The sequence below is a fragment of the Pieris brassicae genome, chromosome 10, assembly GCF_905147105.1.
Source record: "Pieris brassicae chromosome 10, ilPieBrab1.1, whole genome shotgun sequence".
Taxonomy (NCBI): domain Eukaryota; kingdom Metazoa; phylum Arthropoda; class Insecta; order Lepidoptera; family Pieridae; genus Pieris; species Pieris brassicae.
In genome coordinates, this window is record NC_059674.1 from 14,926,057 (window position 1) to 15,155,699 (window position 229,643).

General features: G+C 32.7%; 10 protein-coding genes and 3 long non-coding RNA genes across 51 annotated transcripts; 6 read left to right on the plus strand and 7 right to left on the minus strand.

Annotated features, from left to right (window-relative positions):
* The first annotated feature begins 7,848 nt into the window (after positions 1–7,848).
* Positions 7,849–19,838, plus strand: LOC123715626 (androgen-dependent TFPI-regulating protein-like). Of its 7 annotated transcripts, none has more exons than XM_045670806.1 (7): positions 7,849–7,935; positions 13,046–13,085; positions 13,386–13,439; positions 14,341–14,524; positions 15,858–16,001; positions 18,287–18,507; positions 18,718–19,838. In XM_045670806.1, exons 2-7 carry the CDS (start codon positions 13,081–13,083, stop codon positions 18,896–18,898), a joined length of 789 nt encoding a protein of 262 aa, XP_045526762.1. In that variant the 5' UTR covers positions 7,849–7,935; positions 13,046–13,080; the 3' UTR covers positions 18,899–19,838. The 7 variants fall into 7 exon arrangements, with proteins under 7 accessions (XP_045526762.1, XP_045526765.1, XP_045526761.1 ...); XM_045670805.1 differs by lacking the exon at positions 7,849–7,935 and adding an exon at positions 11,350–11,460; XM_045670808.1 differs by lacking the exon at positions 7,849–7,935 and adding an exon at positions 11,350–11,460 and having other exon boundaries at positions 14,341–14,512.
* Positions 19,839–22,029: 2,191 nt separating this feature from the next.
* Positions 22,030–91,905, minus strand: LOC123715125 (probable nuclear hormone receptor HR3). Of its 10 annotated transcripts, none has more exons than XM_045669975.1 (12): positions 84,004–84,158; positions 80,197–80,360; positions 34,296–34,409; positions 33,006–33,119; positions 29,609–29,771; positions 28,311–28,501; positions 26,253–26,367; positions 25,612–25,766; positions 25,093–25,201; positions 24,455–24,573; positions 24,008–24,158; positions 22,030–23,820 (listed from the first exon to the last, which is right to left on the minus strand). In XM_045669975.1, exons 2-12 carry the CDS (start codon positions 80,285–80,287, stop codon positions 23,694–23,696), a joined length of 1,449 nt encoding a protein of 482 aa, XP_045525931.1. In that variant the 5' UTR covers positions 80,288–80,360; positions 84,004–84,158; the 3' UTR covers positions 22,030–23,693. The 10 variants fall into 10 exon arrangements, with proteins under 10 accessions (XP_045525931.1, XP_045525929.1, XP_045525924.1 ...); XM_045669973.1 differs by having other exon boundaries at positions 80,182–80,360; XM_045669968.1 differs by lacking the exons at positions 80,197–80,360; positions 84,004–84,158 and adding exons at positions 40,411–41,319; positions 61,895–61,977.
* On the plus strand, positions 26,660–27,321 carry LOC123715126. 3 transcript variants are annotated; one of them, XR_006754398.1, is made up of 3 exons: positions 26,660–26,891; positions 27,017–27,111; positions 27,187–27,321. It is a non-coding gene; the product is annotated as an uncharacterized LOC123715126 (long non-coding RNA). The 3 variants fall into 3 exon arrangements; XR_006754396.1 differs by having other exon boundaries at positions 26,660–26,794; XR_006754397.1 differs by having other exon boundaries at positions 26,660–26,770.
* A 15,139-nt stretch (positions 91,906–107,044) lies between the features above and the next one.
* Positions 107,045–165,823, plus strand: LOC123715772. Of its 13 annotated transcripts, none has more exons than XM_045671050.1 (52): positions 107,045–107,228; positions 122,470–122,589; positions 127,566–127,657; positions 130,590–130,748; positions 131,074–131,248; positions 131,585–131,676; positions 132,111–132,254; positions 132,660–132,781; positions 133,134–133,231; positions 133,461–133,478; positions 133,734–133,818; positions 133,932–134,051; positions 134,318–134,432; positions 134,691–134,897; positions 135,225–135,302; positions 135,761–135,853; positions 136,522–136,679; positions 136,881–137,019; positions 137,886–138,010; positions 138,819–138,955; positions 140,948–141,089; positions 141,776–141,862; positions 142,547–143,212; positions 144,353–144,418; positions 144,615–144,658; positions 145,201–145,243; positions 145,853–146,022; positions 146,716–146,864; positions 147,185–147,301; positions 147,916–148,062; positions 148,706–148,846; positions 149,317–149,494; positions 150,023–150,147; positions 151,338–151,588; positions 151,924–152,057; positions 152,472–152,611; positions 152,940–153,101; positions 153,345–154,060; positions 154,343–154,587; positions 154,760–154,889; positions 155,190–155,330; positions 155,522–155,712; positions 157,220–157,314; positions 158,591–158,724; positions 159,078–159,199; positions 159,612–159,756; positions 159,989–160,122; positions 160,807–160,931; positions 161,699–161,809; positions 162,330–162,429; positions 162,931–163,074; positions 163,870–165,823. In XM_045671050.1, the coding sequence occupies exons 3-52, from the start codon at positions 127,573–127,575 to the stop codon at positions 164,009–164,011; spliced, it is 7,587 nt and encodes a 2,528-aa protein (XP_045527006.1). In that variant the 5' UTR covers positions 107,045–107,228; positions 122,470–122,589; positions 127,566–127,572; the 3' UTR covers positions 164,012–165,823. The 13 variants fall into 13 exon arrangements, with proteins under 13 accessions (XP_045527006.1, XP_045527010.1, XP_045527005.1 ...); XM_045671054.1 differs by lacking the exon at positions 107,045–107,228 and adding an exon at positions 114,039–114,423 and having other exon boundaries at positions 144,615–144,659; positions 145,226–145,243; XM_045671049.1 differs by lacking the exon at positions 107,045–107,228 and adding an exon at positions 114,039–114,423.
* On the minus strand, positions 107,908–110,432 carry LOC123715774. Of its 2 annotated transcripts, XR_006754476.1 has the most exons (5): positions 110,355–110,432; positions 109,500–109,673; positions 108,720–108,889; positions 108,424–108,628; positions 107,908–108,072 (listed from the first exon to the last, which is right to left on the minus strand). It is a non-coding gene; the product is annotated as an uncharacterized LOC123715774 (long non-coding RNA). The 2 variants fall into 2 exon arrangements; XR_006754475.1 differs by lacking the exon at positions 110,355–110,432 and having other exon boundaries at positions 109,500–109,790.
* A 1,760-nt stretch (positions 165,824–167,583) lies between the features above and the next one.
* LOC123715714 lies at positions 167,584–171,715 on the minus strand. 2 transcript variants are annotated; one of them, XM_045670959.1, is made up of 7 exons: positions 171,590–171,715; positions 171,346–171,511; positions 170,759–170,861; positions 169,851–170,227; positions 169,106–169,225; positions 168,785–168,883; positions 167,584–167,771 (listed from the first exon to the last, which is right to left on the minus strand). In XM_045670959.1, exons 2-7 carry the CDS (start codon positions 171,505–171,507, stop codon positions 167,631–167,633), a joined length of 1,002 nt encoding a protein of 333 aa, XP_045526915.1. In that variant the 5' UTR covers positions 171,508–171,511; positions 171,590–171,715; the 3' UTR covers positions 167,584–167,630. The 2 variants fall into 2 exon arrangements, with proteins under 2 accessions (XP_045526915.1, XP_045526916.1); XM_045670960.1 differs by having other exon boundaries at positions 171,575–171,703.
* A 328-nt stretch (positions 171,716–172,043) lies between these two features.
* Positions 172,044–180,475, plus strand: LOC123715190. 5 transcript variants are annotated; one of them, XM_045670096.1, is made up of 10 exons: positions 172,044–172,169; positions 173,332–173,488; positions 173,843–174,012; positions 174,285–174,473; positions 174,949–175,085; positions 175,414–175,665; positions 175,804–175,935; positions 176,276–176,377; positions 178,725–178,897; positions 179,456–180,475. In XM_045670096.1, exons 2-10 carry the CDS (start codon positions 173,370–173,372, stop codon positions 180,285–180,287), a joined length of 2,106 nt encoding a protein of 701 aa, XP_045526052.1. In that variant the 5' UTR covers positions 172,044–172,169; positions 173,332–173,369; the 3' UTR covers positions 180,288–180,475. The 5 variants fall into 5 exon arrangements, with proteins under 5 accessions (XP_045526052.1, XP_045526054.1, XP_045526053.1 ...); XM_045670098.1 differs by lacking the exon at positions 172,044–172,169 and adding an exon at positions 172,519–172,539; XM_045670097.1 differs by lacking the exon at positions 172,044–172,169 and adding an exon at positions 172,942–173,041.
* A 66-nt stretch (positions 180,476–180,541) lies between these two features.
* LOC123715191 lies at positions 180,542–184,390 on the minus strand. The gene is made up of 5 exons (XM_045670099.1): positions 184,204–184,390; positions 183,419–183,591; positions 182,629–182,731; positions 181,866–182,053; positions 180,542–180,784 (listed from the first exon to the last, which is right to left on the minus strand). Exons 1-5 carry the CDS (start codon positions 184,264–184,266, stop codon positions 180,694–180,696), a joined length of 618 nt encoding a protein of 205 aa, XP_045526055.1. The 5' UTR covers positions 184,267–184,390; the 3' UTR covers positions 180,542–180,693.
* Positions 184,391–185,467: 1,077 nt separating this feature from the next.
* LOC123715192 lies at positions 185,468–186,624 on the minus strand. Its single transcript, XR_006754400.1, has 3 exons — positions 186,489–186,624; positions 185,911–186,072; positions 185,468–185,724 (listed from the first exon to the last, which is right to left on the minus strand). It is a non-coding gene; the product is annotated as an uncharacterized LOC123715192 (long non-coding RNA).
* A 538-nt stretch (positions 186,625–187,162) lies between these two features.
* Positions 187,163–189,976, minus strand: LOC123715776. Of its 3 annotated transcripts, none has more exons than XM_045671064.1 (3): positions 189,844–189,976; positions 189,358–189,548; positions 187,163–188,628 (listed from the first exon to the last, which is right to left on the minus strand). In XM_045671064.1, exons 2-3 carry the CDS (start codon positions 189,521–189,523, stop codon positions 187,244–187,246), a joined length of 1,551 nt encoding a protein of 516 aa, XP_045527020.1. In that variant the 5' UTR covers positions 189,524–189,548; positions 189,844–189,976; the 3' UTR covers positions 187,163–187,243. The 3 variants fall into 3 exon arrangements, with proteins under 3 accessions (XP_045527020.1, XP_045527022.1, XP_045527021.1); XM_045671066.1 differs by having other exon boundaries at positions 189,848–189,970; XM_045671065.1 differs by having other exon boundaries at positions 189,358–189,576; positions 189,844–189,964.
* A 493-nt stretch (positions 189,977–190,469) lies between these two features.
* On the plus strand, positions 190,470–193,096 carry LOC123715745. 2 transcript variants are annotated; one of them, XM_045670998.1, is made up of 3 exons: positions 190,470–190,606; positions 191,276–191,453; positions 191,736–193,096. In XM_045670998.1, the coding sequence occupies exons 2-3, from the start codon at positions 191,294–191,296 to the stop codon at positions 193,070–193,072; spliced, it is 1,497 nt and encodes a 498-aa protein (XP_045526954.1). In that variant the 5' UTR covers positions 190,470–190,606; positions 191,276–191,293; the 3' UTR covers positions 193,073–193,096. The 2 variants fall into 2 exon arrangements, with proteins under 2 accessions (XP_045526954.1, XP_045526955.1); XM_045670999.1 differs by lacking the exon at positions 190,470–190,606 and adding an exon at positions 190,957–191,022.
* A 156-nt stretch (positions 193,097–193,252) lies between these two features.
* LOC123715668 (serine-rich adhesin for platelets) lies at positions 193,253–214,415 on the minus strand. Its single transcript, XM_045670890.1, has 5 exons — positions 214,309–214,415; positions 200,900–201,027; positions 199,230–199,399; positions 193,838–198,865; positions 193,253–193,766 (listed from the first exon to the last, which is right to left on the minus strand). The coding sequence occupies exons 2-5, from the start codon at positions 200,967–200,969 to the stop codon at positions 193,491–193,493; spliced, it is 5,544 nt and encodes a 1,847-aa protein (XP_045526846.1). The 5' UTR covers positions 200,970–201,027; positions 214,309–214,415; the 3' UTR covers positions 193,253–193,490.
* Positions 214,416–217,691: 3,276 nt separating this feature from the next.
* Positions 217,692–222,306, plus strand: LOC123715568 (28 kDa heat- and acid-stable phosphoprotein-like). The gene is made up of 6 exons (XM_045670694.1): positions 217,692–217,848; positions 217,967–218,057; positions 218,558–218,657; positions 219,045–219,172; positions 220,385–220,570; positions 220,981–222,306. Exons 1-6 carry the CDS (start codon positions 217,839–217,841, stop codon positions 220,982–220,984), a joined length of 519 nt encoding a protein of 172 aa, XP_045526650.1. The 5' UTR covers positions 217,692–217,838; the 3' UTR covers positions 220,985–222,306.
* Positions 222,307–229,643: the final 7,337 nt, after the last annotated feature.

Sequence of the window (229,643 nt, forward strand, 5' to 3'; positions counted from 1 at the left end):
AAATGATTTTTAGAATTTTACAACAAATCTTTATTTTTCTGACATATTATTATGGTACGTTAGGTTGTTAAATTATATGTTTTAGAAAATAAATCAGTGCCACTAGCTTTTTAGACCTGGACCTCAGATTTCTGTATCTGTTTCATAATGATTTGTCAATCTAATAGGCAAGTAGGTGATGAGCCTCCTGAGCCTGACACACGTCGTAGACTTTTTGCATGCCGCATTTCTTCTCGGCTTAATCGAATGTTAAATGTACACATAGACAGGACGTCCATTGGTGTACAGATGGGGATCGATCTACAACTTCAGGGATGACACTCGCACGCTGAAGCCACTAGGCCAATAAATTATTGTTTCAAAGTAACGTCTAAAATATTCTATCAACACTTAGGGCTATATGGAAATCTTAATTGGAGGAGGGCAAATATAGACTAAGCAAAGCCTTTGTTATCAATAAAAAGATAATATAATATATTAGGTCCTTACATATGAAATTGGCGTTTTGTATGGGAGGAACAAAAAGTATAATTACTCTCTACAACGTTAAAAGTTAGCTTCGATCTCGTTTAATTCTTTCCTTCTAGTGGAGGTTTGGTATTTTATTCATCACCAACTTTATTCTTAAGAATATTTTTTTGACAGATTGTGTTATATTTACGATCGTTCAATATATACTTTGCCTTAAAGGTGTAGCATCTTGTCATTATTATTATTTAAACACAAAACAACAAAAATAAATTAGGAGTTAAAAAATGTATTTATTTCACAATATACAAATTATGTAAGATAGAAATGAATATTGTAATACCCCTATATGTACAGATTTCTTTTTTTCGTAACGACAGTTTCGCGTAAAGCTTTCCGGTATTATCAATGCAGATAATAAGCTTTATTATTAAAAAAAAAAAAATAATATTCGTTTTGTAATTTGTTTCAATCTCTATATGTATAATATGGAGTAAAACATATGAACTTAAAAAAATACAACATAAATGTTAACACAAATATATTTTGAGCACCGTTAGAATGCAATACTTTTTAACTATCTGAGAACACTATAATAAGTTAAACAAGAATATAAGGACACAAATAAAATTATCTATGGACGCAGCTGGTACATAGATATGGTATAATACCAATTAATACCTCAATTAAAACGAGATCTTTACAAAGTATTCCACAGCATTGATCGCAGAGCACTAAAAAATATCTAAACCATGTCATTTATTAGTAACTTAAAGCATAAAGCGATTGGTTTTCGACGAGATAAGCTCAGATATGCCCGTTTACCGCGAGGTCGTTAACTTCTCCACAGATTATGTGAAACAGTTGAATCCTTTTCAACAAATATGACAAAATTAGCAGGAAGCCTTTTGCTTTTAATTCTGTGATACCAAACAAGTGTAATAAGTAAAATTTTATGATGAAACTATAGAAAGCAGATGAATTATGCTTATACATAGACTTTAACACATAATGTCAGCCAAATATTTAATTTAAGTGACTTTTAGGGGTGACGTTAAGCTTGGTTACTTTAATAAGTATGATACAGAATTTTCATTTAATTTATCACCAAGGCACTTGCTGTGCTCATTTCTTTAAATTGCTAAATTACTGTACATTAAATCCTAATCTATGTGTGTGTAATTAACTCCGTTACTAGATAATAATAATCCTTGAAGTATACGTAACTCGCACCTTTATTTACCTTATCCTATTTCATACTTCATCTTATTTACAGTTGAACACAACCTGACATAGTATAAATACTGCTATGATTAATAATATTATAAAATATAGAGACATGTTAGACAAGATTTATGTTCAGAAATACGTTCGTTTTATTTTATTTATACGCAATTCTTCGACATTATTTTCAAAATACTGTTTCATTTAACCTGTGAACTTTAAGTGTTTTCTCCGTTAGGCAGCCATCTTTATTTTCAGTTGCTAATTGGGTTTAAAATGACTTGAACAGTATAAATGCCACGGGAAACAGTTTTACGCGATCAGGTGGAAAAAATATTTTTTACAATACTTGAGGTAAACACCTCACTCATTTTTTTTACTATAATCAACTAACACATCTTAATATAACGCTGGCTAAAATTTAGAATATTCAAAATTAAGTAGTAATAAAAAAAGAGCGTGACTAAAGGCATATCTAAGTCTATGAAAAAAAAATGTGATCTAATGCACAAAAAATTGTAGCGCTACTAGATTGTTACTAAACGCGTCTATTCTATTTAAGGTCTGTGATTATTCGACCATAAATTTGATACGTCTACTGTTTTTGGATGTTTGATAAGTGAATTGTATTTTCATATTTATAGCAATGCTCTTTGTTGGTTCTTTTCTTTATATAGTTACATTAACATTCTGTGATCCCGTGTATATTATTATTAATAGCTTTTGCCTGGTAATACTGGTTGTATCTAGGTTACCTATCAACCTCCTTACTGTCGATAGCATCCTGTCTACAAGCTAAATGTAGTTATTTATTGTAAACTATCTTCTTCACTTCCTCGCTAATAAAAATACTTAGAGAAACTAGAACGCTTTGTAAACGTACTCAACCTAGCAAGTTTCTATCATTCCAATTATGGAATTGTGTTTGAAAGAAGACATATCAGTTACTAAAATAGGCTAATTAAGTGTTTTTATTACGGTTAAATACCTGCTAGTCGCGTTCTCTAGCCTATGTTTTTATATATTAAAAATTATAGGTATAAAACTCATATAGCATGTAGCTTAGTTATGGTAGCAAAATATTTATGTAAAAATCTTTTTTTTTAATATGATACGACTTACTTCTTGTATTAGGAACTACAATTCTTGTAATTCCAATTTCAATTTTTTACTATTGTGGATTGTTATAATGTAAATAAAACAAGAACGGTAACCATGGTAACAAATTATACCAATTTAAGACCACGTTTAAAATAAGGTTGGTAATTCTACAGTGACGTTTATTTCTATGGAAAAAAGACTACTTTTAGGACATAATACTCGAGTATTGTTACCATGCGTTAAATAACAATGCGTTATACTGAATGTGGAATTACGAGTTGAGGCTTATTAAAAATTTATTCAGAGAAAATGACAAATTGCAGTAAATCCTCGAGCTACGTGAAATTAATCCGCGCGAAATTTTGAATTAAGAATAAAAGAATGTCGTTGAAATCGGTCGCGGGCGGTCAGGTCGGATTCCATACGGGACCGTGTTTCATTTCACTGACCTACATTCACTGGCAACGGAACGCGCCGACTCTACAAATTCATTTTACCTTGCTTAAAGTAAAGCTAGCTCGGTATTCTGCTATATAACAGCCATTACAATCATCCTTTAAAATATATTCTTAATCTTGGTTAACCCTTAGATTAATAGGCAGACATCATGAAGTAACATGTTTACAATACAATTAACTTGGACGCTTATGAAATTTCCAAACTAAGAGAAATCGTAAAGTTTAGTAATTTAAACGAGCCATTTTATTTTGTGTACGGGCATGAGGTATACTGTCTAAAAATCTAGGGAAGAACTAAACGCAATTACTTAAGCAATGTAAGTTAGAGTAAACCATGTTAAAACATAGACCATCTACCACAATAGAAGAATTAAACATTTTCTTGTACTTGGTATAATAAAAAAGGAGAATTCACCTTGTTCATGGCCAAGTTTATTTGAAAAAAGGAAGTCTTGGAGCATTTGAAAAAAAGTACAGAGTAACCTTTTGTCGTATAGATTTTATTCGAGATTCGTATAATGTTAAAAGAGGTTTAATAATGACAATCTGTGGTGGTTGGAACATATGACAGAAAAATTCAGTCATGTGAGATATTCGATATTCAAAACTAAGCAGTTTTGAAAATCGAATTAAAACTATGATTCTCAATACAAAATTTGTATGAAATCTTCTACTTGCCCTACCAACTTTGAATTTAGAAAATTTACCTCGATACATATCTATAACTGAAGGATACTGGATAACAGTTTAAGATTTGAAATACAAATAATTATAATTCAGTTTAGGATTTTATATAAGTAATTAATACTTTTTGCTTCACTAAGTCGTAAATGAAATTATCTTACTTTTTTTTTCCAATTCCTAGGCTCTATCAAAAGAGGTCAAGGTATTTTTTTTTGTTTGTTTTCCTTATTTTGATAAAAAATATTTGGAGGAAGGATGGACATATCCTTTATATCTTTTCTTTATTAATTTATTTATAATTGTTATGACCTTTTCTTAGCGTAGTCGGCAATAAAATTTGATATACAAAAAATATCTTATTAAAATATTAAATTTTAACATTTTGTTAAAAAATATGAAATACTGAAAATATGAAATAACTTTACAAGCTTGTTCAAGTTAAAATAAAATAGGTGTGTACTTTATCCTGAGGAACCAGGAGATCTGGTTTTTCCCTTAAACAAGTTAGTACTTATTTCCTCTGGCGCAGATCAACAACCTATGATTGCTAGGCCGTTATGCTCCCTCGTCTTCTCTAGGAATAATCACATAAAAACTTTAAATCCCTCAACTGTGACCGTAGTTTAAAAACCCATAGAATAAAAACATTCGCACATTAATGTTCTAAATTTAAATCATAGTATAAAAAATATTAATGAATATATTTACTTAGAATTGTGGGAAAAACTTATTTATGCCTATATTTTATAATTTAATCACTATTATTTTATATGTAGGTAAATAATAAAAATTTATTTTATTTTCGTTATGGAACGAATTTCTATGTTCACTTTTAACAATGACTTTATATCACTCAAATATTTCATTGCTTTCCAATAACGGAACATAGAATGCCTAGCAAATAATTTAATAAAAAGGTAATAAATAATAGCAAAATATTCACCTGCTATTCCAAGTCGTAGCACAATCACGAACTCATTATCCACCGGCATTAAGAAGTAAACAGTTATTCGTACTAAATAGGATTTAATGCTGGTTAGAAATAAAAAGATATTTTTTTTTAATTTAATTTCATTTGACGTTTGACAGCCGCGAGCGCGCGCTTTTTAATTAATTTTTTTTTATTTTACCGAGGCGCGGGCATTCGGCGCGGAGCCTTGACCGCAAGGCAGGTCCGCTAGTACTAAACGGGTTGGTCGTGGAAGCTCGCTCGTTCGTTCGCCACCCGATGTAAATTACTTTCCAACTGTTATTTTTCGCTTGGTTGCATCTATTCCGGTCAATTTTTTTCGTGGCAAAGAAAGGTATCTTTTATGTACCTGAAGAAGCTTTTAGGCGCATTGTATTCATTTGTTTTAAGATGTTTCTTTGATTAGTCAGTCTTCGTCACAGTTTTGTTATTGTTAGAATGCAAATTAAACATTGAATTAATTATTTTATGTTATGTGATAATATGAAGTAAACTTTAGAATTATTTTGTACATTAGTTAAGGCAAAATATTTCTAGTATCTGTGGTATTTTTATCGAAACGACATAATGAATAACATTAAGTTATTTCTACATTACGCACTTTCATACGTTTTCACCGTATTTGAATTTAATGAAACAATAGCTCTATACAATCTAAGAACATATGATCATAAGGCTAATTAAAATCAGGAATGCTGCAAACATCATCACATTTAGTAAGAAAATATAAGATGTTACGTTGACTAACGGAACAAAATTGTGTGATATTGACTGGGTGATAGTTGGTTTGTGACCGCAGCATCTTTAAGCACCTGTGACTTTGTTTATGGCAAATAAGTTTTCATAAGTTTTGCCATAAAGCCTCTGATGTATGTACCGCAGACGAAGTAATCCTACGTTGAAGATTAACAAAAAACTAAATGAATATTGCTTAAATGAGATATATCAAACTTACTCAAGTCTTTGACAATATTAAAATAAACTCAGCCTAATTAGCCCACACTACATTTTTAGCTAAGTTAAGTATTCTTACTATATGTACTATACTATCAAAGTACCTTTGAAAAAATGTAATACAGAGGCCAGACCGCAAACCGATGAATTGCGTTTAAAAACATAAAAGGGTCATCAAATCGTCAAAAACATGGAGTCTCATATATGATAAAATTATAGGTCTGTTTTATCTTAAGAATCTGTATATTTTTGTTATCTATATATTATATATTAACAATTAATGTAGACCTTCTAATTTGTTTTAGTCTCTTAAAAATAAACTAAATCTTTTCCAAAAGAACTTGCACCGAAGGACGCACACGTAATAAATTTAAGTGCTTCGGTCCTTCGTCATCGCTTCGCTAATGTCGATTTCAGTTAATTAAACACAATTTATTTGTCTGATATATTATGTATACTTACAATCCTGTTAATTAAATATAAAGATACGCGAGAAGTGAACTCTGGCCATTTTTTGTTAATTTTTCATAAATTCTTCAAAACCAAACCCGACCAAACAATATTTTTAATTAAATAAAGCTACAAATGTAAAAACCTAATAACTATGTGACCTCCTGGCCAAAATCACAGCATTTAATCATTCCGGGCATGGTTTCCACAATGTTTTTAATTAAGTTTTGAGGATTACGGTGCCACTCCTCTGCAATTACACTTTTAAGCTACATGATGTTTTGTTTTGTAGGCTGTATTGAGTAACTCGTCTCTTTAGAACATCACATACGTGCTCAGTTGGATTGAGGTCAGGACTTTGAGCTGGCCAATCAAAAGGACGGATTCCTACTTCTTGCATGTAAGCTTCCACGTCGCCAGAAGGGTGCGGGTGTGCATTCTTGTTAATAAAAATTAATTAATTTTATTTGCACACTTTGGAGTAGAGACTTTTGGGCCGTGGAGTTCAAGGGCACGGGCGCTGATTAAAGATTTAAGTTGGTGCCTAGTAGATACTCGTGATCCCAGAGTTGTTGTCCTCTCTCAACGATTAAGTATCGCAATACGGGAAAATGCTGCCACACACCAAACTTTTTAAATGAATATTAATTGTCTATAGGTTATAAATCTATATATATATATATAAATGAATCCCTGTTCCCCTTGGTTAGGTTAGGTTAGGTTAAGACCGATTTCGCTAATTCTTCGTTTGTTGTGTTTGAAAATTAGGAAAATTGTGCAGAAACTTAGAGAATGTAAGAATACTTAATCACTATATTTTTTTTCAGTGCATAGCTTTTTCATTTCAAACTTTTTTGACATAACATTGACAGAATGAGTGCTGCAAATATCGTCAAAGAGGATGTAAGAAAAAGAATACCTTTTAAATCAAATACTTCGATCGGAGTTATTATATTCATAAAATACATATAAAATAATTACAGTCGCTAATTGTTTGTGGCATTATTCTTGGAAATCCATGTTTTTCACATGGCCAGTTATATGTATCTATTTCCATCTCGGAATACCTAAACTATTTATATACGCGCCAGAAAAACAAACGAAGAATGCTTTATGTTGCATATCATAAAGCATTTTTGTTAATTATACCAATTCGAAATCTATATTCACTGTTTCGACAGGACAACGTCTATAGGGTCCATTATATTTTGATTTAAAGTCCTACATTCATGTGTTCTTTAGAAACGCTCTAAGCAAACAAGCCTTGTTTTTTCTTGCATCATTATTATTGTTTAAATATTGCAACTTAATATCAATGCATAATTTTGTATTTGGTATGAATTTATTATTATCTTAGCATAATAAATTTAAATATAAAAATCTTTATATTTCATCTTTTAAATATAGATATAATTATAGTGCAACAGCATACAATAATTAAGGTAAAGTAAGAATTATAACCGGTTATGTGCCGCCAGTTAGTATGACCCTTGTTCTTGTCACATTTCTATGAAGGCAGGGGCCTTGAATCGTTGGTTTATTTTGATGTACGATAAAGCATTTTAAGAGTAGTTTAATATTTGTTGTAGTGGAGTATAAACGTGTTTTCAAAGAGAACTTACACAGGTAATCTTTTTTACAATATTTTTAAACGTCGACTGACACATAGAAAATCATTGGTACAGCCTCCTTTGCTCTGTATAGATATCATATATAGGTTTATAGTTGTAGTTCTATATCTCCCAGGTTTAATTTAATGTTATTAAAGCTGTGTTTACTTTGATTATTAATTTTATGTTTTATAAAAACTTTTTGTACATTGCCCCCGATTAAATCATAATTTTACAATTATGTACACGTATTTTTTCCTCAAAGGAGCGTTTTTTAAGGAAGTTTTTGCCCACCACTACCCACTATGTGGAATCAGCTATCCACTGAAGTATTTCTGGACCAATTCGACTTCCGGTTTAAGAAAAAACCGTACCAATTCTTCAAAGGCCGGCAACGCACTCGCTACTGCCTCCTGTTCTATAAAGATAATTTATTAATGAAATGACAGTTTTATCGACGTTTACAGGTTTTTTTAATAAATATGTTTATTAATATTAATCAAATAATTGAATAATAAAAAACGTAAGGTAATAATATTATACAAATGTATATGTATGTTTTTGTATATATAATACTTGATCAATAAAGGTTGATTATACGTTCGAACCCTGGTTGTATACAAATTTGTCTTCATATAATAGCACTTTAATGGAACTAAATTAATTTAAAAACAAATAATATTAAGATGAATATTAAATCATCAACAGCATCTCAAAAGTTTAGGTCATTAGCAAAATAGGAAGTACCTATACATAAGTCATAAACAATATTACAAATTTGTCTTTATGGTTGGTCAGAGCTAAAACGTTTATGTTTTGTTTTTTTTTCTATTCCAATACGAGTGCGGTGTCTTCTGTTAATTAGATTTGCGTAATATTTGCTATTTTCTTGATGACCATGAATTATGTATTAGTTTAAGATGATTATTAAATGTGATAACAAGTCGGTCATCGATTACGAGGTCGTTTTTAAAACACCTTTGCTCACTAAATATTTGTATTCTTTTTTTAAATTACGAATAAAATAAAAACTTCATTAGTGTGATCAGTGATCAGTCTAGTATGGTCATAACTATATAAGACATTTTTTAATGAGTCAAATTAAACTAAATACTTATTTGGTTAGATTTCAATTTTAAACCTACTTCAATATACATTAATTACGATGTATATATATAAATCTTTTAGTAATAATCGAAGCGCTTATTTGCTACCTTGGGACAACGTGGTGCAAAAGCAAGCTCTCTTTTGGAAAAACCCTAGAAGACAATTATGTCGATTTGTAGTTTGATCATTGCTAATTATCTGTGTCTAATATAATCAGTGAAATTTATCTATTTCACGTCTCTGGGATAACGGAAATTTTGACAGTTCAGATATACGGCTCTTTAGTTACCAATCTTGGGGTAAGACCTATATAAAATCAAAAGGGAAATTAGTTGGCGCCTGGTAGATAGTACCAGTGACCCTAGAGCTGGTGCTTTCCTCGCTCAACGCATTATTATCGCAATACAGCGAGGAAATGCATTCAAGGTACACGGGGACGAAATTTGAATTTTCTATTTATACATTTTTTGTTATTATTATTACTACGTAATTTAAAAATATTGTAAATACTGTTTAAAGGGAAACTCCGTAAAATTGCTATTTAATATAATAAAAGGTAGTTTGGTATGAAGGAAGGGAAAGTCATGCCTCAAATATAAGACTTCCCTGTTTTAATCCTTCACACCAAGGACGAAAAATGTTGACATTCCTAAGGTTTTCTTATCTGGTGTGAATCTGGTGTATTTCTACAACTTTAATTTGGTTACATTCTTAAAATGAATACCTTCTTGAATCGAGAAAATATTGCGAATTGATAAAATTTGCGATCTAAGTATTGATAGGAATACAAAGCCAGGCTACATTAATTACTCGGAAACAACGCTGCGCCATAACGCACGCATTTTCTTCGTTATCGTAACACTTTTTCTAAAGTTTCGTTTTGTAGTTTTTTTGAAGTGAAACTTCTTTAGAGGCGTTGTAAAAATGTATCGTCACATTTTTCGGTAACGCGTCACATTATCCCGTTACGCGACACATTTTTCCGTTATGCGCCATTATTTTCTTGTCCCTACCACGGTTGATTTGAAGAGATTCGAAGCCATTAATAACAAAATAATAATAACGATAACAATGATAGTAATAATTCTATTACAATTAATGAAATTCTGTAATAATCTTAGTAGTGATGAGGTAAAGAAAAATAATTGTATTATTTGTATGATAATAAAATCTTTTTGTTAAACTTTATCTTATTTATCTTTATTTAACCAATTTCTGTAAAGTTGCATATAGAAGATCATTTTTCGAAAAATAAGGTCATTAAAAAGTTTCACTTCTCACGTACACTAGTACACGCAGACATTTTTTATCAAGTTAAATGACATTGGTTGGTTAATCTATATATTAGTATTACACGATACTATATGACATTCGTTATTCAAATGTAAGGTTGAGAAAATAAACAGACGTAAAATTCACAATTCAAAGTATTACATACACATAAACAATAGACTCATTAAACGTACCCCTCATGAGTGTATACAGAATATTATAAAAGAGGACGAAGCAAAAACGGTATGTCAAGATCAAGAACAGGACTTTTGTCGCATATGAAAAATAATAGTATAATTTATTTATTCATATTTTTAATTATATAGCCTTTACACTTCCTAACTTACTTTTTTATGGGGTAGGCAAACACGCCAAATCTCTACTGGCTACAGTTCTAACATACCTCTCACTCGTCATTCACTTTCGTGATGTTCACCATGCTCGTCGTTTATGGATACATTTGTCATGATTAATAAGAGTTCATAGCCCGTCATGTCTTTAGAATTTATTTATGCTCGGTTGCTGCCTTCACCGGTTTTCTTAAAAAGTCATAAAGGTAAACGCATTGCGCATGACAGAGTTTAAGAGCTTGTGCATACTGAATTATTGGATTTATGTTCGTTGGATGAACTCAGTTTTGTGTAAATATAATTAATTATAAATTCGTTATCATTGTTGAAAAAAATATTTTTTCAGTTTATTGTCATAGAACCGCTAATGTTGATGCCTTATACGAATAGTACGGATGTTGAGCAACTTGTTGACGCAAGTAAAATCGTAAAAATATAGTAAACAAAACAGTGAAGCCGAAGAAAAATATCGACCTTATTTTTTTAGGTAATATTCTTAATACCACTGTCAACACTCACATTTCCAGTGTACCCTAAGTCGAATTAAGATTTCTCAGTCACTTTTGAAAAAACCTTGAAAATGTTTTTAGTAAAATATTTGCTCGTTTTTTTTACTAGTTCGATGTTTAAAGACTAGTTAAGTGTTTGCTAGCTCTCGGACCGACTTTATTAATCTCCCGCCTAGTTGTTCATAAGCCATCGGCAAGAGGTGTTGCTTATAAAAATATTATTTTTGAAATAGTGCTTGCTTGACGTAGTTGATATGCAAAAACAGTGTGTTAAAAGTTAATGATATTTTTTCCTTAGTATAAGTAAGTAAATTCTGTAGACTAGTTTTTATCGAGGTGTAAGTTTAACAATGATAATTTTGAACGTTCCTTCTGCATTTTTTGTATCGATTATATTCTATTTAAATTCTATTATTTTAAAGTTTCTGGCTGTAAAAAAAATATCACATAAAATATACATTTTAAACTTAAAAAAAACAAGTGTAAATTTAGTGTGAAAATCCCTCGATTTTAAGGATAAATTATGTCACTCTAGCCGTATGGAAACCATGACAGATGACAGAAAGATGTGAAACTATCACATCTTCCTTATTATTTAATACTCAGATACTTGGTTGATATATATAAATATTTTTGGTAATTTATTCATAGTTAATGAACGAGTTGCTCAAATGTATTGCTCTGTTCTGTGCTTGGTATGTTCATACGAGAATTACTTACGATTAACGAGTTACGGAGGGTCTTTTTGCATTATATACAACAATCAAATTCAAGTCAAAAGTTCAAAATATTATGTTACCTTTGATAGCTATGTGACTCTATGAATTACCTTGCTGAAGAATCTGCTCCCGTACAGACCCGTTTCTTGTATGATAACGGTCGTCAATAATTTCCTCAAGTCTGTACTAGAATCTGATATACTTGTGACGGGATTCGGTGTGCTATAGGATATATAAAACCGGTTCCTAGATCTAAGTAATTTTATCATTAAAGTAGCCAAGAAATGTGACACAAAAATTAATTTAGCTAACTCTATTTTTTTATGTTTTGCCTCTATCTTTTGATCCAAAAGGGGAATTCGTATAATTAGCAACTTGACCTTTTTATACATATGTAGCTTCGTATGGGCATAATCGATATCTAGACTTGCTTGAAATGTTAAATCTACTGATGATAATACATAGTGTATAGCGATAAAATAGTAAATTGCAAGAATACTCAGTTTGTTTAGGTCATAGAGTCAAGGTCAAAAATATTTGGAATAAATAATATATGTTAATATTTCTATTTAAAAATCCATTTCGTTGACGTAATGCCGTAATTAATTTCCTGATTTAATCACTTTAAGTATTTAAATATTGTACTAATATCAAAAATGTTTATCAACGATTTGTATTAATCAACTATGATGTACTTTGCCCTACAATCACAAATAATGATAACTACTAGATTGAATTTTATCTATAATCTACTCACTACTTTGTAACAGGCAAGTAGGTATAATTTTTATGTAAAAACAATTTTCGAAATGTTTACTTTTTGTTTAATCTTCGTGTAGATTAAAAGGTATAGTGTCGTAATTGCCTGTTAGTTTTTCGATCTTTCTTTTATGGTAACGCTTGAAGGAAAGACTGTGACCAGGCCATAAAACCTTTAAAAAAGTGGCAGTCTGATACTTTATAGTTACTCATAATACTTAAACACAGAGCATCTAAATAAATAATTAAAACTGTTTTAGGTTTATTTTGGTAGGTTTTGTGAGCATACACTTTCATCACTGAAAACCAAAATTCTGTTTAAAAGCCGAAAGAGGCCGCTAAAGTCTGTGCTATTTTGGAACTTAAATACTTATTAGTCCATAAATTTGGATCTTTATTATTTTTTACAGATAGTTTTATGTGAGAGAAGAAACATCGGCACAGGATGGGGTAAGTCTGTTTAATTATTAAAGTTTAATTAGCGACATTTACTATTATGCAACGTTTACGTTTCCATTATTCTTGACATTATTTTAAGGAATCCTAGATAGCTTTAGTTCATCTAACATTGAAAAATTGTCTGATTAAATGTTATTTGTTTTGCGACCTCGTGTGTGATACATTTGGTTATTAAAGCATGAAAAGATAATAAACTAACAGATGAAACATTAAATTTAACATAAGTTAATATCACGCAAACTAATTCATTCTCATTTAATACGGACTGGAGCTTATTATAACATCTTTCAGGACCAAAAACCAAGGCAGTAGAAGTTATAGACGAACAGAAAAAGGTTTTTTGAGGTATGATTAAACTGATAACTGCAATGTGCAGTAAAATTTTCAATATACAGTATATATTTTCTTTATATACTGTGTAGCAGGACATGTTAAGTGAAAACTATTTCTTTACACGCTACCCTGATTTATGCCTGACATTTGAGACCTGGTACGTCCGTGATCTTACGTAATAGTAAGTGAAAACAAAAGAATGAAAATCAATGTTTATAGCCGAGGTTTGAACCCACGACCTCACTTGATGGGCTAGGCTGGCTGTATATATTTTTTGTATGCTGTACAATCATCTATAAGGTAGCAGACTTCACATACAGTTGTTACTTTGAAAGTTTGTTTCGTGTAGGTATTTTTATACATAATACATATTTGTAAGGTAACTTTGTCTTCGGGTTTTTGTTAAGGACATTTAAACAGTTCAGTGATTTACTGTCGCGTAATATGTACACGCTTAAATATTGTTATAATTTTAGAAGCATGACGCCTTATGCAAGCTTTGCATGTATAACTAAGAGCCTTGCATGATAGTTTAAACATAATTGAAATTACAGATTTAAAAACACTGGGTGATTAATAAATTTGAATGAACTAAAAAAAAAAAAAGAACAAACAAATGACAGTTTATAAGGATTAGATTTAACTTTTGTTTAGCTAATTATAAATAATTTGTCAAGATTTCGAGATTAATTATTAGATTAGCGACATAATTAACACTCAAAATAAGACGAAATTAAATAAAATAACGAGCTTAGTGTATTTTTGTCATATGGTGCTCAAGACGAGAGGATGGTTGATTTTTTAAATTAGAATATAGGCAAAATATACATGATTTTTGTGTAAATTATACCATTTTCGGCGATTCCAAAAAAGAAATTGTTAAATAATATATAATTTTTATATCTATTTACAGAAAACCTGATTCATATTTGCCCGTAAGATTGGCTGGGGACCTTGTATTGTTCGTTGCTCATGGAATCAATATAATAGTAATGCATCTAGCGTTACAGACCGATGTTATGAAGGAGAAAGATCTTAAGGATTTCCATTCATTACAGTGGAAATATATAACTATCTGGAATTTGGTGAGAAGAATAGTAAAACAAAATCTTCAAAATATTATTTCACCTTGATTCTATCTATCTAGTTTTCTGGTCGTGCGTACCTTATCCCTGAGGTCGTAGGTTCGAATCCCGTCTGAGCGCTATCAGACGTTCTGTGTGCATTTAAAATTGGCTAATACGGTGAAGGAAAACTTCGTAAGGACACCGTACCTCTATAGTCTATTAGAAAAATAAATGATCACAAGGTTACAGCGCCACTGATTAACGCTTCATTAATAATTTTAAACCGCCAGATCTTCATAATTTATGATTTTGAAAATTAGTCGCCGTTCATGACAAAGTATTTCAAAACTTCTAGGCAATTTCAGATTGTATATTGACGCAAGATAGAATTGATCTAATTAATGAATTAGCTTATCTTATCTTTTCTACTACCAGATATACTTTTATTACTAAGTAAAGTGTGTGTAGTAAGAATAATGTTTATACGTGTTATGCCTTTTGGCTGTTGTAAGCTATGCATAAACACAATATACTCGTACCAACGGATAAAAGGTCTCTAAAAGGTTATTTCTTTACTTAAATTAGTACTCGTTGCAAAAAACCCGAATGCAAGGTTGATGCAGAGATTCATTGCACATTTATAATGAACGATAGTCTAATTAAATAAACAGAAAATCGTTAGGTTACCACTAATAGGTAAAGGTCGCTATGTAATGACTATTAGTTTAAAAATGATCTAGATAATATTATAACACCAGACGAAAACAGGAAAATACATATAAACCTGATTAATAAACATAATTAAAATATTTTACAATTATTATGAGATAATTAAAAAACTTTTAATAACAATATATCCTCCGGAATTTCAAGGAAAACCTTGTACACAATATCTGCATTTTTGTTTGTAACAATATACTGAGGAACAATATTATGATAATATACAATGTAGGCCTCCTATATAGGTTTTCTTGGACACAACAAATTTATTACGGCTTTTTCTTTGTTATTATTGCTATTTTCAACGTTTTTAACCCATTTATGTTAAATATACGTTTCTGTGTTTATACGGAAACGAATTGAACCTACCAAATTAATCCTTTGTTTTAATCGATTGTGATATGATTAATAATAAAATGTATATTATCAACTATTTAATTACCTCTTAAGATATAGATCACTTTTGCTTGGTGATTAGATTTTTAAAGGTAAAGTCTTTCCGTAGTACCTAGCTATTATAGGTTTTTGACATCCCAACTTAAAAATATTATGGCATTCTGGTATTAATTAAATTGTTATCTGTAATTCTTCATATTTTTTACCATTTTCATGGCAAGCAATGTAATTATTATTGACTTTCCAGGCTTTCCAAAATGCTTACCTTCTGATGGCCATCGCGTGTGATATATCCTCATTATTTAAAATATTAGAAGAGAACAAAATCTTGGAACAAATTAAACGTTACAGGAAAACATTCTTTTCAGCTGTTGTTTGGCCTTCAAGTATTGTAAGTATTCATTTTTTCTAAGTCATGTTAATACGTTAAAATAAAAATCGTTTTAATTTTTATGAAATTAGACTAATATAATATCAATTTGATAAGAAGATTCTTCTATAGTCTTAAACTACCAGAATATTAACAACTTTAAGAATAAAGAAAAACGTATACTGTTTACACATTTCATCCTAACATCATCCACATCCTAATATCTTAACAGTTACTACTAATGCGATAGAACGACACGGTGATAGCTACATCGATAATTATCTTACAATTAAAAAACATTAAATATATAACTCAAAATAACTTTATTCATATAGATACACTTATGAACGTCAGAAAAGAAGTTAAATTAATTGTAAATTTACATTTATTACCAGTTCGCAAGTCAAGGGCATATAACGGGCAAGAAGAACTGTCAAGAAACTTTCCGCCAATCTTTTTAATCGCCAAGTTTTGAGTCTTACAAATTGTTTGAACTGGAGCAAATCAATCCCATGATTAGGATCATTTAAATATTCGTCAAATTTATAAAGCTTTATTGATTAATTTACGTTTTAAGAGGGGTTTGATTTTATTTAGTGATAATTCTCTAATCTCGTTTGGGAGTTTGTTGTAAAAACGAATGCAATTTCCATATAAGCAGTGGTTTATCTTCTAGAGCCTGGTTAGTCGTACACTAAAATTGGTTCTGTTTCAAGTATTACACTGGTGAAAGTCACTATTTGTTTTAAAATCGTTTATGTTTTTTTGTACATCCAACAAGGCTTAATATTTATTCCATAAACTTATTCCATACCGACTCCCTTTGGGAAATACAAAAACTATACCGAACAGTCCGCTTCCACAGTCCAAAGATGGATTAAAACTCTGCAGCAGCACCTCGCAGTAGAATACCGTACGACATAACGCTGTGAAAGTAGCTATGATACACAATTTTAGTCTATTCGAAAGAGTATCTATGTGCAGGCCCGACTAGAGTTTACTAACTATTGTTATATCTAGAAACACAGTTTTGCCATCAAAGTTTAGTTCACTTCACCTTAACTTTAAGGTTACCAATATCTCGCTTTACGCTAGTAGTTGTAAGTTTAATACAATTAGTTTTATTATTTTTAAGCAGTAAGTTATTTACATTAAACCAGTTAACTATACGAGATATGGAATTGTTTACATCGTCCAATAATACGTTTTTCATATTCACTTTAAATAGAAGTGAAGTGTTATCAGCAAACAATACCATCTCATGAACTCCGTTGACAAATAATGGGAGTTCGTTTATGTAAATCAGAAATAAGAAAGGCCCGAAAATGAATCCTTGAGGGACGATGGCCACCTGCGAACCTGGAGAGGAGACTCCATTGACATGCATTATTTGGATTCTTCCCTTTAAATATGAATTCATCAGGCTGGTAGTTTTGCTATCAACGCCATAATTTTGAAGCTTTTACTAATAAATTAGCAAGCAACTCTTCTGAACTCAGCCAGTTTGATAGGAATTCTGTTTATTATTTGTATTACTCGCGCAAGTGGCGCTTCGCTAACCAAGTCTGAGTGTGCGTGCGGTACATCTAAAAGTTGAGACTTCCGCCTTAGGCGTATACTTGGTACCCGTATATCCAGATTATGAACCCGACCTGTAAGTCACCTAAATATATACATTGAAAAACGAAGCTCTCTTCTGAGGCGTAGCTGGATCGGATAAATAAAAAAATCTTATAGAACAAGACAATAATTTCATATACTCCTTATGAATTTATTTATTTGAGAACCCGATACGGAATTGCATTTAGTAATTTAATCCGAAATTGTAGCTTTTAATCCAGTCTATTATTAATCTATTTTGACATTCCTAAACTAGAACATTGTAACTTTTTACTAAAGCGCTATCAAATACGCGCTCCCAGCTGTATTTAACTAATAAAAAAATATTTCATACATACAAATATACAGTATATATTATTAACCTACATATTAATAATATTTATTGATCCCTGTGGCAGTGTACCTTTAATGCTGGCTCAATTTCCTCGCTGTATTGCAATACTTTACTTTTAGCATAAGAGAGAAAAGCACCAGTTCTGGAGTCACCGGAATTATCGACCAGGCGCCAAATTTAATCTTTAATTTGCGCCTGTGCACGGTCCAAGAGTCCCTACTCCAAAGTGTATACAATCAAAGTATAAACATACTAAAACCCTTCCGTACCCTCGGATCTTAAGAACGCTGTTGGAGAACCTTCCAAAGGCACAAACATGAAACTATTTTCGAATATACACGTTTTGTTTCAGCTGGTGAGCACGCTATTTTGGCCGATATTTCTTTACGATCGAGAACTTGTTTTCCCATCTTATATTGACAAGGTTCTTTCCACCACTTCAAACCATATGATACACTCATTCATAACTGTCGTGGTTGTATGGGAGCTTATTACTTTTCCCAGAAGTGCGCCGCAGTCACATAAGTGGAACTTGATGCAATTAGCTCTTATTTACGTGGCATATCTGGTTGTGTAAGTATATATTGTATAGTTATTTACTTTTACGTATATAATAAAGTTTATTGTGCTAATAAATTCGGAAGACACTTAAATCTTGGTTTAGATAAAACAGATTAAAACAGTCATAAAGTCATTAAGTACAAATTTACGCTTGTTAAAGTGTATTAGGCGAAGGTAGAAAAAAGATTGTCCTGTCGAGAGCTAATTTTTATTTGCTTTCAGGTTCATAACAAACTACCACATAACGGGATTATGGCCATACCCACTACTGTATAGTATATATGGGACAATATATTTCCCACTATTTTTATTTGCTGTATTTATAATTTATTTAATTGCATACTTTATACAGTGGCCTCTTGTGAGCCTTATACATGGATCTTCGAAGAAAGTGGCTGAATGATCCCCGATAACAAACTGTATGAAGAGTTTGACTTCAATTATCGTAACCAACCATTACATTAAACAACTAGCCATTGGTTTGAAAAAACCTAGGTTATACAACGGTAGTCTTTAGTAACTAATATGGAAAGTAGAAAGAGATCAGACAAGCTTTAAGAGCCGACAACGCACCCACTAAATGGGTGTCCATGGGCTGCGAAAAGTGCCCTCTTTGGGTTAGCAGATTAGCAGATTTACCATACTACCTCAAAATTAGAGACGCCAAATTTTATAAAACTCAAACTTTTATTAACAACAATAAATTTAAACGTAATCTTACCTTTGTGCGTATTTGATATCTCAGTACTTTCCGTAAGTTTGCTAGGTTGTGGTTTTGGAATATAGATTTATAAGTAGAAAATAATGATAACAATACAGGTGAATTATTAAAAATAGGAGAAACATCGGGGCGTGTTTTATAAACACAATATTTAAAACAATAATTAATTGAATTAGAACCTCCACCGTCAATGACACTCTTATATAGTAAATATATCCTGGAAAGTTATAATGCTATAAATTTCCAACCCTTATATCTAACCCTTATGTTTCGCTCAGGCATACTTAAGGCTTATGAAACGCATATCGCTGGGTTAAAACAAAATTATAGTAAACTGTATGAATAGGATAGAAAATAAAAACACAGCGTGTTCCACCGGAACCCGAGTTAGACTTGGGTTTTATAAGCATTAGTTTATGCATTTTAAACTTACCTGTAATTAAGATACGTATAAAAACATCACAATCAAGACTTTTGAGGTCTTTCGACATTTGTTTTCTCTCTATAGATTCTTTTTGTTATACATAATTACTGTGATATGTAAAATTAACTTAAGATGTATTCGCTGCCGTGATTGGTCAGCATCAATCAAGAAATCTTAATTAGTAAAATAGATTAAATCTAGAAATTGTATTTTTTTTTCATCCATGATCCTTGTTTTAAATCCAAATTGCACCTGTTTAGTTAGTACTAAAGGCAAGGCAAGCAAGTTTCTTAAGGCAATTTCTGGCGCGCTCTACCACTGGAACCAGCTCCCCACAGACATATTTCCGAACCAATTCGACGTAAGTCCTTCAAAAAAAGAGCGTACCAAGGAGGCAGTGCGAGTGTTCATGGGCGGCGGTATCACTCAATATCAGGTGAGCAGCCTGCCCGTTTGCCTCCTGTAACATAACATAAAGCATTTTTCTCCTCGACCGGAGCTTTTGAAGTGAATTTTGGAAGAGGAAAAGCAATTAGTCATATATAGAACAAGGCATATTATTATGATCTAGAAGGTGTCTATAGTACTAGAAATAAAACACAGGAAATTGCAAGTGATTCGAGAATAATAATAAAAACAATAACATTTATTTTACTATTGGTTCTCAAATTCCTCCTCCAACTACTAAGGTACTTTAGTTTGTAATTTCACAAATCAACAAAGCTTCAGCAAACGTAAGCTAACCGAAAAATCTTTTTAAAAACAAATTGAATTAATCGAAATTATTGAAATTAATTTATATTACAGATATTTTGGTTAGCTTATGCGTACATTATACGTTATATATTCTGTTTTTTTACATAGATATAATATGTTTTTCTTATATTTTGTTACTCTTTAATATGTTCAGGTAATGTGTAAAAATACTTCAGTTAACAAATTAATATTTTTTTTATAATATAAAATAATTATCTCATAGAAAACAAGATATAAAAAATTTTCACTATGTGTGATCAAGACCCAATATCAACGGGTATTGTATAAAATAGAAGCTCTATTCAAATCATTTACAAATGAAAAGTTGAATTAAAAACACGATTATTCCCGCAATTTCTTGCTTTTTCGAAAAGTTCCTATCATTATTATGTGTCCAAGTCTATGATATTATTTAAGTGAAAATTTAGCAAAACATAGTACAAAACTTTTTAGAAATATCTAATAAATCTACCCAGCAATTTGTAATCGTTACCCTAACTCTATTACTAACTCGACGCCCCTACGAGTGAAATCGTACGAAATATGCGTCTCCCTTACTGCCTTACTTCCCTTCTGCACCAATCACAAGTCTACTTTATAAGAAGTATAGAATGGACACATTGTCACAGGTTTTGGATTGTATAATGACCTTTTAAATAAATTCGACAAATGCCTCCGCTGTAGAATCTGAATTCGGTAAAATTATTATCTAATGCCGGAGGGTTGCTTAAAAACTGATTGACTAACATTAAATAGGAATTTTAATGATGACAAAAAGCAGTAAGTAAAGAAACTATTACTAAAACGAAGACATTGCAGGTATAATTTCAAATAGATAATGTTAAGTATCGCGTTAGATGATTTTTAATTCCATCGCTAAATAGTATTATTGTTACAAAGACGTTAACAGTTTCCCTCTTACAATCTCAGTTAATAATAAAAGTAAAGACAATAGACCTCTCGATTTAAGCAACATAAATTGTCTATGTTTGTAGAAAATTTTCCTATTCTCTATTAGTCAATCGGAAATTAAACTCACTGTTGGCATTAATTATACCTAACAATACCGTTGTAAAATTATTGCTAACTAATAATTAACGATTCGTAAATTATATTAAGTACTCAATAATAATTTGTACTTGATTAGGTTTTAATTTGAATCCAGATTCAAAAATGCGCGTCAGGCGTTAAATGTAGACGGCATTCTAATATTTAGGCAAAAAACTTTACCATTTTTTTTCCAATTTCAGTCTTAGTGCTCTAATTTTTTTCGTGCACATTTTTATACGAGTAATGTCTAATATTTATTACAAATTATTCGTTTCATAAAAGTTTTACGATACACAGGTTTTAAGAACAAAAATCCATACAAACTTAGACGAATAAAAATTGTATATAAATTAAAAATATAATGAAAACTAATTTGCATAAGTGATAATCGGTGCTTTGTTATTAAGATATGTATTTTTTAATATGAAACAAGTCTATTAGTGAAATAAAATCTAATGTAAAATTAGACATTACTCACTATCGTAAAATCAACACATACTAACACATCTAATAATTTGCATCTAATTGAAATGCATTCAAATCAATAAATACAATATATACTTTGTCATATTAACAAGGATTCTCAAAAACAACAAATTAGCAATAGTATTTTTAAAATAATACTTGAATCACCCGTATATTTTTATTCTATATTATGTTCTCACTATGTATGCATGATTAATTCTATTATATGAAGAAGTAAACAAAATGTGGTAACTAAAATTAAAATAAAAAAACCAAAAATAAAAATAAATATATTTTTATTCAACGAAAATGAAAAATAAAACAAAATGAATAGACAATAACAGATTGCTTTATTAACAAAAAATATATAATATATAGAAAGTAAAAACAACATTTTCACATGATTCGTCAAGATAGCGATCCCGATGTACTGTGGAAAATTTGTTTTTATATATTTTTTAATAGAATGTAAAAATTAAAAATAACCCATCGAACCTTATATGACATTTAATATAAAATACATATGATTAATAACTATTTACAAAATACGTGTTAAGTTTTATAAGATTTAACATTAATATAAACCAGTCTATAGTAAAGGCTATTTCACGAAACTTAGAGTAGTGTTAGAAAAATTGATAATTATTAATAATTCTTAATAATATAGCAGGCAATTTATATTTTCAAAACCAAAAATTACGTCATCAGTAAATAGCGAACGGCTTACGTATACAAGTCAATAAACTTTAAATGTAAAATAAAAAAAATTAAATATAAATTATTATGCGTTTTCTGTGCATCATTATTATGATAAAAAAAACCGAACATGGCACCCAAGCGAAGAAAAGTGCTTAAAATGAGATCAAAATCATTCCAGGAAACAAAAATTGCCTGCTAAACATCTCAAAACATTTGAGGGTACAGTTGTTAATTTAATAAATCAAATCTTATTATAGGCGATTTTGGGTGTCAAAAAACCTGATACATTATTACTCATCGTTTTAAATAATTGAAAATAATTTATTAACGTATAAATAAAATGCTTTATCGTCCCGCCATAATAAGATTTGAGTTTTCTAATAATAATATAATACAATTGCTCGCCTGATTTTGTTCAATACGCAACTTATTAATTATATTTTTTAATAATATTCATTAATTTTTCTTCGCTTTTGTGTTCGACACCTTCAATAAAAAGCCAAAGAAAAAGACTACAAAAAATCGGGCAGTATCTGTATTCTTATATTACATAACCGATCTTAAATCGAAATAAAAAACGTCAATATTAATAATCATTTGAAATAAATAACAAGTTAGCATAAATGTTGAAATAATTATAAAACCTATGAAAACGTTTCGCTAAACAAAACCGTTGTGTGATCATTATTCCGCTACATAACTTCTGTATTTATTTCTTAATAAAAACTCTATTTCTATTTTTATATCTTTATATAATTATTTTATCATGTTAGATACATCATGATATCTCCATGATACGCGAAAAAAAATCGCGCATTTGTAGACGAGTCCGTAAAGCCATTACATTTATTACGAATCTTAATAATAAATGTAAAACTGACGGCGCCCGCGCACGCTTAGATACAAATTAAATAAACATTTATATATATACGTACGTACGTAAATAGCATTGTAACAGTCTCAATGTACATACATACAATGTATAAATAGGTTAACAATTGTGTTCGGGGCCATCAGTTTGGGCGAAATGAAAGTGAAAAATGAATGAACCAAGTCTTTGAGTCTCATTATTTGAGATCTTTATTATTGGTGCGTGTAGTCGAGCACATTGTCTAGTGAGAACAGTTCCTTGTAAAGCGCTGGGAACGAGTGATGTGGGTGCGCGGCCTTGAAGCGACATAGAGCCTCCAAGTGCATCAGCGATAGTTCTCTGTTGGGGAAATTATGCATTTTACTCCTCATTCATCGAACTTTTAACGCCTGGATTCGACATCCGGCGAAAGAGGATAATAGATTTTTGTTTGAAGGCGATGAAGACAGAATTTATGCAAACGTTTATACAAATACATAATATAGAATATTACGATAAACATTACTTTACCATACTAAAAACTTACCTGAAGGTGGGTATCTTAGCCAGCAATGTGTCGAGAACTGTGACGTCACCCTTGATCGGCGCGTGATTTGTCTCGATCTCATGGCGCATGGCCGTCATTGACATGTTGAACAGGCATTGGATCTCTGAGTTGCCGCGGACGTTGTGTCTTTCTGAAATATTAACGATAACATTAGAACACAATATACTACTAGTATAGAGTATAAAAGTAAACAGTTTTAACCAAACTTTATAGACAAGTTATGTAAAAGCTTTTCATACAAATTTAAATTATACTTTCAGGCCGAATGAATCGTAAACAAACGTTTAATATTGTCTAAGACTTGATAACTAAATAAAAGTGTTAAACGGGCAGTGACGTCACTTAGATTTGAATGTAACCAGCAACACCAGTGTATATATGCAGGTGGCTTTTAAAATATTGTAGATGTCAGAGTAACATACGCACCTGGCCACAGCAGTACTAGACTCTGGTATAGAGCCAACTCGGTTTCGGTGAGCTTCAGTCTTGCGATCGACTTCGCCACGTCAAATATACCCGACACTAGCGCCATGTCACGAGGATCACTAGAAAAACAATTCGTTAATAAATATACTATTTTGAATAATGAACTACGTCTAAATGACTCTTAAACTTGTCTTATGGTCAAACTGTAAACACTTCTAGTGTAAAAATAGTAAAATTATACTAAATATTATTCCAATGTGTAAATAAGCGTTACTATGTCAAGTGGGAAAGACTTGCTGCCCACAGGAAATGCTAGCGTGCGTCACTATCTCGTAAATCTTTTATTATTACGTGCAATAGTTTTGCTTTTCTTATATTTCACATATGTATGTTGTCTGCTGAATGAATAAGCAATATAATCGGGCAACATTTATTGATTTTCTTGCAAGAGTTGACACATTATTTGTATATGTCATTAGCAAAATGTAAAGATATAGACAAAGAGTGGTCCCAGTTTAGTGTTTTAGGCCATCATGTCCGTATAAGGTGCACACTGTTTTAAAAGATTTTAATGCAACAAGTATATTGAATAAAATTAAACATATTGAAGGATTACATAGTAATAATAATAAACATACCGTGCGTGTACGCATTCCCTTATAGGCAGAACGACGTCTCCATATAAAACTTGCTCCCTGTTGATATCAATCAATCGCGACAGGCGGACAATCGCCAACTCAAATGATCCTAGAAACGAAATATTTTATTACTTCTAGATCTCGAGAACTCAACAAAAATTAATTATCCAGGCCTATATTAGGACCACTATTAGCTATATTTAGCACAACAGTGTTGGCCTAGTGGCTTCAGAATTTGACATCCCTAAGGCAGACATGATGACAGAAGGCTGATCACATATTCACCTATTAGATTGACAAATGATCACGAAACAGACATAAGTCTGAGGCCCAGAAAGAATTGCAGCGTCGTTTTAATTTTATATTAGTTCCCAATAATTTTATCTTCATATTGATATACACAAAAAGGCTAAAATCCTGAAATTATTGTTTCGACTTATATGCGGTTATATTGCCATTACAGAGCCAATAGAACAAGCAAAGATCTTTTACATATTAGTCAAAAAAGCACTATAATACCTGACTTAAGAAGTAGGATTTGGTCATCTTGGCTGAGTTTCATGAAACCAGGAATGAGTTTTGCAAATTCAATGATATTTTGTATCATGGCTGTCAGTTTGTCCGCGCAGTCCAGCCACATCTCCTCGTATGTCATTGAATTGTAGAATAATAGTCTGTGAAATATAAATTATTATCGTTTACACTCCCGGAAGCAATAATAAACATAAACAACTCTAGACCTCGAACAGATGTATAATTTTAAATTCAAACCTCAATAATTTTAAATAAGTAAGTCTTAAATCAATAAAGTGTATTTTCTCTTAATATTTTATTTTACATGAGGCAAACGGGCAGGAGGTTCAGCTGACGTTAATTGATACCGCCCATGGATCACATTGCCAGAAGGCTCGCAAGTGCGTTGCCAGCCTTTTGAAGAATTGGTACGCTCTCATCTAAGTCGAATTGGTTCGGAAATACTTCAGTGTCCATACGGATGGTATTTGGTATTATTTTAATCACGACTGTGTTAAGATAATAAATTCAGCGGCTACAGTTATCTTTGTCTTCCATATATACACTATTTGGGGGTTATGGAATTAAAAGAACGGCGCTAATCTTGTTTCGGAATCTGAGAGTGTTATAAAGAATAAATAACCTACTTAGGCACGTCTGGTGGCTTTCTGAACATCTCATGGATGTATTCAAGTTTTGGATTTGTGTTTGCGTGAGCTTCGGCTAAGCTCTTCACCAACATCTTGCTTAGATCGCCTTCCGCTGGAAAAATATAATATTAAGTTCAGAGTCATTGAAAAACAATAAATAATGTATGTATGTATAATGAATGAATGTATTAATATGAATAAATTTCATATTAATACATTCTGTTGTGATACAGTCTAATTAGAAATTTCTATTCTTTGTAATAACTATGTAATTATTTAATGGTACAAATGTATAGCACTATAAACATATAAGCTACTACAATATTATTAAAAACTTAAAAAAAACTTATTTTAACAAAATATATCGAAAAGTTACAATAATCTGTGGTACGATTCATGCGAAACAAAATGTCAAAATACTGTCAAATGTAGGTTTTAATTTTACGAAAATAATTATTAATAATGATCTACTTTTAAAGGATAAAATATGGAACCATTATCAATTTTATTACTTGGTACTTGTATTATTGCGTGTTGGCGTAAGATTTTTTTACGTTTTAAGGTTTTTTATGTATGTGATTAATTCGTCCTGTAATCGACTGGGAGCAGATGTTTTTCGCTGTATTTTATATACAAGTAGGTGATCAATTTATTGTCTTTAATGGAACAACTTTTGTTTCATCGACAATTAATGGGTAATATGTTACTTTTTTTGCAAGTTGTTTTCACGTTGAAATATAAACAAATACCAATATTTTCAGCATGTTTGTTACCGTGTTGCTTAGCTCTCCCAATCATACCATATCCTCTACTAATTATTGACTCCACGAAAAATATGGATAAATCCAAAAGAGAGGTAAGGTTTACTTTGTGTCCTATATGATACGAATATTATTCAACATACAATTTATTGATTATAATTATATTGTAGATGGACAGTCGTTACTACTACATATGTGTTACGAAAAATGGTATATTCTTAAAGAAAAATCGAGGTTATGAGAAGTTAACTACTTTTTGATATAACTTTGTTATTTTTATAAAATTAAACAGTTTTGTGCATTTATATAACAAACGATTTTCTTAACCCAATGTCAACCAAAATTTAGCGCAGGCAGAAACAAATACGCAACTTAAAGTACAAAAAACAACCTACAAAATATACATAACAGAGCATCTACACAAAAAGTTGCTTCTGAACTCACACGGCAAATCTTCGCTCGAACTACTTGAACCCTGATGCCGTCTCGTCACGGCGTTCGGGTTCACCATTCCCATCCCCGTCATATTCATATTCAACGGATCCATCATTCTATGACCACTACTGGACGTCATATCATCCGGGCTTAGTTCCTCGTTCAAGGAATTCTGGCTGACCAATACGGAATTTTGTATCTCCATGGGGCTATGCTGTATGTTTGACGGACTGTGTAGATATGTCGTTGAGTCCACATAACTTGCAACAAGATTGTCAACTCCGATTGATGTTTCTGGTTTAATTTCTTGTTTTATATTAATAACTCCGCTGGATATGGACACGGGTGATTGTATTCGCTCTTCGTATCGATCAAACTCCTGTATTCGCCGGCTGTCAACGTTGACAGGCCGGATTGTTGATGTGGACGTTGATGTTGATGTTGTTGTTGGTGTTGGACGAATTGTTGACTTTTGTTGCTCGTCTAGTTCAGAACGGTTTGTTAGTAAGCGATTTTACAGGAATGTTACGGCAACTTTATTTAAATATATGCACGTTTGGTACGAAATAGAACAAACAATTAATCGCTAAATTCATTTGACTAGGAGGCGTTTTTTCCTAATGCAATCCGATTTATAAATTCTACCAATTTAACTACGACCATAATAACCAAAAATTTATGGGTATTTACCCAATATTCATCTGGATTAATTTCGCATATATATCAAGAGTTACAAATAAGTTAAAATAATTGAGTTACAGATATTTAATTTGTCTTGTTACATCGTACAGTTTCTTCACGTCCTTAAACTAAGCGACACAAGTGACTTAAGAATTGAGGTTTATTGTACTAAACTTACCGTTCCCAATAAAGTCTGTTTCAAGAAAGCCAGCCGTCTGTTTCGGTTCATACGTCGTTGAGTCAACGTAGTCGGCTGACACGTCGTACTGTTGCTGTGGTTGTTGGTGCAAACCGCTCATATTTGACGTTAGCGTTGGCGCTGTGTTGTTGTAACCATATGATGAAAGAGGTGATCCGTAGCCCGGATAGCTGGAATTTAAAATGATTTTATAATAACTGATGTAAAACATCCGTACTAACAACCTTTTTGGTTCTGGGCCTCATATTTCTATATCGGTTTTATGGTGTATTCTTGGCAAGTAGGCTATCAGCCCTCTGTGCCTGACACGCCGTCGACTTTTAGGGTCTAAAGCCTGCTAGTTTCCTCACGATGTCTTACTTTACCTCACGAGAGAGTGTTAAATGCGCACATAAACAAAGTCCATTGGTGCACAGGCGGTATCGAATCTTCGACCTCAGAGATGAGAGTCTGAAGGCCAGCGGTAAAAAGGTATAGGTGTAGGTCTCATTTCACAGAAAAAAGTAGAACGAAGTCGGGTAAAGAGTTCTTTTACAGGTAACTATTAATTTTAGTTTTGAGTTTTAGTTGGTAATACTAAGTTTGAGACTTCAACTAATTGGATTGCATCTTTAGAAGTAATTAAACTTGATTAAGTTAACTAGTGAAACTTAAAAGTCGCTATTGAAGTCAGCTTACAGGTATGGCTCCAAGCAATTAATAGCAACGGTTTTTAAAACAAGACACGTTGACGGAAAAAATTATCCCATTACAATTCAATACGCATTCAATTAATTATACCGCACCATCTACAAGAACCACAGTACCGCTACTTGATACTAGATGGCGGTATTTACATTAACCGTTAGTCTTCGCTGTGGTAAACGGGAACCGTAATGACAATGTCTGCGTCGTTGACATCAATAGAAGTAATGAATTACAAGAAATATCTAACTGTTCGTTTGTGACAGCGAAAGCGTCTAGGTTATGTAACGGGATTAAAAATGGCGGGATAATACCGTGTTCTTATGGGTTTTATAGATTCATGCGTTAAGGAAAATTGTGTATTTTCATTTGTGAATTCAATGCGGTTGCGAAATTGTAAATTTTACTTTTGTTATCAGCGACCGTAATTACGATGTTTACATATAAAAAAAACTAAATGTGGCTTTCAAGGATTGTTAAGAAAACAGTCTTGTTGTATACGACTCTGAAATTGCTAAGAGCTTGCTAAAGATCAAGGACCTTCATATGTTACAAGAAGCGTAGTTCATCTACTAAGCAAAAGATGGCGTTACCCATTATAATGTCCATGGAATTGATCGCTGGAGCTGGGCGTTTGTCTTTGTGAGTCATACACTGAGTCTGGAGCTGCTTCAATTTGAGTGCGAAGTTGCACCGCTTTCACTTCCTCTTGTACTTTTTCCCGCTGCTTTTTTGACATACGACCAAATTTGACAGCTGAAATAAAATAAATACTTTCTGAATACGAAAAACGCTTTGGATAAAAAATAAACCCAAGATAAAAACAGTTAAACACGATTTGCCATTCTAAATTCAAAAATCGCAATCTGTCCTTTTTTATTCAAATCACCTCACAAATACCTTGAACACCGTTACACGTACAAGGCATTTGTGTGTGCGTCAATCGTTTGTATGTGTAGCGGGCATTGGCATACTGCCTAGTGGCACAACGAACTCGATGTACCTCTGACGTTACATGACGTATTGTATTACTACGTAAGGATGTCCCGTTCGGCAATTCGCGAGATGTAGGGTTACCCTATGCAAAACTTAAGAATTCTCAATTGTTTTTCACACAACCTATTCAAAAACTTTTAAGTGATATTAATTTAAAAAAATAGGAAAGAATATTTACAGATAGATTCAGGTTTCATCTTGAATGATAGGTGAGATTTATTCCGAGAAGGAATTGGCTGTGAGAATTAAATTTTTTAAATATCGTGATCTTTATATTGCTTGCCGAAATTGACGAAGATGGCAACACCAAATATTTCTATACGATTCTTCTGATATAGCTTGGCTTATTTTTTCGGTTGCTCCTTTGTGGCGTTCAATGAACTCACCATTCTAAATAGAGCTTTGATTTTAAACATTTTAGTCGCGAAACGGGGTCATGTTATTTTGACGGGATTTAACGAAAAACCATTTTAAAATGAGCTGTATTTTTATAAGCGATATGTGTTTGGAGGGATCCTATTTTTTGGCTTTGTTTTTCGAAACAGTACTCTTTTGTTTCATACACAATGCTTGTTCATACGCAGTTCATAAAAGAAAATACAAAATGAAATACGCTTTTGTACGCTTCCGTGTTTGACTATTATAATAATTACACACATGAAATATGACTTAGTTCACCTCTTTTTATTATTCATTTTGATAACATATAAATAACTGTTATATGCTATTAAGTAGTTATGCTTGTATAACACCTATTTTATCGATTTAACAGCCCTAGTTAGCGAAAAAGTTTAATTATTCCTCTATTATTACATAACGTAATCAACTATGTGACTTGTTACGTGTACATATAAAAAGGCGTTACGCTTTATGACTGCATTGCACAACACAGCGATGCGACATGATATCGATATGGTGCAAATTGTATCGATAAAATAGCAACTATAATTTATAGCAAAATTAATCATTTTCTGTAATAATATGATACTGTGTAAAATATAGTAACTCATGTCAATAACACAACAATAGTTTGTTAGATCATACATTTGGTCTTTACTATTGTATTAACCTAATCCATAATTACTGTCCTACCTATATTTTTAAATCCGTATCTGGGTATAAAATCTTGATTTCTGTAATAATTTTAATGTTTTTTTTTACCTATAATTAATCTTTTTGTACCGATTAACAGTTACACGCTGCATTTTAAAATTGAAGTTGAATCCTGACTCAAAACTTTAGGCACTGAACATAATTCAATAGATGGGCGAGGTTCAAAAATCCTTCATTATATCACAATACTTTGGTTCTACTTTGAAATCATTTCAAGCATCTCTTTTAACTTGATTGATTACAGAGGATTACTATATCTTTATTTAAATAATTAATTTGTACAGGATTTTTATAGACAAGGATGTGATCAGATTTTCACAGATTTTGGGTCTGAAATATATATTTTTTAATATTAGAAAAGTCATACCAATATACTTTTGTTATTAGGTGTTAAGTATGTTAATCTTTCTAAGTTTTATATAATTTACAGCATCTCAATCATAATTTTATCTCTAGAGAATCGATATAACCGTACATCACTAGTGGTTACGTCAGTTTACGCAATAGCCAATGCACAATACGCTCGAACTGCGTCGCGCTATGCGACTTGAAGACTTTGTGTTGCGTGCTCAGTGCTCCAATACGAGTTGGACTTGTATCCCCAATAACACACTTCTGCATGTATTTTTTTTTTACTAACTAGACATCAAATAAGAACCAGACCCAAGTAATGATTACCACGAGATCAGAGAAATCAGCGCTACGGATATTGAGGGATCGAAACTCCTTACAAAAATTACAGAGTATGCTGTAGTATATCAAGTACCTGATTAACTGAAGTTTCAGATTGAACCGTCTTAATTGTTAGTGATTGTATTTGGCACCAGCCTACGAGTAACTCTTTCAAAAAAGGTATCCTTAAAACATTTAAGCACTAAATCAAGCCGATTTTAACAAGCAAACTTCAGTTTAACCCACACACATTACAGCCATGCACTCTTATATTGTTAAGTCACCAATTAGGTTTGCATAATTAGCATCTCTATTTAAAAAAAAAAAATTTTTTAATGTTTTCAATAAATATTTAGACTATTTTTTTCCTAATATTAGTTATAGTTCTTAAATGTTATTATATACATATTTTAATTTTCTGTTAGCAATACCTCATTTCTATACAGTTAGGTCGCGTAAAATTAGTTGGATGCCGAAGTATGTGGAACATGCGTCGTCCTTATTGACGTATAATTGGGAGAGATACAGAGCTTACCTAAAACATGATTAATTCTTGACCATTTGGGTTTTCACAACCAAAATCACTGATATTAATTTACTTATACCCCATAGTAGTGATTAACTAATTAGTCTGTATTAGCAAATACATTTTAATATGTATATATATTTTTTTAAATCTGTTTTTTCTACGTTAATAATTTCTTAGGTGTTTCCACATTAAGTTTATCATTTGAACCTTATGATTGTAACATAACAACCGTTATCGCGCCTGATAACGTGCCGTTGACCCCGCGTTTGCTTCCTCATACCACTGGCTCGTATTTATAAACCAGACTTTTATATTAAATGAATCGGCATTTATAGAATAAGTGGCGATTTAATTTTAGTTTGTCATCTCGGCATCGCTTAATATTATCGTACAAAAAATATTGTTAGGTAGGTTTTTGAATTTAGAACGCAAAATTTGACGCCCTCTAGGTAAAAAAGTGTTAAGTGACTCAATTGTTAATCTATGTAATTATGTGTTCTATTACGTTAAGTATTTCGATATTGCTTGATATTATATCTGCCCTCCATAGACACTGGTACAGCGTTGTTAGAACGCATGCGTTGCGTTAGCAAGCACATCCAAAAATACTTCCAAGTCCCTTCGACTTAAGAGAAAAAAGAATCCTTTATACGGATTTGGGATATAAATGTAACACTTACCATCACGACTCATGCCGAGCTTCAAGCATTTCTGAAGGCGACAGTATTGACATCTGTTGCGATTGACGCGGTCCACCACACACGCCTTGTTACGCGGGCACTGGTAGTTCACCACTGAAAAATTTCACTGTGTTAATAACAATAATTATTTATCAGCTACAGTGGAACGACGTTTTCAAAGACAAGATGCATGCTCTATATCTAAATTTATCTTTCCATACGACTTATATTTATTATCATAGCATTGGGCAACCGATTTTAGTGAGTGCGTTGCCGGCCTTTCAGGAAGGAGTATGTTCTTTTTTTTTCATAAAAATAGCAGCATATACCATGCATATACATAGCTATAGCATAAACCACATCAAATGGATGGATTTAATAATCTTGAACTCGAAAATAAAGTTTTCAGAAATTTTGGCGTAGCGTTTCACGTGGCCAAATTTTTAAAAATAGCCTAATAAATTTAACGAAAATATCATGGCTCTTGCACACTTAATGTATGGTTAGAATCAGGACATTCCGTCTAATTTGAAGGTGATAGCTTTAGTCTGGAACGACTCTTCTTTGAATGGAAGATAATGATTAAAATTAATTGAGACAGATTTTTATTACCAATCCTTATCGGGGTTGGATTGATAGACTTCGATCGTAAGAAGACTAGACTAGTACTAGACGGTCATACCGCAAAAAAGCTTTGAATGTGTCAAAACAACTGTCATATGTCAAGACAACGATTTGGTCTCAAAAAATACTTTTTAAATCTAATAATGCCGACTATACACTTAGCATGTGTAGCACTAGGCATTATTGGTTATTAATCATTATTATTAACAGGTGTCTTCATAAAGTCATGTATTTAATTCGAGTACAATAGCTGCGTAGAGCCAGTTAAGAATGCAAAAGTATAGCCCTAAGCAAAATAGCCCATAACCCACTGTCCCAACGGGTACACGGGGCGACAATTTGATGGTTAACTTCGAAAAATTATTTGGAATTTGAATTTCAATCTTTCATTATGTTTTGAAAATTTCTTAATGTGTTACATAAACCTATGCAACAAGAGATTGAGTATGAGTTTGTTGATGTTACATTGGCGATTAAATTAATTGTCCATATAATCATGGAACAGCTATGGAACAGATACCTATAAAAAGGCAGGTATAAACTAATAAATATAAACATTTTCACTTTAGGGGCAACTGATAAAATTACGTAAATTATTTCTAATGAGCTGTGTTATTAAGTATAATTAATTTGGAACTAGATGAGGGGTGAATCAGTGAAGCCGACCTGTACTTTGTGAGCGCCTGAAGAATCCTTTGCAGCCCTCGCAGGTGATGACACCGTAGTGGACCCCTGATGATTTGTCTCCGCATACCTTGCATGGTATTATCTCAATTTGGGCTGTAACAAACGAAAAAATAAATGAATATGGTGGGGTGATGAACACATAATGATGACTCATGACTTCCCACGTATTTGCAATAATGTTTGAAACAAGTAAAACCTTAAATGTTAATCAAATTGTTGTTTTGAACGGGGTTTCGGATAACTAGCTATATAATTTGAGGTTCTAAGCTGATATATTATATAAAAACGTAACGTATATATATTGTTACGAATAAATACAGTTCTTGATGTCCTTATTAGATTTATGAATGAGCTTCCTTGCATAGCCTTTTTAGGTAAAATGTCATTGAACCTGGCAAGGTCGGAGCGCGGTCATTGCCTCTATCTACTTGTTACCATTTTCATCCCTATTCTCCTGTAATCAAAGTTGAAATCGCTCTAACAACCTTATTAGAGTCCATTCCCTTTTTTTCAGGATAAAAAAATAGAAAATATTTTTGTACTGTATAAATAGTTTCTTATATTTAATTCCATTTGAGCAACAAATTATAATAATATTTAATACGACGAAGGATGGGTCCTTTGACTGACAAATATTTTTATATAACAGGAGGCAAACGGACAGGAGGTATACCTGATGTTAAATGATACAATCACTTTGCCAGAAGGCTCGTTGTTGGCGTTTTAAGAATTGGTACGCTCTTTTCTTGTAGGACCCAAGTCTATTTGGAAATACTTCAGTTATACAATTTTATTATTCTATATTTAAATAAATAATCTTAACATATTTCTAACTAATAGATAATTAAAGATTTAAGTACAGCGAGGTACGATGCCTTAAAGGTACACTGCCGCAGGGGCCATTTTTTTTTCCTATTTATACATTTTTAATCGTTATTAATTGAATAATATTTAAAATAAAAAAATCTTTTGATGTTACGATACATATATGCTTTATTCCAAATAGCAGTCATCTTTTGTAGTACTTCTAGTATTAAAAAAAAAACCCAATGTTTTTGTGTTCAATACTTGGATAAAACAGTCTTAGTCATTTTTAAAGTAAATTTTCAAACAAACAATTGGCAAACAGTAGGATGTTTGATGACTTTTGAAATAGAAATTTCAATAATAATAATAGTGGTAGGTGATCTTAATCATACGCAGACGAGGTCGCAGGCATTTGCTGCCCAAAAAACAATAAGGATTCCTAATCAAATTGTTTTATTGATTATTATTTAATATTTATTTAAGCTACAAACCTATTAAAACTAATGATTTCCACGTGTAAATGATATACAGAACATATAGATTCTACGCCCTATATAAAAATTCCTAAATTTTTTGAAAGTTTCAGTCATAAACAATTAATCTTTAACTATAGGTTACTGTGCTTGATATGTTTTAAGAATTACTTCTGAACACATTTTTGAGAATATCATGTGATAATTTTAAATAGATCTACTTATAAAAATTGATTATATCACAATACAATCTCGAGGACACCCATTGCACTCAGCTGATGTGACGTCACGGGTCAGTGACCTTGCAACTGTATCGAGTGACGTCATTAAGATTCCCAGGAATTGAATGATTTGAAGATGGAATGTTTTTGAAGGTGATACCTTTTAATTATTCTCTTTGGCCATATTCAATACATCTAGATTTTAAATATGGAAATCAAAAGTAGTGTTTTTTCTTTTATTTTTTATTATTTCTAATTAACGTTATATTAATTACGGCCTACTAAATATACCCCACTTGTCGGAGTTTATTCGAATTTTGAATTGCTGAGACACTGATACTTTTTAATAAATTGTTTTATCACTAAAACACACCCACCTACGTCACAGTTCAATGTACGTTAGCCAAATCCAAGCTTGGTTCGTAATTTGAATTTTAATTTAACGGACTGATTTTAGGGTCGCGCCTTTAAAAAAGATATTTAAACAAGTAACTAACAAAAGATGCACATTTGCATAGACATATATTGTATATTAATTTTTTTTTTTTAATGTGTCACTTAAATTTTTTTAAAGAACCCCAAAGTTTTTAACATTTTCAATATTATTTAAAGACATATACGATGATACAATTTCTTAATATTAATATACGGATAGTACTGGCTTAAAGGTAGCAAAAATTCCAATGTATTCATCATAAACTACATAATTTTCTCTATTAGCAACCCTGTCATGGGTGAACGCCCGCTGTTGTCCGAATGTACAACTATAAACTCGTCTATTCCATATTTAAACTCTAACACAATGGGACAAGGTATAATTTTCTACTTTATAGCAAACTTTGAATCCTTTGGATTCGAAATTCGAATGGACATGGATAGTTCTAAGAACAAGTATTTTATGCTAAAATGTAATAAAATGGTTTTCAACACTAACAGAGTTTATAATACTTATGAATTACAAGTAGATTAAAAAAATGGATACAGGAGCTGAGAAAAATTTGTCTATAATTTTTATTTTCTTCTTCAATATTGTAATAATGGCTATTTTCTTAAGTTCTTGGCAAATTTCTTAAGTTCTTCGTTGCTTTGAAAAATCACACTATTTACTTTTATTGGTCCTTATGTGATATATAAATTCTATGGGCTTAAAACTGTATAATTACTAATTATTTTAATAAGGCGTGTCAATCGAAGTAGTACCTCGTTACACGCTTATAAAATTGTCAATTTTAGCATTACACGGTGACAATACGGGTTCGTTGAACCCCGAAACGCGCTGTCAGCTGATTCGAAGCCAAAACTAAAAATATGCAAGTAAACACCTCGCACACGACAATTTAAATATTTTAAACTATGAATTTAAATTCTTCTAGAAAAATTGTCTTGTATTAGTTTTAAAATAAATATTGGATATATATACTTTCAATTTATTTTGTCTTTACACGTTAATGTTTAAATATCATGCTGCCCAAAAGCGAAATATGCATAGTTTTATTTATTAATAATGCAAAAGAGTATACCAATGTATCAGTGTGCTGAGCGTTGGCAAGCTTTTTATCAATAAAATAAAATAAAAGATGATCAGGATTGAAGATAGATGACTTTTGGTAGACATGAGCCCCGCAACAGTAGACAATCTTATGAGGTATCGTGTCGTTGGGTGAAAGTTTTATATTTATTTTATTCATCAAAAGTTTTTGTCATATTATTGAATTAAGTTAATTTGTAATACATGTTATTCAATGATTATGAACGTAGGCACAAGTAGTTAATGAGACCAAATTGTTCAACTAATTTCAAGGTCTTATGCGGATTTCATTCACCTATGTGAGGTCAAACAACCCTTGGCCTTACATTTTTGCCTCTTTTTCGTGATCATTTTTTTTATGGACAAGTAGGTGACATCTGTCACGTACACACCGTCGATGATGTGTATTTTTTAGTGTTACGCGCACATAGAATAAGTTGGTGCACAGCTTGGGTTCGAACCAATTACCTCTACGATGAGAATCGCATTCCTAAGCTACTAGACCAATGGTCTCAGGTCACAGAGTAAAAACGTTTATACAAAATCTTTATTATACAAAGAGTCAAAGGAATTTTCAGATCTTTGATTGAGTTTCTCTAGTTTACGCGTATTAAAACCTTTTTAATGGATATTAACGCGAATTTATTGCATTATTAACATAATACAACATGTTTTTAACTTAGCAGCGAGTAGCCACCACGTCAAGGAGACAAATAATGCTATAAATTCGCGTTTATGAAAGTAGTTTTTAAATGTTTAAAAGCTTTGTAAACGGATGATGCTGTAATGATAGATACTTAAAAGTGTATAGAGTCGCCACACATGTGCCCGCATTTTGTATTTCTAATAGAGATCCCAAGGTCTCTACGGATATTGAGAGAACTTTTATTTATATAACAGGGCCAAACGGGCTGGAGGCTCACCTAATTTTATAGAAACTGCGTCGCCGACCTTTTAAGAATTGGCACGCTCTTTTTTTGGAACCCTACTACATCGAACTCGCATAAATTGTCGGAACCTTTGGAAGTTACAGAGTACGATCGCTGTTTTGTTGTTATACGCTGGCGTAGTACAACAGAGACTGCAATTTGTATGTATGTATGTAGAGTGAAGTTGGTCCATTCGGTCCGTTATGCGTAAAGTCCCGGCAATTAAGCTAGCCCAATTCCTATCCGAAGCTCAGAAGTCTCCTTAGCACGCTAGCTTTACCAGCAATTACGAGCTCACTGCTCTGAGGATTTCTGTTCGTTGGGGGTTCCAGGGCTACATGACGGATGCCTCTACGCTGAAACAGCCTCAGCATAAAGGACTGTCTGTCGTGCTAAGCACAAAGAGATGTTTGTTAAGGAGACAGTGGCGCGTAATAGTCCCTATCATTATTTTAAGATTAATTCTGTTGTAGGTATGCCTTGGATTTAAACCGATAGAGCAGTTAACACAAATTAGTCTTATCCAAAATTTCCGCGATTTGGCGTGCGTCAAGTTACTTAACCTACATAACACAAAGAGGTAGTTTTTGGGGCACATTAGAGCGATAATTTTTACTAATTGTAAATAAATGGTCAGAACTAGGTGACACCAATGTCTAAATATGGGTGATTAGTAATTTTTATAAATGGCGATGTTTTTCTTCAAGAAGTTTTTATTTTACATATTATGATTGGAATACAGTGTACAACCTCTGGAGCCTAATGTTTTACTCGTAGTTTAATTTAGATTTAATTAAAAAAGCTTTTATAACACTACAATATTAGGAAGCTCAAACAAAAGCGCTATCCGCCTAATATAAGACAAGATCAAGAGAAGACACAATCTATATCTATATAAAAATTAATTACTGTTCGTTTGTCTCGCTAAAACTCGAAAATGGCTGGACTGATTTGGCTAATAATGATCTTGAAATATTTTTGGATGTTAAGGGAAGGTTTAAACGGTGGGAAACATATATATATATATATATATATATATATATATATGAGCATACACTAAAAATGCCAATTGAATTTTCAAAAAACTTATTAAATATTTTGACGTTTTAGTAATAATTGTCACTTAGTTGTCATATATGTATGTTGACTGATCTCTTTGGTATTTTTTCAACATTTTATTTCAGGTTTTCACTTATATAGATGAAAGTGATACGAAGTTTACCGGGTCATATAATATATATATATATAAGGCACTACGCCTTATAAAATTAACTTAAAGAATAAAAGTATCAAAATATATATGTAATTTTCATTAATTAATCCAACTTACACAAATTCTAATTGCGTAATACAAATGTTATAATTTTTATCTAAAATTTAATATTCATTCATCAAGTTTAAGAATCTAATTAAAAAAACTAAGACAATAAATAAAGTGATAGTAACAATAAATAATTTTATCTTTGTGTCATTACACAAAGTTCTTATTATTGTTAGTTATTGATAACTCATAATTAGTTTTAGACTTATAAGAATACGGTATTAATATATTTTCAAAATCCAGTTTAACAACATTAAAAATGTCTTTATCTGTGCTCTCTTTTCACCAACGGTAAACTTTTTGACACAAGGACTTGTCAAACTCAGAGTTATTAAGTGTTCAAACATTCTAAAACAGAAATAGCTCCGAAAATAATTTATTTATGGAAACGTGAGCTTATTTAATATGATACTAAAATAATGAAGTACTAAAACATTTTCTTAATCAAAAATTATTAAAGACGTTCCGTAGAACAGACGGACGTCTAGGAAAAAATCAATGTTTTGTCTACGCAATGTTATGTAACGGGTTGTCGTCTGGTAGTACTTTGCCCCGAATGGGGGATATGGGACCGTTAAATGAGGCACATGGGGACATCACCCAGGTGCTGAAGATACGACGTATTTTCTTTCGAGGGATACATACTATATGACGAAGCGAATTACGAATTTTAAATATATGTTAGGTTAATTTTATTACGCACTTTTTATGACTTAATATTATTAGACAGATATATGACAATATGTATTGATGTATGTAAAGTTTCCAGGAAACATTTAAAGCTGAAATCCCGTTTAAAAGCTAGAGACAAATACCTCTTATAGAGTTGGCAGATTTCTTGTCCATGAACATTCCGGAGATCGATGACCCAAACATCCCCTCGCTGTTGGGGGGAGGGGAGGTGCTGTCAGCTACGGACCCTGACGTTATATCCATGCCCATGTGCATTCCTTGGACCTCATGCGGCTCCCGCTTCAGCTGCATCCCTTGGGGCAACCCTTGCTGATGCAGCATCGTCGAGGCCGACGAGTGTCCTCCGTGCTGGTCCGGGGGCCACTGAGACCCGAACAGCTCATGGAACTGATTATTGTTCATCTTCGTTTTTTTAAATTTTCAAATTAAGTGATCTTTGGCCAGGCGAATCGTATTCTCATGGCTCAATGTCACTTTCCAAAGGTGTTCAAACCGACTATGTCGTAAGGCAAAGTGAGACCATAAATTTCTTTCTTCGAAAAAAACTATGGCACTAGTGTCAACTATGTTGCACTGTTTTAGCTGATATATATGTTCCGGCCGAGCGGCGATGTTAGATTTCTTTTCGCGAAGTTTAATTCAGGTATTAACTTTTTGAAAAGCAACAAGTTTTTTGGCATTTTGTCGCCGTCGTCTCTGATTATATTTCCCTTCGTTTGTTTTTAAATAAACATTCTAATAAGGCACTGTTTATTTTATTGTATTTTCACACTTGTTCCCGTATACTGTTTAAATTATACCATTAAAGATTAACAGAATAAAATAATCTGTAAACAGAAAACAAGAGCAGAAAGGAGGATTTATTTAAATCTTTTTTAAAGGAAGTGGGTAATTGCTTTATTTGGTCTTGGTCTGATATTTTAAATTCTGTTAATCTTTACAGTTGACTTAAAAGACCGTTCCATTAAAATCCGTTTCACTGCACTTAAGGCACTGTCACAAAAACAAAAGATTTGTTCACCAACTCACTGCTATAAAAAAAATATTTGTACGTTATTTTGTACTATAGGTTGTTCACAACTCGGCTACGCGACCACGACTGCTTAAGATGTCGACGCCAGGGCGGCTCGATCGTGACTGACGCATTGACGAATCTTCAGGCCCGGCTAACAAAAATTATATATTTTTTCATTCGGACCGAATAATCAACTTAGCTCATAGTGATAGTTCAATCACCGCGCGGCGAATAGGCGAATTTTCGCCTTCAATTTTGACCGTTAAGCGTTGGAACCTTGGAGGTTATAAAGGGTCTTTATTGAGCCTTATATTGCCGTGATTAGAGCAAGGAAAATGTTTACAATAAAGTAATTAAATGACAAATTTGCCCAGCATGAGTGCTACGGGAGTTATCGATGTGTGCGTGAAGCGTATACGGACGTAGCGGCGCGCGCACACAGTCGCGCCGGCGTCAGAGCGTGTCGTTGAACCCGGGACCCAAACAAAGTAGATTTCGGTGAAATGCTGTTGAACTCTAGTTTGAATGTGGAATCAGCGGATGCTTGGACCGGCTGCATTTTTGGCAATTCGGTTTTTGAAAATCTTAACCGACTTTTTACGCTTCGGCTAGGTGTCAATATTCGATTGTCAGAAGGTCAACGACCTCGGTTTACATGTTATGACAGAGCGGTTTTCATATTATTTTCGACGGCTCGTATTATGATATGTCAGGTTATTTCCAAGTATTGAGTAATGGAAAATTTAATTTTATATTTTAATGGCTAATTTTACTAATCAGTATAATAACTAAAATTTTATTGCAAATAATTAAAATTATAATAGTTCCGTTTGAGTTTGAGAGCAAAATTAAAATAACTAAACCAAATCTATATTACGTAACTAGTATGTAGCACAGTAGATATTGTATCAAAATCAGTCGACCACGTTCGTCACCTACTTTGTCTGACCTAGACGTGGGTCAAAGAAACCATTTAGTTCATAAAGCAAGCCAAAAAGGTCGACAGTGTAGGAGAGTTGTCAAAAAAATCAATACGCATATTAAATCTTCCGAATAATTTAATTTCACTTTTTTAATGATATAGACAATGATTATTTGGACTATTAGTTGTGTGAAACCGAAAATAATAATTTTATTGCGTATTTGAAGTAAGTCAAGACTTAAATTTTATCCCTACTACAACTTAAAAAATCATGATTGGTATTTTGAACATAGAACATGCGTTATTTTAGAACTAGATCAATATTCGGCAAATATAACTTAACTTTAAATTTAGAACATTCCAAATTCGAATCAGAGCATGGCCAGGACAGAACTTTTAAAATTTACGAAACGGCATCGTGGTAAGTAGGAGTTTATCAAAAAATTCCCCATTCCGCTCCACCGCATTGGCGACCTTGCCGTGACGTCACACCCTTCGTTCAACGAACTATTGATTTTGTCATCACGTGCTCATTATGACATTAGTTTATGATAGAATTTTAACCCTCTTCATCAGCCATTTTAATTTGTGACATTTTACTGTATAAAGCATTACCTGTTATATTAAAAAATAATAAAAATAATGTTTGATGATGCGTCTAGTAGAAACGAGACGTTTTTACTCCATAAACCACAAAACACTATCACAAGTGCAATGACATTGATAACAGTTGATAGCGATATAATTAATAAAAACCTGAATTCTTAATTCATTAATCTTATCACATGCAAGTTACCTTTTAATATTGCAGCTAACTGATTGACTAAATTTAAAAAAGGATTTTCATTTCTTTTTGATTATTATTAGAATATTTTTTGATTAATCAAATAATGGGTACCGAGAAGATAACAGAGGCTATTTCGGTCTAAATTAAGAGCATTGTTTTGACAGCTTAAGGGCGTTCTGATTTTAAATTTTGAACAAACAGCCGCCGAAATCTTCAAAAAACATTCGAGGAACCAATTCGGATGTTTAAATTGAGAACATTCGAAATTCAAATTCGAATGAGGCGAACTGCGTCCATCGAACTATGAACCTATGTATGAACTTCGGATGCCCCTATTTACAGTTATTTGAAAGCCGAAACTGCAACTGTGCAAATATCGTGTAACAATAATTACAACCTTTTGTGTTTAATTACAACTAAATTTTTGGGTCATAATGAATCTAAGACTTAACCACCAGTATCGACTTGCTTCGTTTCGACCCATTTTTGCATTCGCTTTATTATTATTTTTTAACTTTACTTCCTGTATTTTTTATTACGTATTTATGTGAAAAGCAGTAACCAATAACTTTTAAGGAGCATTCAGAAATGTATTTCGGATATCTTTCTATTATAAGCTATAACAATTATATACAGAGCCATACAAATTAGATTACATAAATCGAATCAAAATTCGATAATTAAACACTTTTACTGGTTGAAATTGAATGAAATTAATTTTTTTTTAATCTATTCATAAAACGTTCACTATATTTGAAATTGTTGGCTGAAACAAATAAAAAAAAGCAAAATTATAATTTAAAGATATTCCTATTAATATATATATAAGCGACTCATTGGAACACTAATTATATGCGGCTTTATTACTAATTCGGTATTTAAATTGCCTATAAGTTTGAGTAACACGTTTCGCTTAAGGGTGATACTCTTAATGAAAAGTCGCCGAAAAGTAAAGGGAATGATTGTGAGTCATGAGTGGAAAGTACCGGATCGCAATCAATCGCACATCATACACTGGTGTTAAGCACTTACTAGGCGAGCAATGAACTGTTTCGGGGTTCAATGCTCCACACTAAGATAACTTTATCGATAGATTTATATGACGTTTCCGTCATTTTGACGTTTCGCGGGATTTTTAAATTTGACGTATGGAAATCGAACGTCTTTCGTATTTATTTTAATTAATTACACCTTAATACATAAATTTATTATAAAATTTTGAGATACTGACTAATTATTCATATGTAATGGTTGGGAAATGGGAAATGGTTTGTAGGGTGTGTGCATTTACTAGAATAGACATAAAACCGTTCCGTATTTTTCACTTTGTCTAAAATATAAATAGTAAAGAATTAAAAAAGCCAAACAGATCAATTTTATTTTTTTAAAGCATAGTATTGCGAAAATTTTTGTTGGATTAGCTGTGTATATATAGGTGTAGATAAACTGTTGCTAAGCGTTGAGGGTTAATTTATATATTTAAATGCCATCTAGTGGCACTTGGCGTATTAGAGAACTTTATTAATATTTATTACATATTAAATCTAAACCAGTAGTAGAAGATTTTAGGGTCAGCCGATACGAACTTCAAGCGAGATTAAAGATGCTTACAGTGCTTTTGATAGTAAGTACTCTAGTTTAATTAAGTCTTTAATACTGACAGTTTTTGAGTAGCAATTTTTATGAAAGCAATAAAGATGAACTCTGAAACAGCTCTTTAAAAAAAACAAACATTCCCTAAGAAGTTTCTACTACAAAATATAGAAAGCTCTCTATTGCAATAAGAAACTAACAATTTCTAAGCAAAATTTGTTTAAAAATAGAAGGTCTTTTCGTCGATCTTCTACGAAAATAAAAAAACAAAAAACATTCGTTCTTTTTTTAATTTGCCAAGACTATCTGGCCATTTAGAAAAAAAACAACGCAAAAGCGCGGGAGTTATGAAACAAGTACCGGGAAGGCGATAAGCTGAGCCCACGTGGTGGGTCAACGCCTGGCCCACTGCGCATCGGGTTCGCTAACCGCACGCACACATACACAACTTACACACACGTCGCGCGCGCAGGTGACTAATTATTGTCTTGTTATGTAGGTGTGTTGGGGGTTTGACATGACAAGATGTTTTGAAATGGCGGACTTTTAATTACAGACAAATTTCAGTAACGTACCGTATTTTTTTATGGATTTTTGGAACAAAAGGACCTTAAGAAGGAATGTCAAAATTTTGCACTTTTATTATGCTTTTGATAAATTTAAAGCCCATATCAGTAGAAGCTGGGAACCGCGAGTTATAACCGGTTTCAATTCCCGCGATACGACTGGTAATGAGTACGATGCGTAGATTTTCAAAGTGAAAAGGAACTTAACTTATAACATGGAAAAATCCCTTACAATCTACATAAATTGTTCGAGATATTAAATTAGGTACAGTGACTACCAATTCATCAAACCCTCATTCGTTCACCCCCAGAGGCAAATGTCCTTGAGGCCGAATTTTGACCCCCGCAATTAAATCCATTGAATTTTCCACAGAGTATAGAGTCATCGTTAATATTGTAAGAAGGTTTTATACATATTACATAGATTTAAAATTGGAACGTTTGTTACAATTATTGAAATATAAAAAAATATTATGACTTTTTTGTTTTTTTTTTTAATGATCTGCATGATGATACCGCTCTATTTTATAACAGATCAATTTAAATATTTGAAAGGTATTTCCTCTGACGTACCAAAAACATAAATATCGATTCTATTTTGATAACTCCTTAAACCATTGGGACCCCAGTTTCGGACAGACAGACAGTCGTCATCAGGAACATTCGTGTGTTTAATTTTTTAATACCAATTCTTAAAAGGCCGGCAACATACTCGCGAGCCCTCGTGACGATGGGCGGTGGTATCACTTAACATCAGATGAGCCTCCTGCCCGTTTGCCCCCTGATCTATCAAATATAAATTTGCTTCAAACATAAAGCGAGGTAATCTGACCTTCAAATGCCCACCGAGTATGAAGAACTCAGACCTAACACCCGTAAGGTAAGATTCAGAAGTTAGGGCTAAGTCTGACTCCCGTACGTCAATGATTTGACTTTGACATACGATAGTCAAAGATCACGCAGTCACATATCTGAATCTTAAGCCATAGAGTTTTATCGCGAAACATACTGCCAGATCGACCAGTGACTAAATATAATGTATATTTTGAGTCAGTTTTATTTTCGTACATATAACTATACCTATTTGCGTTTATAAATACAAAAAGTCAACGAACTTCAAAAATATTTCGAGTACGCGTCACACCTAATGGCCTTGTAGCGGGTTCGAAATTCGAACCTCGTGACGTCATAATTACGATTCGCCAATGAGATCAATTGTATTTTTAATCTGTCGTCATAGTTTGTAAAATCTTTCTATATGTCAATTAACATATAGTTATGAGTTTGCTAGTTATAGTTGAATGTGTTTTTAATTATTATAATGCAATCAAGACATGTGTAACAGAAGAGATAAGAAAAACATTCCTTAAATTATTAACTATAGATAAAACCCATAAGTTTAACGCTAATATTATTATATCGGGATTACGATTTTTTTAACTGTAAATAGTGATAGAATTTTAATTTTAGGTTAAAAGTTAGTATACAGATTTCGAGGTCAGAAGAGGAGATTTAACCATAACTTTTTAGTTTCTATAAGTGACTGTCAACTTGTCCATAAAAGAAAGTCTAAACAATTGCATACGAAAATAATTAACAGTAAAATTTTGGCGCATTCAACTTTCGAAGATCAATGACCTCAATAAACTTTGATAATGTGTCAAATGCGTGATTTTTGACACGTCACATGTGGAAATTGTTAAATCATACTCAAATTCGATATTTGAAAATACTGAGAATTCTTTTCGGTTAGTGATCTTTGCCTTAAATGTTGACTGTCACTTTTGGTGTGTTGCAAGGTATAGTATTGGAGACATTTTAATTAATCAGAGGCTAGTCTTGTTTTTTATCAAATTTAATTGAAATACATATGTTGATGGTGATATAAGGTTAATATATAACGTAATTTGAAGATATGTTTTTTGTGTTATATAAACAAATCAAACGGATACAGTTAAAATAATAAATTCTAAAACTGTTTTTCACTTACTTTTTCGAATAATTATAATTTAAATTGTATTAAAATTTCATCATACCAAACCTAGTGGAGTCAATGTTTTGCCAAAACTTGGTTCAACGACTTTAGTTCATTGCCCCATGTCTGAGTAACTGACCTATAGCTCTTCCGTGCCAAACGTCACCTATACCAATTTATTCACTCGCTAAAATACCGCTCAATTGCTTACAGACAAAAATATAAGACGCGAACTTTAAAGGCCGGCAACGCACTCGCGGGCTCTTAAGTATTGAGGGTGTCCATGAGCGGCGGTATCACTTAACACCAGGTGAGGTTCTTGCCCGTTTGACCCTTGTTCTATAAAATAATATGTCAAGGACGTATTTAACAAACGGTGGTCACACTTAGCGCAAATCCCTTAGTATCCAGACAAAAAAAGACTGTCAATAACAAAAGCTCCATCGACACTACAAATTCACCTAAGGATCACAAATCACAAAACCATAAATAGGGTTAATTTTTAACTAAACTTTAGAAAAGAGGTTTTATTACAAAATATTTAAGAATAGCTAAAAATGCCTTATAGTACGGTATATGCAAGACAGGAATGTTTTGTGTAATATTTAGCGATTATTATAGAGGGATATTTGAAGACCGGCACAGCCCTCGCGAGCCTTCCGGCAAGCTTAGGCATTGTTAGGTATCACAGGTGAGCCTTCTGGCCGTGTTCCCCCTGTTCTATATAAAAGGGCCGGCAACGCACACACGAGCCTACTGGCAATGTGAGGTAACACTTAACATCGGGGAGCCTCCTGTCCGTTTTCTCCCTGTTCTATATAAAAAAGGCCAGCAACGCACACACGAGCCTACTGGCAATGTGAGGTAACACTTAACATCGGGGAGCCTCCTGCCCATTTAGGCCATGTTTAAAAAAACGCATCGCCATTGAGCTGTAGTCGATATCAATCGGATGATATTAGTAAAGAAACACATGGCAAGCCACGCGTTTTCGCATTTCCTTATATATTATCAAAACACTCGACGGTTACTCGGTGATTGACCTGGTGATGCTGAATTTTTCGTTTCACTCACCCTGGTGACGTCAAAGACCTTGGTGTAACTAGGATTTAGTCTACAGTTACATATATATCAATATAAATTATATATAGCCAAAAAAAAATATTATGCCGAATATAATCAAACATTTGAAAAAATCAATATTTTTTTATCCCGGTATATGTCCCGGTTTTTTGTATTTTTTGGTATTCTGGAAATAAACATAGACGAACTCAAATTAATATATGGGTAAGAGTTTGAGAGTATGAGGATTTAATTTTTTGAAATCCATCTTGAGTCATCTTGTGTTAATTATTTAGAAACAAACAAATTCCTTTTTTTTATACAACAGGAGACAAATGAGTAGGAGGTGAGTTTGTTGTTCAGTGATACCGACCATGACACTCTCAATACCAGAGGGCTTTAGAATGCGTTGCCGGCTTTTTAAGAATTGGAACGATCTTACTATACTCTCTAGGTATAGCGTATCTGTATACTTAAACGTTTCATTTAATAGTGTTTTGTTAAACATTCAGTTCTACGTATATATCTACAATCAATTATTGTCAGTACTAAACTTATCCAAAATGTTATGAAATTTCATCAAAATCCATCCAATATGAATGCAATAATACTGTCTTGTGAACTTCACCTAAAATGTCTTTGAATTGCTTGTTTGGACCAATTAAGATATTACCTGTGCATGACCTTAATCTACTTATCAAGAACTCCAATATTAATGGACGTTCAGACGTAAATAATATATGATATTACCTAAAATTATTACAAAAGAGATATTTGTTACAATTATTTGATTCATTTATAATAATTTAGGAGATTTTTGTATAGGGACATAGTTTAAACACAAAATGTATCTATTTTAATATCTTTATTTGGTGTTTAATACGTAAAAATGATTGTTAATTTATTTAAAAAAATCTGCATTAAGCAAATCGTGGAATATATAGAAAAAAACTAGAATCGCATAATAATACCTATAACAGTTGGTACATTCAACTTGCGCGGTCGTTCGTCGACCTCAAGAAATTTGGGAGGTCACTGACCTGATCGCCGGCCGGCGTTTTATTTATAGTAAGAACGAGATGCAATTATCGTATATTATATGCGTGTGACAGAGACGGACGATACACGTGACGTATACCAGACAAGGCTTTTAGATAACACTGCGAAGTATTTTCATTGTCTATTATTAATCAATGTACCGACAGCGCAAATGATACTCAAAGGGACTAAGTACCGCGATATTTTCTATATAATATTCTGATTAGGCAATTATTATGAAACTAGTGGCTCTCCATCAATTTTAACTATAGTAGATACGAGACTCATTTAGTATAATGATTAAAAATTTAATTCAATTTAAATCATTTATGTAACTACCAAAGATTTCCTACAAAAAGAAAAGATCCAGTGATCCACTTGTGCTTTGAATTTTCAGCTATTTATATATAATTTTGTACCATCATACATTACTTTATTCAATACTAAGTCCTGACCCCAAAACCGATGAATAAAGATGTAACATAAAAATTTCATAACGTTTTCAAATATTTAAAGCAAAGATTTGTTATAACCGCTGTTAAACTTGTGAGTTGTATACGTTCATTAGATGTAACTAGCGCCTATTCATATACATATTACCAGAAAATAAAATTCATTTCAAAAAGGAAATTTCATAACTTTACTATTTCGTTCCAAAATTGTGCTTATAAACTGTTTTTATAATATATAAACACTATTATATATAGATTAATACGTAATAAATTTTCGAAAAACAGCCTAATATATGATTTTGTTTATATGTACCTACTGTGTAAGATTACATTAGTTATATTTTACGTACCATATATTTCATACACTTCAAGTAGTTTTGTGCGTGTTTGTTTGTTATAGTTAAGTTATGGGAAGCCTACGACCGAAAATTCTGTATTAAATTTGTCAATTTCCTGATGAGCTGTGGTTGAGTTTGAGCCCTAACTATGCATATAAATGTCCTTTAATAATCCTCAATTAATATTTATATATTTTTAATTTTGTTCCCTTTAGAGTAGAGACTCATGGACCGTAGGAAGTGCAAAGTCGGTAAACTAAACCTCAGAGCTGATGCTTTCATCTCTTAACCAATAAATATCGCAATACAGCCAGTAAATGATCTCATAAAGGTACACTGCCACAGAGAGCAAACTTTTCAAATTTGTTTTAATTTTCTCTTTATCAATTTCTAATAATTCTTATTATTATTTGTATGTAGGTAAGGTATAGTGTAAATACTGTATATTTGTGTTGTGTATATGTATATTTATAGATTCTATTGTACCGTGTCCCGATAGACCTCAAATACCGTGCGGTCGCGTTGCGATTACCGATGGTTTTAGTGGGTAAAATCCACACGGTTAAGCAGAATGCCTATACATACCTCTATGTTTTGATTGTAGGAATGGGTTTGGTTTTCAACTTCGGCCAAAATTCTACTAACATATTAGGGTAACTGCAGGATCGACACAGTTTACCATATCATAATTTTAGAGTTATATCAAAGTGAATTGCGCATGTTAAATCTGATTTTGTTTTCAGAGTTTTAATGAAATTGAGAAAGGCAAACCAAAGGAATTAGTGAGTTTGGGTTAGTGCACGATAGTCTTAAATGCTAAGCAGTAGTAAGTGAATTAATAGAACACTATCCTCTTAATAGAGACTGTAGTGTTATTAGGCACTTTCGTAGACTTAAATTTATTTAGGCTTGATCGTAATGTTCAATGTATCCGGAATGTATTATTTAAAAAATCATTGTTGCATCAATACAAATAAATATTTAATACGTAAAACAGGAAATTTACAGTAGACATAAATATTTGTATATGATAGACAATTTAAATAATGATTGATTCGTTTAATTGTAATTAGTCAGAGGTCATAGCCCCCGTGTTGCGACATTGTCTTACAATTCTTTGAAAACAACGTTTGAGGTAAAATTAATGATTCAACATTAAAACCACCTGCAAAGTAAAATCACAATTTCTTTTTTAAAAGTGTGTTAAATAATTAAAACAATAATTATGGATTTGTATCATAAGGAAATATTGTTATAGGGGATATTTTTAACAGCAATAGAAGCGAGTTACATAGTTTTTGTTTTAATTTCGTATTATACAAAAATAACTAAACGATACGATTTTAATTAGAACGATAAATAGCATTCGTTTCATTAAAAAACACCCAGAGACATTACGCTCTTGTCTCAGTATTTTGGTAAATTAAACCTTCTTACGAATGTAAGGTGTCTTAATTAGAGCAAAACCACTGTGTAAACATACAACATTCTCTTTAATAAAAATGCATTGTAAGTGAACATGTACTTCCAATTTCTTTCTACCAAGATAATTATGTATACACTAAGGTATTTGAGGCTTTACAATAACATATGCATATGGTGCGGCGTACAAATATGCATTCTTTAGTTTTTGTCACAAGCGAAGAGTTTTCTATGTGAACCCGAAAAGTATAGTTTCATCGGGAATAAACCCAGGACGTTCAATAATGATCGCGGTATTAATGTAATGAATGTCTTTTACTAATGGGTTTTCTTTGATTATTTTATATTATCCTTATGGTCAGCAACAAAATATCATTATATTTCTCACACCTTATAAGGAAGTGATTCTGACTCATTTAATCGTGTAATGGATCTCATGAAATTAGACCTGACACTTTCGTTTCGCATTTTTTGTGTCAAACACTTGATCAATACAGGGACCAATAACCGGTGAAAGGATCAACGCACTTTGTTGACTTTTGAAGCGCCATCTTGTATTGAATAGAAGTAACTTGTACTAAATTAATAAATTAAATGTGTTTTTGATGTAGAGAGGCATTCCATTTTTTTTTTTTTTCATAAAAATATTATAGATAATATAAAAGTTATTTTAACTATTGATTAAAGAATATGCTGATATTGTATTTAGGTCGTTTAATAACTTGAAATAAGAATGCAAAATTTTTGCAAAATTATTTTATGCTTATTGCAGTGAAGACACTAATACTGCCATCTGTTAGACAATGGGATAAGTAAGGGTCATTAATACGGTCAAGGACCTTAGATTTATTTGCAATTGCAATTTGAAATCATTTCTAGTAAGTCTGCTCTGCTCTGCTTCTGTTCTTCGGATTCAATTTTGTAGTAAATTTTGGCCATTAAATTTTTAATAATAAGTGTTTTTTTTTTAAATTCTAAGGAAGATTTGATTAAATATATAGATAGCGATTTCATTATTATTTATTTCAATAAAATACGATTTAACACTAATCATTATAAAATATAAAGTTTACAATACCTAATTCTTAATTTTTTTTTGTAATACAAAGTAGCGTCATCTATTATCAACTGGCGAATACCAAGGTACAAATGGTTGCCAAACGAGTGTATTGACCTCATCATTGGCACGTTTTACGTATCATTTTTGTATTGTTAATTTTATTGAAGCAATTCTTAATTGTTATCGTTGTAATTGAATACTTTCTTTTGTATTTAAATGAGGTAAATAATCGTTACTTGCATTATTATTGTTTAAGGTTATAAATGTATTTGTCATATATAGCTTAAGGTCTGTGACTGCAATTGGAGAACAAACAAAACTCTAAATTAGAATAAGGCATGATCTTTTTTATAAATATTGTAGCGTAGCGTTAGTCTCTTTAAATATGTATATTATCAGAGACCAATTAAAATCCTTTATATCCATTATATTATCCATTTATACTTCCCAGACGTTTGCCCTCGGTTTTATAATAAAAAATCTTACTTCCCATTGATAAAAAAGGCATTTTTTAAAGACTTATCGGTGCCGTTTATAGTTACATTATTTCGTATGAATACTATAAATATTTTCTTAAGTACTGTCTTGTATTAATCTTTTTTAATATTTCCCTGTTATACAATTCACATACGAAAAGTTAAGTAGTAGCTACTTATATTATTTCGACATCTATAAGTAAGAATTGATTAATTACATGAGCACGATTTGTCATTTAAATGATCGATAGTGCTTTGTGAATTAGAAATCGAGATATAATCTTGATTCTCAATATTAATTTCTTTATGCAAATTAAACTATTGGTTATTGAATGTTTGACTCATTGGTCTACGCGAGTTGATTTATTACTCTCCAGTATCGAATTAATTAGTTTTTTCCGTTTGTCTTAGTTCCGTTAATTTATTCTAAACCAAAATACCTAATTCGTGAATAAACGTAGGTTTGCGCCTGTTGCAATGATTTTTTTGTCTGTTTAGCATTTAGGAACCAATGAATTTGGAATAACCTAAAAATAAACCTTCCATACAGCGGTGTTTATATATTTATTATGTTTTTGCTTCTTTGCCTTCTGTTCCATGAAAAAATGTATGTCCTAAATCATGGCATCAAAAAATTTAGGGAGACCGGCTTTGTTCTTATTGTACAAACCTAGTCTCAGGCATCTGCTAGTAATGTATGTATTTTCAATCTCAAGTATATGAAGCGAAAATAAAATAATTATTATTTTGGAGCCATGGCGTCTAGACAGCTCTGGTTTATCTGAGCCTAAGAATTTATTTTTTCCTTTCTTAGATCATTAACCTCAGGTCCGTGTTGCTGACTGCTGTATAATAGTGTTAACAAATAATATTATTCTAGATCTATTAAACAATAATAATTATGACTAGTACCAATCAGTTAAAAATATCACCTAATTACTAAAACACCGAATGCTTATTAAAACAATACTAATATGTTAAACAAGTAAATAAAACATCAGCCCATAGACATAGCAGAACGTGTAATTCTATTAAAACGTGAGAAGTGAAGGAAAAGCAAATCAGTCAATGTACTAAGCACGGATATAGGTACTATTTATAGGCCACGACAGAATGACATAATGCGTGGGTCAGCGTCCTACTAAGCTATTTAATTTTAGCGCCATCTGTTGTCGAGTTGCGGAAATGAGGAAAGAGGTGAAGGACATTATTCGAGTTCATTGGTTCCTTTGGGGTTCATAAGTACTCAGTCATTGTTAAAATCTTTAGTATGTCAATTTTCTATTGAACACTAGGTGGCGTGGCAAGCTGCTTAGTTTTTTATTGGTGACACATTTCATATAGAACAAGTATTCTAAGGACCAAATTAAATTTTTAGGATTACGAGTATGAGTAAAGAGGTTATCTTTATCAATATTGTTTTTTAAATTCAAAATAGCTGAACAACTGCGTATTTAGTATAATATATGGGTATTCGTATAATAGCGGTATTCATACTTGCATAACTGAGGCCCTTTCAGCGGTTCAAGGTCGGAAGGGTCCGACTTATAAGGGAGCCTCTTAAAGATCCTTACAATTGAATTCTCTAATGACATTATGTTTGTATTTATTCTCCGTTAATATTAATGTACTATTTAATATTATTGAGTTCAAACCAATTCCATAAGAAAGGACTTAACACATATGTGTATTTGCAAACACTCTTCCTTTTACTAGAAAATTATGGCTCATAAAATGTAAACTTCGGTAAGTTTATAAATGCAAAAGCTTATACCAAAAGCAAGGATTCAATAAAGTAAGTAAGTAAGTTACATAAATTTGGTGTTCTTCCGTCGCATGTAACTACTGTGAAATGACAGTAACAAATAAAAGTTTGTAAACGAGTTAAACGAGATATCTTTCGTAATAAGCTGGCTGTTATATAGCCATCCAGACATATCTTGATATAACCGATTATGTAATACTCGCTACAACATGCCATCCGATGCACTTTGTTGTTAATGAAATTACAATTAACAACATTTAAACATACAAGAGTTCCTCTTCTCCTTTGAAATATAAAATACGTCTATTTGGGGTAAATATAATTTTTACGGCCTAAAAATATTTTTATTACATTTATTCAATTTAGGGAAACAGTGAAAACATTTCAACATACATATATTCTGATTATATGATATTTGTAAACAGGCAATAAATTTTACCAGAACCATATTCTTCTTAAAATACTTATTTAGCGCCATCTATCGGTCTCAAATGAACTAGTGACCTCAAACTTGAATTCGATATAGGTCAGCATTCGCAGGTCGTACCCTACATTTTGGGCTAGCTCTCGATCGGCCCTAATCTGACCTCCCGACCTTGGGGTCTGAGGTTCATGCCAATAGGTCACTGAAAATTTCACGGTCTTTCACCCACGTTTTTATGTCCTCAACGTTTATACCTGTCAAATTATATTTTTAATGAAAATGATCAAATAAAATAAGCGTGTAAAAAACGCTTTCTGTGGAAATTATCACAAAATGGTGAATATAGATGCCTAATGCCAGATCTATACTTATTACTATATACGTATATTTACTTCAAATTAATACCAATATAATTTCAAAACACACATATATTTGTTAATGTTGTATTATTTTTAACTACGCCTGTCATTAGTTCCATGAAAAGTGATAGTTTTCCAAAGATTAAAGCGCTTATAGCTTATAACAGAGAAATAATTTATCTTGATTTATTTTATCGTTGTGCAAACAAATAATAAAGAAGTGTGTTGAATAATATTCGTTCATATTTTTGTTTACTAATACTAATATTTAAATTTCCAATAACACGGCATTAAACTCTTAAATAAGAACTCTCAAAAAGGCAACTTCAAGAGTTTCATATGAAACGTGTGAATTCGACCTAATTCATAATTTCACCAAATGTTTAACACTACTTCTCATTAACATGATATCGTGTAATGAACCTTTGAAACTTTCGAAAACTAGATACTAGTAAAGTATCTAAATATTTTTAGTGTAATGTACGCCATGACTTATTTTAATTGCAGCTGAAAACTGTGTATCTAATGGAATATTCAGAATCTAACATAATCTTTTTTATAGAACACGGGGACCAACGGGCAGGAGGTCCATCTGATATTAAGTGCTCATGGACACTCCTTTAAGGGCTCCAACCACATTGCCGTCCTTTTAAGAATTGGTACCTACCCTCTTTTCTTGAAGAACCCTAAGTCGAATTACAAATAATATAACTTTAACCAAAAAATGCAAAGAAAGAATTAAAATGCTATATATATATATATAGCTTTTATCTACTGTTACATGCGCATAAAGCATTTGAAGTAAGATATAAGTATTCACCAGAATGATAGAAAGTTATATAGTTTAAAACGATTTAATGGACTACACTAGACAACTTTTCAATCTAGCCACGTGGCAAAAATAGGTCACCCATTATGTTATTAACAATAATCATTTGTCTCTTTCTAGTGGTGGATTTTTGAATAAATGGAGAGGGATGGATATAATGGTATGCGCTTCCCCAGTGAAACGAAGCGTTTTTCACTTACTTTTAAAGAAATTCAACCATTGTTAGTTTGCGCTGAAAGATTCATTCAAATGCTTTATTTTGCTCTTTTCAAATATTTTTTGTGTATTTTTTGCATATTTATTTCATAATGGATGAATTCTAGATTATTTTAGACAATGTAACTTTACATTGCTGGATTTTTCGCTGCGTACAATATAAATGCATGATATTAGTGATATATATTGTTACGAGCTAGGGGATCGGATAGAAAATGCCGTGGATTTATTCAAGGGTTTATTTCTTGATAAATCAATGAGGAATTTATGGGCACAAAATTAATTGCAGAGATTCACTAATAACACACAAAAACACAGTCACTAATTACTTCACTTATGCACACTTCACACAGTACTTTATCACTTATATTCACTTTATTCGCACTTTATCGCTTCGGTGTTTCGCTCTTGTTATCGCATTCCAAACTAAGTGACTAGTCGCGTTTCGGCTCGCTTATATATCCCTGGGAATAATTCTAAACAATATTCGAGAACTTTCTAGGCGGGCTTGCTACTGAGTAGCGATTGCACAATTCTAGAACGTTCGCACTCTTTGTCTCTTTCGCACGTTGCTCCGTCCTTGTCGTACGGCGTTCTAGAGTGCTCGTCTAGTTTCGAGAAAGTTCTGATCTTCTCTCTCTCTCTCTCGTATCATTTCGTCCTTGTCTCACACCTAGAAAGTTCGGTCTAGAATATTCCTTCATCAAAGGGGTATAACTAGGCCTGAAAACGCCTGAAAACGGGTCTCCTGAAAACTGCACCACTCGACTACACATGTTCTGAAACCGACTGAAAAAAGGTTTCAGCTTCCTGAAAACTAGGGTAACATTATGAAAATTACAATTTTCTAATATGTGATTGACCCTCTCCTGAAACGGTCAAAAATCATATTACAGCCTGCTGAAAAGTTCTCTAACTAGTGGAAAAATCTAGAAACATGCAGTCGACCCGTCTTCGTAACACTACCCCCTCCTTAGACATGCTCGTCCCGAGCATCATTACTCCCTTTATAGGTGGCCATTATCTTTTCCCATCGAGTCTGCGGATCCTTAACAGCTGCACAAGCTCTACATTTCTTGATCCAGTCTTCTACATCTTCACGATAATGTATCCAATAAAACATTTCCTTAACCTTCATAAGAGTCCGTTTTACTCCTAAATGTCCACTAGACAAGTCACTATGACACATTTCTAATATGTCGCGAACCTTGAATCTTGGCACAACAAACTGCAAATGATCGCCTTGAGCATTTTTCAATTTGCGACATAACACTCCATTATGTAGAACTAAACTATCCCATTGAGCCCAGTAACTCTTAGTAGTGTTACTTGTAGATGCAACTTTACTCCATTGCGGCTTGACAGCTGAAGATTTCATCCAGTCCAGAATGGGTTTAATGTCAGAATCTTGATGTTGCTCTTCCTGAATTAATTTACCACACCAATCTGGACTAATGGTATCCGTTCTTAGTATCCTCACTGGTTCATTATCCCTTCCATCCTCTTCGTTAACTTTATCGCACGGTCCTTGAGACACATCATCTGAACCCCTTAGCTCTCTTTCATGAGTAGATAACATGTCAGAAAATTTCTTTAATTGTCCCTCTGCCTTTGATAGAAGTATTGACAGGGCTTCCTTATAGTTATCCAGAACTGTTCTAACTGCGTTCCACTCTTGTTGATTACTAGCCTGTCCGTCCACATTGATTACTCTACAGGCGTCATAACCACTTTTTGAAGAGTTGCCTTTAAAACAAACTTCCTGCTCTCCACACTTGAACATTCCTTTTTCCAGATCTATCTTACACTTATAATACTTCATGAAGTCTAATCCGATTATGCAGTCATCTACTATGTCGGCAAGAACAACCTTGTGTCTGTATAAACTTCCACCAATCTTGAAGGTTGCAATACCTTCTCCCCGATCGGTTATGCGCTGACCTGTTGCCGTCACAAGCTGTACAATTCCTCTAGAAGGGCTTTTATAAAATGTCTTCAAAAGCTGATATCTGATCACTGTTCGTGAAGCTCCAGTATCGAGTGTTAGGTTACACTTAGTTCCATTGACTTCTCCGTCGATGACTAAGGTATTCCCACGTCTAACCTTCACATCACCTCGGAAGTCTTTCTTAGGGCACGAAAACCTCATATGCCCTACTTCCCCACAGGTGTAACAGGTTGACCCACGTTGACCATTAGCTTTTTCCGTGATAGCCCTAATGCGGTAAGGTCGATGATCCTTGCAAAATGCTTCCACTTCCAACGCATGAGCAAGAGCATCCTTAAGGTCCTTATGGTGACCGAGGTTCACAGCCATTCGAATTTCACGGTCTCGAATACCATCGACAAAAGCTTGAACCAACATCTTGTCTGCAACATCTGGTGAGGATGCGTAGGCCTTCCTTACCAGCTTCTCTATTTCTAGTCCCCATTTTTGCAAACTTTCATTTGTCTGCTGTATTCTATCCTTCAATTGAGCCCTGTAAACGTGCTCTAAATGTGCGTCTCCATACCGTGATTCCAGGGCATCTAGCAGTTGCTTCAACGTCACCTTACCTTTCTTGGTATCTAATATGGAGAGGGCTTCGTCTCGCAATCCCAGAATAAGGGCGGTAACTGCTTGATCGTCAGTCCACCCGTTTGACTGTGCTACAGTCTCAAATTGAAGCTTGTACGCGCCCCAAGAAGATGTACCATCAAAGGGAGGCACTTTCACATTTCCAGGTGGTGCTACAGTCGTGACAACACCAGAGGTCTTCAGGCATTGGATTTCATTTTCTAATCCAAGGATACGTTTATCCTGCTTGGATTCCAAATTCTCGATCTTTTCATCTACCTGTATTTTCAGGTCACAAAGTTTTTCTCCTATACGGCGAGCCTGCTCCTCTTGACGTCGTGCCTGCTCCTCTATCATGCGACGTGTCTGAGCCTGTTCTTCCATCATTTGGCGTGTATGTTCGTCTTGACGGCGTGCCTGTTCTTCTTGACGGCGTGCCTGTTCTTCCATCATTTGTTTTGTCTGTTCTTCCTGACGGCGTGCCTGTTCTTCTTGACGGCGTGCCTGTTCTTCTTGACGGCGTGCCTGTTCTTCCTGACGGCATGCCTGTTCTTCTTGCCGGCGTGTCTGTTCTTCAATCATTTGGCGTGTCTGTTCTTCCTGACGGCGTGCCTGTTCTTCCTGACGGCGTGCCTGTTCTTCCTGACGGCGTGCCTGTTCTTCCATCATTTGTCGTGTCTGTTCTTCTTGACGGCGTGCCTGTGCTTCCATCATTTGCTGCAGAGCAAGGAGGATGTTGCCATCGTTACTTTCACCCATCCCGCGGTTTGCATCGAAACTTTGTCGCCGGGCGGCGTCGCGTGCTGATTGCGCCCTTGTCTGCACTCCCTCCGCAGCTGAAGACTCTGCCACAGACTCCTCTTGATTCTCCCTTGGAGTAATTGGCATGTTTCTATCCCACTTCTGACACCAAAATGTTACGAGCTAGGGGATCGGATAGAAAATGCCGTGGATTTATTCAAGGGTTTATTTCTTGATAAATCAATGAGGAATTTATGGGCACAAAATTAATTGCAGAGATTCACTAATAACACACAAAAACACAGTCACTAATTACTTCACTTATGCACACTTCACACAGTACTTTATCACTTATATTCACTTTATTCGCACTTTATCGCTTCGGTGTTTCGCTCTTGTTATCGCATTCCAAACTAAGTGACTAGTCGCGTTTCGGCTCGCTTATATATCCCTGGGAATAATTCTAAACAATATTCGAGAACTTTCTAGGCGGGCTTGCTACTGAGTAGCGATTGCACAATTCTAGAACGTTCGCACTCTTTGTCTCTTTCGCACGTTGCTCCGTCCTTGTCGTACGGCGTTCTAGAGTGCTCGTCTAGTTTCGAGAAAGTTCTGATCTTCTCTCTCTCTCTCTCGTATCATTTCGTCCTTGTCTCACACCTAGAAAGTTCGGTCTAGAATATTCCTTCATCAAAGGGGTATAACTAGGCCTGAAAACGCCTGAAAACGGGTCTCCTGAAAACTGCACCACTCGACTACACATGTTCTGAAACCGACTGAAAAAAGGTTTCAGCTTCCTGAAAACTAGGGTAACATTATGAAAATTACAATTTTCTAATATGTGATTGACCCTCTCCTGAAACGGTCAAAAATCATATTACAGCCTGCTGAAAAGTTCTCTAACTAGTGGAAAAATCTAGAAACATGCAGTCGACCCGTCTTCGTAACAATATGTTACAAACTTTTGATGGGATTGTCTATAGTTTGTTGTTGTCACGTTTGTTTGATATGAGACATCTCAATTAGATCGCTTTGAAGATTTGATAATCGCATAAGAATGTATGTACTTTAAATGAATATATTACGTCTAAATTTAACCATGCGTTTTTATAGTCTGTAATATTTGTATACATTCATAACTAGTAGATAAACTTCCATAGTCAACATTAAGTAACATGTAATAAACGTTGTGACACCCGCGTCTATAGTCCATAGATAGGGTTGCCAACTGCAAGAAATAAAAATGTAAAATGGTCAAACTAAAATGCTGTAGGTCTTATATATTTCTATGACAACAATGTAATATATTAATTTATTTTAGTAATATATTTTTTTTAATTATAATATCAGCACGTTATGATTAATTTGATATATGACACATAATAATATTTATTATTAGTCTACTTTAAATTAATACCTCGAAGTTTTGTAAAGTATTTTCATAATTTTTTATGAGCTCCTGCCATCCTTATATCAAAGTAAAGTATATATTTCGACATAGTTTGCTTGAAAACGTTTATCTATTTCATAGTAACCGAGATATCGTTCAGTAGGAACCTTTTCAAAAATGCGGTTTGATTCTTTGAATAAATATTACGTCTATTTTCTGTGTATTTTTAAATGTTATTTATTTAAATAGTCATTTTTGGAATTGAAATTCCATAATAAAGATATGGTTTTATCAGTTAGTCATATGAAATTTTTCCAAGAACTTTAAAAGATTTTGAAGTTATGTATTCGACATTAAGGTAAAAGTAAAAATTATAATTTAATCCGCAACATGTAACATCCAATTAATTTCCCGAATTTAATTTAATGCAATGAGAATTTCGCACGGAACTCATCTTCGCTAATTAACCAATTAAATTAATTAAAATTTCGAGTTGAAGAAAGGCGTATTAAGAATACAATGCAACAGTTGTTACATCATTCTACTTTCAAACCGAGTTGTGAAAACCTGCTAAAATCCACATAAAAACTTTTTTCACGACACAACACTGGCCACTTACACGTCACAACACTGAAAAAAAATTCGAATTCGAATAAGTGCACGGAATTCATAAGGCCCCGCTCACAACGACGCGATGTTGCAAGCGGGCCATCAAGGGAGCAACTAGGAAATGAACAGGCGCGAGGCACACTACCGCACGCTCCCACACTCAAGCACGTTATGTTACATGTATAAGCTATACGTATAGGGAGGTGCGTTAAGTTAAGCACATGTATTTATTTAGGTACTTTTTAATTAATTATTATATGCAATATCTTTTTAAATTACACTGTCAGACAACTTTTGATGAGTAAAACCTGTAATCAACAACTATTAATGTGATAATTTTCAACGCACTGTTTCAATATTTAATTTCAGTTTAAACCATAGCGGTTTCAAGAGAAAAATGTTACAGCTAAACAACAACCGTTATGTAATAACAGTACGCGTGAGTGGGACGCTAGCAGTTTCTAGAGGCGTTAGAAAGAGAGGTCCGACATTGTGTAACCCAACACAGGGAAAGCTCGTACGTACTTTCTTCGTACAATGATTACCTTTGCGACTTATGTTTGTGGAAAATTTATGAGTGTGTGCGTGGCTTTTGAATTTCGAACGTAAGGTCGTAAGTGTGCGCGGGAAAATTTTCAATATGGCCCCTGTTTTGAAAATGTGTTGGGAGTAATTTTCGGTGCTGTTACCACGTGTTTGAGACTATTTTTGATGGAGTAGTCGTTTGGCAGCAATTTGAGTTCATTGACATGGGGTTTGGCAAATGTCTTGGACCTATTTTTTCACTGGTAGGCTGAAGTCCACAAAAGACGCAGTATTTTCATAGAAATGAAAGTAGGACATGCGTAGTGGGAATATCATCGGATTTTCCTTAAAAATAGTTTCAAGCTGAATCGTGGAAACAACTTGTTAGCAAAATATTAATGAGTCGATATAATGAGAATTACATGAAAATGAGGACACGGAGATAGTTGCAAATTACAATAATAAATTAATCATTTTTAGTGACGCCATTCGATAAGAGAGGGCGCTGAGTTATATATTATACGACTTGTTTTTTTACTTCACATTATTATTAATATATAAGAAACGGGGTGTGCCATTTAAAATAAATATTAAAAAACATTTTAACGATTTTATTGATATAACCTGCTGCGAATGTAAAATATACAATTATATTATTTTTTTTGAGAAATTAATAAATTACCTTCAATTTAGCTACCTAGTTTGACATTGTAATAAATGTATAATATTCTCATAAGCCTAAATTTTAATTGAGCTTTGTCTCAAAATAGATGCATATACTGTAAATTGGTATTGCATCACAACGGAGGAAATGAAATAACAGACATAATATTTATATGGCCGTCTCTTCCTGTCGCGATAGCGCTATCCTTGTCACACTTGAGGAAAATCCTATTTGCGCGGCGGAAGAGAGTGACGGCAGTCTACGCCGCTCTTTCATTAGCGTTAGAGTGTATTCCTGTTTCGCTTGTGCAAGGCAACAGAGTGCGTTGACCTGTCCTTGTTGCTTCTGTGTGCAGCCTTGCTTTACAGTTATACGCAGAATGTGTATGTGTGTGAGTGTGCATCGTAAGGGCTGATACACACGAAGTCAGAATTTTTTCATGTTACCTAATGTTTCGTGTACATTGTAATACCTAATTATATATTTTTTAGATTTATGTCCTTCAATCAAACCTCTTACTGCTGGCTCTTATTAATAGTTATCCTTACCTGAAAAAGAAAACAATTAATTAGAAAAGCCATCATACGTCAATACATATTTTTTATTGTTATTACAGTATTTGTGTTAAATATTTATCTCATTTTTATAAAGAAATATCGTACAATAAAACGTAATTGGTAACACTCGGCTTAAAGATTAAAAAAAAATACAAGCCTGATGCATCTTACAACGCAAAAACGCAATGAAAACACTAATGAAACGAACCTAATGTATACGTATAAAAAAAGTTGCGTCAGAGCCCATAAAAAATGTCTGCTAGGCGTCAACGCGTTACATCACTGCTTGCACATGTGTGCGTAGTGCTGTATCGGCACGTGCTTGATTCACGTGTACACACACATACACCTTCTTTTGTGGTATGTAGGTTTCATACCTTAATGAGTACTTTTTTAAAAGCGCTGAAAAGGGAAAACTCTTTGGTCCGCTACTAGGCCTTTGAATCTAACGTTCTCTATTTAAATTTTACCTTGATTAGATTTTTAAAAAATTCTAGAACTTTTCTCGCGTCAAAGAAGTGTTGAAGTCGATTTTATTTAATTAATGATACCAAGTGTTGCGATTCAAACGTCAAGGCGGTCATTAAAGTTTAATTTTTTTATGTTAAATAAAATTGAATTTAAAACAAATGACTGAATTAATTGCCCGAACATTTAATAAACTGTAAACCATTAAAATTGTTACAATTAAAAAAAATCCAGTATAAAGCAATTAAATAAAACAGCGTGTTTAACAGTTGAATCACTAAAATCTATTATCCTTGAATGAGCTTGCATTTGCATTGAACCTAATATTCACTGCGCGAAGTAATTATTATAATACCAAAGATTATACTATTCAATCGAATATTATAATATTCTTTTATGGTAGAAGTAAAAACCTACCTAAACAAGTTAAACATTGGCTTCGACGAAATTGAACCAACAAAAGAGTTATATTCCGTAACTTATCCGTCACTATTCCGTAACTCCTCTATATGCATAAAGAATTATTGTTATATTAAATTCAAATATTAAAATGGAAGCCAAGCTTCTAATACCTAGCTATAGAAAAGGAAATATATTTTATCTTAAAAAGTACAAAATTTTTATTTAGTTCCTTAAGTTTAAAAAAAACCTGATAGAAAGACAGTCCTCATATATCGTTTAGTTGAAAAATATGCAAACGAGCCTACAGGGCGCCCGCCCATAATGGGCAGTCATCGCAGCCCATGAACCATTTTAGGAGCTACTGCCGGCCTTTGAGGGAGTAAGATTGAATAGTTGGCGTATATCTCAGGCCGACCCCCGTTGAATCAATTCCACAGTTCCCTAGTTCACAAAGAAAGTGCCTGGTGAAACGAACTGTATAAGACTTTCAGCCATTAAGGTGTTGATGAAGGGATCAACCCAAATAATTCTTCAAAACACTCACCATAGAACACTTTGTTCAAAACGCAAAGATGCAATTTCTCTGCGTAGAGAGATTGAAGAATCAAGCCGGTCAGTAATCACGTTGGAGATTGACAATTCGACAAGCCCTTCTGATCTTGGTCCATAGAAGAAGCTGGTATTTGAAAGCATCAGCCCAGAGATGTGAGCACTATATACGTAAGTTACAATAAATTCCCTCATATATGGTTGAGTAAAATGATGGCTGGCTCACACCTCATACCTGTAAACAGGTGCCGCTTCTGGAAACTGGACTGCGAGGTTTCCGATCAGTTTTGTAATTTAATCCTTTCTGGTCTCTTCTATGTATGCCAGTCATTTTGAAGGATGATCTGTTATTTTAAAAGAGTACCGAGAGTTTTTTGCGTCTGCTTTCTCACCCTCTGTCTTCTTTACCGATGAGAAGGGATGGGTTCTGCGATACAAATTTAATGACATGGAATAAGTGGTACCTTTATCTTATATTCCATAATAAACATATTATATTTTGATTTACTGTTAAATATACCTGATTGAAGTCTTGATATGATGTTTAGTTTTAGTTTGCTTACAATTTATTTTATTTGACCACGCCCTTGTAATTAATATACTCAAATATTCTAACCTCCTTTTTGGAATCAGTTAGTAAACAAAAGACGTGTATAGCGATTTACAATCTATAAATGATACCTGACCTAGCTTAAACTTTACGTTCTGACATAGTACGCATTGACTCATAGTTACACAAAGAACTGTTTAGAATAAGAATTATAGTTATTAAATCTATGGTTGATTCATCAACTCTTTGATCTATGGCGAATGATGAGCCTTAATTAACATTAAACGAAAGAGGTTTTATAGCATTATCTTTATTTAATTTAGTTTAAAAGTATGGACCTAATAATTTTAAATTTCCCATTTTTAAATTAACGTCATACATAGATGTTGCGTAGTTTCTCCTTCATTTAATTTGTTCTGTGTCGAATAATACTTAATTTATTTTACCTAAAAACTAATTTTTGACGCTTCAAATGTTTATGTCAAATGTCAATATTGAATGTGGGATAGTCTATAAATATTTGAAAAATTAACGATTCGATAATTTCCGGAGCGCGGGCAAAGTAACACTCTTTACTTTTATAATTATTTAATATCCATATAGAAATCTTATTAAATGATTTTGTAAAATCATGAAATTTAATTTAACGAACTCAGTGCAAAGTACTGAAAATAGTTACTTATTGTTAGGAAGAAATCGCTTTTAGCAGTAAGTCCGGCTATTTACGTCCTTTGTCTTAAATTTTATTGTGATAAATAAAGTGTTATTTATAATAATAAACTGTTATAATACAGTTTTATTAATAACAATCAGTTTCAACCTGACCTACTACAATTTCTAGATAAAGTAAAAACACAATTGAAATGTTCTTTATTTAGCTATTTTTGAATAAACACAGTGAAAACTTACGTATATAAAATAATTTTCAGCATAACTCGTAGTCACAAAACAGCGTAATATGTACACTATTAGTACAGATCAATAAAAATCATAAATAGTAAAAACAAAACACAGACGCTAAATGTCACACAGAAAACAATATGACAGATAATGATATTTTTTATTTTATGGTTGATAGTATTTGTAATTTGATTTTTAATGTTTTTAAATAATTTTATTTTAATTTTTTAAATGTTTGTCAATATTGAATTGCCAATATTGAAAAATTACTTTTTGAGATACGAGGTTGGTCCATATTGTCACCGGCCCAATATACCAAACTTTCCCCAACTACCCGTATTTATAAAAACTACATCATTATAGACTTCTGACTCTTTCTGTCAAATTGTAGTTCAAATACGATGAGAGACAGATATAATGTCAAAACAATGCAATAGGATTGATTTATTTCTATGTACAAGGATGTTAAAGTCAAAACTTAGCGTAGACTGACCTTGTATATTCAGAAAGAACTAAGCTACTAGACAAGTCAGCTTGCTCCCTAAGACATGCAGAAGTCACACTTAGCGCTATCGTTTCTGAAACTGTGGGTAAGAAAAAGCTAGAATATTTAGAAGGTAGTAAAGACGCTTTTTGAACTTTAGTTAACGCGTTTTGTATTGAAACAGTTGACAGATTCCAGAATTAAAAAAAACTTGCTAAGAAAATCTGGTTTTTAACAAGGTTATAATTATTCAATGCTTTTTAGAACGTATACCAGTCCTATAAATCTAGATTGCGCTAAGACTATTTGTAATACGGTTTAATAGGGCCAGATGTGTTCCAAATTGATTGGACAGAGGCACTTACGACTTGCATACCAATGTTATCAAAGTAAGTACACGGATTTACAAGAATTTGCTTGCTTTAGTTATCTATATATTGTATTCTATGCAGAGCAATGTTAGCCATAGATTCTAAGGTCGTTGGTACGAACTGTACACCATGTACTTTCTTTATACGTGCGTATTTAACATTCGCTCAATCGGTGAAGGAAAACATCGTGAAGAAACCGGCTTGTCTTAGACCCAAAAAGTCGACAGCGTATAGTCAGGCAGAGGAGGCGGATCACCTACTTGCCAATTAGATTGACAAATTATCATAAAACTCATACAGAAAATCTGAGGCCTACACCTAAAAAGGATGTAGCACCAGTGATTTATTTATTATATTCTATAATGCATGTCTCATGGCCGCAGATGTTCTCGTACCTGATAGGCTATTAGGGGTCCTATGTAAAAAAAAAACTATAAATATCAAATAGAAAGAATTACAATAAAAAATGTCGACATGGAGAAAGAAATAATAATAAAAAACTGACTTTTCATTAATTAATAAACATGATTATAAATAGGTAGACTATAATTATTGTTATTAATGTATGTATGTAATGTTATGTTAGCAATGTAATGTTAGCAATAATGTAATTCCATTCTTAATGCCAATTCTGGATCATTGGCTAGTTAGTATTAGTCTAGGCAGAGGCGTAGGTCTAAGTGAGGTTCCAGAAAATTGATTGTAATAAGTTCTTAGCCACGTCGCTCGTGTATTACAAAGTCATATTGTGTCAAATTCATATATATTCGATGATGATCAAACGTTGATACAGAATACATTCTTCCCATTTCGACGCCTAGCGTTCCACAACACAGTGCAGCGCTTTTTTAAGCACCTCTTTGTGGAACCACCTGCCAGAGGTATTTCCGAACCAACACGACTTAGGGGCCTTCGAGTAAAGCCCCGCTAGAGCCTGCAGGTGTCCATGGACGTTATCACTTTATTAAAAATGACCTGTGCGTTCCTCGTGTCTCGTAAAATAAGGGAAGATACGAACTGATTGTGTAAGGCACATACAATAATCATTTAGTAATACTGTTTCTATATCATTTTTATGTACCATTTGATAAATAAAATAAAGTGGCACCTGGACAAGATTGACATTAAAGTCAACACAATGGAAGGGACCAACCGGGAAATAAAAGAGTGGGCAGGCCAAGAAGAAGGTGGGCTGATGACTTAATAGAAATAGCAGGAAAAGACTGGCTAGGGTTAGAGGAGGCCTTACCCACGAGGAGTCCATATCTACAGGCGACACAGCGACTACTAACATTTAGCTATAAGTAAGTAATAACAACGTTAGATATTTAAATTTAAGAGAAAAAAAGACTAAATAATTATTTATTATAAATAAAAGAAAGTTATTTGAAAGTAGTGCCTGGCTATTTGACAGATGACAAATATCTTGAAAGGTTGTTTACAAGGTTATTTGAACCATTCATTTTTAGGACCTTTTCGCTATACAATGAGGTATTAAATAACGATGTGAATAAACAAGGATTAGTTGGTATATATAATATCATAAAGAGGAAAGTCCACGATACCATATGGCTCACAAAAAATATTATTAATAAATTTAAATGCTTCTAATTTTACATTTACTGCCAGTTATCAAATCATAGGTGCAGAACGGGCGAGAAGAACTCTCCGCCACGTCACGTCAGTAATAAATAGATAAAAAAATCAAAAACAAAGATTTATCTTCCTTTAAGCTATAGATAGAACATCGTGCTAAGACTGAATTAATGGGGAAACCGTAGATCACAATTTTTTTGTATATAAATTGTCTCTGTCTCTACGATCTAGCCTAACTTAAGACGTATAAAAAATTAAAAACTAGCATAATTTACTAAAAAGGATATTTAACATATACATGTCCAATAACACTACTTACAGTCTCTATCAAGGGGAAGACACTCTGTCCTTGTGGACTATTTTTAAGAGCAGATTACAACAAGTAATAAAGTAACGGATGAGTGTAATAAATTGTAACAAATATAATTTATAAAAACAGTTCAACAGAGAATATTGATATAAACATTCCATAATAACGTTTTAATTTCTTTAAAGTGTGAACAAAATGTTTATGAATGCATTAGTACCACGTGTTTTTACAAAAGAAGAGATCTCAATAAAAATGTAATCATTAATAAATGAATAAAAACTAATATATACAAAACATTTTCTTTAAAGAGCAAATCAAAAGGAATATCGTAAGTGCATCAATCGCACATTGAAAATAGCTAGAATGATTAAAAATACGACATTGACCAAATTGTAGCTGCATTATGCAGATACTAAACACTGTATGTGCAGAATTGGTAATTGAACTAACACATGGACATCTGGTTACGTAAATTTTCTATAGGTACACTTGTGCCTACACCCTTCTCTTTTAAAATAATACTATGGATTGTTTTCGTTTAGATTTTAATGACTTTGACAGTACAATTGTTGAAAAACTACTCGCAACGTTTTAATATCAAGTTTTTTTAAAATAAATAATATCTTCTGTACGCAATGTAATCATTAAATCACATAATAACAAAAACAAGAAATTTAAGCTATATACTAAATAACAATACAATATATTAATATATCTATAGTTGCCACAAAAAACTTAAAATGTTCGGTTTTATGGTAATTCATAAAAGTAGAAAAGCACCAAATTTTTTTTTATATCTTGTTAAAAATCCTTCATACAATGTCGTAACAAACAAAATTATGTAATTTTTCTCTTGTCAACGGCCTTGTTTTATTTTTAAACATTGCCCAAAATGATTAAGTTAAGTTACTGTAAGCACATTAAATTATTACTAATTCTATTTCAATGAGAACACAATCACAGCGTTTATTAATGATTATACAGTATCAGATGCATTCAACAATTATTCTTGGCTAAGAACGCATTGACTAGTCACGAAAAACCACACAGTGTGAACGCCGAAAAAATACACATAATACAACGCGATGCGCGTAACGCTAGTGTGCGTCACAACTATGTGTGCGTGTGACCCACTTACGAGCGTGTTCGTATAACTTCGGCCATTTCCGTCGACTCGCACGTTTACCGCCATCTTATAACTGCCCAGTGTACATTGACCTATGCGCGCTGAAGTCGGAACCATTTAAGTGGACAGATAAGAGGTCAATGTATATTGGCCAACTAAATTACGTACATTGTCAAATGTTTACACCTCGATTTCACTGATATCATCGTCTTTCGTTTGTTTTACTTCGGAAGTGGTTTACTTTCATTTTCACTCTAATTTGAACTGATAATATGGTGGTTATCTGATAGGCAATGTAATTGTTGAAAACGCACATGCATTGCTTGATTGTACTTCCCATAAAAGTTTAGATTTATTAGTCATTTGAAAAATATTTTTAAGGATGAAATTATGTATTTATGAAAACATAGTGGTGGACAGTACTATACAATATAATTGTAGTACTTTAGGTACTACGTTACTATATCTAATATGAATGTACCAAGATGACCTGTTTCGATTAAAATTATTAATCTATGCGACTATTACGCAATAAAATATGCTATCATGCGGAAACAAATAAGGAAATTTGGAGCAGGTGCGACTTGTTTTTTAAATTCCCTACTTTTAGAATGATGTACCTACAAGATAATATTATCATATAGCCCTTCGAATTAATAATAATGAAGGTCGTTTTAAATTTATGTCTATATTTGAAGTTCTTCAGTGGCTAAACAATTCCTTTTAAAACATATTTTGAAAACCAGATATCTTCTTTATCTCTATCAAATAATTAAACATAATCAAGAATATGACCGTCTTCTTACTATCCAAGGCGCAGATGTGTTAATTAGCACTTACGATTTTAGGATCCCATTGTATGGCTTAAACAAATAATATCACGATCTCTATAGCGATTTCGTCACTACGCAAACAGGCGGAGAAAACCATGAGTCAAAAATAACTTTCACCGTTAGATAATGAACCGGTTGTTCGAAGGTTGACTTTTTAATGGTATATATACGTTAGGCACAATACACAAGTATGTGTGTCCTGTAGGAATTCTATAGCATTCCCATGGGCAAGGTTTGGGTTACACACCTACACAAGAAATATTCATATTGTTGTAACTTTCGGTGACGAATATCACGCAGACGCGTTTTTAAACCGTGAGCAGTGTTGGCCTAGCGGCTACAGCGTGCTAGTGTGTTCTTTGAGATCGTAGGTTCGATCCCCGGTCGTTCACCAATGGACTTTATTTCTATGTACGCATTTACCATTTACTCGAACTGTGAAGCGGCTTGCCTTAGATCCAAAAGTGGACGGCGTGTGTCAGGCAGTATAGCAGTCATCGCAACCCATGGACACATTCGGCCTTTGAGGAAGGAGTATACTATCTGTACTAGTAGTTATGGGAAGTAAAATATTGATCCGAATTCGCGTAAGGCGCAGAACAGGGCGGTATTTTTACGTCATCGTTTTTTATTACAAACTTATCACTTATTTGTACATATAAAATTAGTCTCTTTTATTACAGCATAAGAATAATTTTGTGTAAAGAGACCATTGACTACTTTAGAATATACAAGCGAATTTTGTTCTTGTGTTTGTTTGTGATTGTTCCAGCAATAAAATAAACCCAGAACCTTCGAATTAATCAAAGAATAATTCCATCGCTTAAAAACAGTAAGCCGTTATAAGTGAAATATATGCAGAGTAATAATAAATCCTGGCAATCATATTAAATATTCTTTATTGCAGTTAGCACCAGAGAAAAATAAATGCAATAGTAATACGTTTAACGCAAAAAAACAAAGCTTATGGTCAAATAAAAGCTTTCGATAGTTACGAAATAGAAAACTTTTCAAGATGTTAGTGAATAAAACAGCAAAGTCTATACTTTGCTAGGACTATGCCCTAAAAATGTTATAAGCAAAATTTTTCAGGGTCAATACTAAAAGTCCGATCAGTTGTAATCGCGTGATACCGAAATACGGTGAAGGGCGCAATTAAGTAGCATTAATTAGTATCCTGCATAATATACGAGAATCATCTTACAGCCAATTAAGATTTGAACACGATAATCGATCGATGATTTTGATAACAAATAATAAAACATCTATAAAGTTATACTATTATCCCAGAATTTCCCCCGTTAACACAGTGAAATATAAGAAAATCAAATAAAACACTTTCGACACATTCTAGAGTTATAAAAACAATATAAGGTCCTGTTAATATTGATGTTTGTATCTCTAGATAGAAAACGATTCATATTAAATTAAAATTTTACACTGGGGTACCGTGATTGATGTCATAGAACATAATATGTTCTTAGCATGCTCTGTCCATAAATAAACATTGTCATTTCAAATGTTCGAATCTCAACGTACCAAAGTGTTGGTAATATGTCAAAGTACATTACACTCAAAGTTGCGCAATAGACGCACAGACTATGTTAAGTTGATAGATGATAAAATTTATTTGAGGCGGTTTCCATCTTATTACTTTATTTTGTACTCTGAGCAAAGTATTAATAAATATATTGTGTAATTGATTTGATGGCAATCTATTTACTAAAACAGATAATTTAAATAAATTAAACACACAACAGATGCAATTTTAAATTTAACTTTTTTAATTTGCATCAGAAAATGTTGCATTCGCACTTATATTCTGTCGCGTGCCTTTTCAACCTTGGTGTAAGGTTGTTCACATTGATGGGAAAACTATAGATAAGCTGTGGATTTTCGACGCCATTTTGAAATTGGTCTTAAATAATTTTGTTATGTTCCACTTTTTTAATGTGAATTAGTCATAAGTTCCTCATTTAGAAGACATATACACTGCACATAAATGCAATATCGGAATGAGCTCGCGCCTGGTCACATGACCCATATACATAGAAATTCAACTGCCGAAAAATACTTTTGTCAAGTGTACCATACCATACCATACAGTACCATATATACAATATTTTCCATGACAGTAATTTATAAATTTTCACGTCAGTGTTGCCAGTGCAGTTATATTCAATACTTTTGGTTCTTATTGGTGTAGTTTCAATTTTAAAGAATGAGACCTTTTTGTGTAAAAGTTGTTTGTTATCGATTAGAGTTTGACGATTTGGAAATTTCGTAAATACTTTGTGTTCGCTATGATTTATAACGCAAATAGAATACTTGCAATAGATTATTTTTTCAAGTCGATTAAAAATATGAAACTAAATCCGTTAGAACTATGTTAAAGTACTTAAATATATTGTGAATAAGAAAGCTGTAGTGCGCATTAAAAAATGGAACTCAAATCTATGATTTAACGATAGAAGGGTCGCACATCCGCACTTTTGCGCTCATAGATAGAGCGGCCTTGCGTGGCTGTTCAACTCAGTCTCAGTGACATACTTTTGACTTGGCTACGAGCCGTCAGTAGACACACGCCAAATCCAACCTTATTACTGGTAAACAACGCTCTATTTCGTATGAAAGTCTTGTACTGTTTTAATTGAGACGCTCGTAGTGCTATCCTGTCGCGAATTTCGAAATTTAAAATTTTATTTCGCGTAAAGCTCTTTTAATGAGGAAAATAATTTGTGTCATCTTGTAATAAGAGATGGCGACACTCGAAGAATTTTTAATAAATTAGGATTCAAAATTAAATTTAAATTGTGTTTTTATAAAATTTTAGTGATGTACATTGATATATAATATTACAGACTTCTAATAACAAAAGTTTTCAGTGAAGTAGACAAATGCTATTATAAATTTTAATGTATCCTATTCCTTGAACTTTGAAAAATAAATTCTGATTAAATAACGGACAAGTTTTTAGACTAATATAAAGTAATATTTTGTACAAGTAAATAATATTATTACAGAGATTAATTAGATAATATATATAATATCTAGATATGGTTTAAGTAAAATGTTGAGATATATATTATAACTAGAGATTTTTCTGACTTTCATAAATAATGTACCTAGCGTGTAATATGATGTGATAAGGAGCAGTTTTGGCATTGTATGCAACTTTAAGCCGTACGTACGGTCGTATGTTAAAATCCCCTAAAATGTGCATAATTCAAACTTTGGCGTAGGCCGCAAAAAATCGACGACACTTGTCAGACTCTTCTGAGTCGACTATAACATTATATAATCTATGGAACAGATGTAATCTGTGGCTATATATTTTAGCGCTACTTGATTAACCAACCTTAAGAATGAGAAACGGTCTATCAAGGACAAGCGTATAACCCGGTTTCGCCTATCAATTGTTTAAAAAAATAGCAATAAGTTGCGACAATTTCAATATGCCGGGTTTCGACATCCGTCTAAGGTCGAGTTTCACTTCATTTACAACAATTGAACGGAAATTGATTTAGTGACAATTAACTAAACTTATACGCGATATACTTTACAACGCTTGAAGTGTTTAACAACATGGGATTATTTTTTTACATATATATAGTCAAAACCGTTTACGACGACATCATTTAGAACAACATACCGGTTATATTATCCTTAATCAAAGGTCCCGCCTGAATTCTATTGTATTAGGTACTTAATAACAACATCATCGACTATTACGACTATCGGTTTTTACGACCGTAGTTAAAGTCCCTTCGATGTCGTTTTTGACTGTATAATGGGAAGAAGTCTCATGAGTTGTTAAGTTGCCGCCCATGGACACTCACATTGGCAGAAGGCAAGTGCGTTGCCGGCGTTTTAAATTAATTTTGTTTTTGTTAAATAAGTATAAATTCTGTATTCTCTATGATTCTAAATACCAGTAAAGACAGCTTATAAACAATGTTTTAACATTCTTAAATCAATTTTAAATAAAAAACATCGGACCTTGGATAAAATTAAATTCTACGAGATAAGTACGGAGAACTTGTTAAAGGTAGCTAATAGTTGTTTTAGTCATGATATGACCAAGCCCTTTTGCTGTTTCTCGAAATATCCCTTCTTGCATTAGACTCTACAATGTATGACGTCACAGAGCATGTGAGCCAGCACGCACGTATATATTAGCTCTAGGAGGCTGTTTGAAAGGACGAGTTGACTGACGCCAGTACGATTTTGTTGATGTTTGAAGCTTTAGTAACTTTCTATCCGTATATCGATTTAACAAGAGAGTGTTAAACCATTTCATAACTTCAGTGGGTTTAGCTTGAATGTGTAGCCAAGTCAAATATTATATTTAATTACTTATTCGTAATTCCGTACTGTTAATTTGAAAATTTAATGAGTAGTTGCTTTGTGAAACACGTCATTTTTTTTATTGAGCATCTAATTGAATTTTAATTTATTATTATTAATCATCGGCTATTTTTTACTAAGATCATATACTTTCTGAGGTGAAAAAAGAGGATTTTCTTTATTGCCTTAAAAAACTCACTTCCGGTGTCATAATATCAATTTACATAATTTATTTTAAAAGTTTAGAATCCGTTTGACATTCTATTAGAAATTGTGACGAAATGTATAATCACGCAACGAGTAAGATTAAAATAGAGACAGTTTGATAATTTCAAATTATTTCTGTTTTGTTTAATTTATTCGCAATATTTCTTCAGCCTTCTGTTAGATTTAGTACATATAATCAGTAACCTAGTACCGGTTCGGTAGTAAACGCTCCAGCAGCGCAGGCGCACGCACACATGAGCCTAACATTATCATATTATCAGTCGCTAGTCGAACTACTCGTACGTACTCGAGTATGTTACGCATGCACATAGATACGTGATACTGCGCTTTAATGCACTTGATAGTTTAAATTTTAAACCAATTTTTTTAATTTTAATAAGTTAACTTAACTCTAAAATATTCTACCAAACAGAAAAAAAAACATCAAATATGACGTAAAAAAAAGAAAAGTATTTAATATGACATCTAGTTCGAGCCTTTAATGTACTGAAGATTACCTCTACATTACATAAATACTAAAATTATGTTATTTGTCATCAGTTTTGCCCTTGAACCTTGACTAGTAAACGATGTAAAATTACGTGTTAAAGCGACATTTATCATCTAAATAATTTAAGCAAACTGTACATACCTAAATTTTAATTAGAAGTAGTTTGTAAATAACATTATTCTTGTAAACGCCCTTGTGTATATTAGTAAAAATATTTTTTTATTTAAACGCTTTAGAATGAGTGCCTAAAACAAACATAAAACCAGCATTTTATCTAAATAAGAGGACGACCTTAAAAATATCTAAAACGGCGATAAACAGATGTCAATAAACTACGAAGGTTGCAAGTACCAAGACGAGGCGAGCGCGCATCGAAGTACCAGCTAAATGGGTCTTGGCCAGGCAACTTTTTCTTGCGTTTAGACTTAGTGCTAGCTGTCATATGTCATGCTCTCCTAGTTGCCTAGTACTTGCAACTGTTAGATATTTAACCTTAGAATTTTGACAATTTAAGTAAATAAAATAAATACCTGGGAATATTTTTGGTTCTTTATTTATTACGAAGTCGAATTCCTGCCAAGGTTAATAATTAAATTCATATAGAATAATTTTGTTAATAAATTGATTTATCAATAAAAGAGCGTAGTACCTTTAAAAAAACACCGTTAATGATAACTTTCTGAAAATTTAAAATGTATAAAGAATAGAGATTTTAGTTATGTTCACGAAATGAAGCGAACCACAATTTTAATGTAAAACTTACAATTGAACTATGTAAAATTACATAGTACATATAACATCGTGATTCAAACTTGCTAAGTATATAAAATACGTCAATACTAAGAGAATATGCTAAATAAGCTGACTCTACATAATATACTAGTTGTAGATAGCCGCATCCTAATTTAGGTTAGTGCTCTTCTAAGAATATGCGTTCCTGGTACTTCTAATTGTAAGCGAGCTAGCTTTTGTTTACTTTTCACACAAACTTTAGGTTAACTAACTAACTATGTTTTTATTTTATGCGTTTACACTGGAAATTAGATTAACTTTTTGATTTAACCAACGAACATTGATCTTTTTACTTAGCCTACCTTTTTACTAGCTATATACCAACTTTGCTTTGGTACCCCATAGTCTGTTCGTTTTTCCGAATAAAAAACCTAAGTACTAAATTGATTGTATACTTTTCAATTATTCTCTCGATAAAAACATTCCTCAGTGTTCAAGAAATAAATTCAAAAATATATTCAAATAGGTCCAGCCAATTTTACGATTATTTTTTATTTATATCTATGACAAACATTGTTAATATATGTTATGTTATGTTACTTACGGCATCTCTACACTGGAATCTAAATTAATTAATTACGCGATATTGTTTACGAATACGTATGTAATTCGATATGTATTGCACTTTTGCGATAATACAAATTATATAATATATGTCTATTTTGCAATAAACATGTTTTGTTAGCAGTTATACGCTAGGTATTACCACATAACTAATATACCACAACATTATGAAGTGATCTATTTTTGAAGTCATATAAAATCTTAAAAAATACAAATAAAATTGATCAATAACTTAAAGCAGAAGTATATTTTTTGTTAGTACCGTGTTCTTCGACTATTATTAGTCCATAATTTTGTATTCTACAATGTATAAATTACTATAGAACTTTTACATTTCGAGAAATTCCTACAAAAGTATATTTTTATGATGAACAATGAATCCTTGGAAACATCTTCAATCAAAATTTTCAATCTCCGTTAGTTATACAATACCTAAAGATATTTGATAAAAAGCACTTTTCTATGACTCCGCATTACCTTATTTTACAATTGCGGGCTACTAACAAGCATTGTTATGTATATAAGCTGGATGATGATTATAAGAAGCAACGATACAGTTTCGCTACGTATCGTTATTCGTTACGCAACGACTGACGTTAAACCGGATCACGTTTGCTTTCTTGCGTTAAATGGCATACGTTGTCCTTTATTTTTACTCTGTGAAAGTTTTGTCAATTAATTTTAATACTTATCGTTTATTGATTAAAGAAAGTAAAAGGTAACGATTCCTGTGGAATGCATTTGAAAATGAAAGTTATTTTTACGCAATATTTTTTTGATTCTTTACATGACCGAGTGAAAGCTAATACTAATGCGTAGGCGCGATCTTCCACACAGATTATAATGTTTAGCCTAATGTATTATAGCGGTTAGTTTTTTATACTACCTGTACATACCGTACAATATTTGTTATTGAAGTGAATAAATAAATAAAGCAATATTAATGTTTTAGCCCTAAAGTTGATTCATTTCTTCTTAAAAATAAATATTTTATAGAAGTATTATACTCTGTATTTCTTTATAATTTTATGTCAATTTACTCCAAATACAACTGGCACAAAAGAAATTATTTAATAAGAAGGATTTACACAATAAAAAAATAGGAATCTTTTTAAATGGAGCGGCAGTTAGTAGGTAACTCTTGTACGGTTATATAGAATAGCTGACATGTCAATGACCAGTTAACAGATAATACCCTTACGGTAATACGATTACAGTTACAGCAATGTTTTATTTAGAAAAATCTTTTTGTTTGCGGAGCCTTTGTTCGATTTTTGAAGTAGGTTATGTAGCTGTTCTGTTTTATAGTATCTGTTGCTTTTTAAATTTTGATTAAAATATAAATACTATACTATACTTTGATGATACCAATACAATACAAGGGTGACTGTTCACATGAAAAACATAAAACTCATAATTAAAAAAGGAATTGTTACTATAGTTGTCTCTTAATAATGCAGCTTTCTTTTTAGTAATATTTTTCCAAGTCACTATTTTTATTTGTAATCATTATACGTTTAAAATCGTGTCTGAGACAGTCGTCTCAAAAATACCAAGTGTGAAAAGCCTGAATTACGCAAGCACGAAAGATGGAGTTACCGAATTTTAATTGGCGACTTTCTTTCTTACGCAATAAAATAAGAAACAATTATGTATTAATATACCGGAAACGAACTTTCTATATGAGATTTTTATGTGATTTCGCCCACGCAATCTCGTTATACTCAAAGCAATTTCTATAGGTCTAATCTTGACCAAAACGTACGGAAAGCCCAACAACCAACAATTAATGTATAACATGTTTGTTCCGGTTGATTACCTACTTTTATAGATTTTCCTTGACGTTGACATGTTGAGTCTATATAAAGTAATTATAACAAATGTATCATTTGTATTCAAAGACAAAAATCTCTTTTGATACAAAGTCAAAACGGAACGTTTTTAAAATGGATGAATACTTTCAGCCAGTGCCAGAAAAGGAATAAGTCATGAGGTTTGAAAATGGAATTCAAGGCGGCTTCGTTTAGTGAAATGTCAAAGCGTTTCACTTCGATTTAAATATGGAATAACTTTCTGTGGAAATTATTACATGATTCTGGGAACGTTTTTTATCTGATATCTCCTCGCTAAATTACTTGGATTCAGTCTATGCAATTTAAAAATCGAATCTTAATTGCTTCTAATTGAATTTATACATTTTATATTACGTTCAGTGAAATTGAGACTGACTGACTTTGTAGTTCTATTTAATAAATGTTCCTATTGAATGCAATGAATGAAGTTAGTACATTTATCCTGGAGTCTCCTAAGTCGTACACATATTATATCGGTGTCTACTAGAACTAATTAATTCGACGTCGAGTCCTGGAAGAAAGTCAATTTTTGAATCTAAATGTCACCCAAAATCAGAGTCCAGTAAAAAGTAAGAAAGCCTAGTCAAGGAATTATGTGAATTCGAATTTATCAAAGTCTGTCAGTTTTGCAAGAGATGAAGTTCACGTGCAGTCTTCGACGTCGAATCGAGATTTAATATGAAATTACCTTTAATGCTCCCACCTGAAGTGTGCGGCTGCTGGCTCTGCTGCACATTGCTCTGGGCCTCCAGCTTGGTGTTGACCGAGTTCCACATATCAAACATGTTCAACATAATGGGTCCAACGGACCAACTCACGATCACAATTTATTCATTCCACTCAGAACCGCTCATCCATTTTTATACACTGTAATGAATCTAGTCTCAAAATCGTTCGTCCGCTATAATACTTAAGGCTACGCACTGATCCCCGGTTTTAGATTTGTAATTATTGCGATTATCACTATATTTATAAATACATTTCTATATAAACTTTCTCAAATTCTCAACTAATGTAAATACTATAATTTGTTTAAATTTTACTACGTTATTCGGATTTAAATATCAGTCTAAAATTTTCGTTTTTATAAGGTTTTTGCTCGGGAAGATAACGTGTAACTATTATTTGATTAGCTATTTTTGTTGTGATTATTATATTAAATATCGAGTATAAATTCATCGGAATTAGCGGAATAAATGTGTTATATTGTCTAGGTGCGGCTTGTGGTTTATTTTATTTTTATTTATTTGAGTCGCGATCCGTTTTTTCTTCTTCATAGTTCGTTTGCTCGTTCTGGTCTTGAAGATGCCACCGAGTTAGATAGCGTCACACTGGGAGCACATAGTATGGATTTTTTTTTGATTATAGTGTTGGATTTTTTCAGAGGCGTTCTCACATGCACTGAGTGCAATCGCGATGCATTTCAGTTTGAGTGGGGGGTGGGGGAAGGCTCGTAATGCGCAGGCCCGGCATCGATCCCCGTGCTTCGTGGTATGAACTAAACGGTACTTTTCTTTCTCGCTGTATGGAGCTGCAGTATACGTATAGCTATGAACGCCGTTCTATTATGTCATTCACTTTGATGTTCCCTAGGTACTTTAGTTGCTAGGCTGTATCTAACTAGGTGTTTTGTCAGGCACGTCCATTGTTTGATTATTGAATATTGTATCTGCCTTCTGTGATTCAATTTAAGTGTATTGTTTCTTCTCTTATTCGTTCGACAGACTGATGTTTCCGACTTTCCGTAAAATGAACTTTTATTCAGTCAAACATTTCACAAAGCCCCTAACACAAAGCCTAATATAAGAACCTTGTACATAAATATTCTCATAGTTATTTTCACAAATGAAAGGACTTATATAGTCGCAGAACAGCGATTTGAAATCATGCCTATAAAACACAAAAAATGCTACACAAAATGCCTCTTTGCCGAAGGTTTCGCTGTATTTCGTTAACTAAAGTTTAAGTATTCGGAAAATGTGTCAAAGGTTATGTAAGGACGTAAAATATTACATGGTTGTAATAGGGATGTTTTAATTACAAGAACTCGGCGTTAGTTGAATGAAAGCCTTTTTTTACTCTTTCTCCTATAATGAGCGCTTCTTTTTTGTTATTTTAACGTACCATAGAAGATATTTTAGTCAATTTTTTCTCAATAAAAAGAAAACGTTTAGTTGCCTAATTTCTCAATCATAAAGCTAATCAAACTTTATATGTTGATACAACATTGACATTGTATACATGCACAGATTATATGTATAATTATTTTAAGTGCACAGATTACATAAGTTGACAAGTTCGTGTAAATTTTGAAATAATTTACCCATTTAAAGACTATTTTTTTATTATTAAGTCCTGATGGGTAAGTCTTATGTATTTATATAATATATATATTTTTTTACAGAAATTTGTTTTTATGGATAGAATAAACCTTGAACTCATAAATTATAGAACTCCAGTGCGAAGTTACGTTCAAATACACATCGGTTGTCAAAATGGTCGTAGCTTAAATTATATTGACAACCGCCTGTCGTAAGCATTAATAGGTGACCGGGTGGGCATCACATTGATATCAAGAGAAGCCGGGTGCGCCGCTATATCTATAAATAGTTTGACAAATCAGCATTCTGCAGTGCGTGCGAGCGCTGCATTACGCAATGTTACGTCGCGGCCGCTCACTCACACATTCAAACGTTTTGGTGGTTTCTGTATAAGCTATACGCTGAAGCGAGAACGATTTAATGAAGCATACTCTAAAAAACAACCATATAGTGACCAAACAATTAATTAGCATGAAGTGTTAGTAGGGTCGGACCATATCTGCAGCATATTTTGATATGTTAATTAAATTTAGGACAGAATCGAAATGATACAGATAAACTTTCTATGCTGGTGATAATAGTTCACAGATTGAACTGGAACGACAATTGCTGTCTTTACAGAGTTTTATTTTATTCTTAATAATTATGTATAATGATTCCCTCAAAAAACTCAGGTGAAGACTCTTATTGCTTATTGGACGCTAACCATGAAAGAGGAGCAGAATTTACTGATGGCGGAACGCCTCGTAAAATACTGGAGGTGGCACAAGGGATGGCAAGAAGTCGGAGTCGACACTTTTTGGCTCGCAGAGGCAGCGGAGAAGTATGTAATTTAAATAACAGAATAAAACAAAACAAAGGCGTTACAAACTGTAAACGCTCGTGCCTTGCGCCGGCGTCGCTAGTGAAAGTTGCTACAGCCAAAAATCTTGTGTGAAAGTTGGAGAGAGCCTTTTTGATCGATGCCATAATTATTATTACACATTATAAGAGATATGCTAAAAGCAAAAGGCGGATGCGAGGCTTTTGGGTATTGACGATTGACGTTTTTGGTTTCTCTTTTGTTTTTCATTGTTCGAACCGATATTTGTTTTTATCTACGTCAAACAAATAATATTCAGCGAATATTTATTATTTACTATTATTTAATATGATCTAAACCTTCTTTCTTGTTTTTTTGGCATGTCTTAATATGAATTCTATAGCTCATATTTGTTAGTTTTGTTTTGTACTAGATTCAAATTTTAATTTTTTTTAATTTAGTGAATTCTTTTTGATAATTGTACTTTCGGCTTCATGTTTCGTTAATTTAAACTAACGTTAATGGCTACACGTGTTATTATTGGGAAATTTTGATGAAATTTCATTAATAACTTAGTAAATTAGTTCTGTAGTAAATACTATATTTTAGGTAAACAAACCTAAGTATATATACATACATATATTTGGCTCTGTCGAAATAGAAAGGACAGTCGTAACAGGAAAAGAGAAACTATTTTTTTGCGATGAGATCTTTAAGCTTTCACCATTCAAAAGTTTTTGTAAAACGTTAGAATAAATCGTAATGTTATTCATCCTTACTAAATATTCTGTTTCACCTAATAATTGAATTTAAAAAAGTAAGTTTGTTTGTTTGTCTATTTTTAAATAAGTATAAAATTTAAAAACATATAATCAGCAATTTATTAATATGTATATAAAAATATTTTCAGCGACTGTGTTATAAATACAAATCTTATTTAATCATTGCGTCAATAACTTAGTTACAACGTAAAATCTCTTTAACCTTAACCTAGTATTAGAGCAAATAAAAAAAGTCAAAAACATGGTAAAAAACGCCCTTCGATGCCGAAAGAGAAAAATTATTTCCCAATAATTTCCCAACATCGGACCTCTCTTACGAACAGAAGGTCGCCGCTAACGCCATCTCGCTCCCACACTATGCAATACATCTCATGCAACACGGGACCTTGATAAATTGCAAGTTTCGTGATAGATAAAATAATTAATATACGGGTAATTATTATTCCAGCTTCAAAAATCCAGTGAACGCAACCTTAAGTTATCGCTAAATAATAGCTCATAAATTTTGTAACTTAAACTTTATTTTTATTATACTCGTTTACAATTACCATAAACTAAAGTTACGAAACCCTTAACGGACGAACAATCTTAATACTATTACTCACATCCAACGCAATGCATTTGGTACAATCCGTTCCGAACACACAAAGTCAAAAATCACTGGCCACTTGCAAAAAAAATAAAAAGTTACGACACAGTTGTCAAAGTTGTCAATTTCGGGTTCCAAATTTGAATTTCGGCGCAAGGCGGCCGCGCGCGCGCGTTCTGCAGCTCAAACTGAATTTTGTAAGCGCAAGCGAATGGTCGACAGTCATACAAAGCAGGACTGTGAAGGTACTGGCCACAATAATTTGAAGAGTTCTAGCAATGAAATACGATATATAGGATCGAACGCTTACTTTTACTTTTAATTTTTATAAAGCCAAGCAGGTGTTGATTTAGTTGACATTACCATCAATCATAGCTAACCTAAAATTGTCAGAGACAATTTAGCTTCTAAATGCTATCTAATTAGAACCGAACATGTTAAACCGTCACTTACATTACTCAGACGCGTCGGACATGTTTGTTTTTTTAATAAAATGTAAGTAACATTTAGAGAAAAGCCTAGAAAATACACTCAATTTAACACTCATTTAAAACGGTTATATTTACACGTATGCTAACTTCAAGAAGTTAGACAAAATACTCGATAATAATAGTTTAAAGCAATTTTTTACACATTTTTTATGAAACGTCGTAAGTGTAAAAAAATTATTCAATAAAAGCAATGTAGTTTACATTTTGGTTTTCGAAATCAATACAATTCTAAAAAAAACATGGTCCCCTCATATTTTTTCGCAAATTTAACCCTTTGTGAATCCCCAAATGACAGGACATGTAAAGTCCATTGAACACGAACCGGGTTGACTGGTCAGCAGAGGGAAAGGGTCATTTTGAAAGAAAACTCTTAAAAAACGAAACCAGATTACAACAAAGCATTCCAAATTGTATCTCATTTCGTATTCTTCCTGTGTAAGAGACAAAACTAGCATCTGCTTAAGTGCGGAATTATTATTATTCTCTTAAGATTGGACATCAAGCGTAGCAAAAACATTTTGGTTTATTGAGGACTTAATTTATTACAAACATAAGTCTAGAGTTGACAGCTCTACACTTCATATCATAGGACTTTTTTGTCTAGTAATTATAGCCAAGTAAAGGTCAAAATTGAGTGTAAATGGAACTAAACGTTCCATTTTTAATAAAGATAACCTGTGTTCGAGTAGTACATAATAAGGATTACATTAAGTTAATTTGTTTTAATAGAACTGGGGGCAAACGGGCAAGAGGCTCACCTGACTTTAGTGACACCACCGCCCATGGACAATCTCAATGCCAGAAAGAGCACGAGTGCGATGCCGGTCTTTCAAAAATTGGTACGCTCTTTTCTTGAAGGTCCCTAAGTCGAATAAGTTTGAAAATACTTCAGTGGGTAGCTGGTTCCACATAGTGGTGTTGTGCGGAAAAAACCGCCGTAAAAAACTTTCAGTTGTGGAACGACAGACGTCAAGGTGATACGGGTGGAATTTCGTATTCTGCCTCGACGTCCGATGATGAAACTCAGCTGCAGGTATTAATCTGAACACTCTCCATGGTAAATGCGGTAGAAGATGCAGAGTGACCCCATATCTCTTCGCAACGCCAAGGGAAAACATTATATTTAATATTAGTACACGACCGGTGACGGATTGAAGGCTTCCGAGGAGGAGGATGTCGCATCTGAGTTATTATCATCTAAAATTTGCCCGCTATTTCTTTCATTTTATAGACCCAGGAGTTTCTGGTGGACGCTCTTCCTTTTTTCTTCCCACTTGGCCATTAAAAGAAAGGGTCTCAGTAAGGGTTTAATTACTAGTACAATTATAATTTTTACAGCTGTATCAATGTAAATAAACAAATTCGGTTTTTTTTTATATTTCTAAAATAACGAAACAACTCGAGTGCGTAAGATCTCCAAATTAAAAGTAAGACAGTAAACATACACTGCCCTAATTTCACACGATAACATATCATAATATCACAGATAATTTATCAGTGGTGTGAACGAACGATAAAGTATGTAAAAATGAACTAAAAAAACCTAATCTATTGGCATCGTGGATTTATCCCAAGGCCTGAAAGAACCTTCTACAACCACCGTTTATTAATTTATTAAAGTTTACCACGTTTGTATTGTATTGTATATGGTACTAAATTTATGGTATATGTGACAAAGTCTTTTATCTAAAATGTATGATAATTTAGGAAAACATAAAAAAATACAAATAAAATATATACAATAAAAACACCAATTAGATTCTATGTAGACACATAACAATACTGTCTGTAAACCTTTGATCGAATATAAATATTAAATACACATTAAATTTACTCAAAATTGGAAGCTTCGTAATAGCGAGTGATATACAAATATTTTGTATCATCTAACAGCGCCACCGGATGTTAAGTGGTACCACCGGCGGAAGGCAAAAGCGTTGCCGGCCTTTCAGAATTGGTTGGTCTTTAAAGGATCCTAAGTCGAACTAACTCAGAATTACTTCAGAATACTTGTATTGTTTTAATTAGGGAAAATTAAATCGTATTTCACTGTAAAAAGACTTGATAACTAGACTACTATTTGACCTTGCAAATAGTACTACACATTTTCTAATCTAAAACGCAGAAATATGAAGGCGGATAAATTGCCGCCTACTGTCTAATTTTGTATTAAAATCAAACACAAATTCTAAATAGCAAAATCTGTTAAGTATGTGTCTCGTACTTGTGGAAAGATTGACGTAATACAATGCATCTATTTAATCGTCCAATTATATAAATAAGGCTACGTATATAGGCATTGAATGAGTTCTATAAAATTCTGATGACCTAGGAGAAATTCCCAATGCTTAAGGAAAACCACTTAATGTGACAAATCATAGAAAAACGCAAAAAACGAAAACTTTTATGTGGTTTTACTGTTTTAATGTTTTCGCTCTAAAACTTGGCAGAGATATAGAGTATGCTGCCAAGAAAACTAATAACGATTCGTTTTGGAAAATGTAAGGGTTATAAAACTTTGATATATCTGAGTTTTTCATTATATAGGGACTCCTAACTCCACACTCTATATGAATTTTGCCACAACCTATTTGTAATAGAGTTTTTAATTACTATTATGATTAATTATTATATATATTTTAGGATTTCAAGAAATTGTTATATATATAATGTTGATTTCTACATAATTATTATTTTGTTAAGAGATCAGTGGAAATACATTTTTTTTTAAATTTCGTATAGAATTTAATACATGGCATTTTATATTTTATTTGCAATAGTTATCAATTATCATATTTTTTGTTAATCTGTGACAATTGTAATTATTAGGACTAATATACTCAAGATTTTATATGAGAATATCTTTTATCAAGTGACAGTGAACTTAATAGAAAAAGCCTTAATAATTAATGTTTAAATTCAAAAATAGTTGTATAGGTACACGTAAAATCGAAAACGGATTGTATAATCTATCAATAGTAAAATTATAATATTTGCTGACAAATGTTTGTTACTGTCGCAAAATATTTTTGCATGAGCAATGAAATTTAGTATAACTAATATAGTCAGTATATTTTAGTATCAAATTACATTAGATTAGTATTTAATTATAATTTATTCATAATCCTTAAATTTATTATGGTTCTGTACTGAAATAAAGTCTAGATTACACTTTTCTCTATTATCTACTCTATTCAAAAACAAGGCAAGTATTAATGGTAGTGGAAAGTCCGCGCATGTAGTTCTATGCTGAAAAGTCCTAAACACTACTTAAGCGCATCTAATGAACTTACAAGCCGGGAACTTAACCTCGTCATAAAAATCAGACACGTAGCACTTTCGTAGTATCAAGATGCTACGTCACTGCTACGCTCCGATAATTGTCTACAATTTTTACACGTTACGAAGATATACATAGTTTACTTTTTTTAAGATAGATGTATATATAGAAGACATACCGACATAACAAGTCGTGAATTAACTATCAAAATGACTCTTACTTTATAAAGAATATATTTCTCATTTTATATCTATACTCGTATATATACTAATGGTGCTACAACCTTTTAGGTTTGGGCGTTAGATTTCTGATCTGTTCGATGATCATTTGTAATAGGCAAGTAGATGATCAAGCTTTTGTACCTGATATACACCCTCCATCACCTTTATTGGTTTAAGGCATGCCGGTTTCATTACGACGTTTTCTATCACCGTATGATAGTGTTAAAAACTACATCTTGCGCAAAAAAACATGTGTATTAAACTTATTTTTACATATTCACAAAAAACTTTTTTATAATATGGTAAATAATGTTGCAAACTTTGTTTTTTGGTTCTTTACCGTATTAGTTCAGATTGGCGCCGTGCCAGACCATTCATAGAGTAGAATGCCGTGTTAGGCATATTACTATGAACTTTTTTATATTATGTTTCACTGTCTTAATACAATCTTAAATATAGTGATAATCATTAAAATTTTCATAAATTAACAAAATGTACCGAAAAAAGTGTTGATAGAATAAAAATGCCGTGTGTCTATCCTAGTTTCAAAATGAGGTTTTTATGCATTTCAACTGAACTCTTAACAAAATAATAAGCTGCAACATAAGAAATTGGATATTTCAACGTGTTGCCAAGGAATCGTTGTCAGTTGTCAAGGTTTTAATTTGTTTAAATAGAACTTACCTGATATAAAATATGAACTGGAATATTCATCACTTACCTGAAAAATAATAAAAACGTATCGTACAATAAAAATACAATTGTCATAAAATTGCTTAATATCTTCTCTGATACACCCATAACTAAACAACTTTAGTACATAGGTGGATACGCCACGAATCAAATGTATGAGCTAAAAAGAGGTTTATAAGCCCTAACTGCAGCATCCCGGATCCAAACACACAAAAGTACGCGGCATCGCATCAGCTGACCTAAAACTGTGTCACTAGCGGTCCGAAACGGTACATTAAAAATGTTATTGCTACTGTATAACAGATGGCGCTAACTGAAGAGTATTTTTAGTTTTGTAGTGCTTTTTATATGGGTCAATGATAAGTGTACTTTACCTATCAGTAATTTATGTTTATCGGTAATAACAAATATTATACAATAACGTAATCATAAGTATTCATTAATGTACGATAGTGTGGAACACTTTAAACAATGATGTATAGAATACCTACACAGACACGTAAAAGAAAATAATTTTATAATTCATCATGATATTTTTTTAGTTATAAAGCAGCTTATAATGATAATAAATATAGTATAGGCCTGATAATAATAATACATTTATTAATTAAGAAAGTTCAATGCAATCATACACATCTAAGCTACATCCATTTAGTAGGTTCAAGTTGATGTTGCAAGAAAACATTTATTATTTTATCTTCTCGCCAACAGGTGGCGCCAACTAACTGATTAAATTATACGTATTTTGTTTGAATGATCAAATATCATAATGATACACTGTAAATATAACCGAAATCAAATAATAATAGACTTTTTAAAATATTCTGTAGCAGCTAATTAATAACTAAGAAAATCTTGCAATAAAATTATAATTGCGTGAAATTTAGGCCCGCATTTTTTTTGCAAGGTTCCTTCGGCATAAATAGCCTGGAGTACTGACGCAATTACGAAATGTCAATTTAGTACTACTATTTCAAAACTGAAATACATCTCTGTGCTAATAAAAACCATAGACCAATATCATTCGTTTATCGATTTCTCACAAGAGGTAAATATTACTCCAAAGCCTGGATTTGATTACCACCACAAACTTGCCAGTTAATTCTATATTTTTTATGTATCGCCTATATTTTCTATATATATTATAATAAGTAAACAAAATAAACAAACAAAACAAGAGTCATTCATTCAATTAATAACTTTAAAATATATATGTATAATTTAAAAAAAAATTATCACATACATTTCTGTGTTTATTGGTTTTAAATGCAAGTTGGCGATCGGTTTACTGTTCGACCTGTTTTTTGTTTTACTGGTATCAAACCCTCTCAACCTTCGCGTTATACGCGTTACACATACGCAATTACTGTATAGATCGACTTAAACAGAAGTATTGATTCATTATTCCAGGCTAAACTAGGTTAGGTTAGCTATTTTTACTGACTTATCCCGTGAGACTTACATTTAACTATCTGAAACCGTACCTCGTAGAAAATTCATTTTAAATATTATTTCGTTACCCTTATATTTACTTACATCGATTCAAGGGTTGTAGCGATTTAATATATCCATAAAAAAACAATTTGCCAGAAATTATACAGAGAAATCAGAAGAAAAAATAGAACACATTTTTTGCCCTTTAATAGAGACTGTAGGTAGTATTATTGGGTACTATATTAGGGTAGTATATTATATATTAGGCTAGATCGTAATGTTCCATGATGTCTTTTGTGTCAATTCGACTAAGGGTCCTTCAAGAAACGAGCGTAACGTAAATCAATGGCGCTTCAACCTTTTTAGATCTGAGCCTCAAATATCTGTATCTGTTTCATTTGTCAATCTAATAGGCAAGTAGGTAGTCGTAGGCGTCTATTTTTTGCGAGTTCGAGCAAATGTTAAATGCGCACATATAAAGAAAGTCCATTCGTGTATAGCGGGGGATCGAACCTACGAACTCAGGGATGGTAGTAGCACGCTGATGCCACTAGGCTAATACTGCTCAGCTATCTAGATATGACTACATTACTAAGATTACAACCGATTATTACCGATAGGATTAAATATTAGCGACCTGGCGACGTAACTTAAATCCAAATCTCTGAAGCAGACATTTTTCTACATGCGGTCACCAAACCTTTCACTCTCAAGTATTAATTTCTAAAATTACATTATTACATTTGCAATTATAAAGATATACTTAGGCTAAGTTGTTAGAAAATAAAGATAAACTTCACTTATAAATGAAATAGATTCAGAAATATGAGGCCCAGACCTAAACAGGTTGTAGCGCCACTCATTTATTTATTTTATTTTTATATACGTATAACTACAGAGGTATACTAATCCACAAAACATTAGGAGATAATCGTTTTGTGCTTCATTCTTCAGTTTGAACATTTTCATCTTTATTAACTTGAAGTACAAGTAGAAGGGACATTTTAAAATAACTCAATTTCTTTGTACAACAGCTTCCATTTTGTTACGTTTATATAAGTAAAATCAATGTTATTATTGATGTTGTGTTTCATTCCACGCAAATCAAAAACAACATGGAGGCTTCTATTATTATTTACAGCAACTAAACGTATTTCTAAAATTAGCCATTGTCTACGTGTTAAATATATTTATCAAATTTAAGTTCGACGCACATAACCAACACTCCATGTCGCCATTAATCTAAAAATAAGTGATCGATGCGATTTACCTGACGCTGTAGTCGTGGAGGCCGGGGTTATAGACATGCTGGTTGACGCATTCTCGTTGGATGTAGCCGTCATCTCTACTATCCTGTCCACAGCTATCCTGTTCCCGGGCAAAACTCCCGAACTCTCCGGTGGCTGACTCTCCTCCTCTGCATCTCGCTTGGGACTCAAGGTCTGACTCAAATCGTTCGCTACGATCACGTTCACCGTCGTCAAGGATTCCATATCAGTCTCTCCTTGTACGTGGGAATTGTCAATGTAAACTGCCGCGGATCGTGCCCCCAGCGTCTCCATGACACTCTCGGCCAACGAGCGAGTGGACAGCTCGTCCATATCAATGTCCTGTTTGATGTCAATAATGATCTGATGCCGCTTCCCGCTACCCGAAGGCGTCTGGACCTGGTGCACGCTGACCTGAGCGTCGGCGCTCGGCTGCGTGACATGGTGCTGTATCACATGCGTCAGTTGCCCCTCTAGGTTATTACCCGCCATCGCATTCAGTCTTTTAGATACTAAATTACACAGATAAACTAATGAACACAGTTATCACGTCCTTGGCGGCTGCAGTGCGCGCAGTTGCAACGTAACTAGGTCAGGGGTCAATAGCCTTATTTTTGATAATTTTGTGCGTGGCTTGATATTGGCAGTGTTTGTTTCTTGAGGCACTATGTGTCACATAAGCGCTGTGAGCGCGTTTGTTTTGTTCTAGGGACACATTGACACAGTGTCCTATATTTGGGATCGAGACCGCGGACGCGGCGGCCGCTCGCTCTTAGCCACTGTGAGGCCTACGAGCCGTAGCGCTACGACGCGCAGCCTTCTACACACGTACAATACTTCCGTGTATTGATCTCGCGATATCTTGCAGGTGTTGTGCGCACGGCTTATTTAAAAAAAATTATTGGTGCGCATAACCTCGAAATTTTAAAATAATAATATCTATTGTACTTAGGTATATTTAGAATGTAAATAAAAATGTTAAACATGCAGTGTTGTTGAAAAAGTGACACATTCTAATTTGTTTTGATTTCATAATAGCTTTTGTAGAACTTTTAACCTATAACCATACAAGAAGGCATACGATTTTATATTTTTTTTATCTTTTGACTATTATCATTGGCGAAGAATATATTTAATCAAAACTCGAACTCACAACCATTCATCGTACAAGTTCCTCAATTCAGTTATACAACAGGACGTAATAGTTTACTAGCTACTCGTAGCACATATCTCCAGATATATCTCCACAAGCCGGCCTCACGTGCAACCGTAGCATTTCGTGGACACGTGCCTACGCATGCGCGACGCCACCTCTTCCCTCTCTCTCACACTCAATTAGTGCATCTCTTTCAAACGGCTTCGATCGTTCGGCAATGACGAAAAAGCATATAATCAAATTTATGTAGGGTCCTAGTATTATCTAAGTACTGAGCGCAAAAAAACCTGGCCTTGATCTACATTGAAAATATGTTTTAATAAATTGTTTATTGTTATTCTTTTGATTTTTCTGTCAATATATATATTGTAGTTGTGAAATTAAGTTAAATGTAAGTAAGACTAAATGTCTTATATAATTATAAACATAGCGATTAAAATAAAATTGCCTGTAAATATCTAAATAATATTATCTTTCCGTTTATCTCAATATAAATACATTTTGTAGGCGTAAAATATAGGTAAAGGATATAAACATAATATATATATTACTATGTTACCTACGGCAATAAATTGATTGATATTTTTTTATATAACAGGGGTAAACGGGGTAAGGAGGCTCATCTGATGTTAAGTGATATCGCCGCCCATGGACACTCACAATGCCAGAGGGCTCGCTAGTGCGTTGCCGGCCTTACAATAATCGGTACGCTCTTTTCTTTTTCGGTTCCACATAGCAGTGGTGCTCATCAAAAATTTCCTTGAAAAACGCTCAGTCGTGAAAAAATATAGTTTGATATCAACACAAATAAATGAACAAAAAACGAGACTTTATATGCTTACCCTCCGTCCCTTTCATTGCGTAACTATGATCTAACTCCCTAAAATCCAAACAAGGAAGACCAGTTGTAAACATTGTGTCCTACCTGAGTTTGTCATACTAATATGTTTTAATATCACTAATACTTCTTTAAGAATATGCTTAAACAGATTAATTTTTTTTGATTAAATTTTATATAGAGAAGTTAAGGCATTCAGTATCGGCTCCCATGTACATAGTGTTAGCATCACACTATTTTCATAAAATACTAAAGCCTTTAAAAATATTTATAAACTAAACGGATGAAGCCATTTGGATGAAATTTTTCAATAAAGTGGATGCGAGAAAAACTAAGATTGTTAACTTAGGCGAGAGTAAAAAAGATAGGTTTTATATAAAGCGGCAAATGGGCAGGACGCTTTCCCGATGTCCAGAGAAACCGCCTCCCATGGACATTCACATTGCCAGAAAGTTCGCAAGTGCGTTGCCGGCCTTCAACAAGCCTTGAACATTACTTTGGTTAGGTTAACTTTAGTTAGTATAAACTCAAACTCAAAATAACTTTATTAATATAGTTAAGTACACTTATGAACGTCAACAGAAAAGGTGTTAAATTTTCGAAATAACCTGATTTACTGATGAATATTAAACTTGAAAGTGTCGAACACTTTCAGTCTCTATTAAGCGGAATTCTATTCAAACACTCTACTACTGCTACTATTTACAACTGTCTATTATTCACTTAACACTATTTAGCACTTAAGACTAACTCGCACTACACTTAAAATGATTTGGTCCTTTTTGAAGTTATACTTCTTTCGGCGTGTTAGTAAAAAATGATGAGTGTAAATTTTTACGAGTCGCGTGCACACCGTCACAAAAAATCGACACCCTGAAGTTAGCATAACATTTTCGAATAAAAAATGTCCATTTATTTAATTATTTAGATTTCTTTGTTGTGATATTTAAATTATTTATTTAACTAGATAATGCGTTATAATAAAACTTTCAATGTATCAAATACGTTTTTTGCTATTTTTAGTGTAATTTTTTCTACAAACGTAGAATAAGGCGAAAGCTAAAAAATTTAAAAAGATTACATCTTGTTACGCTAAAGAAGTGTAACATCTACGGCGTGTACATACACACACATGTTTTTGTACATGTGTGTGTTCTTTCCTTTTTTTTATACAGACACTACCCCCAGGTTTTAAGTGAGATGCGGCTTATTGCGAGCACGCAAGAAGATGCCTATTTAAGCGCTTAAATGTACCCATATTAAATTAGGGAAGGTGAAAGGGGGCAAGGAGTTCCACTCCTTTGCCTCAAGTAACGACTTTCCATCCAGGGAAACTCCAACGTGCTTCTATATTAGCGTTGTTTGTAAGGAATCGGAGTAAGTTCCATGGGGAATTTTAAATCTGTAGGCTAAGGCTCTAAGGAGGAGGAGAAAGGCCTTAAACCAGTTTCCCAAACTTTTTTGTGCCATGACCCACCTTACTAAAATTCTGATAAGCATTAGCATAAGAATTTTAGTATTTAAAACACATGTTCTAATTTTTTTTAAATGTCGCTAAATTATAGAAACATAAATGATATTATATTTTCCTTTTTAAGATGAATTAACTTGGATGTTTTAACGATACACTATTCGAACCCTTAACAAACAAATTGCCCCCTGTGGGGCGTAGACCCCACGTTAGGAAACTGCCTTAGACTATTCGGAAGTTAGTAAATTCTTAAATCATAAAATCTCGTAGCAAAGTTCCACTAGACTTAATCCCTTACAGAAGATTCTAGTTCAGGAAGAACTACAAAAAATGATCAAATTGTTTCATTAAATTTGTCGTTGGTATTCCTGATTCCAGGATTAGATTCTATGTAATACATACCTATTTCATTCTCATTTAACGTAAGGTATTCGTTATGCACAAACTTGAATATTATCTCAGAAATATAGTTTAAAATTGAGAACATGCCAAAGAGGAATGGAAAGAAACTTGGTGGTTATAACACTGTAACAGTGAGTCATCGCAAAAGAGCAGAAGTGTTAAGATCTACGACCAAAGTAGAGGACATTATAAAGCAGATAAGGTAATCTAAAAGGCTGGACCGGGCATGACGAGAGATGGCAGGTTGAAATGGACGTAAATGGTTACAGATGGCAACCACAAGACGGAAAAATTAAAAGAGGAAGACAGCAAGAGATTAGCAGACGATATACAAGGAATTTAAGGCACAAATTGGAATTGAAGCAGCTGGAAGAAGCCTATGTGTCACAGGACAAGCCGATTACCAAAACAGATGGACCAATTTGATTTTTTTTATGCATTTGGGAGCTCCTTCGTGGTTTGGATTTCCAAATCAGCCCGGCAGATGGCGCTGCAGTCGGTATCTAGGTTATTTATCTTTACAGTAAATAAACAGCTCGTATATATATAAATCTTCTATGCATGTGTTCGTAATGAAACTTCTAAACGGATGTACAGATTTTGATAAAATTATTTATGTGTTCAAGTCGAGAATGATTTACATTATTTTTTGTTGTGTACAGAACAACGTCTGTCGGTCGTATCTTTAATGCCCCTATAAATATATAAAAAACGATTCGAATTTTCGATAGTTAGAAATTAAATAATTGTTCACCCTCATAGTTAATAGACCTCTTCGATAAATTTGTATGCGGCTTCGGCAAGATATAAGCATACTTTAAACATAGTAAAAGTAGAAGCGTAGTATCGTATCAACCTTTAAGGATTCCAAAATTAATAGACTTAATTTGTAGCCGCACTTTGCGGTTTTCCTATAAAACTGGGTATTAGGGAATTCGTCACGTTCCTATGTTTAGTTTTAAATATTAAATGGGCTTTACTATATATAAAGATGATTTGTTATATAAAGTCATTGGGAACTCGTTTTTTAGTCTTAAGATCTTGCTATACGGCTGTACAAGTGTGGTGAGGGAAAATATATCTTGGTTTCCACACAGCGAGCAGTGTTGGCGTTCTGCGACTCTCATCACTAAGTGCAGCAGTGGACTTCTATGTGCGCATTTAACACTCCCTCGTACGGTGAAGAAAATCAACGTGAGGAAACCAAACCAACGGCATACCAAAAAGTCGACGACGTGTCAGACTCAAAAGACTGATCACCTTGCCTATTAGTGATCACGGAACAGATACAGAAATCAGAACCTCAGATCTAGATTGTAGTGCCACAGCGTGTATCAGGAGAAAATTGTTCAGCAATAAAATAATAATCAAGGAGATATAAATCCAAGACCAAGGGTCGCAGCGTCACTATTACAACATCCAGCATGCGTTGGAATTCGTAAGTGACGATGACACAATAGTCCGTCAAACATTAAAACCAGTTACGAAAACAAATAAGTGCCTTAAGGGGACATAGGAACGACCACTGATTTCTTGTGATATGTCTTAAATAATTTATTATGTATAAAGCATTATCGATATAAAATTATCGGCATATTTACGAAAAAATGTTTATTCTGTGAAATAGGTATAAAAATGTATCTGGAGCTCCGTTTTTTAGGAGTATCTGTGCTTTGTGGATCCCACTTTAATCGTTCGTAACATGATGTTCTATATCCTAAAGCTTTCTTCGGTAAATAGACTTTTAATTACAAAAATAAAATTTTATGTTTGGCCTATGGTATCGCGGACTTTTTAGTAGCAGTCTTCTATAAAACTGTGGTTAACACTTTGTGCCAATGTCAATATTTTCCGTAGGCGCGTAGGTTTTTTTATTGGTCTTTTTCACATCTTTTCTTTGTAATTTCATACAGAAATTTCGATTTCAAAATATTCTATAATTTATTTTCATTAGGGATAACGCATGGTTCTATGAAATTCAGTCCCGTAGTTTTATTCGAATAAACAATCCAATCTTTCGTCTTTATACTATTAGTTGGGTGGGTTCAAACGTGACTTCTGATAGAAGCGAATTGCTAAAAGTATATGTATAATTTGTGTATATTGTCCATAAACTGTTACAGTTTTTTGTATAAAATATATGTTGTAGTTATATTTAGTTGTATTAATAGCTCAATCAAAACCATATTAAACTAACAATTATTCGTTTTAACATGAAGAGGGGATTACAAATCGCCCTTTTTGGGGCTCGAATTTCAGCTACAAATATAGCTAGGGTTGTTACAACTACTACTATTTAAGTATATCTATATAAAATTATATGCCAAAATAGGTGTAATTGCTGTATAAGAAGTCTTGTAAGTCTTAGACCTACAGCATTTCTGTATGTCTGAATCTGAAATTATCGTGATTCATGTGACTTTTTTTATTATTCTCAATTTCACTGTTTACATATTTTTAATATATTTGCCTTATTCCATTAGTTTCGTCTAACTATATGTCTTATGTTATGTTATATACTTAGTTATGCATTCCGCGAACCTTATATGACTTTTTCTTACAGTGGTCGCCAGGAAGAGTTCGCTCGAAAGCAATAAGGCCGCCATTTGCCCTCCTATATATTTATATTAAATGTGCAGTTTACTATCTTTCAGTAAACTGCACGAAGATAATACATGAATAAATATCAACCAAACTTAAATCTAGTATCAGGGGCGTAAAACTATTTTTTCGAGAAGAAATCGTGACTTTAGATACAAATTGGAGTATGAACCATAGAGTACAGTACGCGTTGTATGTACATTACACCCATACGTAAAAATTGTCATACGTTTGTTGTCTGTGGTGAACAGTTTGAAATAGTCCGGTTAATTATTATAGTCACGACGATGGTAGTCTTGCTGCAATACCATAGATGTTAATCTTATAGTTATTAAATGCGATTAAAGCACATGTGGCAACCCTATGTGGGTGGGGATCAAATTATATAGAATCGGAAGGCTGTACCGTGACGCAGGGGAGAAAGAGACAAAGAGGTATAATGAAATCGTGTTGCTATGCGCCCGTATGCGACGAACTATGATTCTATAGGATACATATATGTGCAATAGACATATGAATGATGAAAGTTTTTTAAATTACTTCGTAGGTCTAGTGAGTAGATTTGTTTAAGCTGATATGAGCACAAATGCAATTGAATTAAATTTAGATTGCTTTAATTTCATTAGTTATAAGTTGTTGATTTAATGACATATGTCTCTCTGTAGATCTCCTCTTGCTAATAGTTAAGTTATTGTTTCTACCAAACTTTTAATAACTCCTAATCCTAAAAACGTTTCCTAAGACAATTATAATAAAGATCCTAGAGAAAAGATAAATAGTATTACTTTAAGATATTGTGAAAACACTTGCAAATATTTTTTTATGATTTTACATCACATTTTCATTGTGATATAATGAACATATACATATAATGAACATGGTCTATTTTCTTTACTTATATTGAAAAACAAAAATCTTGTATAAGTATATGTAATTTTGGTGTTTACAAACGGGCAAAGTTAAAAGAATACATTTAAAAAAATGTTTTAAATAAAATCACTATTTATCATATCATCTTTTCCAAACGAATAAAAGTGACAAAATATTCTCAAACTTATTGAGGCTAATTTCAATTTGAAGTTCCAATAAATAAAGCTTTTTGTCTATTGACGAATATTTAAGTATCGTCTCAAATACATATACTTGAATAATTATATAGTATAAGTATTTGAGCCAGCCAACCAGCATTCTGTATATAAAATAAGTATCAAAAAGAAAACTTTTATTCTTGCAATCACAAACTATACTTGGCCCTTACAGGGCTATTGTAATTATATTTATTCAACAATATCTTTCAAACAAATTCTTCAAAACATCCTCAGTAAAAAACAGTTTCAATGTCACATATAAACCAAGACTAGGCCGGAGCTTTTCTTTTCACTTAGTACATGTGAGGCAGACAGACATTATATGTATATAGACTACGCTATGCGGCGTTACACAAGGTCGTTTGATGTAGCTTTGTAGGGCGTTTTTATACGAAAATGTTAGCTGACATTCAGAGCGACGCATTTTTTAATATGCTTTTCAACAGCTTACGTCAGCTTTGAATTTAACATGTCGAGTCTAATAGATAGACTTTGATATCAAGTATTTATAAAAGGATAATGAATCCATGGATCAAGTTATTGTGGAAAATAAAAATATATATAAAATAATCGTTTATAGCTGCAAAAATCTAACAGAATATTAAATCACCGTTCCGTTGACCAAATCAATTATTAAAATGCAAAAACGTTACTTGAATTAAATCGATAAGCGCTAAAAAATCCAGACACGCATCTAGTAAAACGTGACAGCACCATCTATTATCCGATAGCGGTACTAAATTGCAAATTTAAAAGTAAAACCAACCCGAGTCACGTGTCGGTAACGGGAGATCGCCGAAATTTGCGTTCAATGAACTCTTAAACTGCGTTCCGTTGCGCAATACAACACGTTCATGCGGTTACGGTACTTTTAAGAATTTCGAAAATTGTCTATGGTAAGTTCGTAATATCATTTATTTATACTCAACTATCTAACATTGTACAAAAATATTTGCCAGTTTTTGTTATTTTAAAATTAGCGCCTCTAATAAAAACTAGAATAGACTTAAAATGTTAGAGTAACAAAGACTTTGTGACTTAGTTATTCTAGCATCTGTATTATCATTTAGTATGGAAAAGTTTTTACTAAATAACTGTCCTGTACATAATTTTACAAACGATAAATTTAAACAATGAGAAGAAATTATTAAGTATTTTTTTTATATATGTATACGTAATTAGATAGCGCGTTAATCACGATTTCGATACAAAAGTTACTTATATATGCACAAGAGATATACAGAGATATAAACAAATCATAATATAAAGAGAATATTAGAATCACAACATATTATTACGAATAAATAAATAAATATCTTATCACAAAATGTAAACTATAGTGTTATTAATAAAAGTAAACCATCAATCACTAAAAATCTGTCTAAAAATAAGATATAAAAATAAATATTAATTTAATTTAATATCACGCAATCGTGTTTCACGACACTGTTTTACTTATAGGACCTAGGCCACTGTCGCCAGACCTAGGTTGATGTGGAATTCAGCGCAAATGTGACTCAAGGTCAATGAGGTCACATTAAAAGTAGGTTTAAGTCGGGCGAATATAGGTCGCCACTGTTGTGAATGAAAATCAAAATGTATTGGGAAGGAATGTAAATATGAATGCATTATACTAAACGACGATATTTATTGTTGAATGGTGTATTGGCAGGTCCTTGACTAATGTAGAATATATAAGAAATGTATAGAAGAGAATTGTTGTTTGTTTAGCAGTAACAATTTAGATTTTTATTAATAAATTAAGTTTTAATTGGCGTTTATTAATGATTAAATTTCTGTTTTCTTTTGTCTATTAATGTACTTATATTTACTGATACAAATATTTTGTTTATCAATGTAATCTGTTTTGTCATTGTGTATTGTCTACGTGTTGTCTATTATAATTTATGGATATGTGTTAGTTGTAAGATAACTATTACTATCTACTACTAGATATAAATAAATAAAAATATTTACTGCCTTAAATGTTTTATAAATTCCGACCTAATTTATTTTATAGTAGTATTATTAATTGTCGACATTTAAGTAATTCTTTGTTTTTCCAAAAGTTTTGTTCTAAGTTAATTATAAGATTCTTAATTTTCACTAAGCATATTTGCTTTTTAAAAAGTTTTGCTAATTATTTTGAAAATACACAGTGAAAAAAAATTCCCACGTTTCATAAGTAAATTAAACGAGCCATTATATAATAACGGTAATTTGTGTATAACGTCTTATTTATCTATGGTTAAAACAATCTTGTCTTTGAACCGGTTGGGGGCAACGAACTTTTTCGGCGGACTTTTTAAAAATAAATGGCGTCGATGCTTTGATAAAATATGAATTGATGTTGCAAGAAATATTTTATTGAATAATTTTGCGCAATTATGAAAGTAGTGCAAGCTTTATTAAGCTAAGTACACTCGAATCATTTTTATATATATGTGTACATACAAATCATTTAAAATAAGACCTTGGTTTCACCGTAGTGTTACGTTAAAGCAAGATCGCTAATAACTGAATGTTGATCAATAATGATGTTTCGTATGGAACCACCGAAACTTTAAGTGAAAAGCACAAACCAAGAATTTCAGTAAACAAATTATGTGTCAAAACTAGATTCAAGTAAATACTGCAGTTTTTTTTATTTTGATAGATTAGAAATAAGTGTAATCTTTTGCGTTACAACAATATATGTTAAACACACTCGATAAATTGTTTTAGAGTTTGCACTCATATTTAAAATACATAATATGTTTATTTAACTAATTTATATGGTACGTTACGTCTAGACTTTATCATAATCTGTATCTGGCCAGTGACCTTTCCCCTAGTTTATTTCGGACTTAAAACATAATAAAGCTGTGTTGGTCTGATACATGGTTCTTAAAAAAAGGTGTCAATCTGTGGATGTCTTTAAATACGATCTAATAGGAAGCAATTACTTTTTGTTTTTAACACCATAGACACAGATTGTTTATGGATTGGAAATTGTAAACATAAATTAAGTGTTAATACTTTCATTCATAGTCTACAATTTAGATGAAATATTAATACTAAAAAGCTTGTTAGAGATCAGAACCAAAAGGTCAAACTCCCATACAAACAATGTATGTACACCTGTCATATAACTTTTTACGAGTTGTCTCACGGATTGCGACCATGTAACGGGCCTTACTGTATGTGGGTGAAGCTAACTGTGCACCGTTAGCTACGTCACGAGCTAGTGATGTGCCATGCATATCGATATAACGATATATTTGTAACGCTACAGATATCAACTGAACGTAATGAAAGTGAACTCACTTTAACCTTGGCGTTCGCTTTATTTTAGAATTTGAGTACTTCATTAAAATGGGTTAGTTATTTTTCCCGACTGAATTCAGACATGATACATGGATCATGGACACTCACGCTGATACCAGAAGTCTCGCGAATTGCCAGCTTTTGTCATATCACCTTAACTTTATTTCACTACAACTCAACATGATATGTTTTGCGCTAAAATAATAATCTAATTATTATTTTGGTATTTTTTTATATATTAATGTTATAATATGGAAAACAATATAATACAAAATACAAACAATAAATTCGTAATATAAAGAACAGAAAGAGATGGTGTTTTTCTTAATATGCCTAAAGACTGAGAATGAAATCGACATCAACACATCACTAGTAAGTACCGCAATGCTACGTCACGAAGAAAGGGATTGCTTGAACGGTACAGGGCGCAAAACTATCGCTTTTTCATAGATAACATGCATGTACTGTTACCATCTGTACCCTGGACACAAACAAACTGATTGACATACATCTTTACCACTTTTTGTCTTTAAAGAAAATAATTTTATAGATACTTAAATTGATAACATTAAAACTAACTTTCAATTATTTTTAAAATGCGATTTTTTTAATACCAAAATGTATCTTCTTCATAATTAGATTATAAGTAGAATATTATTCACAACTCAGACATTATTTGCATGTAAGATAAAATATGTTTCATACGTTTCTGTGTCGAGCCGCCCGCAAATTCAACAAAACAAGAAACAGAAATAAAATTAAATTACAACGAAAGAGGTTTAATATAAATAACTATAAAAAGAGCCAATCAAATATGAGGGAAATCCTGAAAGGAGTATGTATATTTCTATGGCATCACTTAGCATCAGTCGAGCATCCTGTACGTTTCATTGTTGAAAAAAAAGGAGACTACTGCAAATTTCATAACGTACCAAAGCTTTTAAACATTGGTTTCCACAGAAGATCAGTATTTCTCACATTCTTCAATGTTATAATTTTCAAGTTATTTGTTAAACCTGAAACCTTCCCTCGGGCGTCATTAATTTGTGAATACTAATATAAAAAATAAATCAATGGCGCTACAACCTTTTCAGCTCTGGGCCTCAGATTTCTGGATCTTCGTGATCATTTGTTAATCGAATAGGCAAGTAGGTGATCAGCCTCCTGTGCCTGACGCACGCCGTCAGTTTTTAGGTCTAAGGCAAGTCGGTTTCCTCACGATGTTTCCTTCACCGTAAGAGCGAATGGTAAATGCGCACATAGAAAGAAAATCCGTCCATCCATATTATTATATAGGTTTGTAAATTACATTTTGAAATCACGATGAATTTGTATACAAGTTAGTATAAAAACTACATGTAATACAATTTTAAATTAAGATAATCACTTAATCGTTGATGACCATAAATCGAGAAACTCTATGACAAATTTCATAATTTATGAGGTAATGCATGAAATTTATCGCAAAAGTTAAATTACGGCTCGCTTGAAAACCGTTGATTCTCAGAAGTTTTTTTAATTGCGTGTCATTGACCTTAGCGCCGTTAGGTATAAGCTTTTTAATTAAACTACAAATTTTGCAACTACTTGTGTGAAAATTTTAAATTTTTATGACTCGTAAAGGGTAAGAGACAGTAGAGCTTTTGACTAATATTTTAGTCCTTACATTAAATTTTCAGATACAATTACAGTATTAGTAAAACATCTGTAAATACATATACATATTAGGTATTTTGCCAAAGTAAAAATGTCTCAAGGTCTGGAATTATTGAAAGTGCGTATTCATTTTTTCAAAATTTACTCGGATAATTGAAATATATATTCATTAAATTTATTATTCAAAATGAAGGGTAATTTCCGAACTTATAGGCATGCTAAAAGGAGTTTGTTCAAGTTATGTGCATGTGTTATCATATTTCAGTTTGAAATTTACCCGCTCGAACGCAAAACGCGAAAGAAAGTGACAGAATTTTGAATTCCAATTTCCTATTGGAACATAAATTTCAAATTTCAACAAAGCATAGACAATTTCTTAGTTTCCGTAAACATAAAAGTACATTGAACTCGACCTAATAAAATATTATTCAATTTTGTTATTCGCAAAAAGTTGCGATTTTTAAATTATTTGCAATTTATGAACTATTTGAGGCGAGTTTAAGCAATGACTTACCTCTTATTGTGCTCGGCATTTTCACGATAAATCCTTTATTTTCGCTGAAGAACCAAAAATCCAGTCACAACACTGATAGTATTATCCAATCTCAGCCATGTCCAAATTGAGCCATAGATAAGTCAGCACAGCACTAGCACTTTTTAAAAATGGCGCTGATTTTCGCGCCACACAGCTGTCAATGTCAAACCGTAATGCGGCACACGTCCTAGTGACGTGCAACGATGCTTGCTAGTGCTTTTTTCGATCAAGCGCGCGGCCAGCGAACGGCGTAACTGTAATTTTTTTCGTGATTGCACAGTAACGGTGAGGCCGGTTCTTCTATAGATCTTCAGAATCTAGAATTGATTGGAGTTCAATCATTGCGAGTGATACGGACATTGAAGTGTCGTAACTTTTTGTTGAACTTTTCACTTGATAGTAGTTTATAATCTTCGGGCCATTTAGCAATGTATTCAATATTCTTTTAGCTTAGCTATGACTGAATTTGTCTTTGTCCAAAAAGTGTATCAACTGGTTTTTGGTATCCGCAAAAATCTGACAATGTTTTCATGGCACAGAATGGACGGCGGAGTAGCGCTATAGGTGACACCTAGCGTAGCGCTATAGGTTTTAGTGGTTTTCACTAGCTGTAGAAATAAACCGATTTCCATGTAGATATTCGTTGTTATTTCCTTTTTCCTAATACGTCAAAGTTTCATGAGCTAATTAAAGCCTTCCAGGGTAAAGGCAGAGATACGATACGATGTCATAGTTTTTAGCTTTGAAAATGGTTCATTGTTTGCTTAATACCAGTTCAAGTTTACATGTTACTATATAGTGAAATAATATTAGAAATGATTTAATTTAATTTTTTATTACAACAACGAAGAAGTCAGATTTATTTGACGAGATTTACTTATAAAGTCCGTTTAAAAAATACTCACTATTATTTTTATTAAAAAAATATAGACTTAATATGTTTGAATTTCTATCAACTATGTATAGACTTTGTTACTGAATACCAGAAGAGTACAATTCCGAAAGAAAATAAATTTTGAACCTAATATATAATTTTCATGAAATTTATACTGCCATAAAAGAAATATTCTATCGTTACCACATGTTAAGATAATCGTCAGATGTAGGAAACAATATCCCTAAATTTATGAGGATAAACAGATAATTTCTTAATATAAATGTCTAAACATCAACTTTCATTAAGCTTCTTGTCGCTCTAGACCTAGAGTATAATTATAGATAATTAGAGTTTAATTTAAAAAATCAATCAAATGTAGCTAAGCTAATTTGAAAAACTAAAGACCATAGACAACATCTTAAAAAAGTCTGCACAAGTTCCCGCGTAAACAAAACACGCGCGGTCGTTGATCCCAACGGTACCGCGCAACTTGACCGACCCACTGAGGCGGAGGCTGTGACGTCATCTTGTTGCTTCACCAACATATCAATACCTTCAGATCCACCTACAGAGTAAATAATAACCTTTCATCGCATCTCTTATAGAATTACAAGATAACTTTTTTTATCGAAAGTCAAATATTTTCAATGGCATTTCTAAATTTGCTTGAAGCTAAAACTAGTAAATATAATATACAACATTATTTAACAGCATTTATTACATAAGCTTACGCGTTATTAAAACGTATGAAGTTTCTTAATAAAAACTAAATGTTTTATCTCTAGACCAGAAATAAGAACTACGGAATTATTTTGTGTTCAAAATCCCATACTCCGAAAAATTTAATACCAGATACGTGGTTTTGAAAATCAAATGAAATCTAAATTTCATTTATTCCTGTATGAAGAGATCGATTATTAGCGGCTTTCCGCAATAGCAAACAGATATCAGAACATTATTTATATAGCATACCTTAACTTAATTTATTTAAGGACTGTTTTATTGTAAACATAATTTTTCGACTAACATAAATCGCAGTAAGATGCCATTCTCTTTTAAAATTTCAAACAAAATTTGATGTTTGAGTATTGTTTTAGACAAAATTCTATGTACTAAACTCTTCATGAAACTTAAAATACTTTTTTTTAAGTTTAAAAATATATTTTTTTAATTATACCTTTTTGGCACTATAACTCGTCAAATTTTTAAGTGTCGCCATCTGTTGTCGAGTAGATTTAAAATAAGACTAAATTGTTATATAGATTTGTCTTTTATTTAATATAATTCAATTATATAAGTTTTACAACTTTTAATCTGAGTTATTTTTGCAATGTGGGGATACTGAATTATATTTTTTTGAAAACCGCGACATCTAGTATAGGTATAAAAATTGAGTAATGAAATGTTCACCTGGGAATGTAAAACTACAAATGACAACTAAAGGAAAAATATTCCTCATATATATGCAAGCATCAATCCACGTTCGATTGCATAACATTCTTAGATTTTAACTCTTCGATCCACTGTAGGTGACATCTACTGAGAAAATAGTGAAACTTCTTTAAACTTTTTCAACTACATACATTTTAAATTGTCTTATGAAGTTTATTATAAAAACCTAACCTAGATGGCGCTATGAGCATCACCAATTTAGAATGTCGTTATTATTTTGACATTTGACAGGTCACAATGAAACATAGTCATAAGTCATAAGTAGAATTGCTAAACTGAAGACAGAAAAGTTGTAACTACTAACATAAACATATATTACATTTAATAAATGAAGGTAATGCCGATTGTGAATTAACTTGATGTGAAACAACTAAACTTTATTATTAGAGTAATTACTAATGTTTACGTTCTCAATTTCCAAGATTTTCTAGTGCTGCGAGTTGTTTCATTCTTCCGATAGACTAATTACCAGGTATGTTGTACATTGTTCAAGTTTACTAATTTGGTCAAAACAATGATTTCATTGAATCAACTTTTTACATGTTAATAGTAATTAATTTAACTACTTAGGTTACACAAGACTTACATGTTGCAATTTAGTGGTTTATTTATGATAATTGTGAATATCATTAAAGTAAAACACGTGAAATATTTATTTATATATAAATAGGTATTTATGTATATTGCATACTCAAGTTAAATAAAGCTAGTTTAAAGTTAAACAATATGCAGAAAACACAACGTTTTCATGTATTTTTATTATACACTACAACTTCGTAATTCAAGTTGTTATAAGATAATTTGCTGTGAAAACAATTATGCTTAGACTGATAACTTATTAAAATCATCATTATTCTTACAAATCCGGGCCCCTCCCAATATGCTTAATATTATATAATTATAACCTTCTCATAACTTTAATCACACTGCAATTTACTTATTTCATTATTATATTATTTAGCCATTTGAAAATTTTCTTTAAAAAAAATTGGACCAATTTACAAAAGCAAGATAATTTGTGAAATCAACACAATTTAACTGTCTTGTTGTTTTAGGTGTATTTTTTGTGTCTTAATCCGCTTACGTAAGTAAAACATACGGAAAACATCACTAATCATACATTGAATTATTGGTATTTCAAACAAATCGAATCAACAAAGGCATAATTTATTACAAAATCAAATGTATCGAATAAAAGATTCACGTTTGCCTCAGAGATGTCCCGTGGCCGGTCTCTCTCTCTCGCGAAGAAAATCCCAATAGGTGTCTCGTTCTCACATCTCACTGCCCCTTCTGTGACATCCCCGCAGGCAAAGCTGTGGTTTAGGGTTGAACAAAATTATTATTTTATGTAATAGGGTCGGTTGTATTTTAAAATGTTGACAACTTGTTATTTACAAACAAAAAATATTATTATAATTTGATTATTATTTAAATAATATTACTGGTATAATACATAATACATATCATAACATGGATCAAGTGGCTATCGTATGCACCTAATTTTACTAGATTTTTAGCACTCCTGCCTCCATATAAATGTGTAGCTTGTCTTGTTTCTCTATTGTTATAAAACAAATGAACCCTTTTATCTTACCCTAATAACAATATATCGGTAGCCCTGTTGGCTTGTATATAAAATCAATATTTATGGAGCGATGTATCACCTCAACCGACTGCCGCCCATCCAGCCATCCTCGCGACTTATTGATTACTGTTTTACTTGACGTACACTATTTTTAAACTAGCTAGATCTGTGCGGGGGCCGGCGCATCCTAGCTTGTCTTATAAAGCAATTACTTCGGGGTTATATTGCATCTTCTTTGGCTCATTTCTACATACATTATCAGCAGGTACTGCATATGGTGATTTCTGCAACACGCGTCGATTTTTTCCCCAAATCTAGTTTATTCTTAAAAGGCGAACGAGCCTTTATAGCAATGTTAGTATCAGTATCACTTACCACTTAACGTCAAATAAGCCTCGTTTGACTAAAAAGTTTCAAAGCGAAATGGGATTCGAAAAATTTGTGTATCTCGACTTCTAATGAATAAATGAAAGTTCGACCAAAGAAACGTCGTCCATACATATGCTATAACTAGTATATTGTCTCAAGTATTGTCTTCTTGCAACCTTTTTGAAAATTATTTTATTACTTTAACGTAGTAATAGACAAAATACACGTAACATAATTCTAACTCGCGTCGTAAAAGATATTGCTTGTCAAACAAGTCAATATATCCATTAATCATCATGGACTGGCTGATGGTGAATTTATGGTAATATATGTTTTTTATAGGACAGGGGGCAAACGGGTAGGAGGCTCACCTGATGTCAAGTGATACCCCGCCCGTGGACACTCGATGCTGAGGGCTCGCGAGTGCGTTGCCGACCTTTTAACAATTGATACGCTCTTTTCTTGAAGGACCCTAAGTCGAATTGGTTCTTATATTCGTGTGTTGATCAGTGTCCTAGTGGCTAGGCTGGACCCTGATTGCTGAGGTCATGCATGTCTAACCAAACTCCCGCTCGTACTGTGAATGAACACATCGTGAGGAAGCTCTCAGGCCCAAATGTTGTCGTCCTGTCAGGCACAGTCGGCTTAACACCTACCCAATGTGAAAAGAATGATCACAAAACGATATACAGGGAAGAGATACAGATTCCTTGAGCTCATGTTAGTTGGAATCTTGTAATGAAAATGGTTGGCGTTTAAAGAGTGGCAGAGAATTTCTTGTCAAACCTCTATCCTTATCTACAGCCTTGAAGAGCCTTGCCGGCCTTGAGAACTGATCCCGTACTCTGTAACTTCCAATGGAGAGAGCTAAACCAATCCCGCTTTTGTTTGTTCCAAGTTCGATGTAGTTCACTCAATTCCGTAGCGCTGATGTCCTCTGGGTTCGGGTGGTACAAAAATCTATTCGAAGTAAATGTAAATTTAGAGTCATAATTATATGTGTAAGTGTTTCACAATACTTTATGTATGTGGATAAAAATATTTTGTTTGACTTTTCTTCACGGCCGTCCCGTTTCTGATGAAAATAGATAAAAAAATATTTCATTTTATTATAGTTATATAAAGTGCTAAACAGTGAATGAAAAAAAAATGAACACAAGAACAGAGGGTCTTACCTTAAATAGTTACTATAAGTAGTGTTATTGGACACTTACTTATGATTGAAAGAAAACAATTTTTTTACCGGATTAAAGCTATTTGTATCATTATAAACTTAAAATTATTTACATAATTTTAAATTTAAATTTTTCCGTTATTTTTTTTATATATAATAATGATTTTTCTGTTAACCAAAGACAATACTACTAGTAAACTAGGTTAGACTTACATTACTTATTAGTCTTAAGTTAGGCTAGATCGTAATGTTCCATGATGTCGTATTAAAGACACATGTATATAAAAAAATATATTATAGTATGGCCGAAATTAGTTCAATCCATTTGAATTTCACTTAAAATTATTATACGCAAATAAATAAGTAGTTAACTAACTTTACTTGATAACTAAGAGTTCTTCCTTTAGAGGATATTTTATTTAAAAACACACTATCAATTCATATTCAATTGCAAAAAAATTACTCACCAAGAAAAAAAAAACCACCTTGCATTGTTTTTTATCCTGTGTCCCGTATGTCGCTAGATGATGTTAAAGTCTTGCCATAAAATAGACAGGGCTATATTAAAAATTAAACAGTCCTGGAATGAAACAAAAAATCAAATAAATTTTTTGTTTCTTAGTTTATTATATTAAAGAACATTGCGATATTTTTAAATCATATTCATGCAAAGTCCATTCACGGTCGGGTGCCTCCGTTATGTCTTACTGCCATTTTGTTTTAGTAGCGCAAAATTTGTTGCGAATACGTACACGTACCTCCCAACGTGTTAATATTGAGTCAGTATTTGTATAATAGTCTTTAGGTTTGGTAGATATTCCATGCTATATAAAGTAGAAAATATTTTTTATGTTAATTAAAAACAACGTGAAATACTGCTGGACCAATTACAGAAAAGCTTTATTTAATTTAAAAAAGCCGTGCGAAGGTACCGCCGCTAATTATTAACAGAGACAAAGTAAATCGTCATTTTCGTAAAAACTATTTGAACGATACAAAACAAAATTCTTTACATAAACTCACACTTTACACAGATAATCAACAAACAATTCAAATATCTATTATAAACTATTTTAACTGTGGAATAAGACAAAACTTTATTACTCGTATTAATAAAGAATGTATAGTTAATAGAGAAACTGCACTAGCCCACACTGGGATTCCCCGTGTCGCTAGTCTCTCATTGGATATATTAAAATATAATAGTACTCATTTTGCCCAAAAAGAGTACCTTCTTTGAGTTGAATAATTTGATGTAAGTAATATATTAGAGTTGATTAATATTACTATGTCTAGTAACTATTATAGTGACTTATCGATGTATGTTACCTCTACAAACGTTTATGTTGATAATCAAGGAAAAGCCAGTATTTGTGTCCTCTGCTGCGCACGTCAAATGCGCACTCAATATTTTCGATATAATTCAGGGAATCCCTAATCATTAAAATAATTGCAAGTATAAATAGATATATATGCGATCAACGTTGATTTCGTCTTCTGTAAAAAGAAAACTAACACGCATTCATATAGACCAAAGATGTTAATTATTTTAATAAAGACACCACAATATTAATGACATACTTAGCTCTAAGTTTAGACTGGGCTGTTCAAATATTTAACATTTATAAAAATGAATCACAAATTGCTAAATGAAAATTTGAAGACCGGAGCTGGACCAATTCCAGTAATATATAATTATATGGAAGTGAAGTATATACATAATTGAGATAGCTTAGCACAATGTTACATATGTTAGTATGTAGCTAAGTTAAATAAAATATATTTATATAATCATATTGTATTGAAAACACAAATTAAAAAAAAATAATGGTCAACTATGACTAAAACTGATAAATGACATTACTTAATATTATTTTATAAAACGCTTGTCATTTGTCAACAATATCTAGATAGATATACCGAATATGATTATTTAATCACATTTATCGAACAATTGATTTATTAATCATTCCAAAAAGTTTAATAATTATTATAATAGTTTATGCTTACGTTTTGTATTAAACACACCGACAACACATAGCTTCTGTATCATGAATGATAGAAATATTTTAGGATTGGTGTAAATATATCTCGAATATATATATTATCATATTTTATAAAGTTGTATTTTTGTTTTTTTTCATCACAGCGTAAACACAAAAACAGTCGAAAGAGCACGTACAGAATAGACTTCTTTTATGAATATGGCATGCATTGTGTTGTCTTCGCGTGGAAGCATCTAGAAATATTTGCCAGAAATCTAATTTTAAATAACCGATTAAACGAAGCTCAAAAGTTCAACACGTTTCCTATAAAACCGCGCCCAATCATTAAAGTACAAGTGTGTCATATTATAAAACTAGATATTCTAAGTAAGGTCGTTGATCTGTACCGACCAATGTGTTGACCTACCATCCTTCCCGCTGTCTAACAAAGTTGGGAGATTGCAGAAGGAACAGTGCTTGTGGCAGGGGTCATGAGATTCTGGTCGTGTTGAGCTCATCTGCTGTATGGGAAACAGAGGACATGTAGCATTGATGCTCTGTAATTGATATTTATAATAGTCTGTATTTATTATTTTGTATGAAAATAAAAGAGATATAATGTTTGTTCAGATTTTAAAAGAATTTATTTTAGAAAGATTATGGTTATTTTATTTAATTTTAGGTTATGAAAAAGTAACGACTATTTTAATAAGGGGCTCTGTCCATAACCATTAAAACAAAGCGAGTGCACGTGGGTGAGTTAATTGTGTCGCGTAAGATTTTTCTATAGAAAAGTCCAACTAAGGAAATTTAAGTGTAGTATGAATATCGTTAAAATAAAAAATATTTAACAAACTATTATTTAATAGCCTTCATAAAGATATAGTAATTTAGCTTAGGTCTACAAACAAACACACAAGTTATTAAAAAGGTCTTTAAATGTAAAACTATATTTCGTGTTGCCGATATTAACGATGATGGCCGTGGGAGAACCTTAATACTATACTTTTAAATATGTGCGTATAAAATAAATTAAAGATAGGCAACAGTTTTTAAACATTATACTAATACGTGTAAAATTTATTTTATTATTTATAAAACTGTTTTTCAAACATACAGATTAATGTAATCGAACCGTTAAACTAGAATTCTCGAACTCTACCTAAACTACAATGTAACCGCTTTAAAACGTAAACCGACTAAAACATTCGCTTAACAGAATGGCTAGGTTAAGCCCATTGCTAAGCAGAAATCGTCTGTATCGTTTTATTACACTCAGGTAAGGAAAGAGACAAAACCATTGGTAACATTTTAAACCTATATGTCATTGACATCAATCAATATACGCTACGTCATCACTGCCGCATTTTATTCCTTTAATTTTATCACGGTCGTGTAGAACGAAAAAAATTGGCCAAATTTCATGTGCGATACGTCGAAATCAACGCTCATAATGTATAATTGTGTTGTGGAATAGGTTTTGAACAATTGCAGGGGACGCGCGGTAATCTCCGATCAAAATGGACGCCGTCGGCCATCTTAGGTTCGCCACGAGCGAGAGAGCGCACGGCCGGGAATTTGGGAAATTGCTGTTTTTTTTGTTGTAAAGAGAGCAGTATATAAGAGGTCGGTAGGCAGAGGGGGCGATCACGGCGGTGTGAAGGGAGTGCGTGCTTCACACTAGGCAAGTATCTCGAGATCATTCTAAAGATAAGAATTAAAATTTCAAATAACGCGATCGTCAACATTGAACCTTGTAGGCAAAGCCGATCAAAAATTAAAATAGTTTGAACAAACTACTAATAAAATTAATAATTCCAAATACAGTATGTTGCGAAGCACCTCAGTAATACATTAAAGTATTGCATGATCCTTATGTTTATTTTATGTATTTTTTTATAAACACGTTTACTTTAATTGAAATAATAATCTAAATTGTCATCAGAATTTTTACGTTGATCCTCAATTTTGTAAGTTTGTAAGTACTATTTTTGAGATCACGTAGTTCAGATATCGTCGGATTAAAATCCGAAAACGTGATGACGCCTATCCCCAGACAAATCCTCGTTCTGCTCGACGCGTGTACCGGTCACCTATCTTTCATTGCACGTACGCGACGCGCGGGGGGCTCGCTTGCCGCGCACGGAGCCATCTTGCTAGCGCCCGTCGAATTGCTCGCGTCTCCGCGACACAAATCGCTCTTAATTCGTACTAATTAACCATTTGAATAACAAAAAACAATTATCAGTTATAAGTGAAAGCAGTGACGTATACTTATTAGGAAAAATAGATTTCGCTTGTGTTGTTGTTTTAGTGCATTCGTCTAGGTGAGTTGTGACTCTTTGTGCGCGACAATTATCATTCTGATCGATTCGGGCGCGGGGGTGTGCGGCCGTTTTATATCTTTTGTTGTTTTGTAACGCTAAATCAATAATTTTAGTGGCTAGCGGCCATCGCGTTCTTAATTCAAATCGTTTGACGTTTCGGTGTGTTTGAACTGTTTCGTGAGGAAGTTGTGTGCCATCAAAATACGAGCGATAAACTATTTCAGGTAAAGATTTATTATTTGCTTTTTTTCGTTTGGTTCAATCTATAAATAGCAACGCCAGGTGTTATAACGAAGTAGTTGCATTATGTCACAAGCGTTTCACAAGAAACTGGTTTAATTTAGTTAGTGTTATTGAAATTAGAAAGCGATACGTGTAAATGTGGACGTATAACTTAACATTGTTTCATTTCCGAGAAACGCATTATTCAACTTGATTTAAAAAGACTGGTCAGTTATGAATTAGTTGTTACGGAAGTAAATCGAATACTAAAGATAAAACATTTCCTCATAGTCGCCGTCAATAACCACATAAAGCTCTACCAGACGGAATTTTGAAATCTTTACTCTTTATCTAACTCCTTATCACAATACATATTAACTTCAAACCGTGGCTTTGGTCGTGTTTTAACCTGTCGCGTAATGTTATTCAAAAATATTTGTTTAGCTCAGATGATTATTCTTTACTTGCCTTTAGCTATGTGCCTAAATCTATAGAATACAAAATATCTGCAATAATTAAAAAATATTGCTATTATAGCCGAGGTCAACATTATCTCTCATTCATGCGGGTGCTTTTACGAAAGATTAAATATAACACTAACATAAATACATAATAAATAATAGTTACCTCACAAGATAACAGATTATAACATTACGAAATATATGTAAGCGTAACCTTTTCAACGAGATAACAAAAGAAACACGGCTAATGAGGGTTCTTTTTTAAATAAAAACTCATTGTTTTTGGGTTATATGTAAGTAAAAAAGGTTTTATATTCTTAAAAATATGTATATATAAAAAAGTTACGAAGCAGATGCTATAATTTTTTAAACTTTCCTTCGCTTTTGCAACTTTTTTATGATAATAAGAATACATATTTAAGTTTAATAAACTTCTAGGAGGAATGTTACTTTTATTTAATAAATATGCTACCTATACCTACTCTACATTTATAAATTATGTAGAGTTTTAACTTCGTACAACATATAGCCCTATAATGTATATAATTGAAACAATTAATGTAATTTAATACTAATGAAATGGTAATAGAAGTCACTTATTTTCCATAATCATGAACTATTAGTAATAATTAGGAATGGGTGAGGTTTACTAAGCTTGATGGATTGGGTATAAAATACCCACAATTTACATTAAGTAGAAGTTTACGTTATGAAAATATGAACGCGATCAGAGGTAGGCATCGTGTATAATAATTGCATTCAGACCGCGCCTCGCGATCGGACATAACTATATTATACTTAGATTTGTGTGAATTCGATGTATCGTTGTGTGGGTCGGCGATCATCTCAAATATGCCGAGTTATACGAGCTGGGTTCATCAGTTTTTTCGATTAACATAAAAGGATAATATGGTATGACAAATGCTGCATGAATATCGATTTTTTAAATAGCATAAGTCCAGAATGTTCACATGACTACAACTGCTGCAAATTGGAATAATTAATACTAACATTATAAAATCATTACGTGTTTTCAATTGTTTGAAATGACGATTACGTATATATAAAACATACTGGCTTTAAATAAACACATACTATCTGTAACGCGTCAAGAATGTCAGCTTGATGCGGTTACTAATCTACTGTGAGCTCAGTGTAATAAACTAAACGTGATGATTTTTAAATAGTTTTCTTAAAATAAGAGTAACACTCAGACGTGAACCTTAGTTCAACCTGGCCATGAAATACGCAATTTGATCTTACCATACTTTCTTATACTATAGATAACATGCCATAGGTGTCTCGTTTACGGCGTCAACTCGAATGAAAACCGTTTATGCTGATTCATCGCTTATAAAGATAATAATTCGTTTTCGCTCACACATTTGTTTAATGCACTCCGTTGTGACTTGGAAGATCTAGTTTGTTTTCATAATGGTTTTGTTTTTTTTAGTTTTGTAGGTATAACTATAAAATTTGTTACTCAGGTTTTAATTTTTTTTATTTGTATGTGAAATACCTTTAAAATTGTGGTATCATGTAACAGATAAAATAAATATAACTATCTTTTTTTGTTAACCGAGGTCGTCATCATACACTTACGTAGTAGCACCTTGCTTCCCTCAAGCTAGCAAGATTACCATTTTAAAGATTTTATAGATGTCGCTACCATGATTACGATATATTTTTAATGACTTTTGATTTAACCAAACAATTAGAGGAAGTAATTCTGCTGCTATTTTATGACACGGAAGATCCATTTGTGGTTAAAAACTGAACAATTACACCCACGCTTAGATTTTCTCACGACTCCAAATATGTCCATTTTCAATTTGACGTTTATGTTTGATGATTCAACAACTTATTAACTTAACATTTCATTATAGACAAAAAATTAATATGAAAAATTATATAGTTTTGTTATTGTCAAGTATTGTTTGTAATTTCTATGGGAAACGGTGTTTAGAAGCTTTTCTATAGTGTAAGAAAAAAATACTTAGACATCCTCTATATAATATTAAATAATAGGCTTTTGTATGTTATATGCATATAGTTATTCTAATATATGCATATTTTATTAGAAACCTTAACTCTGTTACAAACACAAAAATCGGTATAGAATAGCTTTTTTAAATATTTTATTACATATTTAGCTAGACGAACGTTTTTAAACGCCAAATAAAAATCGGTCAAAGTTATATCACCAATGTTGAAATAGTTCAATCGATGCATGTTTTTTCGCTTCGAGCAATTATATATATTTTTTCTAAAACCCTATTTAGATTATTAACTCAACCTCGTATATTCTAGTACCGTGATAAGTTAGGCCTTGTACTCGATTGGAGTACTTACATTCATTGTTAGATGAGTTTATCATCTTTATTGTTACCGCATGCTTACCACTTTTAAATAGATTGTCTGACTTAATAAAGACACACTTTGATTAGATTTAATGGTCGGCATGTAATTGAATTTATCTTGCATAAAACGTTTATTTTTTTCATCGTTCTTTTAAACATATAGTCTTCTATTACGAATTATTTATATGTCCTGTATGATAGTTTATATGCCGTAAACGTGGCATGTATGGAGTGCATTTTATCGTCCTATGCTAGTTACTCTATAGCTATGGAATCTTAACGAGATGAGGAAAGCATTGAGACAGTCTTAACAAAAAACCAAAAAGCAATAGGAGTCGAAATACCACGATTGACCGAGGTATTTTTATTACAATAAACTTTTGTACAATTTTATTTTGTATCAATACAGTTTTAGAGTCTAATTTGCCTTAGCCGTCATTACGTCCAGAGTTACCATTGTCAAAGTTGCAAAATTAGTTTTTGTGTACATTCCTCGGCCGGTAGGTGAAATGGCAGGGCTAACATTGTCTTCTTTGAAAGGCACGTTAGGTTACTTTGTGTAATAATCTTAAATCTAATAAAGGTATTAAAAATTAACAATCAATGTTAATATAAAATCACGCCTACATTTAGCCAGGTTTTATATGGAAATTTGAGTCGAATTTGTTCCGTTCTATATTTATAATCTTTATTATGAGTATGGAATATGTATGAATTAAAGAGCATTATCTACCTGTCTCTACACATATTTTTTGTATCGTATATCAATATTAGTATTTGTAAGTTTGTAACGAATAAATTCAAAAAATTACTGGACTTAAAACCTTTTAGCATTAAAAGGATAACCTAAGATATCCTTGAGGATTCTCTATGTTTCTCAATGTTTATTTTCACAGTATTTAAATAAAGAAAACACTGGCGAGTCTTAAATATTTGAAGATTTATTTATATACGTTTCATCGAAGACTTTATCCTAGAGAGTGGCTAGTAATTTAAATATAGAGTTGATAGCATTCTGCTGTCAGTATAAAGCTCAACTCAAAAAGTCATAATAAAAATATTTTAAACACAGATCATACATTACTGCTATCTCTGAGATTGTTGAAATGTGGATCTGCGTTATATCGGCATTAATTTATCAATGTCAGTACATCAGTTCTGAATCATTTTGCATCTGAGTCACTTACCTTTTGAAACGTGTTTATAATCCGTTTCTCACGCATAAGATCTTTTAGGGCAAAAAAACGGATTCGTTTCGTAAAAAATATTAATTTATCGAGATAAAATCCATAGATTTGCAGACAATTGTAGTGGTACGCGTATATTTGTCTAAAAGGGAATTACTTTGCTCTTTATTTTGTTTGGAGTAAAATGTCCAGTTCCTTACTGAAGTACCAGATAATGTCTGTCTTAAAATTATCTTAGTTGTTGTTAGGAAAACGCTATGTACTTCCGGATTTGAAGTAGAAACTTGAAATGATTCGACATCAATCAGTCTCTTGGGGTGTCAATGTAGGTCAAATACCTAGCTTTCTAGATCACAGATCACAAACAAAACAACTTTTACGCGCTATAAATAAATACTTAAAAGTCTATTGGGATTGCCCCAATGATCAAATATGGTCTTTCGTCTTAACATTTATTTATTATAAATATTTTTGCTTAGTGTAAGCAATATGTTTAAAATATTATAATTAGTGTCGTGTTTTAATGAGCACCATACATTATACATTTTATAGTACCTTATAATTTTTTTACGTTTGGGTCAAAACGATTAATCTTTGCAATTTATAATATCCCTATCACTGATTATAATATAATTAACTTTGAATATTATTATATTTATTTAACGCATGATATGAATTTTAAAATAAATTGTGCTTTATACCTATCAAATATCACCAATAATTTACCATACACTCCACAGTTTGCAATTTTTTGGCCCAAACGCATCGGTCTCACGCCAAAGTGGCAAAAGGCCAAACCAATCCTACAAATTGATTAAATATGTAATAACTCTCCATTTACTATAGGCAAAATATTTATGAACTTTTTGGATGCGCAAGCGCTATTAAAAATTATGATCTATTAGGTTACATTAAGGTTATCATTTTCATTGTGGGACACCAGTTACAGTCCCGGTGGGATACGAAAGCGGCTCCTAGGACAGAGGTACGGATAAGTTGGTAGTCCCGAGGTGATTTTAATGAGTGTTGCTAAGCCTGGAGGAGCCCTACGATTTTTAGCAGCGTGGGATGTACGGTGCATTCCCGTTTCGATTAAAATCACGATAAAGGTATAGATAACTAGGAGGAGCAATACGCAGTCGCTAGGTACTTCAAATCTTTATTTTATTTTAATGAGAAATAATATATGTATGTATCGATTCGAAGATTCAAATATTTTTAAGGTTAAATGGTATAAGGATTGATTCGCAAATCAGCAAATTTAAACGGCGGGGATTAGAAAGTGCCAAGCCCAAGGCTTTGTTCGACCGTAAATTACATGAAACGGCTATTACGATCTTAAATTATGATATTGCTAATGTACAACTGCTAATGTCATAGTTACTTCTTATATTTCATGCAGTACAATTATAGAGACATGAACTTAAAATACTCTCTCCATTAAACTCTTCAAGAGCTTCCTAAGCTTTTGAAATTTGTTTATGTGATGTTTACGATTTGCCTATATATGAGTATTAATTATATATAATTAACATTTAATAACTGAACGCGTAAAGTAGCTCAAACTAAAGTGAATCACGTAGATTTACTTTATTTTTGCTTAGTCTACTTTTCCCAGTAATACATTTGTTAATTATTCGCTTAAAACTGTTATAAAAAACGTATGTGTAGCGCTCCTGAGTCGTCTTCTCTGTGGATTTAGGTTGGCTCAACGCATTGTTGTGCAATGTTTACAAAACCACACCTTACTGAATGTTCAAGCAACGCTTGCTATTGTCAACCAATATGAATTTACTGTGTCAATAGAATTAACCAATATAAAGGTACTATTAAATATCAAATGAATTTAACGATGTTTTAAAACGACACCCTTAGACCAACCTTCGTTTTTCTATATCTATTACCGATCGACTGGAACCAAGTATATTGTCATATTGTTTTTCTTCGGGCATAGTAACTCTGGGCTTTTAATACATAGATAAAGAAAAAGTATCAAATATAAAGAAATTAGATTCTTCCCCAATCATATATAGATAAATCATAAATATATTCATTACTCGTTTCCAAGTCAAAGCGGCAATATTAAAGTACCTACAAAAGCTATCTTTTTAGTTATAACAAATGTATTACAACAAGCACGGTGAGTTTAGTGGCAACATAATCAATATAATGTTGGCACGTAATAATTGATATTCTGCCCTACCGTCTGGTCTATTTCGGGGGCTATGAGGGTGAGATTGACAACCCCCGATTTGTTTCTTCATCCCCGAATCACGCCAAAACACACTAGTCTGTTTTGATAGGAGTTAAGACTTTATTGCGTGGCAATAATGTCCCTTTCAGCTTGTCATTTGATGTGAAATACCATCTGCATACGGCAGATGCATTTATAAATCGATAGCGGTATTAATTTACTGAGGTCTAAACAAATGTTTCTGGAGAGTAATTAAAACTTCACTGAATATCAGTTGGAATTTTCCCGAGTTTCATATTTCTGTCTATAAATACAGGATTTTTAATAGTATTAAATTTTAATACTTGTCAAGTTTAAAGGCCTAAATATTTGAGTCTAAAACTGACTGACTTACTGAACTACAACAAATTTAAATGAATCCGTTTAGGAGAACATTATCTAAATCTTGAAGTGGCCAGATTATAACAAATTTAATATGAATAATATTACGTCTATGTGACATTTAAATATAGTATATATACCTAAAAGCTACCAAATATCATATCGTTACACTTAGCCCAGCAAAGACTAGATTTGGTTGAGTATTATTCAATGCGCGCGCGTTTCTATTTAAAAATATTGTGTCCGTTAAATTTCTTTTATAGTATAACCACATGTTTATTAAAAAAAAGTTTTAACCTTTCTTCGGTCGTTGTTAGCCAATAATACAAGTACTTTCGAGTTAATTTATTATTGTCAATATATACAACAATTTTCTTTGTCTTAAAGCAAGATGTTGAAGTTCACGAATATTTCTTATAATTAACTTTTATTAAGTAAAAAGTTTAATTATTTGTTTTATTCTGACATAAAAGGGATATGGTGTTTTTTATACAGTAATATATAATATTGAAATCCAATATCATTTTAAAAGCGGAATGGCATTAGGATTGTTTGTACGTATTATGGTTCTATGTTTTTATTTTGTTGTTCTAAAATTTTAGCTTAATAATACAATTCTAATAACTAATATATTGAAATATACGGTCTAATAAAAATATTATAACCACAAAAGTCTCTAACAATGTGTTTAGAGCCGAGCCTACATCTAACTTGACCTCTCATTCTCCTTGCAATGCGTAAATCTATCATAACTCGTTACAGGGCGTTACCAAAGTATGCGTCCTTTTCTCACCTATCGCCTGAGAGATAGTGGGAAAGGGATAGCAATAACTGAATCAATAGCATTTATTTTACTGGAGACGTCTTGTATGTTATAATCTGTAGGTTATTGGAAAACATGTATAGAACAGTAGTATTGAATTAAAGTATTTGGTCTCGTTTTTGTATGCTTAAGTGTATTCCTGAATAAAGCGTTTAGTTTATCAAAATTTAGAAATTATTTGTGAGTACTTATACAATATGGATAGACTGTTTCAAGTGTGTTTTTTTTAAATTACTCGCTCACTCCGCAGGCTTTTCGACCGAAAATGTGTCTTGGCTCCGAAACGCTTTCACCGCTGTCCTGTGTTCTTTTCAATTAGTTTTATTAAGCAGTTACAATTATTTATATTTTATTTGCTAGGCATATAAACTCCTCGAACCTTCACGGCTTGTCTTTGCCGCGAGTTTGATATGAATTTATACAGAGACAATATTAAAGCTTGTAATAAATATACTTTAATCTTGCCTTGCAAATAAGGCAATAGTAAAATATTAGTTTTGTATAATTTGTTGATATTTTCTCGTACATTTTAGATTAAATTTAATCCCATAAATGGCTGATAAAATTTAATCAACTTGATATATGATATTTGCGTTCTTTTTTTGTATTAACGTTTAATTTATGTATTCTTTATTTTTTCAGATTGGATGAGAATGTGTTAGTGAAGTGAAGTGTAAGTGAAACTCAGTGCAGTGACAAAAAGTGAAAATGTGTGAAACGGCCTACAAGCAATCCATCTCTGGATGTTAGCTGTCACTAAAGGTGTGTATAAAAGGTGTTTATTAAGTAGTAATATGTTCAAAGTATGAATACATTAATGAGAAAGTATTTCGCCATGCCTGCCCAAGGAGTTTGAACGTTTGTCTTTTGTTTCTTTATTCTTTGAATGATAATTCATACCATCGTTTGTGGAGCAAGGTAGGTGTAATTGTTGCACATTCATAAGCATCTTGTAAAACAATAAAGTATACTTGGCCATTGGAAGTTGTGTAAGGTACTAATGTTGACGTATGTATTTTTTAATGCAATAGGAGGCAAAAAGGGCTGGGGGCTCATCTGATGTTATCTGATACCGCCGCCCATGGACACTTACATTGCCAGAAGACTCGAAAGTGCATTGCCGGCCTTACAAGAATTTGTACGTCCTTTTCTTGAAGGACCCTAAGTCGAATTGGTTCGGAAATATTTCATTGGGCAGTTGGTTCCATATAGGGGTGGTGCGCGGCAAAAACTGGCTACTGGATACGAATGGTATTTTGTATTCTGCCTTGACGTCCGATAATGAAACTCAGCTGCCGGTATCAGACCGAACAGCAACTCTGAACACTCGATTCGAATTGCTTATCGTTGAATACGGTAAAGCGGAAGGGGCTGTTACTGGATAGCTTTCGCCCAGAGATGAGAACAATACTCCATATGGGGCCGGACTGAAGTACCGTCTCGTCTTGCTGAGCACACCAAGGTTTTTGGAGGCTAATTTAGCCTTAGCTAAACTGTAGAGAAGTGTTAGCCTATAATTTAGCCAACCCAGTTGGTTAACCTTCGATTCTAAGTTTCCTAAAAACAAAGATTTTATAAAATCCAAGACTCAAATAAGTGTCCGAGGCGGGTTATATGTAAGTGATACCTAAGTTGAAATGCTACGCTTCATATATAAGGTATGAATATTTTAACTACGTTCCAATAAATGTAATTCGCAATCAAATTAAAAATTAATTCAAATGATTAGTAAAGGTGTACAACCAAGGCATTGTGGCTAAATCGACATAATTATTAGTTTTTTTGTTTCCATCCCTATTTCTTATACACACATTTGTGTTTTATATTTATCTTGCTTTAATATATAATGCAAGTCTAGGTATACATAGGAAATACGCCAGCTATTTTTCATGTCTTTCGAGCAATCCGAGGCAATATTTGTACAGTCAAGACCGATTAGCGTGTATTCATGATACTTCACTTTCTAGCTATCAAGTAAACGGTGACTACAGTCAATGACCTGTATTGTCGACCGGCGAGTTTACAACTCGTGAGAAACAGTAGGTTTTAACGTGATTTTGTGGATGCGATCTCATCCTTTTTATAGAGGCATTCACGGTTTGTTTTACAAGAAGCAGGATACCATATCCTAGATCATTTCGCTTCACTTACGGTGTCTATTTAATTAAAGTTCGAATTTTAAACCATTTGTATTGTACGAATGGTTTAAAATTCGAACTTTAATTTTTGTTTCATATATAAGTTTGACAATCTGTATTTTGTGGATAATAAGAAAACCATATCGAATGTATGTATTTTATTGTGTGTAAATTAGTCCGGAAAAGAATGACCTTAATGAAAACGGCTGAACAGTAAAACTTTAATCATCTCTGGTCGAAGTGTTTATCAGACTCGTGTCGCTATTAGATTTCTGGCGATAATAGCTTACTTTATTCTACGCTTTAAAAATGTATTAAGAAAAATCATCTAAATCGAGTCTACTATTAAGAGTTTAATATTTTTGTTTGAAGACAACCTAACTGTAATTATAATGCTTGGAAAGACGAGACCTTGATAAAATATTCTAGTTTCACGGAGACGAACGATTTCGAGGCGGCCATTAAAAGGTAGCAATTAAATTCGTCTTGAATCTCATGAGTACGTAAAATTAGGTCAGCGGATGATGTATATTCAGATACAGTGCCGTGATGTCATTCGAATGCTTGTGTATTAGTCAGGGATATAGGTGTTGTCAGTACGTCAAGTAGAATGCTATCAGGAGAAAGTTAATATTTTTCGGAGCCTAAAATTAACGACAAATTTGTGTGTATATTTTTTGGGTGAGGCTGATTTTGGACTCACTCATGTAGACATCATAACGTTCTGTGAACTATAATAATTTTATCTATATATTATTATCTCAATAGCAAACATTAACACAGTTTAGGTAATTTAAGAATACTAATGCGATGGTCGCCTTATCACTCATAAGTAACTCAAGAAAAGCGTCTATTCTGTATTTTTGTGATGGCATAACATTTACACCATAACTCCTTACATAGAATATAATAATTTATAAATTAGATTGGAAATATCCCTTGTGATTTGTAACCCTTAGTGATATTTTACAATTTTCGCGAGCCGCAATTTGTAGTACGTGTTTATAAGGTATCGATAAAAGTACTGTATTTATATAGCATATATATTATATCAAGTGGTTGCTTGGCGAACGCTTATGTTCAGCATATTTAATTACCATTACAAGAGAATGTAAACTTCGTACATATAAACTGTAAATGAAATGGTCTGTGCTATTGTTAAACTTTTACTTTTAACATCGTCTTTATTGGGTTGAATGACATTATTATGACAGGGATATTATTCTTTATATGGAATAATGATTTTTAAATAACTGTTTATTAATATGACTGGGACTGGACTGATACTGTAACGTGAACGTCACGCTTGGAAGTCGATCGTGTTAAATTGTTTTATATTCGTTTATGAGTAATCGTTGGTTTATTAAAGTTTCGGTATTCAGAGGAGTTGTTTGGTCTAATACCTACAGCTGAGTTTCATTATCGGAAGTCAAGGGCAGAATACAAAATATCAACTCGATATCGGTCGTTCCACAACTGAGCGTTTTTTAGGGCATTTTTTGCCGCGCATTACCGCTATGTGGCTGCCTACTAAAATATTTCCAAACCAACTCGACTTAGGGTCCTTCAAGTAAAGAGCGTACGAATTCTTGAAAGGCCGTCAACAACGGCACTTGCGAACCTTCTGGCAAAGTGAGTGTCCATAGGCGGTGGTTAACATCAGGTGAATAATAAAAGAAGGAATCCCAATAATATAGGTTGTCTTTCGTTATTTGCAATAAAATTTCTTGCGTCAAGGTTTAGTTAAGTAAATCTCTCCGGATGGTGAAAAATAGGAAAGAAGCGTTTTCCGCAATATATGACAATTGCTTTCACAAATACATAAAATAAATATTATTTTAAGAGAATATTTTATTGAGTAAAAAGTAATCGATTGTTTTGTAATTCTCATGTTAACGCTTCAGTGAAGCATTAGTATCTCTTTTGTTTTTTGTTGAAGTGTGAAATCTTTTGTTCGAGAATTTAAAATGCGTTTTAATAACCATCTTCAGACTGGTTAACAACGCCTAGTTATTTTGAATATATGACCCGAGGGAGAGCGATTTTGAGATATCATTACAATAGATTAAACATGTTTCAATGTGCTGTACGAAGTGTACTTTAAAATAACCTATTTAGCTTAGACATACAAAACGGGAATAAAATCGTGAAGAATATAAGAGAGGTGATGAAGTTATTTCAATATATTTGTGCTAGTATTGATTTAACTTCGTTGCCACAGAAAACTAATTAAAAGGTAATCAATAGCTAGTGGATAATTTTATAGTCTTACATAGCTCTGTACCAGTGTTATTAAAGATAGCGAACCGCTCTGTCATAAAAAGATTATCCCAAGTCAGGCTTATATAATATGGATCGTTTAGATTGAACTTTTATCGTAACACATAACGAAATTTAAATTACAGTTAAAATCTGTTAAAACGACATCGAAGGGACTACTCATAATTGGTCGTAAAAACCGATAGTCGTAACAGCCGATGGTGAATATCAGCTAATACAATAGACTTCAGGCGGGACCTTTGTTTTTGGTCAATATAACCGGTATGTTGTTCTAAACGATGTCGTCGTAAACGGTTTTTGCATATTTCCATGTATGTGCCCAATTAACACCTGCTCATTCATATAGTGAATGAAAACATAGTAAATCGGCATGTCTTAGGGTTACACAGACCCTATCATATGTCAGGCACAGTAGGCTGCACCTTGCCTTTAAATGAAGAATAATCTACGATGCGGTTAAAACCTACACCTTTGAAAAAAACGTGTATGTTTAACATAAATGATGCTATGTTAAAGAGAGATTATTTATAGAAAAGATTCATAAAATCTGTGGATCAAGGAACAATTAGCTTCATGATTTATATATTATGTTTCTTGTATCAAAATTTACTTTACATGTTTAGTCTAGATCTAGTGCGTAAGAATTAGTATCGTAACATTATTATATCTTTCAAAAAAGTAAGTGCATCTATAATATCACAATGAAAGTGGTTAATAAGCAAGGAAACACTGTAAAATGTTACTCCTGTATATTATGTTATCAAAGCAAGCGGAGATCTGGCAATAAGTAATGAACAATAAATTATATTGTTGTAAACCTGAAAAGAAGTTTGCCAGTATCATTGGGATGACGCAAAATACTAACCTAGGTCAACTGACACACTTTCTCCCCTCAGTCATAAAAACGTACGGCCTTGATTAAATTATTTATAAGAAACTATGATACGGATTTCTCAAGGTCTAGGATGTTTGTTTGTACCCCTTTCCTATTTTTTATGTTAAATGTTCCTAAAGAACTAAATTAAAAAAAAATGCATTTCTCAATCGTTAATACGTTTAAATTTTTGTTATTGTGCCTTTGAATTGAATGATACATGATTATAATAATGATTGGACGCAAGAAACAATATGATACAATTATTTAAATAAAATATAAAAGCCGGTAACGCACTTAAATGAGCCTTCAGGCGTTGCAGGTGTTCATCGACTGCGCTCAACCTATTTTTAAAGCCTTTTGCTAAAAACTTATTGCAAATGTATGCAAAATACGTATATTGTAATTCAATAGATTATTTTATTGATGTTTTTGTAATTTTTCAGGAGTGGTATGGATAAGGAGAGCGGGGAAGGCGGGGACGCAGCCGCCAAGCAGCCGCCCGATGGTCAGTTCGACCCCTCGGCACTCTTTGGAGGTAATATATTACTTTAAACTCTTATCACGGTTAAACACTTTTGTTCAAGAACGTAATATTAGTTGAATGGCCGGCGAAGCAGTTGCAAGTTATCTGGTTGTGGTTAAGGATGTTGTTGCCGGTCCCATAAAGAAAAAAATATATATAAATATGTATAATATAATCTGAGATCTATCTTAAATACTTTGTCGGACGAGGGAAAGACTTTAAAAATAATCAATCATAGTTTTTTAAAGTAGAACCATTAATAAGGTTTGTTTCAATTAAAATCTATTTATATCTGGTATATATATATATGTGAAATGAAAATTAGTGGCAGGTTCTCGTCCGGTCAACAAAACTCATAAATAAGTTAATATAGAAGAAAATGATCGTTTGGAAGAAACGACTTCCATTGAAATTAACAGAATTTTAATAGCACATTATGCTGTTCATTAAGATATGTAACAATCATATTTATTTATTAAAGAATAGCTCACATAAAAAAAATATTATCATAATTTAAACCACGACATAAAAAATCGGCAAAGTTTACGATGTCGTTTGATCTCTACGCATACGCAAGTTATAGAAATTAAATCTACTATAAAACACATTTTCTGCCTTCCTACACTCATTTTGCCCGTTTAACCTGGCCCTGTACATTCACCGTAAAATCGCACTTATATCATTATCACAAGAATCAATATCCAATGTAGAACACAACACCATAACCTCGAGGTCATTGTGCCGTCGTTGCTAACGCACGCCAATAAGTGCGCGTATTATAGCTCTTATTGCAACATGATGTGGTCTATTTTAGATTGCCTTAATAGATTTTGCCTGCCAAGGGAATCGATGAGAGTTTTTGATTTTTAGAACTTCCTCTTAGCTTGTTCTTATCTTCAATGAGCGAGTATTTAAAAGTATAATATAAAGTGGCGGATTGTAAATTGTTAAGTTACCCGTTTTGATTTAACTTAATAATGTAGATTAATAACTAACAGCCAACAGAAAAGCTTATCCATTGTACGTGATTTGTCCCGGCCCCAGAATCTAGCTACAATCTAGCCTAGGTATCTAGATTAATTCACAATTTTATTGGGTATATTATTATATTTAATAATAATATAATATTTTCTGTGAATAGTATTAGCTTAGGTAAGTTACATAAGTCTATCATCAAATGTTTCATTTATTTGAATCTATAAATACTTCTTAAGACGTCTGATAGATACTGACTCATAGACATTTGTTATCCAGCTGTAATGTGCTTTAAATGAGTGGTCTACAACTGTAACCTTGATTTGTATTTAAATATAATAAAAACTTTTAAGTAGTAAGTAAGTAACATCAATGTACACAAAAAATTTAATAATCTTTATCAAAATTTAAATAAATTAAAACTACTTCAGAATTTGGCAACAAGATATACATATTTATTCTGCAATTGTTTTAAAAATGGAAAATACTTACTCTGCAAGCCTCACCTCATTCGGAACAATATCCTTTATGTAACATATATATACTGGAAACAAGTAAATTTGTCCGTATATACCCTAATATGTATAAATAATGGGACAACATAAAAACCCTTTACTCACTAAGACCTGCTCATAAAATCCAACTGGTTCCACCTACATCCAGACTAAAATTACATCAATCAAGGCCATTGACCTCCTCAATAAAAATGTTTTGTATATTACCAGAAAATTTAAAGAATGAAACAAGCCTCTTGAGGTTTATCAAATTGTTAAAGATAAGGTAAGGTTAGATTGTATAAGAAATGTTATTTCACTGTTACAGAGTATCTGACTGATAGATTTTAATTTCTTTATATAAGTTAAGTTTATTAATAATGTTAAGTACATACTACAAAACAAAAACATGTCGCCTGTTAAGTATGAATATATGGAATGCAATAAAAATTTGACTTGACCTTGACTAAATAATTGAAAGCATAGTGCAGTTGTAACATTTAGGACTTTGGAATCCTACAATTAAAAAAATGGTTTTATTACAATGAACTTCTAAAGGGTGTATATTTCAAGAACTTTATTCTCATAAACATGGTTTTATATATGAGAATTTAATTTCATTTAAACATTATGTTGCCATATGACCCTTATTACTTTCAGTCTTCTTGACTCATAATGTGTATATTTAATGCCCTCTTATATGGTAACAGAAAAATTGTGTTTGTAACTTAGTTTTTGCTATCTTTATGGCTAGATAGATTCAATTGTTTTTTGATCAGTGACTATGTAAGGTTTACTATTTTGTGAATGTAGGAAGGCCTACATATGCCAGATATATAGCCCCATTATAAACTTTTAGTCCTATCCTCCCAGCTACATCGAGGCAATAACCACTTATGTTTTGAAAATGTACTTTTATAAATATTTAATAATTAAACTAAAATAAGTATATTATCTTTTTTAAATATATCACATCATTTTATCATCATTATTAGGAAAGGTAATTAATGAATGTGGGTAATTTGTTAAATTACACATTTTTAGGTAAGGTAAGGAATAACTAAAAGATAAATTATTTAAATTAATTCCTCAGTTTATTTTTAATTTAGAATTTGTAGCCAATAATATCCACCATTATTTAGCTTAGCTTTGTTATCCCAGTAATTGGTTCTAAAGGCCTGCAATCCATTACCAAGAAACTAATGTTAAAGCCTTATCATATAAGCCAATATACATATTTTGTATACCCTTATTAAAGTATCGATTATATACAGTAAGACGTAGTTAATAATATATTTACCATGTACGACGCAACACAAGACATCATTGTAAGCATAAACGGCCATTGATTCCCTGGCATCAGCTATGTCTTAGAGTCATTCTAAACGAACTAATTGAAAGCCATACTGTGGTAGTAAGGAACTACGAAAATAAATTATGTTTTATTTAATTTAATTTAATTTTTATAATTTCAGCCTACTGGGGTCGAGATGGTGCCAGCAATGCGGCAGCTGCGCAAGCGCAGGCGCAGGCGCAAGCCGCACTCTTCGGCTTTGGCTCCCGCTACCCGCCACCCACCACGCTCGGTGTCGCAGCCAACCAGGCGGCATCACTTGGACTACATCCCGCTGCTAGTAAGTAGATAATATAAAATAGATATTTTGTTGTGTTGTTTGAATTCCACCACAAATAAGGCAGACATGTTTTTTCCTCTATTTTATTGGCTATAACGACTACCAGCCCAAAATCCAATTCTTCTTTTTCACCGGGCTTTGCTCCATGTTTGCATGTAGTGATTTACTCACACACAATTACTACAGACAGCTTTCAGACGTGTGCATCAGTCTTATTAAAAAAAATACATGCTATATATTCTTTCAAAGTAAAGTCTACTAAACTATATTATATAAACTCTTTGGATTTTTTGCCATAAACTTAACTTAATAAGCAACCTTCTAGGTGCAGCATGGTGGTCCATGGCCTCGCACTTGGCGGCCCAGGATTACTTAGCGCGATTGCAGGCTACTGGACTTAACCTATCTCCATTAAACGACCCCTATGCAGCCCTTTCCGCTCTTTCGGGCTCCGGTCTTAAACAGAATAAGCCGCCAAAACAGCCTAGCAGAAATGAAAGGTAAACCCAATAAGTTTTTATTCTCATTATTAGTCAATTTACCTTTACAACTCCTTACCATGAATGGCTGTGACATGCCTTAGATTACAAGATCTCCAAGCCGTGTTCGTCTTAGCCTTGGTTAAGCAAGTACATCAAATTGTTGTTAAGAACTACGGCATTAAAGCTGCCTTAAGAGGAATGATCAGGCCAAAGATCAACGGACTCTTAGTGGAATACTTTTGATATTAACAAACTTCTTAAAAACTACTGTCAAAGTATTCCAAAACGCAAACAAAACTTTATAGTAGCCATTTACATCTTACAGTGTTTATTAATAGATTTTTTTAATTTCAGATCAGGACGTACTAGTACATCTTCGAGTATGTCATCGAAAGACAAAACTCCCGCAACAAGTACCAACTCGCAACATAATATGAACGATTGGGGTGAGATATATACATATGTCCTAGTATATTATTTGTAAAGGGAAAAACATGCAATGGGTCATGATTTATATTATTTTTTAGATTAACTAACCAGTGTTTAAAAATTAAGTTGTTTTTTACACCAGTGTATTTATATACGCTCATTATGATTTAGTTTTTAAACGTACATTACACGCAATTTATTGGGTGACAGTTTCATGTATTACAAACAAACAAAGTTGTTACAAAATGCTATTTTTTTAATTATTCTTGCACAGTTCTGTTCCCTTAACATGAACAATATGCACTACACTATCAAGTAAAGTTTTTAAAGTCCTGGTATGTTTGGAATTTAAAAGAATTACATGTGTTTGATAGACAATTAATCTAAGATGACAAATACCGCGCTCTGTCTAAAATTACCACAGTTAAAAAATTAATTATTTTTATTGCAGCATCTACATATGGTTTCCCCAAAACCTCGTCTCCATCAACAATGGCGTCGCAGTCCCTCTCCAGCTTGGCCTCCCTCAATAACCTAGCCCAGCAACCGCTGCAAAGCAAATCCTCCAGTAAACAGCCACAACCACCCCCAAATAGTAAGATATCTATGTTATTTCCACTTTTTTATTTGCCATGACAAAGCTATTTTGATTTGAAACAATATGGTTGTAAGTGTGGCAACGTCGCAATGTCCGAATGCTATATAAATACACATTTGCTGATAATATTTGCTTATTTTGGACGATACGCAATAATTCCAAAATTCAATAGCAATTGTTTACATTACCCATATCACACATACACGGTCACAATCCATATTATTTGGATGTTTATTTAAACCTCTTTATACAGCTTGTATATAATTATCTCGCTATGTAAATCAAAATTATTTCTAAACAATGTTAGTTATGCCTTATGGCAAAGGTCTCCTTTGCTTTTTTCTCGTATTTCTATTCAAAAATTTAGACAAAAATGGTGTTTAATAATTAAGTTACTTTCAGGAAAGTCATCAACGAAAGAGAAAGATCGAGATTTATCTGTATTGCGAAGTGAGTTAATGTTAGCCCAGGCTGCTGCTCAAGGCGCGTATCACGCTGCCGTAGCAGCTGCCGCTAAGGGAAAGGTAAGATTCAAACATGTCTGAAATAATGTATAGTATATATGTAAAGTTATAGAAAGATGTTGTTACAAAGTAAGGAACATTTTATTGGGCTTAGAAAGTTTTAAAGTTGTGGATAAAAGTGAGATATCTGCATATAGAATATACCTATGATTATAATTGTTTGGTTCTCATTTTTAAGTGTTTTGATTCATTTACAACCCAATAAATGTCATAATGCAAGGAAGTATAATTAAAAGTATTTTTAGGTCGTTTATTTCAATAGGCTCTCAAGTATCATATAATATACAACTACTGTACTATATGGTACAAACAATCGAGTCGCAAAGTGCTAAATAATATTCATTTCTTGCAGAACATGCCTCTACCTTATCCTTTCGGAATGCCCGGTTCAGAGAAGGACAGACGTAGTGGCATTGATTCCTTGACTGGCCTACCACATAATTTACTCAGGTATTTAATTTATATTTCATTGTGTTTTTGTACTGAGTTCAACTACAATACGTGGATATTGCTAATAATTTTAGTTATAAATCCCAATCAAATTAAATAAAATTGAAACATTTAATGGTTGAGAAGTGGAGACATGACAGCCTATTTTATTGGTATAGAATACAATATCTCAAATGCATTTAGTAAACTTATTTTTTAGATATTGATTATATATATTTTTATTTCATAGTGCTGCGCTGGAAGGAGGGTATGGTTTCATGTTATATATTTTAAGAAATTTTGTCAATAATCCTTGTTTAAAAATTACTCTGATGTTATTTTATACAGAAATCTTATAACACTTATTTAACGTAAGACATCCAGTCTATTTAAGACACTTTTAGCTTACAAAGTTAAGATTTATACAAATTGATATAAATCTTAGAAACATTAGAACTTAGCTAATTATCACTTGAGTGTAAAGTCATAGAAATTTAAGTTAACATGGTATAAATTATTTCAGTGATCCAGCGTCAGTGTTGGGTGGAGTGAGGCTTCCACCAGACACAGAAATTATCAAGTATACCTCTTCATTAACGGGACCTAAGGTAAATAATGACTCGCTATATGGTAATGTTTTAGTTGTGATAAAGCTTTTTTTTAATTAAACAATTATATAAATTGTAATAACACTTAAATAATTTGGTGTTTATCTTTTTAGGTTCCGGCGGGGTCAACTAACCGTGGTCGCAAAAAGACTATTTCATTGGACCCGCCTCACGTATCTCTTCACCCGTCCAGTGATAGAAGCACCCCGCTACCTAATAAGAGGCAGAAAGTTGTAAGTATCTTAAGCTGCAAAACTGTAGATAATTACCCAGTCCGATTTAATAATGTTTTTCTTTTCAATTTATATTTCTTCAGACCCAATTAAAACATCTTCTAAGTAGGACATGAAACTGCTTGTTGTTTAAACTATTCTAATCCTGTTTATACTTTAACCAGCTAGCTATGCAAATGATAGGGATGATGATGATGATTATGCTAGTAATCCTAGCTGTCTGCTGGGATAACTTTATGAGAATTCTAATATTAATTTATTTTCAGGATGAGTATGGCAATTCAAGATCATCGGTGGAGGTGATTAGACTGCCAAATAAACCAGACAGATCATCAAATTCTTTATCAGCCACTCCACCACCCAATCTCTCAGATTATGCTGGTAATTTTTATTTGATATTTAGGCAATAAAACTATTAAATTTAATTGAAACAATTTGTTTTAGAAGGCATTTGGAAACAACCAAATATAATATGTAAAATTTTACTGCTTCGGAGGCCTCATAAATTGCTTTCTTATTTCAGCTCAGAGTACTTTGAAAATGCAATAGTTAAATAATATTGCAGTTACAGAAGTAACTCATCATCTTCTGCATTGTGGATAAATATTCTTATTTTATTAGTATAATACCGTTTTACAGGTATTTCAAGGGAACTACTACAAACTATAGCAAGTCAAAGTGGAGTTAGTTTAGCGGCGCTTGAACGGCAGTTAGCTGGTGCCAACCCGACTGACTCGGGACTAAACTTAAGTGTCAAGTCTGGTACAGAAGATACTCCAATGGACCTAGGTGCCAAATCTACTGAGGACGATGCGCCTTTAAATTTATCCTTAAAACCTACGCCACGTAAGTTAAAATAGATTTTATTTCTATATTATATATTTAAGTTCATGTTTATTTTTTTTTGTTTCTAATTATTTTTGTCCAATGAATTGCGATTCGTTTTTTACATTTTGACGTTCAGTTTCCAATAAATTTAATAAATTTTGATTTAATTTGCTCAACTTGGGTTTCATAGGATCAGAAACCATACGGTCCCAATGCTTCGGGCCATTTTTTGCTTTTATAAGCCGCACATACCACATATATACAATTATTTTAATAAAATTATTAATTTATTAGACTTTTTAAGTATTTATTTCTAGAAATTTGGTATATTAATTGAAATTTCAGCAAATTCACAAGCATCGGATGCATTATCAAGACTTACATCGCTTAGCAGCTCACTCAGTGCGTCAAATGAAAGAATATGTGAGTAGTTTAGTTTATATTTAAAAATGTATATTTTTAAAGGCGCCATTTATTAACATAATTGGTTAAAAAACAATTTCATTCATAAATCTGTTATAAAAGGTTTTGCTTATAATTTTTTAAAGGATATTTTAGTTTGGAATATAAAAAATTAGGTCAAATAAGGACAAAATGTTGAATATAAGAATATTAATATAAAAGTAACTGTAAATGTAACTTTTATTTTATATTGTTCTTCAATAATAAAGCACTATAAAACCTTCAATATTTTTTTTTTGTACTCAAGTAGATGATCAGCCTTCATCGCTTGATTAATGCACCTATGATATACCGGTTTCCTCAATGGTTAATTTAATGGTAAACAACCAAAACTTGAACGAACTATCTCCAAGTTGAGAGTACCATTCACAAACCAGCCCGACCTCATATTCTTTAACTAATATGAATATTTTCCTCAGCACGTCGTAAGCCTGGCGCAAAACCGCGACGTGTAGCTCCCGAACCCAATGAATGCCCTCGACCACGTTCCAGTGGGAGTGAGGACAGTGAATGTAAGTTAAATTTCTGTATACATTATTGAATCTTCAATTAGTTTTAAGACTTAATTAGGGTGTCAAGTGTAAAGTTTATAATGAAGGACTACGTTGAGAATAGTTTTTGTTGTATGAAAAGATATATGTATGGAAAATATTGCCTAACCAAAGTCGAGTAATTTTGACGTTTGGACATGGAGTTACACAGTATTTGGGATTTTACATAAGTGTGTCAATCTTTAAAAGGAGTTAGATGTTAAATGGAGTGGCGATTCATGGAGTTTACAATAAAGCATGAACAATCTCTTAATAGATACAGCAAGAGCTGGAATTAGACGTATAACGTCGTAGCAAGTTAAGTTAGATGTAATTTACTCATTTTATAATTTAGTCCTGATTTTAATGTAGTAATAATATTATTTTGTTTTGTTATTACGTGAGAAACCCTTGAAATCTTTAAAACTCTTTTAAAACATTCTGGTGGACCCTGAGGCACATATTGAATGTCAGCATAAAATCAGGAACCAAAAATTAATGAATTTCAAACCCAGGACCATCGAATAATGCATTACTTTGCGCCACGGATGTTAGAATTTGAAGCATAATCAATATATATTTTTTAATAATGAAATGTTTGTCTTATCAAATTATTCACACAAAATAACAAAAATCTTATATTAAATTAGCCGTGCCTCCCTGGCCTACTCGGGAGGGACGTCCGCGTAACCTAGGGCGTGGCGTAAGCAAGCCCAAGAAGAATACCGTCGCATCACTTCTTGCGCAAAGTCGCGCCCTTGGCTTACGGCCTGCGCTCGCGCAACAGTTATTAGGAGAGACTGATTTGGTAAGAAAATGTGAATGTCCCTTGCATGATATTTATCAGTTAGGATTTACAATCAACAAGTCCACATAGGTATCGAAAACATTTTTGATAAAATTATTAAGAAACAATATGAATTTAAATGAAAATCAACAATTTTTGTTTGCTTTGAATCTAAGCGATTTTTTAATTGAATGTAATGTTTTGTATTATTGACACTTGCAGGAGAAACTACGTGCGTTAGTGGGCGAAGGGGCGAGTACGGACTCTGAATGCCAGCAGTCTGATAGCAATCCATCCGACTCGGACGCAAGTGATTCAGGCAGGAAGCTAGATGCGTTACTACGGCTGCCTTTGGCTTTAGGTATTTTCGATTTAGTATTACATCATACAATACAGTTGTATGGCGTGGTCATATTTGCTTTTAAGTTTATTAATATATACTTTTTAACCGGATTGAAGCTATGTATAATTATATATTTATAATTATTTTACATAATTTTAAATTTATAATAATACATAGCTTCAATCCGGTTAAAAAGTGTTTTCTTTCAATGTGTAAAAGCTATGTTAACATATGACAATATTATTAATATATAGTTATATTAATGCAAAGCAAGTAGGTCTTTTTAAAAAAAATACCTTGTTATGAGACTGACTATTGTAACATCTCTACGATACGATAAGATATCTTCCTCCGTTTTTAAATTCCTCACAAAGATTTATTACTACAAACATTACACGCATTACACAGGCATGTAATGATATATCTCTACTTCAAATACATATCAATACTATATAAAGTTATTGGACTGGTGTTGGCCTAGTAGCTTCAGAGTGCGACTCTCATCCCTGAGGTCGTAGGTTCGATCCCCAGCTGTGCACCAATGGATTTTCTTTCTATGTGCGCATTTTACATTAGCTCCAACGGTGAAGGAAAACATCGTGAGGAAGCCGGCTTGCCTTAGACCCAAAAAGTCGAAGGCGTGAACACAGAAGGCTCATCACCTACTTGCCTATTCGATTAACAAATGTTCATGAAACAGATACAGAAATCTGAGGCCCAGGCCTACAAAGGTTGTAGCGCCATTGATTTTTTTTTAATATAAAGTTATACAAATTCGTGGATACCTCATAAACTACTGAACCGATTTTGTGAGAGTATTATCTAAGCTGGAATAAACCTTTTGTTTTGAAGTCGGTTAATAATAACTATTACGTGTCTTTCAGGTTGGAAGCGGGTGACAGTAATAAAGGGTCTGTCTCGTAACTGCAATATTAAGGGTGATGTGAGTTATTCCCCACCAGAGCCTCACACCGCTCTTCATATCAAGTCCACTCAGGAGTTACAGAATGTACGTATTATCTAGACTTTTTAATAATGTACAGTCTTAATAAACACTCCTTATTTATAGTCAAGTATCTAAGTAAGCGTTATTATTTACACCAAATTTACATAGGCCAAATTTTGAAGTATTATTATACATACAATTTAAAAGTGATTTTTTTTACGTCGTCCCACAACTGAGCGTTTTTTAAGGCAGTTTTTGCCACGCATGACCACTATCTGGAACCAGCTGCCCACTGCAGTATTTCCGAACCAATTTTCGTCCTTTAAGAAAGGAGCGTACCGATTCCTGATAGGCCGGCAACGCACTTGCGAGCCTTCTGGAAATGTGAGTGTCCATGGGCGGCGGTATCACTTAACATCAGGTGAGCCTCCTGCCCGTTTGCCGCCTATTACATAGAAAAAATACAAGTAGCAGAAAACCGTTTATACAGTAATCGTTCCTCCCCCCCCCCCCCCCCCCCCCTCCCCCTATGCTTAATAAATAGGTGAAGAGTTTTGAAAATTATTAAGCGAGAGCAAGCGGGCATGGGAGCTTGTTAACGCTGGACTGTACGTTATAATAACCATTCGTTTTATTTTTCATTATTTTTCAAAATAGAAGTAACATTGCTTGGGTACTTTTGATCAAAGGGTGGTTGTTCTGGTAAAAAGTTTCTTCGAGACGAATCCGATGTAAATCACGTATGCTACACCATATTAGACTTAGTCTTAAACATAGTATTTCCTTATATTATAACAATTTTAATTTCATCATTATTAAATTCTTTATGATTTTAATGTGTAATCAAGTTAAATTTTACCTTTTTTAACAGTACCTAGACGCTAACCCGTGTCCGGCATTATCGCTGGATAACTTCAGCTTCAGTTCGCGAACAGTTTTAGGAGAGTACGTCCAGACGTCCGCCGATACGGACCCCATAATCTTTACTGAAACTGACATCTCCAAGAGGTATTTTGATTTATAATTTGATACAAAAAAATTCATGTGCGTACATAAACAACGATATACTACACAAAGATTTTTAGCTAAATTTAAAAGCACTACCAAAATGCTTCAGGGTTTTTAGATTTATAATTTGAGACAAAAAAACATCATGTGCGTACATAAACAACGATATACTACACAAAGATTTTTAGCTAAATTTAAAAGCACTACCAAAATGCTTCGGGATTTTTAGATTTATAATTTGAGACAAAAAACATCATGTGCGTACATAAACAACGATATACTACACAAAGATTTTTAGCTAAATTTAAAAGCACTACCAAAATGCTTCGGGATTTTTAGATTTATAATTTGAGACAAAAAACATCATGTGCGTACATAAACAACGATATACTACACAAAGATTTTTAGCTAAATTTAAAAGCACTACCAAAATGCTTCGGGATTTTTAGATTTATAATTTGAGACAAAAAACATCATGTGCGTACATAAACAACGATATACTACACAAAGATTTTTAGCTAAATTTAAAAGCACTACCAAAATGCTTCGGGATTTTTAGATTTATAATTTGAGACAAAAAACATCATGTGCGTACATAAACAACGATATACTACACAAAGATTTTTAGCTAAATTTAAAAGCACTACCAAAATGCTTCAGGGTTTTTAGATTTATAATTTGAGACAAAAAAACATCATGTGCGTACATAAACAACGATATACTACACAAAGATTTTTAGCTAAATTTAAAAGCACTACCAAAATGCTTCGGGATTTTTAGATTTATAATTTGAGACAAAAAACATCATGTGCGTACATAAACAACGATATACTACACAAAGATTTTTAGCTAAATTTAAAAGCACTACCAAAATGCTTCGGGATTTTTAGATTTATAATTTGAGACAAAAAACATCATGTGCGTACATAAACAACTATATACTACACAAAGATTTTTAGCTAAATTTAAAAGCACTACCAAAATGCTTCAGGGTTTTTAGATTTATAATTTGAGACAAAAAAACATCATGTGCGTACATAAACAACGATATACTACACAAAGATTTTTAGCTAAATTTAAAAGCACTACCAAAATGCTTCAGGGTTTTTAGATTTATAATTTGAGACAAAAAAACATCATGTGCGTACATAAACAACGATATACTACACAAAGATTTTTAGCTAAATTTAAAAGCACTACCAAAATGCTTCAGGGTTTTTAGATTTATAATTTGAGACAAAAAAACATCATGAGCGTACATAAACAACGATATACTACACAAAGATTTTTAGCTAAATTTAAAAGCACTACCAAAATGCTTCAGGGTTTTTAGATTTATAATTTGAGACAAAAAAACATCATGTGCGTACATAAACAACGATATACTACACAAAGATTTTTAGCTAAATTTAAAAGCACTACCAAAATGCTTCAGGGTTTTTAGATTTATAATTTGAGACAAAAAAACATCATGTGCGTACATAAACAACGATATACTACACAAAGATTTTTAGCTAAATTTAAAAGCACTACCAAAATGCTTCAGGGTTTTTAGATTTATAATTTGAGACAAAAAAACATCATGAGCGTACATAAACAACGATATACTACACAAAGATTTTTAGCTAAATTTAAAAGCACTACCAAAATGCTTCAGGGTTTTTAGATTTATAATTTGAGACAAAAAAACATCATGTGCGTACATAAACAACGATATACTACACAAAGATTTTTAGCTAAATTTAAAAGCTTCAAAAGTGCTTCGGGGTATTTAGAGTACGATAGTCACCATTTGTAGCATTTCGGAACATTGTACTAGTAAACATAGCAATTGACAATTTTCATTCAGAATTATTTTATACATATTTTATTAGATTTAATACACATTCATTAACCATTTACGAAATACTACACAGTACTAAAATAATACTTTTCATTCATATGTTATATGATAAAATGAAAGGGGTTAATATTTATCTCTGTTATACATAGGCTAGAGGAAGCCCGAGCATTGGCAGCGTTAGCTGGGCCTAGGTCTACGCCCCCGCCCGTAGAAAGGCGAATAGAACTCGCACGAAGACAACAAGCAGCAAGGGACGCTAGGAGGGATGCATCTCATAGAAATCGGGATCAGGTACATGTCACTTGATATTTGAAATCTTATAGCCTCAAATTATTGAAAAAAAATTCATACATTGATCCTTAAAGGATGTGCTTATATACAAGATAAGAAGATTGTTTCCCTTCGAATGTTTCGTACGAGTACAATTTAATTTTAATTTTATCACCTTAGCTGTTAGTCTACGGTACTGAATTATGAGACGCTTATTATTATTATTATTCTCATGTGTTTATATTTTTTAAATAAGTTATGTTTAGTTGTATTGCGTTTTTTGCTGTCATGCCTATATCTGTTCCTTTGATTTATGTTTTGCATTAATATTTTCTTGTTAATTATGTAATTTCTGTTTCATTTGTTATTTTTTTTAGCACTTAAGAATATTAAAAAAAAACAGTTAACCATATACAGCGTAATTAGTACACTGAATTATAGTTTCTGGCCGTTGAGTTGTCGTTATATGAAAAGAAACGCTACATTATATTCAAAAGGCAAATGTCGAGTGATTTTGATGTGTTAGGTTTTATATCCAGTTTCGTCGACAATATGTCGAAGTTCTCATACAGATAATAACAAATAGGCGTCATAAATCCGTTAAACGCATTGCGCATTTACCGTCCCTATAAATTATTTTTCACACATAATTGTGTATAAAAAGTATAAGCCTTGTTTGTTCATAAGCCTCGTTCAAAAAATTCCAGGCCCGCCTAGTTCGTGAATACGAACGTTCTGAAAAGGCTGAACTAGTTAAACGGGAAAAAGAGGTCAGAAGTCAACAGTTAGTAGAGGTAAACAAACCTATTGTGGAATTTTGTTTATGGTATAGTTTTGTTTTTGTCTCTGACGTTCATGTGTTGTTGTACTTAGAGAAATGTACGTGTGGATTGATTCTAATTTTGCGGAATCAAATAAACGTTGCCATGGTTACGGTTGATAGTTACAAAATTCTAAATTGGAATTTCCAGAAATCTAACTCGTTAAGTACTGTAGCACGAGAACGTCTAGTATTTTTATCTGTTTTTAAACTGTGCTTGTGTTTTATTATCAATTTGATGCTTGGCAACATTGTGCTCACATGTAGTCGACGTTTTTATTGTAGTTCGGTACCTTGGTCTAGCTTAGTATGTGTGTATGTAGTATACATATGTAATTATGTATGTATGTTATTTATTGGGCTGTGTGTCTGTGGTTTAATAAAACAAGGTCTCAATAATTTTATTACTTTAATCAGGCTCTAATCTAGAAAATGTCTCCCTTATATTTAAATAATACTTTAATAATTGGACTTACTAGGTCCTATGTTGCCATAATTGGTGATCATAAGTAGCTATTTCCTTAGTAGGTAAATCAAACTTGTTCTATTGTACCACGGTTCTGTCTGTCTAACACCTAAACTTGACAATGTTGTCAATAATCTAATTGATAATAGAAGAATCATGGGATATATATATTAATGGAAAAATTCGAAACAGCATATCAACAAAAATAGAACACAATTGACAATCGAAGCGCTGCCAATGAAAGACGAATGGAAAGTACCAGAAACAATATTACCGCCAAAAAAAGATAGAACTATGCCACAGATTAGCCTATCCTTAATACCAGTGAGCGGGAAAGATTCGCCAATCAAAACATTAAATTACGAACAAGGTATTTGGAAAGAGGAATCCGAAGAATACAATGCCTTGGACAAAATGAAAGACTTTGCTGAAAAGGCCGCCTTCGATCTACCAAAAAGGCCTAATGATAAAATCTTCGACATCTCACTCGTTGCGGCAGCTGAAAAGGCTAGAAAAAAAGAACAAGCCCAACCAGTTGGAGAAAATAATTTAGAGAAATTGATTAACTCTTATTCGCGGATATCGGAGTTTATAAACGGCTGTGATTGGTCCAAAAATAACGATAAGCAAGACCAAAAGAGCTTAGAACAGAAGTATTTAGACGCTAAAAACGAGTTTATGTCCCAAAATCTCATGTTGATGCCCAAAGACCAGAAAAAAGATGTCATCGACCTCAGTGGTGACGAGGATATTTTAGCTGACATAAATAAAAAATTATCTAAAGGCACGTTCAATGTGGGAAAAGATGGCGCCTTATCTATATCTGTTCAGCCGTTCGCGAAGGACGTTTACAGTCCGGTACGTCGAATTGAAATAAACTAACAAATTCAACTAACAATGTTATCTGTGGTCTGTGGACATTTATCTATGGTCTTCGGTGATGAGTATGGTTCTATGGGATATTGTTGGAACTAACCTTTTTTATTTTGCACGCTTTCCTAAATGCACATTGATTCACGCAATAATATTAATTACAATCATATTGTCTCTATCGTATTAAAGTTTCTATATGGTTTAGTTTCTTTACGGTTACCACTTCTTAAAAGGCCGGCAACGCACTCGCAAGCCCTCTGGCATTGAGAGTGTCCGTGGGCGGCGGTATCACTTAACATCAGATGAGCCCGTTTGCAAAAAAAAAAACTTATCAAAACAATTAATTAAAAAAAAAAAAGGAAACAAACCCAAACAATTCAATCATTCAGATTCATTAATCATAACAAAAATCATGCATTTGATCACAAAGACACGCTAACAGCCGTTTACTGGCTACTAAGGCCTTATCCTAGCCTATTAATAAACATTTAAATAACCTGCATACATGATATGTCATCTAACTTGGTGCTGTTTTAGTTATTTAGGTTTTCACACCGCAATTTCATATATTTAATTATCATGATAATCCAGTGGCGCTACTACTCTATATGGTCATGGCTACAGATTTCATCCGTCATCATTACGTGATCAGCCTTCACACACGAGTCCTCGATTTTTTGCATTTGCGACGTAGGGGGCGTTCAAGTAATACGTAAGCACTATAGGGGGGAGGGGATCTTTGATTTTATTATTTGGTAATTACGTCAACAGTAATTATTTACTTTTTTATACATATTACCCACACATTGTCTATGCTTGAAAACGATATGCGTTTTAGAAGATTCCTACAAAAAATTTATAGGTTCATGTACTATTATGCTGACAAGAGGGGGGGGGGTTGGATAAATTGCAGTAAATCTGCTTACGTAATACTTGAACGGCAATTAATATTAAGGGTGTACACTGCGCTGGGTCGTAATAGTTTTAACACCGAGCAGGCGTTAAGACATTCTGAAATTCTCACTTTTGAAATTGCACTTATGCTTGGCTTTTTTTAATATAAGTTTTCCTTTCATTTGTTTCATGTACGCGTTTTTAATTTGCTCGCTTTCAATGTATGTAAAGGCTAAGAAACGAAAGCAAGAGGATGCTGAAAAACAGAAAAATGAGGAACAGACGAAAAGACAACAGGTTATTATTATTATTATTTTTTCAATTTATGAATAATACTTTAAATATTCAGTATGATTTGTTAAAAAATATGGTGCCGTGTTAAGTTTTTGTTTTCCATATTAAACTAAAACTCAGTTCGTACTGTGTAATTAATCAAATCATGTGTTGATAATTTTATTTTTGCAATGTGTTAAGGTTTTGTTTTTTGTTATAGGAGAGAGAAATAAAAAGACATCAGGCGATGTTACTCAAGGAGCAGGTGAGCTGAGTTCGATTTTACTTGTTTGTTTGGTTTTTGTGTGTAAACATTTTTTAACAGAAAATGCTGCAATGCCGATTTTCCTTAACTTTTTTTTACTTTTAAATGGACAAAAATGTATTTTTTTCCTATATAAGACGATTTTTACGTAGTTTTTTTTTGGAACATCGGTTTTGTAAATATCTAAGACCGACATTAATTGTCACTTACCTTTCGATGACCTTTAATAAGGTTGAGAAAAGAACAAGCTTTGTTATACTTGAAGTTACTACCCATAAGTAGAATGTATATGTCAGCGTCTGTATCCAAGATGATCTCATTTTTAGAGACTGTAAAAAGCATTTGAGAAGAGGAGATATACTTTTCCCCCGTATTTTTGTAGTAGAAATTCAACCTTTAACTAGTCTTTGGGATCTTTCTTTATTTACAATAAACTTATTAATTTTCTCACTTTGAAGCACTTTCTCAAAAAAATAATATCGACGGTAAAATGGTTGTGTGTGTGCTTATTTGTAAATAAATTTTTATCTTTTTTTCAATCGGCGTTCACGTACGGCTCCGTACAGCAAAAGTATATAACTGAGGTAATTATAGTTGTTGTAATAAAAGCTGGTGAATGGTTTCTATTGTGTACTTGCTTAGTTGAAACTTAACACGCTTTTCGTTGTAACGCCATCTATTGACCAACACAGTGATCTAAAATCCTTATCAATTTCAGTAGGTTCTTGATCTACCGTATCTATAGATTTGTTTATCCCTCTTGTCTCGATTTCTTCAAATTCTTCTGATGCCATAACATGTAAATATCATAATCGTATTGTCTTTTGTTAACATAGCTTTTACACATTAAGAAAAAAAAATTGCACCGCGTAACGTCAGAAAAAAATTAAAATTTAAAATTATGTAAATAATTATAAGTTTTTAATAATAATACATAGCTTCAATCCGTTCTTTCGAAAAAGTTTTTCTTAATATTAAAATCATTATGATTTACGCGGTTATTGCTCTGGTATCAATTAAAACAACTTTCCAGTCGCTTACTATTTTAATTAATTTTCCTTAAAAACGTTTTAGATTTGTCGTAAATAAATAATAAAGCTCGCCTTATCCAGCTACATCTTGCAAGATTGCTGAGCAGATTAACAAAAACTAAACACATTATTAGTTATACTATAGTGAATATTATGTTGTAGGAACGTGAAAGAAGACGTCAACACACAACGTTTATCAGACAACTTGACTCGAGAAGAAGGTGGGAAGAAAGAGAACGAAGAAAACACCAGAATCTTTTAGACCGATTGTTAGTTAAAGAGAAGAAGTTACAGCAAAGACGTAAAGAGATGGAGCTGTTGTCTGAATTGAGGTGAACTATTAGATATATGATGTTATAATAACAAAGATAATTCTTATTTTACATATATTATTTAAATTAATAAAGGGGGTTTTAAAAAGTAATTAAAACAAAAAATTGTTGCTAAATAACATCACTCTCTAACCAACCCATAGGTTTTGGGTCTGAGTTCCGGTTAAACTATATTTTTTTCTGGTTAGGCAGAAATGACCTCGTTTGGACTATTACAAGTCTAGTTGATCTAGTTTATTTGTATAAAACATTTAACATTCACACTAATCTTCTTACAAAAATTTATTTTCTTTGTAATCCTAGAGTTACTCGAACTAAAAATCTTATATACGTACCTATCTCGCTCGAACATCTGGTACTTTGAATGGTCAAGTGAATAGGCTATCTCGCTCTTACAACTTGATTATTAATATCGATGTAAGTATTGATGTGTTTTACAACAGTCTGCCAAGTTACTGTATTGTATAACCTTGTTTATCATGCTCTTAATGAGATTTAAGTTTTCATTTAGTTTAGGTTATTATTGTTATTTTTGTTTTATTTATTATCTTTTTAATTTAAGTTATTACTTATGTTCTTATATAATTTATGTGTATGTGTGTTAAATTTGTGATGTCATATTTTTTTAGAACATATAAATAAATAAATAGTATTTCCTTGAATTGCTTACATATAATTGTAATTGCATTGTAGGAGACCACAAGAAGACTCATCCCTGTCAGACCAGAAGCCGCTTCCCAACCTGGACAGGATACAAGGTCTCAAAGTCTCGGGGCAGGCCTTCGCTGATCTCCTACAAGTTTATGAGTTCCTACACAACTTTGGACAAGCGCTTGGTATTGGTAAGTTTTTCGTATTCGTTCCATAGTTAGTTAGTTCCATATAAGTCCCATAGCCAAACATTTAGCAAAGTAAACTTCGGTCTATGAATGTGTGTCGCTCAATGATAGTAATTTGTATCTATAATTAAATTAAAACATTAAAAACTGATTTAAAATATACAGATTTTTACCACACAAAGAGCCTATTTATTTATTAAGATCTCTTGAAGGCTACCAGAGCTTTGACGTAATTAAAGATAACAATAAAACGAAATATTAAATTACACATAAAAATAACTGACAGTAATCTTCTTGCCTGTTAATTATTTTTGATCTTTCAGATGTTGAAGCGCTGCCAACATTAGACACACTACAGCAGGGTCTTATACCAGACTACAACCAAGAAGCTGAAAATGAGCTCATAATAGTTCTGACTAGACTTTTAGTTCTCTCAATTGGTAAGTGCTGTATATTTGATATTTCTTAAATGTTATGTAATTTTATTATGTTCAGTTATAGATACTTTTTTTTATTCAAAGTAAATGTTTCTTTTATGGAAATAGTGAAAAAAAGTATTTGCTAAATTCGTCTGTAAATAGGAAAACAATATTTCCATGAAAATTAAATCACTTTATTTTACATCTAGATAATGCGCGACTTTTTTCGCGAGTTTCAAACTTATAAAATATATTTATATCTATACACGTAGTAAAACAAATATTTTATGAAATTGTGTTGTTTTAGAAATTCTAAGCTTAGAAATAAATAGTTGATAGCTACTTTTCTTTATACTAATTCTCAGTCGGACGTCAATGTAACACTTGAAGACCGTCGTTCCACAACTTAATGTTTTCTATACTATTATGAATTAGAACCTTACTTAGTGTTCAAGAAAAGTGCGTATTCCTAAAAGGCAGGCAACGTACACGCATTCCGTTGAGTTGTTAGTTGTGGTGTCGCTTAACACCGGATGAGTCGCTTACCAGTATCTTTCATTTTTAAACAAACTGTGAATATATAATGTTATTATAGCAAATTCTTATGTAAATCTTAAAGCCATTGTGAATTACAGAGGATCCGGGTATACCGCACCCGGGACGACATACAACGCTGCTGGGTCAGGCGATACGTCTCGGTGATATACGGCCTGAAAATCTCAGCGAGGTGCTGCGCATATACCTTTATGCTAACGCTACGGGCGAGGTTAAGGCTTTGACGGGTGAGTTATTTATCTGTGACTCTATTTACAGAGCAGTGTTGGCCTAGTGGCTTCAGCGTGCGACTCTCATCCCTGAGGTCGTAGGTTTGTGCAATGGACTTTCTTTCTATGTGCGCATTTAACATTAGCTTGAACGGTTAAGGAAAACATTGTGAGGAAACCGGCTTGCCTCAGACCCAAAAAGTCGACGGTGTGTTTAAGGCTCAGAAGGCTGATCACCTACTTGCCTATTCAATTCACAAACCATCATGAAACAGATACAGATATCTGAGGCCCAGACCTAAAAAGATTGTAGCGCCATTGATTATTATTATTTATTTACAATTTAACTCGGCTACAAGTTCAATTCCCGGTTTTCAACAAGAAACCCTAAAATATTTTTTTTCTTACGTAATTTGCGGATTTTTATACGTTATTGTAGAAGTGACATTTTGTTATTTAGCCTTAATGAATAAATAGACTGCCCAACACATTTAAGATTTTTTTATTCGATCCAGCTTACTCTTCTAATACCCATAGCGATAGCGATCTTAACGCTGTCACAAGCTTAGACTCCAAAACTGTACCGCAATCGCTATCGATATCGGAAGTCATAAAATGTTGATTACATAGTTCGTATTTTATGTAAATCTTTTGGTTACAGGACTAACAGTGGAAAGAGAACGAGAACGTCGTGTTGCTGATCATCATCAGAGCGATGCTGAGATGCAACAAACCTGCGTGAGCACCAAAAACGCGGCATACTACGAGCATCTACACAATAATAGCACTTATAAACTATCAGGTATGTGTCAAAATAATATATGTTATTGTCTAAAGTTAAATGTTCTACTAGTCAAATGCGTGTTCATGACCATGCACTAACTATGCATGGCTTTGTGTTGCGAAGTGTAAAATTAAACTAGACATTACTATTACTCATTAGACTATTTATTTGTAATAAAACAATTTTAGGTCTGGGCCTCAGATTTCTGTATCTGTTTCATGATGATGTTAATCTTATACGAAAGTAGGTGATCCGCCTCCTGTGCCTGACGCACGCCGTCGACTTTTTGGGTCTAAGGCAAGCCGGTTTCCTCACGATGTTTTCCATTAGCGTTCGAGCTAATCTTAAATGCGCACATAGACAGAAAGTCTATTGTTGCATTGCCGGGATTCGAACTTGTGACCTAAGGTCAGAGACACGCTTAAACAACTAGGCACACTGCTCTTATCAACTAATGGAAGCGATATATTGAATAATCTTAATTCCAGAAATGCTTCGAGACAAACCCTTCGTCTCGCTAAACCCGAGTAGTAAGGCGCGAATGTTGGCATATCTTTGTGACGAGCTACTACAAAGCAAGGCCGTCCTAAGGGCAGTGGATGCTTCATTAGACCACCTCAACCAGCTTCGAAAGGAGAGATACCTCATGGATGCTAAAATACGGAAGTAAGTTCCGATACTCTATGGTTTTGATAGTCCTATAGAGATCCTAGATATAATTGCTATGGCTGTAACTAGAGTCCTGTACCCTTAATTAATTCAAAGATAATACGAAAATTACAATGTGATCTTAGAACTAAGCCTTTTTTCTGGTAAAAATATAATAGAATAAACCATCCGCTAATAAATAAAATTACATGTTTATACATAACATACATCTTTCTTGTATGACAAATAGATGTCCTATCTATTTTTGCTTAGTTTTCATTTATATCTGAGAGAATATATTATTCTTGGGAATATATTATTAAACGGTATTTTTTAATCTTTTCGAAGATAAATTAAATTTAACTGTCTTTGAATATCTCCATGATGTTATGTACAATAGTTATAAATTAAATATAATTTTATTGGATTATATAGCTGTTATATCATTGTTTATTTATTATATAACTTTGTAAATTGGTTTGATATCCTCCTCGACGGGTTTACAAAAAATAATTCATCTTACATCTAAAGAAAACGTTATTACAGAGTTCGATCACTCTACCAACGCAAGTTACGGGCGGAACAAACTGAGAAGCAACAAGCTCTAGCATTGGAGAGAATGCAGCGGCTGGTAGAAGAAAGTTCTGGAATTATGCGTTCACCTGCTCGTGGTACGCATTTTCTATAAATAAATAAAAGAAACCTTTAGTACTTAGTCTAGGGTTTTTTACAATATTTACTATTATTAGCACTAACCTTTACCTACCCTTTATTTCGACAAAAGTCGAAAAATTTTTGGGAGCCCATAACTATAGCTTACGCTCTTCCGGAAACTATACCCTTGAAATCCCATCTCATAACTCCTCCTTTCTTGGCGATTCCTTTAAGGTCTCTGCAGTTAGGCCATGGAATTCACTTCCCGTCCCTATTGGCTTAGCTCCTTCTCTATCTTCCTTTAAATTTCTTCTGAACAAACATTACCTATCCACATCGTATCCCTAACTTTCTACTACTAACTGACGTGAGACTTATATTAAATTATAGTGATTTATGTATCTTTTTATTTTTAATGTATCATCTTTTTAGTTTAGTTTGTTTTTTTTTGTTCCTGTTTAGTTTTGTCTTAATAAATGTGTATTACATGTTTTTTTGCATTTCTTGCCTATCTTATGCATTTTCTTCTCTTTTCTCACAGTGGTTTCTCATAGAGATCGCTCGTAAGCGATAAGGCCGGCAGTTGCCCTCCTTATGATTTAATTATGTTCAATTTTTTTATATTATAGTGTAACGAAGTGTAAATAAATAAAAGTCTCCTCTCCACATGTTGATCTTTCCCTCGCTACTCTTCACATTCTACCCAGTATAACCTTTTTACATCCCATCTCTCCCTTGCTGTTCTTCCCATCCCTAGGGTACCCCTCTTATCTTCTTTGTCTATATTCCCTTTCATATCTTACCATGTGTTCCAGATATGGCCATTTCAGTCTTTTACATGTTGTGTTTGCATCTTTAAAATTTGCCTTTTATAGTACTTCACATAACCTTATCAATTAATTTCACTTCTGCAATGCTTCGTTCTGAATTATTTGATGTACATTTATTTTGTAAGGATTAGGTAAAAGGCATTCGCTGTATCTGAATATTTAAATAATATGTTTTAACATACAAATATTTGTTATACAAATTGTTATTTATACTAATACCTATTAGTGTGATATTAAATGTATTGTGTAATAAAAGACAGAGTACCACATATGATTGATAATTAACTGGAAAGTCACTGCCTCCAGCAATAAGGTTCTCACATCAGGAGCTTGGAATACTTATTTTTGTTATTTATTTTGACCATAATTAATTCTAGAAACTCCAGAAAAGTCAGAAACACCGAAAAAAGAGTCATCTCTCTCACCAGAGGACAAACCCGGTACACCATCCCCATACAAGGAAGAGGAGCCAAGTGACAAGGAACTGTCGCCCTTAAAAGAGCTGAGCAAAAAGGAGATTTTAAACAACAATAAAGAAGAAATTCCGGTGGAAGGAAAGGACAAAGATAGCGTTATGGGTGACGATGTATTGAGCGATTTGGAGAGTGAAGGGACACAGCCTGAAGAGGTAATGATTATAAAATTTAATTATTCTAAGCCATACCCCGCATATATTGGGTATGAAACATTGTCACAAGTGTGTCGAACTATGAATTCGGTATCTACAGTAAAAATAACACCAATGTAAACATTGCAAGTCTATGGGCAGCAAAAATAAATTGACTTCTGAATTTAATTTTTTTTTTAAAAACTAAAAATAATTTACGACCGCGTTGTCCTAGCTCCATTGCATAGCGACCTAACTGCAAGTGCATATCGAAATGCATTACATATAAGATTTACGTTAACATATTGTATGTATATAATTCTGTTTTACTAAATGTTTTACTAATCTCTTCACAGGACGAAGACAAGAATCTATCATCTGAAGAGTTATCAAGGAAATTAGAGAAATTGTTACGACAATCCGAACAGCAGGTGTTGCAACTTGCCGCCGCTTCCAATTCATTGAGGGCCACGTGTTATGGACAAGACAGGTAAAAAGATTAAAATTTATATGTATTAAAGGTTAAGTTATATTTTTATGTGATATTCTTCATATTGAAAATTAAGTTGATTTTTATTTTTATCAGTGGCTTTTGATATTTTTTTAATAGTTTTGCATATGAATATGTTATCACAATAAGTTTATATATTTATTAGTAACTGCCAAGTTTCTTACCAGCACTTGGAAGCTCGGTTCCCGATAACCAACATACTTATTACATTTGAACTTTTTTTAATATAAAGAACTGCATACTATATATTTGGAGTGATGGTTTCTTATATATCTTTTTTAATAATGTTTTTTCGAAATTTTGCTTAAATTATTTTTTTCTATTTGTATTATACCTATAGATTTCCCGATTATATAAAATATAATTAAGTCCATAATATAAATAAATTTTCAGGTATTGGCGTCGTTACTGGTCCTTGGGCAAATGTGGAGGTGTTTTGGTGGAAGGTATGGAGTCAGCTCAATCCGAAATTATGGCGTATCATGAGAAACTAGAGGATGCTAAAATTAACGGCGTCAAATTCGAATCAAAACGTATGTAATATTTAAATTAATATAAGAAATATTTTTAGGCCTAACCCGAAATGATTATCGTTTTGTTGGGAATCGATATTACTTTGAGTTGTATGAAATGTGCTTTAACCAATAAAGCACGGACTCAAAAAAAATAATTCGAGAAAAGTTGTGATTTCACTAATTGTGTATCTACCTATACTGTTTGTGCGTAAGCAAAGCAAAAAAAAATTGGTACTCACAGCCTAGACTAAAATAATGCATTATAAAGCTAATAAGACTAAATAATTTATAATTATTTTCTTATAACATATATGTTATTTAGAAATACAAGTATTTTTATCCTCAGAAGAAATAAAATCTGAAGATATTAAGACTGAGGAAAACCAAGACAAGGTGTCTGATGCTGAAGCTGAACAGGAACTCCGGAGTATCAAGAGTGAACTTAACCTCAGTGACAAGACTCAGATTATCAAATATGAACCCAATAAAATTGTTTGTAAGGTTGAAGGTTAGTTATATCTTTTGAAACTTCTTTGCATACTTAATTTTTACCTGACAATATGAATAAATTTTTTTATATATAAATTACTATTTGTAATAACTGTTCTCGTTTATCCTTATTTTGTTTTGATTCTGAATTACTTGGGAATATAAGAAATAAACAAAATTAAAAATTTACTTCTTTGTTAGCATTGATACTGACTTGTTAATAATAGAGTGCTTTTTTAAAATAATTTCATTTATTTTTCAGGAATAAAAATGGAAGAGAAATACATCCAACAAAAGAGCCACGAGGAAGAAGACATGTTGGACATTGAAGATTCCATTCCGACCGCATTTTTAGTACAAAAACCTTCACATAAACCGCTCTTTGCAAGTCAAGCCGAGCCCGTAGACAAACCACAGGATATAATTAAACTTGAAAATCCCGCCAAAACGGAACCAATCGACAAAGAACAGGAAGAGCCTAAAGACTCGCTAGTCAACAATTTGGAGGAACTCCGCAAAATGGCGGAAGCCGTATCTTCACAATTGGACGCGGCTAAGAAAGCAGAAAATGAGATCAAAGAAGAAAAACAAGAACAGCAGGACATGGAAACAGATTCCGCGAATACGCATCTATATTCAAAGATGTTGGACGGAAAATGGTTCTCCATACTGCGGCATGAGAACGCTTTCTTAAATAATATAAACGAAGAGAAATATGACGTACCTAAATATTGTGATAACGAACACACATGTAGTGAAATCATACAATGCCAGGGTCATAAATGGGACGTCTCAAATAATTTGCATTTATTAAATGACCCGAGTTTGTTCACACTAAATAGTATGGTGACGAGTGTACAGGTGCCGTGTAATAATGTGTATGCGGATTCTAGTCTAACATTGTCAGGCTTGGACCAAGACATGATGGACGCCACTTTGAATAATACAGAAATGGAAGTCGAGGAGACGAAGGAACCGGTAAGTCTTAGAGATATCATTTGGAATATATTTTTCTATACAAGATATTCGGATCGAAGTCAAAGTAAATTTATTCATATAGGAGATCTTTTGTAAACATTTAGTAACAGTTTTCAAGTCAAGAGGGGCTGTAAAACCCCTTCGCCACAGCTTTATGTTTTATTGTTTAAATTTGCATCATGCTTGGTCGTTTGTTTTGACACACTGCAGCAAATAGTTTTTATTAATTGTTTTGTATACGTAAAATAATGTATTATTTATTATAATTATAATTTCATACAGGAAAATGATTTGGAAAAAGAACTCCAAGCGGACTCCACAAAAGCGGACCTTGCCACTCAAAAGGCGAAAGCTTCTGGTCTAAATAGCCTAGGGCTTCTAAACTTCAATGCCTTATCGACGTATGTCACCTGCGATTCACCACCTCCGATACAAATGTCGCCTGACGAACTGGACCAGCTGGAGCACTGTAAAATTCATGGCTTGCCTAAGAAGGTGGATGGAAATTTTGTTCCTAAAGATCTAAGGTATGTAACCATTGATTAATAGCATAATTGTTAATGTAGGTTACTATAGTCGAAGAACAAGAAGAAACCAAAGTATTTTCTAAGATCACTGAAGTATTACAAAGACTTTTTAATTAAATATTCAAAAATATACACTTCTGCCCTTTGCTAAAGAATAATAAATAAATTTCAGACATGGCTGGTGGAGAATAACAGAATCGGAACAAATGAAACAAGTGCTTGACTCGTTACACCCACGTGGAGTGAGAGAGAGGGAACTACATGCGTCGCTTATCCAACATCTACCCACAGTTAATAATAAGGTTATTGTTGGAACTGTGACTTTGTTGTTCAGTGACTTTCAGTCTGTCCAAATACTTCTTACGAGAAAAGAAACTAATCCCTAAAATCCCTGGTCGTCGTCGATCTTTGTGGAGAATTCCTATGGCGTTGACCTCATTTCAATACTCTAGAACAACATTAATTTAAAATGAATAACAAAATGCTCTTTGCTTAAAAAATCCAATGTAATATACATTTCCCTGACCCATGCATTGAAATTATGAATGGAAACTATCACTTTAATAACATAAATAATGTTTGATGATAAATTTTGTTTTCAGCTTTATATTGACAAAGGTGACACATCTTTAACGCAACTGTCAGTGTCACCTCTAGATACCACAGATTATACACCACCTGACGAACCTGGCTCATTCTGTGCTAATACTGCAAGGAGGGTCGATATGGCTTTGTTATCTATGGTACGTATTAAGCTTAGTATGATTATGATGTTTCGTTGGTTTATATATTTAACTGATTATAATCACAACGTGATCATATACATTTAGTATTCTAAATCAAACTATGTACCCTTTCGTTTAGAGCGCAAATAATATTTTATTTAAAATATTTACAATTACCGGTTAATTTTATGTTCCTTATCGCTTTTCAGGTGGAAGCCCTAGAAGAAAGAGTGGTAGCTGCCTCTATGCAAGTAAAGGGCTGGCGTCCGAGCTGTTTGCCCCTTGCCCCAGACGCCTCCGGGGCAGAAATAGTCGCCTGGGCGCGTCACCAACTTGCCCAACTCGAAGCTCACGTGGAGAGGCGATATTTGAAACCGCCCCTGGTACAAAGGTACGCTAGGTAATGTATACATTTATTGTAAGCTTGCGTTTTGTGTGAGGTAAGTTTGTGGTAGAGTTGGCACTTTGTGGATGGGTACACATTTTCTAAGTTGGTGGTTTGTATGCTCGCCTAAGTTGGAACCGTATTTATTTTTTTGTTACAATGGGAGTGGTTTTTATATAAATTTGTTTGAAACGGCTTGAATTTAATGGTGATGGGTCCTATCAGTGATTAACAATGACACATTCGCACTATTAATATGGTTAAATAGTTTACAACGAAGCTATTAAGCTTGTTTTTATAAGTACTAGACTATCTAAAGTTAGTAATTCCTTTTTGGGAAAAGGGTAGCCCTTTTCCTTTAATAAAATCCCAGAGGCTCTTTTATCTCTGCCTTTTAATGTATTAAAGAAAAGCTGTGTAAAATGGCTTACTACAAAGTTAACTATTATCTAGTTGATAAAAGGGCCTGGGACTAGTGCTAGACAGGCCTCTTATTTGTGATATTTGTTTTAAAATAAGTATTGTTTGATGATTTGCTAATTTAAATGATCACCGAGAGTTTTTTCGCCGGCTTTTTCTCTCGGCTTAAATCCTATGTCTTCTTTGCCGATGAGTAGGGATGTCTACTTATTTAAATTTAATGACGTGGAACAATTTTTTTTTATTCATATAAATTATTGTTACGAATCTTGGAAGCCCACGTAGTTGGAGTTGATGAAAACAAAGTTTTAACCTAACTTAACCTAACCTTTTTTGCATGCTTCACATCCAAATTTAGCTATCTATTAAAACTATACAAAACAGACATCTTCCCGCTGATTACTATATATAGGTATTGTTATATTAGGTTGTGTAAAATATGGTCTACCACTAGGTGCACTATTAGTGATTATATGATAGAGTTTTGTCATAAATGGATTCCCTAAAGATGTCCCTCATATAAATTGTACATACATTTATTAGACTAGGAGTAGATGGTTTTTATTGCACTTCCATGTTTGTATAAAATTAATTTACAATGTTCATTGGTATAAAGGTTAAGACAATGTAAGGTAGATTTGCACGGAGGTGGTTTTCATAGTTTTTAGTTTTAATATTAACTCCATTATTACACTTTTGGCCTCAGATTTGAGTCCTTTCCTTTGATATTTTACAGCAAGTAAGTGATTAGCTCTCTTAGTCTTCGATTTTTGGGTTCAACCCAATCTCGGCTTTGGTGAAAATAAACTGATATAAAATAAAGCTTTACTAGAGTTTGATGAGTACTATACTTTTGCTCAGGGCTGTGTGTTCTGCCCTTACTCCTATGTCAGGTTTTTAAATTACATAGTACATTAATAAAACCAGATATAACACGGCGTGATTTTAATAAAAAATTATAGTATAGAAGACCTATTTTAATTGAAAAATTTAGGCAGGATTTATTTGAGTCTTCCGTTCTTTAACATTGAAGTAATTCGACTCTGGCGTTTATTAAATGGGCTTAATTCATATTTATTTATAAATGTTATATATTTTTCAGTACAAACGACGCTAACCTCGGAGCGATGCTGCAAAGTGAACACGGTAATGCATCTGCTACGTCTCCGCAAAATTCAGAGAACAATGAGGGAAAAGGTGTGTACTGTATATGCTCTATTAAAAATATTACCTTTCGGTGTTACGCGCTCAGTAATCCTCGTCTTCAAAAGTTAAATAAATTATATTTTCGTACTGCTAAAATAAACGCTGCATATGTGTGTACTAACCATTTTTATTCAAGGCTACAATTTCTTTATTATTATTTATTAAATTAATACTTAGCCAGCGCTTGCGACTTTATAAGCACAAATACGGCCTCACATGGATAACTGTTCTCATCTCTGGGCGGGAGCTCCTCAGTACCAGCTCCTTCCACTTGACCGTATCCAACGAAGAGCGATTCCTCCATTACGTTGCGTAAAGATGTGGGACCTCTGCTACCGTATTAGCTGTTATTTCGTTCTTGAAGTATTATAGCTATTGGAGTATCCTTTGATATTTCGGTAATAGCCAATCGGAGTTTATATTTTCTTTCGTTAGTTGGTTGGGTTCTATATATAATTTTTATGGAATCGTGGGTTTTTTTTAAGAAAAATATATTTTTCTTGAAGAATGTATACGAATTCCTTTATTATAACTATATTAGGTCTGGGCCTCAGATTTCTGTATCTGTTTCATGATCATTTGTTAATCGAATAGACAAGCCTCAGCCTTCTGTGCCTGACAAACGCCGTCGACTTTTTGGGTCGAAGGCAAGCCGATTTCCTCACGATGTTTTCCTACATCACTCGAGCGAATTTTACATGCGCACATAGAAAGTCCATTGGTGCACAGCCGGGGATCGAACCTACGACCTCAGTGACGCGAGTCGCACGCTGAAGCCACTAGGCCAACACGGCTCTTTGATACTTCATTACCTAAATATAATATACGTAATACCTTTTTATTTAAGAACTTAAAGCTGTCTTTAAAGAGCAAGAAACTATTAATAATAACATTAATAATAGTGTAATAACTAATAAGTTTTGTCAAAAATTGATATAAATAAATTTATAATAATAATAATAAGCCTTTATTCCACATCTTTGACATACATTTGATTAAAATAAAAAGATACATTTATAGATTTACTTAGATGCGGCCCCTGTCCGGGAGAAGGCCTTCTCCAACTTTTTCCACCCTACTTTATTTTTTGCCATCGTCATCCAATTTCTGCCATCTACCCTCTCTATCCCTCTATTGGTCTTCCTTTCTTCCTGTTTCCTTTCGGACCCGTCCATTCTGTTACTGCTCTAGACCATCTGTCGTCTGTACAACGGGCTACGTGGCCTGCCCATCTCCATTTAAGTTTAAATAAATTTATACATTACAGAAACTCGTGGCATTGCCCGTGGTCTCTCAACATGGCGTGATGCAGTATCTCGGTGTAACACGGCCGCACAACTCGCGATGTTGCTTCATGCGCTGGAGTCGCATATTGCGTGGGACAAGAGTATTATGAAGGCTGTGAGTATATTGAATAATTTAGTCTTAACTTTAATATTCTCTGGTAAAAAATTCCAGACTTTCACATATATACTAATGTATGCTTAAATTGAAAAAAATATATAAAATGCAGCTTTATTTGAGACATGACTTTGTACATTGTTCATATTAAAAGCATTTATTTGAGAATATTTAATTTATTAAGTTTCTCATAACAAAATTGATTACAGCTTTACACAAACACACACAAGTTTTAAACACAAACAGCTTTGTACATGTTCAGTTTTGTTTTTAAATTCTCCAAAAATCATAAATATGTTATAGTCAGTTGAATATATTGTTTGGACGCGTACTAATTATTATATTCCTTACAGAATTGTCAGTTCTGTCTGTGTGGTGACAATGAGGATCAGCTGTTGTTATGCGATGGTTGTGATAAAGGCTATCATACATATTGCTTTAAACCGAGGATGGACAAAATACCTGAAGGAGATTGGTAAGTTACCAAAAAAATTGGTCCGTTTTCTGAATTTTTATATAATGGGATAAGATTTATACTTAACGATTGATTTTAACATTATCCAATACATATCACTATGCCTGACCAAACCCAAACTGTTAACCAAAATGGATTCAGAAATTGTATTACACCGAAACGTCACAATTTGATATATTGATATTCGACTGGTAAATTTTTGTTAAAGGTCGTGAGTATACGTTAGTTTTTATGACCGATTTTAGGTTTTTCTTAATACCTAGATTGTCTAAAGGTCAAGGCGATAGATTTAGAAATGTTTCTGTTCTCGATTACGGTACTTTGAACAAGATTTCTACATTGACGCTAATAGTTTTCGTGTAATGACTACTTAGGTTTTTGACATTTAGATAATTCGTTATAATCTTTTTAGGTACTGCTGGGAGTGCGTGAACAAGGCCCGTGGGGAGCGCGTGTGCATCGTGTGCGGGGCGGGGACGGGCGCGGGTAGACTCGTGCCTTGCGCCTTATGCGTACGCGCATACCACGCAGACTGTCATTATCCTCCATTGCTCAAGGTGCGCTATACTTTCCAGAAATAAATAATTGGAAGCGTTTACCCAGTTATGTAAGAAAACGTGTTAAACAAAATTTCTGTTTAGCTACCTTGAAGATCTACCTTATGGCCTGATTACCGCCACTTTAAATTATATATATTATTTGATTTTACAATAAATGTTACTCTTTAATACACAATAAGACATATAACATAGAATACACTTAAAATAATATTTAATTTATTTATTACAGAATCCTCGCGGCAAGTGGTATTGCGCTCAGTGCATATCGCGAGCTCCACCCAAGAAACCGCGTAAATCAAACAAACGCGACTCCAAACATAAGGACATGTCTAACATTGATCTAGACGCGTCTATGGTACCCAGGTAAGATAGTAACAACGCAAATGTATTCTATGCAATTAAAAAGAAAATCTACTAAACTAATTCTTTGCCCCACCACGCGTAATGACCAGGTTATACACTATTTATGATTAATGTAACTCAAGTTCAGTCACCGTGACCATGCACGCTGTAAAGCACGCGAAACGTCGGAAAAAAATTAAAATTATGTAAAATAATTATAAATTTATACATATCTTCAATCCGTTCGAGAAGTGTTTTCTTTAAGTAACTTAATGTCTCAAATGCTTTTCTTAAGTTTCAATTTAAGATTTTAAAAAAAGATAATTCCAGCAGGAGACTTTATATACATTCTAGAACTGACTAAATTTTACATATAAACCGTTTTTATTTATTGTTGTTACCCTATGCATCAATTATTATTTATTTATTTTGATTTTCAGTATTCCCAAACTTTTAATAAAAATATTTATATGACATACATTATATATAGAATATACATTTCAATGCAAAGTTAAATCAATAAAAAAATATTAATTGTGTTTTGTGTTTGACAATAATATTTTGCGAAAATTGTAGTATTTACTGTAGTTTATAAATTCTGTATTTTATTTTATATATTTAGATTATTTATGTCTGGGTTGTCTGGAATAAACTGCTTTTTTCGTTCTTTATCCATTTTTGAAAATAAAATATTATTGATTCCAGTCCAGCGCCATCTCACGCATCAACATCGACAACTGCGGAGGAATGTACTCCTAGCGTGTTACATACACCTGAGAAGGACCACGACAAAATGGAAGAAAATGTTGAACATGAAAATGGACATAATGGTAAGTTTACCTTGAAACGTCTGTGGTTTTTGGGTTCGATTCTCGCGGAATTTCTTTTAAATATCTGTTTGAATGGGTTGTCTCTATGTCCTGAAACGAATATTCGATTGACGCACGCGGCGTTCAAAACCAGTATTTATGATTTCTAACACTTGAAATAGATTTCTTTTACGACAGTGATTTAAACGCGGACGTTGTAATGAGTTGAACCAATTAGGCATCGGTTGGTTAGTTTTCCCTGTTGAACTTGTTAATAAACTTGCAATTTATAGTTTTTAACATACCCAGACTAGAATATAATCTGCCTTTTGAATTCAATACTTGTAATTTTTTTTTTTTTTCAATAAATGTATATTTTAAATGGAGTTTTTGAGGAATTACATATATTCGGAGTTTCAATTCTTAACCCAATATTTATTTTAACATAATTAACTTTATTATTGAACCCTTTTTTTATTTGTAATTTGTAAGTAAAAATCTGTGTTACTGTACCACCTAGGACGCATTTCTGGTTCAACAGATTTAATAAAAATTATGTTTGGTTATTGTATAATTTTTCAGTGTTTCTTGTAATTTTAATTTTGTTGATTTAGTAATGGACTTTACCCTTAGTGTTTTTGTTTTTCCTTACTAGGGTTGCCTGGAAGAGATCGCTTGTTAACGATAAGGCCTCCCGTTGTATCCTTAATAATATATGTTATTTATAATGTAACGAAGTTTAAATATTTTTATTTTTTGTTAATTTTAATATACAAATTTGTATACAGTATCAGAGCTACCATTACCAATGCCTGAGGATGGTACACCGGAAAAGCATCGCGCTCTTCAGTTTGTGGCCGGGAATGGCGCCATACCACACGAAGAACCACATGTTGATGGTAAGTTGAATTAAAATGCTTTAAAAACTTCTTTTTCCTTCTTTATTCAATTCAGTTAATTGTCAAATTATTTAATACAAAGTTAAGTTATAAATATTCGTACTATAAGTCTTGATTAGTAAAGATTTTAAGTAATTTATTTTTAGTTTTAAAGTAAATATTTTATCAATTTTGTATTATATTATTCTATAGTTCAATACAATTATAATTTTGTTTAAGTTCTCAACTAAAGTATATGTAATCATTAAGAAAACACTTTATAAACGAATTAAAGTTAGGTATTATTATTATAAACTTATAATTATTTACATAATTTTAAAATTTTCCGACGTTTCGCGTTCTTTACAGCGAAAACGTAAATAATTTTAAGTTTATAATAATAATACATAGCTTCAATCCGTTTATAAAGTGTTTTCTTAATGTGTAAAAGCTATATTAACAAAAGACAATACTATATAAAACCATTTAACCAGATATTTTTTTAATAAAAATATAATAATATTATTATTTGACATTGCAGGACATGAAAATCACGAAGCGGAGAACGCCCCCTTACTGTCTCGTGCAAAGAAAGAAAAGAGCACAGCGAAAAAACTGAATAAGGAACTACAGTTTTGCAAGTGAGTTTGATATTAAATAAGTTAATTATATGCCAGCAAATTAATTTAGTCAAATTCAAATTTTTATTGGGAGTTAAAAAAAGTAATAATTGAAAAAAAGGGTTTTTTATGAATAAATTAAGTTTAGTTACATTAAATACTTTTTTGACATTTGAGAGTCATACTTTCGACTCTAAAGACAACCTCTCCATGAGTTAAAACAATTCTGATAATAGTCAGGTTTGACTGTACAATAAAAATGCAGTACGAATTGTCTACTAAGGTGATTTAGGGCGAGATAACTTATTAGTATGACTCCCGTATAACAAGAAAGCATTTTGATTTACGGGAGTCATATATAGACATAGTTGGCTAAGTCCTTGACGTTGTACACAGTGATGTTTTCCTATTAAGTAAAACAAGAATTTAGTAACATTCTACTAGACCAAGCCACAGTCAATAGTAAACTAGCATGGCAGTGTTTTGGGAGATTTGGTGTTAGATTGAGTTTTATCCTTTCAGAAACCTTCTTTGCGATATGGAATGCCACGAGCACGCTTGGCCGTTCTTGATTCCAGTCAACACCAAACAGTTCCCGCAGTACAAGAAAGTCATTAAGTGTCCAATGGACTTGTCCACTATCCGAAGGAAGCTTCAGGAGTCAGGGTAAGAGTTTTGTTTAATATTCTTATGTATGTGCTTAGATGGGGTAGACACAATCTGGCATTGATAAATGTAAAGCAAGAAATACAGTACAATTAAAATAATAAAATAAAAAGGAGGGCAACTGGCCTTATCGCTTTTGAGCAGTCTATTCCAGGCAACTACTGAGAAAATAAATAAAATTAAATAGGGGCTATCCTAGCAAGTAGTACTAAACTATATAAACATATAGTTACTAAGACAAAACTAATGAAACAAAACAATTTAAACATGTAAACTGTAAAAGGGACAATAATGAAAAAGAAAAAGTGGACATAAATCTCGATAATATCATATCATGAACAACATGTTCAGCGATCCTTAAGAAACTTAGTTTACTAATTACATGAAATGTATCTCCATTATCATTTACAAATTATAACAAAAAACATGTGAGCCGTCACGGGACGCTTGGCAGATGTGAATCGACATCGACATTATTTTGTAAAAGTAATATGCAGAAAAGAACATATTGTGATAGGAACTAAATATGTCATAATGATAAAATAAAATATTACGATTTTTTTCCAGATATCGATGACTATTTATTGAATAAACATTTATTTTCATTAAATACAAATTAAAAATATTATAGATACACACACACGTCGCCACACCGTACACACTACTGCATATAGACTGTATATATATACCATCGTATATATACATTCGCCAGAAATCAGTTTTACGTGCGGCTATAGATGTTTCACATCAAAAATGAATGATGTTACAATGATAAGATGTATTATTTATTTTCAGATACAAATGCAAGGAAGAATTCGCATCGGACGTACGCCTCATATTTAGCAATTGTGAGATTTTCAACGAAGATGATAGTCCGTGTGGCCGAGCCGGACACAGCATGCGACAATTCTTCGAGACGCGCTGGGCGCAGATATGATTGGGCAATTAGTTTATCAACTGATCTAGTAATTATTTGCGATAAGATTGAAGCGTTGATCGACCGGTCTAGCGTTTATTGCCATCCTGTTGAACGATTGGTAGGGAGACAAAAATGCAGAGTAGGTCGATTGGTTTACCGATTATTTTACAATCGATTAAGCAATGTTTGCATTATGAGACTGATGTTTTTGAGGATTTCTTAAGTACTGCAATGGCTCTGAAACTTCTGTAAATAGGTTGGATGATCTTGCAAAACAATAACAGAAGATTTTGTGTTATAAACTAGGTTTTTACTACAGCACAAAATCTGATTTAAGAAATCCTTAAAAGTGAAAATTATCATGTGTCAAATTATGAACAAATAACATTCCAACGATGTTTCTGACAAAATCCAGGAATCTCATCGATTTTTACCTGAGTCTGTGCAAGTTACACAAATGTTTAAATATACTGTAACTAACCGATTTATATTACACGTTAATTTGTGTAAAAATGGCGCACACTACGAGTGTAATTGTATCTAAATGTAGCTGGTGTAAATAGCGTAAAGTAAGATTTTAAAAAGTATTAGTGCGAGAATTATTTCTAAGCATAGATAATGTTTTAATTAAATGTCAATGTCACTTGTCGATTTTGTTAATTTGCAACGAAACTGTATCCGAGATGATTCGAAATTTAAATTCGGTGGCCAGTGTCGAATGAGGTTGTGTATTTCAACTATAAAAATGCGCCAAATATTTGTCATTTTTGAAATTGGAATTTTAGTCTATGTCGACGCAGATTGTTTTCGTAAATGTAAACTTTAAGCGCGAAATATAAAAATTAAGTGTTTTAATTTAATAAATGGCGTGACGTCGATTTTCAGTGGAATGCGCATTTTAATTAATATTGTATTTCGTAGAGAAGTCATTCATTATGTCTAAAATCATTACGGTTATACTTTTTGTATAGATACGAATGTGTGCAATGTACGAAATGCGTATTCCATTCTTAAATTAATGTTTTTAACTAAATGGTGTACAGGAAATGTGGTTGTAGCGTATAATGATTTTGGTAGTTGGTTAAAAGCGTTTTAAAGTTCGTCCTTGCTTGCTCTGGAAATCTCGAATATAAGTTAAGAGTGAATGGGCTTAGACTTATTAAACAAGATATTACAAAGAAAACGTTGAAATGTATTTTATATTATAAGACGTAAAAATCTAAATTTGAGGATTTCTATAAGATATTTCTATGAATGTGTGACAGACCAAGTAAACCTTTCGATACTGACGTCATTTTATGGATTCCATTAAAAAACTATTTCTATTTATTTTCAGAGCAATAATTTATTTTTCAAGTTTTCTTTATAAATCACGTTTTAAATTAACTGATAAAATATTGTGACAAAATAAATATAATATTATTAATGAGGGCGCGAGTCATATTCTTTAAGTCTTATTTATTTTTATGATTCCAAATTTAGTACTTATTTGAAGCGGAAGGATTTTTTTGTTTGTTGCGACATTGTATACATTTTAATTTGAGCATCATTCCTTCAGCACAAATGTGTTGATAGATAGTATTTCAAAGTATTACTATATATGCAGCTTTTTAATATACTCTGTTAAAAGGACAAACAAAAAAATATTAATAATCTGTAGTTAGTAGCCTCTGCCAAGATATGTTTTTAATACTGCCAGTAAAATGCGAAACATATTTTGGTGTATTCGTCCAATGGGCGTACGTGATGGATATAGTTATATGTTGTGTGAATCGGTTGATTTTAACTATAAATGGATATATAAATTATATATACAATAAAAATAAATAATTTTTGAAGCACTCTGTTGTTGTTTTTTTTCTGCCTATTTGATTTACATTCCATTTTACCTGAATGGTGCCCGCAACGCGTAGGATTTGCATGCTTGTTAAATAAATTGAATTATTCAGTAGGAACTTATGATGGGTCACATATATAAAATTACTAGTTTACTTATTAACTCGTAATTTACGCCGCCATTACTAAGGCTGGTTTTAGAGTCACGCTCACGGTCGGCGCTAAGAGACCAATTTTATTTATATTGACTATAGAAGCGTTTCAGAGTGACACCGACCGCTCAGCGCTGAGGCATACGCGACCGTACGCACTGCGCGTCAGCGCCGAGCTCAGTTATCGTTACTGTTTCACGTACAACGCACGCGCCGACGAGTACAGACAATCGAAAAATGTGTCGCGATATTGATACCGCGCGTGTGATAGAAGAAGTTCGGTTGCAAAAATAACGTAGCAACTTATCCTGTAACTTGCCAGTAACACGTCAAAACTTCTTCATGAAATACGAAAGTAGTTTAACAACTTTGTTTCGCCTACCCGTAACTGATAGAATAACGTCATAAATGCACCCACTAGTAATCTTTGAGCAATAAGTGGATGAACTTGACGTCTTCGTTTCTTTTTCCATAAATAATACACGGCAGCAACTCGAACATTCGTGTTGAGCATGTCTGTATTTCGCAGCGGCTAGAATTAGGCTGAATTTAGTCTCACGCCAACCGCACGCGCACCTTCGGCGCTACTTTTCTTACGTTCCTCTGGGATCGTTGTTTGATTCCCGGCCATTAATACAGTTTTTCATGTAGTTTTTGCACATACTATGAAGGAAACAACTTTCAACTAGTTTTACCATAACATGGACAAACCGGCATACATCAACTCTGAAAGGGATCGTCATCACCTTTCGCCGCGCCGTCAACCTAACGTATGCACGTAACCAAAGCGTATCAGCAGGAGTACATCAACTCGGCTACACCTAGGCAACACTGCGCTTGCAGCAGACTGCAGCTGGTTGGCAGCAGCTGGTTGGCATCAGATCAGTTTCAAACTCGAACGTTATGTGCAGCGCACGGTTATGTCCCGGTTTACAATACGTGAGATGGCTGTCATGGCCATAGAACTTGATGAAGAGAAAGGGAACAGGGGCAAGGGTGGACAGAGAGACGCGAGTTCGGGTATGAACTGCAAGTAGACCACGCACCGCATCGCGGTTTGGACCTTATTCCGAGGCGAGACAATTCCGATTTGTGTGCGTTGCAGTAGGAAGTTTCATACAACCAATACTGAACGGCTCGAGGTAATACGGTGATGAACGCTTTTCGAGTTGAGATATGTGCTGTTACCTATAAGCTGCTGCAACACGTATGAGTTTATTCCCCCATTGCAGCCATAAGTACTGGCATACATACATGGCTTGTAGACCGTGTAAAGACAAAATAAGGAGCTACTTTCAAAATAAGGAAATACTGTTGCAGAAATATTGCCGAGCTATACATTTTTTCATTATGTGCTGCATTAAAATGTTTTTTGTATTTTTGAGATATAGTCGGCAATACATACATATTTCATTAAGAGACCCCTTAATATCAATGGCTTTGAGAAAACGCGAGACTACAATTTTATTTAAAAAAAATAGTCCATTAAGGTTTTACATATCATAATTTCCCTATCAGAAAAATCCGTTTTCCATAATTTTGTTATAAAGCATTATAAAGCAGGTCGTAAGAAGCAAAGAATAGTTACAAAAAAAACTACAATTAACATTCAAATTTTTTTTATTGTTAGTTCATAACCAAACTATCAATCAGGTTTTTATAATTGCTGCTTCTTCTTTAGCACGCGCACGTTTAGCCTTATTTCTTCTATGACTTCGTTTTCTATTGAGAGGGACGCTGCCGATCAGCTTACCAGACTTTTGTAAGGCAACTAATTTTGCCGACGTACTCTGCAATATATTAGAAAATTAACGCTAGAAGATAATTCGTCTTTGGATTTCAAATAAATCAATACTTTATTTGATGGTTCAGATTAAATTAAGTCAAATTATATTTAAAAAAAACTCGTTGCGCCTTTACATAATATAACCATAGACTATAAAATCACAAACATGTTATTATTATTTTTTATGTAACAGGAGGCAAACGGGCAATAGTATCACTTGATAAAGTGCTACCGCCCCTCATGGACAGTCACATTTCCAGAAGGCTGGTGGCAAGTGCGTTGCCGGCCTTTTAAAAATTGGCACTCTTTTCTTGAATTACTTAAGTCGAATTTCTTATGTAACAATATTTATAGCAGCACCAATAATTTTATGGTAAAATCTATATATATAAAAATGAATCCATATTTCCCTTGGTCACGGCACTCGCGTGAACGGCTGGACCAATTTCGCTAAATCTCTTTTGTTATTGTCCGGAGAAGGATCTTATGAATGAAAAAAATAATAAAGTGCGCAGAAAATTGTAAAATATAAGAAAACTGATTAAGTTTTCTTATATTAAGTAAGCCTGACTTTTGTTACGATAACAATTATTTTTTTCAGTGCATAGCGCTTTTACTATACAAACTTTTTTGATGTAACCTTAAGGCGTTTGACATAACAATGACAGAATGCGTGCTGCACATGTCGTCAAAGAGACGTAAATAAATATCGTCTAAAACAAATGCTGGATTTATTATATTGGTAATCAATATTCATAGTTAAGACAGGACAACGTCTGTCGGAACCGCTATTATTTAATAAATGAGGTTATAGTTCACATTCATAAGGACCTGCGATTAAGAAAAACATTCTGTGTGTGACAGTTTTTGGGATTAAATCCATTTTAAGCAGAGATCAAATGATCCTCTCCTTTTTGTAGTCATGATTTTTTTGCCAATAACAAGGATCTGCTAATATGGCTACTAATACATTTGTATTTAATAATTTAGTACATTATGAACATCTATACAGTTTACCTTAGCTTCACTTTTACTTATTTTGCTATTCTTCTGAGTAGTATATAGTACATTGATTCTCTTGTTATCCAACATTGAGTGATGCTTTGATAGTGCTAACTGAAATGTACAGAATAAAAAAAATATTCTCAATCATGTTGATAGAATGCAAGAGTAGGCTTTACTGAAAATAGTTATATTTATTAAACATTTAAAATACATAATGGTTCTAATTGGGTGCGTTAGTTTCCACTTGTGTGTTCTGCTCCATATAAAATATGATTCAATCTCAATGGCATAATAATCTTTGACTTACAATGCTGATATCAAAAAATTAATTACCTCATAACTATGGTCATCTTTAAGCTCAACATATGCTATGGAACTCTTTTTACCCTCCTCTTGTTTAGGCAACCTTACATCAACTATGTTATCCGCCAAGTCTGCAAAATGCTGTAGGATCTAGAAAATTTGGAGTTGGTGTTGAACAAATATTAATGTTTTGATTTAAAAAGGACAAACTTTTAAATATTTATTCATTTTCCCAGTTATTCCTCTGATCAACAGAATAGGAACAACTGGGAAAGCACTGAAAACAGTACCGCTGTAGATTTTTAATCTAATATGATATAGGAAAGGATAAAATATGTTGATAGTGATCTACAGCCATACACTCTGGCACCAGTGCCAGTATTTTTTATATTAATAAAAATACATAATCAGTGAGTAACATAGACTATATTTTCTTTTGAGAAATTTCCCCAAATTGTTTGGTTCAATGCATGTTCAAAGGTAACTCAGAGATGCCACAAAAAGAATTCAACCTGTAAGGTGGAATTTTTGTGGAAAGCTCATATGTTATATAATATTACACTATGAACAAATCAACATGGGTGAAATGCAGGCAGGGTGCAGCTAGATATTAATAAAATAAATACCCTATTTAATTCACTAAGATTGAAATAGTCTTAAACAAACTGATATGTAACTATAGTATGCAAAAAATTAATCTATTTCTCACCCGGGCACTGCTTCTTAACAAGCAAGTTCCAGATACTCTAAATTAGCATGTGTCAAAAATACTTACTGTTTCTTTTTCAATGTCAACAGGTAAATTACCCACAAAAACTACATATCGCTTTGGCCCCTTAACTTTTTGTTCTTTTTTAGCTGTCATGCTTTTATCTCTATTTTCATTTAATTGTTCCCTTTCAATGGTTGTATCTTTTTTGGACAATGTTACTGTTTTATCCTTTGGTTTTTCCTTTTTCACTTTTTTTTCTTCAATACCATGTTGAAGAGAAGTTTTAAGCATATTAAATAAAATGCGAATTTTTCGTAGCTCTGCTTCGGTTAACTCTTTGGAAGACTTTATTAAAGACTGCATTTTTCCATAAATAACATCTGGGACTGGATTCTCTGTCGTACCTTTTAGGCTATCACGTATCATTTGTCGAATCCTACCTAAAATAAAACATTTTATATACTCTAAAAACATGATGCCTTAAAAAGCAATACAATTAAATTCTTAAATATGAGGTACACATGTAGAAAATTCTTGTTTTATGTTTTAAATAGTCTTTTATAAAGAGACCTGTTAGAACCAACGCTGTTTGAGTATGTTCATATATGCATTTATAAAGGGGTGTTGCTATTTTATGTGGTACTAATTAACCATTTCTAGCCTGATAGTTATTTATTTATTTTATTTATAAAGTAGGGGGCAAACGGGCAGGAAGCTCACCTGATGTTAAGTGATACCGCCGCCCATGGACACTCTCAATGCCAGAGGGCTTGCGAGTGTGTTGCCAGCCTTTTAAGTTCTTTAAATGCTCTATAGGTTGAGGGCAATTATCTGTATATAGTTTAAAGCAAAAAGATATAACTAACCATTTCAAAATCTCTAATACCTACTACCTTTATTTGGTACCTACAAAATATTTTTTATTGTATTAGATAGATACTAAATTATATTATATACATATAAATTTATACCCTTTTGATTGTTAGTCATTGGCACAGCAAGGAATTTTTTTACAAGGTCACTGTCATTTAATATTGGATATTGTTTGTTAATTTCTTCAGGAGATAGGGTCACCTGCAAAAATAAAATGATAAGTATTCATTTTACTTTACTGAAGAAAATAATTATAAGCCAAGAAAATAAGTGCACAAGAGCTAGGTAAATGTGTACAGGAATAGTGTTTAAACTAGGTATCTGTATAAATTGTAGGATCTTTTCTGCAAGCTAATTATATTATTACAAAAAAGGCAACTTGACCACCATGTATCTTATCAAAGCAGGCCTAGAGTAGGTAACTGTAATTATTATACATATTTTCAAGAGTCATTTAAAAGATCATAGAAATTTGGAAAAAGACATTAGCTGTTAGCACAATGCTGCACAGGATCTGGCTGCCTATAGGGTAAATTAAGTACTAGATTTAACTTCGGTAAACGTAATACATACTTGTACACATAATTGTTACTTAGTGGATCCTCTCATTAAGATATTTGTGTACAAAATAATCAATGTGTTTATTATTTACCACCACAACATAAAATATACTTTATACTGTTACCTTGACTTTATTTTTTTCAATATCTTTAGGCACATTACAGTCATTATTAGCAACAGTATTTTTAGTCTCCAAATCTAATTTAAATTTCTTAACTTTACCATTTTTTGTATGTATTTTATCAAGTTTTCTTTTCTTATTAAATGGTTTACTTGTCGAATCCATGTCTCTAAAATTTGAAACCATAAGTTTATAAATATTGTGGCTAAATCTATATTCCCCGATTATTTACATTTATCTTTATTACATTATTTTTTTAGCTGGTAAACTTCAGAAAATAATTTTTACTGTTTTTAATAAATAATGGTTACTGTTTTTTAGGTTATGCGTTGAAATACAAATTACAAAATACTATATAGTTCATATAACGTGTGTCCACAGACTAGAACGACCAGTGTATGTAATTACTTACCTATGTAGAATTTATTAATATACTTCGCAATAGATGCCACGACTAGACTAAAAATTAAAGCTAAGCTATGATTGATATCCAACCTTAATAGTTTCAGCTCTTAAGTGGCTAAAACGATTAGGTAAAAAATCTAATACTCAAAGTAATTTCATACAATAATACTAATAAATAATAATTTTGGCTTAAATGAATTATCATCATCCGTATAGTTCACATATTTTTCTTAAATTTTAAAGGTGTTTTTTAAATATCCTCGTTGTAAGACTGTGGTTGGAACATACCCATATAAGACAAATTTGGTTTGTCGTTGACCTGGGACTTACTAAATATGAATTCTACTATCTATCGTAAGCGATGTAGCTTCTCTTGCCTTAAAGCCTCTATTGAGTACTGAAAAGCAGCACTAGTCTAAAAGGTATTTATTTTAAATTAAATTAACTACTCTTAGAAGTACAAACTCCGCAATGTTCAAATTTCAAACTTACTTCTTAGTGCTTATTCAATCTTAAATAATTATATACGTTTAATATGCTTTTAGGGTTAAATTCACAGTTGAGACTTGGCATTCAGTATTGGATTTGAAATATGGAAGCCATAGCTTGCGCTAAGTCTCGACTCTGAATGTATGATTCAGTGGTCCAACCAGAGACCAACCAACGCCACGCGGTCTTGCGGAACAATGTCTCAAACTCCATCATTAATAGCTTAATTATATTTTAATTCTTAAATTAATACCATTTTGAAGGTGAAACATTTAAATTCACATTCTCCGTTGCCATTCGAAGGTTTATAAACTTAATTCTTCGTTTTAAGCAGCTACCTATCACATGCTCACTAGTAGTGGCACATGTGGTATTCTTCACAAGACTATTTGTATTTGTATATGGACATATTCAACTTGTTTGGCAAACAATTACCACGTGGAGAGTATATTTGATAAAACTATTGGCTTTATTTGTTAATATGGTCAACACCAAATACGCGTTACTGCGCCCTTTCGATGTACGGGTTATTACCCGTCCTCATAATGACCATATACAGAAGATATCCATGGTTTTGGTGAACATATTGCCTACTCCTGCCAAATGTTTGCTTTTTGTGTGCACTCTGCAATTGCCCATGCTACTCATGTTTTTCGTATGTGTCTGTATTTCCATATTTGCGTGTACGTCATAATTTTTTACAGAATACATCAAACAACCAATAGCATACAGCCGTGAAGTACCACCATTAAATTTTCCATTTCACAATTAGCAAAATCAAAATAAAAACATCGTAGTTTCTGTAGTTAGTAATTGTCATAATGTGAACTAGCAAGATAATTTCGTAATTAAGTAGTGAAAATTTAAATGTCGTGTGTTAGGTCATTAGTTTGTACTTGGTTGTGTACAGTATAAAGCTAATGTAATATTATTTTTCCATTTAATAATATAACTAACAAGGCATATAATATAATAAGTGTATCATCGCGTAAATTAGTAATGTTTAATTTGTGATATCATCTTAAAATATTCCATTATGATTTAATCTAGAGAAATGGTGGGTAGCAATAAATAACCTTCTGTTCTCTTTTATAGGTAAAAAAAGTAATTGACGCAGAAAAAATACCGAAAATATGGCTCAAACATCGCAGTCTGAAAATACGGAAAATGATATGTTCTCTGAAATAAATCTGTCACCAGTACAAATACAACAGCAATATTTTGAGAATCTTCCAGATTGTGATTGGATAAAGTAAGATGTACTATTATATTTAAAAAAAAAAACAACTTTAAATTAAGAAATATATGTTCTTAAAGAATATTGTTAAAACTAACCAAAGTATAATAGAAACAAGTTTAAATGAATTGACTGATGAAATTTAAATGCAACAATTATGTTTTTCCACATCCTGAAAATAATTAATGTTCAGTTGTAATTTATTTTTGTTGTGTCTGAAATTCCTTAATCTCAATGTTAAAATAGCAAAAACATATAGAATTGTCTTAATTTTTTTTTATTGATTTGATGTGGAAATTTGTGTGTGATAATTTTTTCATTTGTTTTATAATATATATAGTTAAGTTGTTTAAACACTAAAATTTTCAGATATGATGAAGGAAATAGAAAACATCTTATGCAAAATATTGCATTTGCACTTTTTGGTACCCCAAGTATAGAAGGGAATTTATTCGAAAATTCTTCCGAAACTTTAGAAGGCTATACATCAAGGCAAAAAGAGCAGGTTCTTAATGTGTATACACAAATTTGTAATCAATGTAAGTAAATAAAATAATCACCATTTTAAAAACGGATCACAATTATGATTTTAAACAAGTTTTAAAAAATTATGGAAATAAATAATATGACTGTAATTGTTAAAAAAGGTCATAAAAATATATAATAATATAAAAATGGTTCAGAGATTTTCAGAGATAAATTAATCTATTACCACTAAAGTTTTGTGTCAAAAATAAGTGAACTAAAAGTTTTGATGTTGACTGTTTTAAAATGAAAATCTATCCTTATTAATAATAATTTTCATTTTCAGCCAAATATAGTTATAATAATGATCTTATGGTCTCTATACTGCTTATTGTATGTGTGAAGCCGAAACCACTAAAGCTATTACAATTTACGCCATCAGACTATTGGGTTGACTTACATAACCGGACTGATGTGGATATGTGGTGTACAGCTGTTTTTAAAGTGAGAAAATGCATCCCAACTGCAGTTAATTGTAAGTTTCTTTGTGATAGAGTAGTTTATAATTGGTGAAAAATATTTATAAGACTGGCATGACCCCTGTCAAAGGCCTAGGAGAAAATTCGATACAGCAAAACCACCAGTATTGATAACTTTTTCCTAACATCAACTTAATGTTATAGGAAATTGTTAATATTATCTCTTGGGATAAAATTCAGTTACTAAAAAGCACTAGGTATAATTACCGTTTGTCAGAAATGTATTCGATTTGACAAGGTACATGGCACATGGACAGACTTCTTTCTCGTTTCTATACTATCCCATATTCTTATATATATCTGAAACGTATCTTAACTGTCTTGGTTCCAATGGGTATATTTCTTTGGTTGGGATTTTTTTTGTTATAGGTAACTATTTGCCCACTGAATGAACAGCCATACTTATCTTAGTTGATCATTTAGTAAATCTCCATTAAACATAATAGGCGACTATGTATTCATTTGTTTTAGTGAAACCATGCAGAGTTTACATTGATGAAAATGCGAGGGTATACCAAAATTGGCAATCTGTATTAATTGATAACATATTTCCAAAATGTGTGATTGTTGCTCCGCAAAATGGGGAGTATCAAGGAGTTATTGTTGAGGTAAATTACTACAAATTAATTTTTATACAAAAAATTATAAATAAATTCTTTAGTTAAAATAATGTATATGATCATATCATAATCATCTCATGAAATGGCCAAAATAGTTACATTACTTCCCGTTAGAGGCGCTGGTGTGACTTAGTTTTGTAGACTGATGACTTATAGATTAGAAGCAGAGCTTCCGATACGTTTGTTTTTTTACTAAAGTCACAGAATGATACATGACACCCGGATCTAATTTTTACTTTATCTTCTTTTAAGATTTAAAATTCGTACATTTAGCGAATTATAAGTAAGATAATTATAGACTATATTAAACTTTTAGGACGAAAAAATTGCTGTTAAATTAACAGTAACTCCTTCACCAGCATTAGGCCTCAAGTCTCGAGTGCTAAGCTCAGTTGATACAGCTAGTACTGTGGCCTCGTTGGGAGCAGTTGGTATTTTGGGAGTGGCTGCCTTTACTCCAGTGGGGCCAGTAGTCCTGGTAGGAGCTACTGTGGCTACAGTTGCAACTGGTGTGTATGGTATAATGCGCTCCTCGTTCCATCTTCATGACCGGAAAGTGCATCAGCAGGTATGCAACTTTGTTTGCAAGTCGTAGTATTGGGCGAACAAATTCTCTTTTTTATTTTGGGATATTTTTCCATCATAGTTTAGAAACATATGTTTAAAAATGTCTAAGAAATATTTTTATATTTAAATCCTTATACAGAACATAGGTCTAACGGACTCTGAGGCACGTGGCAGCTGGCTGAACATACTGGCAAGTGGTGTGGGACTTGGGAGTGGGATGGCTAGTACGCTCCTATCTCGCTCTGCCGCTGCCGGAACTAATCTTACCAAAGTAATTTAAATTAAACTTCTTGAACGCGAGACAATTTCTTTAATAACCAAACGCTAAATGTGCTTTTTAACAATCTTGGTCAGCGGCTATCAAATCAGGTTGACGGGTCGCAATAGTTTCTGTTTGTAATTTTCCGCTGTGTAGTATGTGGCAATATAGATAATTCTTATTAGCGTCGTTTTTTTTTAAATATTAACTATAAACACGACCGTCGAGCTATAATGACTTAACAGTCGTCCTCATAAAAAGGGCAACTCCATTCAGAAACCTCAAATCGACGGTTCTCTTTCCGCACAGATTCCAACAATGATGGCTTTATTTATTATTCAATATATTCCAGACTGGTGAAGTGTTAGCTGTATCTGTGAACGTGTTGCGACGCGTCACTTTTCTATCAGGCGGCGCAGGAGTTCTGAACGGTCTCCTACATTTGATACTTAAGGTAAGAAGTCTGAACCCTAAGTATAAATTATAATTGTAATATATGCTGTTTATACTCCATAGATCTGGTTAATGAGAGTCAATTTTACATAAAAACTGTAAGTGTTATTACTAGCGAGTTTCATTCGTGATTTAGCCTATGGCTATGTCATCTGGCAATCGTAATGAAAGACCTATCAAAAAATGATTGTATAAGGCGTTAAAAACAACGTGTTTAAATTTAAGTATGTTAACTAACGTTTCATGGTTTTATTCCTAGCGCGAGGACGTTACCTTTTTAAAAAAAGCTGACACGCATGGAAAGTTGCTCCGAAATGACTTATACATAAATCGGTGGAAATGTCTGACGTCTTTAGCTACAGACCAATATGAATACTCTACTTGCTACGCTACTTTGCTGAAATTTTTGAACGCGCTGTATATCAATATATTAATATTTTTTAATTAGTTAGTTAGGCTAACAAATAAAAAAGAACTCCTAACATGACTCCGGTTAATTGTCAGATACCATCAATCAATAGGTCATTATTTACATTGATTTTTAAAAGGCGTTTGATTAAGTTCATCATCACTTTTGTTTGACAAAGACCAGAAATTACGGGATACACGCCAATTTCCTCTGATGGATAAGCTCTTGTATAAACAATCGTACCCAAATAGTACCATTAATGGTTATTTATCGGTAGCTATGTCAGTTCTGTCTGGTGTCGCTCAAGGGATACATTTAGAACCATTGCTTTTTAAAATGTTTACCCCCCATTACCCAAAAAAATTCTACGCCGGTGATCTCAACCTCTAGGCAAATTCTAAATGTTTTTCACTGCATCACATTTCAAAACGATTGCAGGACACGTGGTTTCAGACTGAATAAAACTTTAGGGATATCTAAATGATATGATAATAAATTATCATTTGAAACCACCGTCAAGAAGGTCTAGATTTCATCTTACTTTTATTTAAAAGTAATTCTAGCCTAATATATATAAGCCTAAATATATATTTAGGTTCCAACGAATGTTTAAAATAAAACTGTGATGAAAAATGACTCGGTGGACATTTTCAGCAACTCCATAGAAACTCCATTTTCGCCGAGTCGGTTTAGCGAACTTGCACAATTACATTTAAAGAAAACACTTTTTTACCGGATTGAAGCTATGTATTATTATTAACTTATAATTATTATTATTTTTATTTCTCCCGACGTTTCGCCTACTTTACAGCGTGCGTGGTCACGGTGACTGAAGACAAAAGGTGTTGAATGTCAAAAAGTGTCACAGCTGTAGAGAAAGTTGTATTATCTGTATTTATTTCCCCGCAGTTGATATCGACTAAAAGATAATGGGTTTTTGTAGAAATAACTTACGGTGTCCTCTATTTTCGCGGATTGTTTGTCTTGGGGTTTTAATTTGGATATTGTTAGATCCCACGTGTTTGGTAATTTTAGGCCGTCTTCTCTATTGAAATTGGGGTTTTTTATTTATTTCAATGGCTTCGCGTACCAATCTTGGGAAGAATCTTTTTTCTTTCAACTAATATATCTATACAACAAAAGACAATACAGTAAATTACAGTCAAAATCTATTATAACGACATCGAAGGGACTACCCATATTTGGTCGTAAAAACCGATAGTGGTAACAGCAGATGACGAAGTTTCGCACCTCACCTGGCGCAGATCCTGACTGGCCACGGGGCTTTTGGACACTATTTACACAGACTCAAATTGAAGACAAGCCCCGTGTGTGACTGTGACGAAAGAACCGACCAAACGGTGGTTCATTTACTTGTTCACTGCAACATTCGGAAGGGCCCGGAGCGATCTGGAGCTCGAGACTGGTATGAGGATAACCCGGGATGGGCTATTCGACATGTTGCTTAGGCACAGATCGCAGCTGGAAAAAATCTGCGGCAAGATTGTCAAACATGTCACTGACATTAATAGCACGAGAGGTAACACGGGTGGCGCCGGTCAGAGCGGGCTCCGACTCGCCCATAAATATCATGACGATATTTCCGGAGTAGTTGTCGCCCGGGCCCGGCGTGAGACGCCAACCCTCTAAGTTAATAATGTCCCTTTTTAAGAAAGGGGAGACTTCGACACTGCCCTGCTACCTACCTACTCGGTCGCATAGCTGACTGACTGCGTGGCCGATAGGCTAGTACGTAGTCCTTAATAAAAAATAAAAAAAACAGCCGATGACGTTGTTATTAAGTACGTATATATGCTTATTATTGAATGTGTGATAAATATACTCCTGTATAAAATAAAACTAAATTTTATTTATGCGGCAAAGTATTTAAAAATAGTGTACTTCTGCTAAATTTATAACTTTATCTAAATCTTTTCAGTACAAGAAGCACGGTGAGAAAGCGACAACACTCGAGTTGTTCCAATTCTCAGCTTCCGTGTTATTCTTCTTCCAAGCCGCAATGTCCAACCGCACAGCGCAAAACATCATCGAGGATGCTCAAGCCAATACTATCAACGATTATCGGGCGACTCTCAGAAGTAACAGGCACAGGTGACAATATTTTTTGCTGTTTATAGATATTTTTAAATATTTAGTAGATAAAAAATTGTAATTCAAAATCGTATGTATACAAATAAGTTATTATTATGTTTGTCGTCGCTTTCTCTTCATCATACAAATTTTGTGTTATTTTATGTTTAAGTTAGCTTTGAGCTTCCGTAGTGTCACGTTAACTCGTTTAATACAAGGAAAACAAAAATCACTTTACACTTAAAACCTACATTCGTAAATTACATTAATAAAAAAGACTGCTGGAGCCCACGAATATAACCATTTGAACTAGTAAAATAGTGTTAGTGTACTTTAATGTTATGCTAAATAGTGAATGAAACAAAAAAATTAGCACAAGAACAGAGTGTCTCCCCTTTAATAGAGACTATATGTAGTGTTATTGGACACTTACTTATGATAACAATCCTTTTTAGTAAATTAGGTTAGACTTAAATCACTTATTAGTCTTAAGTCAGGCTAGATCGTAATGTTCCATCAGGTCGTAGTAAAGACACATGTATATAAAAATAAAACTTAAAACCTACATTGACATTTCAGAAAAATATTCGACAAATTGAGCGCGGAATCACGCCGTGTATCGGGCGCCGTACAGGGCAACACTGAGGTCATTCTCGGGATCAAAAACATTGCGAACAAAGATCAATATTTCGCTGACGTTTTGAAAATCAACAAAGACTTAAACCAGCACAAACTGAGAATATCCATGACTTCCGACGGCCGGGTCAACTTGAACGCTGCACACACGTTTGAGCCGTCTCAATTGTACGGCCTGGGCAAGGACGGCAGATCTGAGCTCTTCTCGACTTTAGGTCCGGCGAACATCAACACACCAAACGTTCCTACTAAAGTTGTTCCGTCTTCAGCGGCGGTACAAATATTCGATAACAAGGATGAAGAGATGCCGAAAACGGTGGGTATACGCCCGGAAGAAGTTCTACGGATCGGGATCCACTTGGTTCGAGTCAGCGCGTCCGGAGCTGATAATATAGCGTCCCTTCTAGAAAATTTAAGCAAAGATGTCTACGATGCGCTGATGACGGTCGCTTTAAATGTCTTGTCGAATCTCGTACCGCGGGACCTCGCGAAGCTGAAGTTGCTAAGTCCAGACCAAGACTTGATTGAACAAATTGTGAATTTTGTCTTCAATTATTTGAAACACCAACGACCGATGGGCGAATCCCGCGAGGACGATAACGGGATAGCCGTTATTTTAAAGGAGTTTTTTCAAAATGGCGTTGTGCGGAAAGAAACAATTTTGCATTTGAAGGACAGTCTGCTGCAGTATATTGATAAGGAGTTGGAGAAAAGAAGAAACGCAAATAAAAATCAAATCATTTGTCCTGACTGTAAAGGGGTGAGGTATGCTTAGTTTTGTTTTTTTTTATTATTTCACTAAATAAAGCTTCCTTAGTTTTTTGAGTATCACATTAGGGTATCGAAAGGGAAAATAGTATTTACAAAATACAAGAAAAAATGTATATTTACCTGAATAGGATAAGATTTAGAATTTGATTTAAATAAGTGCAAAATTGTGATATATATTATGTATTTTATTTAATATATTCAATATTTTATGAATCATAAGTTTACGTTGTAATAAATCAAATTAATAATGATAATGAAATTTTATATCACTGTGTATTCATCGAAGCATATCAAATTTATATACAAATATATACACTATTTTACTATGAAAGTAGGTATGTATTATAACAAAGCTTTTAAGTCTATTGTCCAAATTATTTTAATAAAAATTTAAATAAAAAATCCGTCTTTCATTGTAGATAAGGCTCAATTGTTATATCCTTTTTAGTTTCTTCGAGAGACATGGGTGGATTGTATTCGAAAAATTTTGCTATGAAAAACCTGTAACAAAAGTGTAGCAAAATCAACAGCAAATTCTTGTGTATCAAAGGAAACCATTTCATTCAGTGTTATTGCACTAAGCATTGCTAATCCGTAGGGTCGCAGGTTCGATCCCCGGCGGTGCACCAATAGACTTTCTAACACTCGCACGTACGGCGAAGGAAAACATCGTGAGGAATACGTCTCAAATCCGAAAGTCCACGACATGTGTTATACAGAAGGATGATCACCTTGCCTTTAACATAAAAACAATCAAAGAAAATGATGCAAACCTCTTGGGCTTGGTCTTCTGAGACCAAGAGAGAGACCTTGTAGCGCCACTGGATATATAATCTCAATTGCGATGACGAAAATATTGCATGATGCCATAGATTATAGAAATTTCGCGCCTTATTGAAAAATATATTAATGGAAACTCTGAAACTACTTTTAACAGTATTTTCAGCTCGTAAGAGAAGACCTATTAAGTTTTTTTAATGTATCATATTTTTAGTTTAGTTTGTTTTTTTTTTGTTTTCTGTTTAGTTTAGTCTTAATAACTGTGTATAACATGTATTTTTGCACTTCTTGCCTATCTTATCACAGTGGTTGCCTGGAAGAGATCGCCCGAAAGCGATAAGGCCGCCAGTTATCGGCCGCCCTAATTATGATTTAATTATGTTAAAAAAAATTATATTGTAATGTAACAAAGTGTTGATAAATAAATCAAATAATTATTCCTTATGGCCATTATTTTCGTGGCCGGTTTATGAGTCGCTTTAGGTGTTATCTCACATAGGTAAGGTAGTTATCGGTTGCCATCTAAAATTCGCAATATTGGCGTGTTTGACAGATTCAAGGGGGCATTAAAAATGCATGTCCAAGTAAATGTAGTGAAATAAAATTGGGACGTGTATCTCGCTTATAATATTTAGTTTCTCATGTAAATACAATATATATTTTTTGTAATGAGAAATAAAGTTCTTTAAACATAAACATAATTAGTGGTCTGTGATTTCGGAGGAAAAACAAAACGAACCAAAACACCTGGGTAAGAGCACGATTGCACGCAGCTACAAAACTACTGTGATTATTTTCATACCAAACTAATATCTCAATAGTAATAAGGATTGCGGCAGCAATAGTTTGCGCTGCCACTCGGAAAGGCTCGGTTGAACCCCGGAGTAGAGCTGCCAAAATGGCGTCGCTCGCGTCAGACGCTATCTCCAATGCTGTCACCAGTAGCGCTGGCGCTGCCAACCAGCGCGCACCGCGTCTGTGCCAAGACTGCTGTAATTTTTTATATTCAATGAGGTGTAATAATAATATTGTATATCATATAGAAAAATGCATACGGCACACCCAGTAGAGTCGATTGCCTGTGAAACAACATAGTATTTCGTGTCACGGTCGTCTTGAAAAAATTATCAAAGATCAGTGCATTATATGAACTACTCAATAAGGAAACCAATTATAATGTTACTAATTGGATGAATTCAAAATCGCCAACCAATTTTACAAAATATTTTTTTGTAAATTTTTTGTAAAAACAGACTACGTGTCTATGGAACAGTATGTTATATAAGATTTAAGAATTAAAAAAAGATATTAAGAGTTATTATTTAGAGGTTGTACAATGCGAAAACAATAATTTGAAACATATTATGCTATGCATATATGGCATAGAGCATTAATATACAAATCCGTCTGGTTTACGTTGGATAGAGAATTACTTCTACCTAAAAATTCAACTGTATTATCGAGACACATGAATTCGTTTACACAAGTAAAATAAGTTAGTACATGTTCCTTACAAGCTATGAAATGTACGTAGTAAATGAGTCCTCAAACTCGTGACAATTTACCTTTGACATAACAGCAACCAGCAAAAGTAAAGATGTAAAAGCAGTAATAACTGCACTCAATTTTCCGTAGCCCATCAACAGCCGTATTGTAGGCTTTGTTATTCTGTAACCAAATGTAGTGTATATGCCGCAGTAAAGTAGTGAAATCAGAGAGTTAATTGAATCTCTAGACAGTTAATTAAATGTCGATATTCAATCAAGTCGCTAGCATTTTGATTTAAATAAAGCAGCGTCGAAAACGTTTAACTATCTGTCTGACCGAAAGCCAGAGTTTTGATTAACAATGTAAAACAAGACTCCTCCATGATTATTTCATTTGTTATTGTTATTTCGGTGTGATCGTGAAGAACTGAGAGCTTGGAAATTCCGTGTTTTGCTTTATTGTAAATGGTTAGGTTAGCTTAGTCTTGTTGCCTAGGAACGTTTAGGAAACTCGTTAAACGTGTCATTCACTCACTTGTGTGACGGAACTTTAGCGACTTGATTGAATAACGATTTTAATTAACTAGATTAGAGAACTAGTCTAGAGATTTAATTAACCCTCTGATTTAACTACTTTACTGCGACATATATACTGGGCAAAATTTGGAACGCCCCGTTACGTTAACTTAACTTTACATTCCTAATATTAGGAATGTAAAATAAACGTGAATGATCAACTAACGTTGTAATATAGATTCAAATTTCACTAAATCTTAGTTATTTTAATAAACAATAGAGGTCGATATATTTTTATTACATATGTATATAATAAACCTTCATAATCATAGAATATTCTTTAATGACCTACCGTCTAGCAAAGCTGACGTTATTCAACCGTTGGGCGACATCTTCATCGTCAAGTTCTAATTCCACAGGTTGAGAGGCAAAAGCACAAGCAGACATTGAAACTCCAAGTAGCGCTACAAGCAACGCTCTTAGCCTCACTCGAACTCCCTGAGGAGTCTCCCGGGTTGCGGTTTGCTAATAAAATATGTATTACGAAAATACAGTCTGATTTAAGCTATTTTAATTGTGAGGGAAGGATGTGAAACTGTGTGTGTATATTTCATTGGCATTCAGGTGTATTTTTTTAAGCATCTAGTATATTGGTTATATATTTATCATGGGATGGGGAATATGAGGTTTCGATATAAACGTATATTTACACGAGGATGAGCTACAATAACCGTTTTGATGAGGTTACATCTCATAATAACTTTGAAATTCCGTGGATGAATGATTTCGTTATAGATTCTATATCAATTAACGTCACTCCAATATTACAATTAATAGATAAGTCTCATTAAAGCGTGTTAAGGGGAAACTAAATTTTCAAGCAGGCGCGAAATGAAGGTTACCGATTTTTTCTAAAGTTACGTTAACATTAACATATGTATATCCAGAATTAAATCATACACAGTTTAATTAATTTTTTTCTTCAATTTTAGTTACTAAGAGACGTTTACTGGTATTGTAAATAATTTGAAAATAGTAAATATATTTTGATCAAAGCAAGAATCGTAGATACATCTTGCCCCACGGTTACGCTTGCCAAATATACTTTTGCCTAGGGCTGAAGGTGACAGTACTTACATTAGACAGATTTTCGTGTTTTATTCGTAGTTGTTCAATAAGGGCGTTGCTTTCTGTTTCCATGATGTACAACGCACAGTTTAGAGGGTTACGTGATGCACTACATTGGTTTTATTAAAGGCAGATGAGTTTGAAAATTTTTACAGCATTTCGGTTGTGAATAGATATCATTTTTGACAGCTGTCTATTTTTGACATGGGAATGAAGAGGTCGTATATCATTCCTCACTAGGTATGACGTAGGGATCCTCATTTTCGTTTAATCATATATCTTATAATATATATATATGTCACGATGTTTGTCCGCGATGGACTCCTAAACTACTTAACCGATTTTAAATTAAATTGGCACACCGTGAGCAGTCTGGTCCAACTTAAGAGATAGGATAGCTTAGATCTTTAATTATAGTCGCAATTTTATTTTATTACAAATTATTTGTCTATAATTAATTGACAGTCACATTTACCTGTTAACTCCAAAAGATTCTAACAGATGTCGATACTTTTCGACTGGATTGAGTAAGTAATCAATAGATGGCACTGCTATGGTAATTATTCTTTTGTGTCACGGTATTAAGACTAACTAAAACCACATTTACGAGAAACGAAGTTCGCGGGGGGCAGCTAGTTTATATATATAAATTACACGTCACGTTATTTGTCCGCTATGGACTCCTTAACTACTTAACCGATTTCAATCAAATTTCCACATCGTGTCCAGTTTGATCTAACTTAAAATAGCTTACTCGATATATAATTCTGCTGTACGTGTTTATGTAAGTGAACTCCTCTTAAACGGCTGGACCGTTTTGAATGTTTTTTTTTGTATGCGTTTGGGTGGAGCCCAGAATGGTTTAATATCCTAATCGCTTGAAATATCATGCAGGACAACGTCTGTCGGGTCCGCTAGTTAACAATAAATTATTAGCTACTGTATAGTTTTAATTATTGAATTATGTCTGTTACTTAGATTACATAGATATACTTTGATCATTATTTTATAGAAAAGTTAATTTCGCTTTTGTGCAAGTCTTAATTGCGTAATTATAACTACATTGGTACTACATGGATTTGAACGTGCGACTTTAGAGTAGATGACAGACGCTAAAGATTTCAGTCACTAACATACTATAATTTATGTCACTGTTGGACCGAAACACTATTTTTTTACATTAAATATATTTTTTTCACTTTTCCAAATGCACATTCAAGAAATATAGTACTGCTTAACTGCTTTTATGTTAAATAAAAGGTTCAGGAAAATATTTAATTAACTGTATATTTGCATTTTTTCCTGGTTAGTTCAACATTTTCAAAGATCGCAGATACATAAATACTGCCTGAAAACACAAAACTCTTGAAGCCAGTTAAAAGTCATAACGAAGATGGCAGTCAATTTATTACCCAGAATACCGAACGACCGCAACTTCATTTGTTTCAGAAATAAAAATACATTGGCTATTTTAAGGGACACTGCTATAAGTTGGCCAGCCAAGTGAGGAAGAAGTAGTCCAGGGTTTTCCTGAAACAAAGATTATGTTATGGATTTTAATAAAAGAAGAATTGACGACGCTTCACCAAAACTACAAAATCGTATTTCGGAAATAGTTTCTATCTGTAACATTAAAATATGTATTAAAATAGTTTTATCGAAGGTATCATTGATTGTCCGTCTTTCCAGTTGGCTATGATAATTGAGATAACTTACGGTAAAGCATCCCATTAAAAGGCACAAGTACTGGACCAATCCAATAGATGAAACTATGACTTTTATGTCATGAACGATCATCGCATCGCGAAAATTGAGAGTCAGTTTTCCATCAACCTGTATCTCTCCAAAGTGCTTTTTTAAATCATGGATGCTGACAATCTAAAATAGGCTTTTTTTAAACTATATTTTTATTAAAACTATATTTTTTATTATAATATTAGTGGCAGTTGCAATAAAGAATTCTGCAAAAACCGGTGTCAACTGCTCTATGTTAAAAAAATCGATGAGTCGTAGATTCACTACTGCTACTTTATGTAGTTCCTCTTGATATTACTAGTAATACGTGCATAAGCGGGAATGTATTAAAAAAGTACAAAGGATCTTGGTGCATATAGTTTTAAGAGCACAGTCCAAAAAATCGTCTACTCTTATGATGACCGTCTTATTTACCGAACGCCATATTAGAAAAGTCTCTATGCTTTTGGGTAAGTGCAACTGTTCTTCATATATCGCCAATACTGTATGAAAATGGAGATGTCAATGCCAGCGAATAATGAGAATCGTTATTGTCTTACCAAACCAAGAACCCCATAGAAGTATGTATACAAAATACTAGCTGAGAATGTCGGGTGCTGGCAAAACAACCTGGTGTGTCTGAAATATGGTTTTAGGAAAGGTGATAAAATTGTATGAAAAGGTAACTTCATAATAATGTAAACATGTCAAAGAAATGTTGGCACGTTATATTGTTAATGTGTGTCATTCAGTAGCTATATACTCGTATAACCTACTCTATGGGCTATAAATGGTATTTAAGTGGATCGTTTATTGTATCAATAATAAACTAAATCTAATTTATATTTTTTTTTAATCATTGCGAATCAATACTTGAAGGGAGATTCCCTTATTAGGTTAAATTTTCTACATATTTTATTTTATAACAACAGAAACAGCTAACTTATCTAAAAACGATTTTGGAAGATTTATAAAGCCCATATATGTTTTTGTGAAACGGTTAAAATCTGAATATACGTCATATTTATTGCAAATAACTCTTTGAGCAGATTTTAAATTCTTTCTAGTTAAATATAAATATTTAGTAAGTACTTAAACAGTGTATTAAAGCCCAAGTTCGCAATGATTCAGTGTGTCATTTGCTAGTTGGCGGAAACCAAACCGAGAACCATCATTTATTAGAGCATATTGGCAGAGATGTGAAACTGTCTAGTTGAAATTATAACGTAAACGATGTACTTTATACGTTTAATATTAACACAATATATTATAAGTCAATTTGGAAACAAGAAACCTTAAATAAAATAAAAAATAACTAATTAAAAATGTTATCGATAATGTAGATATTGTCACAGTACACGTCATCTCTCAAGAATGTTGAACATTGGCTCATAAAAGTATCTTTGATGGCAGTACTCGGGTTTTCTCTTTTGCATCCAGTCGACAAAAGTTGAGTCAGAAATGGGTGATAGCACATCGGAGCTGCAACGAAAGCTCCGTCGAAGCTTACAGATAGATGATTAGACATTTTCCCATGCTTAGCCAGTTTTTTAAACTCAGTTATTTTCATTGGCGTAGCTGGATTGATAGGAGCTAAAGATGGATAAGATGGGCCAACATCGTCTGATACTAGGAAATCATAAAATATCATCACTTGAGGGAAATCAAGAGGCATCGGTATTAGTCGACTTCCTGGACTTTTTACTCTCATATCAGCTGGACCAACAAAAGTTGCATGACTTTTATTAGCTTTGTCCTCAGTCAGGTTTAATGTTGACACTTGAATTATTTCTGTGGAGATAATTGGCGTTGCCTCGGTGACTGAAGTGTTTTTATCGGTAATATTAGTTGTATCAGACGCATTATTAATTGGTGGTTCATCCATAATTTCTCGTTTATTTCTGTGTGTTCTAACGAGCGGCGTCCTATCAAGAAGTTTTATATCCGGGGAAACATCCAGATTGAAAAAAGAGCTCGTTTGGTTCATTAAGTTGTGTATCACATTGAAAAACAAGGAAAATATTTCGTAATCTTCATCGCGTTTCATGGAGTTAAATATGTCCATGTATTTCTCCGTTTCTATACCTTCATTATGCTGTTTCAATATTGCTCCAATTTTATTACTTACATCTTGTCGATTATTATAAAGGTTATTAAATGTGTCAAGATCTATTCCAATACCCCCAGTTTGCCAGACCGAAAGAATCCTTGCATAAAACGGCAGATACATCGACGGAATGCTCTTCCACTTGTATCGTAACGGTGTATTTGCCATGAATTTACCGAGAGACATTATAGTTATATTGACGTTTTGGTACCTTCTTTGGAAGTCTCTAATCTCTCTCCTGTTACTTTGTTCCACAATTACATTAAGCGTTCCAGGTATTGCAGGGAGTCTCTTAAACAGCCTAGGTCTCTTTCCATTTTGTGCAAAGTCATCAACAAGAAAATAAACATTGAATCGTAGAGATGGGTACTGTACGGCCATCGCTGAGAGATATTCAGAATAGATTGTAAGCGGAATGTAGGATCCCTTTTGTACTACGTGGTGGTAATAAACATCGCTCGCTGGTTTCGAGTTGTTGCACTTGAACACGACGACCGGTTGACGTCTATAGGCCACATATATTCCTAAACTATAGAATACAAGGAATGATACTGCAAACACTATAATGGTCATCCAACAGGCAGACATACACTCTGAAATAACAAATGTAGTGAGAGAATTACAAGATATTTGAGAATACATTGGGCGCCTAACTATACATCACTTTTATTTATCTAGTAATTCTTATATATCAATACAGGATACAAAATTGTTGAGGTACTATTAATATTCGTACCATAATGTATCTGTATAATGAACGATTTTAAAGTTTTTTTAATCTAGTTAGAGTTTCTATTTTTTCGAATAGTAGGTACTACCACAGGGTAGATATACAGATATCTATCATCTAAACTTTTCGTGGTCGTTCTCGAATAATATTATCAGATTGATCACACCTTAGTTATCTGAGGTTTGCGGATGATATAACTTTTATGGCTACCCCCCTAAATATTTAGAAGCAAGGTCAAGCGTCCCTAGACAAGGCGAGTTCTAATATTGGTTTAGAAATGGAAGCAACGAAGACAAACATAAATACCTATTTGTCATTAAGAGAAGTTTTAAAAGAAAACCACAGCCTATAATTAAAAAAGTCTGCGGGAAAAATAAAAGCAAGAAAAACAAAGAAAAAGGAAAGTTCAGGAAGAGGCATTTACTCGAGAGGGGTTCATACTACACGAAACAATAAAAATAACTATAACTAACCATGGCTAATTGTATAACAAGCAAACTAACACCCATTATATGTAAATTTTATTGTAAATAGTATTGAATTAAAGTTGCTTTATTATTATGAATATGCTTGGAATACACAAAAAAATTACCTGGCCAACGGTTAAGCCATGATGGCTTCGGAGTGCGATTGGTGGTCCAGCCAGTTGTCACAACACTTGGAAGCTGTTGAGGTTTTGTGTCTCCGCCACCATCTGTTGCCTCCACTTTTAGCAAAGGATACTGTTCATCGCGATTGACCCTCGGGTCGTGCTCCATCCTAAAGGTAGCTTTCTCTGTGTAACTAAAAAAAATGTGTGTGCCATAACATCCTGGGAATGGGGCAGGCATCTGTGGTTATTAAAATTCTGTTTCTCACTTGAAACAATTGTATTCAGGAATGGAACTCGGTATAAAGCAAAATGTTGTACCGTAAATGAATATTTGTATCTATATACATTATTATATATTCATCCAAGATTCATCTAAGATCCAATTTTGTTAACGTTTTTTAATAAATAATAAATAGTAGATATGTCCGAATGCACTGTAATGCAATGTTTTTCTTACCAAATATTGTTTTCAACACATTCACTTACCTACTTCTTTCGTCGTGTTTCAAGAGAAACTTTTATTAATTCCACACTTTATTATTGTAAATTTACAAAATTTGTACGAAGTTCTTAGTGACATGAAATTTTGTTTCCGATTTTAAACAAACGGGCGTCAAATTGCTTTTTTTAAATAAATCCTTTTTGTTTATCTCCACAACTCATGCCAACGCACGCCTCTATGGCTACGGTTGATATTTTTTTCAAAATTTTTGGATAAATATAGGACACACAAGATTGACTAAATTGCTAAAAAAGAAAATTATTACTGTAACAATTAATGTGAATGCGCGTCATTAAGTGGAGGGATCTCATCTCAATACGTTTGGAATATTCGGCATCATAATAATGATATATATTAAGTAAAATCTCTTAGTATCAAACATACTTCGACCCAGTCAGCTGTTAATTTTCATATGGGAAAACTCAAAGGGTTTTTTATTTCCGTAACAGCAAAAGTTTCTTCAGTATTTTGTGAGTTGGTAATATCATGTACATATTAGCACAATAAGGCTGGTGTTCCTTTATTATGAAAAGATTACTCATACCTTTGAAAAACATGTTAAAACGTGAGGCGAATGCATAGTTGAATCAACAAAATTATACCGTAAAGTATATAAACGTGCCATATTAAAAATACATTATCTAAAAGAAATTAATGTCCCACGATCGTTGAAGTCTGCAGTGTGTTATGTTATTAAATAGTGTTGTGTAATTTCAAAGATTAATTAGGTTCAAGAAGATTAATTAGGTATGTATTTAACTTTTATTTATTTGTTGACCGCGCTGAAACCATAATTTAAACCTTTTTTTATTGCAACTTGTTTTTACTCTCGATTACTGAAATTAGTACCTTTGATACGCGGAATTTCTTACACTGTGTCTACTTTGTTTCAATAATAAAAAAAATTATGTATATGTATAACTTATTTGATTTAAATATGTGTATCGAAAAATATTACGCCCTTTTATTAATATCGTTAACGGGCTGTTGTTGGAGAGGATTACTTTTATAGCGTGAAGGGTAAATGAAAAAATGCGTAAAAACACATTATGTTATAGTTTATTGTTTGAAAAATGACATAAAATTTGTTTATGACGCAATGACAAAGATGACAAATCTATAGTGACAATAATCAATTAATATTTTTCGTTAATATAACTTTGGTAAATTATTTTCCTATATTTTTATTTCAATTTAATTTAAAACGATCGTTACTCGTCGGTCGTGCGCTTATTATATATAATCTAAATATTATATAAGAGAAAAAAGTACACTTCGTACACTATTTTGGTCACAATATTACAAGAGTTTATAAAACTGACATCATGAGAAATTGCTAAACTGATTTTGAAAACTTACTCAAGGTTCGGTTAAAAGTAATAATCATTGTATATTAATTTATTTCCCTCATTTTAGTGAACCAAATGGCTAATTATGAGTGATCCGAAACGAGAGCAACATCCATTGCTTGGCGACGATTTTTCTGAAGATGAATGTCTTCCAGATAGCCCAAGATATCAATGGCGAGATTTGAACAAAACCAGAACTAAGTACTCCATAAGGGGAGCTGCATCTATTATCAAACAGTGGCCAGGTAAATAATACTATATTCAGATGCTACTTTATTAATTCCATTTGAAAATCCTAAGCGTTTGAATTTTCAAACTGCTATTATTTTTAGTCTCATTTCTCGTTTGCCTATAAATAAATACGAGCAATAAAACATATACAGAAATGTGTTTACTTCGAATCCCGAATTCGATTTACGCTTTATTGAATCTTTACCTAAATCATATTTTTTTTTCTAAATAGTCAATGTTGCTTATCATACTAAGTATAATTCTATGGACTAATTTATAATTATTTCTATTTACAGATCACGTATCTTCACTTTTAGCATATTGGTGGATGGGCCTAGCCATGATTGGGTTTACAGTACTTATTATTTATAATAGCGTGTTAGCGATTGCAGTGATTCCATCACCGAAAATAAACAAAGTTCCTTCAAATATTAAGACAAACGACTTTATTGAATATGATGCATACAAAACAGTAAATATGCATGTTATAGTAGACAATCCAGGCGTTGACTTAAGTAATTATATACCATATATTGAAATTATATCTAAAGAGCATCCTGCTTTTAAATATAATTTTATGATACTTTTAAATGATACCGAATATTCAAATAATATACAAAAAGGAGTTGACAAAGAAATATCCTGGAAAACCTCATGGAAAGAGACCAATCTTTCCCTGGAAACTGTACTTAATGTGCAGCGTAAATCATTATCAGAGTTTTTAAATGAGTCGCCTATTAAAAAGTACTGGATACATTTGCCACAACAGTTTCTGGGATTTCTTATTCGCTGTATTTCAATATGGAATAAAGGTGGGATATCGATAAACCCTCAGTTATTTACACCTGAATCGCCTCACCCCCATTATATCGAGAAGGTTCAAGATATATTTCGAAGATTCGAGGAAAATAATTCTAAGAGAGGTCGTAAGAAGAGCAGTACGACAAAAACTAAGAGAGTGAATAATATTCGTGACATTATAGATGCCCTAGATAATGAAAGCCTTGAAATGGATGATCAATTAAAAGACGTCAATGTTGCAGAAGAAAATAAAGAATTTTTAGTAGTAGATAGGAATACTTCTGATTGGATACAAAAGAACATTAGTGTAAATAAAAAAGAGTATACAGTAAACAAAATTTTAAGGAAATATATACCGCATAATATGTTGGATGTCAAAAAAGTAAATAAATACTCAAAAGATAATTTTATCGTAGATAGTAAAGATGATGGTAAAACACTATTACCTACGTTCCTTAAATTTTTATTCTCACCTAAAACGAATACCCTACATAAAATAGAAGACAATAGTACGAACGAAATAAGTGACTCTTACGAAATAAATGGACAGCAAACCACTTTTAAACATACAAAAAAATTCAAGAATACTTTTGGTAAAGTCCAAAATATGCCAATAAATTCGTTGGGTTTTGATTATGACTTAAATATAGACTTAAAAGGTAATATAGTTGCAACTAAAACTTCTTGTCATGCCTTTTTGGGTACAGTTTTTAATACTGTAATACACCACATTAAAGATGAAACAGTCACCGATCTTATAATTTCGGAATTATCTACATTTTGTAAAGGTAATTGGGTTTATTGTAAAGGTGTTGATGTTATTTTATTGTAGAATTTATTTAGTAAAAAAATATTTATTGCAATATTTCTTTTATTTTTTCTTGTTATTTTAGTGATCCATTTTTATTAAAGTGACCCACCGTAATGGCTATAAATGAAAGAATATCTAAAGCTTCAAGTTTTATTATATTCTTAAATCTTAAAAAAATACCATTTAACTTTGCGAGTCCCATCTGAATCGTGATCAAAATAATAGTATTAGTTATATCTATATCTTGATCACAAGTCGTATACTAACTATATTATGGCAAACATTACATTCTCATTAATTTGTAAGTGAAGACTAGATTGAATTATTTTATGAGTAACATATTAACCAATGTGGTATTCCAATTAATTTACCATATTTTAATAAATGTATTAAACTAGGGTCCTTATTGCACATCTCATTTTAAGGATTACTACGAGTATTAATACAATGCAACATTATAAACCTCTTTTGGTATGTCGTGTCTTTTGTTCCACGGATAGATGGACCGTTTACAATCTTTAATCCGTGAAATTCGTTCACATCGTTTACTCTTTGTCCAGAAAGTATATCCATCGGGACATCGAAACACATATCCAGTTAAATTATTGTTTTTCGAACGTTGACATTTTAACATTGCTTGTGAACAGTCTTGATTTCTCTCGAAGGGAAAGTACCCCACATTCGGACATGCATAGCTATCGGTGCCAACGATGATCTGAAAAAGACATGTTTTTATTATTATATTCAGTTTGGATACAGTAATTATATTAAAGTGTTACTACTTACCGGATCGATATAATCGTTACTGAATCGTTTGATGCGATGAGTTCGGGCTAAAGTACCATCGCATTTCTTTGAAGCTTTATTTTCATCTACACATTGCGTTTTTGATTCATCGTAAATTGTATTGTTAGGGCAGTGAAATAAGGCTATTTTCAAATCGTGGCTATCATCATCTTCGGTGCATTGATAAAATAGATTGCAATATTTGGGGTGTCTTCTAAATGATGATGGACAGACATAAGCGTATTGATCATCGTTCATTTCAGGACACTTGTCTTTAGTAGTGGAATTGGTGGTACTTTCAGTTGTTTGCTGTGTGGCCTCTGTTGTCGTTTTATCACTGTCTGTTGGTTCTGATGAGGAATCTGTGTTAGATGTAGATTGTTGTTCAGTAGACGAGGATTGTGTTGTAGTAGATGATTCTGCAGTTGTTTTATCAGTTTGATCCAAAGGAGTAGTTGAACGTTCAGTTGTGGTTGATTCTGAGGTTGCTGTCGTTGATTGTTCAGTTGATGATGCTTCTGTTTGCGTTGTGGTTTTTTCAGTTGTTGAAGTTTGTTGCTCTGTTGTAGTAGATGTTTGAGTGGAACTACTTTGTTCCGTAGTTGAGGAAGTGCTGCTTTGTTCTGTAGTTGAAGTAGAAATGATTTGTTCTGTAGTTGAAGTAGAGCTGCTTTGTTCTGTTGTTGATGTAGAGCTACTTTGTTCTGTAGTTGAAGTAGAGCTACTTTCCTCTGTGGTTGAGGGTCCACTGGTCGTCATTGCTGTACTTGCTTGCGTAGTAGTCGTATCTGTAGAACTACTTCCAGATGTTGTACTTTCGGTATCATTTTGTGTCTGAATGGAAGAACCATTGCAATTTCGAGGGGGATACACAGAATCTTCATAGTTACATGTATCTAAAGATGGGTCCCATATAGTACCCTCACCACAATCAAAATGAAAGATAGAGAAGCTTGTACCATTATTATACCAGTCAACACATCTGTAAAACTTTTTACAGTCATTCGGGTTAGGGTAAAAACCAGCTTTGGTACAAGTAAAGTTTCCCTTTTCTTGTTCTTCCATAGAAGTTTGGTTTTCATTATTTGCCATTGTAGAACCTTCTGTACTTGAGGTGCTTGATGAAGATGTGCTCGAAGGAGTTGAGCTCGTCGTTGTTGAAGTTGATGTTTTTGGCGTTGTTGATGTGCTGGTCGGTGAAGATGTTGTTGTTGTGGTTTGTGTGTTTGAAATTGAAGAACTACTTGTTGAGATTTTTGCTGTTGATGATGAGGGAACATTAGTTGGTTTCTCAGTGGTTGTGGACTCGGCTGATGAGACATTTGATGAACATGATGGATGTTTGACGTCTTGCGGATGATTACATGCTAATATATCTTGATCCCAAATAGTTCCTTCTCCACAAGTAAAATCATATTTTGTAAAACTATTTTTACCATTATCAACGCATCTATAGAATTTCCCGCAATCTTCGGTGTTCCCAAAATATCCTTCTTTTGAACATGTATTTTCATCAATTGGATTTATAGTGGCACTTGAAGGAGTTGTCGTAGTTGAAGTTTTTGGCGTTGTTGATGTGCTGGTCGGTGAAGATATTGTTGTTGTGGTTTGTGTATTTGAAATTGAAGAACTACTTGTTGAGATTTTTGCTGTTGATGATGAGGGAACATTAGTTGGTTTCTCAGTGGTTGTGGACTCGGCTGATGAGACATTTGATGAACATGATGGATGTTTGACGTCTTGCGGATGATTACATGCTAATATATCTTGATCCCAAATAGTTCCTTCTCCACAAGTAAAATCATATTTTGTAAAACTATTTTTACCATTATCAACGCATCTATAGAATTTTCCGCAATTTTCGGTGTTCCCAAAATATCCTTCTTTTGAACATGTATTTTCATCATTTGGATTCATAGTGGCACTTGAAGGATTTGTCGAAATTGAAGTTTTTGGCGTTGTTGATGTGCTGGTCGGTGAAGATATTGTTGTTGTGGTTTGTGTGTTTGTAATTGAAGAACTACTTGTTGAGATTTTTGCTGTTGATGATGAGGGAATATGAGTTGGTTTCGCACTGGTTGTGGACTCGGCTGATGAGACATTTGATGAACATGAAGGATGTTCGACGTCTTGCGGATGATTACAAGCTAATATATCTTGATCCCAAATAGTTCCTTCTCCACAAGTAAAATCATATTTTGTAAAACTATTTTTACCATTATCAACGCATCTATAGAATTTTCCGCAATCTTCGGTGTTCCCAAAATATCCTTCTTTTGAACATGTATTTTCATCAACTGGATTTATAGTGTCAATTGAACTTGTACTTTGTTGAGATGGTTTACCAGTTGTGGATGGCTCGATTATATTACTACTTGAATTTTCCATTGTTGTTGCAGGTAAAACAGTTGAAGTAAAACTTGCTTTACTGGTTGTTAATTCTGTAGTAGTTGAAGCATCATTGTTTGTAGGAGTTGAATAGTTGCTATTATTACCTGAACAAGAATACTGTTTTACCTCTTGTGGATGATTACAAGCTAAAATACTTTGATCCCATATAGTTCCTTCTCCACAAGCAAATTCATATTTAATGTATCGGCCATTTATGTCACCAACACATCGGTAAAATATTTTACAGTCATTTTCATCTCCAAAGAAACCTTCAGCATTACAAAGCAAATCTCCCATTGATTGTAATGTGGAGCTTATTGTAGGTGTAGAAGTATATAAAGTTGTCGTAGTAGTTGATTTAGAAGAGGGGTTTTCATAATACGTACTGGATGTCATAGAAGAAGTCTCCCAAGTATGATCTGTAGAACTTGAACATGATGGATGTTCAACATCTTGTGGATGATTACAAGCTTTAAGGTCTTGGTCCCAAATAGTACCTTCTCCACAAGAATATTCGTACATTTGAAGGCCGGCCTTTCCATTATCAATACATCTGTAAAATTTCTTACAATCCTCTACATTTCCGAAATAACCTTCCTCTGTACATTTATTGGAACTTGATGTACTAACTTGTTCAATTTGTTCACTTGTTAGTGGTGTTTTAGTTGTTGTAGTAGTCGTTGTTAGTTGTGATTGTTGGCCTGTTGCAGTGTATGGTTTATTTTCTTCATAAACTTCAGTAGTTCTCGTTGTTGATATACTATATGAACTGTCAGCAGCAGCAGTAGTTCCCTTAGAATCCGAAATGTTTTCTTCTGACACTAAGCCGTAGCCATGTGTAGTCGGGTGCAACTGAACAGTTTCAACTGCTCCACATTTCTCAACAGCCCACGCGTGATTGCATGACTCAATACTAGAATCCCAAACAGTGTTTTCACCACATGTAAATTCATATTGAGTGAACTTCCCACTGCCATTATCTACACACCTGTAAAACTTGTGACAGTCATTAGCGTCGCCTATAAAACCAGAGCTAGTACATTTATTATGTGTAAAATTGTTTTCAAAATGATTTATATCTTTTGGTGTGGAACCTGCAAATTGATTGGGTCCTTGGTTGTATTGGGAATCAATTTTATGTTCCAATATTTCGTTTGCTTGTGTTGTGGTTTGTATAAGGGAAACAGTAGTTATAACTGGTGTGTCGGCTATCGTTTGCCTATTTACTACAGAAACAGTGCAGTTTTTAACAGCCCATGCATGATTACATGCTTCAATGCTAGGGTCCCATAACGTACCTTCTCCACATTTATATGCTAACTTTGTAAAAACACCTCGTCTAGTTTCAATACATCTATAAAAATTTTGGCAATTATTTTTATCACCATAGAATCCGTTAGAGTTACATTCTTCTTGGTACAAGTCATATGTCACGGAAGCTCCAATATCACTTAAGGTTGAAGGTTTAGTAACAATTTCTTGGCTGTTTGGAGTAGTTTGTCCGAAGAATTCATCTTTGGGAGGCCTAGAACTGCTTGTGTGTACTGATGACGATACTACATTTATATTTGTTGTTGTAACAACTTTTATTTCATCTTTGAGGGGAACAAAGGAACCACACTCTTTCACCGCCCAAGCAAAATTACATGTTTTTAAATGATCATCCCATACAGTTCCATCACTACACGAAAATTCGTATCGTATATATTTTCCATTTGAACTTTCAATACATCTATAAAACTTCTTACAGTCACCGGGGTAACCAAAGAAACCATTTTGAGAACATATTTCACTTTGATATTTATCAAAATATGGCTCTTTTAAACTATCTGTGGTAGTCGAATTCGATACGGAATTACCATATCCTAATATTTTGTCACCAAATTTGTGGATTTGAACTGCACTTGTTGTAGGCTTATTGTACGGTTTTTCCGTACGAGTAGTTGAATCTATTTGTATATATTTCTTGGTGGTTGTCTGAATGGGTTCAATGTTTGGCTGATTGTAATTATTTGGAAAATCGTCGTTATCTTTTTTTTGATCCAAGTTTTTATCATAATTATTTTTATCTCCAAAGTCCAAATTAATATCATTTATATAATTGTAGGTATCGTCCTTTCTACACTTAGAATTTCGGGCTATCCATGCATGATTACAGCCTTGCGTGTTATCATCCCATATCGTGGCATCATTACACATGAACTCATATCTAATGAACCCTCCTCTTAAATTGCTTACACATCTATAGAATTTCTTACAATTATTCGAATCACCGATAAATCCATCCGTTGTACAGCGATTGTCGTCATGATCATTTTCAACCAAAAACGATGGTCTCTGAGTATATCTTTCTGTGCTGTATGCTACTACAGTGGAAGGCGTAACTGGATATTCATGTTTATATGGTACTTCCTGGTAATCTTCTGATAGTTCATTATAATTAGGCGGTGGATTGTTCAAACCTACATCATCTCTGTTTAATATTGGCTTAGGCAATTCACTGTATGTATCCTTAATTTTATTATCAGACTGCTGATTTTCACTTGGAATTTTACATCCATAATACTCGACGCCTATTTGCGGGTAGTTGCAAATTCCTCTATATGTATCGAAAACTGTACCAGCAGGGCACTGGAACTGAAAATAAAATATAATCAGAAAAATATGGCAAAAATAATTTTAAAAAATCGATTTAAGTACTCTTCAGTATTCTTTGGTATCTTGCTGCCAATTGTCTTTTCGCAGTGATGAAAAAAAACAGAAAGAAGAGGCATAGACTAATTTTATTATTATTACGGGGGTGAGGCCTATCAAAGGCCTATCTTAGCTGATGAGACACTTTTTAATCATTGAATCAAATCAAATCAATCATCATTTTACATCATCTTATTTTGATAATAAAAGAGTGAATACAATGGCCTTAATTTGATCTGATACCAATTGCATACGTACATCGTAATATAAATAAATTAAGACAGTTCCAATTTAATATCATACTTACTCGAAATGTGTTATATTTGTCGTTATTAGCTTTTACGCAACGGTAGTAAATTGTACAATCTTCTTGATCTGGTCGAAATCCCTCCCCGTCACAATGAATTGTATTTTGTTTGTTTGAATTAAGCTTTACTATGTGACCGTTAACTCTTTCCTTGCGATATCCCGACGTGTCTAAATCAAGATAATATCGGTGATACATTATGAAGGAGACTCCTTATTCATTAAAATAAATAAGTCTAATTGCAGACTTTTAACTATGGAACTCTTTTGTTTCATTCTGTCAAATCGCTTACGCCGCGGTGAAATGTCACATCAGTACTTTTGTTGAAATAGTGAAATTAGAATAGTTAAGAAAACATTTTTTAAACTGATTGAAGCTATGTATTTTTATAAATTATTTTTATTACAATTACAATTATTATAAACTTATAATTATTTACATAATTAAAATTTTCCGACGTTTCGCGTGCTTTACAGTGTGCGTGGTCACGGTGACTGAAGACAAAAGGTGTTGAATGTCAAAAGTATCACAGCTGTAGAGAAAGTTGTGTTATCTGTATTTATTTCCCCGTAGTTGGTATCGACTAGAAGATGACGGGATAATAATACGCTATGTATTCAATCCGTTTAAAAAATGTTTTCTTAATGTGTAAAATCCATGTTAACAAAAGACAATACTATAATTACAATAGTTATTTTTTAATGAATATATTATTAATTTTAGACTAAACAGTCAGATAGATAATGATAAATTTAGCAAACGGTAAAACCGTTGAATTAAGCCAGTCTTTGAATATATGTTGGTAAACACCGATCTAGCGTCACTACTACAAGTGTAAAGGTTTTCTTCCTTTCGAACCATGGCTTTCTCGAACCTTCTAGAGTAAAAGCAACAATAAATCTCAGCTACAGAAACGTAATCTATGTAATGTTTCTTATAAATCTATGAGCAGTGTTGGCCTAGTAGCTTCAGCCTGCGACCCTCATCCCGGAGGTCGTAGGTTCGATCCCCGCCTGTGCACGAATGGATTTTCTTTCTATGTGCGCATTTAACATTATCTCCAACGGTGCAGGAAAACATCGTGAGGAAACCGGCTTGCCTTAGACCCAAAAAGTTGACGGCGTGTGCAGGCACCTACTTGCCTATTCGATTAAAAAAATGATCATGAAACAGATACAGAAATCTGAGGCCCAGACCTAAAAAGGTTGTAGCGCCATTGATTTATTTTTTCTATCTTATAAATCTATTATAGATTTTAGCCCTCATTGATAAAATTTATTCAGCCTTACTAGTAAAATACCGACTCCGGCGTTCTCCGGATGGCGTGTACGCTATGAAATAAGAGAACAATGTTTTTGTATTGGAGCTGAAATAATAAGGACATATTTATAGAAGACGTCATCTACGTCCTGTATGTATCATTGTATATGCGATACTATATGTCTAGGTACATATTTATTAGAATAAATATCCAGCCGTACAAAGCCGGGATTGTATTTATATTTGATTATATAGATGATTCTATTTTATGAACATTTATTGGTCAGCCAAACTATTGTCTGAAAAAAAAAGCATTTTCATACTTCTTTTTTTTGTCTTATATTTTCTCCCGTTTTGTTTTATTGTGGTCTAAATAAAGAGTTATTATTATTTTCAGCGAAAATACATACCATTGGTATCAATCATTAAGGCGTCGCGAAACAGAATCAACAAAATGATTTGTAATTTTGAACAAATCATCTTTATAATTATTTTTGTACACTTATTATAAATTCTGCTTTTCACCTCTCCATTTTATCTGAAACAAAAATTGTTTAATAAGAACATAGTAAAATAAATCCTTATTATATCGTTATAGTAAATTGTATAAGTTATACATATAAACTTAGCGGTAAACTTGACTAGAATATTTTTGAAACACTTCAACAGACCTCGATAAAGTTAATAAAGTCTAGGGAAGGGGACAATAGGCACTCGCTCTTGATGACGAATCAGTTCATTTGCGTTTAGGCTATTACATTTGGGTACCTATTTCAAAAAACCGTATTACTGAAATTAGATGAATCGAACATTGTATACGTGTCCTCTACGATTCGAGATTAGATTAAGATTTATATTCGAATTTTTTAAATGTCCAAAACCATGAAAGATTTTTAATGTTATACTTGGGTTAAAGTTATAGGTACCTAAAATAACTTAAGTACTACGAGTATATTGATTGATACGCAGCTTCGATCAATGAAGGAGGTTTTTCTTCCAGCTTCAAACAAAACAGCTTCTTACATACGTCAACACAACTGTAGTCTCCCGTTCTATGAGACAAATATTATATATATATTATAAACATTTTATTACGAATCATTCCGATCACATAACCCCATGCAATTAGTTTCGCATACTCATTTAAAGGCAGTGTGTCATCTAGACGCAAAAAGAACACAAAACTTGTTCAGGTCCTCTTTTTGTAAGATCAACCTGTAATTATTCGTGGCAATGAACTAGTGAAGTATGTGGAGACGAAGGCTGGTTGTTTACTTATGACCTTTAAACAAATATAATCGCTGATGGGGTAGAGTGATCATAGTAATTCAGTAAATACAAAGATAAATCTATTAAAACCTGCTGTGGATGGCTGTGTCATGATAAGCTCTAATTATAATCAGTATTATATTTGTTTAGTTATTAATATCATACATTCAAGACTTTTATAGAAATACGATAATATATGCCAAAATATCAAAAGTTTAAATTTTTGTTATATTATATTAACTGCTTTCAAGCTTGAATCAAAAATTATGTGTTGGTACTGTTAGTTAATTCTAATTCTAACATTCATCGTGCAAAAGTCTACTACGTAATTTAGAACACTTTCCGGTCGTAAAATATAGTTAAATTTGTCGTTTTTTTCTGCCTATGGTGTTGGAATCCATGGTCAATCTGTTCGTGGACGTAGAGTGTACGTTAAAATTCATTGAATATAGACGTATCTGGAAGATCATTATTAGTTATATGCTTAGAACCTATAACCTACAATGACTAGCGCGACCCCTAACAACCCTTAAGAGTCAGGAGAGAGCAGGCAAATATAATATATATTTTAAAACAAAGCAACAAATTGAAGTTAAAATCTGTAATAATAAAGAATATATGAATGACTATATTTTTCATTATTAATAAATATGTTTTCTCAATGTCTATTACGTATATTTTCACTAGGGTCGAAGGTACATTATATAGGTACATTTTTTATCTAATATATATATATTTTTTAAGAAGAATTGCATAAACAAATCCATAAATTAAGAATTAAATTTCCCGATGAATAAATTCGTACCCATTAATAACGATTGTTGAGAGATCGGTGGATACCGATACAAGTTCAATATCCTCACACGTCTTCACGAGTTATTAGTTCATAACTCTCTGATAATCTGTATTTTTTATGAGTAACACTTGATATAAATAATGTTTTTTTTTCACGTGAAAGTAACACACAGTTTGTTGTCTAATTATAATAATTATTTAACATGATCAGTAAAAACTATACTGACTTAGAATAAATCTACATAAAACTATATAAGGAAAAATACAGTACCCGTTTCCGATATATTGTAATTTCTAGGTATCTTTAGCAAATACTACGAGTTTTTATACAAGTGAAATAAAAATTCTTTTGATACTCAATCAAGAAATCTTATACCACAGCCAACCAGTACAGAATCTCACGCGCGCAAACAAAATATAGTATTCCCATTGGTTCTTATCAACTATTTGTAATCCGTAGTAATGACTCTCAGCTGGATTATATAGGCTTTTTATTCAAAGGAATGAGTACTATTATTCGTTATAAGTTTTTTGCGGTTGCCTTATCATAAATGCCATCATTATTCAAAGAAATTATTTGAATCGTCTGTATCAAAGCGTAATTGTTTTCGTATCTAGATAAATCTTTATTGAAAAGTAATTGTATAAATTTAATAACCAAGTACTTATTTTTAAATTTAGCTCAGAATATTTGATTAATACATTTTTTTTATCTGCATCTAATAGGGCGATTTTGACGCCATTCCAAGATAATTCATCCAATTATGTACTGTATAAACCTTTTACTTTTTCTGTAACGAGAGTGAAATTGCATTAGTCGGTCCATCGACATAAATGAATGCGTTCAGTTCAAGAGTCGGCTCGTCGAACAGGCTTCAAGATAGAAAATTGAGTTGAACTTTTGCAATCCAAGGTCAACGTCAATAAAATGAAAAAAAAATAAAAATTTACATCTACTAAACAACCACTATTTACAAAACGATAAACCCTTACTTTTTTGGAAGTAGCCAGAAATGAGTTATAAATAAATGTCTTGGAGGAGTCTCTTTTTACTCTAAACACTCGATAGTACGATGAAAGGTCACTTGCCCATTAATCTATAAACATATGAAGAAGTCTGAGAAAATAAGCAAATGTGAAAGCAAAAAAGACAGTCGTTTGTGCCGATATTATTATTGATACGCGCTATGAACTAAAAACGAATAAATCCAGTTTTATCCTTGACCAAGAGAACCCTAAAAAATAGCAAAAACACTTCATCCCATCGAGTAATGTTGGTTCGACATCAGCTATCAATGCATATATAGAATGTATGGAAAATAATTTGTACTCTTTACAACTGTAGGTAATAATATTCCACGCAGCTTTAAAATGGTATATCCAAAGATTAATAATTCATATTGCTTTTCTTTTAAATTTAACATTGAACTTATTTAAATTTCGAACCCATAAATAATAAATCTAAATTAGTTTCGATGTTTCTACAGAATAAAAACATTGACGCTCGAGGGTAACCAGAGATTATTCATCCAACTGCTGTATAAACTTTTTTCTTGTACTAGAGTAAAGTTGCATAATTGGATGTACCTTCGACATATTTATTGCGTTCTCTTGAAGGGTGCTAGTCGAACAGGCCCAAGGATAGCCTTAATAGCTGATGTGAAAACAACATTCCTTTACTTGATCGGATAAAGTTATCTGTTGTTGTTAATTTCTTGGATTTTTAAACGACCACATGTACCATGGTTATTTTATTCAATATTTTCTAGAATATACGTTACAATAAGAACTCGACTTCTAGTATCGATAATAGTTACTGATATTATTTACATGAATACTATACGGTTTGTGAGTACCACCAAAACAAGTACTATACATTATTAGAGCCAAAACCATATGTTCGTAAGAAATGTTAAACTTATGGCACCTTTTAACTCACTTCGAGAGGACGCTACTCATTACGTGTCTGTTTTAAGAAAATATTGTTTGTTATTTCTTTATTTATGGAATGCAGAACGCGGTGATACGTGATCGTGAGGTACCTGCCGCTTCCGATTTTTTTGATTAATTCGCAATTTGCATAAGTACCTATTGTTAATTAAGTATTGATAAATTTAAACCCAAATAAAATACTGGTTACACTAGTATTTTACGGGTGTCGTAATTTTTCATTATTCTCCCATTTAACAAACTCAATTTATCTTATTGTTATTGCATATTGTCTAAACAGGATACAATAATATGAAATGGTGTTAATTATTTAATAATTACACTTGATTAAACAGTAATAATTACAGATAATAGCAATGATGTTATTAAATAAATTCCATATTCGTGCAGTCATTGAGACGTCTCACGAGTCACGGTCAATGTTACAATTGGAGATCAATGAATTTCTATCAAAAGTTTTTAATTATTCTTGTGCGAGAGAGATAAAACGTTCCTATTTGTTACCGTTGTCTTTATAACCCAACAAAGCAAAGGATTTATTAATTGCTTGAAATTTGGCAGTGATGATGCAAATATTTATTTCGTTGTAATATTTATTTTAATTATGTTTTAACATAGGCTACCGCACTGAATGAGAATGCTAAGCTGTTGTTTTGTAGTTCGTAGTAAATCGAAGCGTGCATTTTTGTAATTCTTGCGTTATTATAGTAAGTGCGAAATAAAAGGGAAGATTTAACTGTTATAAAAAATGGATCTAATCATTTTTAGTGGTTTTAGCATTTATTTTTTATAAACCTTGACCGCATATAGCCTACTAGGATTCCATAAGCAAGGCGCAAGTCAATTTTCCGCGTGGTCACGATTTTCATGCAGGCGTGTTTAGTTGATTAGCGATGATATCATTGTAATTAGCTCTCAGATTTAGCGATTTTAATAAACATATTTCTTTTGGTACCTTCTGACAACCGTAGGTCATAGTGGTAGGTTCAGCAAAAACATTAAGAAGAACATATTGGTTGACATAGGAGAAGACAAGGCAGCATTCGATAATATTCGGAAGTATCTCAACATATAGATATATCTATAAGTTAAGTATGACGTCTGTGTGTCACATACAATATGTATTTGAGCTATCGACTATGAACCGCTAAATGTTAGTATTAGTGGAATTTGCTGCTTTTGTAACGATGAAAGATTTACGATATTTTCATTTTTACATCGAAGAAAAAAAGGCCGCTACGTCAATATGAATACCATTAAAGCAAAACGAAAAATAGTTTATCGGTGGAATCAATTGAGTGATTTGTTTACGTTTTATTTTACACCCGTTAACTGGTTACTGTTACGACTAAATATTTGCATTTATATTTAGGGAGACATTATTCAATTAGTACTATGATAAAATTTATCTTAATGCGTGTAAATAGTTGTCACCGTTATGTTGTCTCCAGTAAAAAATAAAAAGGGGTTAGAAGACTCTTATCTATTCCTTTGATGAAGAAACTAAGATCTTCAATCCAATAGCCTACGTAATAAAATACATGATTGCTAGGCTTGATGAGTTGCTTACGATTTGGTAAAGCAAATTAGAGCAAGAAACTTAAATCTTTAGGTTCTATTAATAAAGGGGCTCCTAGACGGACCATAATGTCGGGAAAATGTATAGCTGCAAGAGTGTGGTATCATCAGCCAGCATTTACTAGACTATGCAATAAGGCAATATTTTTAGTATGGCCGGGATATATTGCCAAATATTATTCTGTGTGTCCGATTAATGTTTAGTGTCCCAGACGTGTGGCCGGAACGATCGCTTTGCAATCGAAAATACTGCAATATTTCTCAGCCATATTATTGCTGTATCGCTTTACGGTATTAGTGCGTCTCTTTTTTATGCTATGTGAAGTTTGCCACGATTCGTTTGAGTAGATTTAGAGAAAATTTAATTTTACGGGATATTGTAGGCACCTTTAGTTATATATCATTTGCACTAAACGCCCAGATAAAAGCTCACACTTTTAATGCATGGTAAACAATTAATGTAGTTTAACAAAATTTAAAAATAAGCCTTCTTTTAAGAACTATATACGTACAGTATATATAGACAGGTATATGTATACCGTAGATGAAATAAGAAACAAATGTGAACCATATATCTAGTTAGGCCGTCATGGTCCGAAGGTTGTAGATACAATCTTCGCCATCCGGCGATTCTCAACTTCTTTAATTGAGCAACCCATCACTTAACGCTCTTTCCTATTGTTCCGCAACTGTAGCACGATTATTATGAATATTTTTAAATTTTCTCTTAATTCTATTAACACAGGTTTTAGTGCTATGGGCTTCTGTGTCTAATGAAGTTATTCGACCCAACTAAAATTTACATTTTTAATTGAACGCGGATTTTGATTTAGCTTAGAATGTTTACTGTGTAAGTTTAAGATTCGAATTTATAGTAATTCGGGGCTAAGTATTGACAAATACTATACTGCAGTTATATTTAATTGAACAAATTCTTACCTTTTCATTCAAGGACGTAACTCGTAAGATACAATTGCCGACTACAATTTGATTTGCCGGTTCCTTACAATGTTTTACTTCATATAAAGATGGTTTCACTTGGTTCGAATACACGACTGTTGAGTGCCACAAACTAATGCTATTTTCATTTGTTATAAATTAACAAAAAAACTTGTTTTGAGTCAAACCATGACAAATCAACAAATGTTCTAAGCAACGGTAAATAATTGCGTCTATTTTTTCCCAGGATGCTTTTATTGCTATACGAACATTTTATTAATACAAAAAATACTTTTTCTAATGAACCGACAATTAAAACAGGTTATTTTCCACTAATGACTTGGTATAGCCTGTTTTGTCGTTTGCATGAGAAATCCAGATGAGATAACGAATATAGAACAAAACGTTTGTTAATTATTTTTGACTCATGAGAGAAAAAATTAATTGTTTCTGCGCCATATAAAGAAAAAACATATGTAGTTCAAGTTTGATATGAATCGGACAATTATGTTTCGGGAATCATTTGAGATCATTAACCTTGCTATATAACCCATTTATGATGACTCAAGACTTGTTTTATTAAGCGTTTAATATTGTAGAATTCATGGTCATGTCCAACTAAAACGTAGTGAACTTAAGGGAGTCGTACTTGGCGCTATTGACTTTGAAACATACCTTTAATAAATGAAGTCTCGCGAAAAGCTATGGGGCAGAGACGTACAAATTTCATCTACTTTTTTCCGAGCTATAAAAATGTTTGAGAATATATAGGCGATATTTTTTATCCTTATTCCTTTTTGTTTAGTACAACGATATGTGTTTGGTAAACTTACAGTTATATATAAATATTATTATACAAAAAGTTTTCAATTTAATTTGAATTTAGGATGGTCAAGTTGTTGTTCTTACAAATCAATCTTTCTTAGATGTTAAATAAGTAACGGTATTTTATCTAAGCAAAATAAATATTGCCTTCCGTGAGCAGAATATTGATAGGAACGGAATCTTGGCATTGAACTTGGGTTGAGTCCTACTTGGCTCTTTAGCCAAATATACCAAGTACTGTATTGATAATGGATATGTCCTAAATACCCAAAGAATTTTAAGTTAATCCGTGTTCTCGTGGCCTGTTGTTAAACGTTTATCTAAGTTACAGACTTGAAAAAAACTACGAGGATTTTCTTGAGGCGCTTTCCTCGCTCACAATACAGCAAGTAAATGTTTTTAAAGTTAAAAAAAATAAGTTTCTATGTATGCATTTTTAGTTATTATTATTACTATGTAGATAAAGAATATTGAAATTACTCTATATTCCTATAATACATTAAATACATTTAATATAGAGTATATATAGAGCCCAGGCATAACTCTATGTATAGACTAAATACATTATGACAATCAATTTGGCTCTATCATCTCAAATTAAAAGTGATGACAATTTTAGCATAACTAATCATAGGATCTTTAAGTCCACAAATTTTAAAAGAATTTGTGTGCTTTTATTTTTAATTGTTTTTGAATAGACTCCTTCAAATTAGGAAAATTATTTTTTACTTTTTACGTTTTTTTTTTAAATTTTAATGTCAAAGAATACATGCGGCATAAACAATACCCGTAATCTGTGGTAAAACTCATTAACATATAGGTACACGAAGTGCTTGTGATTCAAAAACAGACTAAATGGCGGTTTAAAAATGTGCACCTTTAATACCTTATGAAATATATAATTATAACGTTACCCACCAAAAATATTGTTATGCAGAAATTTTGCCGTCTTACCAATGCCAGACTTGGACGTCTTGTTTGATTGAACAAACTCCAAAGACAAAGAAGAGTGGAGAAAAGTTACTTTGGCATCAAAAAAATTAACAATATAAGAAATACAGATATCCGATAAAGAACAAAGATTGCATGAGAGATGCGTTAACTTGCTCCGTTCAAAGAAAATGGAAATGGTCTGGACACGTGGCCAGGTACAACGACGACAGGTGGACACAAGGACTAGTGAAAAGGCCGGGGTCACCAGGCTCAAGATCAAGGCCGGCCTCGTGCCAGAGGGATAGACTTGATAGCAAAAATATAAAATTGTGAAATACCTTGGGATGCCGAGGCTTTTTTTAGGAGTTAATATAAATACATCATTTTATTTTTATTATTATAATGTCCTGTGTCGTATGTGTTTGTATTTTTATGGCATAAAATATATCGATATAATTATTATTATAATATTTAAAAATTGACTAAAACGTTTATTGATTTAAAAAACAGAAATTTTAGCTATACGATAATATTTAGCTATTATATAGCTATAGATATAATATAGCTATACGATAATAAGAAGCAGTTCTGTATTTGCACATTGAGCATTCTGATAAACGAGCTATATGTCTGGATATCCGTAGATGCTCTCCGCACACTTTGAAATCAATTATCCTTTAGTGTTTATCATCTATAAATCGTTGTATTTTTTATGTTCGTGTTTAACTATGTTTGCCTATAAGTGCATGTCTCATTAAATCATGTCCTTTATTTTTCTTAAGTACCTATGTATCAATTCGCCGGTTGGAAAGGTTTCGTAAATAAATAAATTTCAAAAGCTTTATTTTAAATTAATAATGTTTCAAAGTGTAATCATTTTAATAAACTCCAAATATAAGTGAAATACTCTTATCTGTTATTATCAAACAGTTTTTAAGTTGAAAACACTGTTAACACGAACGTGAAGGGTTCATATATTGAGCTAATTAGCTATTTAAATTATAACTTTATCTTAATCTAATCTTTTAAATTGTGCAAATGAAACTGTTTAATACATATCAACATTGGCACGAATAAGATCGTTTTCAGCCTTCCTTAACGTTAAATAAATTATCTCGTGGTTTTAATATTTAAAATAACATTAGTGTTAGGTTCTTATGTTATAGTTATTTAGACTTCATAACAAATGTTTAGTGCCTTCAGAGACGGTCACGGGAGCTGTTTTCATTGTGTAAGCCCTTGCATGTTGACCCTCACCTATTAAATGCAAGGGCAACAATAATGTTATAAATACATTTAAGAAAAACGAACCACGCTGGTTTAATTCGAGAGCAAAAAGTTCTTTAACGCAAAAACGTTTCTCGTATAAAAAACAAAATAATCCTCTATTTCCATAAACGATATTTAACTCATAATCAAGTACGTAAGTTCTGTATAAGCGAAACATAAAGGCGTTTATATAATCAATAACGACTAACGAAGCTTTGTCAGGAACCGAACTGGTTCCACCTGTGGCGAGCATCCATGACATCGTCGTAACTATACTTTTTATATCACAATCCGCAGGACGCAGGTTCATAAATAGAACGACAGTAAAAAGTGCAATAGCCTACACCCCGCCGTCATCCTTGTGAAATAATAACTGCGGCCTATGTAATATTAATATAAATATTTTGTAAAACGTATAAAGTTAAATAATAAACTTTGATTATTGCATATTTGTAAATTACTAAGATTGCTGTCTGTATTTGCATTTAGGAGTGCAGTTTCCAAATAATTCTTCTTTAGGAGATGTTTTCATATGTTTATTATATGATACTTTAACAGCTTTACCAAGCTATGTTAGTAGTAGTATAAATAATGTAACGTACTATGGCATTTTTTGATACTGTAAATAAAGTTTTAAAGGCTTAAGGAATGAAATTAATTTTCTTAAACATGGTCAACGAGAACAAAGCTTTGAAATTCGTTAAATAAGTCTTGTCTTCTGATGGTAATGACCTTTTATAGCAAATCTTATGTTTCGGAAATAACTAATTAGTTCCCGTTTACAAGAGCCATATGAAATTTATAATACGATTTCGCTGAATCATCAAACATCGCATGAGTTATTATGGGAGAAGTAAATTTTTATTAAAATAATAAACGTCGTATTACATTGCAATTTATTAGCATAACAACGCTTAATTTTTATACGTTGTATTAAAGTTTTTGATTTACGAGTCTGTTCACTTATTTCGGAGGCTGTATTTTTGCTTAGATGTGTGGTTATAGTTAAATCACCAGTTCCCAATTGGTTTAAAGAATCTTATATTGAAAAATTCTTTATTGAAAATATTATACATTTAGTTAATAACATAAATCTAATTTTAATTTATTGTTGGATAAGTTTAAATTATTGGGTACACTTAATGTAAATAAGTTTTAAATTAAAATATTGCTATATAAGTCCAAGCAATGGGACACAGTTTGATCGTGAATAAGTATTGAGTTAACATGTATATTTTGTTAAACAATAAATATAGATATGTATATATATAATTTATATCTACATATCTATCACATCACATACTTGATTTACGTGTAATTGACTATGAGTACTAAATCGCCGGGAAATTCCAACTAAAATAATGACATCAGGAATTAATAGAAGAAAATTTGAATCGAGACTCAGAAATAACTACTACAAAAATAAGAAATGTAATATTAACTAAATGGATTCTGTAAAATTTACACGAAGAAAACAATAAGTTTCTTGAATTTGCTTACGGAGCATAACATGCGTCATGCAAATTTAGATTTCGCTGTTGTAACTATATATTTACTACTGTTTTTTTGGCAAGGTCAATTAACAAATTAAGTATGATTTTAAATTCAATTCGAGCAGTGTTGGCCTAGTGGCTTCAGGGTGCGACTCTCATCCCTGAGGCTGTAGGTTCGATCTCCGGCTGTGCACCAATGACTTTCTTTCTATGTGCGCATTTAACATTCGCTGAAACGGTGCACGGATACATAGTGAGGAAACCGGCTTCCCTTAGACCCCAAAAGACGACGGCGTGCGTCAGGCACCGAAGGCTACTTGTCTTCTTGCCTATTATTTTAACAAATGATCATGAAACCGATGCAGAAATCTGAGGCCCCGACCTTAAAAGTTTGTAGCGCCATTGATTTATTGTTTTTAATTCAATAACGATGACCATAATTGCCACAATCTTCTGTTCTGTCCTCGTAATTGGAGCTAAATTTATTTTTCTTTACATACGAAATTTACATTGTCAACCAATGTTGAACGGAAACATAACACACAACCTATATTAAACTCAGAACTACCAAATTCTTTCACCATTAATGCATACAGTACATATGATGATATATTTCCAAATTATTTGAAAATGTGCCCAGTACGATGCCAAAATTAAATTCTTAATTATACATGGTTTTTTAAATACGTTGACATACTTTATATATCTAGGTAGCAATTTGAGGTTGTATATACAAGAGATAAGTTTCAATGAAAACAATGGCTATAGGCCCAATAAAAAAGAGAGATCCTTTGTAATTTTAATCGATAAGATTGAAGATTACTGAATTCTCACTTATTGTTTATTAAGAACGAGTGTTTTAAAATAAACATCGCTGTATCAGTGTTGCGATCTCTTATTTATCTTTGCGTTAATTTTAAAGACACATTTTGTAATTTGTGTGTAAACTTAAAAATGACTGGACCGATTTTCAAATGTTATATCTAACGTATAAGAAATAAAGATCCCTGCGAAGTTAGAAATCTGTTATCAAAATAAACTTCGGTGTATCAGTGCTGCAATCCTTTATTTATTTATGCCTTATTTTTATAGGATAAATTTGTACTTTAAGGAATTTTTAAGAGGCCTTCGCTCCGTTGGATGACGTGTACTAATATTAAATACAATAATAACTGAAACTTAATCTAACGCTTTTATAGATTTATTTCATTATATATGCTTAACCACTACTGGAGCGATTTCAAACTTTTATTTCCTAAATAAAAAAAAATAAAGGAATCTATTTTAGCATAATTTTAACTTTATAATTTGTTTTTTTTTTAACTATTTCAGCGATTTTATAGTATTGATCTCATTATAATGTTGATAAGTAATTAAAATTAAGCTCAATATAATAACTATTAGTTATGTCATTAAAATATGTAGGTAAACTAAACAAGGTAAGTGTACATAGCGTGTATTACTACATATTAGATATAGTATATAACGCCAAAAATGTCTAGCTTTATTCCCAGACTATGTATAGGTTATATTCGGGTTTTGATGCCGCGTTATTTACACGTTTCCATATCTATAGATCTTTTAATTGTTATTTTCCTCTGTATATAGAATAATATCAGTGTTGGACTACTTCTCATAAGTCTCTATATCTCTTCCTACGAGTAAAATGTTTTTTTTTTTATAAATTAGTACTTTTTTGGATAATATATATGAAAACGAGTACTTTAGGCTAATAGACTTTGTGCTTCTAAATATTTTTGCCCGTGTTAAAACGAGTTAATTATTTAGTAGTAGATTAAAAAATAATGCCTTTTATGTAATTTTTCATCAGATCAGGTATATTTCTTTATTTATATTTTGCGTATACAAAACTTTTTTTAACATTAAATGTTATGCTCGGCAATAAAGCTTTATAGGAAGAATTTTCAAATCGTATATATTATCTTACCCTGTCCTAAAAAAGTAGGGTGAACAAACTTATCTAGTTAAAACATATTTATAATTAAACCTAGTATCGAGATGGGTATGTTATTTCTTAGTCTCGATAGAGATTTGAGTTATGTTCTGTTCTAGTATACGGTTCATGCATAGAATCTTTGTGAGAAAATATTTTACGGTCATTAACTTTTTCCTATTTTTTTAGAGGCATTTAAGTACAGATTACAGGTTTGTATGATTATCATAATGGTAATAATTAAGCAGCGGGAAAAACAAATTTTATAGTTCAGGAAATATAAGTCAGTTTATCCATTCGGCTAGCCAAGCCATAGCCATAGATTTTCTCAATAATTGGCTATATTTTGTCTATATTTTAAAGTCTTCACGTTTTTTCTCTTATACACTCACATATCATACAAAATCACATATAAAAACAATGTGTTTGATTTTTTTTTCTTACAATAATGAACTAGAAATATACGATTTGATTCAGACGTTGGCAAGTTATGCGTGTTTTATTTATATAGATTATTGATATACAATAACAATTATACTGCATTTCAGTTTACTTTCCCAAATGCAGTAATTAGAATATATATAGTTAGAGGTAAATACAGCAAAATATCACAATCTTGTTTAATTCTCATATATTACAAAAATATAACGAATACAAATGTTAAGAATTGAACAACAGATATTTTTTTTAATATTAATTGATTTTCTTTAAACTGTTTATTTTTATGTGCGTTGCACAAACACAGCATTATTACTATTAATTCTACAATTATTTGTGTGATCCTATTAGCTTTAAACAATATAAAAAATCTTACCTTTTCAAGTCTAGAATCCAAGTCACAGACAGTAATCCTTAATTGTCTCTGGATAGAGTTTCCCGCATTCACGCTATTTCAAAAATGGAAGGATGCGTCCTTGCGAAGCGGACAAGGTCTCGACAAAGCGATGTATGGTCGCGCGCTGACGATCCTCCCGCTTATATTCTTTCGTAGCATTGCAAATTGCTACGGAGAAAATAGTCCTTTAATCTAGTCCGCGATCATAAATATATGTAATTATTTCAGACGCCTGCAATTTTTTACTCTATAGCGATTTTTTATTTTACTTTTATGTAACCTTTTTTGACTATGAGACTATTTCTTTAAACACAAAATATATACTCCATCGTAATTGACGTCTAATATTTAAACTTTCAGATGCATTCCAAAATTTATTTTATATTGTAATGATCACGATCGCAAAACAAATAAAATTATGAGAAAAGAAATATTAGCTAATGCCGGCTTCTTGTTCTACCTATATTAAATAATAAGTTAATTTTACATGCAAAACTCCTTAGGCAAACGAAGAAAAAAACCCATATTATCCTGACTATCCGTGCCTTGAGTTCTATTTTTGAAAATTACATAATTGACGCACGATTTCACTAATTTTTTTTATGAGACTCTCGCCTACTCACGCAGTGCTTATAAACTCTTTGGAACACACCCCGCACACAATATCTAATTGTATGACGGCAATAATAAACAAATAAAATCTGAGTATTAAAATTGAAATATTGATAATACCATAAAGTTACCGCTACATCACATTATTAAAGATCATAAAAAACATTTTTTATTATTTTATTTGAATTCTTGTGTAAGTGTTTCACGTCATCTTAAATTATTTTTCACTAATCTTGTAACAAGATACGTTATATTTCATGTTATGAACTTTGTTTGTTTTTTCATGACTGTTCGTCACGTAGTTTTTGCTTTGCAGTAACTGCTTTTGATAGCATAGGGAGGCAAACAAGCTTTCGACACGCCCAAAACGCCCAGTCGTCGCAGCCCATGGGCATCCATTTAGTGGGTGCGTTTCCGGCCTTTTAGGAGTATGCTTTTTTTTGAAACTGTTGCAGGACGTATCTTTCAGGGAAGACCCCCAACGGGAGTCGATTCCACAATTCCTTAGATATCTCATACGCAATACGCAAGCAAACGAATTTATTTCTAAGACAATTGATATTTATATTTTTTTCGATTTTACTCGAAGCTAAAGGTGATCTTTTTAAGTGTGGTTAACATAAGAAAGTACCTTAATATAACTAAGTTATAATAAATTATATTAATTCTGGTTCATTAATCTTCAGATTAAAATCGAAAATCGATGAGTGCGCTTGGCTTAGGCTTTCATATGTAAAATTCCGTTTTGGCATGCAAGGATATTAATTGAAATCTTATATGGTTGGTTGGTTTACGATGTATTCTATTAATTGTATTGGAAACCAAATTCCAACATCAAAAGTTATAAGACTTTAACAGTTTTCGAAAGAATTTTCATTAATCTAAAGTTTTGTAGTATGTTCAATTTAGACCTTATTTAGGGCTTATGACTATAATAGGACAAAAACCTGTGAATATTCCAAAATTTTGTATGAAAATAGTTGGACACAACCGCGGTATATGTAAAACGGGACAATATATATAATAATACCTAACAAATACAAATGTCCAGAAAGACAAATTTAGATATCGTTTGAATCCTGAGATAATAACATCAAGTAACTAAATTAATAAGCCTTGCGTAAGTGTATCACAGCGGGGTGCCTCGCAAACATTGTTTGTATATTTGTTTTTTTATTAAAACCGTTTGGATACTTAAATACTTTTATGATTTCTTTCATGACTAAACTTTTATGTAGTCCGGAGTCGTTATTATCATTTCTAATAATGCGTGTTTAGTTGAACCTACAATGTCAAGCATGAGAGTTACTTTACCACTGTTCCATTCCACCTATTAATTTAATTTTCTATAGATTCCGATGATAAGCTCTAAGAGACTGGATTACATTAGGGTGTTTTACATCAAATAAATTTAGAATCAAAATATAGTTTAAGAACTGTTACATAAATAATGTTTTGACAGGAAATCTACTAAGATTTTTATCGCTAATTCTTTATAACCTTTTTATACTTAACTACGTATTGATATTTAATTATTTTATTTATCAACCCTTCGTTGCACATAATATAAAAAGTGAACATATTTAAATTAAATAGAGGGCAACTGGCGGCCTTATCGCTTTCGAGCGATCTCTTCCAGGCAACCACTGTGAGAATAGAAAATAAAATGTATAAAATTAGATAAGGCAAGAAGAAAAAATATATTTTACACATAGTTCTTAAGACAAAACTAAACAGGAACAAAAAAACAAACTAAACTAAACAATGGATACATGAAAAACAAAAAGTAAAAAGTGCACATGAATCACGATAATTTAAGATCAATCTTACGTCAGTTAGTAATAAGGTTAAGTATACGATGTGGACAGGTAATGTTTGTACAGAAGAAATTTAAAGGAAGATAGAGAAGTAGCTAAGCGAATAGGGACGGGAAGTGAAGTCCTTAGCCTAACTGCAGAGACCTTAAAGGATTCGCCAAGAAAAAAGGAGTTATGATGGGATGTGATTTAAAGTTTTCGGAAGAGCGTAAGCTATAATTATGGGCTCCCAAAAATTTGAAGTCATTTTTGAGATAGGAAGGAGATTTAGGGTTGAACTGGATGGGATATAAGAGATGGAGAACGTGAGCATCACGTCGCTGACGAATGCGTAACCAGCCTAGCCGCTTTCGGAACGCAGAGATATGGTTGTACTTTTTTAGACCGAATATAAATCGGATACAGAAGTTTTGGAGACGATCCAGTTTATTATATATGGTCCTGCAAAAGATATAATATTATGGTCTACAGATAAATACAGACAAACATATCACTATAACGATAATAATTCTAAACAAAAATTGAATACCTTAACGAAACTTTAACAAAATTTTTGCTTTTGTTGAAAAATGTACTTTTACTATGTTTTTAATGAAACATACTATGTCGGCTGGTAATCGTGTCCTTAACTTTGTGTATTTAAGGATAATTAATACAGAAGCTCATTTAGAAACTTTATTAAAAATATTAAGAAACATAAAAATCACACGATGAATCTAAATGATTCACACTTAGATTAGTAACCAAAAACAATTCAACTACCATACAAACTTTGTGTATCAACTTTATTAAACATTGATGAAATGTATAAGTTAAAATATAATTACAAAATATCATACTTATTGTTGTGAATTTAAAGTAATCAAGTAAATTAACATTCTGTGGTCCGTATTTGACAATATACACTTGACACTTAACTTCTCTATTGACGTCATTCAAATTTCAATCAAAAATTCGACAAACCCAATCCCATAGATTCATAAATTCTTATTCCACCCGTAATTCCTAAATTTAACTAAATATAAGTTTTTAAATTAATAAAAATTTCTTCTTTACCAATTTCATAAACACCTATTCAAAATGCCCCGTGGTAAGTAAGCTTCATTCAAGCATTACAAGTCTACTTCAATGTCGATCAATGTTATTTTTCAAATGTGCTTTTTTGTTTGGGTCTTAACCTGTCTAATAGTTTGAAATTTATTTTAAAGGAAAGTACACTAACCACAAGGGCCGCAACCGCAAATTCACGAGCCCCGAAGAGTTAGAAGAGCAACGGAAGCAGGAAGAGCTGAAAAAGAAGTATGTATTACTGTATAGATCGTAATGTCTCAAATTCGAATGCAAGAATAGGAGTCATTATTAGCCAATGATGCAATATTATTTTTTTCCCTTAACTTGGATACCCCTGTTTCTACAAAACCTAATGATCAACTATAAATAGAGTCTTGGTTATAAACAAATGACTTGTATTTGTTTGGTATTTTAGATTATACAAGACATTATTCACAAGTACCAAATTTTTGGTAAAGCACATTACCCTATTTTTTATAATTAATCTTACGATTTTACACTCAATGAAGTCTGCAACGGATAATATTTCATTTCTATGACTGACCATTTTATGTTAGGACAGACAAGCGACACAGAGTTGGTGAGACAAAAGAACTGCAGATTCAGTGCTCATGTAATATCTAAACCTGTTATAACAGGTTATATCTTGTGATACTGTGATATTGATTCTCTTAATGCAGTATATTATATCTATATATTTTGTAAAAAAGTGTTTAATGCTTTTTCAGGTGGAGAAAGGAACACGGAGATGAAAGTTCAAGTGAGGAAGAGTCTGATGGGAACAAGTCTGGGTCAGGAAGCAGTGATGAAAGTGATTCAGATGATGATGTAAGTAATGGTACTTTTACAAATGAAGCAATGAGCTTATTTAAAAAAATTATTACATTATTAAACAAATGTATGCCTTTGTTTAAATATTGATGATGATGATTAAACAATGATGTGACAAGAGTTTTAAATATTATAAAGCTAGAGTGACTAGGACTAAATATGTAGGTATTTAAGGGTTATAGCAAGTCATTTAATCCATTATAGGGTTGTGAATTATACTCCCTTCAACTAGTTTCATACATCAATTAAAGATGTCATATCAAAGTAGTTAGTTTTCCTTTTCCTCTACCTCAGCCTGTAATAAGTAATCTTCTGTAAAGTACAAACAGTAAAATTTTGAACTGAATAATAGTATTATTTTTAAACTTTAATGATTATTTTCAGACACCTGCAAAAGCAAAAGGTGTTTCAGGGTTAATAGAAGTAGAAAACCCTAACCGTGTAGTTAAAAAGAATAAGAAACTGTCTAATCTGGATAACCTTGGGGAAGGAGAGAAACCTCAGCTTTCAAGGTAAATTAAACTTGTAGTAACTGTTTCTGAAACAGTTCAATTTCGGCAGACTGTCATATATATGGAATTCAACATACAGTGTAAAATCCATGTAACTTACCTGGATCTATGGACAAAGTCCCTAAAGGATTTTGTTAGTTTAGCTTGTCTTCCATACAATAATACACTCTACATAGTATTACACCCACTCTCAATAACAACAACAATAGAGTAATAGATTACTTTTAAAGTTGCTAAAATTAGTAAAAGTTGTGCAGCTGTGTACATTCTTATGTCACTTTATTAACCTAGCCTGCAATTAACTCGGCCATCGGCATCATGAATACCAACTTTCTAAGAAATTCGTTATTTTTTTTACAAATTAGGATTGCTTGCACATGTAAATTGTTGTTGACAATGATTAATAAGTAGCAGTCATGGATTGTGGAAAAATATTTATTTTTTTCTCTCCATTTACAACAACTCTCTATAACGCCATGAAAAGCAGTGTCAGTGTCGTTATATAGAGTTAACACTGTATTTGGGAGTGCTCAAGACAAGTTTGAGTTTGCGATACCAATATGGGCCTAAGTGTTAGATTTAGAAATTAGACTTTTTGTTAAGTGATGACATCTAAAATATATAGGATTTTGGCATATGGGAATCAGGATTTGCATGATTGATTCTGAATCTTACCCTTAGTATGAAATAGTTTCTACATTAGAATAAGCAACTGATACAACAATAATTCAAATTCTATTTAATTATGTTTTACTAAATAAAAATCAATTTTTTTCAGTAAAACTGAATTTTTCGTTTTCTTATATACAATTTGTTGCTAACATAATAATACCTAACATAACTATGAAGATGAGAATTGACCTGTTTTAAGATTACTTAAATTAAAATGTACCTGATTTGAAGAAAAGAGGCATCATCAATATAACTTAAGGTTGAAGACCTGGAGTTAAAACTGCATTGGATTTGCAACATCTCAAAAATGATTTTCTAAAATATATTATGAAATAAAGTTTATATGCTTAACTTATAAATTAAAAGAGTGGAAAATTAGAAACATTTGATGTATCTTTCTTTTTTTAACATTCATAAGTGTACATTGTGTTACCTATATGAATAAATTATTTTTGACTATTGACTTTTAAACCTAAATAGGTGTATTCAAATAATATCACATACTAACAAGACGGTTAATTATAATACTTCCTTTTTCAGGCGTGAACGCGAAGAAATAGAAAGGCAGCGTGCGGCAGCAGCCTATCAGAAAGCACATGCAGAGGGCAAAACAGAGCAGGCTAGAGCTGATCTCGCGAGGCTCGCCATTATTAGGCAGCAGAGAGAAGAGGCCGCCAAGAGACGCGAAGCCGAAAAAAAAGCTAAGGATGAAACTCCAAAGAAAAGGTATGCATAATATTTATTAAATAATATAATAAGTTTGAATAATTTCCTTAATATTAATAAACAGAATTGTTTATTTTCCTAACGGTTATGTGAACAATGTAAGAATAAATGTAGTTTTAGAACCAATATTTAGAAAGATTCATAATTGCTTTCAATTTTCATCATTTTAATGTTGACAATACATGAACAGTATTGTATCAGTATTGCTCCGATTCTTAATCAAAGATTTTCGTTTAAAATATGCAATTGGACAGATTTTTAATAGACAAATAACTGTTAAAGTAAATAAATTAAATTTGGACACTAAGAATAAGGTCCCTTACTTATCTTACAAAATGTTCAGCATGGCAACCTAGATGACGCTAATAGTAATACGCTATGAATTATCTCTCGTTGCCCATTATTTGCAGGTAAAGCATGGCCTGGAGTTAAAACTGCACCAGTTTATCGACGTCTCAAGAATGACTTCCTAAAATATATATTGTAACTTGATTTTATATCTCAGACAAATTGTGTTCATAATTTTCAATGCCTAATTTTATTTACTTAAAGCCAACTTGTCAGAATAACAGTTTCTTTATTTATTAGACGAATTAATGCAATTTAAATAGCAGTAAATCTTTTTAACATAATATCTAAAGAGTATTTTGGTGAAATTCAATAAACACAAGTTAACAAAGCTGATGCCAGTGCGACACAAGCACAGTTTTCTCAGACAGAGTAAACGGATTAACTGATCAAATTTTTTAATTAAAATGTGTAACCTGTCAATTTTAAACCATAGTCTGTAAAAATACACTTTCATTGGGTTAATGATTACATTGCGTTACCTTATAAACAATTAAACATAAAAAAGTATATTCAATAATTCCTGTAATACTAAATGGTAATTACTTCTTGCGGTAAATAACAAAAAACACTATACAATTTCTTTATTTTCGATGTCTCAGTCAACAGTATTGTTGAAGCTTATGGTGGTAAGTGTACTGTGATTTAAAAACATACATCTCTCATTCACTCTTCAGACAGTAGCTCATGTCTGGTGAGTGGACTACCTGTTTTAACTGGTTACTGCCCATCGCCTCTGATGGGTGAAAGACCTCGTGATCTTTTGGTTTCTGCGCTACCAATCACCATCAGTTTCTCCAACTTCTCATGGCCTCTGCTACAAACATACTTAGAGAAGATTGATGCAATTAATAATGTAATATATCAGCAAGAAGTTTTATGCTATTTGTTTAAAATTATTTTTAATTGTATAAAAACTAAAAAAAAATGGAACACAGTGCAAGGTAGACAATGTAATCGCTCTAGTACACACGCCCGAGCCAATATTCGTACAATTACTCCTGTAAGCGGTCCGATGAGACTGATCGTGTCTACGCCAGCTCTACATGACAAGTCGATCATTGACGTAAGAACAGCTTTTACACGGCACAACCATGTCTAATGAAAAGGTCCCGTTTTCTTGAGATTTGCAAAGGAAGTGACTAGACGTATTCTCTATTAATTATGCCATACAAACATTAATTAATGAATATAATAATTGTTTATAATTTTATCAACCAGCGTACAGGTATTAATTTTGGGAATATAAATTTGTTCTATCTGTATGCTAATGTATTTTATTTATTCTCACAGATTGTGTCAACTTTCTAGCTCTAATTACTATTAGATAGTCTCACTAGACAATTTTTATATGGAAATGTATCTATTTAATAAAGTTTCAAAAATGACTTGTTTTTTATTGATTTAACTATAACCCGTGAACTCGGTAACCAACTTAATAATTGGGAGAATTCATGGATTCGGTTTAACAGTAATTGAAGACAGACATGTGTCAAGCTTGCTAATGCCGAGTATAGATGGCGCATTAATAATAAAATAAATTGATGTCATAAAATAAACGATAAAAAAAAATCAATAAATCAATGGCGCCACAACATTTTTAGGTCTGGGCCTCAGATTTCTGAATCTGTTTCATGATAATTTGTTTGTCAACGACTATTTGGGTCTAGGGTAAGCCGGTTTCCTCACCATGTTTTCCTTCACCGTTTGAACGAATGTTAAATGCGTACATAGAAAGAAAGTCCATTGGTGCACAGCCAAGAATCGAAGCTACGGCCTCAGGCATGCGAGTCGCCTGCTGAAGCCTTTCGGCCTATACCACAAAACTTTAAAACCCGCTGGGATAACAATATCTAGAATAGAATACAAATTCTGCCAATAATTAAATGTCAATACATTTAATTATTGGAAATTTTGTTTTATCATTGGATTTGCTGTTGAGAGTTTCAAAACAAATATGTCTCTTTTTTATCTAAGAATTAAAGTTCACCTTCGTTACTTACAATATGTAATAAAATATCCATGACATTCGTATTCTAAAGCCGAGTCTTTAGGGATAAGTCATCTTATCCATGACGATTTATCTTCAATGAAACCGAACTAGACGTAACGGCCCTTTGATTCATTGCTAAGCTGAAATCTTAAAGTTGCCTCATAAATCTTGAATTCACCACATTTGGCCTTGCAGATCAACTTGTTATAGAGGTCACAGAATTAGGACGTCTTTATATTACTTAATAAATGGATATTTTTATATGTCTTATTGAAGGGAAGCAACAAAAATAACGTTTGAATTTTGATAAGCTCCACGAAAATTAAAATAAAAAACCCAGTAAATAGGTTAGTCTTTTTGTTAATTTCTCACCTATTTTTTTAGTTTAACTACCTAATAAATTATTACCTTTGATGCATATTTCGTGGTGTATAGTATAAGACGCCTTAAACCACGCCATTGGTATTACGATGATTTAGGCAATATATATAGTAATACAATTATATTTCTACTTCGGAAGACGCGTTTCTTTTTAATAATATTTCGAAAATATATAGATAAACAAATGCAATTAAGTATATTCAAACTCTTCAATGTGGGTTCAGTGCACACTGGCCGTAAATTCTTATTACATCGCAACATTGCCCGCAGCGTACATTCAAACCACGCTAATTATATGCATTTACCTCTTCCTGAATTTGGGTTAAAATTTGGAAGATACGAATAATTCCAGCTTTACGACTTACCTATCTACGGCAATTTCATGCGGACAAATGAAGGAAAGTTTTAAGCGCCTGATTCACGTATTGATTTCATAAGATAATTTTGTTATTTGTATTAATACAAGATTATATGTCTATTTTATTGATTGGCAGAATGTCTTTTACGATAAGTACCATTTTTTGTGATACTTTTATATAAAACTATTCTTTATTTTATATAAAATAGTTTGAAAATTATGGTGTTGATTATGGGTTTCGGCTAACTCCACCTCAATATTTTCGTCTTATGCTTGACTATGTTTTAATGATGTTAAGGTAATTAATACTTTATGGACAGAGTGAATCAATTAATACTAACACTCTTTGGAAGATTATTTTTGCTTTTAAGAGACGTTTTACGTACTACTAAAATAGAAAATTATTCATTAAAGTAGGGAAAATTCTAATGCCAAAGGGATAAATTTGTTAAAGTTCAAATCCCATGTCCAACTTAACACGGTTAATCCGTGCGGGTTCACCTAAATCAAAGCAAGCTGATTTATATTTTACGCACCTTTTTGTATGTCAAATCCGAATACACATTGGGACAATAAGTTAAGCTATTTTCGTTAATATACATTTCTATTTTCTAGTAATGATAGAAATATGTCGCATACTTCTGCGGTGGAATAATATGTGCTCTCTATAATACTGACTATTACTAAAGCAAAAAGTAATCGAACTAAACAGTTTTAGTTGAACTACAGACGAACCGAATATGTATTATTTGCATGAGTACATTAGTTTGAGTTTACTACGCTACAACCTGTATCTGTTTTTAGATAGTTTTTTCTCTTTATCACTTTATAATTCAGCCTCCTGGGCCTTATACACACTATAGATTTTTTTGGTTATAGTCATATAACGCACATCGATTTTCTTACAATGTTTTCCTGCAGTATGTGGAAGTGTTAAGTGCTCATATAGAAAGAAAAGTCTATTGGTGCATAACCGTGATGCAAACTCATAACCTCAGGGTTGAGAGTTGCACACTTACGCCGCTAGTATAACTTCTGCTAGGATCTATGGTCAGCTCAGGATTAATAAGCTAGGTAGGATCTGTTCATCCTTTTCTTATCCTCTCTTCTTGTTATCGAACTGAAAAATGTTTATCGCTGCTATTTCAAGTACAGTACATAATTGATTTTAAAGCAGTTTTGGTCGTGAGTTCGATTATCGCCTGTGCCATGGAATTTACCAATGGATTTCGATAGTACAGTGAAGGAAAACATCGTGAGGTAACCGGTATGTCTCAAATCCAAAAATCGACGACATCTGTCAGGTGCAGAAGCGTGATCATTTGCCAATTAGAAAAAAAATTCATAAAACGAATGCTATCTGGGGCCAAGACCCATTTAGAGTTGAAGCGCCACTGAATTGTTATTATTATTTATTTATTAATAAGTTTAGAGAATAAAATATTCTTTACATACTGTGATGGTGACTATTGTTTTCTTAAATATCATACTTATTATATAACAACAACCATCAACAGAGCTGGCTTGGTGATGAGGCTGAAAGCTAAAGCACGCAAATACAGGTGTATAGTCTCCAAATATTATTTTGTCTCATTCGGTCTCGAGACCCTTGGTTTGAGATAGCAAAAATGTTAGTCGACATTATTGGAGACCGAAGAGCTGGCAGCTATCTCGAACAAAGAATCAGTCTAGCTATTCAAAGGGGGAACGCTGCCAGTATCTTCGGAACCTTGCCTAAAGGGACTCCTTTTAATAATATATTTTAGTTATTATATTTTAAGGTTAGTTATAATATTATCTTAATATATATAAATCTCCTGATAACCTAACCCTCCTAACCGATTTTAAATTAAATTGGCACACCGTGAGCAGTCTGGTCCAACTTAAGAGATAGGATGGCTTAGATCTTATATTATAGTCGCAATTTTATTTTATTGTAAATTATTTGTCTTTAATTAATTGACAGTCACATTTACCTGTTAACTCCAAAAGATTCTAACAGATGTCGATACTTTTCGACTGGATTGAGTAAGTAATCAATAGATGGCACTGCTATGGTAAACCGACAAACGTGTCATAAAAGCTACAATTCATTATAATGATTACCACGGGTTATTGAGGCTAAAGTATAAATTAAATTTATTTTGTAGTAAACGAAATACCGTGAAATTCAATTATTTTTAAATTTTTGGTGTTAGCATAGCCAACCACGTGTTACTTAGACCGAAGTGTAAATCAAATTCAAATTATAGTGACGATAATGCAGTGAAATTATTCTTTCGTGTCACGGTATTAAGGCTAACTAAAACCACATTAAGGAGAAACGAAGTTCGCGGGGGCAGCTAGTTAATTTATATATTTAGAATGTAAACAATCGGTTAATACAATTACATTTGAATATAAAGTGAAGGTTAGGGCACTTATGGAAATGAAAAAACTTCGGAAATTTTCTCAGTTGACGAGCGACGCGACGCTTCAGTGTAGTCGGTAAAAGAACTTTTTTGACAATATGGAAAACATCGTCTTGTTAATACATTTAGAGGTTGCGAAAGATTATTATTACTGTAAAAGGCAACATCTTTAGAGTTCTTAATGATGAATTTATTACCGTGTTTTTGCTCCCTAACAGAGAGGAAGCTCATCTCACTACCTCACCATGATTTTAAGTCATAATAATTAACACCCATGGACACTCACATTACCAGAAGGCTCGCGAGTGCGTCGCCAGTTTTTTAGGCTTGAAACGCTCTTTCTAAGGACCTTAAGTCGAATTGATTCGGAAAAACTGAGTGTTCAGCTGTGCATAGTAGTGGTGCGCGACAAAAACTGTCTTGAAAACGCTCACAACTGAGCTGAACGAAGGCAGAATACGAAATTCCAGCTGTTCCACCTAGATATCCGATAATGAAACTCAGCTGCTGGTATTAATCCAAACAATTATAATAGAACATTTTAAACTAATACTAATTTGGTAAGTGTCAATGTCATTCATGACATAGCTACGCGGAGGCCAATAATTAATGCATTCTGTTTCATAACATTCAAAGCCAACCATGTCAGTAGACCATGTGTATACCGAATTTCGATGTCCATAGACACATGATGTGCTGCCTGCGCGTCTTCATTGATTTTATAAATACATACTTTAAAAAGCTGGTAAAAATTACTAATTTCAGAAGAGTAATGGCATCTCTCATTTGAGTCAGCTAACGTCGACGTAACGGACAAAGTAACCCAGTTTTGTTCCCTAAACAAAATCTATAATTCTTATAACTTTAGCATTTTGCTACTTTTACAATTTACCGACAGCACGTAGAAAATATACGATTTCATTTTATGAAACGAAATACGTTTTCCACACCCCAGCCGAAAACTCTCAGGTGGGCTAATTTAATAACCATTTATAAAAGTTTTATAAAATCATTTCAAGTTATTTTGTAATATGATATTAGATGAAATAAAAAATATTAAATAAAGAATGCCTTAGTTATTTTTGTGAGAAATATATGGACGTAGATACCATGATAGTATCGTTTGGCATATCATGATATTTTAGTTATATCTATTGCTTAATCATTATAAATAAACTAAGAGTATATAAACACCAAAACCCCTGAAGGGCTAAAGAATTAAAAAAAACCACAATCAATACAAAAACGAAACAAAAACAGAGAGACAAAAACGTGAATATACAAACGAAATACAGATAAAATATTCAATGAAGTTATAAGCACCAGCTTTCAGCAAGAAATAAATGAATTTGCTTTTACTCTGTATGTAAAAAATATTCTGCTGGATATCTGTACTATCTGCATTAGAAGCAATATTATAATGACAACGTACGGGCTTACCAATAGTCAATTGCATTGTTTAAATTATTATCTACATATATTACCTACCTATTTTATTATCTAGGTAATGAAAATGTATTCACAACTCGTTCTTTCATAATTTGGATATATACATGCTTTCAATATGTCAAATAGTATGTATGTGTGAATAGGTGTAAGTAGTATTTAAGATATTGTCTTTGAACAATAAATCAGATTTGATTATTGCTCTGTCGTGTTCATTTCTCGCTTCCTCTCAAAGTGGCGAAGACTACTTCAAGCCCTTAATTATCGTGGTGAGCCTGCCCGATAGCTTTGAGATAATCCCACCACCTCAAACCTTTGATCCTACCCGTAGGGCTCCGTCTGTTACCTTAGGTCTCTTGGTGCAGACGTACTACTTTATATATTCACTACTTATGTGTTAGGGTACATCTGTAGGGCTTAGGGATCTGTAGGGTTGTTAGATTCTTACACCTCACCCTCTCATATATTTAGTTTTCTAGTGCAGCTTGCTCATACATACATTACATATACTCCTGACATTCAATACATATAAAGATTAAACACACATTTCCCAGTCCATTAGCTAGCAAGCTGTACAAGGTATGTCCTTTCACTTAGCTGCGAGATAAGATTGTAATGGAGCTTGCTTTTTTGTTTTTATAGAATAGTGGGCCAACGGGCAGTAGGCTCATCTGATGTTAAGTGATACCGCCGCCCATGAACACTCTCAATCGCGAGTGCGTTGCCGGCCTTTAAACAATTGGTACGCTCTCTTCTTGAAGGACCCTAAGTCGAAGTGGTTTATTTGGAAATACTTGCTGCCGTACCTACTATACGAACAACATAAAAGTTGTTTTTGGCAATGGTTATTGTCTGAAATGTACGTTAACCACGACGCTACTTTCGTACTATATCAATATATGTTCGGTAGTATCAATTCGAATAAAATGACATGGCATAGATTTATGAAGGGACCATTAGTGCAGAGGCGATCAGTCAATAAATCATTGTTCGTCGGCATCTCTTGGTTCCATTGAATAACGATTTATCCGCTTTCAAAATAACTAAGCGCTTAATGGGTCTTCCTTGAAACATGCTTGTAATCGTTTAATATAAAATGATGGATTTTTAATGAAACTTTAGTCATTCAGCCAAAGTATCTTGCTCTAAGCGTGTATAAGATCACTTAAAGGGAACGCGGGTGTAACCCAGATGCCAACACTCAAAAAAAGATCTAGGCGAGTCGATTACTCACGTACTCAACTGTGACCTCGAATTGGGCAACTCGGAAGTTGGGTTCGCAGTAGTGCAGCAGACGCTCTTGACAGGGACACGAGCAGGTGGAGGTGATGGGTTTTTGTGGTTGGGGCATCTCACGGACCCCATACTTCCCATACTTCCCGCGTCACTTTTAAAAGTGGCCCCGGCGCGGGGGGAATTGAATTCCTAACAATAAAAAACTATGTATAAGATTAGTATTTTCAATTATGCTAAATATCATTGACTGTGGCTCCAGTAGACATTGTCAATGAGATATAATGTAGTATAAATATTTAACAGGTACATAACAAAAAAGTTGATTCTATTCGTCAAGGTACATTCGAAGACATAAAAAGTTTCGATGTATATATATATGTCACCTTCTCTCGTTCATAATCAACGAATATGAAACAATTCAGTTCAGTTCAATAAACCCTTAGTTCCTGTTTGTAAGCAAAGGTTAACTTAAAAAACGATGCGAAAATTTGTTATTCCGCTGTAAACGATGCTACAAATAGTCGTTAAAAAATTCTGCCCAAGTTAGGCCTAAAAATTAAGATCGCAAAATTTTAGAACGAAACAATAGATATTATTTCAGTTAATAATCCCCTGCCGACGGAATATTTAATTAAATTAAAAAATCCATTTATTATCTTTTCATGGCCTTTAAAAAAGTTATCGTACGGAGTTTAGTGGCCAGTCATTTACAGAGAAGCTGTTTGATTCATTCATTGCGTTCATGAACGACAACGACATTATGTTAGCCATTTTTGTATACAAAAGCGGGCAAATGGGCAGGAGTCTTGAGTGTTGAATGCGTGGCAAGCCTTTAAGAATTGGTATCTGCTGAAAAACTCAAAAATAACATGTCTAACTAAAGCCGCCATCGCTTGTTAA

Coding starts and splice junctions, on each gene's coding strand:
- LOC123715626 (XM_045670806.1), top strand. Junction 13,440..14,340: donor ACAGAAAAAGGTTTTTTGAG/GTATGATTAAAC, acceptor ATCTATTTACAG/AAAACCTGATTCATATTTGC. Junction 18,508..18,717: donor TACGTGGCATATCTGGTTGT/GTAAGTATATAT, acceptor ATTTGCTTTCAG/GTTCATAACAAACTACCACA.
- LOC123715125 (XM_045669966.1), bottom strand. CDS start 91,866: ATGGCGGGTAATAACCTAGAGGGGCAACTGACGCATGTGATACAGCAC. Junction 28,502..29,608: donor TTCCATGGACATTATAATGG/GTAACGCCATCT, acceptor TTTAAATTCCAG/CTATCCGGGCTACGGATCAC. Junction 23,821..24,007: donor GCTAAGATACCCACCTTCAG/GTAAGTTTTTAG, acceptor TTTCCCCAACAG/AGAACTATCGCTGATGCACT.
- LOC123715772 (XM_045671050.1), top strand. CDS start 127,573: ATGGATAAGGAGAGCGGGGAAGGCGGGGACGCAGCCGCCAAGCAGCCG. Junction 134,433..134,690: donor CAATCTCTCAGATTATGCTG/GTAATTTTTATT, acceptor ACCGTTTTACAG/GTATTTCAAGGGAACTACTA. Junction 154,061..154,342: donor TCGAGGAGACGAAGGAACCG/GTAAGTCTTAGA, acceptor AATTTCATACAG/GAAAATGATTTGGAAAAAGA.
- LOC123715714 (XM_045670959.1), bottom strand. CDS start 171,507: ATGGATTCGACAAGTAAACCATTTAATAAGAAAAGAAAACTTGATAAA. Junction 170,862..171,345: donor TTGAAAAAAATAAAGTCAAG/GTAACAGTATAA, acceptor TTATTTTTGCAG/GTGACCCTATCTCCTGAAGA. Junction 167,772..168,784: donor TAAGTAAAAGTGAAGCTAAG/GTAAACTGTATA, acceptor AATATATTGCAG/AGTACGTCGGCAAAATTAGT.
- LOC123715190 (XM_045670096.1), top strand. CDS start 173,370: ATGGCTCAAACATCGCAGTCTGAAAATACGGAAAATGATATGTTCTCT. Junction 174,013..174,284: donor TACACAAATTTGTAATCAAT/GTAAGTAAATAA, acceptor TTTCATTTTCAG/CCAAATATAGTTATAATAAT. Junction 175,666..175,803: donor ACCGGAAAGTGCATCAGCAG/GTATGCAACTTT, acceptor ATCCTTATACAG/AACATAGGTCTAACGGACTC.
- LOC123715191 (XM_045670099.1), bottom strand. CDS start 184,266: ATGGAAACAGAAAGCAACGCCCTTATTGAACAACTACGAATAAAACAC. Junction 182,054..182,628: donor TGGTTGCTGTTATGTCAAAG/GTAAATTGTCAC, acceptor AAAAAATTACAG/CAGTCTTGGCACAGACGCGG. Junction 180,785..181,865: donor ACTATTGAGATATTAGTTTG/GTATGAAAATAA, acceptor CTTTTGTTACAG/GTTTTTCATAGCAAAATTTT.
- LOC123715776 (XM_045671064.1), bottom strand. CDS start 189,523: ATGGAGCACGACCCGAGGGTCAATCGCGATGAACAGTATCCTTTGCTA. Junction 188,629..189,357: donor ATGGCTTAACCGTTGGCCAG/GTAATTTTTTTG, acceptor TTGTTATTTCAG/AGTGTATGTCTGCCTGTTGG.
- LOC123715745 (XM_045670998.1), top strand. CDS start 191,294: ATGAGTGATCCGAAACGAGAGCAACATCCATTGCTTGGCGACGATTTT. Junction 191,454..191,735: donor TATTATCAAACAGTGGCCAG/GTAAATAATACT, acceptor TTCTATTTACAG/ATCACGTATCTTCACTTTTA.
- LOC123715668 (XM_045670890.1), bottom strand. CDS start 200,969: ATGATTTGTTCAAAATTACAAATCATTTTGTTGATTCTGTTTCGCGAC. Junction 198,866..199,229: donor ACAAATATAACACATTTCGA/GTAAGTATGATA, acceptor TTTTATTTTCAG/TTCCAGTGCCCTGCTGGTAC. Junction 193,767..193,837: donor GTAACGATTATATCGATCCG/GTAAGTAGTAAC, acceptor TGTCTTTTTCAG/ATCATCGTTGGCACCGATAG.
- LOC123715568 (XM_045670694.1), top strand. Junction 218,058..218,557: donor CAGGAAGAGCTGAAAAAGAA/GTATGTATTACT, acceptor ATGCTTTTTCAG/GTGGAGAAAGGAACACGGAG. Junction 219,173..220,384: donor GAGAAACCTCAGCTTTCAAG/GTAAATTAAACT, acceptor TTCCTTTTTCAG/GCGTGAACGCGAAGAAATAG.